The sequence below is a fragment of the Eumetopias jubatus genome, unplaced genomic scaffold (assembly GCF_037043125.1).
Source record: "Eumetopias jubatus isolate StellerSeaLion01/CBP00866 unplaced genomic scaffold, mEumJub1_p1.0 scaffold_14, whole genome shotgun sequence".
Lineage (NCBI taxonomy): Eukaryota > Metazoa > Chordata > Mammalia > Carnivora > Otariidae > Eumetopias > Eumetopias jubatus.
Genome location: NW_028274820.1, coordinates 77,490,742 through 77,779,099, shown reverse-complemented (window position 1 = coordinate 77,779,099; position 288,358 = coordinate 77,490,742).

The window sequence follows — 288,358 nt, the reverse complement described above, 5'->3', positions numbered from 1 at the left end:
GATTATCATTTTCCCAAGATTTTCTAGTCAGCATGTAGTGGAAATAATGCTTAAAGAAACAACCTGATTCTCATGACTTCTGTGACCTTCTAATTAATCCCTTGTTGTGTGTTTTCTTTTGTTTTTGACATACAACTATCATCCAATATCTGTCCATTCATTATACATCTTTCATTGAAAACTTTTGTATGGGTCTCATTATTAGTATCTACACTTCTACCACCACCATCATCATCTAAGGCAATTTCAAGAGACTGTTAATTATAAAGTAAAATACAAAAATTATTATTGTTTAGTACTTTCACCAATTTTATCTTCCAATGTTCTTCATTTCTATTCTAATTCTGGTACTCAATCCACTATTTTTTTTAAATTTTATTATGTTATGTTAATCACCATACATTACATCATTAGTTTTTGATGTAGTGTTCCATGATTCATTATTTGAGTATAACACCCATTGCTCCATTCAATACGTGCCCTGTTTAATATGCATCACCAGGCATTCCTATACACTAACAACAAGACAGAAGAAAGAGAAATTAAGGAGTCGATCCCATATACAATTGCACCCAAAACCATAAGATACTCAGGAATAAATCTAACCAAAGAGGCAAAGAATCTGTACTCAGAAAACTATAAAATGCTCATGAAAGAAATTGAGGAAGACACAAAGAAATGGAAAAACATTTCATGCTCATGGATTGGAAGAACAAATATTGTGAAGCTGTCAATGCTACCTAGAGCAATCTACACATTTAATGCAATCCCTATCAAAATACCATCAACTTCTTTCAAAGAAATGGAACAAATAATCCTAAAATTTGTATGGAACCAGAAAAGACCCCAAATAGCCAGAGAAATGTTGAAAAAGAAAAGCAAAGCTGGCAGCATCACAATTCCGGACTTCCAGCTCTATTACAAAGCTGTCATCATCTAGACAGTATGGTACTGGCACAAAAACAGACTCATAAATCACTGGAACAGAATAGAGAGCCCAGAAATGGACCCTCAACTCTATGGTCAACTGATTTTCGACAAAGCAGGAAAGAATGTCCAATGGAAAAAAGACAGTCTCTTCAATCCAATATTAAATTTTGAACTTTGGCCCATAGTTGAAGGTATACCAACCTCAAAATTATAAACTCCAACACTATAATATTTCCCTCTAACCACACCTATTTTCTCAATTATTTTATCATTTTCATTTTATTAATACTCCCAGTTTCTAAGCTTTTGTCTGTTCCTAGTATATCATCACATTTCCATGACTTTTTTTCATATTTATCCAGAGTAGATCACATAACACATCTTTTCAATTACTGAATTTAAAGGTATTGGCAACATTATAATTTCATTATCTTCTCCCCTTTTCTATCCACAAAAACACTGATCACATGCTGTCTCTACTCCAGCATTAATGTCTGCCAAGAGCTGTAGGAGAAAACCACACAAATATAAGAATAGTTGCTTATAAAAAATTACAATCCATATACACAGATAGATCTTCAGATTCATACAGGAAATATTAAACATGGTCCTGCTCAACGCCCTTGCCAGTTTTCCACAATAGTTCTTTTAATCTTTGACCACTACTCTCAAGTATTTTATTTTACCCCATTATCCTTTCTGTCAGTGGAACAGGTAGTGAAATTTGACAGTGAATGAAAAGGAAATTAGTGATGAATTCCTTCCTCATCTTCCTCCCCCTATCCCAACAATATCCTACCCATCCTATCTCTTTCCCAGAATCTCAGAGAAAGGCATTTTTTCTTATCTTTAAGGCAAACAGAGTAGTGCCTGCCACTGGTTGTTGCCCTTATCATCAATATTCTCAACAAAAATTTGCATTGCCCACTATCTTTTTCCTCTAATGAAGAACTTTTTATTTCAAATGAGTTTTTGCTGCATCCATAAAACAGTCACACATTTTTTATTGTAAAAATATCCTTTTCTTACCCTATATTTCTACCTAGTTAATGATCTTAGTCTCCATTCACAAGCTAGTAAATTGATAGAACAGTCTACACATGTATTTTTAATTACTACCCACAGTTATTTCTTCAATTGTACTAGAGTTTGGTTCCCAGTACTTTGGAATCACAGAAACAAAAAACATTAACAGTCTCCTGTTAAAAGTAATTAAGAAGTTCAGTGGTTTCATTAACTATATACTCTACAAAATTTCTTTTTTTTAAGATTTTATTTATTTATTTGACAGAGGAAAAGAGACAGAAGAGAGCACACAAGCAGGGGGAGCAGCAGAGGGGGAGGGAGAAGCTGACTCCCCACTGGGCAGAGAGCCCAATGTGGGGCTCGATCCCAGGACCCTGGGATCATGACCTGAGCCGAAGGCAGTTGCTTAGCTGACTGAGCCACCTCTCTGCAAAATTTCTAATCAGTGATTACAGCTGTCTTTAAAACTTCTTTAACTCCCATGATACTTTTCTCCTAGTTTTTGATTCTCTTTTTATTTTCCTGAGCATTCTTTCCTACTTTCTTTGAGAGATTTCATCCCTTGCTCATAACTTGAATTCTGGTGTCTCTCATAGATTCTTCTTTTATCATTTTATATTATCTTCATAAAAATATATATACAGCAGCTTCAGTCAATTCAAATGCTACTTTATCATTATGATGCCTAATTCTTGCCTCTAGCTCTGTATTCTTCCCTAAATTCAACATCTACAGATTATAATTCTGTACTGGTTATTTTAGGGCTATCTCACATTTACCTCAAACTCATTGTCTTTTCTTGCATACTTACTCATCTCAAAGATTTATTACTTCAGTAAAAATCACCACCAGCCCAGCTGTCCAAAGCCGAAATACTAGATGTCACCATCACCATATATTCTGAACTCTATCTACTCTTTTAGCAGCTATCCCTGTCTTTAGGGCAGAAGTTTATAGCCACACATCCATTTTTACCTGCCATTATGTACATCTTTTAAAAAATTAAGACCTGATAATGACACTGCTTACTTAAAATTGTTCAATAGTTCACTTCATTATAGGCACTATTTCAAACTTCTTAGCATGGTACATAAGTCCCCATAATCTGAACCTTGCTCATCTTGCCAAGGTCATCTCATAAACAAATCTACCAGTAATGCCTAACATTTTCTCTTGTAAGCAGCCATTCATGATGAATACACCTTTCATTATTCATTAATATACAACTAAAAGACCAAACTCTTCTGAGTTTTATAGACTTCCCTCTCCTACAGCTAGTTTTGCTGAGTATACGCATTCCCTCATTTGCGTAAGGATTGCACATTCATGTTTATATTATAATGACAGAAATGTGCTACTGCATTTTCCCATCTATTACCATTTCATTGGCTCCTTGAGAGTGGGGAGCAGATTGTGACTGTTTTTTTCACTGTCAGTAATTGATACTTTGGTAACTGATATGATAGGATGCTTTGTCAACTGAAAAGACAAAAACATTTAAAAAAATGCCCTCTCCCTTTAAAGTAATTACAAACTAATCTGTGGAGATAAAATGAGGTTCTAGCTAATATAAATCCCTTAAGTGATACAATTAGTAGGGCTACTCAACCAATTTCCAGCTAAAAGAATTATAGAATAGCTAAAAAAAAAAAAGACACAGTCTGTAAAAAGAAACAATAGGCATAAGTGACGAGGATATACAAATGACCATGTTCTGGCTTTGGTAATTGGGAGTAAGTAGCAAACATGAAGAATGGTTTCATCTGATGAACTTTAGTGCCACTGTGGTAGTGACACTTTCTCATCTCATTCCAGCTTCATTTATCTGAAATTGTGATACTGGCAAATTGTAAGATTTCCTTTTCTATGTCAATCCAATTGTCAAAAATTAATTGTTGACCAGTAAAAGCTGAGAAATAGATGAACTAAAAACTTGAGTAAAAAAGCCAGTTATGGGCACCAAACTCTCCCAGATCTTCTAAAATGTTTTATATCAACATATCTTATTTTTAATAATGATCATTAACAACTACATGATTCAGGGATTATTTTGTCTCACATATGACTTTGTTTTGGAAGTGCAGTTGTGCATTTCAATTTTATTTTTTACTTGAGTTCATAATCTTACTAAGTCCGAATCAAAGGACTACAGTACAGGTTCCATGATGCAAAATGGTTTTGATGTTTCAATTTACACGCACACACACACAGAAGTACATGGTGATAAATCTATGTGTCAATAACAAATGAATTACAAGTGAATTCTTAAATACTGACATCAGAGCATTGAGCATCAGCTTTTCAAATCCATTTTTTCGTGTTTAACTGAAATCTGCAAGTTAGACAAGAGTAAAGTTTCAAACACACTGAAATAAATTCTCTGGCAATGTAACCCAGCTGTCAGCAACAAACAGGGTCACAAGTTGGTTGGTTGAGCTGCAATGTAGAAATTGAGAAATGAGCAGCTGAGTTGAAAATGGAAATACCATTCTTTCTTAGAGACAGAAAGCAAATATGACATGGTGATAAGCTCTGCAAGTGAGATCTGAGGAAATACTGATTTTTACATTGTGTACCTGTGTATTCCATGCCTGACATGAAGTTATTATTCAGTATGAATGCCACATATTATGCCATAAAATACGCCACAACTTTAAAATCTCCTTGAAAAGCATCTTTAGATAAGAACAGTGAATAAGGAACAACAATAACAAAAAATAGGTGTATTTCATAGATAAAAGTTCTAGTGAATTGAGTTATGTCCAAAAAGTCACCTGTAATTACTACTAATCAACTGTACAGACCATGAAAAGAAATGAAAAATGAGATACATAGCAAAAAATTATTGATGCATTGTTTTCATATTTACTTTATTGTATAATGTTTAATATTGTGTTTAGCCAAGATCGTTTTATAATCTTTGAGATGTTATTTTTGTATTATGCACAAACTACTTGTTGAAAATCTCAAATTCACCTAAAATTTTTTTTCCCATTGTGCATCTGAAAAAATCAGTTATTTGACTGAATTTAGCTGTTAAAAAGATTCAAAAGCTTTTTGGGTGAGTACTTAGTCCTAAAGTACCTAATATACTATCCATTATTTAGGTAGATAATGATTTCCTAGAAGTTTAACAGTAGCTTATTTCAAAATCAGTTAAAGATCTAGCTAAAATTAATTCTGAATAATAATATTCTAGTAATATTAACATTCACAGTCAACTCAAATGACCACTCTCATTCCCTATTTTTGGGTGCTTCATAAAACTACAATATACTAAATTATGATGCATTACCATTAAAAATTAGATTAAAATGCCATATTCACAAAACAATTGCATCTTAACCCTCACAATACTGAATAACTGAATAGAAATTGAATGGAAATGATAACTGAGTAAAACGAATTTCATTAGGAATATTTTTACATCCAAATCAAATACTTCTAAAATTACATTGGACAAAGGGCAGTTGAATGGACCCTAACAAAATAATGCTCTGAAGCCCTACTGAACTTGCTTAGATCCCTAGACTAGGAAACATGAAGGAGCCAGATATCACAGCTCCTCTAGCAACGTGGTTTTGAAATCAAATTCTCAAACTATATGTCCAGGGATTGGAGATTTAATATATTTAAACAGTCATCCAAATTAAATATGAAGAATTTTTTAAAAATTCAGAAGAAAGCATTTTCTTATTCCTATAAGTAAAAGTTCATCCCTAGTATCATGTAACACATAAAACCATAAGTGATATTTTTTTCTAAAAATTTTACCAAATGAAAATTTGTCAGGTATGTATCCTATACACATATTTTTAAAAATGACATTTTATTTTCTAAAATGTAGCCTATGTTCTTATAATGAAGGAAAAATGACTTCAAAGTGTTAAACTTTTGGTTGCTTAGAAATCAGGTTTTCAGTTCAGGTGTATTAATTTCTGTGGTGATATTTGCAAGTTCTACTTTTTATAGTGTATTTTCTAATAATTAAATTGAAATATATTCCATGCAATAGAATTGTTTTTATAATCTGTAGTAAATTTTTCTAGATATAGTCCTTTTTTCATGATAACTTACATGCTGTGCTGTATTACATTAGGCCCATTCATCTTGTAACATATCATTTTCATTTATAATTCAGATGGGTGGTTTCAGTACATGATCTTCTTTCTTAGGCTTTTAAATATTAGTGATCTGTTGAAGAACAGGCTACTTTACTGAACAGAAATTTTAAGTAGTATATATCCATTTTTAAACAGATACTTGTTATTATGTAAATAAATATATATATTTTTTTGTAGTTTCAAGTTTTTATTTAAATTCCAGTTAGTTAACATATACTGTAATATTAGTTTCTTGAGTAGAATTTAATGGTTCATCACTTACATATTAACACCCAGTGCTCATCACAAGTGCCTTCCTTAATACCCATGAACCATTTACCCATCTTCCTACCTACCTCCCCTCCAGCGACCCTCAATTTGTTCTCTAGGGTTAAGACTCTGTTTTATGGTTTGCCTCTCTCTTTTTTTTCCCTATGTTCATCTGTTTTGTTATCTTAACTTCCACATATAAGTGAAATAATATGGTATCTGTCTTCCTCAGACTGACTTATTTTGCTTATAGCATAATATACTCTATCCATGTCTGTGCAAATGGCAAAATATCATTCTTTTTGATGGCTGAGTAATATTCCATTATATAGATATATAGATATATATATAGAGAGAGAGACAGAGAGAGATTATATATATATATTATATTGATATATTATCTAATATATAATATATATGATGTTTTATATAGATATATAGAGATACATAGATACATATAGATATATATAGATGTATATAGATTTATAATATTCCAATATATATGAGTAATATTCCATTGTATATCTATACATATGGCCTATGTATCTATAACATATGGAATATGTATATTCCTAGGTCTTTTGATTGGAGCATTTAGTCCATTTACATTCAGAGTAATTATTTTATTTATTTATTTATTTATTTATTTATTTTATTTATTTGACAGAGAGAGACAGTGAAAGAGGGAACACAAGCAGGGGGAGTAGGAGAGGGAGAAGCAGGCTTCCCACCAAGCAGGGAGCCCTATGCGGGGCTCAATCCCAGGGCCCTGGGATCATGACCTGAGCCGAAGGCAGATGCTTAATGACTGAGCCACTCAGACACCCCCCAGAGTGATTATTGATATGAATTTAGTGCCATTGTATTACCTGTTAAGTCGTTGTTTCTAGAGAATGTCTTTTCCTTTCTTGTCTTTGTGACTTTTGGTCTTTCTTTCACACTCAAAGAATGCCCTTTAATATTTCTTGCAGGCTGGTTTAGTGGTGACAAACTCCTTTGTTTTTGTTTGTCTGGGAAAGTCTTTATCTTTCCTTTCATTCTGAATGACAGGCTTGCTGGATAAAGTATTCTTGGTTGCATATTTTTCCCATTCAGCACATTGAATATATCATGCCACTCACTTCTGGCCTGCCAAGCTTCTGTGGCGAGATCTCCTGCTAGCCTTATTTGTTTTTTCTTATAAAGTTAGGGATTTCTTTTCCCTTGCTGCTTTTAGAATTTTTTTCCTTATCTCTGTATTTTGCAAATTTCACTATGATATGTCTTGGTGTTTTCCTGCTTTTGTTGATTTTGATGGGAGTTCTCTGTGCCTCCTGAGTTTGCATGTCTGTTTCTTTCCCCAGATTAGGGAAGTTTTGAGCTATGATTTCTGCAAACAAACCTTCTGTCCCCTTTCCCTCTCTTCTTCTTCTGGGACTCCTATGACATGGATGTTATTACACTTTATGGAATCACTGAGTTCCCTAAGTCTACTTTTGTGATCTAAAATTTTTCTGTACCTCTTCTTTTCAACTTTATTATTTTCCATAATTTTATCTTCTGTATTATTTATTTGTTTCTCTGCCTCCTCCATCCTTGTGATCATTATATCCAGTCAGTTTCAAATCTCAGTTATTGTAGATTTCATTTTGGCCTGACTAGTTTTTAGGTCTTTTATCTCTGTGGCAAGGGACTCCCTGGTGTCTTCTATGCTTTTGTCAAGCCCAGCTAGTATCCTTGATTGTTGCTTTAAAATCTGAATCAGGTATATGCTTTCTATCTGTTTCGATTACATCCTTGGCCATGACCTTTTCTTGTTCTTTCTTTTAGATTGAATTCCTCTGTTTTGGCATTTTGTCTAGGTCTCTGTCTTCTTCTGTGTGTTAGGAAAGCCTGTTATGTTTCCTGCTCCTGAGAGTAATGGCTTTATTAAGAAGAAAGAGGTTGTATAATCTCCAGGGCCTGGCACTTCAGGAGGTGTCCCTGGTGTATGCTGTGTGCACTCTGCTGCTGTGTTTTGGCTGCTCTTTCCTCTACAGAATTTCTCCTTGTCTGCCATGGAGAACGTTTGGACCTTGGCCAGAGTATGGCAAGTTTTAACTAGGTGTGCTCTGGTCTCCTTGTTAAAACAGGCCTGATGCTATTTCCTCTAGAGCTGAAGCTCTGCAGCACTCTATGGTCAGTAGACTTAGTGTGTGGGGGGGCTTGTGCTGGTCTTCCAGGGAAGGGGCCCACTGTTCTGGTTCTCAGGCACACCTGCCCTAGTAAAGAAGCACCTGCAGAGTGCAGGAGGGCAGGGCTTGGTGTAAGCAGCTCTGGTTTCCACTGTTGGTGCTGTGCTGCTTACTGAAGTTAGTTTATGCTAAGGGGCGGGGAGAGAAATGGTGCCAGCCAGCTTCTTTGTTCCTGGAAAGGGGAGTTCGCACCCGCTGCTCTCCAGGAAGCCCTCCCAGAAGAGGGAACAATCTCCCCTGTGCATCCCAGACACCCCTCAGATCTCTGCCTTCACCATGTCTATGTCCAGCCATCTGTTCACCCAGCAGTGCTGTGCACTTATGTTCTACCCCACACAGGCCAGCTGAGTTTTAAAACTCCAAACTTTAGGACCCTTGCTGGTCCGCTGGGGAGGGTCTTGCTGCACTGGGACCTATGTAGGTTTGTCCCAGAAGGACAGTCACACTAAAGCCCAAGAGCATGGGATTTGGAGTAAAGTACAGCAAAGAGCCGATGTCCAGGTTAGCCGTCCTCAGCAGGTGTCTCTACACCTATGCTGGGCAGGGCCGGGGGAAGGAAATGATGCCTACCAGCTATTTTGTCCCTGGAGAGGCAACGCCACCTCTCCCAGATGCACTCCAAGAAGGTGGAACCATCTCTCTGTCTCTCCCAGTGCAGTGCATCCCAGGGGGTCCTCAGATTTTGCTACCTGCTCCCAGGCTTCTGTCCTCCTCCACAGGAATTCTGCAGCAAGCTTAGGGCTCCACATCAGCCACATTGTGGTCCCTTAAAACTCCAGTCTTTGAGCTTCACTGGTTGTAAAAACTCAGGATAACCAGTCCCTCTTTTCCCCAGTCAATGGCTCTGGGGAAGTGGTTTCCTTGTGCAATCCCCTGTGTGACACTTTCTCTTTCTTTCTCTCTCTCTCTCTCTCTCTCTGTCTCTCCTCTTTCCATGTTCAGGATTCCCTAGCCACCACAGCACCCACGATCTACTTCTCCCCCCAACCACATCTCCGCACCTCCTACCTTCCACAACATGCCCTCTTCTCTCCTTCCAGTTGTACAGTTTTTTTTTTTTTTTTCTGTCAGTCCTCAGATTGGTTTCTTGGGTTTTGATATTTATCTAGCTGTGTTCAAGGGATGAGGCAAGCCTAGTGTCCTCCTACTACTCTACCATCTTAGCTCTTTTAATTAAATAAGTAATTTTCATCTCTCTAAAGTTTATGGATACTTTCCTTTCCCTTTGTTCCTCACCCTTTGTTCTGTTAGTTGTATGTGACACATAATAATCCACCTTCACTATGTTTTCATATTTATGATAATGTCAATCAAAAGATTTGAGTTAAATGTGATTTTAAGCAGTCAATCTGGAGAGATGATGTTTGGGAGATGACAGTAGATACCTGGTCTGTAGGGTATTGGCTAGTTCATTCCAAAGCTCAGCAATCACCTTGAAGTTTTCATTTTACATGGCAAGTACTTAAGGAGCAGTCTCATTTGTGTTTGAGTGAGACCACTGACAACATGGCAAGTGTCATGAAAAAAGGAGATTAATGCCTGCTCTAAACTACAAAAGTCTTTCCCAACAGGGTAGAAATTTCATTATTTGTCTACAAAGACTACAGTTTCATCTAGGGACATGTGACAATGTAGAGTTTGTCACACATTTTCAAAAAGTCATTATACTAAAATACAGTCTCTTAAGTAAAAGTTATGAGGAGCTCAGAGTGAAGGTTGAGATCAATCATTTACAATGTTGCAATATATACTGCCCTATGAAATCTATAATAATATATTCATCCCACAATGGAATCCCTGTTTAAATTAATTCAAATATTGGATTTTAAACAATAATTATTTCACAGATTTAAGAATATTTTGCTCCTCTTCTTGGACTGTGTATAGCTGATACATCAGCATATACTGAAGTATGCAAGTTTTTTTAAAAAGATTTTATTTATTTATTTATTTGACAGAGAGAGAGAGTATAAACAGGGGAAGCAGCAGAGGGAGAGGGAGAAGCAGGTTCCCCACCAAGCAGGGAGCCTAATGCGGGGCTCTACCCCAGGACCCCGGATTTATGACCTGAGCCCAAGGCAGAATTTAACTGACTGAGCCACACAGGCACACCGTGAAGTTTCCTAGTTTTATACGCAGAAGGTTTTACACAGAGATAATGCCTAGAGAAAGATCATTTCATTTGGAAGATTGCCGTCGATAACCATGATACCAATTTCTTTATGAATTAACTTATAAACACTATCAATTGTAATTCCAAACACCCTACATTAGATAGCATTTGTTATATAAATAATGAATAAATTGCTTTGCAATGATTATTTGTTCTCGGCTAATTGGTGCATAGAATTTGATGGGTCTACATTTTTTTGTGGGACTCTATTTCATTTTTTCAGATACTCTTATGATATTACATGTTTCTATATTTATTACTTAACATACATTTAGCTACTATCTAACTCATTTAAACACTGAAATCCAGCTTATGCATATTGAGCTCCCTCTGTATACTCACTAAAGTAGGCATTCAAAGATGCGTAAGGATGAGGGCCCTGCCATCAAGGAGGGATCCAAGAATATAGATTGGAGCCACAGTAGCATGTAAACTGACACAAAGAAGAAAGGGAGAGTCCAACCCAGGGACTTGTTAGATTTTGGGGAGTGCACAGTGGAATAAGTGGATCCTAAAAATTTACAGTGAAAAAGAAAAAGCAGCATGCTGGCTTTAAAATGAAAAGGTGACAGCTATCCTTATGATCTCTCATGTGCTGCCTAAAGCAAATTGGAGCCACTGACTTTTGTTGGGGTCTCAGATTCAGAGTCTCCCCTAAATCCCTAAGCCTTGTTTATAGATAGTTCAGCTAAGCAGAAAACTGATGATGTCTGCTGTGGCTGTTCAGCCTGAACACAAGCAGCTGTGCAAAAACAAAATTGGATATGGTTGCTACATCAGTGGGGAAAACTCAAAATTTTAAACTTGCAGATTAAAGAGGAAATACCGTTTAAGACCAAGAACTGTGTTAACAGAATGCGGTTGCTGGTAAAACTATCTGGATTATTTGTTCAGATGCCCATGGTAAGGGCTCCTCTCTGATGAGACTGAATGGAATCAAGCTTGCAGTATCCAGACTGCTACAATGTTTGAATGGATCCATCACTGTATTGGACATGGCAATACACATCCACCATTATAGACTGGACACAAGGGAAAGGGCTCTATATTTCTGACACAAAGGATACTACTACTTGTCAAACTTGTGACTCTTGCCAAAATTTGGCCTGTTTAACCCTTGGTGAGGGAGTCCATAGCATACTGAATGGTCCCTGCTTACTCTAACATATTGACTACATCAGATCTTTACCCCCATGTTGAGGTTATCTGTGGTGCCTCATCAGTATTTACTTTTGACTTCTTAGGTTATTGATCAGCTAACTCTGGCCATACCATTGAGGCTCCTGAGACAAATCCTTGCTATATGTTCAGCTTTTGAGATCATCTGTTTTTGTTTTGTTTTGTTTTTGTTATTTAATGGAAAAAGCCTCTCATCAACAGACTAATGATCTTACTCTACTTCCCTTACATTTTCTAAGGACACACACCTAAGTAAGGGAGTTCTGTTATTAAATGCAGAAGTTCCCTGAAAGGGATTATCTTATCTAAGCTTCTTACAGAATAATGATTGAAACAAAAGGTTAGGAGATTATAGGATTCAAATGGACCAGCATTAAAATCCTCCTTAGCCATTCCTGACCATAGTTCTTTTTTCTAACTTCAACCCTAGCCAATGGGTGGCACTCTGTCTGGATGGAATCCTGGATAAAAGAAGTCCTCAGGGATTCCAACTTAATTCCAGTTAGTTTTCATGAAAATGCTTTTTCCCCTCTTGCACCTGATTCTTCCAGATAAATTGTTTTGGTGACAGTAGGGGATGACTCATAAAACATAAAGTTATATCTACTGGGACAGGGCACTCAGTCTTTATGCACGTGGAGAGAGAACACAAACCAAGAAACCTGGAGAGGGAATGCTTTAGGCCCTGGGATATGTGTGTGTGTGTGTGTGTGTGTGTGTGTGTGTGTGTGTGTGTGTGTGTGTGTGTGTGGTCAGGGGATAGCACTGATGTTCCTTATATTTCAAACCTGGGCTAGGAGGCTTCATCTGAATAAAGTGCCTTAGTACAGCTCTCTCAAATTGTCATAAATGCCTTTGAGTGTAACTGACTGAGTCAGCTATCTCTCTCAAGTCAACTCTGCCACTGACACTATGGTGGATGACTCTATCTCCTGAAAGTCCTAAGAATAACACCTCTAGATGCTTCCCCATATTGATTTCATAAAGATGAAGAACGCCACCTCACTGATAGTGTAGACAAACGACCGACTGGACTGACTGCACTCAGGAAGTTCCTCACAAAACAAGGACTGGACTCATTACTCAGACTGAACTAGGAGCTAGGAACCCTACAGCTTACTAACCAGCTAGGAGGCCCCATAAGAGACCCCATGAGATGCTACATTGGAAGTACTATCAAACTATATCCCTCATTGATATATGTCCCACACAGGGGTCAAGCATTATAAACAATAGTTGTTTTTAAGAGACAACAGATATGCCCTCTGGATTATACCTCTTGTTTAGATGCTGGGTATTATCTTGCCTTCCTCCTAAAAACATTATGACTTGCACTTCAGTGGTGGTTATGAGTATTTAAGGAAACACCACTGGTAATTAATTCGTGGGTCATTTAGATGACTGCAGAGCTCTCTCCAAAATCAAGTTTCCTTCAACTACTCAGATGATCTTCCCAGACAGATGATGAACTCACTATTTAGGCATACTATGTGGGCCTTTTTACTACCATGTTAGCTATTCAATTTAAAAAGGTGGAATACAGTATGTCTTTAACTTTACCTGAAGTGATTAATAACATTATCTTGGCACCAGAAGGCATTCAAGTTAGCTTCACTTCACTGACCAGAGCTTCCATGGATGATGGAATTCCCATAGTCTTCCTTCATGCAGGCTAGGACAGAATCTGTGCTAATACATGATGTTGTATCTGGAATAAGGTAAGGAAAAAGATGGAATTGTCAACACAGAAAATTAAGTAAAAAGACAGCTGACTTCTTAATGTTTTATAGGATTTCTTCAGCTGGCTAGATCCAGGACCCTGGGGATCATGGCCAAGTTCATCATCAGAACTTAGCTTCATTCAGATCAGGATTCCTGCTGACAGTATCTTTAAGTGCTATCTAAACAAACTGAATGAATTTTGTGCTAGCCAGTGTTAGACTAATCAGAGAATCTGATGGAATGGTATTTGCATGGGAAAATTTACCAAAGACCTGAACAGTGTGGAAACCAGGAGTGAATCTGTTGGGAGACAATTTACCATGAATATTTGCACTTTTCTGCCTGGTTCAGATCTTTGAAGCAAAAGCACATGTTTATTTAAATAATAAACATGCCTTAGAAGATTGAAAGAGTGTTTCTATAAAGTTAGACACCTCTGAAAAGGTTTGAAAACATAAAGAATTCTCTTCTTCCCCTTCCTGGAGACTTGTGTGTATATTTGAAGGTAGTAAACTAAGAGATGCGCTTCTCCTCTCTTCCAGAGGAAATGTGCTTAGGTGAGCAAATCTGTCTAACTCACTAGTATGGAGAATGGGCATATGTGTCAGCAGTCTATAAAAGCTCAGAGTCTTCTAAAATTTGGAACCACATGGTTAGGCAATCTATTGTATTTACTTGAGTTGCCCCATAGGGATTGGGATGGAGGGAAGCAGCACTAAGATCTTCCAGCTGCTTGTGTTGTGAGTAAGAAATGGCCTGTGTCTCTGACACAGAGGTATGGTGTCTTCTGTCAGTATGAGTATATAAAATGATAGTAGGCCAACACATTAGCTTGCAAGTAGGGTAAATTCAGTCACTTGACATTTTCTGATCTAACTCTTAGAAATTTAGATTCAGTGTCATTTTGAGACTTTATCTAAGTCTAGTGATTTTGTGCATGTTGATGGAAAGGAATACTAAGTGATAAAATCCACAGTGCCATCATTCAGGGATATAAACAAACTGTACAGAAAAATGTATAGGTATTCTCCTGAGTCATTAGTGAAAGCTGACATGGAGACACAAAAAACAATTAATATAGGTAAGATAATTTCAGATAAAAGTGCTATGATGAGGAGAGGTGGGTGGGGGGATGGGTAAAACAGGTGAAGGGGATTAAGAGTACACTTATCATGATGAGCACTGAGTAATGTATAGAATAGTTGAATCACTATTTTGTACACCAGAAATGAATATAACACTGTATGTTAATCATACTTGAATTATATATATATATATATATATATATATATATATATATATATATATATATAAAAGTAAGTGCTATGAAGAAACAAGACATTAGCTTAAGGGGGGAATCAATAGAGGATGCTTACAAGGAACTAGCCGAGGAGGAAGGACAAAAAAAAATGGGACTGTGAGTTTTTACAGACACATAAAAAAGAATCCCTAACTTAAGGGAGTGGTTAACTATGTCATATGTTTCATAGACCATGTATTTGTGTAACTGACTATAGGACTTGTAAAGGGGAGACTGTTAGTGACTTTGGGAAATAACTTTTGAATGAAGGGAATAAAAGCCTGAGTAGAATCAGTAAGTGGAGGACAGGAGGCTAGAAAGTAGAGATAACCCTTTTAGCTAGCTCTTCACAGATATTTTACTGCGATGGGTGGCAGAGAAATAAAACAGTGCCAAAGCAGAACATGGGAGCAAGGGAATGTTATTTTAAAGATGGACGATATTAAATGTCCTTTGAATGTTGGTGGGGGTGCTCAGTGGAAATGAAGAAACTTATGATGAAGTAAGAGCGGGATTAAAGAAAAGAGTGAAATTGTTGTCTACACAGGGCATGAGCCTGAATTCCAGAGGCCTTACTGTGAAAGCCAGGATCCAAATTCTGTTTGAATATTTAGTAAAGAAAATCACATAAATATTATAAAAAGTAAACACTCTATACTATAATGAAATAGTGATGATGAAGGGAACTAAAGGCCATAGAGAGCCTAATACGTGCAATGCACTGTTCTGAAGTGTTCTGTAATTATTCCTTGATCTAGAACTAAATGTGGGAATGCAACATGGTTTTAGGTACATGAAATCTAGTGTCAGAGAGAAAAAGTTCCCATTCTGAGAGAGATTGTTAATAAATCTCACATTATTTTAAAAGATTTTTGCTTGCTTACAGCAGTGAGCTATATAGAATCTTGTTATCCTGTTCTTAGGGTTAAAAAAATTCCCTGATAACTCAGTAGACTGATTAAATTAAAGAGTTTTATGAGCCGTCTAGGACATTTTCTCACACAAAGTCTTATGACCAATGGTAGACTGTGAGGAAGAATATAAGGAATACTAAGTGTGAAGCTTATTCTTACAATCATTCATCCTATTATATTTATATTATCAATTAGTACCAAGATTTATCAAAAATATTTATAATAAATATTAAAATTTAACTCAGCAACAAAATTGCAAACAACTCAGTTCAAACACTGGCAAAGGTTTGATTAAATATTTTTTCAAAAAAAATAGACAAAAGTCAATAAGCACATGGAAAGATGCTCAATATTATTATTCATTAAGGAAATGCAATTCAAAACCACCATCAGACTCCACTTTATACCCAGTAGGACAGTTATAGTGAAAAACAAAATGGAAACAGTGTTGGCAAAATTTGTTGAGATTAGAATCCTCAAACATCATTGGTGGGAATGTAAATTGGTGCAGCTTTGGAAAATAGCTCATCTGTTCCTCAAAGAGGTGAACTTAGAATTACCTTGTGACACAGCATTTCTACTCCTAGGATATGTATAAGATAATTGAAACTACATATCCACACAAAAAAACTTGTACACAAGAATTATTCATACTTGACAAAAGTTGGAAACAATGCAAATATCTATCATTTGATGAATGCATAAACAATGTGGAATAGCCATACAATTGATTAATTATCCAGCCACAAAAAAATGAATGCGGCACTGAAACATGCTACATACACTATGGACGAATCTTGAAAGCATTATGCTAAGCCAAAGAAGCCAGACTCAAAAGGTCATATACTGTATGATCACATTTAAATGAAATGTCAAGAATAGGCAATCCATAGAGACAAAATGTAGATTAGTGGTTGTTTGGGGATGGGGAGGGAAGAAATGGGGGCATGGGATTTCTTTTCAGGGTGATGGAAATAGTCTGGATATAGATAGTGGTGATCATTATAAAGCATTGTCAGTATACTAGAAAATACTAAGTTAACCACTGTCAAATAATTAAAATGGTGGATTTTATGTTATATAAATTGTGTACCAATAAAATTATAAAATATTAAAATGTACCATTTTATTTAACCCTTCATCAAGAAATGTTAGGAAATGTTTAGGATTACAGTTAACACACAGAAAAAATGAGTAAGTTCATGAGTTTGAAGTCTCTACATGGGCAGTTCTCTGTTTATTATTCTTCCCTATTATTCATCTAACTGGGTAACATACTATTGTTATCTCCTGAAATTCAGTTTAATTAGAAAATAAATTTTAATATACCTACCTATGCCATTCACCGTACTTAACTTTAGAAAGTGAAGATAATTGGCTGGTGCATACCATTTAAGAAACTCACAGCCCAGTGACTATGGCAAAAGATGTAAATGTGGGTAAAGACAGGGCCATATAGAAAAATAGGGTTCTTTTGATAGACATTCATATGTATATTTCCATTCACCTGTGGGATCTGCCTAAAGATGTAATTCGGATCCAAATTATGCCCATTTACTAGTGTTTCTCCTAGATTAAAGGGTAGATAGTTCCTGAAGTTTATATATACTATATATTAAAAAGTATATATAAAGTAATACATATGTTATACACACAGATATGAAAAATATATATACATGTATATGCTCAATAATTCTGGTGGTGTTTCTGTGAAGCTGACTTTCCATCATATTTATAAATTCCCAAAAATATATTTATAGTTATGTTACCATTCTCACTTTTAATAAGGTCTGGCAGAGAGTAAAGAAACAAATATATATGTATTTTTTTTCTCTAGAAGCCAAGACTGAGGTTGACTAAGGTTTGATTGAGATTGTTCAGAAAGGCTACCCACTGAGTAATCTTTCTTAATTCTAACATAATTCACAAAATAAATTAGAACACAAAAATTAATATATTAATTAGAAGTATTATTTTAAAAACAAATTCATTATTATAACAATTTTTAAAACATTTTATTTATTTATTTGAAAAAAGAGAAAGAGTGTGAGCACGAGTGGGGTGGGAGGACAGAGGGAGAGGAGAGGTAGATTCTGGTGAGCGGGGAGCCCAACATCCGGCTTGATCCCAGGAACCCAAGGTCATGACCTGAGTCGAAGGCAAACACTTAATCAACTGAGCCACTCAGGTGCCCCTCATAAATATTAAAATGTACTTCACCAGTGGTTTGATTCAAAAGGACCACTTGTATTCAAAACAACTGCTGGTTTCACAAAATCCAGTATTTTATTATTAAATCTCCTCCGATCATATACCACCATCCTCTCCCAAATGTGTAAAACCTAGCCTTTGCTCTTCTTTTCCCCCATGTTCATATTCCTTAGTGTTTTTCCCTTTTACAAGGTCATGAATTATTGTCCTGTTAATTATTTTGTGCTTTTCCTATTTAACATCCTTCTTTGTCTTTATCTCTAATCCATGAAAAATATCACAATGTAAATGGTTTCATGCTGGTATTCATTATAATATTATACCTTTTTGTGGTTAGGTTGTAAAGATCTCTATGCTAGACATAAGTCACTAGTGGCAGGTCTCAGTAACCAGACAGTCTGATCTCCAATTTAAATGGCAATTCAAAACGTCTTCATTTGATTGACACTAGAAATATGATTGGTGTAATTTGATTTTTAATGGCTAGAAAGAAGGCATAAGCATTTAAAACTGGCATACAATAAGAATCAAAGTTAGTTACTTCATCACCAATACTGAGATAATGTTTATTGAATGCACATATTAACACTACTGGAAATCAAACTATAAATACAGTATTATATATTAGAAATGTCTCTTAGAGAACATGTTTGTGTCAATAAAATATAATAGAGACATAAATCCTCCACATAGTAGAGAAGTGATTCTAGATTTAGAACACCGTTTTCATTTTTCATGTTCTCTACCGGGCGAAAGTAAATTTTCTAATTATCCAGACAGTTCTCCACATTTCACATGAAATGAATATTAAATGAAAAGGCAAAAATCATGTCTATCAGACTATAGTCCTGGCTATTTGAACTTATGAGATTATTCTGAAGCATCCCAACTGAGTAAGCAAAAATTAAACATTGTTCTGATTGCTAGAGTGAGATTTTTCATTACGATTTTGCTTTACCCTCCATGTCAATACTGTGCTTTTCATTTGATAACAGATTTTCATAACTGACATAATATAATGTCAAATGGTTACAAGAGACAGGTGGGGGAAGAAAAGACATACATGTCAGTTAGATTTGAACTACCCAGGGCTGTAGAAAATTGTGTTGCTTGAAATTGAGTATATGCTATGCCAAATTATAATTATTTATAGAGATTAAAACACAATGATGAAAAACAATGGACAGACTTTATTCAACGTTATCAGGCAGGAACAAATTTCATATTCTAAATAAAGCTGTTATAATAAAATTTAGTTAGCATAATTCTCAATTCTTAATTTAAATATCTAATTATATAAAGATATAATTCTCTTTCTTAGAAAAATAAATGCCAATTTGCATGCACTTAATGGAATTTCTATTAATTTTCATTTTCCAAGCTCATATGAAATGTTCTAGTTATCCCTGAAACTTAAGCCCAGCTAAGACTGAGTAGAAATGATAGCTTGCTGTGTTCATTCGAGTACTTAATGCTCTTGTATTTCCTGAGGCACATACTCGCATGCATATGTATAGGAACAGCATGTGGGAAGAGATATTGACAGTATAGTTAGTTTAAGTTTAGGATTTCTTGTCATGCTTTCTGTATTTCTGCATGCAGTGGATTTTGGAAATGATTTATGAGTCATGTGCATGATTGCTTAGGGTTGAAATTACTACTGCAAGAATTCACAGTCTGGCTTGTTTGCTGTTACTGACAGAATTTGTGGGTTCAGGTTTGTCATACAAAGGAAATTAAATATCAGTCACTTATGTTTTTGTGATGCTTTCAGTATTTAAAAAGGATCTTACCATTATTGTTTAATTTTATCTTCAGAGTAATTCTTTGTAGGTACTAAAACATCCCTATTCTTATTAGTAAAGCAAACTGTGGTATTTGGAGGTTGTTGATTTTTCTGAACATCTTTTTCAATTAGGAAATAATTTTGAGGTTTGAGGTTAACTGAGGAATCACAGGGAGAGACTCAATATTTCTGGCAGAAGAAATAGTTACTGAGCTTCTATTTTTGGAAAGAAAGATATCTTCCATTGACTTCCATTGATTTTTCTCGATTTATTTTTGCTATATGTACACTATTTGACTACATGAATGCTATAATTTTTATACCGTATTAAGATAATATTTTACTACTGAATCTGCAAGAAGTAAGCTAACAAATAAATATAAAATAGTGGTATTTGCATCAGCAAGTCATCTGAGGAAAAGTCATGTTCTTCAGACCAGGAACTGCATCTGGGTGAGAAGGTCTATATGTAATGCTCACAAAAAAATCATTCTCCCTTCTTGATCAAAAGTTTCAAAGCTGTCTAGAAATATGTAATATAGGCTAGATGTTAGAATGAGAGTTTACATCAGGAGAAAAGCCAAGATATAGGGGAAATATGCACATGAAATATTATTTGCATGGTTGTGCTAGTATACTAGGAAATTAGCTGAAGATGTATTGGGCAACATATGGTATAGACAGACATTACAATCCCAGGAAACAATTAGATATGATATAACACCTTTATTTTTAACATTCTTTATATTAGAGTTCTATTTTCCTCTGCATTCAGTGATTCAATTCTGAAGCAAATATTCATTCAGTCCTCTTACATGTAAGATTCTATTCTAGAAACTAAATACATCAATAAACAAGATAGATATAACTCTTCGCTTTAATGGATCATTTCCAATTATGACTATATTCTAAAATTTTCCAAACCCTTACAGTTGGGCTAGTTAAATTAAAAGAGGTTTTTTGTTTTGTTTTGTTTGTTTTGTTTTGTTTTGTTTTCCTCTCCACATTTGGAAGGGAAAATGCAGTAATAATCACTGATATAAACAAAGAGAAAGGATATATGAGAAGAAATTGCTCAGGTACCTTTTTTTTTATTAGCCAATTTTTTTTTCCAGTTAAAAACCTCAGAAATTCTGGATATTGCTTAATAATTCAGATTTCTTTTATACCCCTGGAGATTGTGTTTGGTTTCTAATTATGTATCATCCTTTAAGAGATCATCTGCATTTTCTCCAAGCATTAACTAACTAGGGTATTCATATATTAACATACATTAAAAATGCATAAATAATCTATTGATATTTTATATATATATATATATATATATATATATATATATCCACAGACATACATACATATGTGTGAATCTTTAATTTGGCATTATTTCATGATAATAGCTGTTTTGTGAAAATTTTATCATTTGTTTGGCTGATATAAGTGTTTTATCACATAGAGTTCATAGCATAGCTGCAGGTATATAGTCAATCCCTAAATATTTATATGGTTTTATTACTCACATATACTTTCAATGATTATTCTAGATAATATGAATAGTCTGTATGTGTATTTGACTTCTAATGCTGTGTAACAAATTGTCACAAAAGAAACTGCTTAAATAGTATACTTGTATTAGAGCTCATAGTTCTGTCAGTCAAAAGAAGTCCAGGTACAGTATCACTGGGTTCTCTTTTCATGGGTCTCAAAAGGCTAACATCAAGACATCAGCCAGGCTTCACACTCATTTAGAGCTCAGGGTCTTCCAAGTTTACTGATTTTGGCCAAATTCATTTTCTTGTGGTTATTGGACTAAGGTCCTCATTTTTTTGTTGGTAGTAGGGAAGAGATGCGCTTAGCTCTGAAAAGCCACCCACATTCCTTGCCACAAGACCTTTTCATCTTTAAAGGCAGCAATGGAAAATCTTCATGCTGAATTCTTCTTTTAACTTAGAATGTCTTTCACCAGGAATATCTATAACATTTTTAAGGATTTGTTTGGTTAGGCCAGGTCCACCAAGAGTACGCTCTCTTTTAAAAGTCAACTGTTCCATATAATGTAATGTAGTCATGGAGTGGCTATCCTATCACAATTATTAAGGATTATACAGGGTACGTATACCAGGAAGCAAGAATCTTGGGGCCATCTGAGAATACTGACCACTCTCAGTATCTCTAACTATGTTATAAAATGAAACTTATCTGTGCTCTCATAACATGGTTATGGATCAAGATAATAATGAATTTGTGTTTTGTACTGTATGCATAATCTTTTTATGACAATATATATAGGAAGGGATACATTCTTGCTTTGAAAAGCTATCACTTTAGGGGTGTGCAATGGGTTAAATGTCTGACTCTTGATTTCGGCTAGGGTCATGATCTCATGGGTCATGGGACTGAGCCCCACATTGGGTTCTGCGCTAGATGTGGAGTCTGTTTGGGATTCTGTCTCTCTTCCTGCTCCTCCTCACTCCTGCTTGCTCTCTCTCTCTCTCTCTCAAATAAATTTATAAATCTTAAAAAAATTAAAAAACAGAAAAGCTATCAGTTTAATGTAATTTTATTTCATTCAGATGGATTTGGAATTCAAAATCCAAGTCATAATCAGGTATCATTATGTGCATTTTTTATTTATTTTATTTTTTTAAGATTTTATTTATTTATTTGAGAGAGAGAGAATGAGAGATAGAGAGCACGAGAGGGAAGAGGGTCAGAGGGAGAAGCAGACTCCCTGCTGAGCAGGGAGCCCGATGCAGGACTCGATCCCAGGACTCCAGGATCATGACCTGAGCTGAAGGCAGTCGCTTAACCAACTGAGCCACCCAGGAGCCCTATGTGCATCTTTTAAATGAAAGCCCCAAAGAAATACTTAACAATCTGAGATAAAGACTTGTTTAAAAAAATAACTTTCCTGATGTCATCAGCTTGATTAGTGGACATAAAAGGAGTTGAACTCAAGAAACTTGAATCAGTTTCATGTTTTCATGTTTTCTTTAATACCAGATGCTATGTGGGGCACCTGGGTGGCTCAGTCGGTCAAGCATCTGCCTTTGGCTCAGGTCATGATCCCAGGGTCTGGGATCTAGCCCCGCAACTGCTCTCTGCTAAGCAGGGAGCCTGCTTCTCCTTCTCCCTCTGCCTGCCATTACCCTTGCTTGTGCTCTCTCTCTCTATCTCTGTCAGATAAATAAATAAAACCTTAAAAAAATAAAAAAATACTAGATGCTAAGTAAAACATCTAAATTGCTTTCTCTATTTAATAACATTAATAACATAAAGTTTAAAACTGCAATAATTATAAATGCTTGACATTATTTCTAAACTTATTTAAAATCAATATAATAATGTTCAAATTCTATTTAGAGTTGAAAAACACAAACAAGTTCATAAATATAATTGAGGGTTTCATGAAAGTTATTTAGGAGTACACATTTGGGATACTTTGATCAATAATTGATCCATAAGAAGACTTGTGTTATAAAAGAAATCATAAACCTTGCATATATATGCTTGAATCACAAGCCATGTTATTGAGGCTTATATTCAATTTGGGGGTTTAGGTTTAATTTAAAATCCTAAACAGACTGATTCATTTTTTTCAGTAAATATATTTTTAGAGCTTGGTAGAGCCAAACATGGACTAGGTTATGCAGAGAGGAAAGGGAAGAGGAGGAGAGAAAAAGAAGAAAGTACAGAGTACTGGTTAGATGAAGAGCAGAAGAGATTATGGGGGAGAGAAAGAAAAGAACATAGAGAAATTAATTAATAGATGAATTAAGATGACCAATGGAAACATCAGCAATGAAGAAATGGGAAGAGGAGGAGGAAATGGATTGACTGAAAAAAAAAACTGGTAGATTTAAATAACTAAACTTCTATTTTTTTGGTTCCACCATCCTTTGGCTGAGCATATTGCCTTGAGATGACACAATGTCTGGGCCTTCAGCATCACCTCTGTATGCCAGACAGATGAAAGAAGTAGACCAATAGAACATATGAGTGAATACTGCCACTTGAATAACCATGCAATAACTTTCTTTTACATCCATTTGGCAAAAAACTGTGATACATTATCATTCCTAACTGTAAGGGACACTGAAAACTGTTAGCTGGTACACTGCTATATCATCTTTCACATCTTCAAAATCAAGGATCTGTCAATAAGGCATGCATAGTAGGAAAAAAAGATGGTGAGTAATAACACACTTGACACTGACCCAGAAGGTATAGATGCAGGTATTTTGAAAATGGAATAAGGAAATTTCTTATGTGAAGGCCTCCATTTTAAAACAAGATCCAATACTGAGGTTCAAAGGAGTGCTGGTAAGTTAAAAGTTGAAGAACTGAAAAAAAAAAATTGTAAATGAGGACAGTGAAGAAGGCTTGTTTAATAATCACAAGAAACTAGGTATGTATGGAGATCAATGAAAACTGTTAAGTATTTTTCTAATGGTTAGCAACCTAGGTGTTAACAAAGAAAGGCAGACATTTGGATTAACCCAGGGTTGCTATTAGGGAGTTAAAGTTGTTGAGGAAATAATGGTTTAAATGATATACCATAGAAAGTAAGCAGAGTAGCAGAAAGAAGAAACACCCAAGAAGACTACTAGAGTCATGGCTGATGTTTTCAAGTAATCGTAAAGAGAATTATATTGTGAATAATTGAGTTGTGAGAACTATAAAGATAGATAGGTATGGTCAGATTTTGAAATAAATTTCTGATTTCAATAGGGTAATAATTTCAGTGTTAATATGATTTAAAGAGACATAATGCTAATGAGCAACTCAATGTCTAAGGTCTTGGTCAACAATCTAAGAGCCTGGGTTATGGGATAAATCACAGATATGGACTCTGAATGTGTGTAGGCTAATTACATTAAACTATTATGATGAGAAGAGGAAGACGATGAGCCAGTGCTAAAGCCATCAATAAATGAAGGAGAATAGATAGAAGTAGCCTGAAAAATAAAAGTTATTAGCATAACAGAGTTGGACTTCCCTATAGACATTGATCTCAATGAAAAAAGGCAATAATTACAAACTTCTATTTGAGATAGAAAGTAAGATTCCAGGCACACCAACTTGGTGAACATATTGAGAAATGGAAAAATGTCTGTTAACCTCAGAACAGTCCTTTAAAAAAGACACAAAAAATGAATGGAAAAGGAGTGGAATGATATCCTAAAAAATGTAGACAGCAATGAAACAATAATACTACTAGTAAGAAAGAACAGAGGTACTAGGACTGTAAGATGTTGAAATCAGTGCAAGCTGGAAGAACACTTTTGGCTCACGTTTTTTTCTGCATGTGAAAAGAATCTGAACTAATGTGGGAATTCACAGTGCCTGGATAGACAAAATCTGACTTGTATATGCCTCCCTGGATGAGACTAATTGAAGTACCCAGAACACTGGGCCTCCTTTGAGGTTTCTTGGCTGAAAGTGGCCAGATTCTTACTGCGGCTCAAGGTTCTCATCTAAGGAGTAAATGTTTAATTTGTGAAGACAAACAGGCACCTGTGGTGGTCATGTAGTTCACGAACTCCTTGCCTACTTGCCCTTACCACATGCTGCCCCATATTTTATTGTCCTGACCATTAAGGTTACACTTTCCTCCTTGCTTTGCACTTGTGCCTGGTGTACTGATATCACCCCAATAAAAGTGGAGGCAAAGCTTGGCTTGAGGCCTTTTGCCACTAGCACGTATGGTCTCCAGGCCTCTCCTTTCTCCTACTAAGGTATCTGGAGTAATCTTTTCATTCATTGTCTCGGGGTTTGCTGGCCAAACCCGACAAACTAAGATGCTAGAAATACAAATGCAGAATTAAGTGCACATTTGTTAGTTTGAAAATGACAAAATCTGTTGATAACTTCTGAAGCTGGGCTATGTATATAGGGTTCATTATACTCTTCTGCTAACTATTGCAGAAGGAAAGAATAAAACTTGTATAAAACATTGTAATACAGGTTCTTTCCATGTCTATGTGAAGTCTACAGGGTCAATGTATGTTATGAAGATTTTATGGTAATATATATTAAAATTTTATAGAATTTGACTTCCAGCAATGATAGAGTCACTTGTTTGCACTAGCCTATCACATAAAACCATTACAGAATGTGAAAAATATTAAATTTTAACCATTCAAAGTCATTATACAGTAACTAAAAGCAGATAGAAAGGAGAGGGGAATTACTCTTAAAGTAGAATTGGAACACTTTATGTCCCAATTTGCACAGGACTCAAATGGCAAAAATCCTCAGGTTTCCAAAAAGAAATCCAAAATAATCAGAGGCATAAAAGTAAATCTAAAATTATAAAGTTTGGAAAAAATTAAAGAATATCATCATTATCAAGGGATAGGTAAGGATTTCTTTAGAATGCATAAAAAAATTCACGAAAGAAAAAAAGGAAACTAGACTTCATTAAAATTTAAAAGGTCTGTTGATGAAAAGATATTTCTGGGGCACCTGGGTGGCTCAGTCGGTTAAGCGTCTGCCTTTGGCTCAGGTCATGATCTCGGGAGTCCTGGGATTGAGCCCCGCATGGGTCTCCTTTCTCGGTGGGAAGTCTGCTTCTCCCTCTGCCTCTGCCTCTCCCTCTCTCTGTCTCTCATGAATAAATAAATAAAATCTTAAAAAAAAATACTTTCAACAAAGTTAGTAGGATAGTTACACACTAGGAGAAAGTAGTCTCCAAAAATATATTTTAAGAGAAAATTATATTGCCTAAAACTCAATAATATAAATAAATAAACTGATTGAAAATGGGGTTTTGAAATCATTTGAAAAGATACTTTAGAAGGGAAGATATGCCAATGGTCAACATGCCCATGAACAGTGCTAAAAATCATTAGTCATCAGGGAGTATAAAGTATACTGACAATGAGATAACATTACATGCCCATCGAATGGCTAAAGTAAAAATGTAAAAACGCTAACAACAACAAATGTTTGTAAGGATATGTAATAAATAGAACTTTCATATAATCCTGATTCAGTCCTTTTGATTAAAAAACATGTCAGTTTCTTATACAGTTAAACAGGCAACTACTCTTTGATCCAGTGATTTCATTATTAATTCTATATCCAAGAGAAATTTTTTAAGAAGTAAAAAATGCTCAAACGAAGATGTCTGTAATAATGTTCATAGCAGCTTTATTCACAATATCCCCAAACAGACAAAAAAAAAATCAATTGTCTATTATCAAGATAATAAATAAATTATGATATCTTCATATAATAGAATATGACATCACTAAAATAGAATGAACCACTGATACACACAACATGGATAAATCTCATAGACATTTTGCTGGGAAAAAACACAATAGGATACATAATTTTGATTCAATTTATGCGAAGTAATGCAACAGCAATGTAACATTAAAAAGAAAACTGAAAGAGTGGATTTTAAGGGTATGTTGAGTTGAATATGAAGTGGTATATAGGAAATTTTGGGGAGATGTAAATATTCCACGTTATGATAAGGGTATGTTTTCTAGAATATATGCAGTTTCAAATATGTATATATAAGATTAATATATTTCAGGTAAGTTAATTGTATTATTAATAATAATAATAAGAGTGGAAGTATGAAGGTACAGATTGTAAATAATGAAAGAATGTTGATAATTGCTGAATCCTTATTATGAATACAGAGAAGGTTATTATACTCTCTTAACTGTGTTTAAATTTTGCATAAAAAAGTAAACATCTATTGATATAGTAAGCAGATTTGCATTGCATTTCACATTCTTAGAAAAGGAGAGTGAAAAAATGTAGAACTGTAACTGAAATTAATTTCATTAAAGAGTTTGAAAAATTATGTATGATTTGGTATGAAGCCTTATTGTAATTTGGGGTATGAAAGGATCAAGTGAGTGTAAATATCCAGGAATTTATTTTAGGTGAAGATTTGAAAAAATTAGTGTCATAGGTTTGAAAATACCTTCATAAAAGTTGACATTAGCAATAAGATTTGCAGAAATAAGGATTGCATAGGCTAGAAGACTAGAGGGCTACCCACACAATGTTGAAGGTGGTTTGTATTTTGAGATCTGTAATAACTGAAACCACAGAAAATTCAGATAAACAAATGAAAAAGAACTGCATGGTGACTGAAGTGAAGGAAGAAAAAGTTCTTAAAAGAGAGATGAACAACAGGCTAAAATGGCACAAAGATTAATAAACACTCATATGAGAACACCAGATTTTCCCACCACTGGGTGATCAACATTGCTTTTTTTTTTTTCTTTTTTAGCTTTGAAAGTTTCTCAGTACCTCAAAAACGGAGAATTGACATTTCCAGTGACTGGATTTTCAGTGAATTAAACAAACCCTTTTAGAAAAAAATTAAAGAACAAACAACATAAAAACACCCTTTAAAAACCAGTTCTGAAAATATTTTTTACTTTATTTTAGTTTGAAAAATTGGCCATTATTTGAAATTGGGGTTTAGTTCACAAACAAAGAATATCCATGACATAATTCTATTGATGGTGTATTCATTTGGGTAATTTTTTTCTTTAAATTATTTAAAACATATTCATTTGTTTTTAAAAGCATATGAAGATGATCCTCATTATTCATATAAGGACAATACACTTAAATGATCAACTGACTTTTGACAAAGCCTGTGCCAAAGTACTGAGTATACTATGAAAAAACCAATGAACCTCAATGCTTCTATCACCGCCACACTTTACACAGAACTGACTTGAATTAGATAATAGACCTAAGTATAAAACAACACTGTAATAACTCTAGAAGAAGATATAGGAGAGCACTGTATAAACTTGGAATAAGGCAAGATTTTCTTAAGCTAAAAAAAGCAATTATAGAAACAACCAAAAAAGTTTAGTAATATGGACTCCATAAAACTAGAACTTTCAGGAAAAGACACTGTTCAGAAAATGAACATGTAAGCCATATGCTTAGAGACATTATTCACAACACATATATCTGCAAAGGAAGTGTATACAGATTATGTAAAAACATAACTGAATATTAGAAAGATAAAAAACTATTAGAATATGCAAAATACTTAAACACTGACAAAAGCAAACATATGAATGGTTAATAAGTCCATGCAAGTATGTTCAATATGGAGTTCCAGATTCAGCTTCAAAATATAAAGAGCTTGGAGACAGTCACTTTCATGATTACAGCAAATCTGGAGAAACAGGTGAATATAGAAAGTCATGGCTAAGATCTGCTTATCTGGAGCAAAAGTGCTAGAGCCATACAATAAATGGTAACTTTGATGAATTACTGGAGGCAGAGTGTTGACTGCTGGGAGAATGAGAAACTCTTAGCGTCCTATTTTTAGGAAAGTACAACTTCAGGAACCACAGCTGGATCTCCTGTTAAAAACAAAGGGGAAAAAAAATTTTTTCTGTTTCTGGCAGGGGGAGAGGGAAATTAACTAGTTTTATATATGCCTAGAGTGCACTCCATAGTAAATGCTCCATTAACAGTGGAAAAGAAAGACTTTGGCAGAGCTTCATCCAACCTGATAGAATGGAAATTACTAAATTCTACCCCCTCTAGCCTACCTGTCTCATCTAAAGGGGTGAGGAGGAAGCTTTAAGCTGAGAAACACTTAATAAATGTCACAGATCAGGGACACAGGTTCACTAAAAGATTTGAGACTTAATCAGAGGATCATAGAACACTTTCCCTCTACCTACACATTACCAGCACATTAATAGAGCTCCAGTAAAACAGCAACAGCTCACTGTGGAAAGATAACCAAGGCCCAGATTATATTTAAGAAGGACTTTTCCTAGCCAGGTTAACAAAAAGCTTCATATTAAATAGCTTATTTACCTCAGTTCTCATTTCTTCATATATCATGTCTGACTTTGAACAAAGAATTACGCCAGGCTAAAAGGCAATACTAAACACCATTTGAAGATGGGATAGAGACAGACATATCATGCAAACACTAATGAAAAGAAAGCTGGAGTAGGTGTATTATTTTCAGACAAAGCAGCCTTCAGAACAAGAAAGATTATCAGTGATAAAGAAGGATATTACATATTGACAAAGGGTCACTTCTCAAAGAAGACATAACAATCCATAAGGTGTTTGCACCCAATGACAATACATCAAAATGTGAGGCAAAACTTACAGACTTGCAAAGAGACATATAGTTAAATCCATTATTTTACTCCATTGACAGATGACTATAAAGAAAATGTGGTATATGCAAAGAAGGGGATATTATTCAGCTAGGAAAAAGAAGGAAATCCTGCCACTTGCAATAACATGGATGAACCTAGAGGACATTCCAGTGAGTGAAATAAGTCAGTTACAGAAAGAGAAATACTGCATGATTCCACCTACATTAGGTATCTAAAATAGTCCAATTTATAGAAAGCAGAGAACGGAATGGTAGTTGTCAGGTGCTATGTGGAGAGGGAGATGGGGAAGTGTTTTCCTTTTTTAATTAGTTACATTTTTTTAATGGTGAAAATAGTTAAGATTTATTCTCTTAGCAAATTCCAAGTATATAATACAGTATTATTAACTATAATCATCAGGCTCTACAATAAATATATACATCTTTCATAAAAAAAACTCAAAATGAATCATTAATTTAAATATAAATTCATGTCCAGTAAAAAAAGGGGGAAGAGGGATATCTATGTGACTTTGGGGTTTGGGGATAAGTGTTTGGATAAAATAACCAAAATATGATCCATGAAAGAAAGAATTGATAAATTAAGACTTCAGTAAAAGTTTAGCAATCTACTTACTGTATGAAAGACACTTCTAACAGAATGAAAATTCAAGGCACAAAGTGTGAGAAACCATGTGTAAAACACTTACCTGATAAAGGAAATATATCCAAAATACTGAGAGAATTCTTAAAACTCAACAGTAAGAAAATAAATAACCCAATTTAAAAAACAGGCAAAAGATGTGAATGAATAACTCACAAAAGAAGATATAAAGATGGCAAATAACTATATGAAATGATGACCAATATCAGGTCATCAGGTAATTGGAAATTAAAATAATAAGTTAAAATACACATTCCTATTAGAATGGCTAAAATAAAAAAAAATGAAAACCCTGAAAACTCAAAATGCTGGCAAGAAGGCTGAGCAACGGGGCTCTTATTCATTGCTGATGAAAATGCAAATGTATACAGCAGCCAAATTATAACGTAATTTGGTATGACGCCAAACATAGTCTTAGCATACAATCCAAATGATCACACTTCTAGGTATGCTCCAATTTATTTGAAAATTTGTTTACCCAAAAAACCTGAACATGAATATTTATAAAAGATTTACCATAATTGCCCAAACTGGAAATAACAAATACGTTTTTTCAATATGAATTGATAAAAATATTATGTTATACCTATACAAATGAATATTACTCAGTGATAAAAAATATGAGCTATCAAACCATATTCCTTCTTTTTTTAATTACGAAAGGAAATTCATTTCAAAAGCATAAGGGAACATTTGCACATGTGATAAAAGGTGTCTCTCCAAAGAAAAAAAATTTCACGGACTGAAGTTTTTCATTCAAATTTTTGAAGCAAAAATAACCTAAGTTGTGCACTACTGCCTTAGGAAAGATAAGCGAAACAATGAGTTGGTAAAGCAAAGAACACAGTCAACTCAGTATTAAACTTGAGAAAGTAAAGTCACTTCTGCTCAGCTTTGAGTTTACAAATATGCTTTAAAAGGGTAAAAGAGGAAAAGTTACACTTAATGTTCAAATTTATATAACTGTAGTCCCGATACAGTTTCTGTACTTGAAATGGCTTTAGGCCACTTTAAGCCATATTCCTAAGTGGAAGAAGCCAATTTGAAAATCTATGATTCTAATTCTATACAACTCTGGAAAAATAAAAACTACAGAGACAGTAAATTAATCAGTGATTGCCAGAGTTTAGGGGAAGGGATAAATAGATGAAGCACAGAATTTTTTTAGGGTAGTAAGGGTAACTCCATAAGGATGGGTGCAAGGCATAACACATTTGTCTAAACTTATAGAACTTACAGGACAAAGTATGAACTTGAAGGTATGCAAAATGAAGGATAGGATAATTTAGGAGGTTAGGAGATTCCAGGTATGAAATCAGACTATGACAAGAGAATCTTAACTATATTACAAGTATATGAAACAAACTCACCAAAGCTTGTTGTTGATGTAAGTAACTTTGGAAATGAGTAAAATTGTGAGATAAAGATGGAAAAAAACCTGTTCATAAGTTCTGTCCCCTAATTGATAAAGTTGTTCCCTGGGGCTGTATGAGGTTAACAATTCTGATACTGCTACACTTGTATACTTAAAGAACCATTACGTATATGGATTACAGATGGTAGGATCCAGGTTTCTCACTGTTGCAGTAGGAATCCAGACATAAAGAAGGAAAAAAGCTGAAATGGTCCAGATGGCAATGGTTTAGAGTTGGAAACATCAGTATAAACTCATGTTTAGCTTAATTTACAGGACATTATATATAGAAATATAGATATGTACATACACATCAGTTAGTATGCCACACATATTTGGCATACTAACTGGATGAAAGGGCCTAAAACAAATGACACCCCGGTAGCAATGAGTCTACCTACGGTCCAGATCTGGCTTTCTAGTATCATTCTCCAAGAAAGAAATTAAGGTGTCTTGGAGATATGACTAATTCTAGGTATAAGAAAAGGACTATTCAAGATGAACCTGGTGCATTTATAATGGTAAAAAGTAAACTCAAACAAACAAAAACAAACAGAAAGAAGCGTCAGACTTGGAAATACAGAGAACAAACTGATGGTGCCTGTGGGTGGTGCAAAATGGGTGAAGGGGAGTGGGAGATACAGGCTTCTAGTTATGGAGTGAATAAGTCACAGGAATAAAAGGTATAGCATAGGGAATAGAGTCAATCGTATTGTAATAGCATTGCATTGTGACAGATGGTAGCTACACTTGTGGTGGAGCATACCAATAATGTATACAGAGTTGGTGAATCACTATGCTGTATACTTGAAACTAATATAACATTATGTGTCTACTACACTAGTTAAAAAAAAGGGGTGATGGAAGTATACCAAAGGTACACAAGAGCCAGCTAAAAAAGTAGCCAAAGCTGGAACAATTTGAGCAAAAAAAAATTACTATGAGATTGTAATCTAAAGTCTAAAATAAATGTCCATGAGTTTATACTGACATGAATAATTAATTGAATAAATTAATAAATGGGATGAAAAGACAAATCTTTCAGGCTGAGATTTTAAATAATGTATGTACACACCACCTCCGAAGGAGTGACAGCTTAACTCTCCATCACTTCTGGGTTGGCTGAGTTTATTAATTTCTATCCAAAGTTGAGAGCAAAGGAGAGGGAAGAATAACTTTACAGTGGAGAAATCTGAGTACTATCTGAACCAGGTGATCAATGTCAAAATCAACAGTCATAAATCATGTTGATAGTTTTTGCCTTTCATATGATGTAATGAAAATGGTATTTTCCCTCTGTGTTCTTTATCCCAATAACTCATATTACCAGTCTCACCATAATAAGATATCAGATAAATTCTAATAATGGGCATCCTACAGTATACCAGACCAGTTCTCCTCAAAACAGATAAGGTCATCAAAAACAAAGAAAATCTGAGAAACTGTCATAGTCAAGAGGAGTCTAATGAGACCTGACAACTAAATAAAATGTGATATACTAGTTGGGATCATGGAACAGAAAGGGATGGTAGGCAAAAACTAAGAATATATGAATAAAGTATGGACAATTTGCATACTGTAACAGGTATCTCATTAAATGTTAGATAATAGGAGAAACTGTGCAGTGTATAAGGGAACTCTATACTATCTTCACAATTTTTCTGTAAATATAAAATTGTTCTAAAATAGTGTTTAAAAAATACATTCAACATCATTAGAGTTCTGAGAAATGAAAACTAAAGCCTTTAGAATGGCTAAAATTTAAGTCTCACAATATCAAGTGCTAGCAAGTATGTAGTACAACCAAGCTACATTGGTAGCGGTGTCAAACCTGCAACCACTGTGGAAACCAGATTGGCAATCTTTTAAATTAAAAATTCACCTACCATGATTTACTCCTAAACATTTATCCAAGAGAGAAGGTAGTATCATGAAAAGCCTTTTACACAATTGTTTTGGGCTTCTTTAAAATTCATAATCGCCCTAAGCTGGGAATGATGACATTGTCTATTAATGAGAAGAATAAACAAATCTAATTGTGTTATATTCATAAAAAGAAACACTACTGAGAAATAAAAAGAAATAAACTACTGGTATAGGTAATGACACAAACGAATGCTATAAACTTTTGCAGAGAGAAGTAATAAAATGGTCCCAGAATGACAGATTCTGTATACCTCTATTTATTTGAAATTCTAGAAATGACAGAACTATTTTATAATGACAGAAAATAACCTTATTTCTAAGATTGCCTGAGGTTGGTTGTGGGTAGGAAAAGGGTACTGACTTACTAGGGCCTCAAGGAGACATTCTGAGGAGATAAAAATATTCCCATATTGATTGGGGTGTTAGTTATATGGGTATGTACATTTGTCAGTCATTGACTTATTTACTTAAAATGTGTGAATTTTAAGAAAATCATTTCACAATAAAGTTCATTTTAAAAAATGGAAGGAGTAAAGTATAAAAAATATAATTTCCTGAGTTTCTTGTATTTTGGCATCCTTTTGTATTACTTTCATCCTATAACTTTTACAGAATATTTGATTCTTTCAAATTATAATGATATATCAGTATTTTTTCAAATTTATTCAGGTGATCATTTCTTTTGCATACCAAATTTTTATAGCAGATCTGTATCTATACCTATCTATACATATATATTATAGTCAGACCCTTAAAACATCATGTAGAGGAATGAAAAATTACTAAAACCTCTGTTTGATACATTATGAAAATGATGGTACACATAGGATGAGAGACTGATAAATGATCATTAGATGACATATTTTTTCAGTAAAAGCAATGTATTTGGTTCTATAAACAGCTACAAAATAGATTAATATTAAATTTCCTTCTAAGCTACCCTTTGTAATCCTGATTTGAGTTCATAGGTTTGTCAGACTTGGCTACTGTAGGGAATGTGTTTGGAGACTAATGCAATTTCCATTTCTTAAGAAAATAAATGCATACCTATTCAAAGTCTCTAATTGATCACCCAAGTCTATTTCCTCTTAAAGTCTATATCCTAAGGGTTTTCTGAGCCTAGAAAGTTGGGAGTTCTGAGGTTAGATCTATAACCATCAATTTGCAATTTTATTTATTTTTAATAGGCAATTTTAAATTGCACGATATTGACATTTCTAATACCAAATCTCCTTAGATCACATAGTATGTATTATATAACACGAATATATGCAACAGGGGCACCTGGGTTGCTCAGTCCCTTAAGTGTCTGCCTTAGGCTCAGGTCATGAACTCAGGGTCCTGGGATGGAGCCTGCTCAGTGGGGAGTTTGCTTTTCCCTCTTTCTCTACCCCTCCCCCTCGACTCCAGAGTGTGTGTGCATGTGTGCATTCTCTCTCTCTCTCAATAAAATATTTTTTAAAAAATATGTGTAACAAAAATGTGAGAGAAGGAAGAATTAAAGATCACACCTAAGATTTTGATTTTGTGATTTCCTCGAATAGCTGGGAAATGATACAATTCAGTAAGATAGGCTTTAAAGATGCAGAGAAAGTTCAGGAGGAAGGTTAAAGATCTTTACATGTCACAAATTGATCTTCTTATTGCGCAGTTGTAGGAAATGTGGTCCTGAGAGACTGGAGAGATTGAGAATATTCCTGAGGTCGCATAATTATTCACTGCAAATTTGGGGACTTTAAATTATTCATCTGTTGCTCTTTCTGCTCTATTCTAAATGGACACATGCAGTCACAATCATTACCTCATCTAATCCCCAGAGGTTCTAATTCAGTACTTTGGGGATGAAATTCAAATATGTGTTTTTCAAATAGAGTAGAAAAAAGAATGTCGGTAATGTTGGCATGCTCACCAGGTTTGGAATGGCTGCATTGTACTATATAAAATTATCTAACATATATGAGTCTTTATCTCTTTAAAATAAATGCACTTAATATTCAACTTTATTTTTATTCTGTATGAAAACTTGGATCTTTCATCATATTTGGCTCTTTTTTTCCATTTAAATAATATCCTCACATGATTTAAAGGTTACTGTAAAATCAGATTCTCCTATGTTATCAGACCATATCCAATTTTCTCAGTCCCATGAATTCCATTTACAAATAGAAAAATATCCCTGTCTTAAAGAAGAATGAAATACAAAACCTGGTCTATAATATTCCTTCTATATTGCCCTCAAAATGAAGGTGAAAAAAATATTAGCAAAAAGCAGAAACCATGTTGCAGAAATAATGGAGAAATTGGAAATATAATATTCAACTTTAAAAATGAAAAATTCTGGTGATAAAAATAATGCATTTGAGAATCTGATTTTTTTAAGTCAGAGATCTTTTGGTCGCAAGAAAAGAACTTCAACTAAGTTGCCTCAGATAAAAAGAGGAAGATGAAGTAAATTAGGTCTCAAGACTAAAACAAAACAAAACAAAAAGGTCAATATAAGGAATGTAGCCAAGTCCTGTGTTATGCAAACAGAGTAGGCATTGATATGTTAAAATTCCTTGCTCACTAGGGCCAAGTAATCAACCAATCTCTCTCTCTCTCTCTCTCTCTCTTTCATTCTCTCCTGTTTCTTGCCTCATCAGTGCACTTCTTCCTTTCCAGTCTATACCAGTTTTCTCAACTCCCTCTTCTTAATGGTTCACTGTAAACTTCCAGCCCCAGCTCAGCATTACAAATGTTCAGTTGCAGGGTGCACTGCCACCTACAGCCCCGTTTTTTTTTTTTTTTTTCTAATTGAAATTTTTGAGCAAAACAGTGAGAGGAGGAGAAGCTGAGTTTGTGTGTGAGAGACAGAATAAAATGGAAAAAGAGGGAATTATTTGAAAGAAGTATGGTTAGATCAGTCTCTTATTTTTTATTTTTCAATTATTTGCCTTCTAGTCTTTATCATGACCTATCAGAAGATGCAAGATCTGGTACCTGCCTCTTAACTAGTTTCATTTCATGATGCTCTACACCTTCTCTCTCCTTCCCAGCCGCATCCCTTCCCCACTGCCTTTTATTTTCATTTCTCAACAGTATGCTCTTTTTTTCAGCTCAAGGCCTTTAAACATGTATATTTTTCTTCCTGGAATGCTTTTCATACCTCTCCTACTTACTTGCTAGTTAATTCCTACTTATTCAGATAGATTTGATAATTGAGAAAATAAGTTAATGGCTGTTTCCCATTTTTAAGAGTAAAATCACCTGTTTCAACAGTCAACTGAAAATAATGTATTTTCTTTGAGTATAAAAATCAAGATACTGGGCGCCTGGGTGGCTCAGTTGGTTAAGCGACTGCCTTCGGCTCAGGTCATGATCCTGGAGTCCCGGGATCGAGTCCCGCATCGGGCTCCCTGCTCAGCAGGGAGTGTGTTTCTCCCTCTGACCCTCTTCCCTCTCTTGCTTTCTCTCTCTCATTCTCTCTCTCTCAAATAAATAAATAAAATCTTTAAAAAAAAATAAAAATAAAAATCAAGATACGGATCTGTACTTCTGAAACAAATAATGCAATATATGTTAAGGAAAAAAAAAAGAGGAAGATAGCAGGAGGGGAAGAATGAAGGGGAGTAAGTCGGAGGGGGAGATGAACCATTAGAGACGATGGACTCTGAAAAACAAACTGAGGGTTCTAGAGGGGAGGCGGGTGGGGGGATGGGTTAGCCTGCTGATGGGTATTAAAGAGGGCACATTCTGCGTGGAGCACTGGGTGTTATGCACAAACAATGAATCATGGAACACTACATCAAAAACTAATGATGTAATGTATGGTGATTAACATAACAATAAAAAATTATTTTAAAAAATCAAGATAAAAGGGATTATATCTTTCTTCTTCACTTAAGTATTCCTAGAATAAAGGTAAGCATCCAGTAAGTACCTACTGAGTTGATGGATTAGGGCATAAATGAACAGATGAACGGATGAATGAACATATTTTATCCAGTAAAATTCAGTTGCTGGAGCCACGTGTCAAGAATGTGATTGTTTGGTTTTATTCAGTGTTTTCCTTTTGCTAGTTCCTCTAACAGAGGTAGTTCATGTAATTTACCTATGAAGTCCAACTCTGGACGTGTAACCAACAAATATCACATAAATTGGCACAAGATCTCTTTCATTATAGTTGTATGTGCATTTCTGCCAAGAATAATAAAAGAATAACACTATTTTATTGAATACCACTGTGCCAAATTCTAAGTGCTTTATATTGCTCAAGAAAAATCTCACCATACTTCCAGATGCACATGTCCTTAAATACTGGGATTATTCACAATTTGTGAAGCAGAAATCACCATCATCTTCCTTAGATACTTTTTTGGGGGCCTAGGTGAATATTACAGTTTCTGTGCAGATGTATCTTTCCCATTGCTAGGTGAATTTTTCCTGCCAGACACAGGGTCATGCAATCACTATTCCAGCTCAGTCTTGAGGACTGCCAAATATCATGTGGGGCTGGCTACCTGAACGGGAAAGAAAAACTGTTTTCTTTAAAAATGAGTATGACCTAGCTGGCTTTCCTAAACCTAAACTTTCTAAGTTATACTGATTGCCACAACAGTGACATAAAGGTTGGGATGTGGGGAATGAGAAGTTGTCAAGTGGGGTCTGAAACAGTGCTTTATAGATACTGTGCCAGGAGGAATTAAGCTGGCTGAAATCAGGCACATGAAATTAAAAATTTTGTATCTGAGAATGCAGGTTGAATATTGCATTAAAATCAAGCAATGAGTTGAAGTAAAGCCAAAAAATAGAGTGAGATGTAAATTAGATAACCAGCAACAAAATTACTGATGAGTTTAGGTGCAAGTAGGAGCTAATTCTGATACTGCAGCCTATCCATCTTCTCTGCCATCACTCTTTGGTATTGATCATTATGAGCCAATGAGCAAGAGAGAAATGTGCATTAGGAGCCAACGTATCTATAAGTGATACAAAGTACATCTCCCAATTGAGAGAAATTGAGACTTAGTTTCCAGGTTTATCACTGAGCTGGAATTAGTTTCTACATTTTTTTAATCATCTAGGATTTTTAAGATCACTTAAATCTTTGCTATTATTAATAAATCACTTAAATTTCTGTTATTACAAAGTAATGATGATTTTAATATATATTATATATCTCAGGTGTTTCTTAGAGATTGCACCAGAGCAACTCAAAAGAAATCTAATTAGACAAAAATCTCAGTGTAGGAAAAGAAAATTATTTTATCTATATTAATTGTTTATTGTGTCTCCATAACAGATTGCTCACCTCAGCACATTTCCTCTGGAAGACAGGAGAAATGCATCCCTTGGTTTACTACCTTCAAATATACACACAAGTTTCCAGGAAGGGGAAGAGAATTCTTTATGTTTTCAAATCTTTTCAGAGGTGTCTAACTTTATAGAAACACTCTTTCAATCTTCTAAGGCATGTTTATTATTTAAATATGTGTTTTGCTTCAGAGATCCGAACCAGGCAGAAAAGTGCAAATATTCAAGGTAAATTGTCTCCCAACAGATTCACTCCTGGTTTCCACACTGTTCAAGTCTTTGGTTAATTTTCCCATGCAAATACCATTCCATCAGATTCTCTGATTAATCTAACACTGACTAGCACAAAATTCATTCAGTTTGTTTATATAGCACTTAAAGCTACTGTCAGCAGGAATCCTGGCTATGCATGTGCACCTCTAAAACATAGTATTTGTCCACATTTACAACTTGGCAGTTACTCTTCTATAGATTCTTTCTTACTAATACTCCCCTATGATCGCTAATTTTATGTGTCAACTTGACCACGCCATGAGATGCCCAGACATTTGGTCGAACGTTATTCTGGGCATATTCGTAAGGATGTTTCTGGGTGGGATTAACATCTAAATCAGTGGACTGAGTAAAGCATATTACTCTCCCTAATGTGGGTGGGCCGTATCCAATCAGTTGAAGGCCTAAGTAGGGAAATAAAAAAAAGGCTGACTCTCCCATAAGTAGGAAGGAATTCCTACGTGACTTCCTAGAGTTGGACTATCAGTTTTTTCCTGTCTTCTGACTGAATATCTCCTCTTTGTAGGTCTCAAACCCACCAGCCTTCACACTGGAACTTACACCAATCAGTTCTCCCAGCTCAACAGTTTGTATAATGCAGACTTCAGAATCTGTCAGCCTCCATAATCATTTGAGCCAATTCCTTACAATAAATTTCCATATGTGTGTATATATATGGAAATATATATACAGATAGATATAGATATATAGATACATATTCTATTAGTTCTCTCTGAAGAACTCTAATACACTCTTAGCTTTCTCAATTTTTTTCTCATCACAATCAACTTTCTCCCCCTGATAGGTTGCTACTTACATGATAAGAACATTGGCAGTGAAAATAATGTGGTACAGGGCATACTTCTTTTATGATTCCTTTGTTCACAACATTGCCATTCTGTATTGGAAAGGCAGTATCACACTCTTAATAAAGGAATAGGAGTTACCAAAAGAAATTCCAATTTTCTTTAAGGAAAGGAAGAATAGTTGAAAACCACTTAATTTCTGAGAATCCCCATAATCCAATGTAGAAATAACAAGAGATGTTTAGCTTTCTATAGAGGCAAATCTCAAAAAACAATAAAGCACCTACTCTTACTTGTATCTGGTCAGGACCACTTGTCAAGTAGAGGTAGTTTCTTGCTTTTTATAAAATCACAAAGTGCAAACCTCTTTATCTCTTTAAGAAAACTATTTCCCTCCCTCTGGATTCAGTCTTACCCTTTAATTCATCTCTCAGCCCAGAAAATGATCCATGTGATGTATTATTCCTTACAGTCTTAAGTTATTAAGTCTAGACTGATACAATAGGAAAACTTCAAAGGAAAGTTTGAGGTGAACTGTGGAGTAATAATGACAGTCCCTTCTGAGATCGCCCCACTAGTGTGAGAATCAGAATGAGTGTTCCTCTGGTAATCCAGTGCATAAATACTAAATGAGATCACTTCTCTGAGAGGGCATTCATTTTGAGAGAAAATTAAACCCACTTTATTACTGAAGACAGAAAAAAATCCTTGAAATGAACATAACTTGATAGTCTTCTGTCTACAACAGATCTAGGTTTACAATGTTAATAAGAGCAGGGTCAATTCAAAAATCTGCTTCCCACCCACACTGCCTACACACAGCTGTAGCTGCACCAATGGTTCTCAATCTTGCCTGCTCATTAGAATGAACAAAATGTAAAAATGAAGTATTGAGAATAGACATCCCAAGACATATGGGGTAGGCTTACTATATAATAGCCATGTATGAGGTGGGGACCTGAGCTTTAGAAATCTCCTATGGCTCCCCATGTATATTCTCATGTATCAGCGGAATTGAGAACTACTGGTCTAAATTTAGTTTCCAGGAGCTTAAAAAAAAAAAAAAAGTTCTGAACAAAAAAAAATACATAAAAACCAAGAGGAACATTTATATAACATTAGAAAACACCATAAGTACAATTTATTAATATGCCAGAGGGAGAAGAGAGAGAGAACATTTTTATATACCAAATGCTATTCTTCCTATTATTTCAATAAACAAGCATATGCCACAGAGTGATGTGAGATGGAAGAAATGGATGTACTGTTCCTTCAGCAAGTTTCAGTTCCCACAATCTTGCTATGTGGGGGCTTGTCAGAACACTGAGAGTAAATATTTAAATTAATATTTAAATAAATTGTTCTTAGGACGTGGTTTCTAAAATTAAGTCAACTGCCTTTCTGGTCCTCAGCCACAGAGTAACAATCTGTCCCAATAATAAAGAGAAAAACTGTGACACTGAATATATTGAAAGATATTATGTTCTGCAATGGGATAACTTTCTGAAGGACACTGCATGCAATTGGAGGTCTTCAGTACCTAAATTAGCCGAACATGTGCATGATTTTCTCTAGGTTAGTCCAGATCATATTCCCAGTCAGGGGTTTTTCTTTTTACTCATCTAGGCAGAAGGGAGATAACATATCCTTACTATACTGTTTAAGCAAAACTCACAGGGTAAGTGAGGTTACACTCCTAATTCATTAGCCATAACATAACTTCTCATCTTATTTATAGGAGAGATACCAACAGATTTAAAGGGGGAAATTAAGAGTTATTACTATATTTGTCAGTGAGGTGTTACAATGTTTTAGCCTAAACTCAAATTTTTGGGACAGCTTTTAAGTCAAATTACAAAGCACAAATGGGTTTGATCACATTGCTATCACCAGTGGGTGAAGTTTAGAATTGTTACCTGCCATTTGTATTGGCCTTGAAATTTCTCCCTATTTCTAACATTATGCAAGGGTGTTACATTCCTAAATTGACCCAAGAATCTTTTTTTTTTCCTTTGATGCTTCATCACAACCGATCTAAATGTTAAGAAGAAAAGCTTTCTCAAATGTATTGCAAATAAAATACCAATCTGTCATGTTTTAATATTGCCACTGATTGTATTAACCAAATGCCATCTACTGTGTTTGGCGTTATTGTTAATCATAGGCTTTACCTGATACTTCTAGAAGTACAAGCCTTGATCACTGCAGCAGTGGTTTTATTTCCAGTATAACAAGTAGGATATGTAGGGTATTTAAAATCAAATTTTCTTAATTTATACCATTATAACCAGTAGCACTGTGATATGGTGAAAACAACTAAGACTCAGAAACTCTTATAGATTTCTGGTTACTCGACCAACTAAGCAAATTATAACAGTTGAAATACAGGTAAAGGTGAGAAAAATCTGAAATAATTAGTGTAGGACGGAGAGTTGAATATCAGATATTGACTTAACAACATCTGTAATATCTGTAAATAACTACAGTTAGGATTCTACTGAACATCTTCTTTCATATTGTTGCAGAGAGTGGGGATGGTCATGGCTTTGCTTGGGAGTCTATAATGTATTGGACTTAATGGAAGCTGCGTGGAAAGTGTGCAATCTCGTTGTGTAATTTCTTTCTCAGTCCCAGCCCACTATTGTCTAGAGAATTCTTTGCTGCAAAGAACTGTCCTGTATGTTGTAGATTTAGCAGGAGTCCTGCACTCTACTCATTAGATATAAGTAGCTCTCTTCCAGTTGTGACACGCCCATCCCCTCCCCACACATATAAAGCGTCAATGATATTTTGAGTCTCCAAATTTTGCCTTCCCAGTATTTCCAGTTTTGTTAGCCAATTAGTTTCTCTTATGGCTTACACTACTTTCATTTGTATTTTTTTTTTCACTTCACAAGAAAGAGTCCCACTTTTACAGTGATTATCCATACAATATCAGAACTTTATAAGCTCAATGGTGGTATTTAAGAGAAGACAGACAGAAAAAAAGGTCTATGAAGAACACAGAAATAAAATACTCTATACAACAGAGCAAACCTAAATGTCAAGGGGGAATATCTCAATCATAAGGGGGAAGAACCCAGGTTGTCAAGTCAAAGAACCAGTAAGAATGAGATTAATGATAATGGTCACTATTTTTATAAAGAACCACAGAATGGGGAAGTCAATCATTTTCCAGGTGAGCCTCAGTTAAGACCACAACCATACCCAACATCTGATTATAGCCTTGCAGAGGACCGAGCTACAGCCACACTCAGACTCCTGACCTGCAGGAACTATAAGATAATAAATATGTGTTGTTTTGATCTGCTAATATTGTTATAATGTTATACAGCAGTAGATAACTTATACATATTTGGAATAGCATAGATGTGGTATTCTAAGGCCTAGGGAAACTGAAATATTAGAATTTATCTTATAAGACCCACTTACCCACCAGACAGGCGGCAGAGGACATACCTTTCCCCATTGCTGTGATGGGAGCCCCAGCATTCTTGAAGGACTATATGGTGCCTCTTCAGTGTAGGTCAGAAATTTTTTTTAAGATTTTTTAATTTATTCATTTGAGAGAGAGAGAGAGAGAGAGACAAGGAGGGCACAAGCAGGGGGAGAGGCAGAGGCAGAGGGAGAAGGAGAAGCAGACTCCCTGCTGAGCTGGGAGCCCGATGTGGGGCTTGATCCTAAGACCTGGAGATCATGACCTGAGCCGAAGGTAGATGTTTAACCATCTGAGTCACCCAGGCGCCCTGGTCAGAAATTACAGAGGGAAATTCTACTAGTGAAGTGGGGTGTCTAAACATAAAGGGGATGATGGGACCATGGAGTGGCAGGAGCTAAGTGAAGGAAACTAAATCACCAAAGCAAGACAAGGTTACCACCAGAGCCTGGTTATTATAATGAACAGCAGAATCAAAACAGTATCAGAATATTCTGACTCACAGAGACCTATGGGACTGGCTGGCTGGTCACAGTGTTTCTAGCTATGAAGTAGATAAGTAGACTAGTAATTTCTTACTGGATTTATACAGATAGAAAAGCTCTAGGTCCCGTGAACCAAAGTCTGACTTGAGTCCCTAACACAGGGAGTCATAGTCCTTCAAACAATCCCCAGGCTTGGGTGAGTTTACATATCCAGATCTCAGTGAATAAAATGTAAGCTTGGTCCCTTTGAATAAGGGCTCTAATATAATGTCAAAATTATACTTTCAATCTTTCTCGTAATCCTCCTATGGACATTTACGAGGATCACTGTGCATCAGATTTTATAATGTTACTAAACTCCAATTGACACAAATTCTTGGATAACCAAAATACCACTATGGTCCAATATTCTTAGCAAGGATTTATGGAGGTCAGGAAATGAAGTTAATTTTTAACTTAAGTCTAACTCACACTGGCCTCAGTGAGTCCCCAAACCACCGTGTATTTGCTTTTCCAGTTCTGGAATACACAATTAGAGTGGACATACTTAGTATCTAGCAGAATCAACAAATACCTACATTAGTTATATATTGTTGTATATCAATATTACCATAAATTTAGTGGCTTAAAACTATTTCATAGGTTTCAATCTCATAGCACTTTTTTTCTTTAATTTTTTATTGTTATGTTAATCACCATACATTACATCATTAGTTTTTGATGTAGTGTTCCATGATTCATTGTTTGTGCATAACACCCAGTGCTCCACGCAGAATGTGCCCTCTTTAATACCCATCACCAGGCTAACCCATCCCCCCACCCCCTCCCCTCTAGAACCTCAGTTTGTTTTTCAGAGTCCATTGTCTCTCATGGTTCATCTTCCCCTCCAATTTACTCCCCTTCATTCTTCCCCTCCTGCTATCTTCTTCTTTTTCTTTTTTCTTAACATATATTGCATTATTTGTTTCAGAGGTACAGATCTGTGATTCAACATTCTTGCACAATTCACAGCGTTCTCATAGCACTTTTGAGTGTGGAGTCCATGCAAGGCTTAGCTGGATTACCTAAAACACTGCAGTCAAGGTATCATCCAAAGCCAGGTTCTCCTTAGAAGCTCTACTGAACAAATATCCCTTCCAGGCTCACACTGTTGTTACAGTATTCAGTTCCAGCAGGTGTCTAGACCGAGGGTCACAGTTTCTTGCTGGATATCATACAGATTGCCCTCAGTTTCTTGCCATGTGACCCTCCCAATACAGCAGCACACAACATGGCAACTTGCTTCTACAATGGCAACAAGGGATCAGGAGGTGAGAAGAATAAAATAATAAGAATCTAAGCCCTGCTGTCATCCAGAATATAAGGAGAGATAAAAAGTTTCCCAGACAAACAAGAACTAAAGAAGTTTGTGACAACTAAACTAGCCCTGCAAAAATATTAAAGGGGACTCTGAGTGGGAAAGAAACACTAAAAGCAACAAAGACTAGAAAGGAACAGAGAAAATCTCCAAAAACAACAACTTAACAGGTAATACAGTGGCACTAAATTCATATCTATCAATAATCACTCTGAAGGTAAATGGCCTAAATGCTCTGATCAAAAGACATAGGGTATCAGAATGGATAAATATACATGCTGCCTATAAAAGACTCATTTTAGAGTTAAGATACCTGCAGTTTGAAAGATGGAGAACCATTTCTCATGCTAATGAAAGTCAAAAGAAAACCAGAGTAGCCATACTTATATCAGACAAACTAGATTTTAAACCAAATACTGTAACAAGAGATGAAGAATGACACTATATCATAATATTAAAAGGATCAATCCAACAGGAAGCTCTAACAATTGTAAATATGCCCCCAACTTGGGAGCAGCCAAATACAAAAACAATTAATAACAAACATAAAGGAACTCATTGATAATAATACAATAATAGTAGGGGACCTTAACACCCCACTTACAGCAATGGACAGATCATCTAAGAAGAAAATTCACAAGGAAACAATGGCTTTGAATGACACCCTGGCCCAGATGTACTTAACAGACATATTCAGAACATTTCATCCTAAAGTAGTAAGATAAACATTCTTTTTGAGTGCACATGGAACATTCTCCACAACAGATCAGTAAAATAGATAGTAAGATAGATTTTACTAAGGTAAAAATCAGGCCTCAGCCAGTACAAAAAGACTGAGATCATACCATGCATATTTTCCAACCACAATGCTATGAAACTTGAAGTCAATCACAAGAAAAAAATTCGGAAAGACCATAAACACATAGAGGTTAAAGAACATCCTACTAAAGAATGAATGAATGAATGGATCAACCAGGAAATTAAAGAATAAGTAGGAAAATACATGAAAGCAAAACAAAATGAAAACATGACAATCCAAAAACATTTAGGATACAGCAAAAGTGGTCATAAAAGGGAAGTATATAGCAATACAGGCCTACCTCAAGAAGCAGAAAAGTCTCAAATATACAACGGAATCTTACACATAAAGGACCTAGAAAAGGAATAGCAAATAAAGCCTAGAGCCAGCAAAGAGGGGAAATAATTAAGATTAGAGCAGAAATAAATAACATAGAAATAACAACAACAACAACAAAACAGTAGAGCAGATCAATGAAACTAGGAGCTGGTTCATTGAAGGAATTAATAAAATTGATTAACACCTAGCCAGATTTATCAAAAAGAAAAGAGAAAGGACCAAAATAAAATCACAAATGAGAGAGGAGAGATCACAACCAAAACCACAGAAATACAATTATAAAAGAATATTATGAAAAAATATATGACAATAAATTGGGCAATCTGGAAGAAATGGATAAATTTCTAGAAACATATAAACTATCAAAACTAAAACAGGAAGAAATAGAAAACCTGAAAATACTGATAACCAGCAAAGAAATTGAATTAGTAATCAAAAATCTCCCAACAAACAAGAGTCCAGGGCCAGACAGCTTCCCAGGGGAATTCTACCAAACATTTAAAGAAGAGTTAATACTTATTCTTCTCAAACTATTTCAAAAAATAGAAATGTAAGGAAAACTTCCAAACTCATTCTAGGAGGCCAGCATTACCTTGATTTGAAAATGAAAGGCCCTACTAAAAAGGGAATTAAAAATTAATATCCTCGATGAACATGGATGCAAAAACTCTCAACAAAATACTAGCTAATGTGATCCAACAGTACATTGAGAGAATTATTCACCATGATCAAGTGGGATTTATTCCTGGGTTGCAAGTGTGGTTCAATATTCACAAATCAATCACTGTGATATACCACATTAATAAAAGGAAGTATAAGAACCATATGATTCTTTCAATAGATGCAGAAAAGGCATTTGACATTTACAGCATCCATTCTTGATAAAGACCCTCAATAAAGTAGGGATAGAGGGAACATACCTCAACATCATAAAGGCCATATACAGAAGACCCACAGCTAATAGCCTCCTCAATGGGGAAAAACTAGAGCTTTTCCTCTAAGGTCAGGAACAAGACAGGGATGTCCTCTCTCACCATTGTGATTTAGAATAGTACTGGAAGTCCTAGTCTCAGCAATTAGACAACAAAAAGAAATAAAAGTCATTGATATTAGCAAGGAAGAAGTTATACTTTCACTATCCCCAGACAACATTACACTGTATATAGAAAACCTGAAGGACGCCACCAAAAACTTGCTAGAACTTATACACAAATTCAGCAAAGTTGCAGGATACCAAATCAATGTACAGAAATCTGTTGCATTTCTATATACTAATAATGAAGCAGCAGAAAGATTACAGGAATTGATCCCATTTACAATTGTACCCAAGATCATAAGATACCTAGGAATAAACCTAACCAAAGAGGTAAAAGATCTGTACTGTGAAAACATGGATAGACATTTTTCCAAAGACATCCAGATGGCTAACAGACACATGAAAGATGCTCAACATCACTCATCATCAGGGAAATACAAAAGAAAACTATGCTGAGATACCACCTCACCTGTCAGAATGGCTAAAATTAGCAACACAGGAAACAATAGATGCTGGAGAGGATGTGGAAAAAGGGGAACCCTCTTGCACTCTTGGTGGGAATGCAAACTGGTGCAACAACTCTGGAGAATGGTATGGAGGTTCCTCAGAAAGTTAAAAATAGAAGTACCCTATGACCCAGTAATTGCACTACTAGGTATTTACCCAAAAGATACAAAAATACTGATTCGAAGGGGCATATGCACCCTAATGTTTATAACAGCATTTTCAACAATTGCCAAATTATGGAAAGAGCCCAAATGTCTATCAACTGATGAATGGATAAAGAAGTGGTATATATATATATATATATATATATATATATATATATAGTAGATTATATACAGTAGAATAGTACTCAGCCATCAAAAATAATGGAATCTTGTCATTTGCAATGATGTTGATGGAGCTAAAGTATACTATGCTAGGCAAAATAAGACAGCCAGTGAAGGACAAATACCATATGATTTCACTCATATGTGGAATTTAAGAAACAAAACAGATGAACACAGGAGAAGGGGGGGGAAAATGAGTGAGGCAACCATAAGAGACTCTTAACTATAAAAAACAAACTGAGGGTTGCCAGAGGGGAGGTGATCAGGGGATGGGCTAAATGGGTGATGGGTATTAAAGGAGGGCAATTTTGATAAGCACTGGGTGTTACATGTAAATGGTGAATCACTAAATTCCATTCCTGAAACCAATATCACACTATATGGTAACTCACTAGAATTTAAATAAAAACTTAAAAAAATAGGATGCCTGGGTGGCTCAGTTGGTTAAGCGACTGTCTTCGGCTCAGGTCATGATCCTGGAGTCCCGGGATCGAGTCCCGCATTGGGCTCCCTGCTCAGCAGGGAGTCTGCTTCTCCCTCTGACCCTCTTCCCTTTCGTGCTATCTCTCATTCTCTCTCAAATATATAAATAAAATCTTTAAAAAAAAAACTTAAAAAAATAAAAATAAAACCTGACACAAATACCACAAAATATTGCAATAAACTCTCCTTGCTGGTTAAATAAAAAAAAAATAATAAAGTGATGGTACTTATTAAGAAAAAAAAACAGACAAAAAAGCGAGTTTAAATCTTGGCATCAAGATCTTGGATCCACTCCATTTGATTTTCAAAAGGGTTGAGATTCTTTTCTCTACTAACTTTTCTCTACTAACTCTCTCTACTAACTCTGAAGATGATTCTAAGATCTAGATGAATGATTGGTAGGATTTATATTGAAGAAGAGATAGAGAACATTCTACACAGCCTAGCATGTATGCAGTTTGGGGATACTGTAAACATGGGAATTAATATTTCTGGCTTGTTCAGGAACAGATCATTGTGGGATACAGATCTCTTACTACTAACTACACACAGATGAGATTGGTTATACATATCCGTGCTTGACTCTGAAAGGCCTCAGCTGCCTGTATAAGCAGTTTGTGAATTTTATCCCACACTTACTGTGAAGCCAGTGCCTTTTGAGTAGAGAAAAATATGAATTAAACAATATGACTCATAATTATTCAATAAATCATTGGTAGATACAGTAATAATCACCCTTACCATATATGTGCTCAAATTTCTTCTTGGACAATTTTGAATCAGCTATAGATTCAAATCACACTGGTAAATTGTTTTTGACTGTTTTCAATATATTAATATGTCCCCTAAAGTGCAGCTTTAATGCAAATAGATTACAAGTATACAGGGTTCTATTGTGACTAGGTTTGTAATTCCTCCTTTTAATGGACATTTTATATTGTTGAAATTCAGAAAATCGATTCCATTAACCTCAATATCTATCAGTATGCAATGTAATGGAAAATAGCTCTTACCAATTCATTGTGAAAAGCGTACAGAAAAGCTGTTCAACAGTCACAGATTAAGTAGAATGAGATGCACATTTTGGGGGGATGACTTCAAACAATTATACCTGACATGTCTGCCAACTAACATCAGAATGGCTGCATTAAAAATTAAAAACAGATTTCTGTGCACAACATATTTTTGACACTTAGTATATGAAGAAAATAAGTCAAGCAGCCCTCTTCAATGTTTAACACTTGTCAGTGTGGGGATGCTTTGAGGTTTTGTCAGATTCACCTATATTTAAGATTCATCATTGATGTCATCTTCTTGTATTTCAGTATGAAAGCATCTAGTAAAGGAATTATTATTATTCAGCACTTAAGTACCAATGTGGAAAAATTAACTAAAAGATAACATACAGACCTTATTATGACTAATATAGGTAATAAAACTGATCTAAACTCTGGAACTATTTCTATGATGCTGAAAATGATTATGGTACATGATGACTTCCTCAGGATAAGTACTGAGTATTATTACATGCTTCTCATGTAATAATAATAATAGAAGAAATAATTTAACCAAATTATCCAAATCATGAAAATCAAGAAAATGAAAATTATTTTATTTTGAAGGTGATCTTTACTCAGTCTACCAGTTCAAATGATAACCTCTTCTAGAAACACTCTCATAGACACATCTAGAAATAGTATTTTACCAAATATCTGGGCATCCTTTAGCCCAGTCAAGTTGGCACATAGAGCGGCAATCACAAATAGTGTGATTTTTTTAGGCTTTGACATTCAAGTGGTAACCATTTACTCCAAATAAGTTAATTTACCTGTTTCCACTAGGCTCTAGTCATTATGCTATTATGGTACTTAACTCTGGTTCTCTACATTGGAACCCTAGAAAATGTAATCAATATTACCTTCATAGTCAGTATACCATCACTAGCATTTACTGATCATGTACAATATGCAACAGAATACTTGCCTTCCCTACTTTATTTACTTATTTTTTAATCATCTGCTCTATGTCATAAGTCAGTTCAGAGCTAGAGGCATGAGTTACTCATCTTGGTATCACCAGTTTATATATGCACCTTAATAATGATTTGATAAATATGTAGAGAATTTGAATAAATTGGCATAAAAATTATTTTCAGGATTCTCAATCCTAAAATTGGGATACTAACTGCTCCCTCTTATTCCCTCATAAAGAGAATAAAAAAATCAAAGTAGTTTTATTATACAAAATATAATGTTTCTTCTACAATACTATACAAACATATCATTTAGCTTTTAAAGAATAAGAGCATTTAATAGGAAAATACGCAGGTTTATAGTTGAATGGTGTGTGTGTGTGTTTATGCGTGTTGGGAAATGAGAAGATGGATGTTTGAAGTTAAGATTCTCTAGCTGCCAAGAAGTGCTTGATCAGCAGGCAACTGCTAGATCAGCTCTCTCTCCACACTTTGATAGATTTGGCCAGGTAAGGTAACAAGCACAAATGAAATTAGATTAGTATTCATTTAAGAGCAGTATGCATGAGCTTCATTTTTGCATTGGTTCCTCTTTGCCCCCAAGTCCCATGAAAGCAATGCAGACTGAGCTTATATGAATGCTGTGCACATTGAGGTCTTTGTCACAGCTAAGGAAACCTTAGCTTAGGAAACCCCCAACTGTATGAGGATTCTATCAGCAAACCTACCCAGACTTTATCCCAGAGGGACCCATTATTGTTATGATACTGGTCAGGAAATAAATTTTCCCTCTGACCTGGAGAGAGACACTATATTTGGCTACCAAAGCTATTTGATATGAAAATCTGTCTCAACTTGAAAAGACAGTCTGAGATAAAAGTTATCGTAAGTCACACAGAAACACTTGGAGGAGTTGTCTCACAACAATGGTAAGTATAGGCTCAAACCAGCAGGACCAATACTCTTTAGTTACCAGTTATTAATGAGTATATTTTATCTAATCTAAGAGAGTATAAAGCTGGGTATGACTGCAATTGTTGGTTATGTCCAACATGTTTGTACAAAATGTGAAGGCTCTCTTCTATATTTGACCCTTTTAAAAGAATAACCACTGGCCAAGAACTAGTGCTATGCTCTGGCATATGTATATGTATATGTGTGTGTGTGTGTGTGTGTGTGTGTGTGTGTGTGTATAATAAATAACCTTTATTTTATATATATGTATATATAATAAATAACCTTTATTTTAAAGAAGTTTTAGGTTCACAGCAAATTAAGCAGAATATACAGAATTGCCATGTACTTCCTGTATCCACATACATACAATCTCCCCCACTATCAATATCCCTCATGACAGCAATATATTTGTTACAATCAGTGAAACTACAATGACACATGATTATCACCTAAAGTCCATAGTTTAATTAGGGTTCACTCTTGGAGTTGTACCTTCTATGGGTTTCCACAAATGTATACACAATATATCCACCATGTGTGTGATACAGAGTAGTTACACTGCCCTAAAAATCCTCTGTGCTGTTTATTTTTCTCTCCCTTCCCTCCTACCCATGGCACTTTTTACTGTCTCCAGAGTTGTGACTTTTCCAGAATGTCATAAAGTTGGGACCAAACAGTATGTAACCTTTTTAGATTGGCTTCTTTCACTGAGCAATATGCACTTAAAGTGTGTTCCATGTCTTTTCATGGCTTGATGGCTCGTTTCTTTTTACGTTGAATAATACTCATTATCTGGATTTACCAATTTGTCCATTCACCTACTGAAGGGCATCTTGATTGCTTCCAAATTTGGAAATTATGAATAAAGCTGCTATAAACATCTATGTGCAGGGTTTGTGTGTGTGTGTGTGTGTGTGTGTATGTGTGTGTCTTAAGTTTTCAGTTCATTTGGATGAATAACAAGAAGGGTAACTGCTGGATCATTTGGTAAGAGTCTTTAATTTCACAAGAGACTGTAAAACTGTTTTCTAAAGTGATTGTACCATTTTTCCATTCTTGCCAGCAGTGAATGAGAGTTCCTGTTGCTCCATATTCTCCTTGCCAGCATTTGATGTTGCCAGTGTTTTGGAATATTTCATACCACTCCGAAGCTGTGTTTGGAATGAAGTATGCCAATGGAAAAAGAAGGGGGGTGGGTTGCGAGGAGAGGGAGAGAAAGGGTGTATGTACTCCTGCTAACAGTTAAGCATTGCTTTAAAAACCTTTTTATGTTTGAATATTTTTTATATTTCATTAATATATAATAATATATTAATATATAAATAATTAAATATATTTATATATTTATATTTTATATTTATATTTACAAATATCCCTCTAGTTATGAGAACAATAGTAAAATTCAATTAACAAGAAATGCTGTTTCATTGAAGCTTTTCTGGTTATATATTTACTTTCTGATTCCTATCATAGGAGAATGCTACCTTGCAGAAGATGTTTGGGCTGCTTGTACTACAGAATACTTTTTATTATTTCTGCTGCAAACCGAAAAAAAGAAATGCCAGAAAGAATACCTTCCTGTAATGGACACCTCTGAATCCTATGTCTTTTCTTCTTGGAACACCATGTGCTGTAGGAGACCTCTGTCTGCCATGAGAAGCACAATGATGAAAGTTTGAACTCAAACTCACTTTTCAAGCAGAAAATGCTCATCTCTATGTTGAATTTTCAAATAAGATTTTGTTTGAGTAACATGATTCAGATGATAAAAACAAATTCCTTAAAAAAAAAAACTGTTGTAGTGAGTAGGAGTATCCAATGTATTTGTTACTAAAACTGAATCTTGGTGGGAAAAAAAATTATATTCCTTAAATTTAGACAGGATACAATTGTTTTTTTCCTTTATGTTAAGGTGAGCAAAATTCATTTTACTAGAATTAAAAAAAAATATCAAATTGAAATAACCTGAACTTGCATGACTGAATAACAGAAAAGCAAATCAACAGCAACAAAACACAAAAGAAAAAGAAAGAAAAAGAAACAAAGTTAAATGTAGTCTGCAGTGACTTTGCTATTTAGCAAAAGTGAACCAAATCCTTGATATTGTTTACCATTGCAGGGTGTTTTTCTGATAAATCCTTTTATCATTTTATCTTTCACACTTTCACCAGCTTAATGTGATGAAGCAAGAAAATAAAATTGTGAGATATACACATGATTATCAAACCTAAAGACATCTCCTCTTCTCAAGGTTAAGAGCAGAAAAAGCAGAAAAAAAAAACATTTCTAGGGTAATCATTAATATATCATTTACTTTTAGTAGATATTAATATTATTTTTATGTTGTTTTTATAAACATGAATAGGTAACTCTTTTTGACCTATATACAGAGAAATAGCCCAAACTCTGAGATATCCTAGAAACGAAGTTATGGAGAAAGAACGGACAGAGAAAACTTTTAAAGGAAAAAGATTCTGCCTGGGGGAAAAATAATACACTTCTCTTGTAAAATAATTGATCAAAAACTTCAATGCATTGCAAAGGTTAATGTAGTAATTTATGAGACAAGTAAATATTGAAAAAAAAAACCACAACCACATTCCATTGTATTAAAAAGTGAAATTTCTAGCAGGAGAAATCTGAGCAAATCAGTAGCTCAGGGGAAACCTTATCTTCATTCCCTATCAGAATTAACAAGTGAAATGGATGTCAGAAGACACAAAACATAGTTACTCTCTAGGTATACACTGAATGACAAGTGAGCAGGTTCATTCCCATAGGAAATTAGTGGGCAAAATTTATTTGAAAAAGTAATTATCTAAAATAAGGAAATCTTTGAAGCTCTTTGAACCCTAAAATGGGTAATTCCTCTGTTAAAGATCTGATAAAGGCAAGGAAAAGTAGAGTACTCTGCATTCTGTCCTTTTAAAGGAAAAAGTAGTAACTTTCATCAACTTAAATAATTTAATTGTCCTTGCCAGCACAGTCCTAACTAAAATCTAGCAAACATGACAGTACCTGATTCACAACATAAAATATGATACTCTTCTAAACAAACTTTCCTTCCTTCTATAGCAAAACTCAAAATATCAAACAAACTTAATGACAAATGAAGCTATAGATGCCTAAATGATTGATTTTAAAAAGCCCCAATATAAACTGGGAAAATGAATGTTATCATGGAAAAGAGTGATGCTATTATCATCCAGAATTAAACATTTCTTTTTAATTCTAAAAAGCAAAACAAAAGTAAAAGCAAACTCGAATACACTATCAAATAAAATGTACAGCTTTTGGGTAGGTTGGAGATTTTAGGGTAAAAAGGCAAGACTTATTTTCCATGTTTTTTTAATAGATTCCATAGATTTATTTTCTATGCTGAATTTACTCTAACCTTGATGACACTACTGTAAGCAATGTCAAACTGAAAATTTTAATTCATTATTGTTTTTAACGAATTTTGTTGAACTTAATGCCTAGCTGGTGCATTAATAAGTCTGACCCAGATAAATAACGTTGACTAATATATTTATTTGCTCAGTGAAAAATTTAAAATGTGTATTCCTCTATTCTGAGCTAAGTTTTTCAGTATTTGAGTATTATTTTTATAATAAAATAATTAATTTCTATCCTTGCAGTTAGTACCCATTACATCATTTTAGATGTAAATTGAACATCTTAACAATCTTGTGTAATATTGCTCAAAACCCCCTAACTGCCCTCTTGCCAGAGTGAGGATGGTAGTGGCAAGGAGTGCTATCTCCAAAATCAGCTTTGTCTTTTCCAAGGCTCCAGTTAACGTCAGAAAGTCCCCTTCTTCGATGGCTACCACCTTTCCTATAATCCCTCTGGTCCAAGGGACAATGGCATTTCATAGTTGCTAATCTGTGGGTTGCCTCATATTTCTTACTTTTTTCTATCTCTTTCAATAATTAGCACCCAGACTTAAATTCTTTGAGCTTTACAACATAGCAGAGGCATTGTTTCCCTGATTGCATGTAGTCATATTTCCTGAGGACTATATATTGCAGAGTACATTAACTCATGTTTATTTTTTATTTTTATTTTTTAAAGATTTTATTTATCCAATAGAGAGAGACACAGCAAGAGAGGAAACACAAGCAGGGGGAGTGGGAGAGGAAGAAGCAGTTTTCCTTCTGAGCAGCAGGGAGCCCGATGTGGGGCTCGATCCCAGGACCCTGGGATCATGACCTGAGCCGAAGGCAGATGCTTAACGACTGAGCCACCCAGGTGCCCCTTAACTGATGTTTATAAAAGCTACTCTCTTTGAGAAGGTACATTAATAAGGTGGCTTTTTTGTATTAACATTACAGTAAAGCTACTAGTTTAACCTCAGATATGGGTAATAAAAAATGTTCTACCTCAATGATTCTCTAACCCATCTTTCAAGTTTGTGGTGTTGCAGGCATCTCTCTGACCTTGAACCTATTCTCCCAGGGACAGTGTCTTTAATTAATAATGTCTAAGTATCTGTGCCTAGATATCTAGTTTCTTAAGTTTTATTTCTTTATAAGAATGTTGTCATAATTCTAGATATTTGTATAGGTCTGCTGCCTGTTATTTAAATTCTGAAGACTCACATGTTGGTTCCCATCTAGTTTGATAAATTGGATATTATCATATACTTCTATTTTGTCTATTGTAATTGTATTTTGGTTATCATTTCTTTCTGGTTTGATCTCTAGAAATGATGTGTCTCCATTTACCTCTCCCTTGGTCACTGTTGTCTTGGTTGTACATCAGCACTTCTGCACTTTTCATAGCCAAACCTGCACCCAAACCCACAAGCCTACCTAGATGTCTACTCCTGGCCTCAAGTCAGGACCGCTTGATTGCATCACAATTCCAGTTATGGCAGAAAGTTGTGACTGTTTTATATTTCTAACTAAATATATGAAAGAAATTCAATACAGTAAAATAATTTTGCTAAGCACATTCTATTAACTTTGCTGATAGAAAAATAACTCAGATTCTGCCTGAAAGGTTTTTCCAATTTATCTTCAGAGAGTCCTAGGAGTTAAGGACTTAATGAAGTGAGTTTAATGTTTAAGAAAAATATTTTTAATATTTTTAATATTATTTCTTTCATTAAGGATTAAGTGATAAAAAACATTTTGACATTCTAAAAATGAAATGGTTTGAGGTAATATTTTATCATATTTTATATGATTCAAATTTTGTATTGGGTCGTTTATCCATTGCAGAGTAAATGGCATATTAGCTTATTAATTAAACATACAGTAAGTATATACATGTGACAGACACTACTCTGACTGAATATAACATGATAATCATCTTCATTTTATATGAAACATATCATAAAATATGATTGGAGTATACAGAGAATGTTATAGGAAAATTGTATCTTTCTCAGGTAACTGTAGCTTATCACCTGCATTGCCCCTGTGACATTCAGTAACTTTAATCTCTAAGCTGATATTAAGGCAACTGCCACTTAATATTTTCATATCACTTCCTGTATTTCATTTATACAGTATCTTAGCAATCAACAAATTGATTGTCCTCTCTTTTCTGAAATATGGCTTAACATTTACTCTCCTTTTATAGATTGCATTCCTTTTTGTTGGAAAATATTCACCTTCTATTCAAATTCTATCCACCATTCGAGATCCAACCCGTTTTTGCTCCATGAAAATTTCCCATGTTACTCTTGCCTATGAATGAACTCAGAGTATTTAATCTTTCCTTCATTTCCTCTCTTATTTGTGTACCTGTAACACTTTCTATATCCCTCTATTACAATATATGAAATACCGTGTTATGATTTTCTGTAATAAAACCTGAGCCTCTTCCGTATAGCTTCTGTAATAACCTATAAACTACAATAACTGTGAGGTTCTTGAGGACAAGACATATGTTAAGGACTTAGCACATTAAATAGAAAATAAGTATATGTTTTGTTTAATAGAACTGCATTGCTCACTGACTACCATGTTGTATTATAAATTCCTTCACATTCATGCCTTACCCCTTCTATTTTAGACAAAATATAAATGCTAGGAGGAAGGAACTATGTCAAATTGAAGCTTATGTAAACTAAGCAACTTTCAATAGTGCACAAGAGTAACTGTCTACATAGGAGAGATTTCTTAAAGAATATTGCTATGATTTTTTCAATACAAGTTCGGGAAAGAGGTGTTGTGAATCATGAGAAAATTAAAAATGTTTATGTTTGGCATATATAATTTTGAATAAAATACACCTTGCAATATTTAGGGATTAATTTGTTCATTTCAAAATTACTAAGCATTACTTCAGTAAGAAAAAGATCTATTCATTAAACATTAATGAGCACCTATCATGTATCATACACAGATATTAATCAAATTATCACAAAAAAGGGTGAGCACCAAAAACCGGAGTTATTTAATGCAGGGAACACCATTATGTGGAAGACCATAATAAAGAAATCTAACCTAAAGTTGGAGAGGAGGGGGTCACAGATTGAGTCCCTTAGCTAGAGACCTTGAGATATATTGGAGAGAATAAGTAGTGATTCCCCATGCAAATAGGAAGCTGAGCAAGAAGAGACAAATGGAATACCATCTATGTGACTGTGTAAGGTATCCAGGCTCAGAGGCCTGAGACAGACCCCCAAAATTATGGCACTTGTCATGGAATATGGAACAATAAAATATTTTATGTTGCTATAAAGAATAAATTTATATATAGAGAAAAGTTCTGTGATCAAGCAAAGAGAAAACAGTGGCATCATGTTAAGACTGACTAGCAGAATAAAAAGTTGAATAGGGAATTCCAGGGGGTTGATGATTCCACTCCTTGATACTTTGTGAACCACTGGAATTGTGGAGTGGGAATACTAAGTGATTCTGATCATATTGTTACAGGTGGAGTTAAAATAGAGTCTATTGGAGAAATTAAGATCACATATAGGGAATAAAAATATCAGAAAGTTCTTTTTTTTCTTAAAATTTTTTATTTCATTTTTACATACACTGAAAGGGACTGTCAGTGTGTACTCTCACCCCAGCCCAAGACTGCTGCAGTTTGACTTCCTTAATTAGGCATTGTTTTCTAACTGGTTCAGCTCCTTGCTTTCCACTTGATATTGCTACTGTAGTTTCAAAGACCAATATGAGAAGAGCTGTGATCTGAGGAGAGACACCACTTTATCTGTTACTGAATCTGCAAACTTGAGAAGAGTTAGAGGGTTGGCTGGGCATAAAGGTATGGGTGTGTGTGTGTAGTATATAGGGTATATGGGTATACATGTTGGGGTAAATCTAATTTGAAAGACTGATTTAGATAAGATAGACTAGAATAAACCATTCTCTCTACATTCCCTCACAACCTTTGGATAACCATGACCCCAATGGAATAGTGCCAAATAAACATAAATTAAATGAATAATGCCTCATAGAGGCTCCATTTTACTTATCCGTCAATATGTGCATTTTGGTTTAAAGCAATGACTATACTGTGTTTCTAGGTGTTCTGAATTATATATATGATGGAGAACAAAATTCCCTAATTTTTAACCCTGTATCTTTTTTTATTTTACTTTTTAAGTTTTATTTATTTATTAGAGAGAGAGCACTTACGCTTGCAGGTTGGAGGGGTGAGGAGGAAAGGGGGGGCAGGGAAAGGGAGAAAATCCCAAGAGACTCCGGGCGCTGAGTGTGAACCCAACCTAGAGCTTGATCTCACATGACCTGAGCTGAGAGTTAGACCTAGGGCTTAACTGACTGAGCCACCCAGGTGCCCCTTGTCTATCTTAGTTTTGTAATGTTTTATAATCCTGTTTACCCTTTAATCAAATTTTTTTCATGTATAAAATAAGGATATCAATTTTTACCTCCTCAGATTTTCTAAGTATTAAATAAAATATTTCTATGAGACATCATCTAGCAGAGTGTGTAATATATAACATCTGTTCAGTAAACACTAAAGTGACCTATTGTCACACCAATGCATATCTGAGAGGGCGGGAGCGGTTCCTGCCTCTGGGAAGGGAGAACTTCTTCCCAAGCCTTTTCTTTAGGCCAGTATTTCCAAATCCTCGCACATAATTTGATTATGCTCACATGTAGGCATATGACCTGCAATGATACCCTATGTATCTCACTAGAGTATATTTGAATATAACTGATATTATTACCGATATAATATTGAATCTCATACAAGTTTTTAAGTGATTCATTCTTATATTTATGTCACCACATAGTACAACAAATAACATATCTGAAATACACCTTATAATTGATTTTAAAAGACATGTTTTCCTGTAGACCACCTCAAAGATAGCAAATAGGTTTCATCTTACAAGACAGTTCCAATCAACTGGTAAGGACTGTATTGATTTCAGTATGGACGAGGAATGGAAGCTGGCACAGTAGTTTATTCAGGGGAAAACTCTAATTGATTAACAATATCCACTATTAGGACAAGAGGGAGAGGTAGTGGCTCACATGACAGGTTATTTGCCATCCTAGATTATTTTGTTTAACTTTGTAATATCTTATTGAAGTAAGACAATATCATATTGATAAGCATTTAGAAACTATGAAAATACTATGTGATTTGGAGTAGAGAGCCATATATAACAAAATTTAATTCCTAAGTGCAATAATCTTTGTTAGAAGTTTTATTTTTTAAACTAGTCTAAAACTTACTCCACTAAGCCATATTTAAAACAAAAGGAACCTAAGCTGTAATCAGGCTTTTCATCCAAATGTGCGTTAGTAAACCTTTGCCTTGATAAGAAATACAACAGACTTATTACTTTGCAGGGCTCTGTAGCACATAAAGAATTTGATTAATGCATTTGCAAATGACATTGAAAGAACTTATATTTATATATGTGCATGAATAAAATAGTTTTAATTTGAAAATACAATATTTATGATTGAGGCTATTTATCTTAAGGGATAGAATCAAGAAATTAATTATATTCTCACAATGATTAAAAATAGAATTTCACCTAAATGACCTCCTTCTTTTACCTTTGAGAGAAGGATGAGTCTATATTTGAATAGTTTAATGTATCCACTCTTCATTAGCTTGGATATAGTGAATTCTATTATTTTCTAACAAATACATAATATGTGAAGAGCAGCCTATAAATATCTTTTTTATTCAATGAAGCATCAAAAGAAAATTAATGCTTTAGTTATTTAAAACATTAAAGGAGACGCTAGATTAGAGAATTAAATATTTAAATTAAAAATAGTTCTTAAAAATAACTGGCAATAAGAAACGTTATCAGTAAGTATTAAACAGTAACTTTGTAAAAAGTATTTTATTCATAACAAGGCTTTTTTAATCTTTATTCTTTTCTTTTTTTATTGCATTTTTCCAACAGCAATTCTGCTGACACAGCTCAAGCAGCCACTTGATTTAGGCTACTTTCAGGAATGCGGTTCTGACTCCTAGCACCCCCAGGAAAGAGCTCCAGTAGTAGGGTAGTGACTTGGGAAGATGACACAGAAGAGCTTCTCATGAGGAGAGGGCAGGAGAAGCCACTGTAGCCTGTGGGCAGCAGCTGGGAGAGCCCGATGCTTTTTTTTTTTTTTTTTATGTTATGTTGATCACCATACATTGATGTAGTGTTCCATGATTCATTGTTTGCATATAACACCCAGTGCTCCACGCAGAATGTGCCCTCTTTAATACCCATCACCAGGCTAACCCATCCCCCCACCCCCTCCCCTCTAGAACCCTCAGTTTGTTTCTCAGAGTCCATAGTCTCTCATGGTTCGTCTCCCCCTCCGATTCCCCCCCCACTTCATTTTTCCCTTCCTGCTATCTTCTTCTTCTTCTTTTTTTTTTAACATATAATGTATTATTTGTTTCAGAGGTGCAGGTCTGCGATTCAACAGTCTCACACAATTCACAGCTCTCACCATAGCACATACCCTCCATAATAAGGCTTTTTTTTTTAATGGCATAGACTAGATTGAATCATAACTCAAAAGTCCCAATATAGGTTTTCTCCTTCAATGCAACAATTCAGATATGAAGACCTTTATGGTTTCAAATTGTACTACATGTTTCTCTTTGTTGCCCACAAAGTGCAATGCAATCTGAATCATAACTTTCAGTATTCTTTTACATATGCATATCCAATTTTCCCAGCACCACTTTTCAGGACTATCTTTGGAATATTCTTGGAGTATTCTTGGCTCCCTCATCAAATATTAATTGACTGTATATGCATGGGTTTATTTCTGGGCTCTCAACACTGTTCCATTTGGTTATGTATCTATTTTTATGCCAGAATCATATTGTTTCATTACTATGGTTTGTAGTATGGTTTGCAATTAGGAAATGTGATGCCTCTGGCTTTGTTCTTTCTCAGAATTGCTTTAGCTATTCAGGATTTTTTGTGTTTCCATACAAATTTCAGACTGTTTTTCTGTTTCTTTGAAAAATGCCATTGCAATTTTGATAAGGATTAAACTAAATCTGTAAATGGCTTTGGATAGCATGGGCATTTTAACAATATTAATTCTTCTAATCCATGAACATAGGGATATGCTTCCATTTGTCTGTGTCTTCTTCAATTTCTTTCATCAAAGTCATGTAGCTTTCACTGTATGTCTTTCACTTCCTTGACTATATTTATTGATATTTGTGTTTTTGATACTATTGTAAATGGGATAGTTTTCTTTTTTTTCAAATGTTTTATTGTTAGTGTGTAGAAATGCAGCCAATTTCTGTATGTTGATTTTATATCCTGCAACTTTACTGAATTTGTTGACTACAACAACAATTTTTTTTTGTTTAGTCTTTAGTATTTTCTACACATAAGATCATATCATCTGCAAGTAATGACAATTTTACTCCTTTTTTGATTTGGTTGCCTTCTATTTCATTATCTTATTTGACTGCTTCAGCTAAGATTTCCAGTACTTTTTGAATAAGTGTGGTGAGTGGGCACCTTTGTCTTATTCCAGATGTTAGAGGAAAAGCTTTCTATCTTTCACCAATAAGTATGATGTTAGCTGTGGTCTTATCATATATGTATGGATTTTATTATGTTAAGATATGTTAAGATATTTTATATCCAATATGTTGAGGGTTTTTTAAATCAGGAAAAGGTGTTGTATTTTTGTCAAATACTTTATTTCTGTATCTACAAAAATTATCATGATTTTTATCTTTCATTATATTCATGTGGCATATCACATTTATTGATTTACATATGCTAAATTGTCCTTGCTTCCCAGGAATAAAAATGATAATATTTAAAGAGAGAAGCCAGATTCCATGATGGCGTAGTATGGGATTTGCTTAGAATATCAAAGTAATTTGTTTTTGAAGTCATTTAAGGCTCTCAAGAGCCAGTGCATACATCATTTCCCAAGTCCTTGTTCAGGGACATCATTTTGGTAGCTTGAAATTGAAAATGGCAGGGATATTTACGCCACAGAAATTCTTAAACATTACAAATCAGTGTCTTCCTCTCCACCACCAAAATTAAGAACTTGTTTACCTGCATACTACTCAATCAGACAACTTGGTTCAAATCCTATCTTCCTCCTAACAACAGTGTATCTTGGATGTTTCTTAGCCTCTATGACTATGATTTTTGTCTTCTGTAAAATGGGGATAATAGTAAAAAGACAGTTATCTTTTAATTTTGCTGGGAGTATTTTATCAGATAATCAACCTCAAGCTTTTAGAACACTGCCTGTTACCTAGTGGATGCCTGATAAATGTGTGCTAAAGTAATATTTATTATTATTTTGCTTAAAGATTTTCAGCAGCTGCATGCTATATTGTGAGATAAGGCAGTTGGAGAGCAACATGCTTTAGGAAGGGTAAGTTGGCCAAGATGTGGAAACTCCATTTGAGTTTGCAGAGACCCAGGGTTGTAAAGTTCAGCAGTTTGTGTACAACATAGCCAACAACCTTTCTTAAGGTTATTCTGAGCACTATGCAAGGGCAGTCATGTGTTACAGAAGTTCCATCATTCATCCCCCGAAAGACAAAATAGTTGATTTTGATGGAAATGTACCTAATGGCGCACAGATTTAGTCATGGTCACAAAGAGTAAAGACCTAGGAATAAAACCTGTTTCCTGGAACGTTGTGTAGCTCTGACTAGTTCGTTAATTACATTATAAGCTGAGTTTTTTTGGAAACAGGACTTGAATAGAGAAATGATATTTCCAAGCATCATTAAAAATTAAAATCCAAATAAATTAGATTTGAATAAGAGTCTAAATAATTAACTTGGTGTCATAAATATATTAGGGTATTAATCAAAGATTTAGGTGATTTAAACATGAATATAATATAGTCTCTAATCTGAATGGTCATTGTATTTATGTGATGTGGATATACACACATAAATTTTAAATTAAATATATCTCTTTAAGCCACAACAAAAAATTCTAAAGATTCAAAACCAAAAATTCAACTTGAGTAGTAAAGAAGTTTCTTAATCTCAGGAAACAAACTGAGGGTTGCTGGAGTGGTGGGGGTGGGAGGGATGGGTTGGCTGGGTGATAGTCACTGGTGAGGGTATGTCCTATGGTGAGCGCTGTGAATTGTGTAAGACTGTTGAATCACAGATCTGTATCTCTGAAACAAATAATATGTTATATGTTTAAAAAAAAAAAAAGAAGAAGAAGATAGCAGGAAGGGAAAAATGAAGGGGGCGGGAATCGGAGGGGGAGATGAACCATGAGAGACTATGGACCCTGAGAAACAAACCGAGGGTTCTAGAGGGAGAGGGGTGGGTGGACGGATTAGCCTGGTGATGGGTATCAAAGAGGGCACATACTGAATGGAGCACCGGTTGTTATACACAAACAATGAATCATGGAACACTACATCAAAAACTAATGATGTAATGTATGGTGATTAACATAATAAAAAAATAAAAATTAAAAAAAGTTTTCTTAAAATAGATAAAATTTGATAAAAATGTGGCAGGTAGAGAAGAGAAACAGAGATATGTGTCATATCTCTGAATCAGGAAAAGCCTGAGGCTAGGGAAAAGGTTATCAAAATATAGAACAAAAATAAGACTGGAAGGCCATGTTAGCAGAACTGAAAATATTAGGAATTAGATAATTAATATTAGGAATTAGATAATTAATATTATCTGTTCACATGATTAAGTAAAATTTTATAAGAAAAATTGTTACCTAAAATATTTGTTATAACTATTTTTCTACTCAGCAATGTAGGATTATTTAATTTTTGTATTATCATCATTATTATTATCACTAGATTAATTACATGGCAAGAGAGAAATACCACTTTTAGGTACATACAACCCTTATGTGTGTTATAACATGCCCTTTTGGTTTTCCCTCCTCTGAGTACAACTCAGAGTCAAAAGCAGATTTTATGTTGTCCTTATGAGCAGTTGACATTTTATAGAATTGATTGTTTTATACCTAATGTGTCTATCTAGTAAGTTTATTTTCCCTTTTTTTTTGAGTAGATTCTTTTCAAAGAATATGGAGTCTTCAAAGGTCAACAGATACAAATCTTGATGAGAGAAACAAACACTGAAACACATTTTCTCACAATCCACACCAAAGCTAATAAGGGAATTTGATAAAAGTGGAAGAGCAAGATTATCTTTATGAGAAAAAAAAAAACAGATGAAAGTAGCAGGTTCATTACTTTTGCCCCTTTTGATTTAAACTATAAAATTAAATAAATTACAATGTAAAATCCATTACATAGGCTCCATTTAGTTCAGTAAAATTTGGTATAGCTGGGTAAAAGAGCAGATGGTGACACTATGATTGTGGACAGCACTCTTCAAAACCTAATTGAGAATGCTTGAGGGGAAACAAAAAAGGCAGGTGTAATATATAGGTACCCATATTTACATTTCACTCTAGACAGTCATCATGCACATCTGTTCTTGGATATCAAAGAAAAACATGATTCCTTTAGCTCTTTTATCTAGCAGGCTCATCAAATGCTTTGGAGATTGAGGTGGGATATTCTGAGAAACATGTGTTTGAATTTGATGGTCTCTTAATTTACAGTTATTTCAACCAAAAAGAAATGGCTAACATAACTAGAATTATATCATTTCAGATGAAGCCTTCATCAGAAATTTGAGAAAATATAAGAACATAATATATTTGATTCTGAGGAATAGAGGAAAAATTGATTTGCATCATAAATTGCTTAAGTAGTTCACAAAAAGCTTCTACTATGCTTACTGATTTTTATCAACAAAATTTGATCATTGTGTCTTCAGAACACATTACATGAGTTTGTGTTGGAATGGGTCAACTAAATAATTTTACAGTTGAGTAAACCAAGCCTCAAATGGAATTCATTATTTTCATACAGTCATGCAGCTTATGAGAGAAAAATCTAATACTTAAATTTAGTCTCAGTATCAGGAAGATTTTGTATGTAATAATCATAATTTCTGACTCTATCCAGCTTAAACAGTAGGTTAAGTTATTATCCCACATAACAAAATCTTCAGAGAAGGGGGCAGAGAATCCAGGGATGGTTACATAAGCAGCTCAACAGTGTCACTAACAATCAAGGTACTTTCCATATCTTCACTATGCCACCTTGTGACAGATATGACATATTTGATCCTGTGGCTGGTTCCTCATATGGTCACAAGATATCAGAGCTGCAGGCAGCTTCTGAGGAAAGCTGATTCCTTGTTCCATCTAGCATAACAGAGAGATTCTTCTTTACCAAGTACTGAAGCCATAGCCTTTTAATCCAGACTAGCCAACTTAAGATACTCTATCCATCTTTTGACAAATAAGAGTCAACAAAATGTCAAGTGAATGATGATGATGATGATGATGATGATGATGACAGTGATGATAATAAAATTAGCACTCAATGAACATATATTATGGGCCAAATTCAGATGTCTTATATGTTTTATATAGATTTAATACATATTTAATATATATGAATACATATGTATTCACGCGGAATGGAGACTTTTGGGCAACAAATAGCACTAACTACAGTCTCTAGAATTCTATACCATCTGATGTGTGTAAGGAGAACTCTTTTTTGTTTTTTGAAAGATATTATTTATTTATTTTAGAGAGCGGGAGCACATGTGAGAGGGGGTGAGCAACACAGGGGGAAGGAGAGGGAGAGAATCTCAAACTGACTCCATGCTCAGCGTAGAGCCCAATATGGGGCTTGATCTCACAACCCTGAGACCATGACCTGAACTGAAATCAAGAGTTGAAACCTCAACTGACTGAACCACCCAGGAGCCCCAGGAAAACTCTTAATGGAAAGTCTCAGTAATCATTTTGTTACTGTGTTTTAAAATAAATTAATAAAATACAGAAAATCAGGTTTGGTGGAGATCTTAAAGTTCATTTAGTCAAAACACCTACCTCATTCTTTAATTAAAAATCTACCCCAGTTTTGAATACATGATGTGACAAAAACTTGCTATCTGGTAAGCCAGTCTTCAATAGAGGCCTACAGAGAAGATATTGCTGTAGTTTATGTAACCACCAGCAGTGGTGGATTTTCCCACATTCAATGGTAATAAAATATTTAAGTGTCCCTGGATTACTGTCACTATTTCTAAAAGGAAAATGTGAAGCTGCATCCAACTTTTTATCTTTTTAAATCATTTTTATTATTTTTACTTTGGGTTTGAGACTATTCCTATAAACATTTTTTGAAACTCTAAATTGAAGTGTAATCATGAATTTTCACAAATTTAATACAATTATACACTAACATCCAGATCAGGAAGCAGGACATTAATAGCATCCCAACTACCAGTAATTACACTGGTTTTATTTCTTATGTCTCCTATCTTCTAAACCTCATTGTTGGCTATTCTCTCCACTCCCTCTCTTTGCAAACATGGAATCTAAGCAATATTGCCCACAATGTCAATAGAGGAATTCAACTGAGAGAGAAAGAATTTTAAGTTAAAATTCAGCAAGAAACTTTACACAAGCCATGATGTTGAAGTCCAGAAACAATTGTACTATGCCAATGAAGAACATTTACTTTTGCAAACACTCTATCCTTTATCTGACAACTGTAGTTGGCATATCTCCAGAATTTTAAGATAATAATGATGAATAATATATCCCGAATTCTCTCAATTTAAAATATCTACTCTTTATTTATGTCCAAGTATATCAGATGCAGAGGTTAGATTTACATTCTTATGTCACACTGACACTTAGAGTAGGAAGACCACTGTAAAGCTGGTACCGTAAAGCATTAGTGTTTCTCCTGAGGCCCTCTCAAAAAATCGTGTGCAATCAATTCCTTTACCAATGGACAGTTAAGGGTTAGTTAATATTTATTCTAAGTATAAAATAGTTTTTTATGTTTTGTTTCACAACTAGTGTTATTCCACATTTGGAAGAATGAAGTAAAATAATAATTTTATTAATTTTCAAAGTTTGTGTATTCAGAAGTTATATTTCAATGACTTTTGGTCCTACTTGTGTTTTTTTCAGTTTTCCTGTGCTGGATTCCCCACAGAAGAATGACAAGAAATTACATTTTGTTTCCAAATAATAGCAATGCAAAAGGTTCTAATAATCAGCTAACTGGTTTCGTAAAATAAAACAAAACAAATATTTTACAGGTTTTTTCTATTCTAAATCAAGCAATAACCCAGTTAAAAAGTCATTCATACATACACTGTATTCATACATACATTGTATTTATGTATCCATCAAGTATGGATTTTCTTTTTTTAAATTTTTTCATTTAAATTCAATAGCCAACATAGAATACATCATTAGTTTCAGATGTAGTGTTCAACAATCCTTCAGTTGCATATAACATCCAGTGCTCATCACATCATGTGCTCCCTTAATGCCCATCACCCAAATACCCCATCTCCCCACCCAATAGCCCTGTGAAAATGAGTTTAAGGTAATCCTCATTGGTAATCTTCAGTTGGTGTAAACATAATGATGTGAAATCATCAAAATGTTCAGGTATCTCTAAGAATCATGTAAATAATTGTTACTGAACTAAATTACAATGCTAATTATAATAGCTTTTAGATGAAAAGTTTAAAAAGTTAATAACGCTTTTTTAATGAGCTTTTCAAGCGTTTGCTTAAAATTTCTTAACCATGAACTGTTATGCAATGTAATGTTTAAATATTAATATAAATGTTATAATGAAATTCTATACATATTAATTATGCATTTTCTATATTCAAGCTTTAAGAATTTTGGATGTTTTATCTCTTTTCACCCCATAAATAGATTGAGTTATTGCTGCTCTGAGAATAAAATGTGTGTGTGTGTATACATAAAACCATGTCTATTTACACATTTATACATATTATGTGTATACATACATATACACACACATACATATCTTTCAAAAAATAATTGGGCTATACTTGGTTCTGTGTGACTGGTACATTTAGGGAAAATACATTTACTTAGAGTAAATTCTACTCTATGTAACTAAAATCTTACTGTATAGTAGGTATTACAAATACAAGTAAATTCTTAGTAGTTCAAATTTAGATAAAGATAAATTAAGTCAGACATCTGAGACATAAGAGGGTGAGAGGGAAGGGAAAATGATAACCTACGTTAGTATGGGAGGTGTAACTTCTAAAAGTATATATCCAAGTAACATATTTAACCTAAAGAATTTTACAAAAATAGATCTGCAACAGGCACAATATCTTTCAGAGCAGCTTACACACTCACATTTAAAAAATGGAGAAAACAATGACTTCATTTAATTAAATTGTGTTTTATTTTTTCCCCAACTTGGGTCAAGGTAAGCAGGGAAGCCTATAACTTAAGATCCTCAATAAAAAATAAATCATTTTCAGTTCTCTATGATAGTGTCTGATAATTGTTGGCAAGAGTACTTTACGTATTATTTTTATTATTTTAGTAACAAGACAATATGAGATCTATCCTCTTAGCAAATTTCTAAGTGTATAATATAGTGTTAACCATAGGCACAAAGTTGTATAGACCTCTGTGTCATTACAGAGCCAAAGATATTAGACAATTTAAAATTGAAAGATCAATCAATTAGAATAAAGTCACACTCATACACACACACACGCGCGCGCGCGCCAAGACTTAGAGAAAAATCTGTACAAATTTTCATTTTAGATTTATCTTTCAGGTTTGACAATAATAAAAGTGTGTATAACCATGTCTCCAAACATTCAGGTTTATAGAGCAGTTAACATTTGTACTTAATTTATATTTCTCTAGACCTCAGTAATTCAGACACCTGTTTTCAAACTGATAAGCAATTTGTCTCTTTAAGTTTCAACAACTTCAGATTTTATGGAATGTTTTGAAGATTTAGAGAAGCTTTTTAAACTGATTAAAATGTTTTAGGTTAAAAAGTAATCTTCATTGTAATACTAAAATTTGACAATAAGCTCTTAGAGGACCCCTTCAAAATAGTTCTTTTCTGAACTTCTCAAACAGGCACATTAAGTCTTTGACTCCAAAGTCATCATTAAATTATTAATAAAATACTGAAAATCCTTTGTCATCAAAATGGACATAAATTTGATCACGTGGGTATAAAATAAACATTATATAATTTTCAGATCCATTACACTAAGATAGCCAATCTATTTTATGTCACAGTTGTATCTATGCATTCTAAATTGCAGTAAACATTGAAGCCATGATCTTAACAGTTGTGTGATATTTATTGTCTTGCTCATCTATATTTCAAGAATATACTGGAATTTGATTAAAAATTATTCAAAAGATTTAGACAAACTTCCATTTAAATTATGCCTATCAATTTACTTTGAAATTCATGCATATTATTTAGCAGAAATAATTTGAGAAATGCTTGCCTATAATATTGTTTATTTAATTTATGTATTGTATCATTAAGGTCAGAAAAGACATAGTCTTGGTGCAAAAATGAAAAGATACAAGGTATGAGTGCTGTGGTAGAGTGTTTCTTTCTGCTAAACAAACCTCTCAGAACCTGAAATTTTCCATCTTTCCTCATCTAGATACCACTTTGGTTGTTGGAAGGAAAAAAAAAAGAGAGAAAAGTAAGTGAAAGGAGGAAGTAAAATTCAAAATATATCCCAACCTTACTGCACTCACTTAGAACTGGGAATAAAATATACAACTGACACAAATATATAGAATGTTAATTTATTTCTCCTTTCTTTACTAAAGAACCGGTTCACTTAGAAATAAATATAAGTGGTTTAAGAGCTATTACACATTTATCAATTTTTCAAGGATTCAGATTCAATTTTTACACAATATTCTCTTGATAAATTTCTTCTTTTTAGGTTCCTCATCACCTTCCTGACCTACAAATGCATATTCTTCCCAGGACATTATCCTAGAAATGTTCTTCTTCTCCAATACCCTCTAGATAAAGTGTCATTACGCTGATGCCTCTCAATTTGTATTTCTTGTCCCTAATACTCCCAGAACTCCATTCCTATCTAACTCTGCATTGGGCATCCACTCCTGATTCTCTTCCCACAAATGTGTTCTTTCATTCTAACCAATTGCAATAAACAGAAATCCATTCTTCTTATTAGAAAAGAAACCTTAGAAAATTATTGACTTCTTTAATTTTCTGATCCAAATTAATCTGCAAATCCTTATGAATCAAATTTAAATGTCTGTCTAGAATTTGGCTATTTTTCAACACTAACACTGTTCTTGTTCAAGTCACTATCATTTCTCCCCTTCATTATTTCAATAGCTTGCTAACATGTCTCTACACTCCCATAATTGTTATTCTTCAGTCTCTTCTCCACAAGGCAGCCAAAGCAATTCTGCTAAATCATAATCCAGACCATTTAACTCTTCTGTTTACCACAGTATCCCTATTCTTTATCTACCTGAAATCTGACTGAGAAACATTGTTTAAGATTTTGGTATACGATGCATCATCTGTACTATCCTGAAAAGAGATCAATACAATGATCAAGATTAATTAAATACATTTTCATGGAAGTATGTTCAAGCCTCCTTAATTAATTGCCTATAGTAGAGTGACTTTCAAAGTTCTTAAATGTCTAATGGAAATAAGTGTGTGTTATTTATAGATTTTTATTAGTCCTATCTGTTCCTTTTATGGCACTGAGCAAAAAATAAGTTTTAATATTATAATTTTTATTAGTTTATTTTCCAACTATAGAGAACAAACAGGCAGTTACCAGAGGGGCGGTAGGTGAGGAGATGGTAAAATAGGTGAAGAGGATTAAAAGTATACTTGAAATTCAATTTTTAATAAAATAAAATAAAATTAATTGTTTCAATGTCAGAATATTCTATTACTATTATTGTTTAATGTATCTTTCTTTCTTTTTTTAAAGTTTATATTAAATCTTTACTTGATGGCTGGGTATGCATGCTCAAAGTAGAGTGATAGGAGAATCATTCCATGGTAATCAAATAAACTAAGAAAAAATACCACAAAGAATATGGTCTAATTGTAGAAGCCATTATCACTGCCTACCAGCATTTCTGATCCTTCTTTGTGCATGAGAAGAATTACAATTTTCTGCCTCCTCAAAGTTAGTTGTGTTCATGAGACTTACATGACATGTGAGCAGAAATGATGTCTTATTATTTAGGTTGGAAGCAGGGCACTAAAAATGAACTAATCAAAATATTACATCTGTGAGAAAAATGCATAAAAAGAACTGGAATCACACAAAACAATTTAAAGTAGTTATATACAGACTGTTGTAGTGGGCTGAGGTAGAGGTGGAAATATTCATTTTATGTTTAAAAACAGATCCTTGGAACAGGGAAAGCCAGAGAAAAAGTCTATGAAGATAGAATTTGGCAAGCTGCTTAGGTGCTGGTGCAGTTAATCATTTTAACTGCTATGTGGAGATTATTCAACTTTGGTCTTGCTTATTTTCACTAAGACAATGTTGATAAAATCAAATTTCTCAGACATTGCTCTCCACATATCCTTCGAAATGTATTTTAAAATGCGAGGCTCTATTACTAAGACAGAATGCTAGGATGTGTATCGGTTAGACATTAGCAGTCTATGCTATAACCCGTCTCACCTACCTCAGAACAGAACCAGCTGCTTAGGCTCAGTAACTTGGAGTCTCATCTTTTCACATATACACTCTAATTTGTTAGCAGAAACTACTGACTCTACTTTAAAACTATATCTCAAGTCCAACAACTTCTAATCTTTTCTATTGCTACAACCCTAGTCAAAGTCACCAATCTACGCCACTTGGTCTTTTTTTTTAATATTTTATTTATTTGTTTGAGAGAGAGTGAGAGCAAGAGCGAGAGAGAGAAAGAGAGAGAGTGTGCATGAGCAGGAGGAGGGGCAGAGGGAGAGGGGGAAGCGGACTCCCCTCTGAGCAGGAAGCCCAATGCGGAACTCGATCCCAGGACCCTGGGATCATGACCTGAGCCGAAGGCAGACAGATGCTCAATTGACTGAGCCACCCAGGGGTCCCTTCACTTGGTCTTTTACAACAGCTTACTGACCAAAGTCTTTGCACGTCATGGATGCTCTAACATTAGGCCCTTGATTTTAGCTCATTCTTTCAACTAAATGCTGCGCACTGGAAAACAGCAAGTCTTGGAATCCCTCCCAGTTCCAGGTCAGATGTAGAGAAGCCTCCACTACCACAGATTTTCTTTGACATTTCTCTTTCCATCAGACTATTTGTCTCCAAAATAGGAAATTTAACAGACTTCTTACAATGCTGTTTCTTCATTTTCCTCTTTAATGCTTTTCTTTAGAGTGGTCATCAAGCAGAGCTATGGGACTACAGTGGAACAAATTTTTTTTGTCTATTCCTCTGCTTCCATTTTCTCATATTGATCATACTCATTTATTCTTCCTTCTTTTATTCTTCCTGACAAAATTCTGGAAAATATAACTAGAGTTTGGTACACAGCTAGTTGCATAGCTGTTGGCATTGCACACACACACACGTTTATTATAGATATTACATATATATGTTTATTATACATATTTATATATATATGTAAATATATATGTGTGTGTATACACACAGATTCCTTTTAGTTTCAATTTTCTAAGTGTTAGATTTCTGTTAAGAGGGTATAGTATAGCTGAAGTCTATCGTTTTTTAATCCCTGAAGAATTAGCCAGGCTGGAGGTACAGGAGTACAGGAGTGTGTTCTAGACAGAGAGAAGACAATGTTCAAAGGCTGTGTCCTATTTACAGTAATGCAAGTGGGTGTATTTGTCTGACACAGACAGAGCAAGTAGAGGAAGAGATGTGCTAAGAAACTGAGATGTGAATGGAGACATCAGATCTCAAAGAGTCTTCTAAACCATGGTATGTGAGAATAACGAGGCATTGCTAAAGGGATCTGAGTAGGAGGCAGAAATGGGGAGACATGTTTCTTAGCAGCTATGGCTCCAAGGGGTTTCTTGTGGGAATGTGACATTGCCTTTCACCCATTTCAAGTAGTCTCCTCCATTCTTTGATGGAATACTTAATATTTTTGAAATCTTATTATAAAAATAATACAAATGCAGTCTCACACACAAGTCTTCTTGTTATCAAACATTTTGAAAATATAAACCAGTCATTTGCTTACAGCCACCACAGTTCCTGGGAATAACTTACTGCTGTTGTGGAAATAAAACTGACAGAGACAAAATTGAAGGTTAAGGGCTCAACTAACAAGTTTTCACAACACTTAGGGGGATCTGGCCCCAGGTGGTAGCAGTAGGGAAGGAGAGAATAGCCTGCTTTAGAAAAGTAATCAGGAAATATAAGACGGGGGTTTTGCCTGAGTTGAAATGAGATCTGAGAAAGAGGGAGGAATCAAGGATAAGAATCATATTTTGTTTTAGCATCAAAATTGCAGATAGTCAAAAATATATTAGAAATACTAGATTTGGGGGGGAGGAGCTGTCAGTAATTAAACCTTAAACATGCTGAGATGAGTGATATATGGGACATCTAGATGCAAATGTTCAGCAATTTTGTGCTTTATTGTTGTTGTCACTGTCTAGTTTTCCCATCTAGTTAGGTGTGTCCTTACGAAGTGACTATCTAATTTAATTTCTATACTGTGTCTTACGATGAATCCAAAGTACTGTGATGACAGAGTTCAAAACTGAAAACATGCATCTATCTTCGATATCTTATTATGTAGAAGTTCAAGTGTCCTCAGAACACTCTAATTACCATATAACATGGAAATAATTACCTAAATGTATTTCTATCCCCTGTGCCAGGTAAAACACTAAATGACTCAACAAATGCCATTCTCTTCAACATATTGATGATGTGGTTGTAGACATGTTTCTTAAACAGCCCAGATATTATACAAATCAAGTTTTAGCCACCATGACTGTATATATTAATTTACACTTGTATATAAAATTTTAAACTTGCAGTTTTTCCTAAACATTTTTATTCATTTTTTATTATGTTATGTTAATCACCATACATTACATCATTAGTTTTTGATGTAGTGTTCCATGAGTCATTGTTTGAGCATAACACCCAGTGCTCCATGCAGTACGTGCCCTCTTTGATACCCATCACTGGGCTATCCCATCCCCCCACCTCCCTCCCCTCTAGAACCCTCAGTTTGTTTCTCAGGTCCATAGTCTCTCATGGTTCGTCTCCCCCTCCGATTCCCCCCCTTCATTTTTCCCTTCCTACTATCTTCTTCTTTTTTTTTAACATATAATGTATTATTTGTTTCAGAGGTACATGTCTGTTATGCAACAGTCTTACAATGGAATATTATGCAGCCATCAAAACGAATAAAATCTTGCCATTTGCAACGACGTGGATGGAACTGGAGAGTATTATGCTGAGCGAAATAAGTCAATCAGGGAAAGACATGTATCATATGATCTCACTGATATGAGGAATTCTTAATTTCCTAAATATTTGATCTATTTTTCCCCATAAGTCAAGAACAGGACACAAAAAATAACCCTGCACAAATATAATCCTACACAAATAAGATAATAAGAGCATTATAGATTGGGATTTATTTGCAAAATATGGATATGAGATGAGACTCAAAATGTAAGCGTTTATATTGCAAAATAATTAGCAGTCCTAAAAAATTATTTATTTTCACTTTATACCAAGTTATAAGAAAATGAAACAAAGAAGAAAGCTCATTTCATTTAACCACAAGAAAGATGAAAAAAAGAAAAAAAAAGACAGTGAAGATATATTACTAAGCTCCTAAAGAAAAAAGGTTTGCATAACAAATCTTGGAGAAGAATCTACCTCAGCAGATCTCACTTCCGCCATGATATTATCTGAATTATTGAAGAAGCTAATGCAGGTAAAGCATTATCTACAGATATTTTCAACATTGATGAATTTGTTTTGTTTTGTTTTGAAGCACATTCCTCTTAGAACTAAAAGTAGTAACGTGTGTGTGTGTGTGTCTGAGCTTACTATGCATGGCATGACATTATGGATTTCCATAGACTTCTTTCCTTTTTCCCCACGCTTATCTTTGACAAGCAAAATGACAAAGAACAAATTCTCATTTATTTAAAGGATTTATTCTCATTTATTTATAGAATGGTACATGAAGATGCAGGCTGTGTGTGTGTGTGTGTGTGTGTGTGTAGGCAATTTAATGGGGTGGTTATCCAAGATACCTAGATTTCACTGAAAAATGGGGACTGCAAAAGGAGAAATGAAAGAAAAGGACTTAGGATCAGGGGAAAGGGTGGGGTGCCAAATTCCATCACTAAAAGAAAGACTTCATCTGGAGTAAAAGTGAGAACTTTCCCAAGGGTTCCAAGCACTTAAGAATAGAAAATACAAATGCTAAGTGAAATAAATCAGTCAGAGAAAGATAAATACCATATGATTTCACTCTATGTGGAACTTAAGAAACAAAACAAACAAGCAAAGGGAAAAACAAGAGAGAGATGCATCAAGAAACAGACTCTTAATTATAGAGAATTAATGGTTATCAGAAGGGAGATAGGTGGGGGATGAATGAAAAAGGTGTTGGGGATTAAGGAATGCACTTGTGGTGAGCACGGGGTGATGTATGGAATTGCTGAACCATTATATTGTAAACTGGAAACTAATATAACACTGTACGTTAACTAACTGCAATTAAAATTTAAAAAAAAAGAACAGAAAATACAAAAATGGGATTTCCATTTTCAAACTGTTCTCTCACACTGAAAAAGAACTGCAAAGAACAAAATTCTTATTTGTTCACTAACACTATAAAAACTACTTGATGCAGGTCTAGAATGTAGGAGATTCTGATTTGAATGATATACCGATCTATTTTCTTATTTCCCAATCTAAAGTTTCCCATGTGCCCTTGTCTTGACTGAAACAGATTTATCAACCCTCCTTCAAGGAACTTCAAAAGATCTTTATAGATAAAGTCTTTGGTATTTGAGCCTCAACATTGATTTGTTATTATAAAACAGGTTTAGGTAAGGCTCTGTTTCCTAATAATAGAACTTGGGTAAGTGACTTTATTTTTCTGATATCCCTTTTGTCATCTGTATATAAGAGATTATAGTGCTTCGTTTGTAAGATTATGGTTAGACCAAATAAAATGGTAAGTACATTTATAAACTTAAAGCACCAAACAAAAGCATTTCGTACATTATTAATATAATCAACTTATTTCATAGCCACTGTTTTTTATTTAATATTATTATGGGTTTTTTTTTTTCATTTTGTGTTTTAAATATCCACTAAGAACATTAGGACACATAGGAACATTAGGACTTAATTATATTTTAATTTTAATTTAAAAATGAATTTACTATATTTCTACTTGAAAAATAAATCTAAAACAAAAATTGATTTTCAGGAATTTAAGTCCCATTAATAACAACATATATTATATCTACTTAGTCTTTCTCCAAATAACAGTAATAAACCATGTAAACTACAAATATATATTATATATGTTTTGGCATACATGTAATATATACAATATATAATATGCTATATCTTATATATAGTATAATAATTTGAGCACACTGATGAAAAACCAAAAGGAAGCAGAAAATCAGAATGAAACAAAGCTTAAGAGGAAATATATATATATTTAAAAAGTAACATAACAGAGAAAACTTCCCAATTTATACAAAATATTTTACTGGATTAGGGCATCAGAACTTGAAGTCAGGTTTGCAAGAGTGGCCGCACACTGAAGGAGGAGAATCTTAGCAAAGAGAAACGGAGGGTGAACCATCAAATACACAAATTCACCTCAAAACCATGGCTGACTCTCTAACTGTGCAAAAGGAGGCTGAGAGGGCACCCTGTGGGAACACAACAGGAAACGACATTAGGAAGGCGAAAATTGCTGAAAAGGGATGAAAGCAGCTACCCAGAACTGTATAGACAGGATTAGGAGTACAAAACCTGCTGAGTTAAAGGATGTTGGCAAAAACCTCTTAGTGTCAGCTAAAATCCAGAAATCATGCCTTAAGGATAAGGGTTGCATAATAGGATTAAGGGGTACAGTTTAAGACTAAAGGCAGAACTGAAATAAACTCACCAAAATAAAACCTAAAACCAGCTGTACTCTAGATCAAGGCAATTCACCTGAAATTGTCTCCCTACTAGTACAAAACACATTATTTTTGGAGGCCAATAAAAATTATCTAAACTGAACCTCACAGAGAAAAAAAGATACTAAACACACACACGCACACACACACACCCCTAGGCAAATCACACTGAAACTGCTAAAAACTAAAAATAATATGCAATAATGAAAGCAGGTAGAGAAAATGGACATCATTAAAATAAATGCGAGATATGGATGGTGGCTGGTTTCTTATAAGTAACAACAAAAAAGTCAATAAAAGAAACTTTATGTAATTTGTTAACCTAGAATTCTATATCTAACAAAAATACGTTAAAAGATGTAACAAATAAAAACATTTTAATATAAAATGGAACCTCACAATACTAGAAATAGCAAGGAAAATTCTTCAAGATTAAACAAATTTGTATAAGTTGAAAGGAAGATCTCTAGGAAAGAAGGAACAATGAATCACATCACAGCTATGATAGATCAAGATCAATTAGCAAAAGGTGGACTTAAACACAACTGTATAAATAATTATGCTAAATGTAAAGTGACTAAGCACTGATAATGAAAGCAAAAATTCTCAGAATGGATTAAAATCACGAAACAGATAATAATTTATGCTAAAAACACTGTAAATCTAAATACATTGGTAAGGAGATACCATGTTAAACACTAAGCACAATAACACTACTATATTAATAGTAAACAAAATAGACTCCAAAATAAGGAATATTATCAGAGATGAAGAGGATTTCACCATGACAAATATGTAAATTCATCAAGAATTGAACTAAATGATAATCCAACCATAACATACTCAGTATGTGGAATAAATCTAGAGTAATAAATGGGAAATGTACGGCTTTCAATGATTAAACAAGGAAGATTTATAATAAGTGATCTCATTTCTACCACAAGCCTGACACAAAAAGGACAAATTAAACATAAAATAGAAGAGAAACAAAAAATAAATAAAAACTCTACAAAAGAGAATTACAGATAGAGAAAATCTTAGAACCAAAAAATATTTCTATGAAAAAATTAGTAAAACCAACAAACCCTTAGCAGCTGTCCCTAAGAATGAGAGAATACACAAATTTCCAACGTCAGGAATAAGAGGGGACATCTCATATGTCTTCCAGACATTAAAACAGTAAGAGAATATTATGAACAACTCTGAGTATAACCAACAAAGTGCAAAGTATCTTTGATAACATAATCTAAAACACAGAAATATAAACAGAAAATATGAAAGTCTAACATTTGTTAAAACAATTTTATTTGTACTTCAAAACTTGCTCCAAAAGAAACCCCCATACTCAGATTATTTCACATGGAATTTCAATAAAATATTTAAGGAAGAATTTATAATAGTTTTACACAAAATTTTCAGAGCATAGAGGTGGTGGAAACACTATTCAACTCATTTCATGAGGTCAGAGTAACCCAGTTATCAATGCATGATTAAAAAAAAAAAGAATGTTACAAGAAAGTAAAATTACAAACAATATCCCTCTCAAATATTTAAAAATATCTTCAAAACTAAATAGAAAATCAAATCAATCAACATAAAAATGAAGATGAAGGATAACCAATGCTATTTTATTTATTTATTTATTTTTCTTTTTAAAATTTTATTTTATTATGTTATGTTAATCCCCATACATCATTAGTTTTTGATGTAGTGTTCCATGATTCATTGTTTGCGTATAACACCCAGTGCTCCATTCAATATGTGCCCTCTTTATTACCCATCACCAGGCTAACCCATCCCCCCACCCCCTCCAACTATTGTTATTTTAAATATCCAAAATTTAATAAAAATGTTCAAAATTAGATATTCAAAAAACAACTACATTAAGAAACTCAAGGAGAAAAAAGTGCACAATCATCTTTATAGATATAGAAATAGAATTTGACAAAAAAAAAGAAATAGAATTTGACAAAATTTGACAGTCTTTAAGAACTCTTTACAAACCAGTAGTCAAAGAGCACTCCCTCACAATTTCAAAGAGAATGTACTAAAGCCCAGAAACTAATGTAATGTTCAATGGTAAAATTTTGAATACTCTTACATTAAGTCTAGAAAAAAGGTAAAAGAGAAAAAAAATGTTTGCCTTCCAATTTCTGTTCAACACTGAACCAGAGGTACTAAAGCATAATGATATATATATATATATATATATATATATATATATATATATATACTTATTCACATATGCCATTGTTCTAAATAGACAAATTCTAAGGAATTTATCAAAAAGAAAAATAAAGTATTAATAATGATTGTTTTTAAGTTAAGACTATTACTATGTCCCTTTGGGCTCCCTATGGCTAAATTAATAGGCAAATAAAGGAGTTATAATACTGGCTGGGTGACTGATGATCATTTCTGAGGAGAAACTGTGCCACTGCTGTACAAAAGAAGGAAGACTTTTTCTGGGATACAGATTCCTTGGGATGTCTCTTAGTAACCATGCCATGATTAAAGTCAATGGAAAACTACAACAAACTAATTAGGCAGCACTACTAATGATCCAGACCCCACAGAAATGAATGATTGGGTCACCTGACCACTTACAGAACCATGACCAGCTAAGGTTCTTATTGAGGGCAGAGGTAATATGGGATGGGTATTCAATTTCATCTTAATTAAAAGTTGAATTTCGGGGCACCTGGGTGGCATAGTCAGTTGAGCCTGACTCTTGGTTTTGGCTCAGGTCATGATCTTGGGGATCATGGGATTGAGTCCTCTGTCCGGCTCCCCACTCAGCACGGCGTCCGCTTGAGATCCTTTCTCCCTTTCCCTCTGTCCCTCCTGTTCATGCTCTCTCTCTAAAATAAACCTTTTTTTTTAATTGTTATGTTCAATTAGCCAACATATAGCACATCATTAGTTTTTGATGTAGTGTTCGATGATTCATTAGTTACGTTTAACACCCAGTGCTCATAACCGGGTGATGGGTATTAAATAAATAAATCTTTAAAAAAAAAGTTGAATTTCAAGTTCTATGAATCAAGGACAATCGTATTTAGGTATTTTTCAAGGTATTTTAACCCAACATCATATTTATGTATATCTCAAGGCATTTAGCCCAATATCCTACATAAAGCTAAAGTTTAATATTTAATAAACCCTCTGCCCCTGACCTTAACTCTCAGACTTCTAACACATCCTTATTGTGGATCTGCTCTGCTCCTGGAATGTGCTGTTGGCTGGAACATGCAAATAACTCTACTTTATGGCCATTAATCCAAAAAAGGAAAGCTAAAAGCTCTAAAGTAAATCTCAGCTTTAGCAAGTATTTTTTCCAATCTCACTTAACCATCAAATGTAACAGTGTAATTGGCCCTCAACCTCATGTTCCAGCTGATTCCCACTATCCTGCTTTATGTTTTCTTTCTTTCATAGCTCTAGACAGTCCCTAACATTAAATTATCTGTCTATTTATCATATTTTCTCTTATCCTCATCAGTATTTAAAAAGTTCAAAAGTTGCTTCATTAATTCACATATTTTAAGTACTGAAAATGGTGTCTGACATATATTAGGTACTCAATAAGTAATGACATAATAAATGCATTAATCCCCAGTACCACCTTTCTGAATAAACTATGTTCCACAACACCAGTCATTTTTAAAGATTTTTTTAAATTTTTTATTAGAGAGAGTACAAGCAGGGGGAGAGGCAGGCAGAGGGAGAGGGAGAAGTAGGCTCCCTGCAATGTGGGGCCCAATCCCAGGACCCCGGGATCACGACCTGAGCCGAAGGCAGATGCTTAACGACTGAGACACCCAGGTGCCCCACCAATTTGTTTTTAGAGTATTGAATTTTATATTATCTACATTTGGAGAATAAAATATTTTGTTCATAAAAAGGCTGAAGACTTTACATGTGACATTTCTATACCACTTCATTACTAAACTCGGAAAAGGCTGATAATTTTTTTTCTTTTTTGTTAAGTAATTCTGTAATCAAGGACTTTCTTAAATCTACTTAAAGTATAATGATATTTGCGATAAGCTCACATATACAATATGGTACTTGTATATACACTTATACGAATTTAAATGTAAAATGAGAAGGAAACAAATATGTTATCTATTTACTATAACACTGCTATAGTTGAAAGCATATTTAGTTACTGCATTCTGGCATCTAAAGGAAATAAAGGAAGCATGATAGTTTTCATGAATTTCATTAAATAAAAAATATTTCATTCATTGAAAGGAAAAACATTATTTTATTTTTCATGGGAAAATATCTGAATTAATCAAATTGGTTGTTAAGAATTTCCCATATTAGAATGCAAGCTGGTGCAGCCACTCTGGAAAACAATAATGGAGGTTCCTCAAAAAGTTGAAAATAGAGTTACCCTATAAGCCAGCAATTTCACTACTGGGTATTTACCCCAAAGATAAAAATGTAGTAATCCTAAGGGACACGTGCACCCCAATGTTTATAGCAGCAATGTCCACAATAGCCAAACTATGGAAGGAGCCCAGATGTCCATCAACAGATGAATGGATAAAGATGTGGTATATAAATACAATGGATTATTATGCAGCCATCAGAAAAATGAAATCTTGCCATTTGCAACAATGTGGATGGAACTAGAGGGTATTATGCTAAGCGAAATAAGCCAATTAGAGAAAGACAATTATTATATGATTTCACTGATATGAGGAATTTGAGAAACAAGACAGAGGATCATAGGGGAAGGGAGGGAAAAATGAAACAAGATAAAACCGAAGAGGGAGACAAACCATAAGAGACTCTTAATCTCAGGAAACAAACAGGGTTGCTGGAGTGGCGGGGGATGGTAGGGATGGGGTGGCTGGGTGATGGACATTGGAGAGGGTATGTGCTATGGTGAGCACAGTGAAATGTGTTAAGACTGATGAATCACAGACCTGTACCCCTGAAACAAATAATACATTATGTGTTAATTAAAAAAATAATAATAAAGAAAAAAAGAATTTCCCATATTAGATTTTGCTTTATACTTTGGTCTTAAATATTAAGAACTTCAAATTAAATATATTTCAATGAAAACATTTCTGTGAAAATATAAAGAGTTTTCACTTTAGCCTTAGCTTTTAATTTTAATATAATGGGATTTTTTCCTGACATATCTTTTATCACATTCTTTTGAGTAGAATTTACATATAATAAAATTAATTCATGTTAAGTATTTTGTTCAATGAATTGTGACTAATGTAAATCTTTGTGTATGCCTTCTTTCACTCAGCATAATCCTTTGTGATTAATTCAAGTTGCTCTGGTTTTCTTTTTTTTTTTCATTTCTCTGTGGTATTCTAATGTATGTATATCACAAGTCATCTATAAATAGACATCTGTATTATTTCCAGTATTGGATATTATTAATAAGTTCACTATTAATATATGTGAAAAATATTTTTGTAGGCATGTATTTCACTTCTCAAACATAAATAGCTAGGACAATCGCTGGGTCTTATGGTAGGTGTGTGTTTGACCATATAAAAATGTGTGTTTTATGATCTTTGTCTCATTTAGCATTCCTACTATCAGAGTAATAATTTACTTTCTGGATATATTGTGACATGATAATTGAGGACAGTTTTTTTCCTATGGCTATCCAGTTGTTCTAACATTATGTGTTGAAAACACTTTATTTTCCTCTATGGCACCATTTAAAAAAATAAATTGGCCATATAGGTGTAGGTCTATTTTTTTTTCAGCTTTATTTTGGTATAATGGACAAATAATGGATCTGTTTCTTGATTACCTATTTTATGTCACTGATGTATTATTTATCAATATATCAGTATCACACTGTCTTGATTATAGTAACTTTATATCTGGTCTTAGAATCAAATAGAGATATTTTCCAACATTTTCTTTTGGCTTTTCTAGCTCCTTTAATTATACAGATGTATCTAATATATATGTATTATATGTATATAATATACAAACATATAATATATATATATTTATCTCTACCTTTACCTCTAGCTCTAGCTCTTTCTCTACAAAACCTTCAGTGTCTACAAAAAGTACTAGTGAATGAGGATTTGTTTGATTGAAAGTATGTTCAACCTATAGATCAATTTGGGCACAGTTAACTTATCAATAGTAAGGATTCCAATCCTTGAACATGGTATATTTTTATATTTTTAGGTGTTTTTAATATCTTTCAGCAACACTTCATAGTTTTTGATTGTTCCAGTATTGTACATATTTTGTTTTTTATTCTATTGTGTTTTTAAATATTTTTTCAATCATTTACTGCTAGCATATATAAATATAAATTTTTTATATTAATCTTTTAATGTGAAAACTTTTTAAATCCACTTATTATTCTAGATGTAATTTTGTGGACACTTAAGGACTCATTCTTTGCCTAGACTTAGGGAGTTTCACTTTTTCCATGTGAGGCTTATTATTCACCCACAGAATCATCAGGATCCTTATGTACACTTCTGTGGTTCTTTCTCTCCTCTCCAGTTCTCAGTTTCTCAGATTCCAGACATCTAAATTTCACCTATTCTGATTACTGTCTATACAACTGAGTGTTCTGCTAGTGATATCATTCCTTAAACTTCTGTCCATAGTACTACCAGGCAGAAATCCAGTGTCATAACAGAGTATACATCATTTACTTCCCTTCTTATAGGAATAACAACCCTGTACTTCTTTAACTCAGTATCTATAAACTGTTGTTATTATATATTTTTTCATTGTTTTAGTTGTTTACAATGAAGGAGATAATCCAGTACAAATTAGTAACTCCTGGTCAGAAACAGAATATAATTTAATATTGTATGGCTCTAGAAAATAAATAAATATTATCTCCTCTAAACTACTAGTTTTCAATTTCTTTGCATGTCTCATAATTTTTTGCTGAGACCTTCAAACTTTAAGTAATATAATGCATCAATTTTGGAAATCAGAATCTCAATCCTCTCTGGGGCATGTTGTTATTCTTTGTTTGTTTAATATCTTTTCAGAGCTAATTTTGTAAAGTTGATATTCTTTGTCAGGTTTGGCCACTTGAGTCTCTGCTCAGTTAGCTTAGTGGTCAGCTAATGATTGCACAGAGATTTCCTTAACCACCTGGAATCTATGTGTTATACAATCTCTTATGAGAGATTGTGTGTGTCTATATGTGTGTGTATTGGGGCACACCTTTGACACTCAACCAGTCAGATAACAATTCTGTCTTTGTCTTTATTTCATGCTTGATCAAAGCCTCAGTGTCAGGCCAAGAGGAAAATTTAAGGATGTCTCAAATCTTTCCTGGGCAAAAACACAGACCTATCCATGTGTTTGGCCTTATAGCTTCTGAGGAATATGCTGGAGCTTTTCCAAGATTCTATGGACATCTTATTTTTCAGTGTTTCCTTTAAAACTTTTTTAGTTTGCCTATCATTTGCCCCAAGTCTTATTTTTTTCAACTCAGAGGACCAAAGTTAATCAATTCCCTATAATTGCTTTTCACAATCATTCCTGGGGAGAAGTTCATTCCTCTATAGGAGCTCCAAGTCAGGTCAAATATAGGTAGTCTTGAAAATGGCGTCTTATGGAGAACTTCTAGACTCGTAAAAAAAAAAAAAGCAATTATTTAGGAATAAGACTTTGAAAGAACTATAATCTCACTTTGTTTCCTTTGGTGGCTGCCAAGCTATTGGCTTCACCATGCTTGTAGTCATTGATTTTAAGTCTATTGTAGGGCAGGACAGGGTGATATAAGAATAGGCAAATTAAGACATCACAAAGCTCTCTGTTCTTATCAAAACTCAGCCTATCACCACTGCCTATTTGAATAAACACTCCCTGCACTGCTGTAAACCTTTGGCTAATTTCCAGAGTTCTGAAGATGTTGATTCTGACATTTTATTTCATCAGTTTTATCATTGCTTTTATGAAGGAGAGAATTTGCAGAGGTCCTTACTTCACTACTTACACTAATGTTTCATGGGGGTTATATTTTAAATTGCTTCATTTTATCTCTTTTATTTATGTGATAGACATTTCCATCATCTTTTTTAATGGAAAGAATAAAGCATTTTATTGCTTTCCTAGTGGCAAGGCTCAAGACTGACAAATAACTTCAGCCAATAATATATTACAAAGGAAATAAATATAAAGTAGGAACAAGAGAATCACAATTTCACAGCACTATGATGATCGCTCTTACAAGAGAAAATGCCCAGGTAGTTGTTTAGGTCTACTTGACATTTATTCAAAGGCAATGAAAGCATGTGTTACCATCTTATTTTTATCTATTTCTGTTTAGAGTAAAAGATCACCCTGGATAATTACAAATATAAATATTGTATTAAGCAGGTTTGTAATATGTGTATGCCAGAAGTGGAAGCAAAGGGTAAGAGCAACTTTGAAAAATATGCCATTTTAGCATTTCATGAATAAAAAGTAGATTAGTTTGGTCTTTATAAGGGAAAGGCCAACTTTCTGGGAAAACTAGCAAAGTAATGAAATTACCAAGGATTTAGTATTCTTTACATGATAATTCTTTAGCTACTATATTTTTCCTAATTTCCCAATAAACATCCTACCCCCAAAAACCTGTACATTTCAGTTGAATTAAGACTATGGGCATAGTAAAAATAATAATGACGATAACAATGACAATAGCAATATTATGTCATGGCTAAGATAGTCCTAGTTTGAATGCAATGTCTTCAATTAATCGTTAATATCCTCCTTGACACTCCAAACAACCATATATATACACATATATGTGTGTGTACACACACACACACACACACACACAATGTATGTGTGGGGGGGAGGGAGAACTGCATTACATGGTTCTACCACAGAGTTAGAGATAGACACAGAGATAGAGATAAGAATGTAACACCCCTTTGGAATCTGGTATGTTCTCACGTGCAGAATCATCTCATATCACTCTCTCTAAATTCATTTCACTCTAGACATTGTGAATCAACTTGGGTTTTGTGAATGCCCTCCGATATCAGCTTTTGCCTCTTTCAGAAAGACTCTTCCACCTGTGTACTGGCCAGTGTTTACGCATCATCTCTCAGATTCTATTTGAAACTTTACTTCCTGTGACTGCCCAACCATCACTGAGACTAGTTCATTAGGTACCTTTTAAATGTTCCTGTAATTCCTGCACTCCCTTTCTATAGTGCATTTTCTTTTTAATCCTTAATACCAAGAAGTTTGGTAATTCTGACTTTCTAGCAGTCAAGACTTTAGTATATTTTATTAACTAGTAGCAATTATTTAAGATATCATTGATAAAAAAGAAGTATTTTTCTTATATACAGTATTAGATGTAATTTTTCTTTTTCCTTGTTAGTATATAAATGACAACTTTCTTCTACATCTCCATATTTTTCTATCTTAAACTATATTAAATTGTTTTATCTTTTCCTCTTGCCCTAAAGCTATTTTGTAGTTTATCCTGTGAACTAGTGATTAACAGCATTTCATATCTTTTAAATAGAAAATTAATAATCACATTTTAAAATAGAAAGGCTTTTTTATTTGCTAAAAAGAGACACTAATATAGATGCTATCTGTCAACAAGCACCCGTAGACATGAACTGGAGTTTTGGAACTATATAAGAGAAACCAATAATCATGGTAGCATTTAAAAGCTTTGTTTAGAAACTGGGCTTGAGGTATAAAATTTCTGGGAAATACATAGCCATACTTTTTTACACAAAAGCTGCTCCTCCCCTTCTTAAGCAGCTGTTTTCCATAATTTTGATTCAATTACATTCATGCAATCAAAACAAGTAATTTAAAAGCAATGAATCATTCTCTTAGAGCTATTATAAAAAGAAATGTTACTTGAAATTCCATAAGATATATTATTCATAGGTATACTAGAGTCTATAACAATGAATAGAAATGTAGCATTCATATTTAAATTTAAATTAGAGTCTAATGACATGACTGTTTATATTAATGTAAAGCAGAGGTTTTCAACTTAGTTATGGGGACTACAAGACACTTCAGTCTTTTGAGTTTCCTTTTCTCATGAGTGAACAGTAGAGTTTTCCACAAGTTATAGGACAATGTGATTAGGTCCCTGCTCTGCCAACTACTGAAATGTATGCATGTGTATTTTTTTCTTACTTCAAAAACTGTTTTAATTTCCAATATGATAAATATGTATGTATGTATAAGCCAAGTTCTTTGTGGTCCAGGATATTTTTTCTAGAAGGTAAAAGTATTTGAAAACCATAAAGTTTGAGAACCACTGATTCAAGAGAGTACATGTTTTTAATTTCACATTTATATTAAGTAAAAGATATTTAATGTTCTTTCTTTAAAACTGACTTGATGTTTATATTACTTCACCTTTATTTGAAAGAGTACATCATTTTGGTTGTACTTAATGATGAAAAACTTATTAAATGGTATTTTTAGTTTTTTTCACAAAAAAGAAAAGTCATCAAAAATTCAGAAGTACAAAAATATACATTTTAAATTTTGAGAAACAAAGTTTCTAACTTCAAAAAGATAAATTATATATTAAAGCCAGAAAACATCTGTTTAGGTGTATAGTTTTAGACACTAATGAAATTAACCAAATATGAAGAAAAGTAGCATTATAATAATTTTAATAATTACATGTTAAATGGCTCAAATTTAATCCTGTGTGTCATTCATTAAGGCTCCAGTATTTTTGCAAAAGCTATTTTAAATTAAAATAGAATACCCAGTGGATATAATTACAAAACAACTCAAGTTTTATTCTAAACTGTAGTAATTGATCCTACAGTGAGATTTATTCTGTAATCATGGAAGTCAATGGCATTTACAACTAGAATAAATTAAGGTAAATGAAGAGGAAAATTGTATTCTGTATAACATTTAGTTCATTATAAGCTTAAACAACTATGTCAATCCATGTTCATCAATAGAAATTATGGTGCTTGCAGACATAATTGAATCAAAATATTATCTCCAAGAAACAGGCTGTGTTATACAGTGTAAAAATTATTGTTTGGTTTTTTAAAAACTGATTTGCTTTTCAAGTCCTTAATAAAAGGGACTAAAAAATGTGAATAATCTGCAACACTATTGTATATGATCTCTTTTGTATTTTAATATAAAGAAAGAATCTGAAATTGTACCCTGTAGTTCCAGGGGAACTTGTTCCTTTAGGATTCTTTTTAGAAATTCTGTTGTGCTTATCTCTACTAGTCATTTTAATTGGAATCCCCATGAGTAATCCAAGAGATTGAATATAGATACTTGTGAAAACCATCCCAATGAGAGTTATAGATTCTAATTCTGAATGAAACATTATTACTTACTAAGAGGTGAACATATGTTTATAGGAAATAATAATAATTATAGTAGTAGTAGATCAGTAATAGTAATATTGTCAACTCTAAAAAATTTCCCATGAAGCAAATGGGAGAATCTCTTCTTTAAGAAAAAGGCAGGATGGGGTAATAAGTCAGCACCTAACTGGGCATTACTCCAGTGTTCAATTTTTATATTATCTTTAATAATTATTTAATATTTAATATATGTTCTCCCTTCATTAGGTAACTGTAGCATGACTCTAAATGGCAAGGTAGACAGTGCTTTAAAAAAATAGTTGGTATTTCTTGCCTATCTACCTAAATTCCCACCTCATTTTGAGAACATATTCCTTTTATTATTATTATTATTATTATTGTTATATTAACTTCTAGAAGTTATATTTGATTCCTTATCAAACATATTTGATCATCCCATACAGACCACAATTCCATGTAGAAATAGTTCAGCATGTCTATTATTACATCATATATAATGGAGCTCCATTCCTGGAAAAGGGGCCAGGATGAACTTAAAAACTGCTAAATATAAGAAATATTTCAGAAAGAAGTCTTTTAAATACAACTTTAAACTGAACATGGAAGAGAAGGTAGCTATTTCTTCTAGGCCTTCTAAACTGACGGAGCCAAAGAATCTGAATGTATGTGTAATAACCTGGATACAGAAACGTATGTATAAATATTCCTATATGTAAACCTCTGTATATATATTAACCTAAACATTAGCTCTTACTGATATCTCCAGCCCTAATTCATTACCACAATGATCATTCTAGCCTCCTTCATTTGCACTCTAAGAAATTTGACCCTTGCCATCTGACATAACTGTTTAATTCCCTTGAGAGACAACTTTGTCACCTAGAATACAGGGTGAAATGCAATCATTTTTGCCTTTAGTTTTATAATATCCACTCATTTCCAAGGTTATTTAGGCCAGTACCTTTTCTCTCAACTCACTCATTCATCTGTAATACATTTAGAGTGTTTTTCCACATATTGCATTCCACCCTGAGATTCCCCAATGCATTTTTTAAACTTTATTTTATTACATTATGTTAATTACCATACATTACATCATCAGCTTTTGATGTAGTGTTCCATGATTCATTGTTTGTGTATAACACCCAGTGCTCCATTCAGTACATGCCCTCCTTAATACCCATCACCTGGCTAACCCAACCCCCAGTCCCCTCCCCTCTAGAACCCTCACTTTGTTCCTCAGAGACCATAGTCTCTCATGGTTCATTTCCCCCTCTTATTTCCCCCCTTCATTTTTCCCTTCCTACTCTCCTTTTTTTTTTTAACATATATTATTTGTTTCAGAGGTACAGGTCTGTGATTCATCAGTCTTACATGATTTACAGCGCTCACCATAGCACATACCCTCCCCAATGTCTATCACCCAGCCACCCCATCCCTCACACCCCCCACCACTCCAGTAACCCTCAGTTTGTTTCCTGAGATTAAGAATTCCTCATATCAGTAAGATCACATGAAACACGTCTTTCTCTGATTGACTTATTTTGCTTAGCATAATACCCTCTAGTTCCAGCCACGTCATTGCAAATGGCAAAATTTTGGGTTTTTTTTTTTTTTTGATGGCTGCATGATATTCCATTGTATATATATACCACATCTTCTTTAGCCATTCATCTGTTGATGGACATCTTGGCTCTTTCCAAAGTTTGCCTATTGTGGACATTGCTGCTAGAAACATCGGGGTGCATGTACCCCTTCAGATCCCTACATTTGTATCTTTGGGGTAAATACCGAGTAGTGCAATTGCTGGGTCATATGGTAACTCTATTTTCAACTTTTTGAGGAAACTCCATACTGTTTTCCAGAGTGGCTGCACCAGCTTGCATTCCCACCAACAGTGTAGGAGGGTTCCCCTTTCTCCGCATGTCCACCAACATCTGTTGTTTCCTGACTTGTTAATATTAGCCATTCTGACTGGTGTGAGGTGGTATCTCATTGAGGTTTTGATTTGGATTTCCCTGAAGCCGAGCGATGTTGAGCACTTTTTCATGTGTCTATTGGTCATTTGGATATCTTCTTTGGAAAAATGTCTGTTCTTGTCTTCTGCCCATTTCTTGATTGGATTATTTGTTCTTTGGGTGTTGAGTTTGATAACTTCTTTACAGATTTTGGATACTAGCCCTTTATCTGATATGTCATTTGCAAATATTTTCTCCCATTCTGTCGGTTGTCTTTTGGTTTTGTGGACTGTTTCTTTTGCTGTGCAAAAGCTTTTTATCTTGATGAAGTCCCAGTAGTTCATTTTTGCCCTTGCTTCCCTTGCCTTTGGCGATGTTTCTAGGAAGAAGTTGCTGCAGCTGAGGTCGAAGAGCTTGCTGCCTGAGTTCTCCTCTAGGATTTTGATGGACTCCTGTCTCATGTTTAGGTCTTTCAACTATTTGGAGTCTATTTTTGTGTGTGGTGTAAGGAAATGGTCCAGTTTCATTCTTCTGCATGTGGCTATCCAATTTTCCCAACACCATTTGTTGAAGAGACTGTCTTTTATCCATCGGACATTCTTTCCTGCTTTGTCGAAGATTAGTTGACCATAGAGTTGAGGGTCCATTTCTGGGCTCTCTATTCTGTTCCACTGATCTATGCATCTGTTTCTGTGCCAGTACCATACTGTCTTGATGATCATGGCTTTGTAATAGAGCTGGAAGTCCGGAATTGTGATGCCGCCAGCTTTGCTTTTCTTTTTCAACATTCCTCTGGCTATTTGGGGTCTTTTCTGATTCCATACAAATTTTAGGATTATTTGTTCTATTTCTTTGAAAAGTTGATGGTATTTTGATAGGGATCGCATTAAATGTGTAGAGTGCTCTAGGTAGCATTGACATCTTCACAATATGCATTTTTAAATTTGCAAATGGTAAGGTCTAATTTTTGTGTTGTAAAGGTCTGTGGAATTTGGCAAATGTTTCATAGCTTACATTCACTGTTACAGTATAATACAAAATAGTTTCACCAGCCTATAAAAATCTCTTTTGTTTTACCTACTCCATACTCTCCCAATCTCAAACACCTGATCACCACTGATAATTTTACATCTCTAAGGTTTTCCTCCACCAAAATGCCTTTCAAAGTATGTAGTGGTTTTAAACATACTGCTTTCAGTTAGTATTATATCTTTAAGATTCACCCATATCCTTCATTGTTTGGCAGCATAGTGCTTTTACAGTGCTAAATACACTACTGTATGGATGTACTGCAGTTTATTTATACATTCACCTTTTGAAGGACCTCTTTACAGTTTCAATTTTGTGTGTTTGTGATTATGAATAAAGCTGCTGTAAACATTCATGTGAAAATTTTGGCATGGAAATCATTTTTAAATCAGTTGGAAAAATACCTAGGAGCACAATGACTGGATTGTACAGTAAAATTATGTTTAAGTTTGGAAAAACTGTCAAATCATTTTCTAAAGTGGTTGTACCATTTTGCAATTCCTTTGAATAGGTTTCTGTTCCTCAGGACAAATGCCAGTAGTTGATATTATTTTTGCTTTTTGCCATTGTGATAGTTATATAATAATGTCTCATTTTTGTTTTAACTTGCAATTCCCTTAAGACAAATGATGTTGAGCAAATTTTTTATATGCTTATTTAGCATTTGTTTATGTTCCTTATTTAGGCATCTATTCAGATCTTTGGCCAGCTTTTATTTTTATTTTTTTTACTATTGATATTAAGAATTGTGTATTTGGATCGAGTTCTTTGTCAGATATATGTTTTCTCCTAGTTGTGTGATATGTCTTTCGTTCTTCTTACAGCAACTTCTGAATTGCAGAAATTTGTAATATAGAGACAGTCTATCTTATCATTTTTTTTCTTTCACAGAAAATTCTATCATTGTTGTATCTAAAAACCTCAGATCCAGGTCTTGTCATTTTTTTTGTTTTATTCAAAAATAACACAGCTTTTCATTTTACATTTAGATCTATGATCCATTTTAATTTCTGTGTACGTTGTAAGTAATATCTGTGCCCAGATCAATGTTTTTATATATGAATGTCCAATTGCCTCAGAATGATCAAGTGATAAAAATGATAAAATGATTAAAGCCAGCCTTTCTTCACTGAATTGCCTTTGTTCCTTTGGTGGAGAATAGTTGACTATAATTTCTAATTTGTTCCAATAGCCCATGTCTATTTTTTTCACCAGTGCACATAAACTCAGAGCAAGCCGTGAAACTAGGTAGTTCAAGTACCCCAGCTCTTTTCTTCTTTAGTGTCTGTTAACTATTTTATGTCCCTCACCTTTCCATATAAACTTTAGAATCAGTTTATTGATATCCATAAAATAATTTTATGGATTTCTAACTGGTATTATACTGAATCTGTAGATCAAGTTGAGAAGAACTGACATCAAAATAATACTGCATCATCCAACCCATGGACATGGAATATATCTACATTTATTTGGAACATCTTTGAATTTGTATCATTGTATTATAGTTTCCCATGTAGGCCCCACACTTATTTTGTTAGATTTACAACTGAGTGTTCCATTTTATTGCATGATACTTCACATATTTTTTAATTCCAAATTCCAGTTGTTGTTATATAAAAAAGCATTCTTTTGTATGTTACTTTCTATCTTTTGACCTTGTTACACTCACTTATTAGTTCCAGGATGTTTTTGTCAGGTTTTTGGAATTTTCTATATAAACGATCATACCATGTACAAATAAAACCAGGGTTTTTTTTCATTCCATCTATACATTTATTTTCCCTTATTTGTCTTATTTCACTAACTAGGATTTCTAGTGTGATACTAAATAGGTATGGTGAGAAAGGATATTTGTTCCTTATCCCTGATCTCAAAAGTTAAACTTCTGGTTTCTCATCATTCAATATGATGTTAGCTGTAAGATTTTTGAAGATATTCTTTACCACATGGCAGAAGTTCCTTTATATTCATAGTTTAATGGACATTCTGATCATAAATTGGTAATGGATTTTGTGTAATGTTTTCACCATCAATTGATATGAGCATATGATTTTTTTATATGGTATATTTTATTGATTGATTTTTTAATGTTTCACTAGTCTTGCATACCAGAAATAACCCCACATAGGCATGGTGTAAGATAATTCCACTACTAAATAACACTATTCCTTTTCATGTGCTCTTAGGTAAGTTATAGCATGTCCATTTCCATTCTCCAATCCCTTGTGACATTTTTGTTATTCTTTTCACTTATCCATATGACGTGATCCCTACATACATTGATACTACTGTTACTTTCAAAGAGCTGTTATTTTACAGATCAAGAAAAAGAAAAATTAAAGATTTTAATTTATATTTATTCCTTCTAGGATGCCCTTTCTTTCATTATTAGGTTCAGATCTCTGATCTGTATCATCTTCTTCTGCCTGAAAAAAAGCTTTTTCAACCTTTTTTGTACAGCAGATCTATTGACAATGAATTCTCTCAGTGTGTCCTTGTCTGAGAAAGTCTTCCTCTTTTACTTTTGAAGATAAATTTTCTACGTAAAGAATTCCATATCAGTTGTTACTTTTCCTTCTAACATTTTAAATACTTACTCTACTCTTTTATTTCTTGCATGATTTCTGACAAAATGTCCATTGTTCCCCCTTTATTCTTTTTCAAAAATTGTCTCTCAGTGTTTGGTTTCCTGCAGTTTAAATATAGCCAGCCTAGATGTAGTTTTTGTTGTTGTTGTTGTTATTTGTTTTGCTTGATGGCCTATGAGTCTTTAAAATCTGTATTTTGGCATTTGTTATTAATTTTGACAACTTCTAGTCCATTATTACTTCAAGTATTTCTTCTTTTCCTTTTTCTCTTCCTTCTACTTCTGATATCCCAGTCTGAAAGGTTTCTAATGATCTATCCACAAGCCCACTGATTCTGACTTCAGTTGTGTCCAGTCTGCTGATAAGGCTATCAAAGCATTCTCCACTTACGTTACAGTGGTTTTGATTGCTAGCATTTCCTTTTGACTGTTTCTTAGAATTCTCATGTGTCAAAGTATCCATCTAAGTTTTCATAATCTCTAGTTTTTCATTAGTTAATTTAAGAAGCAAATTTATTTTCTATTTCCTGTCTGATATATATAGATATAGATATATATATTTCATGTCCAAGTCTCCTTCTTTTTTTTTTTAAAGATTTTATTTATTTATTCATGAAAGACAGAGAGAGAGAGAGAGAGAGGCAGAGGGAGAAGCAGGCTCCCAAGGAGCAGGGAGCCCGACGCGGGACTCAATCCCAGGACCCTGGGATCATGACCTGAGCCGAAGGCAGACGCTTAACCATCTGAGCCACCCAGGACCCCTGTCCAAGTCTCCTTCTAAAGATTTCATCAGGCTGTGTGTGTGTGTATTTTGCCTTTTGGCATGCCTTGTAATATTTTCTCTGGAAAGTCAGACATGTTGTACTTGGATAATAGAAACTGAGGTAAATAGGTCTCTAGTGTGAGCATTCATGTTAATCTTTGTATATGTTATTTATTTATTTACTGCAGCTATATGTACATGCCAGAACTTGAAATTATTCTAGTGCTCTTGTTTTGTCTCCCCATTGACACTGGACTTGTGTTACTACTCAGAGAGAGTCTGTGTCTTACATCTCTTTCGGCTGTAATTCACTGTTATTATACTGGAACACTGTTGGTATAATGGTCAAGTGTGAGGAATGATACGTATTCTATAACCTAATTAAATCTCAGTCCTTTGGTGGGCCTGTGTCTCTGGCCTGTGACCATCACAAATGTTACTTCTCTTGTATAGCTTTCCCCCTACGTCAGTGATACAGGAAAGCTAGAGGGGGCTGAAGTTAAAAAATGCCTTTCCTGCCTTTATTACAGAAAGGGTTTTGTTTGTTTTTCATAAGGATTAATCAGAAGGTCCTTCTGAGGGGTCCTTTCTTAGATCTTTACTTGAGAACTAGTAGGGTTCTTGGAGTCAAATCCTATAGAAGAGTAAGAAACTGCCTAAGTCTCAAGTTTCATACTTTATGCTAGTCCACATTCAGCCTCCAGCAATTTCTTAAAATTACATTAAAGTGTCCCTCCCAGTCATGGTTCCACTATCCTTTGCTCCAAATTTTGGCTAGGACTCTGAATTTACCTGTCTTCCTAGATTATAGCATGACAATTTTCCATATAAACTAATTTCTATAAAATATTTTATTTTTTCAGTCTGTCCAGCTTTTTCTTGTAAGGCAAGAGAAACTACTTGTAAGCTCTTTACATGTCAGAACTAAAACTAAATGTCTTGCTTTATGTTGATGCTAGTTTATACAGTGGAGTAGAAGACTATTAAAATATTAAATGCTGTAAACATTAGGTCTCTTAAAGATTTCAGTTTTCTACAATTACATATTGTGCCATTTAAATTTTTATGGAATTTTAATTTGTCCTTCATCATAAAATCTTGAGATTCAGATATAGTCTACCACTTTTAATTCACATAAAAGAAACATGATAACCAAAATATGAATAGTTGAATTATTATTTATATTTATAATAAAGGTCCTTACTTTGCTAATAATCAACCAAATGTGATATAACATTCTTTATTTCAAAGTTTTAATTGTAAGAACTTCTTAAAAACGTATCTTATGCATTGTCAGTATTTACAATTATCTTTTATTAGTAGTATTAAGGTAGGGGTAGAGATAGAGTATATTTCTATGTAAGATCTAATGGAAACATTCAATTAAGATACGTCATGCTATCTATAACAGACACAAAAAGCCATGCAAATAATCTGATTACTCTGATTTTTTTATTGATTTATAAAATTACCATATTTAAGATATTGATTTCTATGCTTTCATCACTAGGAAATATTCAGCCAATTTGTTTGCAAGCTTATGTTAAAATTTCTGGAAAATACTTGATGCTCTGGAAAAAATGGTTGATTGTATCATTTAAAAATTATACTATTCCATCTAGAGAATAGATAAGAAAAGGGAAATGCAATGTTATATAATTTATAATATTTTATTACTGTTGTTAAATAACTAAACTCTTACCATATATCCCCAAAGAAAATTATAAATATTTTAAGACTTAATTATGGCTTTTTTTTGTTAAAGACTTTATTAATTTATTTGAGATAGAGAGAGCATGGGAAGAGGGGAACTGGGGGAGAGGGAGAAGCACACTCCCCGCTGAGCACAGAACCAGATGCAGGGCTCAATCCCAGGACCCTGAGATCATGACCTGAGCCAAAGTCAGATGTTTAATGAACTGAGCCATGCAGGTGGCCTTAATCATGGCTTTTAAAAAGATAAAATGTTTGGGCTTCTTGATAACTTGAATGGACTAGATGTTGAGGGTATAATTTTTATTCTATCTTATTATAACAGTGTAAATCCTTATTCTAAATATTTTTTAAACTGTGAAAATTGCTATATACTTTTTATACAAAATGTATTTTAAGTTGATATACAATTGACTGAGAAGCAAAAAGTTATTAAATACAATGAATTACAATGAATGGAAAACTAAGAAACCACTTACCAGTCACAGACTAAATATAGTTGGAAGGGAAAAATTGTGCTGAATTAAAGCTTTTAACAAGCCATGGTCAATATGAAATAGTTTACATTCAAATGTATACTATAAACTGTTGACAGAAATCATATGTGTGAATGCAAAATAATTATGACCTGAATTTCAATAACCAAGAAAAATAAGAGAGCATATGAATAAAATAATTAGACATTTCAATACTTCATACTTGGAATATGACTTTATGGGACAAATTCAGAAAGTTCATCTATTACTTGGTATACAATGTTAGAGCCTTCCTGATGCCCTTTTGCTACCAAGAAAAGAGCAACCATTAAAAGTTAATGCAGTTCTTTGTGCCTTTGGTATGCCTCTGTAACAGAAAAAAGGAAAAAAGAAAAGAAAAGGAAAGAAAGAAAAGAAACAAAACCCATCTCCAAAATAAGATAGTTTCACTGACTGCAAGGACAAGGTTGGGTACCTTCCTGTTGAAGGAAAATGTCTTTAAATAAAACAGATTTATTGTAGAGACTTCCAAAAATATTTTTAAACTTAAAGAGATGTGGGAGAATAGCTTTTTAAATAGAGTGGTAAAGAAACTGGCAGATCTTCCACTCATATGTGAAAATATAAAGAAATTGGGCCTTATACTTTAATGGAAAACATTAAAATTCAAACCTCTCTATTCGTCTCCCCAGAAATAAACTAACCAAAGGAGAACAAATCCAACAACCTACTATGTACCCATAAATTATACTTAAAAAATGAGGATTTTCATAAATCCCAATACTAATGGTAAGTAGGGAAATAAGCATTTGAAACCAGCCAGGCTAGCTACAGATAAGACCCCAGAGCAAAGTGACAGGAGGAAATTATATAGGGAGAGGAGAATATAGCCTTGCTGCATGGGTTATAGGAAAAAAAAATCACTCTGAGATAGGAGTCAGAACTTGAGTGGGGAGATAGTGACCACATTACTGAGACAAAGAGGATCATTTTATTAAAAATTACATCTATTTGAAATAAAGGTAAGCATTCTTTTTTTTCCATAATAACACCTGCTCTGAAACATTAAAACTATTGCAAATCTATACTCTGAATTTCCTGATTCGTACTAATAGTCTCTATTTCATCTGCAGACACTTGTTCTAATCTCTCCTCCGTCTCTCACTAAAGCCAGGACTCCAGGTAGAACTGCTAGCATAAAGTTCTGACACTAAGAAGGAGTCAGTGTAAATTTACTAAAAGCTTAATGCCAACTCTTTCCCATTCCTATTCATTTATAATCATTAAGTTCATTTATTTCTTGGGCAGATTCTTTTTTTTCTTGATTGCCAACACCTTTTTAAAAAATATGTGTCAGGTAAGATTATCCTCTGCTCAGAATTCTTCAGCGGCATCCAATCTCAACATAAAATATGTTTTTAACACTGATACATAAGGTCCTACATGACCTGACCCTTGCTGTAGCTTTGACATTATGTCTCACTATTTGTTCTACTTTAGCCATCCACTGTTCCTCAAATATTTCAGCCACACCTCTCCAAAATGACTTAACATCTGCAGTTGCTCCTGCCTGAAACACTCTTTCCTCAGAGCTACATGGCTCAAGTTCTAACTTTTTGTTTTTGTTTTGTTTCCTTAAATATCACTTTCTTAGTGAGCAACATAATATTTCCTTTTCCTCTTCTTAGCACTTAGTGATATCTAATTGATGATGATTAGATATAAATAGATAGATAGATAGATAGATAGATAGATAGATAGATAGATAGATAAGCTCTTTTATATTTTATCTCCTCCTCTAGAATATAAATTCTATTAGGACAGGAAAATTTGGCTTTTGTTGTGTTTTTTTTTTTTTGTCCCTTATCTCAAGCACTCAAAGCAATGTCTAGCACATGGTAGAAATTCAAGAATTATTTGATAAATAAGTGAATGCTATAGTTTTAGACTATACCACTAAATGACGAGAAAAATTATTCCTTGAGGTATAAGGAGAAAGCTATAATCCCTAGTGATTTTACAATAGATAGAAACATTTTCACTCTGTGCAAAACTCCACTGAATTTTTATTTTAAGAGACATCTAATTGAAAGAAGCAATCTGGTTACCTAGTTTGGTTTCTTTGTTTGTTTGTTTAGTTTAGTGGTAAGTCACAATTATTATAAAAACAACCAATTCTATCATGTTAAAAATGAATAAAGTTCTCTTTGAATAAAAATACACAGGCAACCTAGTGGAAATTATATGTGATAGATTCTCTGTAAAGTGAAAAGATGCAAGACCAACAGACGATGGTCTTTGATATATGACCTTTGGCATAAATTGTTGGCTTGCAGAGTTCTTAGATATCATCATGTAAGGACAAGTGGTTTCATCATACCATTGCTAAACAGCTATATATGAAAACACCACAAATTTCCCAATCAAAACTGTTTTAAAATTCAGTAAACTAATTTGCTAACAACAAGGTATTGTAAAAGAAGATGATACTTATAATGATAATTGGCCACCCTAAATTTACTCATTTAGATTAAGATTTTGTACCCATATATATACAAACATACTGCACTACTCATGCTGCAAAATTTTAAAGTAAATCATACAAATTAATAATTATTAAAATAATTATTTTAAATATAAAATATTTTATGCTACAAAATATGTGTATAAATATAATGGAAATTATAATGAAGTCTTAATTTCCCTAAATTTCTTGATCTCTTAAGTGAAAAGACAGAATGTAAAAAGCAAACTCTGATTATAAGAATAAAATTTATTTTAAGGAAATTACTAAAGTGAAAATTAATTTTGATACTACAGTAGTATTTTCTGAATAATAATTTCTATTTAAATTATTTTCTTTTATGTTTTGCCAATTTCTTTTTTATTATGTTAAGTTAAAAAATAAATAAGTAAAATATATTCTTTAATGTAAATAGTTATGCTGAAAAGATGATGAAAAGTAAAATAGGAAACATCCTGATATACAGAGTCATACAAATATGTTGGAAACATCCTGATATGAGATGTGAGGAACTGGGTAATAATTTTGAGGAAAGATTCAGATTAACAATAATTTCAGTGCTGTATGTTTTAGCATTTAACCTGATACTACTGAATTGAATCCTTCATATTATTGGTTTAGTTAATCAGTTATTTGGTTGTGTCTACAGACATATGACCAATGGCAGAATCATTAAGAACGATGAGAATTTGAAACAGCAGTAAGAAAATAAAGGCACGCGGAACTCTTAACTTCAGGAAACAAACTGAGGGTTGCTGGAGTGGTGGGGGGTGGGAGGGATGGGGTGGCTGGGTGATAGATATTGGGGAGGGTATGTGCTATGGTGAGTGCTATGAATTGTGTAAGACTGTTAATCACAGATCTGTACCTCTGAAACAAATAATACATTATATGTTAAAAAAAAAGAAGAAAATAGCAGGAGGGGAAGAATGAAGGGGGCGGAAATTGGAGGGGGAGACGAACCATGAGAGACTGTGGACTCTGAAAAACAAACTGAGGGTTCCAGAGGGGAGGGAGGTGGGGGAATGGGTTAGCCTGGTGATGAGTATTAAAGAGGGCATGTTCTGCATGGAGCACTGGGTGTTTTAAGCAAACAATGAATCATGGAACACTACATCAAAAACTAATGATGTAATGTATGGTGATTAACATAACATAATAAAAAAATGTTAAAAAAATACAAGAAAGCTTCCCATTAAAAAAAAAAAGAAGAAAAGAAAAGAAAGAAAGAAAATAAATGCACCAAATGGGCACATACATATACCACCATGATCACACAAATGAGATCATTTTCAAAGAGCTATGTGGTAGTTTTTTATTTCACCTATTTTTTATAATTGAAACAGCATTTTCCAAGATTTCATTAATTGAAATCACTGGAGATACAGTGAATGACAGGCTTTAGTTCAGTTAAAAATTATATGCAGAGTTTACCAACAGTTTTACTATTGACCTCTAAAGACAAGGAATGATTCATCATCTTTCTTCCCCACCTAAAACACTATTTCTACTCCTTGACTTATTTTCTTGTTGACTCTTTGCCCATAAATCTGACTAGCATCAAGATTTATTTGACATTCCCTAGTAGATCATTACTTTGTACACTAATAAACCCTTGTACTGTCAAAGAGTGGTGGTGATTATTTTACACAGTAATCAACTTGGTTTTAGTATGTTCTGAATATACAAAACAGATGGGAGAAAATTAAATGTTACTATTTGTAAAACTTCCATTAAGGAGAAAAATCAACTAAAACAACACAAGGAAATAAACTGCTACTCAATACATATGGTCATCTATTAGCAAGCTGTGACATGTTACTGTATTTATATAAAAATAATCAAAGGAATAATGTTAATTATAAATGGCCACATAACAGAAAATGTACCAGTACTAATATTTCCATATATTCCTAAAAACAGAAAATACATAAAAATAATATACTTAGCATGGTTTACCATTTTACTAAAATATCTTGAAAGTAGCCTTTTCACTTTGTTTAAATATAATACCTCAGAGTGAGTTAAGTGCCCAAGGTGCCCCACTTTTACCTACTCTTTTAACTCTATAATTAAACAAGTGCTACACACAATTAAATTTTTCTACGACTAGAATCAAAGTCATTAAGTTACCAATAAAAAGATTATATAGATTCTCAAGATATACCTCAAAAAGTCAAGAATCACTTTTAAACATTCTATGAGGAGAAAGGCACTCAAATAAAGGCTGTAGGATTTTTATTTGATATTCATATTTTAGTGCCTTTGATTATCTATTTGACCTTTTCTCATATAATAAGAAATCTTGTTTATTATATGAGAAAACCACAAAAGTCAATAGATAATCAAAGGCATTAAATCTTGATAATAAGAAATCTTATTTATTATATGAGAAAACCATAGGTCTCTTCAAATTCTGTTGGAATTAGATGTGTTTTTTTAATGGAAAAACTGTAACAAATGCTCCAAATTTATTAGTTTTCCCCTTTCAGATGTGTTTATTAAATAACATTTTTGGTGCATAGAATAGGAATTGAGAGACTGCTTTGCTTCATTATCTTATTATTTATTTATTTATTTATCTATCTATCTATTTATTTATTTATTTATTTGCAGGAATGTGGTATTTTCTTATGGTCACAGCCCTGGTAAGCTAATATATATCCTTGTTTATAGACAAACAAGTATAAGGAACATACAACATCTTGTCAAGTGCAGGTGTTCAGAAAATGTCTTATTTGGCCTTCCAATCCATATCTGAGATTTCAAAGACAGTATTTTTTTTTTACTGTACTGTACTGCTACCCTTCCTCATCTTCTTTCCTAATAAATATCACTATTACAACTTTATACTTATTTATGCAAGTCTTTATTTAATGAGAATGGCATAATATAGAATATTGAATTCCAATTCAACCTACATTGCTTCCCTCTCCGTCCGTTCCAGGCAAAGGAGCTAAGTCATATGTGGTGAGACAATCACTGAGACATTAATTTATGATTTGTTCCCAATGTTGTCAATACATGTAACAAACAAGATGTGACCTTAAATTTGCTTTCCTCAAGGGCCTATTAATGCCCTTAAAAAAATTAATATCTTGGGCGCCTGGGTGGCTCAGATGGTTGGGCGTCTGCCTTCGGCTGTCATGATCCCAGGGTCCTGGGATCGAGTCCCGCATTGGGCTCCCTGCTCCTTGGGAGCCTGCTTCTCCCTCTGCTTCTCTCTCTCTCTCTCTCCCTCTCTGTCACTCATGAATAAATAAATAAAATCTTTAAAAAAAATTAATATCTTAACCAAAGGCAAAGTTAAGCTATAATTTGTATAAGTAGAAGGAAGAGTGTCTAGATAGTATCCTATAGGCACTGAGAAGAGGGTGAAGTTCTTGTAGACCACACTCCCTCCCAAGTTCCTGGGCATGACTGTGTAGAGTTGCCTGCCGCTTGTCTGTGCTCAGGGTTCTTTAGCAGTCAGCCCCGAAAAGACTACTGGATTTAAACTAGGAAAAAGGTAGCAAAGACGCCATCTTCAAAGTAGCCTGGATCAATGAGCATATTACTTGGGATCTGTGTGATAGACTAAAGGAAAGTCTCCCCTCTTGGGTTGTAAGTAGGATTCTAAGGAAGAGAGTTTTCCCACTTCATCCAGTTTTACAACTGAAAATGGATTTCATCCCAGCCTGGAGAATACATGCATTGAGCAGCTTAAACAGGGTTTCAAAAAATAAACAGATATAGTGTTTATTTTTTGCACTATGGCATATTTATTGCATGATTAAGTTTTAATTCCTTTGACTTTTATTTTTTTATTTTTTTTAAAGATTTTATTTATTTATTTGAGAGAGAGAATGAGATAGAGAGAGAGAGCATGAGAGGGGAGAGGGTCAGAGAGAGAAGCAGACTCCCCGCCAAGCGGGGAGCCCGATGCGGGACCCGATCCCAGGACTCCAGGATCATGACCTGAGCCGAAGGCAGTTGCTTAACCAACTGAGCCACCCAGGCGCCCTCCTTTGACTTTTAATAGTCTTCTGACTCACTCAAATGGCATTGCATAGTAACATTGTGGAGAAAAAAGTAGAGGTCATTAGAGTAAAATGTGATTTCTTTAGATTATGTTTCCCTTTGTCCTCTGCAGAAAGTGAGATAGATGCTTCTGTCCCAGTGACAAACAGAGCAAATTGGGCCATGGGGTCACAGCAGAGAAAGACACAAATGAGGATGTACAAAGCTAAGGTACAACTTCTGATCAGATAATACAGAAATGATCTAAAAGGGAATATTTATTTTCTACTTTTATTGCAGAAGACAGAATATGGATTCATCAAAATGTGTGTGTGTCAGGGGGAGTGTCAGAAAGGCCAATATTACTAGGGAGACGTATAGATGAGTCTTATCATTAAAATATTTTTAACCAGTGTACCTTATTGCCTGGCCCATGACAGATAATGATTTATCCTATATATTTATGCTGAGACTCTCAAAAAAGAAACAAGAAAATTTTTAGGTTTTTATAGGACAATAAAATCAAGCAATAGCCTTGGGGATCAAAAGTAGTCAGGTTGAGCTTTGCAGATCAAGCTTAAAGCATCTATTTTTTTTTTCTCTTTTAACACTTTGGAGAATGTATACTTGCCCATTAAAACATTAAGACTGAATATTTGAATTTACAATGTAGTTCATTGTGCTATTCCATTAGCCCACCACTTACTGAATTAGAGCCATGTGACATTTGGCTAATTAAGAAAAAAAGAATATATTAAAATGCTTGATGTGAATAGATGTAATTTAATTATAGCATTCAAAAATCACTTTGGTACTTCTACAAATCTCAATTTTTACTTCTATAATATCAAAATTGTATTATTATTTAAATCTGGAGAAGTCTATATTGATCGTTAGTCAAACTCCCTCACTTTATAGTTGCAGAAACTGAAACACAATAATAAATACTGAGGTTATTTTCAATCAACATTATGACTTTCCTTTGGTAAAAATGCCATATTTCATCTATTTTTAATAAAGAAGAATATTGAACATTATTGGAAAGAGTTTGAATCCTACATGCAAGTTAGATATCATAAATTAGATGGATGTTTAATCAAACCTAGCAAAGGATCTAATACCTTACATTACATTTGCACTTGATTTTTTAATAGAAAAGTGATTTCTGAGCCACAGTCAATAAAACTCTTTGTAGTGATAGAGAAGTGGAGAAAAGGTGAGTAGACTGTACAAGAGAAGCTGCAGGCCCTCCACTCACACTACAAAACATAACAGATGCATAGATTTTTAGGTAGATGCACGTGATAATGTCAATTATTAATTTCTTATAACCACAATCAGTTTGAATTTTCAGTTTTTGAACCTTTGTTCTACTCTCTTTTCTCTAATGAATTTTCTTCTCTATATTTTCTTATAGTTTTTAATATCTGAGAGACTTCATATTGTTTAAATTTGAACAGAGCTTTATAATCAAGATAAAAGTACTCAGTTCAACTCTCTTTTTTATTTTTATAAACACCTGTGTTCTCTCATCTTTTAAATTTTCTTGTAATCTTTACCATCTGTTATTAATAAGATAACTTGTTTGCCATCCCCCCAAGGAAGTCATTCTCTCTCTCCTGCTTCTGTGTTTAGCTGTGCTCTGCCCTATCTCTAGAATTATTTTACACAAAAGTCATTTCCTCCATCATGATTTTCTTAATGCCTTCAGATATAAGCATCTGCTGCTCCATCAGGTATTTCTAGTCTCTTTGCTCTGAGCTTTAATATCATTCACAGGACCATGTCTGGCACAAAGGTACATAAAATATATTGATTATAATATATCAACATTTTATTGTTATCACAAATTGATAAATTGTATGTTGTCCCTACTATATATTATTTTTGGATTATGTCTTTTCTAAGAAGAGCAAACTAAATATAGATTAAGTACATCAAATAAATATGTATTTGAAAGTAGTAGATATTAGAAAATTTATAAGGTTTTCCTACATGCATTCCTCTATGAAACAAATGCATCTAAAGAGTACAATGGATTAATTGTTGCAGATGCTATATTATGCCAAAATATCTCCTCTTTAGAACCCAAATGTTCATTTCCCAGCTGCCAGAAGTGTGACTGTTGATAGTTCATAAAAGACTCCTTCTTAGGAATTATTCTCTGTGAAACAGAGTTGCCTCACCTAAGTTTATACCCTATCACTATGTGCAGATTTGCCAATGACTGGGCAATACTGGACCCTTTACCTCAATTCTAGACAATTCTTAGTGCTCATGCCAGCTCTATGGTTCCCTCTGTGGCATCAACAGGCCTCTGTTGTGACCATATCCCAGTTTTACTGATTCCTATACCACCTTGCCGCCTTCACTCCCTTGCAGATAATGCCTCCAAGAACACTGCTAGGTAAATTCCCTGCATGTAAATCATCATGTCAGGAACTGTCTCCCAGGAAACCAGACTTCTCCAAACCAAAGCACTTTATGAGAGAATCTGTCAGTTTTGAAAACCTGCTGAACCCAGAATGCCAGCCAACACTTCCTCAGGGTGGTACTATTTAAGAAAGGCCTTTTAAGATTATACTCCCATTTTCTTCTCCCCAGCTCCTCCTATACCATCCTGCAATTAGCAAAGTTAGAGAAAAGGGTAGGACTTCTAGATGGAAAAGAAAGAAAGAAAAGAAGGAAAAGAAAAGAAAAAAGAAAAGAAAAGAAAAGAAAAGGAAAAGAAAAGAAAAGAAAGTAGGGAGGGAGGAAAGGAAAGAAAGGGAAAAGAAAAAGAAAGTTTATTTCCTTCCCTATTGCAAGAACCAGGCTACTGTGCTCCAGAACAATGAACATGAATTTGGAAATGTGTAATACTACACTAAAGCAATCATATTAATTAGAAACGGAGACCATTTTAGGGGCCAGTGTGACCAGACAACTTTTCACTATCTGACCAATGAAGTCATGGATTCTCTGGTATCCAACCCAGGCAGATGTAATAAACAAAGTCTCAGAGAAAGCAAAACAATCAAATTGTGTTCTGTTGTATTCAGCATCCAACCGGTTCAATCTTGTGGACTACATATGGAAATAAGGCAAAACAAGGTAGTGACAGTGTCTTTGCGTATTAGTCTCTTTCCTGAGACCTGATTCTTGAGCATTTTATTTTCCTGCCCAATTACTGAATGTGGTAAATAGAAATGTTTTTCAAAGTTCACGAGCAGTGAATGAAGACCTACCAATTTTGTACCTAAAAAGGCAAAGAGAACAGAGAATGGACTTTGAAAGACAAATTTTGGAGGTAAGGATCAGATGTTAGTAGACAGTGCTATGGGAAATGTTCACAGATGTTGATGTGACATATTTCTAAAACTTACAGAAAAAGAATAAATATTTACTGAGAACCCACAAGGCAAGTCCTATTGAGGTGCTGTTGTTAAGTTCCTCTGAAGTACAGAGAGACAAGAATTGGCATCTTACTTGCAACCCTTAACTGAATGATAGAGAAGACTGTAAGATAGACAGTAGATACAAATTAACAACTGATACTTAAGAGAAGATTGTTCTCACTTTCTTAAACATAAGACTATACTTATTTTTTTACTTTTTGTGTGAGTTTAGGATAATAGAGCCAGATGTAAATCAACAATTTAGGAAAGATTAACCAAACAAGTTTTAGGCTGTGAAATATATTTTCTCACTTCTTCAATTTTCTTCTACTGGAAAGGCAATTACTAGTTGTGCACATAAACGTTGAGGAAAGGAGTCACAATTATCTTTGTGTTAATACAAGTCCTATTCTGATAATTGAGTAAAATAGATTTGACAACAGCTATTTTAAAACAAATTCATGAAAGATCCACAACTAATATCATCCTCAATGGGGAAAAACAGAGCTTTTTCTCTACAGTCAGGAAAAAAAACAGGGATGTTCACTCTCACACTGTTATTTAACATAGTACTAGAAGTCCTAGCTTCAGCAATCAAACAACAAAAAGAAATAAAAGGTATTCAAATTGGCAAGGAGGAAGTAAAACTTTTATTATTCGCAGATGCATGATACTCTATATAGAAAACCCAAGAGACTCCATCAAAAACTGCTAGAAATGATAAACAAATTCAGTAAAGTCACAGGATATAAAATCAATGTACAGAAATCTGTTGCATTTCCAAACACCAATAAGGAAGCAGAAAGAGAAATTAAGGAATTGATCCCACTTAACAATTGCACCAAATACCATAAGATACCTATGAATGACCATAACCAAATAGGTGAAAGACGTGTACTCTGAAAACTCTAAAACACCGATAAAAAAAAAAAAATGAAGATGACACAAAGAAATGGAAAAACAGAGGTGCGTGGGTGATTCAGATGGTTAAGCATCTGACTTTGGCTCTGGTCATGATCTCAGGGTCCTGGAATTGAGCCCTGTGTCTGGCTCCATGCTCAGTGGGGAGTCTGCTTCTCTCTCTCCCTCTCCCTGCCGCTCGTGCTTGTGCTTTCTCTCTCAAATAAATAAATAATTAACCACCCCCCAAAAAAGCAATGGAAAGATATTCCATACTCATGGATCAAAAGAACAAATATTGTTAAAAAATCTATACTACCCAAAGCAATCTACACATTTAATGCAGTCTCCATCAAAATACTAATAGCATTTCTCACAGAGCTAGAACAATCTTAAAATTTGTATGGAAACCCAAAAGACCCCAAATAGCCAAAGTAACCTTGAAGAAGAAAAGCAAAGCTGGAGGCATCACAACTCCAAACAAAGCTATTACAAAGCTATAGTGATCGAAACAGTATGGCACTGGAAGAAAAAAGAGACGTATGATCAATGGAACAGAATAGAAAACTCAGAAATAAACCCACAACTAAATGGTCAGTTAATCTTTGACAAAACAGGAAAGAAGATCCAATGGAAAAAAGAGTCTCTTCAACAAATGGTATTGGAAAAGCTGGAAACCAACATGCAAAAAATGAAACTGGACCACATTCTTATGCAATGCACAAAAATAAATTCAAAATGGATTAAAGATGCAAATGTGGGACTCAAAAACAAAGAAATCCTAGAGGAGAACACAGAGAGTAATCTCTTTGACATTGGCCATAGCAAGTTCTTTCTAAATATGTCTCCAGAGGCAAGGGAAACAAAAGCAAAGATACACTATGGGGACTTCATCAAAATAAAATCTTCTGCACAGCAAAGGAAATAATCAGAAAAAACTAAACACAACCTACAAAATGGAAGAAGATATTTGTAAATGACATATCTAATAAAGGGTTAGTTTTTAAAATATATAAAAAAATTTATCAAACTCGACAAACACCCAGAAAACAAATAATCCACTTAAAAAATGGTCAGAAGACATGAATAGACATTTTTCCAAAGAAGACATCCAGAAGGCTAACAGATACATGAAAAGATGCTCAATATCACTCATCATCAGGGAAATACAAATCAAAACTACAATGAGGTATCACCTCTCTCCTGTCAGAATGGCTAATATGAACAACACCAGAAACAACAGGTGCCGGCAAGAATGTGGATGTGCACTATTGGTGGGAATGCAAATGGTGGAGCCACTCTGGAAAACAGTATGGAGGTTCCTCAAAAAGTTAAAAATAGAGCTACCTTATGACCCAACAATTGCACCACTAGGCACTTACCCAAAGAATACAAAAATACTAATTCAGATGGATACATGTACCCTGATGTTTATAACAGCATTTTACACACACACACACACACACACACACACACACACACACAATGGAATATTACTCCACCCTAAAAAAGAATGAAATCTTGCCATTTGCAAGGACATGGATGGGGTTAGAGAGGATTATGCTAAGCAAAATAAGTCAGTCAGAAAAAGACAAATACCATAAGATTCCACTCATATGTGGAATTTATGGAACAAAACAAATGAACAAAGGGGACAAAAGAGTGAGGCAAACCATAAGAGACTCTTAACTATAGGGAACAAACTGATGGTTACCAGAGAGGAGGTGTGTGGGTTGGTGAGTCTGGATTAAATAGGGTAATGGGGATTGGTACTTGCTGTGATGAGTACTGGGTGTTATATGGATGTGTTGAATCACTATCTTGAAACCTGAAACTAATATTACACTGTATGTTAACTAACTGGAATTTAAATAAAATTTAAATAAAAATTAAAAAAAATACATCTAGAGGGGAGGAGGGTAGGGGGATGGGTTAGCCTGGTGATGGGTATTAAAGAGGGCACATTCTGCATGGAGCACTGGGTGTTATGCACAAACAATGAATCATGGAACACTACATCAAAAACTAATGATGTAATATATGGTGATTAACATAACAATAAAATTAAAAAAAAATAAATAAAACAAATACATAAGAATGGTCTCAAAAATCCTCATTATCTATGTGCTTTATGGGCAAAATGTTTTTTATTTTCTGTGAAAACAACCCTGCTTCACTTACCAACAACTTTACTCTTAATTGTTGGCACAAGAAAAAAAAAATCATAAAAAGACAACAAAGCAAACAGAAGGAAAAACTTTATTTGTAATTTGCTCTCTCAGAACCAACACTTCTTCCTTACTTGCTCTTGACTTCTGTATCTAATAACATGAATTCCTGGCAGAAAAGACAACCCCAAATGGATTACCCACTAATTTATATATATGGTTTCCTCAGGTCAAAGATGAAATTAAAATACCTAATATTTTATTTATGATGCATGGTAGTTAAAATTGCTAAATAACTGTATCAACTATTCCACAAATCTGTTTTTAATCCATTATTCTGGCTTTATCAGAAGAAGGTCGTAAAGTTAAGGAAGATAAATGTTGCAGGTGTTTAATCAACAGCACAGTCCCTTTTGTAATGTGTTCTTCGGCTCTTCTTCTCATCATATATCTTCATGAAAGGTGGTGTTATTTGGAAACTTTCCGTTGATGGTCTTAGATCATTACTGAAGATGAGGGTATAACCTAAGTGTTTTCTCAGGACAGTTCTCAGCTCTGGTATACCCTTACCCTTCCACTTCATCAATTCTACCCAGTCTGAATTTCTTGACCTTTTGAGGCAAGATGCCAATTCCATCTCTTTACTCAGGCATTTCTGAGATTATGAGTAAAATTTTGTCTTAAGGATGAATTTATCTATTAAGGGATTAGCTTTCAGTTGTTAATGATCATTACTAGTGCAAAGTATTCAACTGTGTGTTCTGAATGTGTGTGTTCAGATGTTGAAAAGATAGAAAATAGAATATATGTTTTTTTTTAAAAAGCAATATAATTTACATTAATTAATTTGACATATGGTCTCAGGGTCTAGCCGAAGTCAGGGTTTCACTGAAAAGTACAATTTCTCCTTAATGCCAAGGAAGGAAATGAGAAAAATCTGTCACTGAGTATCTTCCCAACCTAAAAAAAAAAGTGTTACTGTATCTTAGTAAGAAATATGCTTCACGTTTTATAACTTTATATCTTCTCAAAATATAATCATGCTACTTTCATGTAAAACAGGAATTTTGCCTTTCAAAAATAAGTCTACAGTATCAAAAAATCTACCCAGTCATTAATGCTAACATCCACATCAGGGATAACTGACTCTCATGACTCCTGAGGTAACTGCAAAGCGTGCACGTTGCTCACACACACTCACATGCACACCTGTCCTTTACAAAATTAAAGTTTAAAAACGATACTAAATGCATACTACAGAGGAAAGACAAAAATCAAACTTTCTGAGTACAAGGCTCTAAAAACAACAGTACCACATCTACGGTGCTCCCAAAGAAAACTGATAGATGGAAAACCACCAGTGTTGGTATTAGGATTACATAGCAGCAGTTATGCTGCTGACATGAACAGGTTCACTCCTAGTATTTAAACTTCAGTACTCTAATACGATAAATGAGAAATCTTCAAAATATTAAATAAAATCATAATAGATGATTAGATGTTACATGTTATTTTCTATAGTTTTGAAAAATACGTTTGGTTGCTAAAAAAGAAGGAAACAAAGTCAAACTGGCTAGTTCAGAAGCAGTTCTTGCAATAGTACAGTCTTATACGATCTAATTATTTTATAATCACATTTTCTGTTCTAATTATTGTATACCTAAACATAAAATTATGCTATTTAATTTTTTTCTTTCTTTATGGAGTTTGAACAACTATAAGAGGCCAAGTCAATGAAATTCTCACCTGAAATATTGAAAATGTAACCATATATATTGGTAAAAAGTAAATTTTAGAAATCTAAACTATTCACCAACTCCAAGGCATTCTTAATTTAATTACATAGCAGTTATGCTAGAAATCATATATGTATTCTTATTATAAGGTTCATAAATGTATTTATACCTCTGTATCTGTATCTGTCCAAATACATGAAGGTAGGGCGCCATAGTATCATTGATTCTTCTACTTCACTCTTCCTAAATACTTCAGTAAGCTAAAGTTAAGGCATTTCGTATTTTCACATGTGCTAATTTGCAAAATGGAAGGTTGGGGCAAAATATACTTTAACGTCCTTTTGAGTTAGAATTTGAATGACGGGAGATGATAAAACACAATGGTCGATGTCAATTTATTTAACTTTGATGTTGGAATGAGACAATTATACTCATTCAGCCAACAGTATCAAAGTCAAGGTACCCTGCATGTACTGTGTGTTGCTTCCAGATGATCTGCTAGGACAGAACCCTTCACTTCCCAGAGAAATGTGATGCAGCATTTCAAATGCACATTATTAGTCATCCCTCCTTTGTTAACTTTTTTAATTTTATAGACTTATTTCCAAACTCCACAGTTTATTTCTACTTTTTTCCTTAGCAAGTAGACAAAGTTAAAATGAAAATGATTATAAAAGTCATTTTAAATCTGGCATTCCTCCAAAGTTGGAGAAAACAATCTTTTTTCCATTGGAAGAAAAACTTTCCATTCCAACAAAATAAAAGTCTTCTACAGATTAAGATTTTCTTGCCAGTATTTAAAAATTTAACATTGGCAGAGGGAGGGGGGATCTTTTGTTAGATTACTGTCGAATTTAAAAAAAAAATGTAATTGCTATGAATACAAGTAACATAGGCCTGTCTGACAAGCAGAGTGACAGTTTGAATTCCAAAATATGTCACACTTATATTTGGGTCTAATTTAATTGTTCCTCTACCAGCAGGGTATCCTGAAACAGATGCTTTTAAGAATGTCATACAAATCTGCTCTGTTTATCTCGCATTGCTGTGCTTTCTTTCTTTCTTTCTTTCTTTCTTTTTTTTTATTGATTCTCTCAACCTAGCAGGAGTCTTATGATTCCTGACTTGGTTCAGTAACTCCATGACTCATCACATAAATTACTCTGTAAAATTGTGTGTGCAGTCAATCTATACCCTATCTAGATGTTTCACATATCAGGGCTGAAAAATGAATGCCATCACAGAAATAAATTTAGGAACCTAAACCAAAGTTAAAACTCTTAAACAAAACTGTATTTTAAGAAATGAGCTTAGGTGAGGTAAGATAATTTAATATTTCCAGGTGCATTTCTTACCTGAAAAATGGGAGGTTTAAGTCAAATGTTAGAGTCCTTTGAGTCAGAAATTTGAATCAATGGCTCATTTCATTTAAATGCCAGAATTAGGGAAATATGCCCATTCAAAAATTAATGATGTAATATATGGTGATTAACATAATAAAATAAAAAAAATTTAAAAAACAAAAGCAAATTCAAAATTACTAATTTTTAAATGTTATTTTTCTAGTCTCATTTTTATTATCTATTTCTCTTTATATTTGCAAATACTTTAATATGTGGAATTTTAGAAGACAAGATAATCAGGTAGTATCACCACAGATCACACTTCTAAAAGAAGAGGCCACACAAGAGGATTAACTCACGTAAACATTTGGTCTTTATAAGGACCAATGGAAAAATACCATACTACACAGTTAATTTCTGAAACTTTAGGGAAAGTTTTTATTCTTTAGCTAGCAAACCAGTGGAAAATTATGTTAATACCAATAATTTATAAGAATATTTATTCTCACTTCCAGTAAAATACCTAAGGACTTAAAATAATGGAAATTCATATAGGTTCCAATTATGTAGATACATACATACAAATATACATTTTAAAGCCCAAACCAAACCAGCATGAAATTTTAACCACTTGAGCCCCAGTCCTAATTTTACCTAGTTATAATTCTCTCTTAAAACCCAATTTCAAAAGCAGTCCAAACCAGAAACATACTGGCAAACTTGCATTAGTGACTTTGAGATAGTTGTTTCATTTTTATCAGTTCAACTTAAGTACCTCTTTAAAATATCATAAAGCTTAAATATCTTTAAAGGAAAGAATGCTGTGTACAGTGCCTAAACAAAAATTACAGGTAAAATTGAACAAATCCAGAATTTAAGGGAGTTTTGTTGTTGTTATTGTTGCTATGTTTTTTGTGCAGGAGAACATCATAGTTTTGTAGGCACTGAATTTTCTGATAGCTTTTATTTTACCTACACTCCATCTCGGTAGTCGAATAAAGCAATATAAAGCAGCTATTTCCTACCATGAGAATATTAGGGCTTCTGTAAGCGTAAGTACTGCAGAACACATGCATAAATGCACATTTTCATTATACAATGTATACACAAGTGTATGTCTCATCGTGTATGTCTTAGATAAAATATGTTTCATAATTACCATTTCACCAACTTTTTATATGACACTTGAAATAAATGACAGAGAAAATGCTAAATGGCAAGTATGTCATAACTGTGTGATGTTTTTAACATACATAGAAACACAAAAATGTTCACAATAATTTGTTTTTAATTCAGGTAATTGAGAAATCAATGTAACTGTTGATAGAAATCATTGCTAATAAGATGGCTTACAAGTCAATTTATTTGACTTTTAAAAGAATGTTTTGGTAAATTAATGGTAAATATAAGACAAATCTTTCTTTTAGAAGAATTACAGATAATATATGTAGATATACCCCCTTGCAGGACGTAGACTTTAATTGCCTCTTTCCCTCTTCTCACCTTTGGGATGGGCTAGACAGTGACTAACTTCCAAAAAAGTAGTGTAGAAAAGGAAAAATAGTAACTTTACAGAAGAGAGGGCTACCAATCACTACCTTAGGCATATGATGAAACTTACCATCATCAGGAGTGCTGTGTGGATGCCATGGTATAATGTGGTTATATTACCTATGTGATATTCTGTCCAAAAACTTATGGCACCTGTCTAACCATGAAAAAATATTAGACAAACTCAGATTGTAGGCCTTTTACAGAATATTTGAATAGGTGACATCAAGGCAGTCAAAAATAGAAAAAAAGGAAAAGACTGAGAAATTCTCATGGACCAGAGGAGAGTGGGGCATTTGGCAACTAAATACATGTGTTACCCTGGGTTGGATTCTTGGGGGAAAAAAAGGACAGTAATGGAAAGTGGTTAAAATCTAAATAAACCAAGGAATATTTAATAATAGTGCAGCAATATCTTAGCTTTGATAACTGTGCCTTAATAATGTAAGTTGGTAATAAAAAGGGAAATTAGATGAAAGGTATACAGAAACTCTCTGTACTACTATCTGCAAACTTTTCTATAAATCTCAATATATTCCAAAATAAAAAGTTTACTTAAACCAAAATAAAACAACAATAGTATTTGGGGACATGATACTACATACCACATACCACATATGTTGTTCAGTATTAGAGTTAGGTAAATAAGTTTGATGATTTGAAGATCTGGTGAGTTTTTCTCTAGCCTGGAGCCATAGATTATAGACCAGATCCATAATCAAGCCTCTCATACTCATTTCATACTGTACTTAGTCAACAAAGTGTGAATGGAGCTAAAGAGCTAAAGTTTTTCCTATACTACTAGAAAAAGAAGTTAAACACACTTTTTATTGACATTGATTAGATTTTTCATCTTCAGACAAGAAATCACTCGATATGTATAAAATCTGCAATGCTTTTAAATCATTCCCTTATCAATCAGAACACATTTTCAACATAATGCATTCCTGAAACTACATCAAATCATAAAGTGGCAATAAAAAGAATAGTATTTTTCTCAAAGAAAAACATGCTATTAGTTATCTCTTCTCAACATACTTCATGTAAATGTATGTTAGAGAAACCTGTAATGGGTATTTTATGATTTATTCTTTGAATTTCAAATGGTTGTTAATATATCTGATAAAGTTTATAGTACATGTAATTGGAGACTTGTACAAGCAAATGTCACACACAAACAGAGAAAGTGCATAGGCATTCACATACATACCTACAATAAATATGAGCTACATTTTAAATTGTAGCATTTTGCTCCAAGTTGTGTAATACTGGAATATACACTGATTGTAAAATATCATCTGATGCTCTGTGTATACACACAGCATCTTAGAAGATTGTGTCAGAAGAAGAGACTTGAACAATATGGATTAGGTCGAATCCTGGAATTTAAAGTGACAAGGAGTTATATGATGTTAGGAAGAATTAAAACTATGAAAGAATGTTATACTTACTTAAAACTCCATTAGGAACCATTAAGTAAATGGATTAAAGATGGTGAGAGCCAGGTTTCTCACAGCTAGAGTGGGAATTTATAGATAAACAAAGGGAGGAAGCTAGAATGATTCATGTATTAATAGATTATATTTGGAGACATTAATAAGAACTAATAGTAGGACATTAGCAAGTATAGCTTAATATAATACAAGTGGTTAGCATATAGAAATATTTATAGATATGTAAATATGCAGGTTTGTATGCTTATATATATCTTTGCTCTGTCAGGTGGGAGGGCCTAAAGGTCAATGAGCATATCTAGTATCAGACCTTAGTTTTTAATATGATTGATTCTCTAATAAAAGGAAACCACAAGGCTCTTGGAGAAAGACTTGTTCTAGGACTTAGAGAAGAAATATATAGATGTGTCAGAACATATCATTCTAACAGAAAGTAAGGGAGGGCTAAAATAAATAAAACTCAACATCCTGGAATTTAAAAAAGTAAAAATTAAGGAGATCTGAATAAACTGGAGACTATAGTTAATAACATATCAATATTGATCAATTAACTGTAACAAGGATACTATCTAATGTAAGATGTTAATAACTGGAAAAACTCTATTAGTTTTACATATATTAGTGCATATGTAAAATTTCTACCTGGGAAGTATCTTCTTAATTCTCATATATATCTAAAAATGCTCTAAAAGTAAAGTCTGTATTATAAAACAACAACAACACACCTCCATTGGTACAGCACTTATACAAAGGAATTGCCCCCTCCCTAGAGCAGGTCTCTAATTTCTTTTCTTCCAGGTTTAAGTTGAATAAATTAGAAAACTTGATGGTAAAATTTCCCCAGTAATAAATACATACTAATAACAACAATAGAAACAGAGGATTGAATTGAAATTATAAGTTTTGATGATAAATCCAAATTATTGTCAAAGGCTCTACTTTAAAAACTACATATGTATGTATATAATAGTATTATAATGGTAACCAGTACCATTATAGATTGTCTGAAATTTATATTTTATTTTTGAGCCCTGTATCTGTACATTTGGGAAAAAATTAAATAATCACCCTAACATAAAATACATTGCAGTGATATATGCAAAAAGGTGGAGAAAAGAGTAAAAGTGTGATATATAAGCTGTATGAACACCTATCTATTACCTATTTATCAATTTCAGTTATGAATCACACTCCATTAGGGCAATCAATTCATGGGGAAAAGTTACTTTCAGTCTGAATCTGAAGGAACTACTCAGCATGTGACATGAAAGAGAAAAGGGTAACTGGTTTCTAAAGGGAGGTGAACATATGCAATTCCATTATCCAGGTTTTTTGTGTTACTGCAAAATATTTCAAGTTTTATTTCTCTCATCAAAAGTGCATTCTTCATTCTATGGTTACTTAATACCTACTTTTTTTCTAAGTACTCTGTTCTTAAAATCTGAGTGGTCCTACAATATAAAGAGCATTTTGTCACCCTCCCTCTCCTTCCAGATGAGCAAATCTCCAAGCTGTCTTTAAGGTTGCCCGATCATATAGGATAAAGATTTTTAGCCAATTATCAATTTTTCATATGAAAAATCCTGGTCAAAACAAACAAAAATAAGTCCCTATGGCCCTAGCAATGTCTGCTTATAGAAAAAAAGAGGAAAAGGGGCGCCTGGGTGGCTCAGTCGTTAAGCGTCTGCCTTCGGCTCAGGTCATGATCCCAGGGTCCTGGGATCGAGCCCCGCATCGGGCTCCCTGCTCAATGGGAAGCCTGCTTCTCCCTCTCCCAGTCCCCCTGCTTGTGTTCCCTCTCTCACTGTGTCTTTCTCTGTCAAATAAATAAATAAAATCTTTTTTTAATATTTATGTATTTGAGAGAGAGCATGAGAGGGGTGAGGGCCAGAGGGAGAAGCAGACACCCCGCTCAACAGGGAGCCCGATGTAGGACTCAATCCTGGGACTCCAGGATCATGACCTGAGCTGAAGGCAGTCGCTTAACCAACTGAGCCACCCAGGCACCCTAAATAAATAAAATCTTAAAAAAAAAAGAAAAAAGAGGAAAAAAAATCCCTGATTTTTCCATAATTTAAACTCTTGATTCCCCACATCCACTGGCTTCTTAATTTATTAGTCTCCCCAGTCATTTAACTTTTTTTAAAAGGTTTTGCTTTAGTCCATTTTATTCATAGAACACTAGTTCCATAATTAATATCAAAGGGAACAATAATTTACATAAGAAAGTATATTTTATATCAAATATTTTGCTGGAATTACTATGCCATTTAATTTTTTTTTAGTATAATTGACACAATGTTGCATTTGCAAAGTCAGAGCTATAAATACAGAGAACTGATGACTGCCAGAGGGGAGGGTGATGGGGCGGTATGGACAAATTGGTGAAGGGAGTCGGGGATACAGGCTTCCAGTTATGGAATGAATCAGTCACAGGAGTAAAAGGAACAGCATAAGGAATATAATCAATGATACTGTAATAATGTTGTATGGTGACAGATGGTAGTTACGCTGGTGATGAGCATGGCATAATGTATAAATTTGTCAAATTACTATGTTGTACATCTAGTCACTTAACTTTTTTTTTAAAAGATTTTATTTATTTATTTGACAGAGAAAGACACAGCGAGAGATGGAACACAAGCAGGGGGAGTGGGAGAGGGAGAAACAGGCTTTCCCACTGAGCAGGGAGCCAGATGCGGGGCTCGATCCCAGGACCCTGGGATCATGACCTGAGCCGAAGGCAGACGCTTAACAACTGAGCCACCCAGGCGCCCCATCACTTAACTTTTGAATGAAACTTCAAATCCCAGGGAAGAGTCTGTGAGCTGAAGTTTATCTAAATAAGTCAGGATTGTAAATGACAGTATTAGTCACTGAATGTCTCTACGAATAGTAGACTTCTTCCTCTGCTACTCTTAGATGGAAGCAGACATATTCACAACTGAACCAACTAAATAAAGTGATCCTCTGACAAGGGGTCAAAGAATTGACTCCTCAAATTTTCCTCTCACTTTTTTTGGATAAATAATATTGGCTGAAGCTGTCAGGCCAGTATTTAAATCTGTGAGCACAGAAACGCTCAAATAGATACCATGATAGGAAACCTTTGGTAGAAAACAAGGTACAATAGGACACAGGATAGAACAAAGAACAGCTGGAAGCACCCATTTAGTAGCAATCTCTCATCTTACATGGCCCAGCCATTGCTGGGCAGATCAATGTCCCCTGGATAGGCACACTCTAGAATGTAGCACCACAGTAGACTAAGGTCTCCATTTCATGTCTCCTTTCTTACTCCCCATCCCCACTTTGATTAGATGTTTCTTTGGCCAAGACCATCGCAACAGGTGTCTGCATCTCTCAGATTCTTCTCATCCCTCTCTCTCAACTCAGAAATCTACAAGAAACTGAGAACTTCCCTTGTTTACCAAAGAGACTTGTGAACAAAATGCTTGAGAGACGATGACTTGATTAAGCTGAAATAGGATGGTCTACAGAGATCATATTAAAATTTATAAAACATATCAAAACTATTCCAAATCAATTTAAAGCCTATCATGTAAAATATTAATATATATTGGTGATTTAATCAAATGTTTTGAAAATAAATGTTCAAAGTAAATTTAAATTTTTCAGGGGAGGCTGGGTGGCTCAGTCAGTTAAAGCATCAGACTCTTGGTTTCAGCTCAGGTCCTGGTCTCAGGGTCACGGATGCAGCCCCATGTGGGGCTCCAGGCTCAGTGTGGAATTTACTTGCCCTCTCCCTCCCATTCTGCCCCTCCCCCTGCTTTTATTTTTTAATTTTAATTTTTTCAGTATGTCTAATTGAAACATTATAATCTTTTTTTAAAAGATTTTATTTATTTATTTGAGAGAGAGTGTGCACGTGCAAGAGCGTGAGTGGGGGAGGCAGAGGGAGACGAGGGGAGAGCATCTCTTAAGCGGACTTTGTGCTGAGGGTGCAGCACCGCACAGGCTCAACCTCACGACCCTGACACCATGACCTGAGCCAAAACCAAGAGTCAGACACTCAATCAACTAAGTCACCCAGGCGCTCCAACATAATTTTTAATGAAATCAGTGCAAAAGGAGGAATGGGCATTAATTTTTCTCAATGTGTGCACCATTATTTAAAATATGCTATACACAGAAAAACTGATCAACATGAGAGTGACATGTGAAAGCCAACAAAAATAGGAAACACATTATTTTCATTTGCATTTAAACCACTTACAGATTTGATATGTTGTGTCAAGACATAATTAAACAAATGTTAAAAGATGTATTTTAAACAATCTGAATATGTATTTAGGCTAGAGAACAATTAAGATTTAAGTCAATATTAAAAAACAAGATGAGAAAAACTCCCAACTACTTGGAAATGGAAAAACACATTGAAAATAATAAATAGGGCAAAAATTACAATAAAAATTGGAAAAAAATTATACCCAGGTGTTAATGAAATTTTGCATATAAATATTTCTGGGCACAACAAAAACAAAAGCTGTGCCTAAAGAGACATTTACATGTTAATGTATATACTGGAAAAGAAGAAAGAGAAAAATCAATGATCTAAGCTCCTACCTATGCTAGAAAAGGGCTGGCAAATCAATCCCAGAAAAAATAGAGGAAAAGAAGGTATATAGACAAGAGATGAGAAAGAAAGAAAAAAACAAACATTAAAATATGGTAAATTGACAATATAAGTGGGTTCTTTCTTCGAAAAGTCTATTAAAATTGATAGTACTCCAGCAAGGCAGATCAAGAAAAAAACTGGAAAGCATACATCAATCTCGACATTGAAAGAAATGAAGAACTAAAGAGCCTACAGACATAAATATAATGACAACACATTATAAAAATGTAAGAAATATATTTTCTCCAAAAAATTGACAAAATAGTTGAAAGAGGCAAATGCACAGCAAAACATAATAGAATAGTCCTGTACCTATTAAAGAAACTGAATCTAGTTTACAAACTCATAATTATCCAGTCTTAATTGATTTGTTTTATCATTGTCTATAATATAAAGAGTCCTTGAGAATTCAAATAAACATTCTGACAATTACGTCATAGTACAAAATATTCAAAGATTTAGGAAACCTAATGGTGAACAGATGGAAAGGAAGGAAACCAGAGGAACTGGTCAATGTGACTATGGGATCATTTGAATAATGAGAACGCAGAAAGAAAATCTAAATAGTGCCTCATATGTGGCCAGGTTGTTGTGGTTTTTGGTTTGGGAATAGAGTGTGAGCAAGAAAGGCAATTAATTACCTATGGGTAAAGAAGTTCAGAAACTCCTTGATATTACTTGATGTAAGTTTACAAGACATAGATACAAATCTCAGGGACTAAGACATCTGTCCACTACTATATCCAGTAGTTGTTCAGTCAGCCAGGGAGCCCATTAGCAATGTTTTCTAATTAAAATATTCTTAAAAGCTAAGTCTGGAGTCTGATCTCTTGAAAAATGTATGTGATATTTTTTAGGTTCTTATTTAACATATTTGAGAAATAATGATCTAAGATTGTTGAGATCTGGGAACTTTAGTATTTTCGCACAAAATTCTAATATCACTTCATCCATTACTAAAAAAAAAATTAAAATTTACAGATACCTGCCACATAAAACAATAGTAATGAACATTTCCAATGAATCAGAATGACCAAACAACATGATTTGTTAGTAACGGATTTGCTCTATGCTGTCTTTAAACATTTGACAATTATCATACTTTATTAAGAATATAACCTCAGATAATTTTCTGAATATTTTACTTATGTTTTATTAGTTATAATAACCTGTCAGTATGCATGTGGAATGTATATGACCTTTAAGACTTTATTTCCTAAGAGATACTAATTAGAGTTGTTTGTTAAGTATTGTATGCAGGCAGCAGAAAGTTGAACCAAGAATATCAAATCACTTCTAAAGAGCCATATACATGACAGACTAAATAATTTAATTAAAAAATATACAGATTATAAATTGTGTATACACATATATTGTAATATGTATACTATATGTGTATATGTGTACATGCACACATAAACATACAGATGTACACATGTGTATATGTATGTGTGTATCTGCTGTATTTCTGGCTCTTCCTTGCACTCTCAAAGTTCTCCTGATACTTTCTTATATACCCATGCTTGTCAAATTCTTTCTTCCTGTTACTGATATGGATCTGAGTCCTTATTTTTGTATTTAGGATTCTCTCAATATCTATCTGGTTAGTGATTAAAAATTTGCTTTGAAGCAACAGTTTTTACCAACAGTATTCTTAAAGAAGTGTATGACAATATGCCCTATAAATGGCGGCTGTTAATTATCACTTTTGAAACATCTGTCCTCTCTGGTTTCTTTGAACTCTGAATTTCTAGCTCTTTTGTTCTATGGTGTTTGCACTTGCCCTGTCAGTGATCTATTTCTCTGCTCTGTGACAAGAGGAGATGAAGAGAAAGATGCAGTGCACAGTTTTCAAAAGGTAACTTTTGCTAAAGGGTTTCAATGTCCCAAGTACTATTGTTAGAGATTAATAAACATTGGTTTATGTAATCATCAAAACAACTCAAAGATTAGTTGTCATTACTATTCCCATTTTATCCATTAAGAAATTGAGACATAGCAACACGTGTGAGGCAGAGCCTGGCTGTGTGTACAGCAGCCTTCCTCTGGAGTCCATATTCCAGGGCTAAAAGTGCTATGCATATTCAAAATAAGTCAGTCAGAGAAAGACAAATACCATATGATTTCACTCATATGTGGAATTAAGAAACGAGAGAGAGAGAGAGAGAGGGGCAAACCAGAATAAAGATTCTTAACTATAGAGAACAAACTGAGGGTAGCTGGAGGGGACATGGGTGGGGAGATGGGTTAAACAGGTGGTGGGTATTAAGGAGGGCACTTGTGATTAGCACTTGTGTGTATGTGATGAATCACTAAATTCTACTCCTGAAACTAATATTACACTGTATGTGAACTAACAGGAATTTAAATCAAAACTTGAAAAAAAAACTGCTATGCATCTTTGAGTAGCTTCCTGATCGGGTTTCCTAACCACTTATCTAAACTCAGACACTATGAAGTATCTTTGGTTTCCCTCCCAGGATTTTTAAACTGAAAAATTCCTCCTGACTTTTTTGGCATAAAATCAAACAAAAAACCCCACAAAAATTCCCCTTTTCCCCATGTTTCATCACTTCATAAGGATTCTATCAATTTACTGTCCTGTAATCATGATTTATGCTTCCCATTTCTTATCTAGCCTACAAACTTTAAACGTTTGAAAACTCAGCCCATGCTACACTATTGTTTAAAAAAATATGTACCTTCATATTGTCCTTAGGATAAATCCAAACTTTCCAGAAAGAATAATCCCTATGTCCTCCCAAAAATAATAGCATTAACAAAAAATACTTTTAGGTAAACCACTTTTTATGATAACACTTTTTAACATAAAAATGATGTAAGTAAAAATAAAATTTGTCTAGGATTTTTATTTCTTGTTTTCTTATAAACTTAAATGATACAAATCAATGAGCTTTTGTAACTATTTTGGTTAGCATCACTCTGGCTCAGTTCCATTTGCAAATGTACCATTTATTTTATTTATTTATTTTTCTTTTTATTGTTATGTTAATCACCATACATTACATCATTAGTTCTTGATGTAGTGTTCCATGATTCATTGTTTGTGCATAACACCCAGTGCTCCACGCAGAACGTGCCCTCTTTAATACCCATCACCAGGCTAACCCATCCCCCCACCTCCTCCCCTATAGAACCCTCAGTTTGTTTTTCAGAGCCCATCGTCTCTCATGGTTCATCTCCCCTTCTGACTCACTCCCCTTCCATTCTTCCCCTCCTGCTATCTTCTTTTTCTTTTTTCTTAACATATGTTGCATTATTTGTTTCAGAAGTACAGATCTGTGATTCAACAGTCTTGCACAATTCACAGCGCTCACCATAGCACACACCCTCCCCAATGTCTATCACCCAGCCACCCCATCCCTCCCACCCCCCACCACTCCAGCAACCCTCAGTTTGTTTCCTGACATTAAGAATTCCTCATATCAGTGAGGTCATATGATACATGTCTTTCTCTGATGGACTTATTTCACTCAGCATAACACCCTCCAGTTCCATCCACGTCGTTGCAAATGTCAAGATCTCATTCCTTTTGATGGCTGCATAATATTCCATTGTGTATATATACCACATCTTCTTTATCCATTCATCTGTTGATGGACATCTTGGCTCTGTCCACAGTTTGGCTATTGTGGACATTGCTGCTATAAACATTGGGGTGCACGTACCCCTTCGGATCCCTACATTTGTATCTTTGTTGTACCGTTTATTTTAAAACTTGAAGGAAGGCTAGAACAAAAATAATAAAGAAAGAAGAAAGAAAGAAAGAGAAAGGAAGAAAGAAAGAAAGAAAGAAAGAAAGAAAGAAAGAAAGAAAGACAGAAAGAAAGAAAATAAATAAATAAATAAACAGTTCATCCCCTCAGATATTTCCTGATTATTTCCCTTCCTACCACTACCTGAGTAGAAATTTAAAAAAAAAAAAATTATACCTTGATTTTGACTACTAATAATTATAGTCTCCTCATAACCTCAATTTTAAACACTTCACTCTTTCTACCACCACCTTTCCAACTAACTCCTTCTCTATTACCTCTTCCCCAGTAATCACTCAACCCAGTGGTACTAGCTATCTATTCCACTCCTTCCCAGGTATAATGTCATGGTCCACCCACTGAACACAACTTAAACTCACTTGCCCCTTCTAGTGTCATAGTTCTCATTCAGCCAAGTCACAAGCATGGTAAGGAAGAAAAGCAAAACAAAACAAAAACTCCCTGGTTCTCCCTCCTACCCCAATAGAGTTAAATATGACTAGAGAAAAACTTAGCACCCTTTTACTTGAAGAGTTTATATTTATAACCGTGAAACTCAAGAGAAACTTTAGTGTGGCTGATCAATTATATTTTTCTAATTATTAACTATTCCAGTCTGCTAGAAAATGTTTCATACCTTCTCCTTAACCACTGCCTCTGCCACCCTAACAGTCAACAATACTCAGATCCTACCTCACCGAGAGAACTGAGCAAAGATGATTCTCAAATGTCCATCTTGTCTACACCCACCCACCCCTCATATTCCACCTTCCTGTTTCCATAAATGAAATATTCATGATCTTATCCATACTCAAGGGAAGCTTTCCAAAAACCCTTTCCTCTCTCCTATACATCAGTATTATCACTCTCTACTGCCTATACCTGTCAACAAAACATGCTATTATTTCTCACATCTTAAATTTAAAAAAGAAAACAATTATTACTGCCACAGTGCCAATGAGTACTCAATTTCTTTGTCCCCCATTTTCAATGAAATCCTTCAAAAGAGTTTTCTACATTCAGTGGCTGTAACTTTTTTCTCCTTTCTCTTTTAATCTATCTCCAAACAGGCATTTTTCTCTATCACTCCATATCCCAATCTTTCACTACATCATCAATGATCTCCAGATTACACAACACATCGTAGGCTGAATAAGGGCTCCCAAAGATGTTCCGTCATTACTCCTTTTAACCTGGGAATATTTCACTTTCCATGGTAAAAGGGACTTTTACCAGATGTGATTATACTAAGGGCCTTTAGAAAGGGAGATTGCCCTGAAATATCCTGTGAGTCCAATGTAATCACAAAGGTCCTTATAAGAGGGAAGCAGGAGTGTCAGAGTCAGAGAGAGAAAATGTAATCATGGAGAAGTGGCCAGAGAGGAGAGAAGATGCTACATTATGTTTTGAAGAAAGGGGAAGGGGTGCTAGGCCAAGGAATGCAAGTGGCCTCTAGAAGCTGGAAAAAGCAAGGAAAGAGATTTCTCCCTTAAGTCTCTAGAAGGAGCATAGATGTTTGGACATACTGATTATAGTCCAGTGAAACTGATTTCAGACTGCTGACCTCCAGAACTGTAAGAAAATAACTTCATATTGTTTTGAGCCAGCAAGTTTGTGGTACTTTATTACAGCAGCAATAGGAAATATATAACTCAATGATCAGTACTCACCTATCAAATGAATGATAGGATAGATTGTGGTGCTGGTGGTGGTGGTGGTGATGGTGATAATGATGATGAGAGACAGACCAATAATCAACAACACTGAACACATATCTGAAAATTCCCTTACCCATGATATACTTTCCTTGCTTACCTTCTAGGATACCACAGTCTCTACATCTTTAATCACTGTACTTCATTTTCATTGTTAATTCTTCAACTTTACTATGGCTTTTTCAATTGGCAGAAATTTTTAAAGGAAATGTTAGGTACAATTATAAATATTATCTGAGGGAAAAAGAATCACTCATAAACAAATATATCCTAGCCAGATCCTAACCTAATATTCCATAAACAATAACTTTTAAAATAATAGAATGTAAAATTAAATTACAATGTATTACTGTGTCATAGCCAGTCAGTGGAACATTAATATTTATTTCAAAAACTAACATATTTGATTTAAGTATTTACTTTTTTTTTACACTAACTCCAATCCACCCATTTAAAAAGTTAAAAAAAAAAATAGTAGATCATCCAACTTCACAGAATAAATTGATTACATTGGTCTGAGATAGTTTTGTTGAGAGATAATGGACTTTCTTTTTAATTATTATTATATGCAAAGCTAATCAGTTGGTTTTTGGTGGAAGTACTTAGACATAAATTTAATATAATCCAATTTTGAGAGATTTTGAGAGATTCAGACAAATAGACTATGAAATTATTAATGAACAGTTTAAAGTGAAAAAACAAGTTTGTGTCTTTCTTTTTAATATAAATTCATGAATTAATAATAAGATCTCAGCCAAGATACTTTAGCCTCTGTCTCCAAAGACCTTCATAAAATCCATTTTTATGAGAAAATGCTGAAGTCACAGAGGTGAGGTTTTCTTCATCTCAGGAAACATTAATGAAATTAATAAAATTTAAATGTACTGTTTGGTCTTATTAAAAAACAAATATTTTTGAATTAATGCTGGGAAGTGAGTCAAATCAATTTTAAAATACTGTATTATTCTATAAAACCTAAGTAATCAGGGTGTGCTATTATTGTAGGACAAACAAGTCCAGCAGAACACAAAATCCAAAGAAAACCTGCATATTAAGACTGTATGTAAAGACAAAAACTACAAAGTTAATGGAGAAAAAAATATAAGAGAATATCTTCATAATGGAGAAAAAATAAAGGGCGTAATAACAAAACTTCAAACCAAAGATTAGAAGGTAAATAAAATGGTGGATTTGATTACTTCAAAATTAGAAAAAAAAAATATGATGAAGGAAACAAAAAAATTAGGAAGATGAGAAAAGGAGAGAAGATATTTACAAAATTTACATTAGTTTCTAGAATAGATTAGGATTCCCAGCAAAACCATAAGAAAATCTGTCACAGATGAGCACAGGACAGAGTGAGGCAATTTAAAGATATCAAAACTCAAAAGGCTAACAGTCATAGAGGGAGGAGTTCAAAGGCATTAGCAGTCAGAGGAATTTAAGTCAAAGCAACAAAATAAATATCAAGGAGCAGAATGGAGAGGATAAAGAGAAGGGTCACAAGAAGGAAACATTCTGAATACGGGAAAACTGATGAGGAAACATTAAAGATATTAGGTTTATTTGGACTAGAAAAGAGAAGTGAAGTTAGTTCCTGATTGTTCTAACAAGGCTCTCAATGACTCTTCCTTTCTGAGGAAAAACAACAACAAAAGTTCCCATTGCAGTGGGACAATAAGACATAAGACTTGCTCCATTGGACTGAAGAAAAAAAATGCTCAGGATGTGAGCAGAGTCAGTGGAAGGGGCTACCTGGATTTCCACTGCTAATCCATTTTTCTGTCCCTTGTCCCTAAAACACAGGAACATTTAGGACTGGGAGCCTGTTAGTCTGGGGATTCTAACTCTGTAATATCCTACATGTATAAATGGTTCAGTACAAAAGGACTTTTACCTTCATTTTACTATTTTATTGAATTGACCCAGTTTAGCCCATCACAAGAAAAATATATTAGACTGAACACAGAAAGAATTGAGAAAAATGATGGAGAATTCACAATTTTCAAGAATTTGCTCTAACACTTTTTTTCCTTCCTCCTTTAGGACTCATTGTGATTTTACTGCATACTTTAATATTATCTTCCAGACTATGGTTTCCATGCAGAGTTACTCAGCCCACAAAGGAATACTCTGCAGCCACCCTCTGTTCTGTGTGCTGACAATTAATTTCCTGAAACTTGCTGTAAATATGCAACAGCCATCTAGGTAACATTTACCTACCAGGTGTAAATTCTCCAAGTGGTAATGAATACTTGGGAACCTGGCAAATGCTGACACATTTAGCAATGACACCAAGCCCAGAGTTATTTTCCCCCATACGTATGTTAGTGTCCCTTTTGTGAATAAAAAGATAGTCATGTTTGTATGGTTTAATATTTACTAGCATTCTCCAACTAACTCCAAGACACTGGGGGACAAAAACTGCACGCCAAATTATGACTTCTCTCAGGCTGGCCCTAAGCAATAAAATGAAAGGGAAGTAATTCAACTTCTGGTCCCTTACCTCATCTTCTATCCCCTTTGCTTGTATCAAGAGCCTTCCCAGCTATCAACGTCTGGCTTTAAGAATAATTACCAGTTGTAATTCATTTTTATTCCAGTTTGAACATGTCCCTGTGTTTCATCTCCAAAGAATACTGTTATTTTAACTATTTTCAATTATGAAATGAAATAGTTTTCCCTAAACAAAATTGGATCAAAGAATAAGTTCTAAAAAAGTAGATCATAGATTTTATTGTGTGGCTTATTTATTTATAAGGAGACATTAAGAAAGCTATAGCTAAAATCATTAAAAGACTAGCCTCATTTCCAGCTTGAAACAGATTCAAATAGATTTCATTTCATGTAAATTCTTATCTTTTGTCTCTTGCTAAAGTACTCACCCTTTTTTTACAAAAACAATTATTAACTTTTTTCTTTATAGTACACATTAACTTATATTGATCTTATGGAAACACCTTGAACGTTCAAGTATATCTGCTGAGGAATATGGGACTTGTTTTTACATTGTTAGTAATAAAAATGGTACCAGTTACAGAGTAGAAATTTGATAAATAATGACCGAAGTACCTTCTGATATGCTCCAACAGTTGAACAACTTTCTGGCATCTCTTCAATGAAATCCTAAAAAAGTTTCACCCTATGCCAAAAAAATATAAAAATGTTTAACAAGACACACTGTAGTTTGATGTTTGTGTAATTTCAACCAATAATTGTGAAATCACCCATTGGCTATGTCTGCAAAATGAGTGTGTATTTAGAAAAATTTAAAAGTCAGAAAACTCTGAATATTTGCCCATAGGAAAACAAACAAACAAAAAAATCCTGTGGCATTTGGAAATATGTTGTTAAGGAAAAATTTAATCAAGATTATAGAAAGGTAAAACAGCAATGGTCATCCCGTGTTAGCAAGTTAATTCTACGCTCAACACTACCCAGAGAGGAAGGGTTTAAAGGGACAACACTAGGTCACCTGTAAAAATCAGTCTGTTAATCCAGGTCCAGAACTTTGTAAAACACAATCAAATTTGTACAACTGAACATAGTTATCCATGAGTATACATAAGCATATATGTATATATACCTATACATGCACATATATGGTCTGTGGGTATCCACATGCATCCACATGAAGACATATATGTAGATTTATGGACACACACATATATAGTGTGTGAATATACATGTATATGCATGCACATATGAGTGAGTGTGTGTGTGTGTGTGTGTGTGTGTGTGTGTTTGTGTGTGTCAAGCCAGGCAATTTATATATAAGATAAGGGAAACTACCAGATTGTGTATGAGGTGGAGAAATAAAATGGGAAAGGCTGGGTGGTGCTCTGCTTTTTCTCCTTTGATAAATATGTGACTTCCCAAAAACACCCAGTCAGCAATTGATCATGCCAGGCTTGGTTTCATGCTTTGTTAAGAAGGCCTATTTAGGATTTGTACTCAGTCTTGGGATATAAATATACTCCTGTGCAGAAGTTGGCATACTATAGGCCAAATTCATCCTATGGTCCATTTTTGCTTGTTTTTATGTTTTGTTATATTTTTAAAAGACCCATATCTGTTTGATGTATTGTCTGGCTTTTTTTTTTTACACTAAGATGGCAAAGTTGAGTCATTGTTTTAGAGAACATATGGCCACAAAATCCTAGAATATTTACTACCTAGTCCTTTACACTGTTTTAGAGAAGTCTTTACTCCTAAAATACAGACTTTCTGTTTTCTCACATGATTACTGAATATCTCAGTGAGATCTCTCTACTCTAAATAGATTGGAAGTCCAGAATTTCCAGCCCTGTGCAATCTCTAGCATATTTATTTGCACCCAGCCCTGTAAAACCTGTTATATTTTAAGCCCCATAGTATCTCACTATGTTTATATACAGCCTAGCTTTTAGCCAAACATCTAAGAGACATCATACAGACTTTAGGCACCTCTCTTTGTGCAACTCTCTCTTTTCCAGAATAATCATCCTCAAATTCCAACAAATTCAGCACCCTGGAATTTCTATTTCTACCTGCTGAGATCAGCAAGACAATCATTCTCCACTTGGCCACTACACCCCTGCTCTATAGTCAGAAAATGCTATAGGATAAAATCTCACATTCATTTGATTTCCTTTCTCTCAAGACTCTAAGACCTGTTCTACCTATTGTACATTGCCTGAAAAATGTCATATTTTATATGTTGTCCAGTTTTATAGTTGCTTCCAATGAAAGGGTAAGCCTAACACAATTGTCCCATTGTGTCTGGAAGTGTAGCCAGGAATAGTAATTCAGTAACGATTTATGAAGTGTAACAAACTTATCTTACAGCATATTAGTGAGATTTGAGGTATGTTGCAAAAAAATTGCGTGGCTAGATACCATGTTTGAACTTGCTATGTCAATGAAGAGAGTCAAATTCTGAATATAGTCTGTACCACTGTGGAACTGATAAGCAAAAGTCACTAAAGAGACAAGGCATATATAAACAAATATAACCAAAAAATTACTTTGGTTTAATAACCCCCAAATTTGTGCAGGTACTATTTTAAACTATACAAAAGAGCACAGTAGTTGAGTCATATATCTTCTAAAACCTATGTCTTGATTATCATATAGGGAGTACGAATGCATGAGTCATAGTTAATTCAAGATGTTCAATTGACATCTCTAATAAGATATGTTTATATTAATAACCACTTTAAATATGATAAATGTCAACCCTAACCACTAATAATTACACAGGAAAAAGAAGGATGTTAATTTGCTGAAGGACTGATAACACAGAAAATTATAGCTAATGAAAACAGTTGTACAAATTAATTCTAGATTAAAGTGACAGAATAGTTTGTGTATTTATTAAGAAGACCATATTTTCAACAACTGAGGAGACTCACGGTACATTTTGAGATTTCTATGCTTACCCAACATTATCCATACATCTCAACTAAACACATTATATCCATAATTATCTTACTGAATTAGCCTTGATATTGGACATTATAATCTTCAACATGTCAAAGTACAAACCATTGATAATATTTATATTTTAAGAATCACTCAAGAGTCCTTTAAGCTCCCAGAATTATTAAACAGGTTCCAGACCATACAAGCACTCACACAACATACAAGCATGTTCTGGTTGTTATAAGCCTCTCCCTCCTTCTCTATCACAGTCAGATCCCTAGTGATGTGAGATCAGAGTAGGGGCTCCTGAAAAGTGACCCACAATGCTGAGGGGAGCTGAATGTCCCCCCCGCTCAGGGTTCTCTTTTCCCACTGGAGGAACCAGAAGCTCAGGGGAGACCTCTCCATGTAGTGCTGCACTGGCATGGGGGAAGGGCAATTTGTTTAACACATAGCTGCTCTCTTTACCCTTCCAATGCAGTCTGTCTTGGTATCTGTAGTGCAGGGGGTTACTTCAGCCTCACCCTCATGTTCTAGTACTCTCTCAGTGGTTTCCTGTTCTTGAATAGTTACTGTTCTTGTGATGGAAAGCAAAGTCAGGAACAACCTATGTCATCATCTTCATGATATGACTCATTCATAAAAATATTAACTGTATTTTATATAGGTATACCAAACAGGATCCTCCTATTGGGCTCTAAGTAATCTGGAAGTAATTCATGGTATGGATTATGGACAAAGATGACAAGGCAGGCCATGCATGAGACAGTATTTATTTACTGGCTTTCTGCATAGGAAAAGTAGTTTCAAAAGCTTAATAGATAAGCACGAACTTGCAAAAAGGCCTGGCCAAGTTTGGTCTTCTAGAGTAGTTTACATTTATATTTATATTTGTATTTATATAAACACCTCCACACACAAGCAAAAACAGTGAGTCAAACACTTAAGAATGACATCTCTGGCTTTAGGGTCTCTCAATCATGGGATATAAATATTTTCTATCAAAGCAAAAGTATATATTAAATAAATTTATACTGTTAGAAGAGATTTTTTTTAAATGTCTCTTTATCCCTCTCATCTAGTCTAGTGAATCATAAAAATCTTTTGTTTGTGGTCAGTTATGGCATATAACAAAGTAACCATCTCACTGAAGAAAAATATAGTTAGTTGAACAAGTATTTTCTATTGCTAGGCATTAACTCTTAATGAAACTTTCAAATGCAAATATAAATGCAAATTACATAGTTGATTATTACATTAGGACTAATATAAGTAAAATCTATGCTGGCCTGTATTTTTAAAAAGCAGAAATTGGTTATGTTTCAATTATTTAGTATATACAAATTATATTCATGTCTGAGCTTACAAAGGGCACTTAGGGAAAAATACATTAAAACTCCTAGAGAGGGCGCCTGGGTGGCTCAGTTGGTTAAGTGACTGCCTTCGGCTCAGGTCATGATCCTGGAGTCCCGGGATCGAGTCCCGCATCGGGCTCCCTGCTTGGCGGGGAGTCTGCTTCTCCCTCTGACCCTCTCTCGTGCTATCTCTCATTCTCTCTCTCTCAAATAAATAAATAAAATCTTTAAAAAAAAAAAAACCTCCTAGAGATTGTTTCTAACTAAAATTATAATTGTAATAAAACTTTGCTGAAGAATACAATATAAATAGGATACCTGAATACCTGCATATTATGTTGTTCTAGAAATAAATCTTTTGAATTAAATTGAAGAGTACTCTACTCATAGTGATAAAGTACATATATATGTATAAAGTATTCTAAATAAATGTATGAATGCAATTTTATCAGGTCAAAAAGATCTTCAAATGTACAAGAAAATAGTTAAAGTGAAAAGGTTTGGCAAAAAAATTCTTTCAAAGTTAAATAAATCTACTAGAAAGCACTTTAAAAAAATAAAAGGCTGATTTTCAGTAACATGCCAGAGTCTCACGAACTGGCAAGCATCTAGGGGGTAGAAGTTAGAGTGTGGGTGGGCTGATCAATCTTGAATTCTCTTGGCACTAGTGCCTGTTTGTGTATAGTTGATAAAAATTATGACATTGCCAATGATGGGACTCCAGAATGATACACACTGCCAGGAGCCACCCCTTCATGACTTCTGATAATTTGATTTTGTTACTGGATTATTGAGAAAGCTACAGAGGTGAGAGGGCTAGACTTGCAGACAGAGTCACCCATTTCTCATGTTCCAAACAAGACTTCAGCACTGAACTGACAGTCTGAAAATAGTATTATACCACAGAATTAACAACAACAAGACAAAACAAAACCCTCAATATTTTCTAGAAAGCAACCCCAGAACAGTCTATTACATACAAAAGTAGAAGTTTCGGATATTATTCAACTGATCAAGTGCTTAGCAAATTAAAGTGACAACTTTTTTTATTACAAAAACTATAATTTCCTACTCAAAATAAGATGAGTGAAATAGTGACTAGAAAATCATTTTTTTTGCTATGCACCTGCACCTAGTAATTACAGCTGTGATTTGCACAACTTTTTTCCTTTGTTCATAAAATGTACATTTTATACTGCATCCCACCTGCATTCAACACAGAATAAGTCTCTATAGTAATTATGTAACTGTATTTAAATGACAAAGCATGTAATTATAACTTTAAAAATAATTTACAGTAACAGTTGAATTTGGGCTTGAATTTTAACAATGCATCGAACAGAAATGGAAGACAAAAAATTAGCTTGTAGAATGCAGTTATTTCTGGAAGAGGGGAGAAAAATTCTTATAAAACAATGCATTCTCATTGAGGCAATTAATGGTTGATGCTATGACGACTGATCATAAGAGTTTCCAACAGCCAACTCCATGGATGTTTTGTCTAGTAAAATCAATTATAAAATTTATATTTCATTTATGATTTAATGAGGGGAAAAAAGCAAAGAACATTTTAGACATAGTTGAAAGGCACTTGGAGATGATAGGGTGATTTCTCCTATTTTAACCAATGAGGAAAACTATATCAAGAAAGGTCAAAGAACTTAACTGAATTTACTACTAATTGTTCATACTGTTTACAGAATAAAAGCTAAACTCCAATTTTCTGATTCTCAATTGAAAATACTATCCAATTAAAAAAATCAATATTAAGAAGTCCAGTATAATGAGGTATAATTGACATATAACATTATATGTTTCAGGTGTACAACAAAAAGATTCCATATTTGTATGTATTGCAAAATGATCACCACAGTAAGTCTGACTAACATCACTATATATACTTAGAAATTTTTTTTCCTTGTGATGAGGACTTAAGATCTACTTTCTTAAGAAATGCCTTTTGATTTAAATACTAATTATAAATAGAGAGAAATTGAGGTTTCTCCACCATAGCAAGACTTAAGGAGCCAACTCTCTGCCTAGGATAAGTAATCTAGGAATCAGAAAAATGTATTCTTCAAGTTTGGAACTCTCATAGAGTTATACATGGTTATGAATAGCTGAGGTTTTGTTGAAAACTTGCCTCAATGTCCCAAGTACTCTATTCATGTCTTGATAATATATAGAATCAGATGATTTTTGAGATTCCTTACATCATTGACACCTTAAGAAATCTATGAGTATTTTATGCTATGTATCATCTATGAAATTATAATGTTCTTTTTTTAAAAAAGATTTTATTTACTTATTTGACAGAGAGAGACAGTAAGAGAGGGAACACAAGCAGGGGGAGTGAGTGGGGGAGAAGCAGGCTTCCCGCGGAGCAGGGAGCCCGATGTGGGGCTCGATCCCAGGACCCTGGGATCATGACCTGAGCCGAAGGCAGATGCTTAACAACTGAGCCACCCAGGTGCCCCTATAATGTTCTTTTTATTATTTTTAGAGCTTCAAAAAGAATGACCTTTTTGAAGAGTAAAACCATGCAACATTTAAAGTCCCGACCAATGTCAACTTACCTGGTTCTGTTAGATAGAAGCAATTGTATATCAGCATTATCCTGGAGTCTGCCTTCACACTTCTCTGGACGCACTTATCATTTCATCCTGTATCATTGTTATTTATTTTCATGTCTCTCCCCTACTAGTTTTTAAACTCCTTGAGGGCAGAGTCTGTATTTTATTCATTTATACATAGCCCCAGTACCACCATGGTGTCATGCACGTAGGAGGTATACCTTGTCAAATTAATGAATGAATTGCCATTAAAAAGTCTGTGCATCAAAGCACAAAGAACACAAAGATAAATCAACCTGTCATATATGCAATTCTAGGATAGTATTATATTTTCCTGTAACACTTAAGTTATATGTGATGGATCATGATATAAGCTGTCCATCCTTTTGGGAACATTATTTCATGGTTCATTTATTTATTAAGCCCTAAATTTGTGTAAGAATGAAATTAAACATAACTGCTAAAGTAGCCAAAAAATATGGCCATAGTTTATAGTCCTATTAATATAGTCTGGATACACTATACAGATCCTTAACTTTTCACTCCAATTTAAGAAAAAAGGTAAAGCTTATAGAAATTATATATAATTAACATTCATTTATATTGTAGAACGACAGAACAATGTTTTGGGGAATAAGCTGGTATTTGAGTGACAATTTAGCAGAACCATAAACATTTTTATATAATTTGATTCCTCCACTTATATCTAGAAATGTATCATAAGGAAACAATTAGTATAAAAATGTAGATGCTTTATTTTCAGTATTCTTTTATCATAGTAATAAAACTGAAAACAACCTATGGACCCAGCAATCAAAAATGGTTTTAAAATTACAGTACACCTATAAAATGATAGTGCAATATGTCCTGGAAAACTTCTCAGTCCTAAGGAATCGATACAGTTGGACACCTTAGTTATACCTAGACCCAAGAGAGACCAAAATAAACAAATTACCCAACTAGGATTCACAACTAGTATCATCTACTGCTGAAACTAAGGGATCTTTGAAATAATTTTGCTAGTCATTTTTCAGATTGCATAACTGTTATAGATATTCAGCACTACTCAAGTCCAATGTTAGAGTGCTAATGCACTGGTTGTGTATGCTTATTATAACCCCTGCGAGTGGCCACTATAATGGTAGACTCTGCACACTTTTAAGGTCACTGCACTCTCAGAGCATTCTAGGATTGTGCAACTGAAAATACAAACTATGAAATCATTCTGTTACACAAGACATAACACAGAGACTGTGCTATTTTACTGTCCAGTTTAACAGTCCTGCCCAGTTGATAAAAAAAGCCAGTAGCTATTACTACTTGGTATGTGTCCTTTGATGATATTTCCTTCTTGTCGATATTTCTTCAAAGGAAGTCAAATATCAGGCTGTTTTCGGTTCAGAAATGCATTCAGAAATGCAGTATACCTGAACCATCCTCATATGGAGGTATTTTTGTTCCACAGTAATATGCTGTCAGTGAATCTGACAAACCCTACTATAATAGAGACTTCAACTGTGGTCCAAATATTTCTTTATATTAATGATCATCTGATAGTGGTTTCCATTAAAGAAATAATTTATCTTATAAGAGGTGTTACACAATTACAGATGAGAAAAAAATTGGCAAGCCATGAACTAGGATAAAATCTCAGGCCATTCTCCCCATATGATTATCTTGTATAATCACAAAGAAAATTTCATTTCCTATTAAAGAATAACCACTGGCCATAGGCTTATCTGTTCCTATAATGAAGGAGGCTCAACAATCAATTACCATCTTTGGATACTAGAGACAACACAATCAATACTTGGATGTGGCTAATTCTCTATGATGTATCCAGGTAAGCAGACAAATTTGAGTAGAATTCTGTGCCACAAGAAGCCTCAGAGTAACCCAGTAAGTGACAAATAAGTTCTTCATTTGGGTTCCCTATTTCTTTCATATGTTACAGAATTTAAACTATCGTGACCAATGTCACAAGTGATTAATGTGTTTAGTAATGAGAATTTTGGGGTATCAGTTTTTGTTGGATTTTTGGACTTGAAGACTTCCAAATGCTACTGAAGTAGATTTATATTTTAGTAGTAACTCTCAACATATTCATAGATTCTGAAGGAAAATGCTGTTTTATCAAAGGAAGAATCAAAATTTTTAGGAATGTCATTTCCAATTTTGTAAAAACTTCCCTTGAACCAAAGTCCTAGAGATTGGGACAAGCCCAAGAAAATTATGAAAAGAACTGGTTTACCAATAAAGTGTGATGCCTGTACTCATTAATTAAAGGTTGCTGGAGGTGATGCCTATAAGCATTATAATCTGATAAGGAAGCAAAATTCACTAAAAGAAGAACCTATCACCAAATGGGTTTAGTGCAATACAGTCATATAGCCACCATTTATATGAGCATGACTCCTTACCAACTGCATTGACCACTGAGCAAAATGGTAGCTCCTCATGCAATTCTCTTCACCAGAGAACATTCTACTCCTGAAATGACTAAATGATAAATTTACATATTCTCGTAGGCTGTTGTTAATTAACTTATGTAGTTAGAGCAATGAGAGATCCAAGGCAAAAAGCCTCAGCACCTGGTGTCCCAGCACTAGTGTGGAATTTCTTTCCTTTATTAAAAATTGGTCTTCCCAACACTAACGTTTACATATTTATCAAGCTATTCCTATCAAAATAAGAGAAAAATCAAATAATCCCAGGTACTTTCTACAGGGAATAAGAGAAAATCTAAGATACTAAAAATACAGTAAATTTCATCTTAGACTCCAGTCTTAGATCATTTTAATTCTCTAACATTGCAGCTGCCAACTAAGTATAACTTCAATAGCCTATCTCTGAAACATTCCACTGAGCCATCTAAATGTTCTCATTCAAATGTCTCTTTTATTATTAATGGACCCTGACTTTGCATTCATACTGTGTACAATATTGTTCAATAACTTTGTTTCTGGTGAACTCAAAGAAATAAAAATTTTCTTCTGTATGGTAAGTTTGAAATCTTGAAGGTTGTTAAAACATGGCTCCAATATCCCCCAGCAAAAGGAATTGCACTTAATTATTGGGTTACTCTTTCTTGATTTAAAGATCCATTTTTTTTTCTATAAATAAAAAAGTTTTCCCCCCATCTGTTGAAAAATCTCTTGCTATCTACACAGGTCTAAGACTCTATTGCAAAGAAACCTGTTTTTGTGTCTCTGGTGTAAACAACAGCCAAATACTAATATTTAGTTCTCATCCTTTCCCACTTCACCTATGACATTGTGACTTAGTAAAAAAACACATATCAGTGATTACAAAACTTCATGGTGTATCAAAATCTGCTTGGGGACTTGATAAAAATACTGAGTCTTTTCCCATAGCTGAGGATTTAAAATGATAGATTCTAGACATCTGTATTTTCATCAAGATTGGCAGCTGATTCTGAAGCATATCAAGCCACATATATTTTAGGAATAATCCTGAATACTTTAATAAGCCCATGGCGTGTGATACAGGATTTCAGCATTTTACAGAATCTTTATGGAAATTACCAATCTGCTATATGAATTTGAGTTTTCATAGGTTTTATTAATGATGGATACACAATTTAATCTTTAAAAATATCATCTTAAAAGGTAGAAATAATATAGGAGCCACTGAATTCATTTTTTCACCTGAAAGTTGTTCTTTTAAAAATTCTCTAAGTAGGTTTGATAAAAACAAACTCTGGATATTTTCTTTCAAAATTACAGGATGCCTACAGCTTGGTAACTGAATCTGTTCTCCAAGTGGCCATCCATTTGTTAATATTTTTGGAAACTACTTTTTTAATGTGTGGTAGGTTGTTTTGGCTTTTTTTTTTAAATACATAACTCTGCTGCCCTTAAATCTATATTCTCCATTTTATCAACAAAAAGATACTGCATTCTATTCTCTACATGAGTCAACATGAGATAAACTATTTTAGGATACAGAAAAAATCAAGAATAAAATTCTGCCTTCAGAGATTAGAGTCTGATAGTAGGAGAGAAAGTGTGTGTGTGTGTGTCTTTCATTAAAAGTTACAAATAAATTACCAGGGGATAATCAAAAGAAATACAAATCATTTCCAAGTGAGATAGATTAGGAAGAAACTTTAAAGAAGAGAGTTTTATATTTAAGATATAATTTTTAAAAATTTAAAAAGTAAAAGAAATGTGATAAAGTTATACACGGAAAAAAGCAAGAACAAAGTCATAACAATCCAGAGGGCTACAGATTACCATGATTGTATATCCTAACTCACATAGTCAGCTAACAAATTAAATCCATTTCATTGCACAGTTCAAGTTTTCCATCATACTCATCTACTCCTTTATCTCTCATCCTATAACAACTTAAATAACCATGAACTTACATTTCTTTTTTTATAAAAGTCAGAGTTTTATCACAACTATAATTGCATGTATTTGTACAAAGATATCTAAAAACACGGATGTTTTTCCAAATTATCTTCCTTGTCTTCTCAATTTACATTACACTTTCTTAAGATCCAGGGAAAAAAAGCCTCATATGATCAATTTTATATATCCTTCTGATGGGCAAGGAACACACTTGATTTTTGTCTGCATTCCAATGTGTTTTTCTAATACAATTTACTTTTGTTTTTTAACTTATGCCACATAAATTCAAAGACTACAGGGTTCAGAGCTTTGTAGTTCAAAGCTTTATAGTTAGGAACGGTGATATTTTTCTTTCTATTGCTTTATTATAAAAACCTTTCAGTCTATTTAAAACAAAGGAAGCAAAATTATTGAAATCATTTCGTTTATTATTTACATAAAGCCAGATGATACTAATCATATAACTTATGTCTCCAAGCAACTTATATATTTTACCTTTCACTATGCTCCTCCATAAACTTTTAATTTAATCTTGCCATAATTTTAATTCTTCTACAAAGATTTTGTGTTAGAGATTATTATTTCTACTCCCTCATTTTTATTGGTAACAGAACCCAGACATATTTTTTGTTTATTAATGTTTATTAAATGTCAGTAATTCTTACAAAGCAAATATTAATAGCAAGAGGCAAAATTTTTGCAGAATATGTACAAAGTAAAAGGCCTTCATGACTAGCAACTCATGGTGTAAAATCAAACCATTCTTTCCACTTTCAGACCTCCTTTAGAAATAATTTATTGCCAATCCTGACCTAAAGCACCGACAGAAAAAAAAAATGTACATCATCTTAGTTCCTGGAAAGTTATAAAAAGATATAATATGTATAAAAAATCCTAAGCCACAAATACTTTTATACAAAGCTAATACAAATCACGTTTTGTTGGGTACAGTATCTGTGAGGTTGTTACAAAATATACTTTTTGATAAGGCTTCTTGTGGTAAATGAGCTCTCAGGTAGAGTGGTACAGAAAAGCCATTAAAACATGTTGCCATTTGCTTTCAAGTAAGAGGTAAAGAGAGAGTAAGTGGTATAGTTTGTTGCATTGTTACATATACTTTACCCGCCCCCTCTTTGTTCCCCCTTGGTACCATCATATGGGCATAATTGAGGACAGATGTATCACTTATTATGGCAAGAAATATCATAAACAAGCTTTCTAAATACAAACCCAAATCAGATACCCAGTAAGTAGCATATTTCTACCACGACATCCATAGATTGAAAATGTATGCATAGTGGGTCCTACCATAATTTGACCTGGAAATTTTTTTATCAACAGCAGATCTGGATAGGTCCCCAAACCTCCAATCAACCCCCAAAATACTGCCCCATCATTCACTCTTTTTGTTCCAGATGAGCTCTGGCATTTGAAATCAGATGGTTAGACCTGGGTGCCACAAGAATGAACATATTCACTTACATGTTAACTATACATTCAAGTACAGACACAAGAATGCTAGTGGTACAAACACTGTACTTCAAATGCTGTTAATAATCACTCACCAGCCTAAGGCTAACATGGCCTTGATGGGACTTGAAAAAGCCATAAAGTCCAACCTGTTTAAAAGGTTCAGGTGTTGACTTATACTTCAATTTCTAGTATAAAGTTATTAAGCCCTAACCTCGTACCATAAGATAATGGTATGTATCATACCATTTGCCTTACTTGTAATGTGGAGACTCGTACACACCCACTCTCGTACAATCCCCCCCCCCCCGGTTTCTCATGGTTATTTAAGTTGTTATAGGATGAGAGATAAAGGAGTAGATGAGTATGATGGAAAACTTGAACTGTGCAATGAAATGGATTTAATTTGTTAGCTGACTATGTGAGTTAGGATATACAATCATGGTAATCTGTAGCACTCTGGATTGTTATGACTTTGTTCTTGCTTTTTTCCGTGTATAACTTTATCACATTTCTTTTACTTTTTAAATTTTTAAAAATTATATCTTAAATATAAAGCTCTCTTCTTTAAAGTTTCTTCCTAATCTATCTCACTTGGAAATGATTTGTATTTCTTTTGATTATCCCCTGGTAATTTATTTGTACTTTTAATGAAAGACACACACACACACACACTTTCTCTCCTACTATCAGACTCTAATCTCTGAAGGCAGAATTTTATTCTTGATTTTTTCTGTATCCTAAAATAGTTTATCTCATGTTGACTCATGTAGAGAATAGAATGCAGTATCTTTTTGTTGATAAAATGGAGAATATAGATTTAAGGGCAGCAGAGTTATGTATTTAAAAAAAAAAAGCCAAAACCCACCACACATTAAAAAAGTAGTTTCCAAAAATATTGATTAACAAATGGGTGGCTACTTGGAGAACAGATTCAGTTACCAAGCTGTAGGCATCCTGTAAGGACTGATTTTCTTTTATTGAAAGGCCAGCCTGCATCCCAGCAATAAAAGAAAATCAGTCCTTACAGGTAAGCGGCACACCCCGTGCATAAGCGATGATGGAACCGAACGTGCAGAAATGATGGGAAAGCGACATAAAGTGACCCAGAAGGAGAAGTCAAACTTCCGACTGAAAAAGACATGTGAAAATTTTCTGTGCTTGATTCCTTCAATTAAAATAAAAGCAATAAAAAGGTAACAGAGTGACTTTCTCTAGATTTAATGGGGAGTTTGTTACAAATGTTTGAGCTTTACAGGCATGATACCCAGACATATTTTCTGATGTTGGCAGAATGCTTTGATTTCACGTAAGGCAAGTCCAATCCAAGAACCAGGCTGTGTCTCATCAGCCAATGAGAAATTAAAGTTTCCTAAAAACTTTTGGTAGCGATTTTATTTCCTAAAGAGTCATCTGAGGGAGAAATAGGAAGACCCACCTCACAGTATTTTGGAAACAATTAAATATAAAAAAATAAACATGGCATATAGTAAGTGCTTAATGGGAACTAGATGTAAATTCTACACAACACAAATTAAGGTAAGATGAAAGCCCACAGTTCTTACACTCAGCCATTAAACCCAAGGCAGCAAGACCTGTCCTCCAGACATTTTATGGGCTGAGAAGATGAAGTCTCAATTAAGACATTATTTGTTTGAGGTCTTTCACAAACAGCTAAAAAGACACTTAACATGTAAACGCCTTACAGTTTTATAGCTACCCCACCTATTTCTATCAATACCTTTTGAAATTTTTCTTGTCACTGGCTCCTAAAACAATACTAACTTCAAAAACATACTGAATTCCTAACTCCCTCTCACACACAAAATACCCTAGAGATAAAAGAAGCCAAAGAGAATAACATGATAACACAACAACTCTCATAAACCTTTCTCATTACAGAAAATTTGAATAGCATGATTAATAAGTTAAAACAGAGCTAAACAATGTTTCCTTAGAGAAGACCGATAATACACACTGCTCCAACAAAACTTGATATTTTACACAAGAAAGAATGTAAAAGTAAACAAAATACAGAACTTAAAATTATTTTAGACAAAATATAGTTTATATATATATACACACACACAATGTACATATAAATGAATATATGTAGACATATGCTGTGTGCATATATACACATTTGTTTGTACACACATGCACATAATCATATGCCGATACATTTGTAAACTTAGACAAAATGCAGTTTTCTGGAAAAATACAAAATGTCAAATTTAGCAAAGTATACAAAAACAAGCATGGTAGTAACTCAAATGCTAATTAGAGGCCTCTCTCTCCCCCTCACCTTGCATATGCCCCCCACACAATCTTTATGCCTTTACAAGACTGTTTTACATGAATAGTCTACCAAATTATCAAGGAACTCTCTATCTTAAGTTTTACTAGAAAAAAATGAGAGAAATGCCTTACTTGCCTGTTAAATAAACTTAATTCCAAAATTTGTACAGATGGTACAATAAAAGAGAAGGGAGCTCTCTAGTGATCAAAAATTGCCACAAATCCAAATCATTATATCATCTGAGTCCAGCTTTGTATTTTTAAAATATATATATATGTTTTATCCCAGCAACTCAAAACTAATTTAGGTAAGAAAACCTTTGGTCAGTGTCTTATCATGAATGAATTAAGATGCAAATTGTAAAGTAATGTAGAAAAAGCATTTGATAATGTTCAACATCTCAAAATGTTTAAAAATGCACAGAATTAGTAAGAGTGGGAATTCTTCTTTCAAATATAGATCATATACCAACATCCTCTAGGAAACAACATAGGTAAATGAATATGTAATCCCTTTAAAAACCAAGAAAACACCAGGATGCCTTTCTTTCAACAATGAACAAGATGAACTACAGTTCTTCGACATAATCTCAGAGGAAGAAGAGAGAAGAAAGTGAGGCATAATTCTGAGGATAATAAAACTGCACAGAGAAATTGGGCAAAAATAACAACCCATAACAAACAGAAGAGTTCAACAAAGTTACCAGATATAAACTCAGCTAACAAAAATCAGTAGCATTACCATATATCAGCATACTCATCTAAAAAAATATAATAGAAATCAAAATACTATCTGCAATAGCAATATACACTTTGAGGTATTAAGTATGATTCTCTTAAAGGATATAAAGAAATGCAAGGATAATTGGGAGGTTAATAGATTGAACTATTTACTATCATAAGGCTGCCAATTTTCCACAACCTATTTTAAACATCTACTGAAAATTCAGTTACATTTGTAGAGGGACTTTTAAAGAGCTTAATCTAATATATGTATTGGTCAGGGTCCAGAATTCATATAGATTGGAAAATTGATCATATTTCCTTTCTCCTCTCAGAATTCACTCAAAAGCCAATCAGATAAGAAAAAATAAAAACTCAAACACATTTTTGATAAAACGATAATATTGATAAGGACTGCCAAAAGCAATTATATTTATTCAGAATACTCATATAAGGAAGAGGAAGAAATTTAACATAGGTTCCAGGTACTGAACCCAGCTGTAGTAGAGCACAAAACATACTTTCTGAGGAGAAAATATAAGCTAAATAAAGGCAATAAGCATCTAGCTGTAAAAAAACATAAAATGAGTTGGATGTTGGCAGAAGCCATTGGAAACCAGTTTATTTTGGAGAAAAAGAGTTAGAGTTCACTAAAATTATACAAACAAGCCATATTTGCAGGAGGCAGTATGTATTTGCAGTTATTAAGAAAGAGAGGACTTTTGTATTGTGAAAGTAAGCTATCCAGAAATGTTGAAATTATCAGTCCCTAACAGCAAGGGAGACCTAATAAACACCTGGACTAGGAAAAACAAACTCATTCAACAAGAAATAAAAAAAAGATAAAAAACTTGCACAGTATTTGTAAAAAGAAAAAAATATTAGCAAAATGAATTACCTAACAAAGAAAAACTACCAGAAAAATGCTGCCAAATTGTGTGTATTTGTGTGTAATTATAGACAAAAGGAATCCCAACATATTTGAAATGAATACATTGTAATGTTTTCCATATCTCCCTTTATGAATGACTTATTGCCCCAGCTAATGGGATTGCTGTGAGAAAATAACCCTCAACTGTCAGTTCCTTTAGAAATCCCCTCAGTCAAAAAATAAATGATATAGTCAAAGCCTTGCTTATTCCAGAGAAGCCTTTATCTAACAATGAATCAGGGTAAGAATAAAAAGGCACAGCCCCTTTGCCCCAACTCAGGACCACATCGAAAGGCCTTTCCACCTACAGAGCTCCTCATTAGATAATAATCCCTTCATTGGGATGGCATAGTGACATTTCTCCGCCTACCCAAACCTGCTTCCTCCATCTCCCTTCCATCAGTGTCAATACTGAGTACACCCTGATAAACATCTTTTACATTAATTACTATCTACTCCTGGGATATTGAAATTTTGGCAATTGTTACCAGAAGTGGAGTGGTTCAAGAGAGCAAATGCTGATATTGGATTTTGTGCCTGAATCGTCTTCCTTCCAGCTGGCAATGATGACTCCATATCTGTGGTAGATGGACCACAGATAGCTTCTGGCATTAAGACAGTGGAATGGTTTTTCAAACATTCATCAATGTAAACTGGGATTTTAAACTCTTGGAAAGGAATGAACTGGCTGGGGGAAATAGTAAGTAGAATTATAATGCAGACCACTAGATGTCTAGACAAGGCCATGCCATCTGCAATAGCCAATTATGCACTTTTTGAAACATAGTTCCTGGCCTGTTTCTAGATACTGGCAGAGACAGAGCTCTTGATATGCAACAAGAGATAATGCAGAAAATACTATTCATCATGAACTGGGTTCCTCAAATTCACTGGGTCATAAAGTTGGGCAGGCCCGACAATATTCCATCTTAATATGGGAGTGTAAATGTGGAATCCAACATGAACAGGACTGAAGAATACAAGCAAACTGAGTGAGCAGGCAGTCCAGATACCCAGGACATCCACCAATATTGCAAAAGAGGCACTCCTTCAGTGCAGTTACAGACCCTTAAAGATATCCCTTACCACCAGATAACAGAGAAGAAAAAAATCCCAACTTGGTTCATGAGTAAGTCATCACAGTAAAGCTGCAATAAAGCCCCATTCAGGAATGGCCTTTAGAGTCAGTGGTAAAGAAAATCTTCCCTGTGGCCAGAGATTTGTGCAGTGTACCTGATTTACTACTTTGAATAAAATGAGTGGTTGAGGATTTTATTAAATATGTACTTATGAACATGAGTGAATTCATTGGCAAACAAAGACCTGGAAGGAGGAGGAATGAATGGTCTAGGGCAAAAAGAACTGGAATTGAGGCATGTGATGGGCATATAGGAGTGAAATATAGTGTGGAGACCTTCAGATTGCATATTAACACCCCCCCGGAGTATACCCAGGACAGAACAGATACAAAGTAACCACACAGACAAAAATCCGCTCAACCAATTGACCGCAACCACCTCAATGCTACTGTAATAGTTGCATGAATGAAGAAGTCATGAAGGCAGGGATGGAGATGATACAGGGGACAACTTACCATGTTTCCGAAGTGCTACGACCAAATGTCCAACTGCCCAGCAACAGCAATCAATGCTGATTCCCAGAACTGTACTCTTTGAGGATCTGTCTCACCAACCGGTAGAACATTGACTATACTGGAGCCCTTCCACCCTGGAAAGTAGAGCAAATCACTTTGTCAGAAAAACACACATATTCTGGATACAGGTTTTCCTTTCATGCTTACAGGACCTTAGTTATTAGCACTGCTATCAGAAGAGTTACAGGGAGTTTAGTCCATGGATACAGGGTTCCTCATGGTATCACTTCAAATCAATAGACTTACTTTACAGAAAAGAAGAGTAGGAGTGTTTCTATGAGATTCATTTGTCATATCACATATCACATAATCCAAAAGCTGCCAGTCAGGTAAAGCAATGACACAGACTGTTGAATGAATAGCTAAAGTGACAGTATGTATCTTACATGAATAGAGTGCCATCTTCCAGTACTTATATCAAATATATATATATATATATATATATATATATATATATATATATTCAAATCCCACCTCTTCCCCTTGCTATTTGTGTGACCTAAGGTAAATTACTTAATGTCTCTATTCCTCAGTATTCTCATTGATTAAATATTTAATAATTGATTATTATTAGAGAAGATAACACTTCTATAACATTGACTATAGCTCCTGGTACATGGTATATATGTTATATATACACTATTTTTTGTGATCCTCCCTGGCATCTCAGACGCTACTGTTTATGCCTTTTGAAGTTAAGATCCTAATAAAGTGTAAATGCTATAGATGGAGCTCTACATGTTCACTGAGTTTAGGAAATCTTGAGGTACCAAGGTTTACTTTAGCCATGATTTTAAAAACAACAGAAGAATCTCTTGTTCAAGTAAAATAAAATGGAGGACAGATTTGAAGATCCCTTGGGCAGACAAAACCACAAGCAAAATTTAGTCTAGCTTATTTCATGACTATAAAGTAAAAGATAACTTAGATTTTCTTGTAAATACCTCTGATAATCATAAATAAATCTTAACTCATCTTCCTAACATGGTATAAAATAATCAATTTCAACACTGCTGTCTGGAATCTCCCACTGTTATAACCAATCACTGTAAAGGTTAAAGACCTTCCTCATTTCCACTTTATAAGTCATCCTGAAACATTACACCTCTGAGAGTCATACACCAGTTTCAGGTTTGAAGTATCCCTATTTCTGAACAGTTTGTTTCTTGCTCAATAAAATACTTATATCAAGTAAAGTTCTCTGAATTTTCCTTTGGCACTCTCCACTGGTACAAGCACAAATAAGTTACTGAAATAAGGTAGCTGAAGCAAGATTACATTCCTCATTTCCATATTCAGTTTACCACAGGCATCTATGATCTTGAAAATACTGCAGGAAGGTATCAAGAGCTCTTGAGAAGAAAATGGAAAATACAGATAAAAAACATACATACAATAGAATACTATTCAGCCATAAAGAATAAAGAAAATCCTGCTATTTTTGACAACAGGATGCACCTGGAGGACATTATGCCAGACATGTGTAAAATAAGCCAGACAGGAAGATAAATACTGTATGATCTCACTAATTTGTGGCATCTGTAAAAGTTAAACTCATAGAAACAGTCAAATGATGGCTGCCAGGGCCTGGAAAGTGGGAAGAATGGAGAGATGTTATTCAAAAGGTATATACAAACTTTCAGTTGTAAGTTCTGAGGATCTAAAATACAAGAAGGTAATTGTAGTTAATAATATTGTATTGTATACTTGAAATTTGCTAAGGGAGTAGATTGGAAGTGTTCTCAACAACAGAAAGATAAGAAGTGATGGCTATGCTAACTGGGTTGCAGTAATTATTTCACAATGTGTATAAATATTAAGCAATTATGTTGTACCCTTTAGAAATTGCCCTGAATAATATAAGTAAATGCACTTTTTTATTTGTCAGTCATACTTCATTAAGCTGGAAAAAGAGTACATGAAATTATCTATCTATATTTTTTAAAAGGCAATTTGGTACAGTATTTAATTCAGAAAGACACAAATTTTATAGTTCTGGCATATAGTAATATACATGAAAGGTAAACACATTTTGGAAGAAAAGCAGAAATATATGCTTTTAGAGGAAAATATGATTCCAGAATTCAGATAGCAAATGAAAACTGGTTGGAGGAAAAGAAGATCAAGCCCTTGCACTAAGAACAGAAGAGAATTCATCCAGTTAACATGCAAATTCTTCTTCAGTATGTGATATCTTTATCTGTCTACAGATAAGTTAGAACCACCCAATAGGTTCCTAATAAATTCTTCAAAACCTGTGTCATAGGAAGAATAATATTCCTATAAATGCTTGCAAAATGCCAAGGGAGGTAGTTTCACCTTGGAAATCCGACTTTGTGGTCTCACTGGCTGAATCAAGAAACCACTGCATAAATGGAATGAAAATCTAAAATACAATTCTCTCTTTTCATATCCAACAGACAAGAGAAGGTAAGTGTCTTTTTATTGAGAATCTGTTAAGAATTCAGCCCCTTAGAATTGGTAATGCAGTCACTCTGAACCAAAATATCATGAATGAATATATATTCTTTTACTTTTAAGTAATGACATAAATAAATAAATACATAATGCAAAGTGAAATATTTAGTTTGCAATCATGTAAGTCAAAGACGTGAACCTTTACTCTAAGAAGCTGATGGTAGACAGAGTACAAATGGTTCCCTGCGTGTGTGCAGACATCATCAGGATACAGATCGGGGCAGGTAATACTGAATGGAAATTATAACCACCAAAAAAGATACAGCATCTCAGATTTTGGGGTCAATTTGGCCTGTTCTGCCCACAGTCCTAAACATGGAAGATGAAGAAGCCTAAGGAGAGTAGTACTTTACCTGAAACCAGATACTATATGGATACAAAGATTGTTTAACACATTAGTATGACATCAGCAGTTCTGAATATAATGGCTGAGATATACACATCAGTAAACAACAACATTACCTGGAAGTTTATAGTTTCCTAGTAAACATCATAAATATTTTAAGTTAAAAATCGATATTGGATGGGCGCCTGGGTGGCTCAGTAGGTTAAGTGTCTGCCTTCGGCTCAGATCATGATCCCAGGGTCCTGGGATCGAGTCCCGCATCGGGCTCCCTGCTCAGCGGGGAGCCTGCTTCTCCCTCTTCTTCTGCCCCTCCCCCCGCTCCTGCTCTCTCTCTCTCTCAAAAAAATAAATAAAATCTTTTAAATAAAAAAAGTTAATATTGGAAGAAAAAAGGTGTTCTAGAAGAGAGAATCCATTTCAGGAATATCTACTTTAAGTAACTTGATGCCATTATCCTATAGAATTTTATATCTATTTGATTATCAATTAAAATAAATGCTATTCAGTAGGATTATACTTCTAGGATATAAATAAATCTCTGAAAGTGATGACAATATTTTTTGAAGAAAAACAAAAATTTGAATTCACAGAAATGTCCAATTCTAACACAAAACTGTATTAGATTAGTTGGTTGATCCTGATACTTGCTTCAATGCTCCAAGTGGCAAAAGTTGAAATATCTGGCAGGCCAAATACTTAAACTGCACCATTCTTTTTGAAAGAGAGAGGTTAAAGCATTTTATTGGTATTTTTCCATACATAATAACTACAGATAGCAATATTCACAATCTGTTCAATGAACATGACACAAATGAATGTGGGAAGCTCTTTCAGAAGAACTAGCCCTCATAATAAAACATATTCAAATGGAATTCTAAAAAGATATGTTCATTAAATGTTCTATAATCTGGAGTAATTTACAGATTTCCAAATCTGGAAAATTTATGTCAGAAAAACCTATAAGTGGTCCTCAAATATTGGCAAGCATCAGATCACCCTAGAAATCATCTGGAATCAGATTGCAGGGCAAATGATCAGAATTTCTCATTCAGGAGGTTTGGGATGGAGCCGACGACTTGCTTTCTAGAAAGTTCTGAGGTGATGCTGATATCGCTGGTCCTGGAAGAACTTTGAGAACTTCTGCTTTAACGGGATATGGCTGCACAGAAAAATAATGCAAAGATCCTCACATTCTAAGCCATTCTCAGAATTTAATAGCATTAGTTTAAAAGAGATATACTTTCAGAAAATTAATTAAACTGGTTCTAAGTTTTCAGACACAGTCTTTCAGAGAAAGCAATCTTTGTGGAGGAAATAATGGGTTGGCTCTATTAATTTTTATTAATTTAGTGGACCAGATTTGGAGACTCCTGACACAATCTGAAATATCTTATCCTACTTTTTCCTAATGATGTTCATGTTATTAAATTTTTTTTCATAGAAAACCTAACTGATGCGGTAGTTCTTGTAGGTTCTCACTTCTTTCTAAGTTGTCAAAATAAAAAATATATATCACTTTTACTGTCCCATTAATTGCCTGTACTAAAAAATATATCATTTATTACATTATGTAATATGTTTTCAGTTTCCTCTATGCCAAAATATTTTATATCTCTACTTATCTATAGGCACATCATCTATAATCCTTCCAGATTTTATACATTTTCCATAATAAAGCTGGCATGCCAGTCATCACTTTATTGCCCCTCAGCTCCAAATCCTTTTTTTTTTTTTTTTTGCCTTTCTGAACTCTCCAAGTTATTTCTTCATAGTCTGCTGGCACAATCGTTATGCTTTGTCACTAGATGGCGCGATAGGGACACTGGCGCAGACAGGGACTTCTACTTGTGGAGTGCTCCTGTTTGCCTTTCTTCCCCTACCCATGCACTGGCGGAATGGGAGGCAGCCAGTGGGACTCACCCCGGCAGATTCCAGCAGCATCACCCTTAGAAGTAGCTTCCCAGTCAATGGGGAAACTACCTCACAGGGCACTCCTGACTGCCAGCTTGTTCCTGTAGTTCTTCAGCAAACTTCTCTACATCCACGGCCAGAGTTGGACTCTCTGCAGTGAGGCCTGGTTGGCAGCTGTGGGGAGGGGATCTTCCAAATTTGTACCTTTCTTGGGGGCTATGCCTCAGTCCTAAAGATAATAGCTGCTGCTTTTATCTATTTTCTTTACAGTTCTTTATAGTTAATCCTTTCTTGCTACTTAATAATACTCCATATTATATTTTTTATTCCAATTACTGTGTAGTTCTTTTCTCCTCATTGAACACTGACTAAGACAACTGGATTCCAGATTTTCTGCTTACCAATATACCGTGTATATTGTATTTTTCCATGTCATTATATATTATAGGGCATATTTTTAATGAACACATTACAATCAGATATAGGAGTCAATAAATATTTTGATTTGTCAAATTCTGTATTTTCAAATATATTAAATAAATATATCAAATAATTTTAAACTGGCTATTTGATTTACAAACTTCAGGAGAATCTATGATAATTTGAGTTACATCTACGCCCTTTACTGCCTCCATAGTTTTAAAAATATGTGCCTTAGCCAAATATGTCAAATGTTCAACTCTATTCTCTATTTTGATTTTAAAGACCTAATATGTTTGAGAAATGATAGTAACTATAAAATTTTAAATGCTCAAATTCCAATTATTTTGAATAAGTTATTATTCAAATTATTTTGAAAAAGTTATTGCTTTGACACTCTCAGTTGTGTAGCAGCCTTAGCATGTAAGTTGGACTCAGTAGGGTACAAAGAGAACTCCTCTTTTAATCTTTGCTACCACTCACCATTCAGTTCTCTCTGGATCCATCTTTTCCTGACCCTGGATGAAATGACAGAGTACTTCTGTAACCTTTCCATAACTGTTCATATTTAAGTTGAACATGAAACCCTTTGTTTCTCAAACTCTAGGGTACACCTGTCAATCTTTATGAGTATTTCACTTGAAGTACCTTTCTGAATTGAAGAGATGGAAGGAACAATCATTTCCTTGCCCATTGGAAGAGAAGAATCTAGCACATTAACAATTCTCTCCAAAGAACATTCCCCTGTCCTCTTCAACCTTCTGTATAAACTGAAAGTGGTGATGCTAGTAGAACCAATTCTATTTACCTCCTTTATACGTTAATGGATGGAATGGACCCCCATCTCACTTTATCATGTGGAATTCCTTGTAATCTATTGATTTGTTCTCCATTTTTGAAGCCTCTGTCAACATTGAGAAAATAGGAAGAATTACATTTAATAAACTGTTAAATCTACATAACCAAAATGATCCCATATCCCTGTGACTATGCTGTTGGAACTGAAAATTCTGCATAAGAATAGATAAAACAGTTAGTTCAATCTCCTTGCACTACACATGGAATCCTACAACCCAAAGCATAAACTTATCCTCAGATGACTTTGTAGGACAGAGCTGAATTATTAAAGAATATGTCTATAATCTCTCTGGGAAGGGCTGTGATTTGTAAGTGGCAAGCTTCTATCATTAGATTCCCCAACAGTAAAAATATAGTGTTTGACAGTCACTACCTAATGAGTTAAATTTACCACTATAAATGAACCTGAGCCTTAAAATTGTAAGCCACTCACATAGAAGTTTCTCCAAGTTTTTAGAGACAATTTTCCTGAAACTAATGCTACCAGAATTCAACAGTATCCTACTTATTTATGATAAGCCTAATGTAAGATAGGGGTATTATTAAGGTTGTTATTTCTGTCCCTTAGTGTCTAATCAAAAATATAAAATTGTAATATGGCAAACAATACGGAAGAAAAATCTATTGCCTTCAATACTTATGAGGCTACTTTCATTAGAGTTTAGAATATTCCTGAGGCCAAACTGATTAGCCTCTTAGTGATTTAGAAATAAAATGTGGTTGGTTTTATACAATGAAATATATAAATTTTATTTAATTTCAAATAAATTTATCAATGTTTTGCATATGTATTGTGTAACCATTCAACAGTGCACAGTCTATGAGGGCCAACTGACATATAAATACATCAACAGCAAGTCAGATAATTAAATATTTTAACAGAGGTGCACATGAAGAGCTATAAATCATAAGAAAAATTATTTCTGTTCATAGAAATTGAGTGATTTCTGATTCATGATCTGAATTTTGCTACTGTGTGGTTCTTTAGTGTTCCAGCCGCAAGCTCCATGACAGCAGGGACCAACTTTCTTTCCTCCATCTTTGTATACACAACGCTTGGCATTAAAAGCATAAAACAATGAATATGTATTGTATTTTTCATTGTAATGATGTTGTATCATTTATGACTGTTGAATATGCATGTTCTATGGAGGGTCTTATAGAGCAATACAAGTCTGGTAAATGATTAGGGTTGGAGGTACAGACATGGGAATCAAAAAATCATTTTATAGTTTTAGTCCTCCATCGTATCCTCTAAGAGATGAGTTACTTGACCTAAAATTACTTGACTTATAATTTTAGGACTATAGGGGGCCCATAAATGACAAAATGGAGGACATAAACAAAGTGGCATATTTTTCTTCTTTATCGATCCTGGAAACACTATTGCTAGAAGACAGGTCAAATTTCTGGGAAGCACATCAGATTGCCAAAAACACTATAATAGTCATAGAGCTATAGCATAGTTTTCAACACGATGCCTTCTGGATTTGAAAGATAAATGAAAAGACAATTCTGTGGAGCCCTGAATGGGTATGTTTCTGCATACACATGTGCTTCTCCATTACAAATGTGTCTATGATACCCAGCCCTGCACAGGGCCTGGAACAGGTAGCTCCTCCACAAATATTTGTTAACATAAGATTTACAGCTTCAAACCCAAACCCTAGTAAACAAAAATATTCTACTTTATATGCTCTCACTTCTAGCTGCCACCCATTGTTTTAGTTTATTCCTATCACCAAATTTCTTGAACCAGTTTCATTTTAATCCCTCATGTTATACTCAAGCTTCTACTGTCATACAATTGTCCTCTTTAAGCTCACCAATGGAAGGGAGGAAAAGATGGCAGAGGACTAGGGGACCCTATTCCAACTGGTCCCTGGAATTGAACTGGATATCTACTAGACCACTCTGAACACCCATGAAATCAGTCTGAGATGTAAGAAGATATATGTGGATCTCTACAAACAGAATATCGCAGTCGGTTGGTTTTGAGGTATGAAGTAGGGAGCCGTGATTCCGCGGACAGATATCAGAGGATAAACGGAGGGGAGAGGGAGCTGCCATAAGCACTGGCACTGGGAAGATGAAATAACACAGGAGCGCAAAGCCTCCTATGCTGGGGACGGGGCACAGACTCGCACACCCATGGTGACGGGGGAAAGGGCAGCCCCCCCAACTGAAACCCAGAGCGGTGGGGCCGCGTGTGTGCACTGCAGGTGGCTGGTGGTTTTAGAGGCACAAAGGGCAGAGACGAGCCCCGACCTGGAGACGAAGACTGGGAGTGCTGCTGAGGGGCGCCTAACCCAGGATGCTGCAGTTTTTAACAGCACAGACAGAAACGGAGATAGTGCGGCCTGGAGAGCTCACTGAAGAACAGATTGGGATCTCTCTGCTCTGAGGCAGAGGATTGGAAATAGTCTCTTCTGCTCTGACTCTCGGAAGAGACACAGAAAGCCACCAGGAAAAGCCACCAGAGAACAAAAGCCCCAAAAAACTGGTTTTCACTGAGCCTATCCCCCCCCACACACAGGGGGCAAGGCCCCTCTGCCCAAACAGGGTTGCCTGAGTAACAGCACTGCAGACCCCTCCCCCAGAAGACAGGCTGGGAGAACAAGAGGCCACCAACCCTAAGGTCCCTATAAAACAGGTGCCTCTTGCTTGGGTTGTAGTCAATAATTTGGACTCTGTACATTCCCTCAACCACCCCTCAACAGAATGACTAGGAGGAGGAACCCCCAAAATAGGAAAGACTCAGAGACTGTGACTTCTGTCACAGATTTACAAATGGATACAGATATAACCAAGATGTCGGAAATGGACTTCAGGGTAGCAGTTATGAAGGCAATAGCTAGAATGGAGAAATCAATTAATAGCAACATAGAGTCTCTAAGGGCAGAAATGAAAGCTGAACTGGCAGAACTTAAAAATGCTATCAGTGAAATCCAATCTAATCTAGATAAACTAACAGCAAGGGTAAGTGAGGCAGAAGAACGAATTAGTGATCCAGAAGACCAATTGATAGGAAAGAAGGAAAAAGAGGAGGCCAGGGAGAAAAAACTCAAAATCCATGAAAAGAGAATCAGAGAAATAAGTGACACCATGGAATGTTCCAGTGTCAGAATTATTGGGATCCCTGAGGGGGTAAAGAGAGAGAGAGAGAGGACTAGAAGATACATTTGAGCAAACTGTAGCTGAGAACTTCCCTAATCTGGGAAATGAAACAAACATTCATGTCCTAGAGGCAGAGAGGATCCCTCCCTAGATCAAGGAAAACAGGCCAGCACACTGGCATGTAATAGTAAAACTCGCAAATCTAAGAACCAAGGAAACCAGCTTAAGGGCAGTTAGGGGGAAGAGATTCCTTACGTACAGAGGGAGGAACATCAGAATAATGTCAGACCTATCCACAGAGACCTGGCAAGCCAGAAAGGGCTGGCAAGACATATTCAGGGTACTAAATGAAAAGAATATGGAGCCAAGAATAAGTTATTTGGCAAGGCTGCCATTTAGAATGGATGGAGCAATGCAGACCTTCCAAGACCAGCAGAAACTGAAAGAGTATGTGACCACTAAGCCGGCCCTGCAAGAAATATTAAGGGGGGTTCTATAAAAGGAGAAGGACCCCAAGAGTGATATAGAACAGAAATTTACAGAGACAATCCATAGAAACAAGGTCTTCACAGCAACATGATGACAATAAATTCACATCTTTCAATAATCACTCTCAATGTGAATGGCTTAATGCTCCCATAAAAAGGCACAGGATTGCAGACTGGATAAAAAGACAGGACCCATCCATATGGTGTCTACAAGAGATTCATTTTGAATCTAAAGATACATCCAGACTGAAAGTGAAGGAATGGAGATCCATCTTCCATGCCAATAGACCTCAAAAGAAAGCTGGGGTAGCAATTCTTATATCAGACAAATTAGATTTTAAGCTAAAGACTGTAGTTAGAGACACAGAAGGACACTACATCATTCTTAAAGGGTCTATCCAACAAGAAGATCTAACAATTGTTATTACCTACGCCCCCAACATGGGAGCAGCCATCGACATAAGCCAACTGTTAACCAAAATTAAGAGTCATATTGATAACAATACGTTAATTGTGTGCGACCTCAATACTCCACTCTCAGCAATAGACAGATCATCTAAGTAGAAAATCAACAAAGAAATGAGAGCTTTGAATGACACACTGGACCAGATGGACCTCATAGATATATACATAACATTGCACCCTAAAACAACAGAATACTCATTCTTCTCGAACTCACACAGAACTTTCCCCAGAATGGACCACATACTGGGTCACAAATACCAAAAGATTGAGATTATTCCCTGCATATTCTCAGACCATAATGCTTTAAACTGGAACTCAATCACAAGAACAAATTTGGCAGAAATTCAAACACTTGGAAGCTAAAGACCACTCTGCTCAAGAATGTTTGGGTCAACCAAGAAATCAAAGAAGAACTTAAACAACTCATGGAAACCAATGAGAATGAAAACACTTCGGCCAAAACCTATGGGATACTGCATAGACAGTCCTAAGGGGAAAATACACAGCCATCCAAGCCTCACCCAAAAAAATAGAAAAATCCCAAATTCACCAACTAACTTTACACCTTAAAGAATTAGAGAAAAAGCAACAAATGATGCCTAAGCCATGCATTAGAAAAGAAATAATTAAGATTAGAGATCAGTGAATTAAAAACCAGAAACACAGTAGAACAGACCAATGAAACTAGAAGCTGGTTCTTTGAAAGAATTAATAAGATTGATAAACCACTGGCCAGACTTATCCAAAAGAAAAGAGAAAGGACCCAAATTAATAAAATTATGAATGAAAGGGGAGAGATCACAACTAACACCAAGGAAATAGAAACAATTATTAGAAATTATTATCAACAACTATATACCAATAAATTAATCAACCTGGAAGAAATGGATGCCTTACTGGAAACCTATAAACTGCCAAGACTGAAACAGGAAGAAATTGACAACCTGAATAGGCCAACAACCAGTAACGAGATTGAAGCAATGATCAAAAACCTCCCAAAAAACAAGAGTCCAGGGCCTGATGGAATTCTACCAAACATTCAAAGAAGAAATAATACCTATTCTCCTGAAGCTGTTTCAAAAAATAGAAACAGAAGGAAAGCTTCCAAACACATTCTATGAGGCCAGCATTACCTTAGGCCCCAACCAGGCAAAGACCCCATCATAAAGGAGAATTTCAGACCGATATCCCTGATGAATATGGATTTCAAAATTCTCAACAAAACCCTAGCTAATAGGATCCAACAATACATTAAAAGGATCATCCACCACGACCAAGTGGGATTTATCCCTGGGATGCAAGGGTGGTTCAACATTCGCAAATCAATCAATGTGATAGAACACATTAATAAGAGGAGAGAGAAGAACCATATGGTCCTCTCAACTGATGCAGAAAAAGCATTTGACAAAATACAGCATCCTTTCCTGATTAAAACTCTTAAGAGTATAGGAATAGAGGAAACATTCCTCAAGTTCATAAAATCCATCTATGAAAAACCCACAGCAAATATCATCTTCAATGGGAAAAAGATGAGAGCCTTTCCCTTAAGATCAGGAACATGTCAAGGATACCCACTCTCACTACTATTGTTCAACATAGTACTGGAAGTCCTAGGAACAGCAATCAGACAAAAGAAATAAAATGTATTCAAATTGGCAAAGAAGAAGTCAAACTCTCTCTCTTCACAGATGACATGATACTTTATGTGGAAAATCCAAAAGACTCCACCCCCAAGTTACTAGAACTCATACAGCAATTCAGTAATGTGGCAGGATACAAAATCAATGCACAGAAATCAGCTGCTTTCTTATACACTAACAACACAACTGTAGAAAGAGAAATTAGAGAAATGATTCCATTTACAATTGCACCAAAAACCGTAAGATACCTCAGAATAAACCTAACCAAAGAGGTAAAGGATCTATACTCTAGGAGCTACAGAACATTTATGAAAGAAATTGAAGAAGACACAAAAAGATGGAAAAAAACATTCCATTCTCATGGATGGGAAGAATAAACATTGTTAAAATCTCTATGCAACCCAGAGCAATCTATACCTTCAATGCCATCCCAATCAAAATACCAATGACATTTTTCAAAGTGCTGGAACAAACAATCCTAAAATTTGTGTGGAATCAGAAAAGACCCCAATTGCCAAGGAAATGTTGAAGAAGAAAAACAAAGCTAGGGGCATCACATTGCCCGATTTCAAGTTATATTACAAAGCAGTGATCACCAACACAGCATGGTACTGGCCCAGAAACAGACATATAGACCAGTGGAACAGAATAGAAAGCCCAGATATGGACCCTCAACTCTATGGTCAAATAATCCTCAACAAAGCAGGAAAAAATATGCAATGGAAAAAAAAAAGTTTCTTCAATAAATGGGGCTGGGAAAATTGGACAGCTATATACAGAAGAATGAAACTTGACCATTCTCTAACACCATACACAAAGATAAACTCAAAATGGATGAAAGACCTCAATGTGAGACAAGAATCCATCAAAATCCTAGAGGAGAACATAGGCAGTAACCTCTTTGACATCAGCCACAGCAACTTCCTTCAAGGTACATCTCCAAAGGCTAGTGAAGCAAAAGCAAAAAGGAGTTTTTGGGACTTTATCAAGATAAAAATCTTCTGCACAGCAAAGGAAACAGGCAACAAAACAAAGGGGCAACCCACAGAATGGGAGAAGATATTTACAAATGACACTACAGACAAAGCACTGATTTCCAAGATCTATAAAGAACTTCTTAAACTCAACACCCAAAAAACAAACAAGTCAAAAAATGGGCAGAAGACATGAACAGAGAATTCTCAAAAGAAGACATACAAATGGCTAACAGACACATGAAAAAATGTTCATCATCATTAGCTATCAGGGAAATTCAAATCAAAACCACATTGAGATACCACCTTCCACCAGTTAGAACGCAAAAATGGACAAGGCAAGACACAACAAATGTTGGAGAGGTTGTGGAGAAAGGGGAACCCTCTTAACACTATTGGTGGGAACGCAAGTTGGTACAGCCACTTGGGAAGACAGTGTGGAGGTGCCTCAAAAAATTAAAAATAGAGCTACCCTATGACCCAGCAATTGCATTACTGGGTATTTACCCAAAAGACACAGATATAGTGAAAAGAAGCGCCATATGCACCCCAATGTTCATAGCAGCAATGTCCGCAATAGCCAAACTGTGGAAAGAGCCGAGATGCCCTTCAACAGATGAATGGATAAAGATGTGGTCCATATATACAATGGAATATTACTCAGCCATCAGAAAGGATGAATACCCAACTTTTACATCAACATGGATGGGACTGGAGGAGATGATGCTAAGTGAAATAAGTCAAGCAGAGAAAGTCAATTATCATATGGTTTCACTTATTTGTGGAACATAAGGAACAGCATGGAGGACACTAGGAGAAGGAAGGGAAAAATGAGGGGGGGGTGGGGATCGGAGGGAGAGATGAACCATGAGACACTATGGACTCCAAGAAACAAACTGAAAGTTTTAGAGGGGAGGGGTTTAGAGGGTGATGGGTATTAAGGAGGTCATGTACTGCATGGAGCACTGAGTGTTATATGAAAACAGTGAATCATGGATCACTACATCAAAAACTAATGATGTATTGTGTGGTGACTAACATAACATAATAAAATTAAATTAAATTAAAAAAAACCTCACCAATGAAAGTCAATTTGATAAAATTTTTGTAATATTTACTCTGCAAAGCATTTAATAATCAATAAAGTAGACTTTTTTGAACTTAGCATATATTGTTAGCCTCTTTGAAGCACTTGATGTGCTATCATTTAAAGTGAAGCACATGGGTTCTTTGAGCTTATCAAAACTTTAGGATATGTTCCCATTCCTCTCTTGCCTCTCTTTTCTTTGATGTCCAATATTTTATTTTTCCTCTATTCAGTGCATCAGTTCTTGAAAACCTGAAATATGTTATCTTCTCTTTATCACCGACTTTTACCACAGTTGTCTCATATCCTCAAAGAACAGAGCTGCATTTACATTTAGACAGAATATTTTTCAAATGATTCTAAAGTCTTTTTATGCTTCATGTATTTTTTCACCTTTAAATGCCTACAAATCACTCAGAGAGAATAATGAAAATATATCACCCTAGACATTATGCCAGCATTGGAAATGCAGAATTTAAAAAAATGAACCCATCTTTCATTTCTCCCATCATATTACATTAACTTGTTCTAAAGAATCTACATTATATTTGCTTCTTTATAATTCTGTCATCACACAGTGTTTCCCAATGTTGTCATTATTGTTGGTTAGGGTGGATACTTTTGCAAGTATGTGACTCTTCCACATATTTAACATCCCTGCCTTTGTGTTTGTGTGTGTGGTAAAAAATACATGACTTGAGACCTACCCTCACTGCATTTTTAAGTGTACAGTATCATTTAACTATAAGCTTAATGTTGTATAGCAGATCTCTAGCACTTACTCATTTTGCATGCATTTAACTTTTTATTTTATTTTCTTATTATGTTATGTTAATCATCATACATTACATCATTAGTTTTTGATGTAGTGTTCCATGATTCATTGTTTGCATATAACACCCAGTGCTCCATTCAGTACATGCCCTCTTTAATACCCATCACCAGGCTAACCCATCCCCCCACCCCCCTCCCCTCTAGAACCCTCAGTTTGTTTCTCAGAGTCCATAGTCTCTCATGGTTCATCTCCCCCTCCGATGTTCCCCCCCTTCATTTTTCCCTTCCTGCCTGCATGCATTAAACTTTATACCCATTGAACAGCAACTCCCCATTTTCTCCTCCCCCCAGCTCCTGGTAACCACCATTATATTTTCTGCTTCTATGAATATGCCTATTTTAGATAACTCATGTAAGTGGAATAATGCAGTATTTGTCCTCCTGTGACTGGCTAACTTCAATTGGCATAAAGTCCTCCAAATTCATCTGTGTCATAGCATATGACAGGATTTCCTTCTTTGAATATTTCAGTGTGTGTGTGTGTGTGTGTGTGTGTGTGTGTGTGTCACTTTTCCTTACCAATCCACCAGTTGGTGAACATTTGTGATGTATCTTCTTCTTGGCTACTGTGAATAATACTGCAATAAACATGAGAGTGCAGACAGCTCTTCAAGATCCTGATTTTAATTTTAGATAAATACCTAGAAGTGAGATTGTTTGATCATGTGGTAGTTCTATTTTTAATTTTTTTGAGGAACCTCCATACTGTTTTCCATAGTGACTACAGCCAAAAGTACAAACAACAAAAGTGAAAATAGACAAGTGGAATTACATAACACTTACAAGCTTCTGTAGAGCAACAGAAACATCAATAGGGTGAGGGGGCAATGGACAAAATGGGAAAAAAGTATCGGCAAACCACATATCTTATAAGAGATTAATATTGGAAAATATACTTGGTATGAGTTCAGTCTTCACAAGTTTTTAATATTTGTTATGTCTCTTTTCATGTGATTTAACCAGGGGATTATTCTGTGTATACTTGAGGAAAATGGGTATTCTATTTTTCTTGGATGGAATGTTTTATATATATCTTTTAAAACTATGTATTCTTAAGTATGCATCAAGTGAAAAATGTTCTTGTTGATTTTGCATCTAGAAAATGAAATTTGTTGAAAAAATATATATGGAATTCCTACAACTCAAGAGCAAAATAAACAAAAAAAATGATTTAAAAATGGCCAAAGGACTTAAATAAACATTATCTTCAAAGAAGACACACAAATGGTCAACAAGTATATGAAAAGATGCTCAACATCATTAATCATCAGAGAAATGCAAATCAAAACCACAAGTTGTCTCCTCACACCTGTTAGGATAACCATTATCAATTAAAAATAATAAAAAATAACAAGTGGAGGACTTGGAACCATTATGCAATGCTGGTGAGAGTGTTAACATTCTGATATCTGAATAGTAAATGCCATTACCATCTCCTAGATGTTGTGACATCCAAAAATGACACCACATTTCCAAACACATCTCATAAGGAGAATACCAACCCAAGCTGAGAACCACTGGCATAGAGAATATTGCCATTTGAAAGGGTTATAATTTTATCTTGAAGACAATAGAGATACACTAATGGCTTTAATTGAGGAAAAACATGACCATTACATTTGACAAAAATCTCTGATTTTGCCTGATTAAGAAATTGCTTCAAAGGTTCTCCTTGAGGCAAGCATTCATTTGCAGGTTACTATAATAATCTAGGGAAGGGGTGATGTGGTAGCCTGAACCCAGGCAACAATGTGGAAAGTGCTAGAGTGTTAAGAATTTAGAATCTACAATATATAATTTTTGATATGATGTGAACTTGAAGGAGGTGCTGGAATCAAGTGTGATCCCTGATTTCTGGCTTGGCTATGGGTAAAGATAAGGACCATTTTCACTAATTTAAGAACAGATTCTGGTGGAGCAGATCCTATCAGAATGAGAAACATATGTACAGAGATACTATCTGTGACATGTGGTCAGGTTACATTTTTTTTTCATTTATTGAACTAATTTTATGAAGTTCTTAGACTTTCCCATCTTAACATAAGTTGGAGTCACCCACTGAAGCCTTAAAACATAAAAATGTCAGAGAAACTAGAGCTTGAGAATATTAGATGAAGGCTCTTTTAGGAGAATATTAAAGGAAAAGAATGAGGAGGTGGAGAAAAAAGAAGGAGGAGGAAGGGAAAATAGGGAAGGAGAAAAAAAGAGGGATGGGGAGAGCAAAGAGGGATGGAGAGATGGAAAGAAAAGAGAGGGAAATTCCACTGCATAAGGTTGGTAAGCAGGAAAGTGGCTATCCATTACTTTTCTGTCTGCCTCATAAAAGGTGCCTACTATGGTCAAAATGGGTTCTTGAAAAGAGCCTATAGTAATTTAGCTTCCTATTGTAATTTTATAATTTAGGACTGATAATAAACCACAGTTTGCAATTCCCACAGTTTCTAAATAAAACATTTCAAACAGAAAAATGGAGTGTTGAAATGAAAATATGTGTCCTGAAATCTATTTTGACCACATGATCAAATCAATTCTGTATGATCTAATAGAACATGTGGCTTTATTGAAAAAAGGACTCAATTCCCTTTTTTTCAACATTTTATTGAGCTCTGTGTGAATACATAAATTGTAAGTAAAAACAATATTTGCTATACAACACAAGGTATATTAATTTGAGTTCATTTATAATGATTAACTATATAAGAATTGGGTCAAATTAATAGTTTCATATATCAGGTATATCTATATATGACTGTCTGTATATTGAAATGCATACACACAGATACACTGTAGCTTAACTTCACATACATGAATTTGGAGCAGCTATCTATTTGTAGTAACGCCTGCTGTAATATGGTAAACAACAATATCTTAAAAACAGTGTGGAATTCAGATGAGTTTACATTCCTTTTTCAGAAAGTTCATTCTAAGAGGACATTTATTATTTAACATACATTAGTTGTTAACCCAAGATCAACTAATTCCACACGTAAAGAAGTTTTATCCTTGAAAACAAAGTGACACAAAATCAAAGCAAACATATGTTCCCAATTTTACATGTATTATCAAATTGACAGTTAAAATTCTACTTATGATAAATTGAATCTAGAAAAATATTTGCTTTGTGATTGTTACCATTCTTAGTAATTTTGGCCTTGCCAAAATTAAGAAAATATAATGAATAAGTGACTTTGGGAGCACTGAATTTTAGAACATTTGACTTCAGTTTTGCTTTTAAAAATTCATCAATCATCAATATCTTTGATTTTTGCCAATTTTTAAGTCACTGAAACTAGTTTTCAATGCATTTCTCAAATAAACATAATACCAAAGGGAAAAATAGTATCTGCATATCTTTTTTTTTAATTTTAAAGATTTTATTTATTTATTTGAGAGAGAGAGAATGAGAGAGATAGAGAGCACGAGAGGGAAGAGGGTCAGAGGGAGAAGCAGACTCCATGCTGAGCAGGGAGCCCGATGTGGGACTCGATCCCGGGACTCCAGGATCATGACATGAGCTGAAGGCATTCGCCCAACCAACCGAGCCACCCAGGCGCCCAGTATCTGCATATCTTTAATCAAAACATCATATCATAGAAATAATTTTAACATCAAGAAGTTGTTACATTTAAAAAATACATTTTTCTATCTATTTTTCTATATAACATGACTAAATCTTTAATATACATTTATGAAGAAACATGCATCATAAACTCTGGTAGAAAAGTATGATGGAGTTTGGAGTAGCTTATACATTGTCTCAACTTTGCCCCTTATTAGCTGCTCAATTTAGGAATATTAGTTATTATCCCTGAATCTGTTTCTTTGTCTGTAACACAGGATTATTAGAGAGACCACATACATTTGGAATAAATGTTAAACATAAGGCATAACAAGGAAAAATAAAACCAAGGACCTGAATCCAGACTGTGGACTTCTAACCCAAGCTCAATCATGTATCAACTGTGTAAACTCATGCAAGTTACTCAGCCTCTCTATATTTAATTTTCCTCCTCTGAGAGAAGGAAATGATAATATTACAAAATCATAGGACTACCCTATATATTAAAAGAGATAACTTATTTACTGGATTAAAAACAGATTTTGGCACATAGTGAGCATTCTATATCTGTGAACTCCTATTGTTATTGTAGTAATAGTAAGGACATATAACTAAACTGCTTTCATTTATTTGCTAGATCTTCAAGGATAAGGAAATTAAAACCTATTACATAGAATTCAGTGTTCTTGCATGTTTAACTGTCCAATATAATTATAATTTCTGAGTGTGGACATTCTTTAAAATCACTTTCCATATTTAGTAAAGCCCAAGTTAAAAAAAAAATAAAGCCGGGCACCTGGGTGGCTCAGTTGGTTGAGCAACTGCCTTCAGCTCAGGTCATGATCCTGGAGTCCCGGGATCAAGTCCCACATCGGGCTCCCAGCTCAGCGGGGAGTCTGCTTCTCCCTCTGACCCTCTCCCTCTCGTGCTTTCTATCTCTCATTCTCTCTCTCTCAAATAAATAAATAAAATCTTAAAAAAAAAAGTAAAGCCACCAAGTTTAAATATACAATCACCACTATAGAAGTCAAGATTCTGGTATCCAAGTTGGAAAAAAAAGCAGGTAAACCAAACTTTTACATAAATCCTATGAAGGCATCATTCTGTCAATAATTCTTACAAATTCTTTAATTTTTAAAAAAGTTACTTAACTTACTTATTTTCCAGATTCATTGATATATAATTGACTTACAGCATTGTATAAGTTCAAGGTACATCACATGATGATTGTATATTATATATATTGTGAAATAATTACCATGATGTAGTTAGTTGACACATTTATCACCTCAGAGTTACTTTTTTTTTTCTGGTGAGAACACTTAAGATCTACTTTCTTAGCAACTTTCAAGTGTACAATACATTATTGGTAACTATGGTCACAATGATGTACATTACAGCCCCAGAACTTACTCATCTTATAACTGGAAATTTGTTCCCTCTGACACCTTCACCCCCCCACCCCCACCCCATAACTTCCAATCTATTCTCTGTTCCTATGAGTTCATCTTAGATTCCACATATAAGTGAGATCATACAGTATTTATCTTTCTATGTGTGACTTATTTTACTTGACATATTGCCCTGAGGTTTCACCCATGTTTTTACAAGTGGCAAAAGTTCCTACTTTTTTAATAAAAGGTACAACATAGGGAATATAGTCAAGGGTATTATAATGTTGTATGGTGACAGATGGTAGCTACACTTGTAATGAGTATAGTATAAAGTACAGAGTCGAATCGCTATATTGTAACACCTGAAACTAGTGTGACACTAGTATACTCAAAAAAAACAAAACGTGTTCCCTCTTATTTTATGGCTGAATAAAAAACACCACCTTTTTTTTTATTCACTCATCCATTCATGGACACTTGGGTTGTTTCCATGTCTTGACTATTGTAAAGATTTTTTTTAACTATTCCTTCTTTTTTATTTAATGAAGATGGGCCAAAAATATTTGCTATGTAACAAAAGGCATACTTAATATGAGTTCATTTAGAATGATAAAGAGCAGAATACTCATTATGCTCGACCTATATATTAATGATTTTCAAACCTGGCTATATTAAAGTCAAACTTGGGAGTTCGGTTTTGTTTGGTCTTCTCTTTAAAAAAAAAAAAATAATTACAAAACTTGGGCCAGGTCTCCTCCCAATTTAATCAAAATATCTGGGTAGGGCAGGTATTGGTATATTTAAAACACTTCTCATGTAATTCTACCTTTCCTCTAGGATTGAGTACTATTGGTGCACATGATCACACAGATGCAGCAAAGGAGTAAATTAATGAAAGAGAAAACACTGGAAAGGGGAAAAAAGTATAGGAAAGCATCTTTTCCTATTACTGCATTTTCTAAAAAATTTATATTTTTTATCGATTTAAATATATACAGATACAATAATGCAAATGTGAATAGAGCTTATAGAAGTTTATAGAATGTGATTTTAACAGGATATTCAATGCATGCATTAAAGTCTACTTTTATTTTATCAGGACATACCTATCATATATGGATACAAGCTTATAGGTACTTTCCTGTATGATAAGTAGGAAATGCTTTATATTCCACTAGTATGTTTTAATTTCATACTCAAGTGAAGAATACTAATTCTTTAAATTGCATAAAAGCATAGGATTTGATTCCAGACAATTATTAATAATCCTTTATATAAATTGAATCTTAGTAATTCTAAGAAAAATCCAAATTAATTTGTTTAAAGAAAAGTTCATTTTCTTTCTGTCAAGATCCTGTAGCAAATAGTCATCATTAGTCAAGTGTTAAATAATGAGATTCATTTGGTTTTGAAATAATAAAAAATAATCACTTGTAAAATTTAGGGCTTATATGCAGTCAAAACTTGTGCTAACTCTGGAAAATAATCTATTATCTTTCATGCATTACACAGGAATATTAACACCTTTCTGCATGTTTTACTTTATTAGTTATCATTTTGTGAACAGCATAGTCTGAGTAAAATCATTATGAATTCTGAATAGTGGAAATTTCATACTGTACAAGCACCAGAAACTTCATCTTAAAGATCTTATTAAGATCTTAGAAATTCAAAACAAAATGGCTACTATACATGGGGTGCCTGGTGGCAGTCATTTCAGTGACTGACCCTTGGTTGGCTCAGGTAGTGACCTCAGAGTGTGACCTCAGACTTACGAGATCGAGCCCCCCATCAGGCTCTGGGCTCTGCACAGAGTCTGCTTGGGATTCTCTCTCTCTCCTTCTCCCTCTACCCCTCCCTCCACACACACTCTCTCTTTCTCTCAAATAAATAAATAAATCTTTTTAAAAAGGCTACTATACATTTACATGTTATTTTATTTATTTATAAATGCATATATAAAACACACCTAGCTGAATGTGACTTTTTGCTATGACAGCTTTGCTCTGTGTTCAGTTAAAAAGTCTAACCAATAAGATGCAAATAGCCATAATTAGAGATTTATCAACTCTTAGTAAATACTCATGGTGTTGGTCAACAAACATTTCATTTACCATGTTAATCTTAATCTTACTGGAGTTTACAAAGGCCCCATGAAATGTCTGACCTGTGAATAGAAGCCAAAAATGGATATTAGTAAGTTTCAGCTAAGCGCCAATAAAACCAATTTTCCAGATTGGCTTCATTCTACTGTGTTCTCAGAAAGACTAGCACTTTAGCAATGCTAAAGTCTACAAATGGAAATATAGTTGGAATTGCGATTCCAGATACTCAAAATGGTCTTTAAAGTAAATTACATTATAGATAACCTTTACTGCCATTTAGGCACAATGTCAAAGTCAGTCCCTCAGGGCCTCCATTAGGATGTTCCCTCCTGTCAGTACAAACAAGGTAGCTTTAAAATTGCATGTACCATCATGAGGTACTCTAAACTGTTCTCATATGCCTCTCTAGGAAGAACATTTACTTTCAGAACTTGCACTTGAACAACTGACTTCTGCCCTGAGAACAGGATTATACAATTAACCAAGTACCAGCCTCATTTCATAATCTTTTAGCCCTGAACATTTCAAAATGCAGTCAGTAGATGATTCCGTTTTTCCAAATGACAACTTAGTGAATATGCAGACAATTCTGAAAGGGAGTGCTAGTTTGTAATGCTATCTTTCAGAAAGTCTCTGTGCAAAGTTACCTTTTCCTCTAAAATTCTCACTTTTAAGCATTTTCATTTCTTATAAAAACTGATCCAGGCAAGGAAGTCAGTTCATATGAAAATATGCCCCATCATACACTGCAGCTGTCCATTAGGGGATCATTAGGAGGAACTAAATGAATGTTTCCCAGCCTGAACACCCTCCTGTTAATTTTAATTTTGCTCATATGCTACTGGTCTGCTGCAGTAGATTTTAATGTTAGGTAATACTGCATTTTATGTGCTTACATAGGGCTTTTTGTCTTGCTTTTCGTTTAACTACATCGTCTATTATTGATATCTTTCTCTTGTTCAGTTTTAGCTACCAAAGTAATTTTGATTAATGCAACTCCCAGAAAAAAGTAGGCCATAAAAAGCAATGGTAATGACTGTTTTGTCATTACTAAAACTTGCAAGTATTAAAAACTGTAGAAAGTCTTAGTCCTTTTCTACTCTTTCAATATTTTCAGTGTGCTTCTGCTTGACTACTACATACAAACTGCATATGAACACTTAGTTAATCCTTGAAGAAGCACATTGAGTTTGAAGTTATTTAATGCTGCCATATAAATTTCTATTTGAAGGTATTTTCAGTTCCATCTTGAAGTGTATAAAATAATGGGGAGAGCTAGCACCATGATTTAATGCCCTCCTCCAGAAACAGCTCTGCCTCTAGCAGGAAAACTAGATTTAAAAAAAAGAAAAAAATGGACAGAAATTGCTACAGCACTTTTGCACATTGCAAACTCCTACAAAGGAAAGGGTTTTCTTTGTAAAGCAAAGTGCAGAAAAATAAAATACTAAAATAAATTTACAATGATATCCCCTAAGATATCTTCTTTTTTTTTTAAGATTTTATTTATTTATTTGAGAGAGAGAATGAGAAAGAGAGAATACATGAGAGAGGGGAGGGTCAGAGGGAGAAGCAGACTCCCTGCCGAGCGGGGAGCCAGATGCGGGACTCGATCCCGGGACTCCAGGATCATGACCTGAGCCGAAGGCAGTCACTTAACCAACTGAGCCACCCAGGCGCCCTAAGATATTTTCTTGATATTTTATGCAAAGTATCCGTTTTAACAGTAAGACTTGTTCTTGCCCTTAAAGTAGTTTAAGCCTGTCAAGTTAACAATTGTTCCTGATACACTTTTATTTTTATTGTTTTATTCTTAATTTACAAGGGTACTGAATTGCAAGGAATGATTATATACTGTACAGGTTTCTTAGAGTTAACTTTGTCGATTAATAATTATTTCATTGTCTTTAATATAAAGAAACTTCATCAAAACATAATGGTGGCTTTGAATAGGAAGTGTTCCTAAACTTTGTGAAAACACACACACACACACACACACACACACACACACACATATAGGCTACTCTAAGTCAATCCATTAAATTAAATTAGAGCATAAGGAGTTCCAGAAAACCAAGCACAGATTTTATGTTACCTTCTCCCAAGGGAAAACATTACAGGTCAATTGTCAGTAAACGTCAGTAAAATGGTATCCAAGAAAGTGCCTGAATTCATTTGAACTCAGGAATTGAGCATAAAATGATCCCTTGAAACCAAAGGACAGCACTTAGAACAGAAAAGCATTCTTTCAGAAATGTATCTTTAGTACGATGGCATTAGTTGTACTATCTTTTGCCACCCCATCTGATCTTAAGAATTGTACTTATTAGCAATAATATTGTTAAGTTTCATGTTTGGGGCTAGGAACACTGAAATTAAATAGAAATCAAAAAAGGACCTTGATATGGTTCTTCAAATGGTTCTGGAAACTATTCTCCTAAATATGTTTATGCTTATATTCTGGTCTCAATGTCAATATTACTGAATACTTTTGGAAGATGAAAAGCTTATATAATTCATATAATCCATTCATATATTCAACAGCTCGTCCTTTACACCCTTTCCCCAGGGGAGCCCTATGCTATCTAAATTCATTTTTTATAGTATAGGTTCTCATATTTGCCAGATGACTACAGTTACTCTCTTTGTACAGTATTTCATCTGTAAAAAGATATGAAACAGAATGAAACAATGTTGAACATGCTTTTTCAGAAGACGAAAACCAAATATCTAAGAATGTTTTTGTTTGTTTGGATTAGTTTTTCTAATCCAAATAATCATTTTAAACAACTTTGGACTACCAAAGATTTTTCAGTTGCACTGTGCCATTTGAATTTTCTTCATTTTTAAACTGTGGGACAACATACAACCAGTAAAATACACAAATATTAAGTATGTATTCCAGTGAACATTTGTATAACTATGTATGTTTATGATATGTATATAATGGAGATCTAGAAGTAGAGGTAGAGACAGTGATAGAAATAGGGTATGTGTCTGTGAAAGCACTAATTATATCAACATATAACATTTCCAACACCCATCCTACTCATACTCCCTATAGATAATTGTTAGGTGGACCGTTACCACCTAGCACCATAGTTTTGTCTGTTCTAAACTATTTTTTTGTTCTAAACTTTATATAAATGGTATCATACTGATATATTTTGCCTAAATTCTTTACCATCTTATTATGTGTAGTTCCTTTATTCCATATTATTCAAATGTAGTATTGCATTGGATTAATATAAAACAATTTCCCTATACATTTTATTGTTGATGGTTATTTGAGTTATTCCAATATTTGGCCTCTATGAATAAAGTTTCTCTGAGCTTTCTTGTGTATGTCCCTTGGTAGAAATATGTAGTTATTAATTTTGAGCATACACCAGGAGCAGTGCTGATTTTAGTAGATATGTGTGTGTGTGTGTGTGTGTGTGTGTATTTTTTAAGTTGGTGTAAGTTTAGTTTTAGTAGATGTGTGTGTGTGTGTATGTGTGTGTATTTTTTAAGTTGGTGTAAGTTTAATAAATACTGATAGTCTTCCAAAGTGATTGTTTCATCTGGCTTAAATATATGGTTCAATAGCATCACTGACTTCTTCATTAGGATCTTTATATTATTATATTTGCATCATTTTTATGCAACATATATTAAAAGTAGAGAAGCCGTCACTCTGCACCATACTCTTTCCTAGTGAAATAAGTCATAATTCCAAGACATGGGTAGGACTAATGATATCAGAAAGAGAGAATGCTCTGCAAAGGGCCGTGATAAACAGCAAGTGGTTGTTGATAATCTGATATTCAGACAGGACTACACACTGTTCTAGAGCTGGGGTCAGCAAAATTTCCTTAACAGGTTAGATAGTAAACGTTTTTAGCTGTGTCATTTTTACACAACTACTCAACTTCATGTACGGACGATGAATGTGAATTTCACAAAATGTTCATGTGTCACAAAATATTATTCTGCTTTTTATTTTTGTATAGTCATTTAAAAAATGTATTTACCATTCTTATCTCTCAAACCATACAGAAAACAACAACAACAAAAATGTAGCTTGCCAGCATTAGTCCATAAGCTATGGTTTGCTGACCTGGAGCAAAGAATCTTTGTAAACAACTCTTGGCTAGCAAAGACTTGCCCATTATGCTATATCATCTGACTTTCCTTCATTTTGTAAATGGAAAAATAATATACAAAGTAAAAGAAAAAAACAATATAGTTTGTTAAAGTCATTTTACAATTATGCTTGGTAAGGGGAAAATTCAGATACATACAAGAGATACTAGATATTCTTAGACAGTGAAATCCAAGATTGTAATAAGTAAGACTTAGAGTCCTTCCACAACAAAGTGGTGTCATATAAGGAATGGAGAAGGCCCATGATGTACTTAATTAGTCACTGCTGTTTTTCTTACTAGTATTTTCTTTTCTCAAAAGACTAAGCCAAGAACATTATAAAATGACATACATATTGTACTTTTTCAGATGCCTCTTCATGTTTTCTTTTAACATATATATTCTACATATTCTATATAGAGAATACTCTATAGGATCTTTATATTATTCTCTATAAACTGAGAGTTATATTCTCTATAAACTGAGAGTTAAATTTAGAGGCTTGATAAAATTCAGGTTCATTCATGGCAAGAATACTTCATAGGTGATGTTTTGAGCTTTGTATCACATTACTTTAAAAAACACATGGGGGCACCCGGGTGGCTCAGCTGGTTAAGTGTCTGACTCTTGATTTCAGCTAAGGTCATGATCTCGTGGGATCAAGCTCCACATCAGGCTCCATGCTCAGCACAGAGTCTCCTTGTCCCTCTCCCTCTGTTTCTCCCCACACTTGTGTGCTTTCTTTCTTAAATACATACATACATACATACATAAAATCTTTAAAAAACACACAATCTTAGTTGACCCATCAATTAATAATGCTATGTTTAATCATTTGGTCTAATTTAAGGCTTCTGTGAGGTCAATTTTTGTAAATCATATTTTTCTAGGAAATCATCCTATTAACCTAGCTTATTTAAAAAATACATATATAGAAAGTTATACAAATTTGTCTTATAGATTTTTAAAATATCTCATGTCTCAATAGCTAATTCCCCCTTGTCATGTCTAGTTTGGTATTTTTTGAATAGTTTCCCTTTTTGTTAATTAGGTTAGTAATTATCTTACTTGAATACATAGCTTTTTCATAAAAATCATTTAAAATCAATTACTTCCAAAATAAAATTAATTACTTCCACTATTTTCCACTGAATAATTTTTTTATTATCTTTGCTATTTTTCCTTCTGCTTCCTTTCAGTTCATTTTGTTGTATACTTTATACATTTTCATATTGAAAATTTAATCAACTCTAATCTGTTATATTTTTGTATATAAATATTTAAAGCTTTCTTATCCCTATGATCACCACTTTAATTGGAACTCACAGATATTAAATATTCAGCATGTTCATTATTACTGTGCTTCAGAAATCCTGCAATTTTGGTTTGATATACAGTTTGACCCAAGAGTTGCTTAACAGAGTTTTTAATTTTAATTTAATTTCTCGATGAAATGATTCTTTTATAAGTGAGACATTTTAATCATCTTAAAATAATTTCAGCAATAGGTTTTTAAACACACTTTTTACTTTACAATAGAATTAGATCAACAGAAGACAGTATAGGGAATCCCTATAAACCCAACACACAGTTTCCCTATCATTAACATCTTTCATTATATAGTACATTTGTTATAATCAAGGAACAAACGTTAATACAATATGAACTAAATCAATACTTTATTTAGATCCTTGGTTTTTTACCTAGCATCATTTTTTTAAATTTTAGGATACTATCTAGACTACTAAATTGCCTTTGTATGTTTCAGATATATGTATTTCCATTACTCTTGTAATATGTTCTTTGAGAGTAATTCTATATGTTAATATTTAAGAATTGTGCTGCAGGTGTGGTCTCCATAAGCATCTCTTGGAGGCTGTTTCTGTCAGACTTTCTCTGTTTTTGATTACCTTAAAAATTTTGAGGAATACTGAGCAGGTATTTTGTAGGATGTGGCTCTACTGGAATTTGTCTAATAGTTTAGTCATTATTAGGCTAGGGTTATGGATTTGAGGGAGGAAGATCATGCAGATAAAGTACCATTTTTACTGTATCTATCAAGGGTACATACTATCAACATGATTTATCACTGTTGATGTTAACATTGATCACCTGGCTGAGGAAATGTTTTTCAGGTTTCTCCTTCTCCATTCTGTATTTTTGGGAAAGAAATCACTAGGCAGAGACCAATATAAGGAGTGGGACATTATACTCCATCTTCTTGAAGGCAGAGTATATACATAAATTATTTGGAATTATTCTTCACGAGAGATTTATCTCTTCCACTCCATCTATTAATTTACTCAATCATTTACTTATATCAATATGGACACATGAATATTTATTTTATACATTTGGGTATAGTATGATACTATTTTATTTTTCTGCTGAATCATTCCAGCTTTGGCCATTAGGAGTCCTTTTAGTTGGTTTCTATATCTCTTTGACATACTCTCATCATAGTGATTTTTTTTTTTTTTAGTACTGCCTTATTTTCTGGCACTACAGGAGACTCCAGATTCATGTTGTATATTTACCACCCAGTTTTAAATTCAGATATTTTTCCAAAGACATCTATCTTTACCCATAAGGAACAGGACCTTGTTATGTAAAATGCTCTGGATGTTGTTCCTTCATTTCTCATTCCAAAGCCAGAAGGGGATCTTTCTTGGATTTTCATCATGAGAACTTGTCAGAGGTTCCTGGTAGTAAAACCTAATATTATGATGTCCCCCATAATACCGAAGTCCCAAGAATTTCTCAGTGTAATGCTGTCATACACTGAGTCAACAGTAATTCAACAAATTTATAAGTAAGTATTCCTACCACTTTATGGCTCCAGTGGCTTCAATTCTAAGTAGTACATCTATGTTATGACTGTCTGGATTTTCCTGTATTTCAAGATTTCTGGATGCTGGTTTGCCCTGTAAACTCAATTCTGTTATGGGTCCATGAAATGTCACTGATTTTCAGTTTAGGGTTTTTTTTCCCTTGTTTTTATAATGTCATCTGTAAATGCCATGTACATGTCAGATCTGAAACTGAAAGTTCAGTAAGGTTTTTTAAAATTATTTTTTAAACATACCATTAAAATTTTTAAACATTTATAAACTTGGAAATACAATAAATACCAAAATATTCCTCCTGAATTACTTGAAAATAGTTTGACATGTTGACTCAAAATCCCCTTTCTGGATCTGGAACTCCTTTCTGAGAAAATGAGAAACCTGTCTCCAGTTATCCTTAATGTAACACACTCTTCCATCACCTCATCCTCTCCTTGGGTAACTGATCTCCTATCTCTTCCTATCTCTGCTACTACCATCCTCCTCTGTAAGAACATCTTCTTCTCTCTGCTTTGACTCTATGTATTATGTCCATAACTTGCACTTGAATGCCCTCTACTCCTGAGTTACAATATACCATGCCAACCAATCCCTCTGTAAAAACCTGCTTCTAGTTGTAACTGGGCTTTGACATCTCTGTCGGACTATGCCAATGCATGCATGCCATTTTGCCTATTTGTCTTCTGATACCACAGGCCAGGCTACTGCTCTCTAGGAACACTCTCTTCACTCTGTTTTGTGCCTCCTACTCTCCACAATACGTCACCCTCTCATATTCTGGCTTTTGCTGATGGTGCGTTTTTGCAGAACGTGTCATGAGTTTCAGATATATGTATTTCCATTACTCTTGTAATATGTTCTTTGAGAGTAATTCTATATGTTAATATTTAAGAATTGTGCTGCAGGTGTGGTTGTATACCTTCTATTGTACCATATCTTATGCAGATAGTAAATGCATATACCAGAGGCACTTGAAGAATGTATGAAAGTAGGCAGATAGCAGAGGGAAGTCAACATTTTAAAGAAGGGATCAACATTAGTTGAATGTCTTGTTTTTATGGCTTTGACCCTATGGAATGACTCATACTGCTCCATGGAGATGACTAAAATTCCAATAAACATACCTGCTGGCTTAAAGAAGTAGAGCACAAAGTCCAGGAAAACCATATCCACATCTGTTGGAAACTGAGAAGTTAAACCTCAGAAAGAAGAAGGCCAGAGAAGGAGAACCCAAATTCTGTAAATTCTGTAGAATCTCTGATTCTATGGCTGACATCTGAAATATGCAAACACAAGGAAGACATCAACATGCTCCAACTCCCATTGGGAATTCTCCAAACCAAACTCAGTGTAGGTTATCGGTAGCCAAATTACTCCTTGAAAATAAGAAATCCAACTTTGCCAGTAAGAAGCAAAACTAATTTACATTTCCAGGGTCCACATCTACCAATGAGGATAATTCATGGGGAATAAAGAATAATTATTTCAACAGGTATTATCCCTGCCCAACACCAGCCTCAAAGTAAGAGACAAGATATGCCTTCCCAACTTTCAAATAATGTGGTTTATGTACATTCCTTTCTGCCATCTGTAAGCATATTATTGTGACAATTAATAGATACCACATAGAATATAATGTGAGTTACTTTTTGTAGTAAGCTGAATCATGGCTCTGTATTTTCAATAACAATTTTTTTTATAGATCAAGGCTTTTCTTAGAATTAAAAACTCACTTACTGCCACTTACTTCTCATTAAAAATTAAAGATAAATTGTAGGATACTACTAGGTTAAACTAATTTCTTGTAGTTGTACTGATCTACAGTATTTTTGTTTCTTCTAATCACAAAGTAGAATTGCATTTCACTCTAATAGCTAATGAGATATGAGTATAAATGACATGTAAAATCTCTGGAGTAAAGTCTTCAAGAGTCAACACACACTCTTCTGCTTCCCCCCTCCCATTTCCATAGTTACTAGTGATATTTCAGAAGTAGACATGTGTGTCTCCCTGATAGAAGAGAACACAGGGAGAGAGTAAGGTATAAGGAAAAGGAAATGGAGAATAGCATTTCTCTATCTTCACAAGACACACAAAAGACAAATACTTCTATAAACTAGGACTGGAAGGGAAAATAATGCAAGTCATCAAGAAAAAGAATAAGCTAAAAAATAATAAAGGGATGATAAAGTGGTTCATCTAGTAAGTGTTGATTGATTCCAAATAAACAGAAATTCTCTAAATTCTCCATTCCTGAGTGTAAGCAAAAGACATGCTCATATCATCTTTATGAAGAGGTCTCTATATAGCCATATATGCATGTCAGTTTAAAAAGTGGCTCTCTAGAGCACTCAATTATACAGAGAGTGTAGATAACAAATTGAATTATTTACCAAGCAAACCATGAATGCTGAAAAACACCACTTTTCAAGATGGTTGCATATTATTCAGATATAAGAAAACCCTCCCCATGTGGGAGCTGTAATACTTATGGAAGAGTTCTATATCTGCTATTTTAAAAAAGCAGTCAAGGTCTCTTTCAGCTTTACACCACCCTCAATATAGCATAAAAATGAATACTTAGCAGAAATGAAAAAGGATTTCATTTGACTCAAAAGTATTTATGACTCCAAAATATTTACAATATTGTCTCCCCTCCACCCTTAGAAAATCAGGTGTTTTTGATAGCACAGAAAAGTTCGCCAATATTTCATCAATATGCTCCTTCTTTCCATAACAGGACAGAAAATCATTTCACAAGTTCAAAGAAAAATGAAAATCACTGATGTTCTCTAAATAATTCAGACCCCATATGCAAAATAGATCATCAATGTGCTTATACTAGGAAATGAACAAATCTAAATGTAAGAGAGCTCTGATGATATAAATTGAAGCAGTCTTACTTCACTGAATATGGAACTGACGAAACATGTAAAAATATGAGAAAATGTGAGCAATAAATACAGCAGTGACAAATATGCTCAAAAGTTCCCTAAAATTTTCAATTTTCATCTTAGCTTTACATTTTGTGTATGTGAGGAAAGAGATCTTCAGGATAAAATTCTAAAACATATAAGCTTCTTACTCTATTACCTGTTTGACTATTCACCCATATAATTGGATGTGACAGAAAAGTTATTTTTCTAGACATATTTAGCTTGATTGGACATCCACAGAGCATAATTTTCTATTTTCTATGGGCCAACAAGTAGGAGCTTTATGTATCAGAATTCTATAAGAGCACAAGTCTTCACTTCAAGTAAAATGTGTTTGCCTCCCTTGCTGCTCTATCAAGTTTAATTATGCAAATACTTGAATGAAACTAGACTTCTAGACTCCCTGTGTAGTCCTGTCTGTTACCATTGCCTTTCCCTAAAAATGTTCTAAAGACTCCTGTTGAAATGTTTAGACGAGTGTAATGACATCTAAAAAAAAAAGAGAGAGAGAACCAGAAACACCTTCCACCTACACAAGTGCTTATTAAGTCTATTTGCCTAGCCTTGTTTCATGTATTATAGGTATTTAAAAGTATTTCTGACTTGAACACTTTGCCTGTAAGTATTTATGAAGAAGAAACAAAGTGTCCAAAAATGTGTTACAGATAATGAACACTAAGAATGCCAGAAAGGAAAATAATTAGGAAAACTTGATTGAAAATATGGACTCTCTCATCATTCGTCAGTCACCACATCCCTCATATGATCAAAACAATGCACTAAGTGTGGGAGTGACAAAAATCTATAAACAAACTATAGAATAATCTGGATTTGAATACATTCTATAATTGAGATATAACTCATGAGGTCTGGGAATACAGATGAAAGATTGGTGTAAAATTTGTTTCTAGAAGGCTTGTAAAGGAGGTTATATTTAGGTAAAAAACAGCTTTAACATTCTGCAACTATGACAGATGAGTATGATTTTGACTGGAAAAGACAATGAAATGACATACAGAGAGATTAAAATAATACAACTTAAGTGGTTAAGGTACAACTAGAGAACTTCTTTGGGGGAATGGTTAAAACATGGGGAATAATAAAACATACTTTAAACATGAGTTTATAAACCAAAGTGTCATTTTCAGGTTTTTTTCCCAGAAGACTAAAATACTAGCTCTGAAACTAGTATAAAAGATAAACTGGAAAGAGAAGAGTTAATAGATACTGTGTTTATCTGTTATTCATACCTATATTTTCAGGTAATAATTATTTTGAGGTGTTTGAAGGAAGCCTCATTACCTGGTATGTTAGTAAGTGTTATGTTAGAAGAAAACAAAATCGGAGACAGAATACAAGGATGTTAAGAAGGGTTATATAACAAAATAAATCAATTCTGTTGAGTCAAATAAGTTTGGTTAATATTGAATTCCCGAAAATTAAACAAAATTCTTTACTAGAGGATACAGGATAAAATAAAGCATATAATTTTTTTCAAAAGATTATTTCAGATAGAAGTCCTGAAATGTTTACACTTCCAAAAACAGTTTTAAAGGAGCATCTTAAGGGAATAGTGTTCTAAGGAACACATTTTGGAAGCATAGCTTTTAAATTATTAATTTCTATTACCCAAAACTTCCTATAAATGCGAAGTCAAAAGAGATGAACCCAATTAAAGAAAAAGAACGAGATGGAGGGTGGCTATCATATGAAACTCCTAATCAATCTTTTACCCTCCATCACTGTCACAAGAGGCTATCTTAATTCCTAAATATTTTAGGACGCTTCTAAAGTCAGTATGCCTTAACTCTCAAGACCTCCTCCTCAGAGTCTGCTGAATTAATCTGCAAAAGCCAAGAGCTACTCTTGCCTACAAATATTTGATAATATATCAAGTGTGGTAGAATAGAGACTCCATTACATTTCTTCTCACTGAAAGAGAGTTTGTTTTCCTTCATTATTATTTTTCTTTTTTTAACACCTTTATTGAAATAGAATTGATATTAGACACACTGAACATATTTAATGTGTACAATTTGATGACTTTCGATTATTACAAATATTTTTTATATTACCACCACAGTGAAGGCAATAAATATATTCAACACATCCTCAGACTGCGTTGTGTCCCCTTGTTTTCTCTTGTGGTAAGAACACTTAAATTTTGAAGTGTTAATTACAGGCACCACGTTGTACAGATTTCTAGAACTTAATTCATCTAGCATAACTGAAACCAACAATTCTCCACTTGCCCTACCCCCAGCACTGGCAAGTACTGTTATATTTTCTGCTTTGTGAGTCTATTTTACTTATTTTTTATTTTTTAAGATTTTATTAGCCCGGTGATGGCTATTAAGGAGGACACATATTGCATGGAGCACTGGGTGTTATACGCAAACAATGAATCATGGAACACTACATCAAAAACTAATGATATACTGTATGGTGATTAACATAACTAAATAAATAAATATTTTATTTATTTGTCACTGAGAGAGAGAGAGCACCAGCAGGGGGGAGTGGCAGGCAGAAGGAGAAATAGGCTTCTGTTGAGCAAGGAGCCCAATGTGGGACTCAATCCGAGTCCACTGGAATCATGATCTGAGCTGAGGGGAGACACTTAAGCCACTGAGCCTCCACCCAGGTGTTCCAAGTCTATTTTAAGTACCTCATATAAGTGGAATCATACAGAATTTGTCCTTCTGTTACTGGTTTATTTCACTTAGCATAATGTCCTCAAGTTTCATCCATTTTGACACAAATGGCAAAATCTCCTTTTATTTTTAAGGTTGAATAGTATTCATATATATATATATATATCTCCATTCATTCATCTGTCGATGAAAACTCAGGTTGTTTCCATACTTTGAGCATTGGAAATGTTGCAATAACATGGGAGTTGGAACATCTCTCTGAGATTCTACTTTAGTTCTTTTGGATATATACTCAGAAGTAGGGATATGGACAAATTGGAACCCTTGTACTTTTGGTGGCAATATAAAATGGTATAAGCAGCTATAAAAAATAATATGTAGGCTTCCTCAAAAAATTAAATCTGTAACTATCATATATCCCTTCCTTAATGAAGAACACTGAATATGGCAAAGGGAACACAGGAGGAAAAAGTATCAAAAATTAAAAATAAAACAGGGACAGGGCTTTAAGAAAAAAAATGGAGTAATTAGATAATTTCTCAGGCCCAGATTGAAAGTAGAGGGCCAACATCTGCAGAATATAACGAGTGTGAGGGAACACTATCTATACAAACTGACTGATAAACACCATGTACTGAAAGACGATTTTTCTTAAACTACTTCAGAAATCCAAATATGTCATATTCCTTTCTTCTCTGTATCACTGTATATAGGCCCTTCAGCTAAGTAAATCTGACCTGTCTGGACAAATTCAGGTAAGCGTCACCTTTTTCAGAATGCCATGCCAATGAATATGAGTTCTGTTTTTGTGTGTTATAATTTAAACTATCATAACAAGAATCTGATCCATTGGATAGGATGAACTAGATACCCTTGCACTGAAAAATGTTTTGTGGATGTTCATTGAGCACATGAAGAAGTGCACATAAGTTCAAGATACAGTTACTCTGAGGTCTCTTCAGAGAAGACAAGGTTATGATCAGGGTTGCAAATATTTTACTAAGAATATAAAAAGCATATATAATTTATCTACTCAGAAACATTTTAGTTGTATCTGAGTTTGTGATTCAGTCCTTCTCTTCACACATTCTGAGAAGGGTTTTATTTCTACTCACATAAGCTACACTGGAAAACAGAAAAGTAAAGTCTCCAGTAAGTCACTGTGCAGGAAGAAACTGCTCATCATAATTCACCCATACTGGGCTTTTCACTCTCTAAAGAATTTTAGCTGAATGTTAAACTGAGAAAGTAGAACGACCTAAAAAGGGAGAATTGTATAAAAGGCAGGCAGGATTAATTCTTCAGGGATGCACAGAGCATAATATAAAGCAATGTGGCATAAATGTCAATGACAGGGAGAAGCAGATGCAGACTGGGATGGAATAAAGCAATCAGCAGCAGCATGACTCTGAAGGAACACACAGTGTGGCTTTGAGGGTAAGAAGCAGCATTTCTGGAGACAGATACAGACTCTATCGGCAGAATCTAAAATAATAATTTGTCAAATGGCTCATGAGAATGTCAGAACAGAAGGGGCAGCTGGTCACTGGGTATTTTATCACAGTTGTACATATGGGGCATAATAATGGCAACCAAAATCATCAGTTGAAGGACAAATAAATAATTATAATATAAATAAGATACATATTCGTGTAAAGGTACATTAAATCAGCCCTAGCTATTTTAGTTAATGTTTCCTTAGACTTTTACTCTCTCCATACCATATATCTGTGTAATATGATATATATAATATAAGGCTGTCTTGCACTAGATGAATAAACTCCTTAAGTTCCAGGGTCCATGACTATTTGCCTAGTCTATGTAAATGTTCAATTAATATTGAATGAATGAATGAATACGGATTTGTGCATTTTAACTCTCATGCGATTCTCCTCTACTCAGAGGTTAGATGAAAATCCAGAACAAAGAATTCTTCACAAAATTTACACCTTCTCCCCCAACTACTTTTTAAATTACTTTATACATAAAATTAAAATAATTATAGAACATATTTGGAATATAATGAAATGTTAGTTTTCTCTAACTCTAGAAAAGAAACATCTTGGTATTAGTTTTGTTTACTAAATATGATAGAGCATTTTGAGCAGTAGGTAAATAGCGTTAAGACCAATGTTTCTAAAGGAAAAAAAAAAACAAAATCTAGGCAAAACGTGTGTGTGTGTGTGTATGTTATATTCATGTAGTTGGGCAATCATCACCACTGTCCAATGTAGAACATTTCATCACCCCAAAAAGAAAGCATTCACTGTCACTCCCCACCTAATTTCCCAACTCCTGGGAAACACAAATCTACCTTCTGCTTCTATGTGTTTGCCTCTTCTGATGGCAGTCATTAAATATGTAGCCCTTAAAACATCTAGCTTCAGGGCGCCTGAGTGGCTCAGTGGTTAAGCTTCTGCCTTCAGCTCAGGTCATGATCCCAGGCTCCTGGGATTGAGCCCCACATCATCAGGCTCCCTGCTCAGCGGGAAGCCTGCTTCTCCCTCTCCCACTCCCCCTGCTTGTTTTCCCTCTCTCACTGTGTCTTTCTCTGTCAAATAACTAAATAAAAATCTTTTTAAAAAAAAAATCTAGCTTCTTTCACTAAGCATCATGCTCTCAGTGTTCATCTGTGTTCTAGCATGTATCAGTTCTTCATTACTCTTTATTGCTAAATTACATTCTTTGTCTATGGCTTTGGCAATTTCACTATGAGGTGGTAAGTGTGATTTCTTTTACCCTACCTGAAGTTAGCTGACCTTCTTGGATGTATAGATTAATGTTTTCCATCAAAGTTTTGGATGTTTTTTACCATTATTTCTTTAAATATTTTTTTTGCATCTCTTTCTCTCTCCCCTTCTCTCCCTATAGGACTCTCATTATGTGTACACTGGCACATTTGATATTGCTTCATATATCTGATATTTTCATTTTTTTAAAGATTTATTTATTTATTTGACAGAGAGAGAGAGAGAGAGAGAGAGAGAGCACAAACAGGGGGAGCAGCAGAGAGAGAAGGAGACTCCCCGCTGAGCAGGGAGCCCGATGTGGGACTCAATCCCAGGACCCTGGGATCATGACCTGAGCCAAAGGCAGTCACTTAACTGACTGAGCCACCCAGACACCCCAGATATTTTGTTCATTTTTAAAAATACCTTTTTCCTTTTTTATTTGTGTTCTTCAAAGTAGACTAGATCTATCATCAATATTACTCTTTTTTCTGCCTGATCAAATCTGCTATTCAGATTCTCTAATGCATTTTTCACTTCAATTATTGTACCTTTCAACTCTAGAATTTCTACACAATGATTTTTATAATCTCTTTATTGTTTTAACTTATTAAGGTACTTAATTACTCACCCTTAATTATTTAAGATGGCTTTCTTTTGTTCTTTGATCATATTTATAATTGAAGATTTAAAGTCTTTGTCTAGTAGTTGAAAATCTGGGTAGTCTCTATTGTCATATAGACATATATATATATATGATAGGTATATAGAAAGAGACATGGACACACACACACACACACACACACACACACACACACACACACTACACACTACCATAATTTCCTGCTTTAGATGTCTCAAAACTTCTTGTTGAATACGGGACATTAAATTAGTATAAAATGGCATTCCTCCTTTCCCCAACAGCTCTTGTTCTGCCCTTTGTTATTTTTGTTGTTCTGTTTATTTAATGAATTTCTTGGACTAATTTTATAATGTCTGTATTCCTTATCATTTGAGGCTACTAAAGTCTCTGCTCAATGCTCTGCTAATGATTAGACACAAATTTACTTAAATTTCTTGAACTAACACATCTCCTAGCCTTTGCCAAGGGCTCACTGTGTATGTCAGAGTATGCCTTCAAAAGTCTGGTAGGCAATTTATATTTCTCCCTTAGTTCTCCATTTATGATTGTACAGACTCTCATCAGTCAGGTGTTTCCTGGACAACACAGATCCCTGTATATGTGTATGTCCTTTAAAGATCTCCTAAGAACATCTTATACTCCAGTTTTTCCTTTTAAGTTTTTTGGTCATCTTGTTAGTCCTAACTAGTAGTTCATCTCAGGCACCTATGATGTTAATTAACTGATGATTATTTTCAACAATGAGTGATCTCCAAGTCTCCAAATATGAAAGTTACTATAAATAATAACATTAACCTAAATAAACATAAGAGAATTAAAAAATCAGGTATATGTTTACATCTCAAGGGAGAATGAGGTCCAAGGTCTTGGAGATAACTTTAGATCCCCAAATCTGGAGACACCAGAGCTCATCTGACCCTTAGGCTGCATTTACATACATTTCAAAAGGCAAACAGGAGAACTCAGCATCCTTTCTACCCCATTTCCAAGGACTAAAGGTTTTGTCTCTCTTTTTGAGAGGAGAGAGCAACTGCCACTTTTCCCATATATAAGATGAGAAAACGAAAGTTCTTTGCAAGTTCTGTCCACTTATATAGAAAATATTTCCATCTGGCTTCCATTGTATTTACCCAGTGGTAAACACTGGGGAAAGGGAGCTAATATGTTGTTATGTAAATAATAATAGCTAATCTTTTATTTTAAAAAACCATATGTGCACATTTTGTATAAAATTAAAGAGGATAAATGTTAAAAACACTATACAATTTGGGTATCTTTTCATACGTTTATAACCATTTATATCGTAATATTTGAAGTGCCAGCTGAAGTTTTTTGCTCATTTTTCTATTGGGGTCATGTCAATTTTAACTATAGGTTTTAGTTACAAGAGTTGCACTTTAATAACAGGAGAGGATTTCATAGGAAAGAGAACAAAGGTAAAGATGAAAGACACGAAATAAGTAGGAACATAAAGGGAATAAACCCTACATGAACCAACCCAAAAAAGTTCCAGGTTTATTAAAAAATATGTCAATAACAGTCAGTGACTCTTTCTTATTTGTGAGTTTGGGAAAAGAATAATGACTTCAAAGTGAAAGCCATTACTTGAAAGTTTTTTTTTAGTTATGGAACACAAATAATTAGAAAAGTAGAGAATAACTGATTTCTTTTTTGATTATCATTGAATGCATGAGTCATAAAAGCCTGCAAATGAGGGATAATTCTGTGAAGTCAAATATTTGTATGCAGTTTGTTTCTTAGATAACTTCACTATTTACCTTCAGGATAACCTTAGAACATATTAACCTTAGAACATATTAAATAAATAAAATTAATCACTGTCTTAAATCTATTATTTGTAGTAGAAAGTCTTAAAACACTGTTTTTTGTTTTTTCTTAATACAATTGCTTTTGTTATTTGAGATTCACTGTGCTGTTGCAATTTCATCTTTCTGAGGGGGAAAAAAACAGCCCTGCTGTTATAAAGGACAGAGGCTACAAATAAACTAAATGAATGCTAACTCCCTAGAGCAAGTATTTCAATAGTAAACTTTAACAGCATGATTGAAAAAGAGTGAACTAGTCCGTTAAATTTGTTTTATTACTGTAAAATCTTTCATTCCAAACAGAAACAGTTGCCACCATTCCCCATACAGCGATGCAGTCTAATTTAAGTAATTCCCTCTTCCTCTAGTGGAATTATGAACTCCACTTTGATTATATGGACCTACTTAGAGAAAAAATCAGCTGGGCAGTTGACATTCTTTAAATAATGCATCTGGTAATTCTTTCCCCGCTATGAAATACAAGATCCTCTTCTGTGAACTACATTCCATTATTTTGGAATTTTTAAAATTTCAAATAATCCTATTGTTTCCCCCATTTTGAAAACTGGACTGTTATTTTACCATTTAAACTTTCCTTTTTATATTCAGGATATGACTACTTAGTTAGATTCATGTAATGCGAATATCTTCTTTCGTATTATCCTTGGCCTTTTCTCTCTTAGTAGTGTTTTCCTGATGAGCAGAAGTTCTGAATTTTAATGAAGTCTAATTTAGCAATCTTTTTGTTACATGTTAGTACTTTCTGTATCATGTATAAGACATATTTTGCTATCTTAACTTACAAAGCTATCCCCCAGAAGCTTTTTTGTTTCATCTTTTACATTTAGGTAAACAATTCTGCTAAAGTTAATTTTGTGCTAGATGTGAGGCAGAATTCAAAGATTTTGTTTATGGGTTTTTTTGTTTTATTTTCTGTTCACTGTTACGTCGTTTAAAAGGTGAGATGACTTGATAAGATATGAAAACTTATGATGAATTTACTCATAAAATAAGGCCTAAATCTACTTCTTGTGTTGTTAGATGCTACATGGTTGTCAACTCTATAACAATTAATCCATATACTATATTTGATATATTTGTATATATTCTCCAATGGGAAAAATGAGAAGAAAAAGATAATTTCCACATTGGAAAAATTTAGTTTCAAACTGGCATACAATTATTTGTTAGATGTCTAATAAAATAATTTAATACAACCAAGTTAGACAATGTAGGTAGATTATTTATCTGCAAAATTAAAGAGTTAAAACTTCAAAAATCATGGTTCAAAATTTATGTTAATCTTTAAAGATGATGCCATGATTATAACTGAAGAGTGATTAACTGAAAATTTAGTGTAGCACTATCAGTGAGTATCCATACTTGAGTTCTGATAATTCCCAAAATTTCACACGCTGTATTGGGAAGGAAGGTAGTGCTTTTATTTTTTTTATGATTTTATTTATTTGACAGAGAGAGAGAGACAGCGAGAGAGGGAACACAAGCAGGGGGAGTGGCAGAGGGAGAAGCAGGCTTCCCACGGAGCAGGGAGCCTGATGAGGGGTTTGATCCCAGGACCCTGGGATCATGACTTGAGCCGAAGGCAGACACTTAATGACTAAGCCACCCAGGCGCCCCAAAGGTAGTGCCTTTTAACGGGTCAAAATATTTCATTTGTTGGATCAAATTATTTAAACTCTCAAAATATTGCTAATTAGAAAGTTTACAATATTATGTTTAACTTATCTTCTAATATATGCCTAGAATGCCATCAGAGAACTAGAGTAGATTCAGGAAAGCCTCATCCACATACAGAGATATGTCATGTTCTCACCCTCACCCCTACCCTGCACCTATGGAAAAGGAATAGGGCAACTATATGAGTTAAAGAAAAGAAAAAGTTTCCTATGTGTGTTTTAACGGGCTAAGCTACTCTGAGTTACATATTAATTGACTATTGTTTTTAACTTTAGAAAGTTTGCAATCATCAGATGTCTATTTTTCTACTAACTTCTCTAATAGTTGCTCAAAACAATTGTGTTATACATGAACAATGAATCATGGAACACTACATCAAAAACTAATGATGAAATGTATGGTGATTAACATAATAAAAAAATAAAATAACAAACAAACAAACAAAAAAACAACTGCCATTTTGCCCAGTCCAAAGGTTCTGGCCCAATTCAAATAAGGGCAGGTAAGGCGATTTCTCTACAATGGCATATCCTATTTTTTTAATTTAAATTCAAGTTAGTTAACATATAGTGTAGTATTAGTTTCAGGAGTAAAATTTGGTGATTCATCACTTACATAGAACACCCAGTGGTCATCTCAAACATATGCATGCCTTCTTTATTTTTTTTAAAGATTTTATTTATTTATTTGAGAGAGAGAGAATGAGAGATAGAGAGCACAAGAGGGAAGAGGCTCAGAGGGAGAAGCAGACTCCCTGCTGAGCAGGGAGCCTGATGTGGGACTCGATCCCAGGACTCCAGGTTCATGACCTGAGCTGAAGGCAGTCGCTTGACCAACTGAGCCACCCAGGCACCCAAACATATTCCTTCTTTAATACTGATCACCCATTTAGCCCATTCCCCACCTTACCTCCCCTCCAGTAACCATCAATTTGTTCTCTATAGTTAAGAGTCTGTTTCTTGGTTTGCCTCTTTTTGTTTTTTTCACCTATGTTCATTTATTTTGTTTCTTAAATCCCACATATGAGTGAAATAATATGGTATTTGTCTTTCTCTGACTTACTTTGCTTAGCATACTACACTCTAGTTCCAACCACATTGTTGCAAATGGCAAAGTTTCATATTTTTTGATGTCTGAGTAATATTATACATACCACTTCTTCTTTATCCATTCATCAGTTGATGGACATTTGGGCTCTTTCCATAATTTGGCTATTGTTGATAGTGCTGCTATAAACATTGGAGTGCGTGTGCCCTTTCGTATCAGCAATTTTGTATCCTTTTGATAAATATGTAGTAGTGCAATTGCTGGGTCATAGAGAAGTTCTATTTTTGTCTTTTTGAGGAAACTCCACACTGTTTTCCAGAGTGGCTACACCAGTTTCCATTCCCACCAACAGTGTAAGAGGACTACATTTTCTCCACATCCTTGCCAACATCTATTGTTTCCTGAGTTGTTAATTTTAGTCAGTCTGACTGGTATGAGGTAATATCTCATTGTGGTTTTTATTTGTATTTCCCTGATGATGAGTGATGCTGAACATTTTTTCATGTGTTTCTTGGCCATTTGTATATCTTTGGAGAAATGTCTGTTCATGTCTTATGCCCATTTCTTAACTGGATTATTTTTGGGGGCGTTGATTTTGATGAGTTCTTTATAGATTCTGGATACTAGCTCTTTATCTGATATGGCATTTGCAAATGTCCTCTCTCATTCCATCGGTTGTCTTTTAGTTTTGTTGTTTCCTTTGCTGTGTGGAAGTTTTTTATCTTGATGAGGTCCCAGTAGTTCATTTTCCTCTTGATTCCCTTGCCTCAGGAGATATATCAGTGAGAAGTTGCTGTGGCCGAGGTCAAACAGGTTGCCACCTGTTTTCTCCTCTAAGATTCTGATGGTTTCCTGTCTTTCACACACTTTGAATTTATTTTTATGTATGGTATAAGAAAGTGGTCCAGTTTCATTCTTCTGCATGTTTCTGTCCAGTTTTCCCAACACCATTTGTTGAAGAGACTGCCTTTTTCCCATTGGTTATTCATTCCTGCTTTATCGAAGATGAGTTGACCCTATAGTTATGGGTCCATTTCTGGGCTCCCTGTTCTGTTCTATTGATCTATGTGTCTGTTTTTGTGTCAGTACCCTACTGTATAGATGATTACAGTTTTGTAATACAGCTTGAAGTCTGGGATTGTGATGCCTATCACTTTGCTTTTCTTTTTCAACTTTACTTTGCCTATCCAGGGTCTTTTCTGGTTCCATACAAATTTTAGGATTGTTTGTTCCAGCTCTGTGAAAAATGCTGGTGTTATTTTGATAGGGATTGCTACACATTGAATCTGTAGATTGCTTTGGGTAGTATAGACATTTTAGCAATATTCGTTTTCCAATCCATGAGCATGGAAAGTTTTTCCATTTCCTTGTGTCTTCCTCAATTTCTTTCATAAGTGTTACATAGTTTTCAGAGTACAGATCTTTTACATCTTTGGTTAGGTTTATTCCTAGGTATCTTATGGTTTTTGGTGCAATTGTAAATGGGATCAATTCCTTATTTCTCTTTCTACTGCTTCATTATTGGTGTATAGAAATGCAACAGATTTCTGTTCATTGATTTTACATCCTGTGATTTTGCTGAATTCATGTATCAGTTCTAGCAATTTTTTGGTGGAGTCTTTGGGTTTTCTACATAGAATATCATGTTGTCTGCAAAGAGTGAGTTTGATTTCTTCCTTGCCAGTTTGGATGCCTTTTATTTCTTTTTGTTGTCTGATTGCTGAGGCTAGGACTTCCAGTACTATGTTGAACAATAGTGGTGAGAGTGGACATCCCTGTCATTTTCCTGACTTTTGTGTAAAAGCTCTCAGTTTTTCCCCATTGAAGAGGATATTAGCTATGCGTCTTTCTTATATGGCCTTTTGATGTTGAGGTATGTTCCTTCTGTCCCTACTTTCTTGAGAATTTTTATCAAGAAAGAATGCTGTATTTTCTCAAATGCCTTTTCTGCATCTATTGAGAGGATCATATGGTTCTTATCCTTTGTTTTATTCATATGATGTATCACATTGATTGTTCTGCAGATATTGAACCACCTTGCAGCCCAGGAATAAATTCCACTTGATCATGGTGAATAATCCTTTTAATGTATCGTTGGATTCGATTAACAAGTATCTTGTTGAGAATTTCTGCATCCATGTTCATCAAGGATATTGGTCTGTAATTCTTTTTAGTGGGGTCTTAGTCTGTTTTTGGAATCAGTATGGCCTTGTAGAATGAGTTTGGAAGTTTTCCTTCATTTCCATTTTTTGGAACAGCTTAAGAAGAATAGGTATTGGGGCGCCTGGGTGGCTCAGTTGGTTAAACAACTGCCTTCGGCTCAGGTAATGGTCCTGGAGTCCCGGGATCGAGTCCCGCATCAGGCTCCCTGCTCAGCGGGGAGTCTGCTTCTCCCTCTGACCCTCTTCCCTCTCGTGCTACCTCTCATTCTCTTTCTCTCAAATAAATAATAAAATAAAATCTAAAAAAAAAAAAGAAGAAGAAGAATAGGTATTAATTCTTCTTTACATTTTGGTAGAATTCCCCTAGGAAGCCACCCAGTCCCGGACTCTTTTGTTGGGAGATATTTGATTCCTGATTCACTCTCTTTGCTGGTTATGGGTTTGTTCAAATTTTCTCTTTCTTCCTGTTTCAGTTTTGGTAGTTTATGTTTCTAGGAATTTATCCATTTCTTCCAGATTGCCCAAGTTGTTGGCATATAGTTACTCATAATATTCTCCTATAGTATTTCTGCAGTGTTGGTTGTGATCTCTCCTCTTTCATTCATGATTTTATTTATTTGGTCCTTTCTCTTTTCATTTGATAAGTCTGTATAGGGGTTTGTCAATTTGTTAATTCTTCCAAAGAACCAGCTCCTAGTTTCAATGATCTCTTTCTATTGTTTTTTTTTTTTTTGATTTCTATATCATTTATTTCCACTCTAATCTTTATTATTTTTCTTCTTCTGCCTGCTTTATTATTTTTGTTCTTTTCCCAGCTCCTTTGGGTGTAAGATTCCACTGTGTACTTGAGACTTTTCTTGTTTGAGGAAGACCTGTATTACTATATACTTCCCTCTTAGGACCACCTTTGTTGCATCCCAAAGGTTTTGGACTGTCCTGTTCTCATTTTCATTTGCTTCAATGTATTTTGTTTCATTTCTTCTTTAACTTCCTGGTTAACCCATTCATTCTTTAGTAGGATGTTCTTTACTTCCATGTATATGTGGTCTTTCCAAAATTTTTCTTGTGGTTGAATCCTGGTTTCATAGTGTTGTGGTCTGAAAATATGCATGATATGATCTCAGTCTTTTTTATACTTGTTGAGGACTGATTTGTGACCCAGTATGGGATCTGTTCTGGAGAATGTTCCATGTTCACCCAAAAATAATGTGTATTCTGCTGCTTTAGGATGAAATGCTCTGAATATATCTGTTAAGTCCATCTGGTCCAATGTGTCTTTCAAAGCCATTGTTTCCTTGTTGATCTTCTGCTTAGATGATCTGTCCATTGCTGTGAGTGGAGTCTTAAAGTACCTTACTATTATTGTATTATTATCAATGAGTTCCTATAAGTGTGTTATTAATTGATTAATATATTTGGCTGCTCCCATATTGGGGGCATAAATATTTACAATTGTTAGATCTTCTTGTTGGATACACCCCTTATAATGATATAGTGCCCTTCTTCATCTCTTATTACACACTTCGGTTTAAAATCTAGTTTGCTTGGGCGCCTGGGTGGCTCAGATGGTTAAGCATCTGCCTTCGGCTCAGGTCATGATCCCGAGGTCCTGGGATCGAGTCCCGCATCGGGCTCCCTGCTCCTTGGGAGACTGCTTCTCACTCTGCTTCTCTCTCTCTCTCTCTCCCCGCCCCCCGTCTCTCATGAATAAATAAAATCTTTAAAAAAATAAAAAATAAAAAAATAATAAAATCTAGTTTGCTTAACATAAGTATGTGTACTCCAGATTTCTTCTGATGTCCATTAGCATGATAGATAGTTCTCCACCCCCTCACTTTCAATCTGAGGTGTCTTTGGATCTAAAATAAGTCTCTTGTAAGCAGCATATCAATGGGTCTTTTTTTTTTTAATCCATTCTGATACCCTATGTCTTTTGATCAGAGCATTTAGTCCATTTATATTCAGAATAATTATTGTTAGATATGAATTTAGTGTCATTGTATTACCTGTAAAGTTGCTATTCCTATAGACTGTCTCTGTTACTTTCTAGTCTTTGTTGTTTTGGTCTCTCTTTCCCGTTTAAAGGGTCCCCTTTAATATTTCTTGCAGAGCTGGTTTAGTGTTCATGAATTACTTTAGCTTTTCCTTGTCTGGGAAACTCTATCTCTCCTTCTATTCGGAATAACAGCCTTGCTTGATGTAGTATTCTTGGCTGCATATTTTTCCCATTCATCACCATGAATATATCATGCCACTTTCTTCTGACCTGCCATGTTTTTGTGGACAGGTCTGCTGCTAAACATATGTGTCTACCCTTGTGAGTTAAGGACCTTTTGTCCCTAGCTGCTTTCAGAATTCTCTTTATTTATGTATTGTGCAATTTTCACTATGCCATGTTTTGATGACCTGTTTTTGTTGATTTTGAGGGAAGTTCTCTGCCTCTGGGACTTGAATGCCTGTTTCCTTCCCCAGTTTAGGGAAGTTCTCAGCTATAATTTGTTCAAATAGACCTTCTGCCCCCTTCTCCTGCTCTTCTTCTTGGACTCCTATGTTATGGATATTATTGCGCTTTGTGGAATTGCTGAATTCCCTAAGTCTATATTTGTGATCTAGTAGTTTTCTTTCCCTCTTCTTTTAGCTTCATTATTTTCCATAATTTTATCATCTACATTCTTTCCTCTGCTTCTTCCATCCTCGTTGTGATTACAGCCAGGCAATTTTGCATCTCAGTTATAGAATTTTTTTTTATTTTGGCCTGACTAGTTTTTAGGTTTTTTATCTTTGCATTGAGGGTTGCTCTGGTGTCTTCTATGCTTCTTTAAAGCCCAGCTATGATTACTGTTCTAAATTCTTGTTCAGATATATTGCTTATATCTGTTTTGAGCAAATCCTGGGCTGTGATTTCTTTGTGTGTGTGTGTGTGTGTGTGTGTTTCTTTTTTTCTTTTTTTTATTATGATGTTCAGTTAGCCATTGTAGAGTACATCATTAGTTTTTGATGTAGTGTTCAATGATTCATAGTTACATATAACACCCAGTGCTCATCACAGCATGTGCCCTCCTTAATACTCCTTAATACCCATCACCCTGTTACCCCCTCCCCTCACCCCCTTCCCTTCTGAAACCCTCAGTTTGTTTTCCGAGGTCCATGGTCTCTCATGGTTCGTCTCCCTCTCTGATTTCTCCCCCTTCAGATTTCTTTCCCTTCTCTTGTGGTCCTCCATGCTATTGCTTATATTCCACATATGAATAAAACCATATGATAATTGTCTTTCTCTGCTTGACTTACTTCACTTAGCATAATCCCCTTCAGTTCCATCCATGTCCACGTAAATGGTGGGTATTCATCCTTTCTGATGGCTGAGTAATATTCCATCGTATATATGTACCACATTTTCTTTATCCATTCATCTCTCGAGGGGCATCTCGGCTCCTTCCACAGTTTGGCTATTGTGGACATTACTGCTATGAACATTGGGGTACATGTGCCCCTTCTTTTCACTACATCTGTGTCTTTGGGGTAAATATCTAGTGGTGCAATTGCTGGGTTGTAGGGTAGCTCTATTCTTAACATCTTGAGGAACCTCCATACTGTTTTCCAGAGTGACTGTACCAGCTTGCATTCCTACCAACAGGGTAAGAGGGTTCTCCTTTCTCTACATCCTCACCAACATTTGTTGTGATTTCTTGATCTTTCTTTTGGGGAGAATCCCTCCAACTTATCATTATGTCTAGGTTTCTGTCTTTTGTGTGTTATGAAAGCTTGTTATGCTCCCTGCTCCTAAAAGTAATACTATATTAAGAAGGGGTCCTACACTGTCCAAGATGTGGTGCTTAGGGAAGTGTTTCTGGCATATACTGTGTGCACTCTGCTGTTGTGTTCTTTCCTACAAGTTCAGTCCTCTGCAGAGTTCTTCATTGCTAGCAGTGTGGACTTTGGACCTTTAACTAGGTGTGCTTTGATTTGTTTGTTAAGATAAACCTTATTTAAAAACAAAAAACAAAAAACAAAAAACGCTGATCTAAGAAAAGAGAAAAGGAAAAGGAACAAGAAAGCAAACAAACAAAAAGGTATAAACCTGATTCCAAAGGAAAAGAAAGAAAAGAAAGAAAAAAAGCCTGCTCTGAAAAGGAGAAAAGGAAACAAACAAGCCAACAAATGAACAAAAAACCATAAGCCCAATGCCAAAGAAAAAAAGAAAAAAATTTAAAAAAATAATACAAAATAAAAATAAATAAAAAATTATAAATGAATGGGGGAAAAAAAAGCCTGGACCTATTTCCAGCAGAACTGAAGCTGACGCTTTGGAGCACTCTAGGATCACTAGTAGTCTTGATGCAGGCAGAGGGCCTTTGTTGGTCTCGAGGGAGAAGCCTGCTGTCTGGGCTTGACAATCAGACCTGTCCTAAAAAAGATGCCTTCCTGGGTCCAGCAGGGTGGGGTTTGGTGTTAGGGACTCCAGCCTCCGACAGAGGCACTGTGTTTCTCTCTGAAGTCCAATGGTGCTGATGGGTGGTGGAAGGTAGTGTCACCCCACGCTCTCATCCAGGGGAGGGGTACTCCCGGGGCTATTGTTCAGGAGGCCTTCACAGAAAAGTGAACAATCTCCTCATCTGTGTCCCAGGCTTTCATCAGATCCCGGCCCTCAACCTGTCAGTGCTTGGCTGTCTGCATGCCCAGTTCTCCTGTGTTTTATCTCTGAACGGCTTCTGGGATTCAAAACAACACTCTTAAACTAACTGGCAGGGCACAGACCCACTGCGCCTGGTACCATTTTGTCCCAGAAAAAGAGTAGCACACCTGCGTGAGTGCCTGAGTCTATGCTGTAGCACAGCAAAGAGCTACAACCAGGTTATCTGCCCTCTGCATGTGACTCTGTCCCCTGCAGTTGAATGGCTGCTCAACACTGCCTGGTGAGTCTTTTGTCCTTAGAGAGGCAAAAAACTCTCTTCCAAATGCACTCCAGGAAAGGGAATGTTCTCTCCCCATGTGACCCAGGGGATCCCCACACCACGGGACCTTGCAGGAACCCTATGTGTTGTGCTCATTCCCACATTCTCCCTCTCTCCTTGACTTCTCTCTCTGCAAAGGGCCTCCAGCCCTCTGCAGCACTGTGGCTTTTCCCTCACCCAATTCATGTCTCTGAACCTCACATCTGCCATGTTCTCTCCCTCCAATTGTGCAGATTGTTTTCTTAATCCTCAGATCGATTTTCTAGTTGTTCAAAATGATTTGATGTTGATCTAGCTGTGTTCAAGGGACAAGCAAGCCCAGGGGCCCCCCTACTACTCTGCCATCTTATTTACTCCTCCTCTCTCTCCTATTTTTTTTTTTATTGTAGTTGACACAAAATGTTTTATTAGTTTCAGGTGCACAATAGAGGGATTCGACAATTCTGTATTTTATGCTATGTTCACTACAAGTGTAGCTACCATCTGTCATCATAAAATACTATTACAGTATCACAGAATATATTCTCTATGCTGTACCTTTTATTCTCATGACTTACTCATTCCACAGGTAGAAGCCCATACCTCATTCTGAAATATCATCAGGATCTCTCCCATTCATCCAGTTCTTCAATCAGTCAGCCAGTACTAAGAGCCCACTATGTGCAGGGACACTTTGGAGTCATTGCTTAAAATTCTTAAGAAAATAAATTCCAGGCACCTAGGTGGCTCAGTCAGTTAAGTGTCTGCCTTTGGCTCAGGTCATGATTACAGGGTCCTGGGATGGAGTCCTGTATAGGGCTCCCTGCTCAGCGGGGAGTCTGCTTCTCCCTCTGCCCCTTCCCCTGCTCATGCTTGCTTGCTCTTTCTCTCTCAAAAATAAAGAAATAAAGAAATAAAGAATCTTAAAAAAAAAGAAATGCCATCCCCCAATGTCCATGTTAAAGAAGTTATTGAACTAATAATAGCAATAAAATATTTAATAATCTATTATTAGATTATTTATTCTCCTTCCCTCCCTGCCTCCCTCCTCCTCCTCTTCATTATCAGTGTTTTTTGTAAGGTTTATGTTCTAAAGACCACTTCCACAAAAACCACCTGTTTCATTAAATCCCCACAATAGACCCAATTTGCAAATGTGGAGACTGTCAGAAAGGTTTAGAAATTTGGCTAAGATACTATAGCTAGTAGAGTTGGAATCACAAACCTAGTTTCTGACTATAATATACTGTATTTCCTCCTTTCAAACGGATCTCAATGAAGGGATAAGGAAATAATTTAGTTTTGTGAGTGTTGTGTGAGTTTAACTGTTGTCTTTGGCATAAATAGATAATTGAATAGAGTAAGACATCACTTTCTTAGACACATCATTTTAGACTTATCTCCTTATTCTTATTCTCCAGATTTTTCACACTATAGTTTATTTCTAAACAGACCAGCCATATTTCAAGGAAGAACCATATCACACCTGACTGCTGAGTAAAGTGCCTTACAAATTTGTAAGTGTACAGCTAAGTAATAATTATTATTATTATAATAGAGAGCTTACCATATGTCAGACAGTTTAATACTCACTTCATCATCTTTAAGAAACCTATAAGGTAGGTGACATCATTATCCTTGTTTTATAAATAAGGAAACTGAGGCACAGTGTTATCTCTATTTCAAATATTAGGAAATGACACTCATGGAAGCAAAAAAAAATTGTAGGAAGTAATTAATACATGACAGAGCTATTACTAAATTTAAGTTCTTCTGAATGCTAGTTACCATAATCTACTACAACAAAACTGTTCTCTGAGAGTGCCATGCATGTTTTATGTTAGATGTGCAAAAATGCTATTATTCCCAAAGAAGTAGTGCCTTTGGCAAGGCAGGTGCACTTTTTCTAATGTGTTCAATGAAATGAACATCTGACTGACTCATTTTTGTTCTGCAGTCTCAGCTATTGCATGTAAATAACAATTATGCAAACATCTAAAGTAAAAAGCATGTCCTTTCCAATGGACCTTATTTGGTAATTCCCAACTCTATAAAGAGAATGTTTTAAAGACATTCATTTGTGCAGATGTCTAAGGTGGAGACCAAAAACTCTAAAGTCATTGACATTCTATTTGAAAAGCAAAGGTCTGTTAAAATCTCTTCAAGGAGGGAGTCATTTTGAATGTTTCCAATGACAAATACAATATATGAGACATTTATTCTACTGCCATTTTTGGGAACTGGAATAAAAGTTACAGAAACTGAACACCAGGCTTGAAAAAGAGAGAAGACATATACATCTCAAAGCTTTTGGACTTTTGAGCAGATTTAATAAAATTTAGGCAAAGGACTGACAAACATGTACCATATTCCCAGCAGTTACCCATGTAACCATCTTACTAATCCACTTAATTTCATGTTCCGTAAAAAAAAAAGTTATATTTGTAAAGGAGATGTATTATGTAAACTAGAAGAGTGAGATTAACGTTAGAAAATCGAGGTGGATTGCCATAAACTAATAGGGTAAAAACTGTGAATCACATAAATAGAAGCATTTAAAAACTACTTGCCAGAGTACCAAAAGCACAATTTGTTAACTAACTCTATAGTAGAAGTGAAAATGTGGTTCTCCTTATGTTTCAGACTATGAACCACATCAGTTGAACAAAAAACCATCACCAACGACAAAAAAACCAAATGTGTTTTGTTCTCTTTTTGGAAAACTCATTTCTATCACTAAGAAGAATCCTATAATGATCACGTGTAAGTAGTACTACTATAGAGCATGATTAAGTAAATGTAATATAAATTATTCCACCAAATCACAAAAAATAGTTAGATTCAGTGTAATTAAAGGTTAAGAGAATACTGCTCAAACCACCTGTCCTAACAGAGGCATGGGGAATGACTTAATGCAAGTACCTACATAAGGAAAATTTATATATCTTTTTACTGGTCCCAGAAAACAGGTTACACAAAGATATCTTCTCCTTTCAGGCAATCACATGATCCACACAAAATATTTTCATCATGTAGCATAGCATAAGAGAAAAATTAATTTAGGGGGTGGAGCAAGATGGTGGAGGAGTAGGAGACCTGGATTTCGTCTGGTCTCAGGAATTCAGCTGGATACGGATCAAACCATTCTGAACACCTACAAACTCAACAAGAGATCGAAGAAAAGAATAGCAACCACTCTCTGAACAGAAAAGCGACCACTTTCTGGAAGATAGGACATGCGGAGAAGTGAATCTGAGGCAATATTCGGGAGGATAGACCGTGGGGGAGGCGGCCTCCGTCGGCCCCTTCTGGCAAGTGATAGAGCCGCGGAGCACAAAATCAGAACTTTTAGAAGTTGGCTCCACTGAGGGATGTCGCTCCAGTGGCTAAGTGGGGGGTGGAACCCTCGCGGGACGTGTGGTCTCAGGACCCTCAGGGTCACAGAAAGACCGGGGGTGCCTGAGTGCGGCAGAGCTCCCAGGTATCTTGATTAAAAAACAAGACCCATCAATATGCTGTCTGCAAGAGACTCATTTTAGACCCAAAGACACCCCCAGATTGAAAGTGAGGGGGTGGAAAACAATTTACCATGCTAATGGACACCAAAAGAAAGCTGGGGTGGCAATCCTTATATCAGACAAATTAGATTTTAAAGCAAAGACTGTGATAAGAGATGAGGAAGGACACTATATCCTACTTAAAGGGTCTATCCACCAAGAAGATCTAACAATTACAATTAAATATCTATGCCCCTAACATGGGAGCAGCCAATTATATAAGGCAATTAATAACAAAAGCAAAGAAACTATTGACAACAATACAATAATAGTGGGGGACTTTAACACTCCCCGCCTGAAATGGACAGATCATCTAAGCAAAAGATCAACAAGGAAATAAAGACTTTAAAGGACACACTGGACCAAAAGGACTTCAAAGACATATTCAGAACATTCCATCCCAAAGCAACGGAATACACATTCTTCTCTAGTGCCCATGGAACATTCTCCAGAATAGATCACATCCTAGGTCACAAATCAGGTCTCAACCGGTACCAAAAGATTCGGATTATTCCCTGCATATTTTCAGACCACAATGCTTTGAAACTAGAACTCAATCACAAGAGGAAAATCAGAAATAACTCAAATACTTGGAGGCTAAAGAGCATCCTGCTAAAGAATGAATGGGTCAACCAGGAAATTAAAGAAGAATTAAAAAAATTCATGGAAACCAATGAAAATGAAAACACAACTGTTCAAAATCTTTGGGATGCACCAAGGCAGTCCTAAGAGGAAAGTATATAGCAATACAAGCCTTTCTCAAGAAACAAGAAAGGTCTCAAATACACAACCTAACCCTACACTTAAAGGAGCTAGAGAAAAAAACAGCAAATAAAGCCTAAACCCAGCAGGAGAAGAGAAATAATAAAGATCAGAGCAGAAATCAATGAAATAGAAACCAAAAGAAGAGTAGAACAGATCAATGAAACTAGGAGCTGGTTCTTTGAAAGAATTAACAAGATTGATAAACCCCTGGCCAGACTGATCAAAAAGAAAAATGACCCAAATCAACAAAATCATGAATGAAAGAGGAGAGATCACAACCAACACCAAAGAAATACAAAAAAATATAAGAACATATTATGAGCAACTCTATGCCAGCAAATTAGATAACCTGGAAGAAATGGATGCATTCCTAGAGATGTATCAACTACCAAAATTGAACCAGGAAGAAACAGAAAACTTAAACAGACCTATAACTACTAAGGAAATTGAAGCAGTCATCAAAAATCTCCCAACATCAAAAGCCCAGGGCCAGATGGCTTCCCAGGGGAATTCTACCAAACATTTAAAGAAGAATTAATCCCTATTCTCCTGAAACTGTTCCAAAAAATAGAAATGGAAGGAAAACTTCCAAACTCATTTTATGAGGCCACCATTACCTTGATCCCAAAACCAAAGACCCCATCAAAAAGGAGAATTACAGACCAATATCCTTGATCAACATGGATGCAAAAATTCTCACCAAAATACTAGCCAATAGGATCCAACAGTACATTTAAAGGATTGTACACCACGACCAAGTGGGATTTATCTCTGGGCTGCAAGGTTGGTTCAACATCTGCCAATCAATCAACGTGATACAATACATTAACAAAAGAAAGAACAAGAATCATATGAGCCTCTCAATAGATGCAGAAAAAGCATTTGACAAAGTACAGCATCCTTTCTTGATCAAAACTCTTCAGAGTATAGGGATAGAGGGTACATACCTCAATATCATAAAAGCCATCTATGAAAATCCTACAGAAATATCATTCTCAATGGGGAAAAACTGAGAGCTTTCCCCCTGAGGTCAGGAACGCAGCAGGGATGTCCACTCTCACCACTGCTATTCAACATAGTATTAGAAGTCCTAGCCACAGCAATCAGACAACAAAAAGAAATCAAAGGCATCCAAATCGGCAAAGAAGAAGTCAAACTCTCACTCTTTGCAGATGATATGATACTTTATGTGGAAACCCAAAAGACTCCACCCCAAAACTGCTAGAACTCATACAGGAATTCAGTAAAGTGCAGGATATAAAATCAATGCACAGAAATCAGTGGCATTCCTATACACCAACAACAAGACAGAAGAGAGAAAAATTAAGGAGTCGATCCCATTTACAATTGCACCCAAAACCATAAGATACCTAGGAATAAATCTAACCAAAGAGGCAAAGGATCTGCACTCAGAAAACTATAAAATACTCATGAGAGAAATTGAGGAAGACACAAAGAAATGTAAAAACGTTCCATGCTCATGGATTGGAAGAACAAATATTGTGAAGATGTCAATGCTACCTAGAGCAATCTACACATTCAAAGCAATCCCCATCAAAAAAGCATCCACTTTTTTCAAAGAAATGGAACAAATAATCCTAAAATTTGTATGGAACCAGAAAAGACCCCGAATAGCCAGAGGGATGTTGAAAAAGAAAAGCAAAGCTGGCGGCATCACAATTCCAGACTTCCAGCTCTATTACAAAGCTGTCACCATCAAGACAGTATGGTACTGGCACAAGAATAGACACATAGATCAATGGAACAGAATAGACAGCCCAGATATGGACCCTCAACTCTATGGTCAACTTATCTTCGACAAAGCAGGAAAGAATGTCCAATGGAAAAAAGAGAGTCTCTTCAACAAATGGTGTTGGGAAAATTGGACAGCCACATGCAGAAGAATGAAACTGGACCATTTCCTTACACCACACACAAAAATAGACTCCAAATGGTTGAAAGACCCAAACGTGAGTCCATCAAAATCCTAAAGGAGAACACAGGCAGCAACCTCTTCGACCTCAGCCATAGCAACTTCTTCCTAGAAACATCGCCAAAGGCAAGGGAAGCAAGGGCAAAAATGAACTATTGGGATTTCATCAAGATAAAAAGCTTTTGCACAGCAAAATAAACAGTCAACAAAACCCAAAAGACAACCAACAGAATGGGAGAAGATATTTGCAAATGACATATCAGATAAAGGGCTAGTATCCAAAATCTATAAGGAATTTATCAAACTCAACACCCAAAGAACAAATAATCCAATCAAGAAATGGGCAGAAGACAAGAACAGATATTTTTCCAAAGAAGACATCCAAATGGCCAACAGACACATGAAAAAGTGCTCAACATTGCTCGGCATCAGGGAAATCCAAATCAAAACCTCAATGAGATACCACCTCACACCCGTCAGAATGGCTAAAATTAACACGTCAGGAAACGACAGATGTTTGTGGGGATGCGGAGAAAGGGGAACCCTCCCTACACTGTTGGTGGGAATGCAAGCTGGTGCAGCGACTCTGGAAAACAGTATGGAGGTTCCTCAAACAGTTGAAAATAGAGCTACCATACGATCCAGCAATTGCACTACTGGGTATTTACCACAAAGATACAAATGTAGAGATCGGAAGGGGTATGTGCACCCCGATGTTTATAGCAGCAATGTCCACAAACTGTGGAAAGAGCCAAGATGTCCATCGACAGATGAATGGATAAATAAGATGTGGTATATATATATATAATGGAATATTATGCAGCCATCAAAAGGAATGAGATCTTGCCATTTGCAACGACGTGGATGGAACTGGAGGGTTTTATGCTGAGTGAAATAAGTCAATCAGAGAAAGACATGTATCATATGACCTCACTGATATGAGGAATTCTTAATATCAGGAAACAAACTGAGGGTTGCTGGAGTGGGGTTGTGGTGGGAGGGATGGGGTGGCTGGGTGATAGACATTAGGGAGGGTATGTGCTATGGTGAGTTCTGTGAATTATGCAAGACTGTTGAATCACAGATCTGTACCTCTGAAACAAATAATGCAATATATGTTAAGAAAAAAAAAAAAGAAGAAGATAGCAGGAGGGGAAGAATGAAGGGGGGGAATCAGAGGGGGAGACAAACCATGAGACAATGGACTCTGAGAAACAAACTGAGGGTTCTAGAGGGGAGGGTGTGGGAGGTTGGTTAGCCTGGTGATGGGTATTAAAGAGGGCACGTTCTGCGTGGAGCACCGGGTGGTATACACAAACAATGAATCATGGAACACCACATCAAAAACTAATGATGTAATGTATGGTGATCAACATAACAATAAAAAATTTAATGAAAAAAAGATAAAAATTAATTTAACTGGTACATTTCACCATTTCTGTTATCAATCTCATAAGAGCAATACATATTCTATTCATAACTGTGAAAATATTAGTTGATTTTTTAAAAATTACAGAACACACACACTTTTAAGGCCCAGCTCTAAAGAAACTATTATAATCTGAAAATTCTAAATGAATATGGATGGACCACATATTCTCCTCCTGTCCATAGCCTATGTAGTAGAGAAGGTCTTTCTTTTCCCTGATTATTTTATAGAAGAATATGAACTAGAGACATTTACTATATTCATACAAAGATTGAAATATTATTAGAAAAACAATAAAGTGATGATGCTTATCACATAATATCTGTCTACTTAATTAAATATAAGAAACATTTATTTTACTTAATTATTCTTCCTCCTTTTGATTAAAAAAAAAAAACAATTATGGGGTTGTGAGGGTGGATGTAGCCGAAGGATCAGATATCATTGGATATTTAGGTGGACCATCTCCTCCCAAATCCATAATGAACTTTGAACAAATCAAATAAGATTGATGAAACACACCCATGTTAGTTTCCAGAACCAAAACAAGTCAGCACAGCCAAATGGAAGCAAGAGATGGTACATTTATCTAAACATCTTTGCCCATCACTCAGTCCAAAGAGGAATTTTAACACATGGCCACTGAACATCTGTTCAGAATACAAAAAGTAACTTCCATATTTCATTAGGTATACTTGGCTTTAGGAATCTGAAATTAATATAGTTCTAGGAAAAGGAAATTCCTTCCACCTTGAACGTCATCATATGCTACAAAATATTTCCTGAGCCATGTAGAAATCTGTTTTAAGGGTTTTCTGACTTACATTCTGAAGAAAGCATGAAAAGCTCCATGGACCAAGACTCATTCATTATGGTGAAATGTAAAAATAGAAAAATTACTTAGTTTTTACCCCTTAGATGAGGCAGTAATGATGATTAGGATAGACTATCAGCCTTTAGAAAGAAGAAAAAAATGTTTTTTATTGCTTTTGTTTGCTTGTTTGTTTTTCCACAAAAAGCATTTTCATCTGGATGTGTGCTTAAATTTAATTTCTTTCATATAATGGAAATTTACCTACTCAATTGTCCTTTTAGTAATTTTTTAAAAAAATACGACCAAGTCTCATTTACTTTGATTGAATTCATAAAACAAAGAGAGAGTTTCCTTATATATAAAAAACTTAAAATGAGGGGCGCCTTGGTGGCTCAGTCATTAAGCGTCTGCCTTTAGCTCTGGTCATGATCCCGGAGTCCTGGTATCAAGCCCCACACTGGGCTTCCTGCTCAGCGGGGAGCCTGCTTCTCCCTCTCCTACTCCCCCTGCTTGGATTCCCTTTCTAGCTGTCTCTCTCTCTGTCAAATAAATAAATAAAATCTAAAAAACAAAAACAAAATAGAACAAAAAACCCACAAAACTTAACATGAAAAAGCACAAAGAGATATACATTCTACCACTTGAGATTTTCACATAGTTGATACAGAAATTATACCAAGAACTGCCTCCCAGAAAAGTACCTGATCCAAGTGTTTTCATAAAACTCAACCAAATCATTAAGGTAGATAGTTCAAATGCTATTTAAATTATATCAGAACTTAATTTGTAATTTAATTGTCCAAATTTTTTGAAGCAAATATAACATTAATACCAACATGTGACCAAAATTGCATAACAAAATAAACTATAAAGAAAGTTTACTTAAGCTTTCAGTGCAAAACTCCTAAATTAAATATTAACATCAGCATCTTAGCACAGGATACATAATGAAGAGGGCAGCTCTAAATCAGAAAAAAAGACTAGAAAAAATATTTTTGTTATTTGATAAATCATCTTGGCCAATCTGGGTAGAAACAGGTACTCTCTTACTAATGTTATCATAACACCCCTGTGGATGGCAATCTGTTAATGTTTATCAAAATTATAAATGCAATACTTTTGTACTCAGCAATTCTACTTTGGGAAAAACAACCCAATATTTACTACACATGTGAGATGATATATGAACAAGGCTGATGCATATTTATGGTAGTAACATACTGAAAACAACTTAAATATCTATAAATATAGGACAGACTAAAAAAAATTGTTACATCCAAAGAATACAATATCACATATCTTTACAAAAGAACAAAAAAATCTATATATTAACATGGAAAAAACTTGAATTATTCTGAAAAGTTAAAAATAAAGGTATTGAACACTGTGAAAGGTATGATAATCTTTATCTTAAAAAGAAAAATATATATATACATACCTGCAGACATACATGCATGCATATGTGGGTAATGTTTGTCGCTTTTTAAGAGATGGTATTTAATGACAATAAATACCTGAGTAGGGGAAGGGACAAAGTATGGAAAAGCATATGCAAACTTTTTTACTTCACACATTTTTACACTTTTTGACATTTCAAATATGCAACTGTATTAATATTCAATAATTAGACTTTAAATTTTGAAAAATAATAACATAAGCAGTGATGCTAAACACTGCTGAAAGGGCAAGTGAACTGAGGTATAAGAAGCATGAAATATTTTTATTGTCATTGATTCATTAGTGAGATTTGTCAATGCATATATCAGACTCTGAGATGTCCCGCAGTACTGAAACTCATCTAAAAGAGTTTAACTCATAGTTTTCCAAATTTATTTGATCACTTGTTTCTTCTTTGAATGGCACATACTAAGAAACTACAGAATCAGTGTTCTATGGAATGTATTTCTGGAAAACATGAAATTATGAAAATTATTCCATAAAATTAAAGGGAAAAATGTCTTGAGTACTTTATCAGACACTGAAAATTACTGCCTTAAATTTCTATAATCTGGTGGACATGTAAAGCCTGTGTTTCTCATAATGCAATTATATATAATTTCATAAAAATGGCATATAAAATTATAACCATTGTGAGAAGTGGTTTGTAATTGAATAAGACAAAAGGCCTGGATATAGGTGAGCTTGAAATCACTTCATGCTGAACTAGCACCATTAGTCCTTTGAATGACCTACATTTTTAATTTAGCATGAAGCCATTTCAAGCTATGGTAGTGAAACTAATGAGGCTGCTGCAACTGTGTGAAGCAATAATCAACACTACATTATTGTGGAGAGTTTATTAAGTCCATGCATGAGGTGAACGGAGACAGCTTTTCCTTAAGAAAGGAGACATGTGTTTATACTCTTTGACTGAATAAAAATAAATATTCCAAATGTGTATGATGCCTGGAAGAAGTCCAACATCATTAGTTATTTTCAAACAAATGTGCAGCTCCGAGAATCGCTCAATGCAATGATTACAAAGACAGCTTTAGTGTTTCTTGGAATGTTTCTTCAACTATTAAGGAAACAATGGCACTGTGGGTAAATTAATGATGGTAAAAGACAAAAGCAATTACTCCAGCTTTAGATTAGGCATAAATATGCACATATACAAACTAAGCACAGATCTCCAACCAAAAGTCTTCCCAACGAAATGGTGTGTTTTTTCTAAAGCATTTTTGATTAATAATAGTAAATCTAACCATTTTACCCAAATACATCTGATAGCTAAAAATGAGCTCAGGGTCATTCAAGTTCTATAATATGACAGAAAAAACAAAGCAAACCAAAACCTGCTAAATATCATATTGATAATGTATTGTTCTTTTTCTTTAATGCAATCAAAATCATAAACAGGAGTTTATCAGGAAAAAAGCACTTCTGTAATAATTTAAAAAAGTTGGAATGAATTTCCAAATTAATACCAAATGAAATGGGTCTTCTTGCCACTTCATTTGAATCTTGATTGATATATCTTCTATACAAAGGTGATGAGATAAAGTCTAGGCAAGCAAAGTATGCCAAGTGTACCTTCATTCATTTAACATCCAGTCATCCACCCATTCATTCACTGGTTTCACCAATAAATACTTAATGTAACGTGGTCTCAGCACTGAAACTGCATATATAGCTAAGCCCTAGCTCATGTCTTCAAAGAGCTCACAGTCCGGTGAAGGAGAAGGGTTATGCATGCTACTAAGACTGAGTTACCAAGGTAACTCTAAATGTAGCAGGGTATCTAACTCAAGTGGGGAATCAGGGAAGACTTCGTGCAGTGTTGACACTGAAGAAAGTCTTGAAGGTTGGCTAGAAGTCAGATGAAGTAAGCAAGTAAAGCCATCCCATATTCATGTGCAAGGGCACAGAAGGTAGAAATGATCAGATGTATACAGGGAATAAATACCTGACCATCATTAAGATCAAGAGAAAATTGGGGTACCTGGGTGGCTCAGTCAGTTAAGCATCTGACTCTCGATTTTGGCTCCGGTCATGATCTCAAGGTCGTGAGATCGAGCTCTGCATTGAGCTCCATGCTCAGTGGGGACTCTGCTTGAGAGTCTCTCTTTCCCCTGTTCTCCCCCCTTCCCCATTCACACATGCTCTTTTGCTCTCTCTAAAATAAATAGATCTTTAAAAAAAAGATCAAGGGAGGATCAAGACATGAAGGTGAAAAGGGAGATAGAGACTTAAAAAAGGTATATCTGAATTTGAGGGTTTCAGAAATAACTGAATTTATAGAGATCCTTAAAGTAAAAAAGATGAAAAGTAACAGAAATGTCCAGGCAAAATCTTTAAAGCACATTTAAAGCACTTTGAGTTATATTTCATGTTTAAATTTGTATAGTTGTTTCAACCATAGAAGGTATACTGTCTCCTGTTATTTCCTTTAGGTTAAATGATACTTAAAAAATTAAATCATGAACAAAATGATACTGCCTGATAAAAGTCAGTGCAGGATCATATATGCCAAGAAAAGACCTGGATATTTAGATTTAAAAGGGGCAAGTCACATTACATATAACAAGTTGTTTCCCGTATTTAGTTTTTCATAGGGCATAAATTTATTTTATTAGTCATTTTAATCATGTAGAAATAATAGTCTTTGATTAAAGGGTGTTAGAACATTATAATGCTCAGCTTCATGTACCTCCATGGATATACTTTTCTTGACCATATATTACACATTTCATAGGTTTTCTAAACTTTTCATTTATTGTTAAGATGTATGTGGGGGGTAGGGGGTGTCTGTGTGTGTATGCCTTACCATCAGGTGCTGGCATTTATACTAAATTATTATTCATCTAATTTTACCGAATCCCAAACCAATAATATTGAAAGTACTGATGTGACTTGATTGATCACACAATTCTGAACAAGATAGCTTAGTGAAGGGTCCCCTGGGTAGCTCAGTTGGTTAAGGGTCTGACTCTTGATTTCAGCTCAGGTCATGATCTCAGGGTTGTGAAATAGAGTCCTGCCTCGGGCTCCTTGCTCAGCGGGGAGTTTGCTTGAGATTCTCTCTCTCCTTCTCCTGCCTCTCATCCCTACGTGTTCTCTTTCTCTTTCTAAAATAATAAAAAATCTAAAAAAAAAAAAAAAAAGATAGCTTGGTTGTGTAGTCTACAAATGCACAGAAATGCTGGGCATATCTACTTAATCCATTCTCTTAAGGCCAACTATATACAAGCTGGATACCAATATTAAAGACTATTTAGAATCACTAAAATATAGAAATGTAAAATAGCAAATACAACAGTAAAAAAAAATTCTCCGGAATCAAGTAGTCTATAGGAAGTTAGTAAGTCACTAAACCTAACATGTAGGCATGCTATAACCAAATTAATCAACCACACAACTTCAATACACAGATTTATGGGTTACTCTAAGTATCCGTAGATTGTTCACTTCCTTTTTGCCAACTATTTTCTAAGATTGCTATGACTTCCTAATTAAAAGGATAACCCTGTAACTGTGAAATCTGCATCCTCTATTATTTTCTCTATTATTACGAAGCCTATCTCCCTTAAATATGATTCTAAATTTTGTTTTAGAATGATAGTAATTTTTACTGTGGAAATTCCAAAAATCTAGTGTACTTCAAGAACACTTATTAAAACAGATCAAATTACCATCTGAAAGAAGATAATCTTCTTAGTGTAGAGCCAGAGTAGCATCAAGCAAAAATTAAAAGTAATAAATTGGAAATAAAAGTAAAATATGGCTATTAAATTATACCAAAAGTAGCATCTATTGCTTACTTTAGCAAAATAGATCTTTAATTTCCCTACATTTATATGATTCCATTTCTCTATATTTATATGCTTGTGCAGGGTCAAACTTGAGGATTTTTATTCAAGTTGTTCATCAATAGCAGTTGAAAATCTGGGATAAACGGAAGTGCTATGTTGTTAGATATGGAAGCCATTACATATATGGCTATTAGGCACTTGAAATAGAATTAAAGTGAGAGGTCCTATAAGTAAACAGTACACAGTGGATTTCATAACTTAGTAAGAAAAAAAGAATGAAAAATGTCTCAATAATTTTATATTGTATACATGGTAAAAGAATAAAGTTTTGACATATTGGTTTGAATAAGTATATACTAAAATTAATGTTTATTTTTACTACTTAAATGTGGCTACTAGAAAATTAAAAATTACATATGTAGTTCATATCTGTGTCTTGCACTTTTATTTCTACTGCACTAGGCTGATCTAGAGACTCATGAGAAAAGAGCGGATTTTAATAAAATCACTCTCAGTGTTTACTGGCTTACAATGGTACCTAAAATGCATGTGCTCTGTGTCATGAGTAGGTTAAATGCAAATGGGCATTTCCCATATCAGGGATATGTAAATTATTTTATTGCTCGTTAGTTATTTTTAAATAGTAAGATGATTTTTTTAAGATTTATTTATTTGAGAGAGAGAGAGAGAAAGCAGGAGCATGCATGGGGAGGGGGGGAAGAGAGGGGAGGAGAGAGTCCCAGACAGACTCTGTGCTGAGCAAGGAGTCAGATGGGGCACTCGAATCTACCACCCCGAGACCATGACCTGAGCAGAAAACATGAGTTGGATGCTTAACTGACTCTGCCACCCAGGAGCCCCATTAGATTTCTCATAAATAAGACATCTACTTGTTAATTATTTAATTTAGGTTAATTTAATTTTAAACTACTGTATAATTCTCAAGGCCTGATATGTCAACTAGTCTTGTTTGTGAGTCAGCAGAAAAATCAAATCACCAAAAACATGTAAGATTTAATAAAGTGTATTTTATCCACAGAAACATTAACATTTTATTTCTCTTTCTTTTTAGTACTGTTTCTAAATACTGTTATAGCCACGAGTGTTTTTCTCTTCATTTTCAGGTTTTTCATTTTTTTAATGAAGTTTAAAGAAAACACTCTTTGGGACGGTCTTTCTCTCACAGGAAATGTAATGAAAGTTGCTTCTAGAGTGCTGCACACTCACAACCATGGGTATATTTTATATGGAGCATTTTCCATAAAAAATTCAAAGTGCATAGTTTGATCACTTAAGAATAATGCTGATTTTTAGAAAATTTGCATAATGAACAGATTTCTATAATTGTTAAGATGAGAAATGTTGTTACATATATAGGCATCCCTACGATTTTGACCAAACATGTTTATTTTGAAGGGATCCTTAAAATGTAATTTTAAAATGGACACTCAAAGGCAAAAACTGGGAGGAGGGAGGTTTGTAGCAGGTGTGTGGACTTGAATAAAACTGACTACATTTAGAAACCAGTAACAAAATTCACTCAGAGGATAGTATTGCATATGTTTTCATTTGGGAGTGGGGACACATCATTTGGGCAGGTAAGTTACTTGGTTGCAGGGGAGGGAGGGCAGGGAGGGAGTTTGCAGTTAAACTCCAAAACTAGGCTTTAGGAACAGAGCCACAGATGATATCTAGAATGATTCTTGTTTTGTTTTACAGATGTATTAGTTGCAGGATATTTGTTAGGTTTGAAGATGGGTGGGGTTACAGTGCGTAACTAGCCAAAGGAGAAGTAAGGGAAGTGAGAGAAAGAGGAGCTGAGAGATGTGAGCAGCAAGACAGTGGAGGGTTCTCTGGAGAAGAGAAATTTTGTGGGGGGTTTTCAAGGAGTGTGAAGAGGACTACAGGAGAGACTAAGTTTAAGACAAGGGAAGAGCTCATCCTCACCTGCTGGTTCTCAGAATCCTAAATTTCCAAATAAATCATGAAAATGAAACATTAACAAAAGCAAAATAAAAATAAGAGCAAACATTGCATATATTGAGAGAACATAAATTTAACTCAGTCTGACACAATAGTATAAAACTTCTTTGAAGCTTTTGAAAACAGAATCTGTCTCCTATTTTCTCCAGTTTAACTGTATTAATTTTATTCTTCTTCAACATACAAATCTCTTTCAAGCACTTTTAAGCCTGTCCAATTTGCAAAGAATTTTGTTTATCTTAGCCTAGTTCATTATCTAACCATATGAGCCCACACTATAATAGATATGAATTTGCAGCCAAGGAAGAACTTGGAAAATTCTTTTGCAACTATTAATTCAGAATCCCAATGTGGGGATTGGGGAATATTTGCAGAACCCCAGAAGAGCTTTCAGAAATCCAATGAAAATATTAATGTTCTTTACTGAATTTCATTGATCACTAAGAAGCACATAAACTAAACAGGCCAGTTTCTGGTGCTATTTATCTTTACCAAAACCTTAATGAAGGTTGAAGATGAATTAACTGTAAATTCTTCCATTGTCAACTGGCTATACATAGGTGGTATAGTAATTTTTAATTAATATATTAAAACTTGATATTAAATAACTTAAGGAAGTTAAAAAGCCATTTTGACCAGTTACATGTATTCTGATGACCTGCTTATACCTGACACTCCTAAAAGCAGGTAAAAGAGATACATACATAATGTATAAAAAGCATAAATTTACTATCCTTTGAAAGTAGCATGATAACCCATCAATTGGTTAAAATATACTTTTAGCTGCCATAATCCATTCCTAAAGAGACAGTGTTGTATTTGAATAGTAGATTTTTGCATTTGGATAAAAGTAACTGAATGTCTATCCATTGCACTAATTTCCATGAAGACTGACCTTGATCTTTTTCTTTTTAATATTCACTAAGCTTGGAACAGTATAAATGTTCAAATGTTGGTTAAAATGATTTAACTTATTCATTTCGTTAGTTAGTCCCACAAGTTGGACTAGAGCTTGCTACAGTACTAACCAATCTTTCTCACTCAACCATCAGTTAACTGCTTCAAAGGTTGCATTGGGATGACTCCTATACCAGTGTGATGACTATAAATTTAGTCATCATATCCATCTTTTTAAAAATTTCTTCTAAAATCCCCACTGCAGCTTTATTTTGAGATCCAGAAGATAACAAAAATAATAGCTGTCAGATCACCTCAATAACAACTTGTTTTATTTCTCCTTTAACTCTGGCAGTCAGCATTTTACCCAGAACAAATGCCAATATTCAAATGCTTACGTGGATTATTTTTAAATAACTTTTTTAAAAAAATATTTATTTATTTGCCAGAGAGAAAAAGAGAGAAAGAGCAAGCAGGGGGAGTGGCAGGCAGAGGGAGAAGCAGACTCCCCACTGAGCAAGAGGCCTAACGCAGGACTCAATCTCAGGACCCTGGATCGTGACCTGAGCAGATAGATGCTTAACCAACTGAGCCACCAGGCACCCCAAAAACTTAATATTTGAGAGCGTTGGCCTAAAACCAAGTAAAAACATTTTCTTTTTTAAAAAGTATAACAACAGCAGGTTTAATATTTTTAGTTCTTTCATGTCAACAATTTGAATTCTTCCCTGAAAGAATGAATATATGGTGACCAGATGATATACGAAAATAGAACTCTGACCCACAACTTCTGCTGTAACCAGCCCAGGAAGCAAACCACAGTAACTGGCCAAAAACAATCAGGATATGGTTACTAACTGCCAGCTTCCCTAATTTTTGCCTGTGCTTCCAACTCAGGACCAACTAGAGAAAAGCCAAATAAACAGCCTCTCCAGATCAAATATATAAGATGTTGTGATTCTAGTTTGCCCTCCTCCAACTTCTATGTCAATAACCTCCAACCAGAGCATACCTGAAGTCTTCCTCCTCTCTCCCCCCTCCTGCCCCCAACTGTAAAGCTTTCACACTTCCTTGGCTGGCTTTGAATCTCTGACAAATTCAAGTGATGGTTGCTGACACTCATGCTATACCAAGCGTTGAAAAAACACCCTTTGTTGTCTCTGGGGTTGTTTTCATTTATTTTTATAGCCCTAAAGCTGTTTTATGTTCTCAATGTCTCTGGGCAGACTGAAAATTAAGATCAATGACAGGCTACTATTTTTACAAGGTGTGGATTAACAAGGAGTTTTTTTTTTTTTTCCTCCCTTACTTTACTGTTTTAATGCTTCCCAAAATTACACTATTTTTTTAAATTGAAGTATAATTGACATACAACATGAGATTAGTTTCAGGTATACAACATAATGATTGGGCATTTGTATACATTGTAAAATGATCACAACAGGCTAGTTACCATCTGTCATCATACATAAGTTACAGTTTTTTTCTTGTGATGAGAACTTTTAAGATTTCCTTTGTAGCAACTTTCAAATGTGCAATGCAATATTATTGTCTACAGTCATCATACTGTAAATGATATCCTCATTACTTATTTATAACTGGAAATTTGTACCTTTAGATTCCCTTCACCCACTGTGTCCATTATCCTCCCATCTGGCAATGACCAATCTATTCTCTGTATCTATGAGTTTGGTTTTGTACGTTTGTGTGTGTTTGTGTGTGTTTTAGACTCCACACATAATTAAAACCACATGGTGTCTCTCTTTTTCTGACTTATAGAATACAGCTCAGCCATAAAAAAATAAATAAATCTTGCCATTTGCAACAACATGAATGGAGCTTGGGAGTATTATGGTGAAATAAGTAAAACTAATTTTAAGTTAAAATGTATTGCTACAATATGATCAACATTGCTTAATTAATTGATTTAGTATGCATGCAAGTTTAGCACTGTTACAAAACAAAAATATTATTTGTATTCCAGGTATTCTAATCAATAGGGCAACTGCAAGATGCACTATTTTCTCCAATCAAACCTGATTCATAAAAGGTATATAATAAGAACTTTTGCAAAATCTTTCATAAATCATACAGTAGAAAAAAGACATTGGATCAAAATCTGAGTAAATTACGTTCTCTAAAACCAGTGGCTTTGAGAATTATCAAGTACTTATGTTCCATATCTGATCTCATTTTGCAGAGACACAAGTGAAAGAAAATACAGACAGTGGAAATGCTAGATTTATTTCTACTTAAAATCATTCATGAACTTAAATTCCATGTGCCTGGGTTTTTGCTTTTTAATACAGTATGAATAAAACTACTTGGAGAGAAACTCAGTTCAATTAAGGAACATTTCCTTAATTTTCTGCTTTACATTCCTCCTTCCTTAGTACTAGCACTGAACATGAGTAAAATGACTCCCAGGTTGTAGCTGAAGATTAAACCACAAAGTTCAATGAAAATCTACAACAATTAAAAACATATTTTTTTAGGAATCATGGCAGATATACTTGATAAAATGAATGGGAAAGAAACATCTAAAACTACCTAAAATGGGTTTCTCAAATTTTAACAGGCATATAAATCATCCCAGGGATCTTGTTAAAGTGCAGATTCTGAATCCGGAGGTCTTTGATAGAGCCACATGAGTCTGCATTTTTAACAAGCTCCCAGGAGATACCAGTGCCACAGATAGTATTTTGAGTATTACAGACCTAGAGACATTCATTTTGGGAGTGGGGAGTAACATGCCTTATACATGGTTTAGAATGACAAACTGAAAACCCTACTCTTAGTCTCCTCCACATTTGTAGAAATTCTTCTCATTACTTACAGGATTGATTTTAAAAGTTAGAGGAAAACAGTTATTTTAAAGTGCCTAAATCAGTACCTGGTACAAACTAAGTACCGAATAAATATTGGTTTTTATCATGGCCACACTTTTAAATTGAATCTTAATAAAATAAAACAAAAAGTTCAAGTTTACTATGTGTTAGACAATGTTCTACATTTTACATGTATTAATTCAAAATATGAACCATTCCTAGTCTCCATTTTATGGGTAAGATAATTAATCATTGAGAAGTTAGGTTAGGTAACTTGCCCAGAGCCCATAGGCAGAAACTGGGGGAAGGAAGATTCAAATCCAGAGGCAAAATTCCTGAGCTAATACACAACATCAGATTGTCAAATCAGACTCACATGGTTCAAAGATCTTAACCAGTGTCAAACTTTAATAAATAATGTTAAGGACACAGGCAATTGTCAAAAGTTGATCCCAAGTTTCTTCTCATGTTGGCTAAGCCTCTCTGGTCCATAATACATAAAGTTTCCTTTTCTTTTTTTTTGCGATTGAGAGAGAGAGAGAAAGAATGGGGGTGGGGGCAGAGGGAGAGGGAGAGAGGGAATCTCAAGCAGGCTCCATTCCCAGGGCAGAGCCCAACCCTAAGACCATGACGTGAGCCTAAATCAAGAGTCAGACACCCAACCGACTGAGCCACCCAGACACCCCATACATGAAGCTTCTGAGTGACGTTCACAGAATTCTCTCATTGAAGGCTAGCATGTAAAACCTCTCTATTTTATACCCCAGAGAGCTGTACCACCTATTTGATATTCTCCAGGGGTTATGCTAGTTAATCCTGAGCAATCCTCCAGGAACAACCTAATAAAAGCATTTCAAAGATAAAAGTCTCTTCTTCCTGGACAAATATGATTAGTTGGTTTACCCAAAGGTCAAGTTAACAGATTGGTCTGGGTGACCTACTTATTACCCACAAACTCTCCTCCTCCAACCCTATTCCCCAACCAAGAATGAGAAAGATGAATGAATCAGAGAGCAGATGCTTTAACTTATTTCAAACCTTTAAAATAGGCAATAGAGCCACTGAAGAGTAGGTAGCATATCTGGTAGGTAGCACATCTGGTGTACTTAGACAAACTAATAAACAATGATGCTATGATGATTAGAAAATGCAGCAACAGTACTGGGGATAACACAAGTACACAACAGTGTTCTCACTGACAAAAAAGGTCAAAAATTAACCGGATAGACAACAAAACCAAAGAGGAGATCAACAGAGTGCAGAGAAGAGCATATGGTCCACAGTCAGAGAGAATGGGAATACATGTACCAAGTGGCACAAAATGGAAGTTCAAAAGGGCAAAGCAACAGTAAACAGCCAAAAGGATCATAGGAGAAAAGAGATGAGTCAGAAGATAGCAATAAGGCCTAGACATACAATATTACTAAAACTGCAGTAGCCATTTGACTCAGGCTCAGACCTTCTAATGCCCCTTGCCTGGATCTTGCAGGTGGAATGAGCAAATTGGTAGTGGCTGTCTAGAAGCAAGATATCCAACCTGAGGAAAACAGCAGTTCCAGGCCAGCAGATTAGACCCATCAGATCTAAGAAGCATAAATTGCAGCCGTTCCTACGACTAATAAAAATTGCATATTTTTTCAAAGGAAAAACTCTTAAAAATCCATTTACATCATGATATAAACATATAATTCCATTTTATCAACCAACTGCTTCATTTATACATTCTAATTTTGCCTAAAATTTCAGCTCAAATAGTAAATCCTGTTTCATTTTCACTTCATTTTACCCAAAATGCACTTATTAATGATCATTTTTGGTGTAGAAATATGTATTCATCTATAATAAAACCCCTGACTTAAAGAACACAGAATGACAAAAAATTGCTCTGATACACAGTAGTTAATTTAAACTTATTCTTTTAGGTACATCAGCACATTTTAAAAATCATAATCTGTAATCCCAAATATACACAACATTTTTGTGTGTCTTGTTTGTTCCAATATGATGAGAAATGAACAAGATGGGATTGATTTTAAAGGCTAAGTGTGTCTGGGGATTTGTCAAGAACCAGCATTGGGGGAGACATGTTTTATTGAGACTGAAGAAGAGTAAAATTACCATTTCCAAGAACTGCACAAATACATTTTAAATGTGTAGATTAATAAATATGTTTAACAAAATAGTGACAAAGTTTTCTTTCAAAAGCGTATTGAATAGAGCACCGGGTGTTACATGCTAACAATGAATCATGGAACACTACAATGCTAGGTAAATAGTAAAAAAACAAAAAAACAAAAAACAAAAAAACCCACTAATGATGTAATGTATGGTGATTAACATAACAAAATAAAATTTTAAAAAAAGAACTCAGATAAAATCCAGTAGCAAATCTCATAATAAAATCTGTTGCCTTCATCAAGTAACTGTCATTTCTAATACCACTGGGTGATAGATGGAAAAACATGCACATTTGCTAGTGATTTAGGACACTGAGCTGCTTTCCAGGTCGTTCACATTTTGTGATGAATTGTACTGAGCAGCTCTCCTGAATTGTTTGGGTTTTTTTTTGTTTGTTTCATTGTTTCCTAAGACCATCAGCTCGCAAGTATTCAAAGAGTCTCTACTTTTGTGAATGAGATCACCGTTGCTTGCCTCAAACTGAGTCTTTCTTGCAGACCAACCATTTCTTTCCCTATGATTTTATGCAAGCCATTTTTCTGAATGTCAGTTTCCTATGATCTAAAGGAGGCCACTATTTCTTCTTCTGCAAAACTCACATATGTGTGAAGCACAAAAGGGCAATTGACTGCAAAAATATTATTTAAAAAGGTAAAAGTACTATAAACATTAAACTATTATAATTATGAAAACATTAGTCCATGTTTTTTTTATGTTATCTAGGCACATTTACCAATTACAACCTCCATTACCTTCACTAGCTTTCTATGCCACTAAGCTAAGAGAACATAATCAGTACTTTATAGTAACTATAGATATGTGCCACCTGGACTTCTAGTGTTATACAAACATCAGGAGGCAAGAGTGAGAGAGTCTATAAGTTCTACAGTCTGATCTCTTTTTATTTGTCATTGTTTATGGATTTAATTTTAGTGCTTATGCATGCCAGCACCAGCTTCCCTCCTTCTTTTATTAGAGGGTCTAATACATTCTAATACACTGCAAATTTTTATATATCCCAAGAAAGCTTATGTCATGCTATATTTTTGTTTGTTTGTTGTTGTTTTTTCACTTTTAAGCCTTAGGAATTTAAAAAATAAGTCTGTGGGAGACCAAAAGCAAAAACATCCTTTCTTCGGGGATGTGAACAGACAGCATGATGACTGATGCAGGGTTATTCCCAGACCTCTCTGGCCTTATATGCATTATTCGTCCTTGCAGAGAGGGCTGTGCCAGCATTTTCACTAAGTAAACAATCTTCTTTCTGTTGAGCTGCCAACACCTATATAAACTATATCCAGTGTCTGAACCAGGTACCATAATCAATGGAGGGGGGGAAAAAGACATGCATTGTTTATTTAGGGAAGTACAACGCACCAAGAAAATTCCACACAGATGGTGTATAATTGTTCAGAAAAAGAATGTTCACTTATGACATCTGATACATGCTAGAGGAAGAAGCGAGAAACCTCAGTGGAGCTGTGGGGGCGGGGGTGGCACTGCCTCCAAATTCTGGGTCCACAGAGAATGCACAGAGATGCTTGTTAAAAATAAAGGCCCCACCTCCCCTCTTCTTCCACTAAATGAGGAATTTAGGAAGAAGACCAAGAACTTTATACTAAAACTGACACAGCTGCTCTATAGCCAGGCATTTGGAGATAACTGCCAAACCACAGAATCTAAACTCTTTATATTAGTGATGAGGATGTTGAAGCTCAGAGATTAACTGAGCTCCTCCAAACACACATAGATAAAAGAAACCTAGTCTCTCAACCCTGATTCTTCCCTCTCTATGGACTATTTCCCTATGATTAAGATGCTTATGGAGATACTATTTTTACCAACATACATTGATCTGTCCTTGGAAAAATCAAGACATCAAGTAGGTTTACCTCAGGCTTCATTTCTGTGCTGATCCCAACACTTCACCCTTAATCAAGAAACACTTTCCTCTTATTTCTTGTCTTTACAAGTAAACAAAAATAAATAAATCTTCCCTTCATAAAGGACCAGGAACACAGACACTTCTTCTACAGACATCTGGCTATAATAGTTTGAAGAAGCTGACTAATCCTCTTTCAAAATGACAACTATAGAACCGTTCAAAATTGTTATTAACAACCATTAACAATCAATGACAGCCAATTGTCAACAACCAACCATTTTGGTTCTAGAAGTCACTCAAAGGAAAACAAGAGATTGAGGAGCATTTACTCACAATCCTGATAGAGCTTTGCATAGTAATAGCGATAGTATGTGGCCTTTTTTGCCAACTTGCCATCCTCCCAACACAGTCGGGAGAACAATTTTCCCAGTGCAGACAAGAATGGGAAAACTATCAATACTGTTGCCAGAAGGAGTGGTCTTGGTTTTAAGCCAGTGGATACATTGTCAGTAAATTTAGCAACTGAGCGGGAAACAAATGGGAAAAGGTTCATATCTGCTCTCCTGACCTTTCAATCCAAGATGGGGCATTCAGAGGTCCTTGGAAAAAAAACAAATAGCGTGAAGATTCTCGGAAGAGAGAGCCAGAAAGCAAATGACAAGCTCCCCATACTTTTCTAACTGGGTAGTGTATACCTGTGGAAAGAGATTACATAGATAATACCACCTGAAAGTGAAAGCCAAAAAAGCTTGCCAAACGGCTGAACTTAACAATGTGTTTGCAAACCTACCCTGATTAATTGGCAGACAGTTGAAGCCTTACAGTTTCAATGCATTTGAGGAGAGACATAAGTGGTTACAAACTGTGGAAAGAAAATAGCAGGAAAAGGGCAAATTCCATAGTTTAAGTCCATAGGTATAATAAAATAAAAAAGAGAACAAAAAAGAGAAGGAGCAAGAGAGAGAGAGAGAATGACTTAAGAAAATTCAAAATTCAATTTAGCTACAATACTGTATCCATAATTTCCATTTTTCAACAAAAAAAAATTGAGACATGCCAAAAAAAACAAAAGGGAAGAAGAAGAAGAGTGTGACCTATATTCATTAACAGCAGTTACTATAAACTGTGATTAGGAGAAGATATTGGATTTAGTATGTTTGTGTGTATGTGTTTTTTGTCATTTATATATTTCAAATATGTTCAGCTAATAATGGTGTGTATATATATGTATATATCTACAAATAGTCCTTTTTACTAAAAAGAAGAAAATGTAAAATTCTAAATCAACGTGTCTATCTCAAGAGGTTAGAAAATCAGAGCAAACTGAGCCTAAAGCAAAGGAAGGAAATAGGAAAAAAGAGAAAAATCAATGAAATAGAAAACATAAATGGAGTAGAAAAATGACTGAAGCCTAAAACTGCTGCCTGAAAATATCAACAAGGTTGATAAAACTTTGGTTAGGCTGGCCAAAAAAAAGAGAAAGAAGAGGTATATTACCAAAATCAAGATATATCAGTACAGATAGTATGGATATTAAAATTTATAAGCAAACATTATTAAAAACTTTATACCAATAACTTACACAATTCCACTGAAATGGATATATATCTAGAAAAACACATGATACCATAACAAACTCAAGAGATAAAAAATCTTGAGATCAATTAAAAGCTCAATTCACAAATAAAATTCCAGACCCAGATGTCGCATTGATGAATTCCATCAAAATTCAAGGAGGAGGGCACCTGGGTGGCTTTGGTGGTTAGGTGTCTGCCTTCGGCTCAGGTCATGATCCCAGGGTGCTGGGACTGAGTCCCGCATCGGGCTCCCTGTTTAGTGAGGAGTCTACTTCTCCCTCTATCCCCTGCCCCTGCTCGTGATCTCTCTCTCTCTCTCTCTCCCCCCCCAAATAAATAAAATCTTAAAAAAAATTCAAGGAGGAAATAATACCACTATTGTATGAATAATTTCAGAAAGTAGAAGGGTGAAAAAACACTGTCCAACTCATATAATTGAGCCAATATTACTCTGATTCCGACACCAGATACAAAGAATGCACAAAACTCATCAAATGGTATACATTAAAGATGTGCATCTTTACATATGAATTATACCTAAGTAATAAATACATATAAACATACATATATACATACATACATATCATAGTTGCCTTCTGGCACTGAAATGCCAAAAATAAATAAATAATTTAAAAATAGATCAATGACCTGCATGAACTCAAATGCAAAAATCAGTAAGATAATATTAGGAAATCAACTGTAAATTTATATATATATATATATATACTAGGAAATCAAATTTAGCAACCCATAATATAATTTACACACAATGACCAAATTATCTTTATCTCAGGAATGCAAAATTAGTTCAACATTTGAAATTCAATTAACGTAATGCACCATATTAACAGAAAAAAAGGATAACAACATAATTATCTCAGTAAACACACAAAATGCATTCAACATAATCTAAAAATCTCATGATAAAAATTCTCACCAAACTAGTAATAGAATAGTATTTCTTCAAACTGATAAAGGCCATCTGCAAAAATCACTCAACGAATATCACATCTAAAAGGAAGACATGAGATGAAAGCAATTGATGAAACTAGGGACAAAGAAATGAATGGAACAACAGCCTGAAATCTGTTGCAACTCTAGCTTAAAGTTGTCTTTTGCCTTGGTCTGTCCCCTCTCTCATGAAATGAATGTTCTTACTCTGAAAAAATTACAAAAAAATCACAATAATTGCATTTCTATTATCTGTAAGAAGCAGAGATTAAGGGGATATTTAGGTGTTGTTAACAGAGAAGTTCTTTTCAATTTATATATCTCAATATCACCATGTAGATTTTATGATTCAGAAAATGGACAGAAATGAGTAATTTTTGTTGTTTATCATTAATTCAATCATCCGTATGCCCTAAAGTCTTCAGGGTATGACTACCATATTTTAGCTATTATGCTACTATGCTTAGTGCTAGTGACATAGAACTAATAGTCTTTGAGTTTCTTTGTTCACAAACACTTAGGAAAAGAAAGAAAGGAGGGAGGAAGGGAAGTATAAGGAAGGGAAAGAACATACAGAATAAAAATTTTAAAAAGACATAGAAAATTGTTGACAGCTTATCGCTTTCCAGTGAGTACACTCTATACACTCATATGCTTTAGTTCATTTATTTTGAAGTTTTCGCCCCCACTGTCTCCCTATAAAGTATATTATTCATATTTCTCTAAGTTCAGGGTTGAAGAAACAGAGATTATGAAATAAATACATTATCACCCAGCTGAATGATAGATGCCACCACTCTTTTCAGAGAAGAGGCTGATTTTCCAGACACAAATGGTACCCTGTAAACATAATGCAAAGAGAGGAATTACAAAGTATTGCATTTATTAATACAAATTATATGGATCTAAATGCTGTGGGGATACAGAGAACAAAGCCACCAACTACATGGAGAGTCAAAGGAGGTGTATTCTGTGAGCACTTAGAGAAGGAGGCCCTGATCACCAGAAACAGTTAATTTCAGTGCCTTTATCCCATTAGTCATTCAACAATCCTTGTTCCATAGTTACTAAACAGAGGTGCTACTTAAATACTGAGAATAGAGTGGTGGAAGAGACATACACAATTCCTGATCTTATAGAGCTTCGAGTTTTTGTATATAACTATGATAACTGCTACAAAAGAAAAAAAAAAGGTGTGTAAGATAATATTGGAGTAAGGGGCCCTAACCCAATTGAAGGGGATCAGAAAAATGTCTTCAGAAGCAAAAACTTACTCAATCTTAAGGATTAGAAATTAGCTAAAGTAAGGGAATCTCAGGGATTGATCAAAAAGGATATTTCAGACCAAGGGAGGGCAAGTAAAAAGACAAGGAAATGGCAGAAAGCAAAATATAATAAACACTTGAATGAAGCCCATATTGACTATATTTTTACAAATATAAATATTTGAATCATAATACTCTACAGTAATATATGCCATATGGTATAGCAGTTACTTTCTAATCATTCGTTCTTAACACCATTCTTTGAAGAAGATACATTAGTATTAGTTATGCTGAGAAATTCTAATTATCTTAAGCATTGTCATTAAAATAATTTGATGAAGCTTTCTTACATATCAAGAGGAAAAAATAATTGATTGGGTAAAGACAGAGATGTAATATTAATGGTGACAAATTAAAATTATAATTTGTTTCTTTATCAAAATTAAAACATCATTGGAGACTGAATTTTTATTAAGACTCATTTTTATTATTTACTGGAAAACAGCCAGCACTCGGAGCCAGGACATGTGGATTCTCATTCCTTTTTTTTTTTAATTTTATTTTATTATGTTATGTTAATCCCACCATGCATTACATCATTAGTTTTTGATGTAGTGTTCCATGATTCATTGTTTGTGTATAACACCCAGTGCTCCATTCAATTCTTGATTTCATTATTTAACTCAACTTCTCTGTACCTTGATTTTGATGTTGTTGTTGTTTTAATTTTAATGTATTTAATGAGCATCTGTTTCACCTACCTCAAAATGTTATTCTATGTGTAATACAATGTTCTCTTCCTGCTTTTATTTTCCTAGTTTGGATTTTCATCATTCCAAGCGCAGATAACTACAATGGCCTTTCATGTTTTCAAATACTGTATCCTTTTAATTCACACCATGGCATTGTAACAGCCCTCTAAGTATCTCTTTTATCAACTTGTTTCATATTTCTAAACCCTACAATGAATTTCCATTGCCTGCAGAATTGTGCTTACACAATTCTGTCTATATTTAAGTCCGTCTCTTCATGTCCAACAACCATTGCGCATACATAACAGGAAGACTCTGCATAGCCAGCATTCCATCACACCACTGAGAACATACCATCAACATGATGGCTCTCACAAGGATTTCAATTTCCCTTCTTTGTTCTCATCATCTGTATAAACTCTACCCATTCTTCAATATCTACCTCCAGTCAGCATTCTGCCAACCCTCACGATAATTTTTTGAAACTACTGCAATTGACATTAATCTCTACTTTCTCTAAAGTCCAAGAATAGTGATTAAGTTAATTTAAATGAGTTTTAGTAATTTCTTGTGCTTCACCCCCAGTAAATTTTAAGCTCCTTAAGGGCAGTAATGTCATGTTTTCTTCTAAATCATTTCCAACTGCAAGTGCTGACCACATATAAAATCAATAAATTTTGAGATAATTATTTTAGGCAAAATTGTTTTACGTTACAGTAAGTTAGGAGACATGATATGATGACCTTCCTTCCAGAACAGTTCACACCATTTCTGTAAGCCCACAGAAACAGAGGTGAATAATTAACAGAATCAAGGTCCTTTCTTTCAATGCCTAAAAGTACTGCCCTAATCCCCTATGCTGTTGGTATTCAAAGCAAACTAAAATAATTTCCAGAGTTTGTAAATTTAAAAAAAATATGTAATCTTTGATCAAAAACAGCAAAAAGATGTAGGTTACCTACTCTCTTAAGTAGACCAGTCATAAACAAGAAAGGAAGAAAAGTGTCCACACATTTTGTCCTTTCATGACAAGCTCAAGTTTTTCAAATCATCAACAGCAAAATTATATTTTTTTCTTCTTCATGGACAGCAGTAATGCTACAGTAACACTATCTGTGACAGGACGTTCCTAACTCAGTCTCTTCCTTGACATGGAAAAGATTGCTGTTTTTGCTATGCTTTGATTTCAGGAGTTTAAATACTCTAAACTGATCTTTAGAATATTTTAAATGTTGCTATCAAAAAAGAAAGTGAATGCGCAATTCTATCACTAATTTATGCATCATTAGTTATTAAACTTTGGTAAAATCAGAGTTTGGCAAATTAAAACACAAATTTCAGTATGCATATATTGAAATTCTAACCTAATGATGTTTATTGTTAACACGCTATAATCCAAGCACTGCTAGTTAATCTGTATTATCTTATTTATCTTTCCAAAGAACTTGGTAGGTTAAGTGTTATTACTCCTATTTTAGATTACTAACTGAAATTCAGATTTGATACTTGTCCCACATCATGATATTAGAAAGAAGCCAGAATCAAACAAGGTCATCTGCCCCAAGAATATTCTTTTCATGTTATTAGTTAACAACATAGAAATAATTATTGTTATTAATGAAATATTATTTTAATATAACCATTATAAAGTGATCATTTCCAATATCATACTAATCTTAACAACTCCATACTTCTTAACTTTATTGAATCTGGAAACTAGTGAATCTTGGAAACTAGTGAAAGCTTAGAAAGCACTTCTTCTCTGACAGTCTTGACTTTCATTAAAATCTTGCCCCCAAAATGTACTGGTCACAAAGCACTTAACCATATTCCAAACATACATATTTTGTATATTTATTGTAGGATTTCTTTTTATGGCAGCAGAAATTGAACAGATATTCCTATAGCTTACCAATATATAACCTAAAAATATCAGAAGTCTGCCAGAAGAAGTATTTGAAGGATTTTTAAGATCACTGACATTTTTTAAAATCTGACTACAACACATATGGGTTTCTTTATTTCATAAATTGAAAAACCCAGTGACTCATGTATAGACTAGCTAGGAGAGCAATGTGATTTGTTTCAACAAGGAAGTGAAACCCCACTCTCCTATGATTAATGTTCAGTTGTCTCGTTGGTATTTTTGAGCTATATGTTACGCTAAAATTGTTTTGATTTTAAAACTGAGTTCACAACCTTTGTAAAGCTGATTCCTCAAACTTTGTAAATTATAGATAAAGTCCAAATCACTAAATCCAATGCGTATTTGTACTTGCATGTTCCACAAAAACATCTAGCACTCAATCACATCCTTGCTTCTTGTGAAAATCAGTAGGGACACTAATGCTAACTAAATAAGGAAACTTCAGATTCACCTGCACGAAGGTTCACATCAAGACTCACATAATAAGATTAAAGCACTTTGGATACAATTATTTTACGGGCCTGGGTGCAGAAATAAGTAAGATGTGCAAAAGTAGGTAAATCACTTTTGAAGGAGCTTATGGTAGGAAGATCAAACAGCTGAATAAGTGTAGTAGGTTGAAAGGTGACCACCCTCCAAAAAAGATATGTCCTCTGGAACCTGTACACAGTGACTTATTTGAAAACAGGGACTTTGCAGATGAGATTAAATTAATGATCTCCAGATGAGATCATCCAGGATTAAGGTGGGCCCAAGTGGGAGTTCTAAGAGAAGAAGAGAGACAGATATACAATAAGAATACAGATATACAATATACATCTTCCACATGAAGATGGAAGCAGAGATCATTTATGCTACCATAAGCCAAGGAATTCTTGAAGTCAGCAGAAATAAAAGAGGCAAGGAAAGATTTTCCCCTGTATCTTCAGAGGAAGAATGACCTTGCCAACAACCTTTCATTTTGGATTGATGGCCTCTAAAATTTGAAAGAATAAATACATGTGGTTTTATTCCCCCAAATTTGTAGCAAGTTGTTAGGGTAGCCCTAGGAAATTAATACAGAAGTGCCAGATTATCTGAATTATCATTTACAAATTTGTAGTGTTTTATATCACTTTTGATTTAATGCATTTGGTAGACGAGGTAACTTCAAAACATTCTTTATAAAACAGCAAACCAACTGTTTAATTCAATGATTAAGGTCCTAAAATAACCTTAATATTTGAATTTCCTGGGTGTTTTTCCTAATGTATATTCATGAATATATAGAGAACAAAATTTCATATTTGGCAACTGGAAATCTAGGCTATCTCAAGAGCTACGATAATTAAACCTGCAGGTGTAGAAGAAAACTAAGTTTACATATATAATTACTGTTATATATATATATATACACATATATATGTAATTTATATATATGTGTGTGTATATATATGTATGTGTGTGTGTGTGTGTGTGTGTGTATATATATATATGTCATTATTGCTTTTAGTTGAGGGGTGGGGGGGCAACTTCACCCCAGAAGAGATTATACCAATGCAGGTCAAATGCTTACTCTTTATGTTTACTCTACATGGTGCACAATAATTCTTACACTCAATTAAATGCATATCAGATAACCTTAACTGTTTAGTATCACTTAAAAAGGTAAAATAAATAAATAAAATAAATAGGTAAATGTTATACATAAATATGTGTTCAGTGGTATCACACAGTATTCCTTTGGAATGACCATTGCATTTAGAGAATAGTTGTCTGCTCACAACTTAAAACCATCTGGACCTTGAAAACATCTGCATTCCCATGTTCATTATAGCATTATTCACAATAGCCAAGATATGGAAACAACCTAAGTGCCCACTGATGGATAAGCGGATACACTGTGATTAGACAGACAGATATGTTATCAGCCTTAAAAGAGAAAGAAATCCTGTGATTTACAATAACCTGGAGGAATCTGTAGGACATTATGGCAAGTGAAATAAACCAGAGACAGAAAATCTGCATCATCTCACTTATATGTAGAATCTTAAAAAGTCAAATACTGAGACCCAGGGAGTAGAACAGTGGTCACCAGGGGGTGGGGGGAGGTAAGAGAAATAGGGAAGTATTGGTCAAAGGGTATAAAGTTGTAGTTATGTAGGATGAATAATTCTACAGATCTAATATACAGCATAATGATGATAGTTAATAATACTGTATTTAATACTGGGAATTTACTAAGATTTCAGATGTTCTCACCACACACAAAAAAAGAGTAACTATGCGAGGAGATGATATGTTAATTAGCTTGACTGTAGTAATCATTTCACGGTGTATATGTATATCAAATCATCATGTTGTGTACCTTAAGTATATACAATTTTTATTTAAAAGTAAAATTAAAAAGAAAGAAAAACAAAAAATCAAGCAGAAATACTGCATGAGGTCAAATTCTTGAAATCATGCTCTAGTGCTTATTGTACTAAAAAGGAAAGAGGTTTTTTTTTTACTTTGTTGATCTAATTTCATAGAAAACTTCAAGTAAAAAATATGCTAATAAATTATCCTTGACTATCATCTGGAACTTTGCATTCTAATAACTTAACCTATAGACATTGTTCAAAGAAAGTCTTCTAATTTCATCTGAAACAAAATTCAATTGAAATATTTTACCCAAAAGAAAGAGCACTCTATTCACATCAATCAAGGACGTTCTTATTAGAATATCTAACACTCTCATTCTGGGAAGCAACATATGAAATGCTAACAAAGACAGAAATTTGTTTTATAACAAACCTTGAAGGCATTCTATTTCTCAAGTGGTCCACATTATCCCACTGTAAACTGTAAGACAGTTCAGATACAAGGTACAGGACAGCATATTAAAGCTACCTCATAACACACAAAATGAAAAAGAAATATTGTTTTCAACGTTTATTTCCACATCTCCCAAAGGATTCATTACCCCTCACTATTGATGCTTGTGTAAGAAACAACTATTTTTAATAACCATAATAACAAAATTTTATTCATGACAAGTGATAATTCTGCTTTACCTTCTCTGATCTCATTTAATCCTCATAACAACCAACAAGCCGATATTATTACTGCTTCTTCAAAGATGAGTTAATTGAGGCGCAGACTTAGTGACTTGCCTAAGGTCACAGTTGACAAAAGGAAAAACTAGGATTTGAACTTTAAAGTGTGTGACTACAAGATCTGTGCTTTTAACGATCTAATATTTCTGTTTGGGAAAGTAACACTCAATTAAGGAATAATTACCAATTCCTAATAAGTAATATATTTCTTTTACTAATCTACTTCTTTACTCACTGACATGTAGAAATCCACAAACATCAAAAACAATGAATATATTAAAATAAAACCATAAAAACCGAGTTTGGCCTCAATGAGGTGAAGGGAACCTTAAGTGAAAATAGGTAAGGAACTTTTGGACTTGATCAATACATAGATTAGACATTATTGCACAAATAATATGGATCGATTTATATTTTCAAGTTAGCAAAATACTGCACTTGACGATTCTCAGTATAGGTTTTTGAAAGGCTTTTAACTATGCAAACTAAATATCACATTATTTCTGTAATCACTCTTTTTTCTGTACATAATTGTTCTATTTACAGGTTTTTGGTTTTTGTAAAAATGGCATACAGATGGTTGATTTTGAAAGTTTTATCTCATTCAATAAATGTATCTCTGTCCAGATGGATATTAGGGTTCAGTGCCAACATTGTACCTTTACCATATGGTCAAGAAGATTTACAGCAGAAGACACTATGTTCAGCTTTGTACCTCAACACAAATAATGTCTGACTAATTCTCAGCCAGCATTAACTCTATGGTCAGGGAATCAGAAAGCAATAGGCCATTTAAGTAAAATATCAAAAACACAATCTTTAAGATATCTAGCTATATATATTTAGGAAAATATTTTTAAATACATAATAAATTTCAAATTAACAAAGGTAATTGTCTTTATCAAATTTATGGAGGTTTAATTTACTTAGAAATCATCCTTTTTATGGATATAGTTCTACAACCTTTGACAAAGTTATACAGTCATGGAACCACCACCACAATGAAGATGTAGAATTTTTCCATCATCCAAAACACTTTGCTCATGCCATTTATTAATATGGGATAAATTCCACCAGTCTTGAGTTATATAATATTTTTTATATAACACAATTTGGATTTAATTTACTGAAATTTTGTTTAGAATTTCTGCATGTATGTTCATGAAATATATTGTTACTATAGTTTTTCTTGAAATATCTTTGTCTGAGTGCAGGATCAGCCTAATGCTGCCCTAATAAAATAAGCTGGAGAATGCCCATATTTTTCAATTTGGGGAATGTTTGTGTAGAAATGAGATTTTTTTTTTTTTTTAATTTACTAGTGTTCATCAGTGAAGCCGTATTTCCTGAACTTTTCTTTGTGGCAAAGTTTCTAGTTATATACAGAAGTTCTTTAACAAACTACTCAGGTTATCTATTTTTCTTGAGTTAGTCTTAATAAATTGTTTCTTTCTAGAAATTTGGCTATTTCATCAAAATTGTCAAATTTATTGTCATGATAATTTTCCTAACATTCCTTATTATATTTTAAATAATTATAGAATTTATGCCATCTCTCTTGTTCTTGATATTGTATTTTTGAGTTTTCACTTTTTAAAATTTTTTCCATCATCAGTCTGGCTAAAAATTTATCAGTGTTATTCATCTCAAAGAACAAATTGTTCATTTCATTAATTTTCTATATTGTTTTTTGTTTCAATTTCTTTGATTTCTGCTCTTTATTATTTTTTTCTACAAATTTTGTGTTTAATATCATTTTCTTTTCCTAGTATCTTAAGGTTAAGTTGAGGTCTTTGATTTAAGACCTTTCTTATTTTCTGATATAGGCATTTTGAGCAAGGAATTTCTCCCTAAATACTGCCTAAGGGGTATCCACAAATTTTGATACATTGTGATTTTATTTTAAAAATCAGACTGTAATACTGTCTGATTTTCCTTCTGACATTTTTTGACCTAAAGATTATTTAAAAGTATACTATTCATTTTAAATTCATTGAGCATTATTTTATGATCCAGAATAAAGGATATCCTTGTGTACTAGAGAATATGCATTTGGTTGATGTTGGGTGTTATATTCTATAAACAACATCTGGGTAAAACTGCTTGATAGTGTTATTCAAATATTTTCTATTCAGTTATTTTTTATCTACTTATTCTATCAATGATTGAGAAGAGAAGAGAAATTTGAAATTTCACACAATGGAAATTAATTCTGGGTTTCTTTATTTTTTCTTGAGCTTCTATCAGTTTTCATTTCACATATTTCAAAGATTTTATTATGTGCATAAGTATTAAGATCATTATGCACTCTTGATGAATTAACCACTTTAGCATTGTGAAATTATATTTTCTATCCTTAGTAATATTCTTTGTTCTAAAATCTATTTTGTCTGATATTAATACTGTCATCAATAAAAATCTCTTTTGATTAGTGGGAGCATGGTATATTTTTTCCATTCTTTAATTTTAATCTTTTTTTTGTCTTTATAATTGCAAAGAATTTCTTATAGGCAGCACTTAGTTGGGTCATTTTAATTTAATATTGGAACCTCTGCCTTTTAAGTAGAGTTTATAAGCCATTTATATTTAATGTGATTATTCAAATGATTATTCCATTTCAAATTAATACCGAATCTGTAAATTTATATAGAGCTAGTATATATTTGGTAAAAGCATAGTTAAAGATTTCTTTCAAAGAAAGTTTTTTTTTTTTTATTGATAACAAAAGAGGTTACCAAATTTAGTTGGAAAAAAAAGGAACATTTTAAATAATCTCAACATATTAGGGAGTAGAATTTCCAGAAATATTGAGATTGCAGGCTTAGGTATAAAGTCAAGACTACCACTGAACAGTTGTCTTTAAAAGAAATTTAAGGGCTAAAAACAAAACGAAATCAAACCAAAGGAAACCAAATTAAAAAATAAGAATTACCTCTTATGTATAACATTTCACTGGAAAGAACTTATTTTAGATAGTTTTCTCTCCTTTTCTATGACTTTCATTCTGTTCATAATGTTCCTGTTGAAAATCTAGTTTTGCTGAAAATCAAACTCTGTCCCAGCCAAGTTATCTGTTTTATACAACAACTCATCATATATCCACTATTATCCAGGAACACAGAGGTCTCAAATTCTCAAATTCCCACACAGTTTAAATAACCATATATTTCTAAAGTGTTTCACACAAAATAACACCCAGGCATATATATATATGCATTTTTTTTTCCTAAAAGTTGGGTTATCTTCATAATTCTTTTTCTTCTCCTACATGATGTCAATTCTGGCCAGTGAAGCAGTTTGCCAGTGTGCTAAACTAAGCCAGTATGCTCTTCTTTTTAAAAATGTTGACAGGCCTTTAAATCTTTCCTACTTTCTCCTCTGCTGAGCGATCATTACTGACAATTGTTACAGTTTAGGAATAAGTTAGATAACCAACTTCAAGGTAATCTATAAAATGTGTATTCTGTCCACTGGCTCTGATTATTGATTTGTATATAAAGTATATGGCCTTTTTTTTTTTAGGTTAAAGTATATGGACCTTTGGGGTGCCTGGGTGGCTCAGTTGGTTAAGTGTTTGCCTTTGGCTTGGGTCATGATCCCAGGGTCAAGGGATCCAGCCTGGCATTGGGCTCCCTGCTGAGCTGGGGGTCTGCTTCTCTCCCTCCTCTGCCCCTCCTCCCTGCTCATGTTCTCTTTTTCTATCAAATAAATAAATCTTTAAAAAAATAAAGTATATGGACTTTTAAAATGAACTTTGAAGTTTCTGTTTTAGCTTCTTAAAGGACACCCAAAATACCTCTATTTCTAGACTCTACTCTTTATTATGAGACGCTGAGGGTACTGAAAAAACTTTTGCATAAGGAAGATGTGAAAGTATTTCTAAAGCCTCCAAATGGATTACACAAATGCCTCCTAGAGATTTCATAAATAATCAAGGGATAAATAAAATCTAGAGTATCAATAAATTGTTAATAGTCCAGAAACTCTGAGTCCAAATACTTTCTAAACTGGATAGTTTACTATATTTTAAAATGTCATAGTAAATCTATAACACAAACAGAAGATAAATTAGAAATATACACAAACTAGCATTTAAAAATGAGAATCCCATGTATTTATAGCATGTTAATTCTTCAATTCCCTTAAAACAGCAGCTGAAAAAAATTGTGTATGATATTTCACTAGAGTTTGAGAAGCACCAACATTTTATTTACCAAGAAAGATCACAATTCCCTGGGCTTGGAATACAGGTTATCTAAAAGACTAGGACCTAATCACAGGATTAAAGATTGCTTTGCCTCCCCTCCAGCCTTACCACTAAATCAATAGGGAGCCTGTACTTTCTACTCAATTTTTCTATAACCTGAAACTTCTCTAAAAAATAGGTATATTAATTTTATAAAAAAAACACAGCTATTTCCTGTTCCTTAATCCAAAAATTACTGGAAAAGTAGAAGGAGAATCTACAAGAAAAGCACAGGTGTGAACATACCTAATATACATATTAATATTAAAATTACATTAGAAATATTGCTATAGGTAGCACACATAATAAATACTTTAAATTAATATTAACACTCTACCTGGAATATAAGTATGATGATAAATTTTTGAGTTATAGAGGAATTTAAGTACTTTATTGGGAAATTTAAGCAACATCCAGGTTCACCCAGCTAATAAGTGGCAAAGTTGAGAAATAATTCAAAGTTTGCCTGGCTTGAAATTCCAGTTTGGGGAAATATTTTGCCAGGTTACAAAAAGATTCTTAGTAGCTAAAGCTTCACTAAAACAACTTCAGATCTGTGCAGTTAAAATTGGCATAAAGGGTATTCCCAAGCTAATGCATGCCCATGCATGCACAAGCACATGTTCATCTTTTCTGACTCCTATAGATGGAACCCAAGTGTTATCACAGAACTTGTGTACATTAGGGGGTGCCTGGGTGGCCCAGTCAGTTAAGTGTCTGCCTTCAGCTCAGGTCATGATCTCAGGTCATGATCTCAGGGTCCTGGGATCCAGCCCTGCATTGGGCTCTCCACTCAACAGGGAGTCTGTTTCTCCCTCTCACTCTCCCTCTGTGCTCTCTCTCTCAAGTAAATAAAATCTTAAAAAGAAACAAAGGAACTACAAAAAAAGAAGAAGAAGAAGAAGAACTTGCGTACTTTTAATGTATTTCACTGCCCATTAGCTGTTAAAAAAGGGGGGTATAAGAAAACAATTTTTCTTCTCTTTGAAGGTAGGAAGTTTGGAACTATTGGTAATCATTTGGAGATTTCTGTTTTTTTCTGTCTCCAGTGAATAAAATATATATACACATATATTTTCAATTCTAGAAATAATGAAAATATTGAATGTATTTGTTGTGTGCCCTCTGCTATTTTGCATGAGAAATGCTTGCATCTAAAAGCCAAGTAAAGCACAATTATAGAATTTCAATGTGAATATTTAAATGATTCAGACACTAGCTCCTTTCATCAGCCTGTTTATTTTTATGCAGAATAACTTTACCCAGAGCTCCAGATGAATAAATACTATCAGCTATCAAAACACTTAGGCTTTGTGCTAAAAAATAATTGCAATACAACACACTTCTTCAAGAGCCACTGCTATCTTCAGATTTAAAAATTACTATATTTCCTGAGGGGAAAAAAAGGAAGCAGGACAGAATACAAACCAAAGCTGAATCCCCTGATCTTCAGTTTGGCACAAAGAATTCTTACAGTTGTGTAGGCATATTATATCCATTCATTACCGCAAAATAAAATTGGTTCTTTAGAAAAAAGTGAATTGTGTTCAAAGGCTTGGCAATCCTACTTAACACAATGAAAAACTATTTATTAAACCAGTTTGAGTCTTCCTAAACTTGAGATGAATAGTATGAAGTCCTGAATATTTCTTTGTGGTATTGAAGAGAAAGAGGACACAGGCTGGTCACAGTCAGAATGGGGTCAATTTCCTAGGCCAGTTATAAATAGGTTAAAATGATTACAGAGTAGTAAATATTCCACACACACACACAAAAATAAACACTAGAGTTTAAGATGTAAATGTGTGGAGATATGTAGGACATCTGCCAATAGAGACAGAAGGTTTAAATCAGCAGAGCATTTGGTCCAATCAAATATTAATTTAGAGTATTAATCTAAAATGCTTATAAAAAAAAGTTAACTCTAGAATTTTGCAGTCCAGAAAGAAAGGAAATGTCATTCATATTCTGGGTAATATGGGTTTTCAGGGACCTAATTTAGCTTCTTAAAAGATGCTCAAAAACATTTCTACTTATTTCTAGATTATTCTTACAGCTCTGACTAGTTGAGTGTACTAGATAAACTCTGGATAAAAAAAAGACACTAAGCATTTTGAAAGCTTCCCAATGTACTGAACAAATACCTCCTTCAGGAATGACGAGATTAATCAAAATTTAGAATCATCTCAGGTCTTCCAAAACAAAGGGAGTTAGTAAAATCTGAATTACAAAATAGAACCTAGAAAAAATAAAATGTTTAGAATCTATTGAGGCTTTATTTACATTTGACTAAAACAGGATTCAGGATAGTGAGAGGAGGGCAATAAAGGGTCTATCTGTTGAAATGTTTGAGTCCTACAATGTGAAGTGTTTCAGAATCCTGTCCAAGAAGAATTTGACCCCCTACAAGTGTCTCAAATGCCCTTTTATTCCTTATTTATACAAACATGCACGCACACATGACATGTCACACACACACACACACACACACACACACACACACACACACACACACACCCTGATGCTTCAGAATCTCTTTGCTTGGAGTCCAGTTCTGAGCCTAAGGACTTTGTGCTATTACATTTCCACAAGCATTTACTTGAATCTTAAATGTGTCAGGCAAGAAGATTGTGTAAAATTAGATATATCATTTCCTAACAACACAGAGTAAGAATTTATTTTTCTTTTACCAAGTCAAGCACTTTTTTCCTGGTCATTGTGTTCTGTTATAAATTGAAGTTGGCTAGACTTACCCCAATCAATTTGACTGTTGTTGCTCAAGTCAAATTTCCCTAGATCATTAGTCTCCCCAATAAAAAGGGAATGTATGTTTAGCAAATGAATGTCATATTAACTTTTTCTAAAATCCCTCATTTTTCAGTCTTTTCCACTGGTCTCTAGAATTTGGACCCTAATTTTCAAATGGACATTCCAGCTCTTTTCTGGAAGCTCAGTCTCTGCCAATGGCTCTGGGAATAATAACTTTAAAAACACTTATGTTTTATTTTGCTTTAAGTCTTCCAACTGTGTTTGGGCAAGGAGTAATCTGAGTGTCTATGACTATGGGCCACAAATCCTTCTTGGCTAAATTCTTATTTACAGAACTGCAAAAGATTGTTTGGTATAATCACCTCTTTAAGCAAGACAGCACATAACTAAAACTAAACAGTGTGTGTTGCCTCCTCTAACAGATTTTTCTAATTTAAAACTTACTTCAATTCTTGAAATCTCTACTGTACTCATCCATCAAATATCACTGAATTGAGTCACCCATTGTAATATTTTCTGTTAGCTACCTTTTTGCTTTTGTATATCAAAGTATACTTAAGTAGATAAGCAACTAAATGAACATCCTATTTTCTCATGCACTAATATTCAAAACTTATTTTCTTTAAAAATATTATGGAACTAAAACATAATAAGTAATAACAAATGAGTCAAACTGTAGCCTCTATTAATTTGGTTTAAAAACACTAATAAATAATTATTACCAGTTAACTGCCTGGGGAAAGAAAATTCCAACTCCAGTGTTAAAATCTTTGGACTTTCTAGATGCTGCCTCCTTACCTGGAGACTATTACCTTGGTATGTATGTATAAATGACTATGTAATCTAGCTCTTGTGAGGGCTAGAAAAGATAGCAAGCTAAGGACCAAAAACATACCAGTAACAAATAAAATGGTAATAAAACAAAATTAAACAGAATAGACATCGCTAGAAATGGACTTGTTAACAGAAAGTACTGAATTACCTGTAATAAATGAGTAGGAAAAAATAAACTTAAGAATAATAAAAAAAACTCAATAGAGCATAAGTAGAGATAAACCAAAAAGATATCTGTAGGGTAGGAGGAAGAATAATTTAAATAGTATTTTAAAAGCATTCAATGTTGTAATGAAGAAAAATTTCCCTAACCTGTAAGAAGAACTACAATTTTAGATGGAAAATGTATAATATGTTCCAGAAAAAAATGATACAATTGAAATCCATAATTAATTTACTGCACTTCAATATGAAAAAAGAGAATCAGACTGTTCTCAGATTTCTCCATAACCAAATTAAATATCAGAAGATAGTAGAGCTACATATACAGATATCTGAGGAAAAGAATATGATCCAACAATGTTATACCTAGACAAATTTGTATTTAACATGTAATTCAAATATTACTAAAATAAATTCTATGTTTTCCATAACCTTCAAGAAAAATATATTATGAGATGAAGAACCATTTATCAGCATTTCTTCAGTTAACTTGTTTCTTTTACCCCTTTAAACCAATTAATAATAACATTTTTACTATTAATAATAAAAGGTAGCAAATATTTTTCCCTCATATATAATTTTTATCTTATCTGTATAAGGTAGGCATAGGGAGGCATCTTACATACGTATTCACATAATGTTCATAGTAAGTCCTTTCAGGGTCACTGTAGTCTGCCAGGCTTTAATTTTCTTCCTTTAACTTGGATACACTACCTGACCTGCTCTCTTTTTTTAAATTTTTATTTATTTTTATTTAAATTCAATTAATTAACATATAGTTTATTATTACTTTCAGAGGCAGAGTTCAGTGATTCATCAGTCTTATATAACACTCATTGCTCATTACATCACATGCCTTCCTTAGTGCCCATCACCCAGTTACCCCATCCCCCCACCTACCTGCCCTTCAACAACCCTCACCTTGTTTCCTAGAATTAAGAGTCTCTTATGGTTTGCCTCCTCTAATTTCATCTTGTTTTATTTTTTCCTCTCTTCCCCTATGATCCTGTCTTGTTTCTTAAATCCCATATATGAGTGAAATCAATATAATTGTCTTTCTCTGAATGACTTATTTCACTTAGCATAGTATCCTCTAGTTCCATCCATGTCATTGCAAATGGCAAGACTTAATTTTTTTGATGGCTGAGTAATATTCTAGTGTGTGTGTGCGTGCGTGTGTGTGAGTGTATACACCCCACATCTTCTTTATCCTTTCATCTGTCAATGGACATCTGAGCTCTTTCCATAGTTTGGCTATTGTGGACATTGCTGATATAAACACTGGGGTGTGGGTGACCCTTCAGATCACTACATTTGTATCTTTGGGGTAAATCTCTAGAAGTGCAATTCCTGGGTCATAGGGTAGCTCTATTCTCAGCTTTTTGAGGAAATTCCATACTGTTTCCAGAGTGGCTGCACCACTTGCGTTTCCACCAACAGTGTAGGAGGGTTCTCCTTTCTCCGCATCCTCACAAACATCTGTTTTCTGACTTGTAATGGACTTAAAAAAACATGTACTGTTTGATAAAAAAAGGACTATTTTTCTTTTAAAAGTATAAAAGGAAATGCCCCATCAACACTAAAAGATAATGTAACAGTTCAGGGTAATACTCTGCCTAACATAGAGCAGCAGCCTATCTATAAATCGAAGTGAATATTAGTACATTGTAATATTAGTGCAGTTTAACTAGTAATCATTGTGCTTTTTCTCTTAGAGGTTTAAGTACATTTATCCTGCTGCATTATTAGCTTTTATATACTGCGAGCTAGTGGATGAAAGATATATTATTCATTTCTGTATCCTTAAAATTTAACAGAATCCCTGTCCAAAAACACTCTAAGTGGTAACTGAGAGAAAAAATAGGGAAAATCTAAACCACATGCATTAAAAACAATGAAATAGAAAAGGAAAGATGAGTGAAGAGACAGGAATAAAAATGATGAAATTTTAAATAGACAAACCACTATTTTTAAAATATTAGGGAAAGGAGGTGGTACCTTCAGTTCAGAACAAAGCCTTGAATGTATCTAGTACACTTATTTGTTCAACTCTATTCAATTAAACACCATCTGTTTAATAAATACGTATTGTTTCTTGCAATGTGGTAGATGAATAAACTTTTCCTAGAAAACAAAAAAAACTCATGGAAGGTTGTTTGTTTATTTTTTAAAGTACAGTATTATATATAATATACTCTTCTTGCACATCTGAAACACACAATGAAATAAAACACTTGTAGGAATTTTCATGAAGAAAAACTGAAACCATTAAAATTTTAATTCCCATTCCCAGATCCAGTGTTCACTCTTTCACCTTTCTCAGATGGTTAAAAAAGAAAAGAAGAAAAAGAAACAAAAAAAATCTTGCTTAAGTTATTAAATATTTATGTGATAGTGAAGTAAGGGTGGAAGAAAGTACAAAGGGAAAAAAAAGGGAGGAAAACAATAGAAGAATTCACCTCACATAAAGAGAAATTCTGAAATCAAAGACATTTTGAATAGGCACTCTTTTCTGATATGAACGATAAAAATAAACCATATAAACTGGAGAAAGATTTAAATGTTTAAGTACAAAGTCTTAACTCAATTACAGCAATTTCTTCCCATACTCAACAAATGTCAAGTATAGAAGCTGACGATGACACATTCCTTTCTCATTTCTTCTTCCAATGTCCTGCTCAGAAAGAACCCTCCATTTCTTTCCCAGGGTTAAATGTGAGAGAGAGCAATGTTTTCCCCACAAACTCACCCTGAGCACAGCTTGCCACTCAAAGCTTAGTGGTTTGTCGTTTATACATTCAGAGACTGAGGGACACACCTGCTCTACGAATGTATTGTCAGCCATCTTGCCAGTGAAGAACTTCTGTGGGTCAGGTGTAGGACCAACAGGAAGGTTGTCTACGGGCTGAAGTTTTTTTCAAAATAAAGATAAGGTAATTTTCCAGACTCAGAATAGTGATCTTGATCTCCAAGAGGCCTTGAGGTGGGGAGAAGAAAAGGAAGCAGAAAAAGGAACAGAATAGGGAGTAGATAAGCAGGGCAAGAAAAAACATCTAACAAGAATATGACATGGTCAAGAGAAAGGAAGTCATAGCAAACACAACAGCACATTAGAAGAATGAAAAGGAACAGAGAGAACAGCACAGAGTGAGGGAAACATAGGCAGCAAGCCAAGATTTTTTTTTTTTAATCCTAACGATAGCCATCAGTGTTTTTAAATAGAGATAGGCAATGTTCTTTTTCCAGCTCTGCAGGCCTATAGTTTTCAGAGCTTCACACAAAATTGACTCTAAACATTCAATTTAAAAGACAAATAAGAAAGCCTGCAGTCCAAATTCAAAGATAAACCAAAAAGGTCATCTCACCATTTTAAAAAATATAAAGTCCTCCAATTTGAGGTCAATAGGTAAATCTACTTAGGTCACTTCACCTCTCTTACCACAAGGCTATTTGCTAAAATACTAGATTTTCTGTTCCTCTACCCAGGAAAATAGAGTACAGCAACTGGAAAAGCATTGTAATGTTAAAAAAAAAAAGGTAGAATGCTGTTTTTAAACCTTTGGATGCTTATAAGAAACTACACAAATTCATTTTACAGACATGCTTTAATGTGTGTGCAATTGCAATTGAAAATTGCAGCAAGCTACTTAAAAGGAACTCCACTGAATGGAATTTGTTATATAACAGAGCTACTTTCAAATGTACCATCGTACAGGTTAGAGCTACCACCAGCCATTAGCCTTGCTGATAGTATACATGGAATCAGAGAACAATATATACAAAGGATATTTAAGAATGTAGTTACTGAGCAGCAATTATAGACAGAAACTGTGCCTGAGTGTGAAAAGAAGGAATATAAACACTGTCCCTGGTCCCAAGGCATTTAAAATTTAACTGCCTTACTGGAAATATATCACCATAGGTACTTTATTTAGGAGGTACTGAGAAAATTGAAAAATAGAAAGGGTGATGATTCATTTGCTTATTAACATTTAAAAAGGTTCTGCAGCATGTTTTGATGACCAGGTGCTAAAGATCTTGACCACCAAATCCAACTCCTCGTCTTGCAGACCCCCAACTTTGATTCACAAAGGGCCTAGCACACTCATATTTATTCTGCTTGCTACAGTGGGGGCAGGGCTCTCCAGAGAAACAACCAATAAGGGTAGTAGAAACTTATGGGTAGTGGATGTATTCTCTACCTTGATTGTACTGAGAATTTGATTTGCTGATAATACATATGTCAGAACTTCTCAAATTATACATTTTGATATGTGAAATTTTGTAGTCAATTATACCTTAATAAGGCTTTTTTTTTAATTCTAAGTAGATATATACACACACATATATACATATTGGTCAATATTACAGACCACTTTCAAGGAATTGGCTCACCCAGTTTTGTGGATATTGGTAAGTCTGAAATTGGTAGTCAGCCAGCAGACCAGCAGGCTAGAAACTCAGCTAGTTTCTATGTTTCAGTCTTGAAGCAGAATTCCTTCTTCAGAAACCTCAGACTTTGTTCTTAAGGCCCTCAACTGATTGGTTGAGGCCCACCCACAGTTTGGAGGCCATGTGCTTTACTTAAAATCAACTGATTCCAACTGTTAATGACATCTAAAAGAATACCTTTCCAACAACATATATATTTCAGTGTTTAAAAACAACTAGGCACCACTGCCTAACCAAATTGACACATAATATAAACTATCAAAATAGTCTTTGAAACTGTCTGATCCACAGTTTAATTTTTTTATAAATCAGGAGGTTTCCTCAGAAATTTTGCTCAATTATGACAGTGAAATGCGATGTTCTAAGTATGTATTTTTATTACACTCACCAATTAAAACACTAGCCTGAAAAAAAGATAGGAGCAGGAGAGTATAAATGACATTTTCACTACGAATTTTCCCAATCTTTCCTTACTTTTTGTTCACTCTTTCTCTGTTGTAATTTCACTTAGAGTGATACAAATACTTTGATTTTTTTTTTTAACAACTCCACTTCTGCCTGAAAATATGGCTTTACGAGAAGATTTGATGAGCAAAGTACCTAGATATGAGCTAGTTTTCTATGGGAAACAATCCAAAATAGCCAATAAAGCAAAGAGTCTCCTTATAAAGAGTTGCAATTCTTTTTTTTTAAGATGCTATTTATTTATTTGAGAGAGAGAGAGAGAGCATGAGTGGGGGGAGGGGCAGAGGGGGAGGGAGAAGCACACTCCCAGCTGAGCAAGGAGTCCCATGTGGGGCTTGATCCCAGGACCCCGGAATCATACCTGAGCTGAAGGCAGATGCTCAACCGACTGGGCCACCCAGGCACTCCAGGAATCACATAAAATTTCTTAATAAACTCACAGGATAGATGAAACAGAAAAACTGGCATGTTGTTTTTTGTGGTTAATATTTTTATCTGAGCACTGAGGGGCACAGCTTCCCTCCAAGGCAATTCTGCTGCACAACAAAGTCAGTCCACTCAGGAGAAGGTGATTTCTCACATGAGTATTCATTCAGCCATCATTATCAATTTATAAATGTTTATGAAAATTTTATGGCATATAAACCTGGTGTTTATTTTAGTCTGTCTTCAGGAAAGCCTCAGACAGTAACCTTCATATCATCAAATCCCTATTTATTTACATTCCTGATTGTACTATACGCTGCATGGGCTTTTCCCAAGGTAGAACTATGGCATTCTTGGGCCACTTCCTCCATAAGAAAAATAAAAATAACATATGAGTGCTTTTGGTATAAATATATTAATATATTATTTTTCTTCAGATATTTTTTATGATTTTAAAATAAATTAAGCATTTGTATGGGCTACTAATAAAGGTTAGGTTTGAAATGGTGTAGGGAAAATTGGACAGCCACATGTAGAAGAATGAAACTGGACCATTTCCTTACACCACACACAAAAAATAGACTCCAAATGGATGAAAGACCTAAATGTGAGACAAGAATCCATCAAAATCCTTGAGAAGAACACAGGCAGCAACCTCTTCTACCTCAGCTGCAGCAACTTCTTCCTAGAAACATCGCCAAAGGCAAGGGAAGCAAGGGCAAAAATGAACTATTGGGACTTCATCAAGATAAAAAGCTTTTGCACAGCAAAGGAAACAGTCCACAAAACCAAAAGACAACCGACAGAATGGGAGAAGATATTTGCAAACGACATCAGATAAAGGGCTAGTATACAAAATCTGTAAAGAGGTTATCAAACTCAACACCCAAAGAACAAATAATCCAATCAAGAAATGGGCAGAAGACATGAACAGACATTTCTTCAAAGAAGACATCCAAGTGGCCAACAGACACATGAAAAAGTGCTCAACATCACTCAGCATCAGGGAAATACAAATTAAAACTTCAGTGAGATACTACCTCACACCAGTCAGAATGGCTAAAATTAACAAGTCAGGAAACGACAGATGTTGGCGGGGATGAGGAGAAAGGGAACCCTCCCTACACTGTTGGGGGGAATGCAAGCTGGTGCAACCACTCTGGAAAACAGTATGGAGGTTCCTCAAAAAGTTGAAAATAGAGCTACCATATGACCCAGCAATTGCACTACTAGGGATTTACCCCAAAGATACAAATGTAGTGATCCCAATGGGCACATGCACCCCAATGTTTATAGCAGCAATGTCCACAACAGCCAGACTATGGAAAGAGCCAAGATGTCCATCAACAGATGAATGGATAAAGATGATGTGGTACAAATATACAATGGAATATTATGCAGCCATCAAAAATGAAATCTTGCCATTTGCAATGACATGGATGGAACTAGAGGGTATTATGCTAAACAAAATAAGTCAATCAGAGAAAGACAAGTATCATATGATCTCACTGATATGAGGAATTTGAGAAACAAGACAGAGGATCATAGGGGAAGGGAGGGAAAAATGAAACAAGACAAAACCAGAGAGGGAGACAAACCATAAGAGACTCTTAATCTCAGAAAACAAACTGAGGGTTGCTGGAGTGGGGGGGCGGTGGGAGGGATGCGGTGGCTGGGTGATGGACAATGGGGAGGGTAAGTACTATGGTGAGCGCTGTGAATTGTGCAAGACTGATGAATCTCAGACCCGTACCCCTGAAACAACACATTATATGTTAATAAAAAAAATTTTTAAAAAGTTATGCTTGCCTTGGGCCCATTGTGCCTACTATGATTAACCAACAAGTTTGTCCTCTCTTCTTCTTCTTTCCAGTAGCCAACTTTCTCCACCTACTCTCCAAGCAAATATGTGTATCTTTCTAGCTATAAGAGAATAACAAATAATCCAGTATTAGAAATAAAGTAATAGTTCTGCTTTCATATAAGGAATAATATAGCTTTTGAGTTCTGAGGGTTAATTTAATAAAACAGACCATTTACATGACTAGTGCAAATCCTTCTGCAGGTTAAAATAGAAGAAAAAATAGATATACACATATATATCAGTAGTCAAGATTTTACCAACAGACATTGTATTTAATCATTTAATTTTGGAAAGCTAATTTGATGCAAAAAAAATGGATAAATTTAAAACTTCCATCACCCTGTACACCTTAAACAATGTTATATGTCCATTACATCTTGATAAAGCTATTAAAATTAATAAATTTAAATATAACTAAAATAAGTTAATGGCAAGAGGATAAAAGATTACAATTAAGCTACAGTGTGGCAATAAATATAAATTTTCAGATCATTGTTTATAATGAAAAAGTATCATTTGTCCTAAATTTTCACTTAGAATATTTTATTTTTTTCTTTTTCTTTTTTTTAAATTTTATTATGTTATGTTAATCACCATACATTACATCATTAGTTTTTGATGTGGTGTTCCGTGATTCATTGTTTGTGTATAACACCTGGTGCTCCATGCAGTACGTGCCCTCTTTAATACCCATCACCAGGTTAACCCATCCCTCCGCCCCCTCCCCTCCAGAACCCTCAGTTTGTTTCTCAGAGTCCATAGTCTCTCGTGGTTTGTCTCCCCCAACGATTCCCCCCCTTCATTTCTCCCTTCCTATTATCTTTTTTTTTTTAACATATAATGTATTATTTGTTTCAGAGGTACAGGTCTGTCATTCAACAGTCTTACACAATTCACAGGGCTCACCATAGCACATACCCTCCCCAATGTCTATCACCCAGCCAACCCATCCCTCCCACCGCCCACCACTCCAGCAACCCTCAGTTTGTTTCCTGAGATCAAGAATTCCTCATATCAGTGAGATCATATGATACATGTCTTTCTCTGATTGACTTATTTCGCACTTAGAATATTTTAAATGTTAATATGGTCACTTTCTTTTCTTTTACTTCTCAAATTAATAGTTTCACAGAATGGTTTTCATCTAGCTCTCAAAAAATCATTTATAGGTTTCATTTCCCTAATAACATTTAAAAAATTACCCTGGCCAATTACCCATGTTTAATAGAAATAACCCAGAAGAAAAGCCATGATGTAAGCTAAATTTATCATGGAAAATAAATTACGGAGAATTCTAAAGAACACCAGATTCATAACAACATAAACATATGTATGTATAGGTATACAGACAAATATAAATATATATTTATATATTAATATATAGTATTATTATATATACTATAATAAATATATTTTTAAAATTTCAGAAATGTTTATAGAATATATGTTGAATATATGTGTCCTCATATATCTACTTGAAATATAGTTTATATTTGAAATACAGTTTAGAAAATAGTATGGTGGTTCCCCAAAAAGTTAAAAATAGAACTACCCTAGGATCCAGCAAATGTGCTAAGTATTTACTTAAAAAATACAACAATACTAATTCTAAGAGATGCATGCACCCCGTGTTCATAGCAACATTATTACAATAGTGAAATTATGAAAACAGACCAAACGTCCACTAATATAAATGGATAAAGAAGATGTGGTATATATATATATATAATGGAATAGTACTCAGCCATAAAAAAATGAAATGTTGCCATTTGCAATGACATGGATGGAACTAGGGAGTATTTTGCTAAGTGAAATAAGTCAGAAAAACACAAATACCATATAATTTCACTCATATGTAGAATTTAAGAAACAAAACCAACAAGCATAGGGGAAAAAAAGAGAGTGAGAGGCAAACTAAGAAACAGACTCTTAGGTATAGAGAACAAACTGATGGTTACCAGAGGGGAGGTGAGTGGGGAGATGGGTTAAATAGGTGATAGGGATTAAGGAGTGGACTTGTTGTGATGAGCACTGGGTGTTGTATGTAAGTGTTGAATCATTAGACTGTTCACCTGAAACTAATATTACAATATGTTAACTGGAATTTAAATAAAAACTTTTAAAAAAAGGAATATAGTTTAATAAAATTTGGAGACAACAAATAATAATATGTATATATGATATTAATATGTAAGTAGTATGAGAATATGTATTTGGCGACATATACATCCTCATTGAAAGTATAACAAGTTCATTTAAAATATGCATATACTTATATATCTAGTGCAATCTAAATTTTTGCTACATTTGACAGTTTCAGAAAAGACAGGTTCACAAATTTTTCACAATTATTAATGAAGAATAGTTTTCAAATTATCTAATCATTTTGGGTTTTGCTCCACAAAAAAAGAAGTTTTATAGAATACTTGAAATTTGTTAATTCATTAGAAATAAAGCCTCATTTTATTCTTGTTTAAAAAATTAACTTTTAAAGTTTCAATGTTAATTGCTCACTGCTTCCTTGTCTGGGAAGAATAACATAACACAAAATCAGTGATGTGTTTGTTTTATTTTCTAAAGTCTAATGTGAGGAAATAAAATCTACTTAGCATGAAAACGTCCTTTTTCTATTAAGATGCTTCTATTTTTAAATGTTGATATTTGCCTATGAAACCAAAATATTGGTTTATAGGAAAGAAAAATAGAATTTTGGTGTATCAGTTCTTGCTACTACGAAAAGCATCATTACAGTAAGGCTGAAAAAAAAAAGACTTGGAAAAATAGTGATAATTCACTTAATCATTCTGACAACAATGTGATTTAGTCATTTCTACATTAACGTAATATTTCAGTGAGAATAAAATCTTTTTTTTATACAACCTTAACCTATCTAAGTATATTTAGACTTTAAACCCTGATCTAATTTTAAAAAAGGATTGGTATAATAAAGAATATTAAAGAAAAAAATAAACTTTGTCAAACAATGCAGACCCCTTTAGAAAATAAAAGTTGGAAGAAGAGGAGGAGGAAGAAGAAAATAAATGCTCTAAATACAGGAGCAATAAAGGTAGTGATACAGATTAAAACTGCCCATTTACACAATTTCTGGATGGAATAAAGGATATGCACAGTAGGACCAGCGAAGGTACTCTATGACCAGGTAATTTTGTTTGAAGTGATTTGGGAAGTCATACATCTAACTCAACAGACAACAGTCGGCACCACTCCCTGGAAAATGTTAGATGATGTATCTCATGAATATAAACTCAATTCTAAGTTTGAATATTTCAGAAAGTTTCAGAAGCATACTACTGGAGAGTTTCTTGAAATCATGATAATTATATTAGCAAAATAATGATAATGATCAGCACTTCTCCCAAGTAGGTAGAGTTACTTCCCAGCACTTCGAATTTATGAGGCTCAAAGAACTTACCAATCAAGATTAACCCTTATTGTCAAAATCCCTGATTAAATTTTTAGGGAGGTTATATAGGAAGAGAATCAATAGGTTTCTTTGAATTTTAATTGCTTTGCTTTTATTCTTTCCTAAAAGAGACTTTATACGGCTGTATTAAATTGTCCTGGGAGCCAATCTTTGGAGAATGCCTTTCTTATATATCCATTTACTTTGGAAAGGAAATAAAACTCAATTTACATGTCTAGTTATACCTCTATGGTGGATCCTCTTGAACTTATCTCACTTAATCTTAGAAACCAGGAGGGAGGTGTGTGAGGAGGACTAGAACAGACAGAACATGGGCTGATACAGGATGAGTGGATGAGGGGCTAGGGCATTATGTACCCCTTCCTTACCTGACGGTTATTAAACTTTTAGAAGATTAAAATGGCCAAAGACTTTAACAAAGTGAAAATTACACCAATGACTGGCTTTAGAGATTTTCTTTAGAAATGAGAATATCACTTAGAGTTTCAATAGTTCAAAATGGGCATTATTTGTAAAAATTTTCATGTTAACTAGTTGATTATAGCTCTTTTCCCTTTATTTAGGTTGTCAGTATTCTGATCATAGCAAAAAGAGGCTAGGGATAGAATGAACAAAGAAGAACAGGGCACAGGGAATCATAGCAAACTAAGAGAAGAAGGGACATACAAGAAAGGCAGCTAAAAATAATTTATGCATTATTTGTATTTTCACCTGGAACATGTGACCTTATGCTGAGTGGTCAAAGCCATAGAATAAATATAATTCATCATCCTAATGTGTTGATCTCACCACAAAATTTTGGAGGTAAAGATACATAATTTAACCGATTAATTCAGACATTTAAATGTGAAAGCAAAAGTAATCTATAGATGTAATGCAATTTTTATCAAAATCCCAAAATCTCTTCTATAGAAATAGAAAGAATAATTCCAATATTCCTATGGAGCCACAAAAGACCTCAAATAGCCAAAACAGTCTTTAAAAAGAACAAAGCAGTTTGCCTGGGTGGCTCAGTAAGTTAAGCATCTGCCTTTGGCTCAGGTCATCTTCCCAGGGTCCTGGGATCGAGCCCCATGTCAGGCTCCCTGCCCAGCAGGGAGTCTGCTCCTCCCTTTCCCTCTGCCTGCCACTCCCCCTGCTTTTGTGCTCTCTCACTTTCTCTCTCTCTGTCCCTCTCTCTCTCGCTCCCCCTCTCTGTCAAATAAAAAAATAAAAAATTTTAAAACAAGAACAAAGCTAGGTATGTCACATTTCCTCATTTCAAAATATATTACAAAACTACAGTAATTCAAACAGTATGATGCACATATGTCTACATAAATGTTCAGAGCAATTTATTAATAGCCCCAAGTTAGAAATAACCCAAATGTTCATCAGCAGGTGAATATATAAACAAAATATGGGATATCCATACAATAGAATACTACTCAGCAATAAAAGGAATGAAGTAATATACATTATACAGATGAATCTCAGAACAGTCCCATTAGAAAATTCAAACCAATCTATAGTGACAGAAAGCAAATCAGTGGTTCTGTGGGGTCAAGGTGAAAGAAGGGATGAACTGCAAAGGGGTATGAAAAACCTTTGATATGATGGAAATGTTTTATATCATGATTGTAATGGAGGCTTCATGAGTGTACACTTATATCAAAACTAATCAAATTATGCACTTAAGATGAATAGTTCTGTCTCAAGTCATACTGTATAGAGTTACTTTAAAAAAAAAAAAACTATGGTACTGGCATAAAAGCACATACAAACTAATGGAACAGAATACAGATCCCAGAAATAAATGCATGCATATACAGTCAACTGATCTTTGACAAGGGTGCTAAGCTTACACAATGAGGAAAGGATAGTCTCTTTAACAAATGGTGTTAGGAAAACTGGGTATCACATACAAAATAATAAAACTGGATCCTTATATTATGCAATACACAAAAATCAACTCAGAACAGATAAAATATTTCAATGCAAGATCTGAATATACTCCTGAATAAACTCCTGAATATAATACTCTGAGGGGAAAAAAAAAACACAGAAGGAAAGCTTATTTATATCGGTCTTGAAAAAACCTCATGGATGTGACATGAAAAGCATATGTAACAAAAGCAAAAATAGACCAGAAGGACCACATCAAATTGAAAAGCTTCTGCACAGCAAATTATTTGCAAACCAAAAATCTGATAAGGGGTTAACTTCCAAAATATATAAGAACTCCTGCAACTCAACAGCAAAATATTAATAATCCAATTAAAATGTCAGCATCGCACTTAACTATACATCTCTTCAAAGAGGACACACAAATGGCCCACACATATATGAAAAGATGCTTAATAATCACAAAAACACAAATCAAAACCATGATAATACCTCACACTTGTTGGGATGACTATTAAAAAAAAAGATAAATGTTGGCAAGGTTGTCATAAATTGGAATCCTTGCATACTACTGATGGAAATGCTTGTGCAGCCAATGTGAAAAACAGTATTTTTTTCATAATACTTTTTTCCTCAAAAATTAAAAATAGAGGGGCACCTGGGTGGCTCAGTTGGTTAAACATTCGCCTTTGCCTCAGGTCATGATCCCAGGGTCCTGGGATCAAGCCCCGCATCAGGCTCCTTGCTCAGTGGGGACCCTGCTTCTCCCTCTCCCTCTGCCTGCCGCTCCCCCTGCTTGTGCTCTTTGTGTGAAACAAATAAAATCCTTAAAAAATTTTAAAAATATAACTACCACATGATCCACCAATCCAATTTCTGAGTATCCAAAAGAAGTAAAATCATGATCTTTTTTTTTTTTAAGATTTTATTTATTTGAAGGCGGGGGGAGAGAGCACAAGCAGGGGGAGGGGCAGAGGGAGAGGGAAGCAGACCTCCTGCTAAGCAGGGAGCCCAATGTGGGGCTCGATCTCAGGACCCTGAGATTATGACCTGAGCTGAAGGCAGATGCTTTAACCAACTGAGCTACCCAGGAGCCCCTAAAATTATGATCTTAAAGAGACATTACCCTTATGATCGTTGAGGCGCTATTCACAAGAGCCAAGATGTTGAAAACAACTTAAATGTCCATTGATGGATGAATGAATAAAAACAAAAGTATGGCATATACATACAACAGAATACTACTCAGCCTTAAAAAAAGAAGGAAATCCTGCCATATGCAACAACATGTATAAAACTTGAGGACATTATGCTCGGTGTAAATTTGTCAGTCATAGAAAGACAAATGTTGCATGATTTCACTTATATCAGGTATCTAAAAACTCATAGAATCAAAGAAAAGAATGTTGGTTGCCAATTATGAGGAGGAGGGAATGGGGAGTTGCGTATCGATGTGTCTAAAATTTCAGCTAAACAAAATGAGTAAATTCTAGAGATCTGCTATGCCAATATTGTACCTGTAGATAATGATACTGTGCTATATACCAAAAAAAAGAAACACTGTTAAGAAGTAGATTTCATGTGAAGTACTTTTACTATTGTGTGTGTGTATATATATATATATATGCGCAAGTCTCTACAGGCATCACTCAACATTGTCTACTGTTTATTTCACACACAAAAGAGAGAGAGAGAAGGAACGAGGGAGAAGGGAAAAGATAGAAGAGAGGCATGAATGGAAGGGAAGGGAGGGAGAGAAGGAAGGAAAGAAAGAAGGGAGGGAAGGGAAGAAGAAGGAAGGAAAAAAGAAATAGAAACAGAAAAGAAGCTTCATAAGTTTATAAGAAATAGCTACATGCCCAAACTGGCATTTTTGAGAACTAAATGAAATACAGATCACTTCACAAGCCATCAATTTTTTAGCTACTCAGGTGCAGTGAGTTGTATTATTACCCGGCCAGCTTTTCTCAGTACTTTTACATGGTGCCAAAGGAACTGTTAGCTTTGCCTAAAAGTGCTCATTTGCTACCCAGTGATGATAATTACCTGTCTCCTCCTCTTTCATAGACTCTTAATCTCCAAACTGAAAATGCTGTCAGCCAAATTTATAGATATCCTTATTTGAGGCAAGGACATCAAATCTAGAGAGTATGTTGAACAGAGAGAGTATGCCAGCAAAACAAGCCCATGACACAGAAAGTAAATAACACAGGAAAGAGCCCAACAACCATCAAAGTCAAATGAGGGTTGCCAAGGAATGGCTGCCTGATCAAATGCAATGGGCCAGGCTCCAGGGATCAGGTTAAAATTAAATGATTAACCCACAGGGTTGGAAGACTCACTGGGACACCAGCTAGAATCCCAGTGACCTAGAGGGATCCCCACAGACTGAAGCAGCTGCTGCTTCTGCTATCAACCTGATGCCAGCAGCACACAGGCTGAATTCACTTCTATTTCCTCAGCTTCTAATTAACACTATGAAACATTTGTATTTTTACCCCATGTTCCATCAAAACATAGACACTTTCCTGAAGTGTCATCATAAATACGCTTTGAATTTTTCAATATGATGCTCTCAGCCACCTAAATCTCTCTCCCCTATGGAGAGGAGTTGAATCCAGTCCATTTCAGGCTAGCTTCTTCACACAGCTGAGTAAAATGTACTCTGGAACGCTGTCTCCTCCTCCCAGCATGGGCACAAACACCTTTGCTCCCAGCTACCTACTCAGTGACCTTTTGGAAGAGTGGGGAACATCAGGCCTAATCCTCCCTTTTGCTTCCCAAGTCTTATTGCTCTGAGTGTTTCATCTCATGCTGTTCTTCTCTAAGACTATGTTTGTGGCCTATACAAAAGCATATGCTTGTACAGTAGTTCGTAGTTTTCAAAGTGGTATCACCTTATTGTCTCATTTCTGCTTTACATTTAAATCTGCTGTAAGTTAGAAAGTGGTTGTTGTTCTCACTGTAGCTATGAGGAAAGGAGACTCAAAACATTAACAGACTTCCTCAAGGGCACACAGTTAATAATAGAAAAGCAATTTTGTGGTCCCAAGGCTGATATCTGCATCATCAGACTTGCTCTTGCTTTATGTAAAATGACCCCCTCTCGAGAATATAAGTTAAAGGGCTAGGGCACTTAATTCAGTACAATTCACATAATATATGATCAATAATTTTCTGTAGATTGTCTGAATTACCATTCTTAAAACAGTATAACACAGCTGAAGAATTCATTCCTTAAGATAAATAAATATAAAATTTAAGTTCAAATCACTTAAGTGAGTTTGATTACAAGAAACCATAATATCACTATCAGAGAAATGGAGAACATTTGCCTTTCCTTTTCTTTTAATTGAAACTATATCATCAGTACCCTGATCCTTAGATGTCTTAAGAAACCAAACACCATGAACAGAATGTCTTTTTTTTTAAGTATTTTATTTATTTACTTATTTGGAGAGAGAATGAGATAGACAGAGCATGAGAGGGGGGAGGGTCAGAGGGAGAAGCAAACTCCCTGCTCAGCAGGGAGCCCGATGCGGGACTCGATCCTGGGACTCCAGGATCATGACCTGAGCCGAAGGCAGTCGCTTAAGAGCAAGTCATGCTCCCTGCCCTTGAGAGGCATGAACAAGGGAAACAGGACTAGCACTTATTATTTATCTAACATATGCAAGATACTATGTTGATCAGTTTATAGGCTTTATTTCACTTTACAGATCAAAAACTTGAGCACCTAAAGTTAAGCAATCAGCCCAAATTTCCCAGTAAGAGTCAAAATGGATTTAAATCAAAGTATACTTGAAGCAAAACAAAACAACAGAACCTGGCCAAGCATACCTACTGGTTCCTTGACTCAAGTTATTTACTTTTTTAATCTTCTCCTCAAATTAATTTCCTCCATAATGAGTCCAAAAGCCCATAAACATTCCCCAAACAAATTAGCAAGGGTCACCAAACTAGAAGAAAAAGAAATCGTCCCCTAATATGTATAAAAAAGAGATACCTTTACTGGTGCTATTGCAACTGACAATCAGAACACAACTCAATCTGAAATGCTACATGCAAAAGGAAAGATATTCATTCTCCAGTATCTCTAGTTTATGCATTAAAGGAAGTATTATGGCAGGAAGTGGATGAGACAAGAACAGTGCAAAAAAAGATGTGCATAGAGATAAGGTAGAAAGGACAGCCAAGCACATCATCCCAGGAGCTCCCTATCTCTTTATTACAACACAGTAACCTTGTCATGACAATATCAATGCTTATGTAGTTGCCACACGGAAACCACCAAAAATATAGCCATACCCCATTAATCTCAAAGAGTATCTGCACCTATTGCTAATACAGCAAATACTGACTTAGCAGCTATGCATGTGAAAATAAAACTTTGAGACTTGGAAAAATAGCGATAATTCACTTAATCATTCTGACAAAAATTTTGGCTTGTATGTTTTACTTTTCCCTCTACAAATAAATGCAAATGATCTCTCATAAAGAAAGCAAGTGATTTTGTTGTTGTTGTTGTTGTTTGTTTTTTTGTTTTTTGCCTTAATGCATGGCTATTAATAATTTGGTGGCTTACGTTTGGTTAATCAATTAAGCAACCATAAAGTAATTTTGCTTTTTAAAAGAGCTTCTTTGACATATTCAGGGCTCATGAGCTCTCTTGCTCTCGTGATACACCACATGTATGGCTATCCACAGAGAAATCCCCAGTGAAAGAGATCCAGAAAACAGCTGAGCAACTCCTACATATCAGACAAATGACAAATTCCCAAATAGAAACGGGTAGGAAAGGTTGGGACACATTCTCACTACAAATCCCAACACAGTGCTATACCATCAAGAGGGAATCCCCAACTCCTAGCTTCTCCCTGAAGAGTAAAGGGTTTGGACCCCACATCTATCACCTCAACTTTCAAGACTTTGACTGGGGGGATAGGCTTCCAAACACCTAGATCTGAAAGCCAACAGTTAAAGTCAAAGAGTGTTACAAAAGACAAAGAGGTCATTATATAATCATAAAGCGGTCAATTCATCAAGAGGATATAATAATTACAAATATTTACATACCCAAAATAGAATCACCTAAATATATAAAGCAAATATTCACAGACCTGAAGAGAGAAATACACAGCAATACAACAATCACAGGAATCTTCCAGATGCCACTTTCAACAATAGATTATCCAGACAGAAAATTAATAATCAGTTACACATTTGATCAGATGGTCCCCAAAAGACATATACAAAACATTCCATCCAAAGTAGCAGAATACACGTTCTTCTCAAGTGCACATGGAACATTTCCCAGGATAGATCATATGTTAGTCCACAAAATAAGTCATAATTAATTTAAGAAGATTGAAATTACATCAAACATCTTTTTGGAACACAATGGTATGAAACTAGAAATGAATTATAAGAAGTAAACTGGACAATTCACAAATATTTGGAAATAAACAGCAAGCTCCTGAAAAACTAATGGGCCAAAGAAGGAATCAAAGAAAAGGCAAAAAATCTCTTGAGAAAAATAGAAACACAACTTACCAAAATCTATGGAATGCAGCACAAGAAGTTCTAAAAGGGAGGCTAATATTGATTAACACCTACATTAAGAAAAAAGAAAGATCTCAAATAAATAATCTGACTTTATACCTCAAGGAAATAGAAAAAGGAGAAAAACTGAAGCCCAAAGTTAGCAGAAGGAAGGAAATAACAAAGATTGGAGCAAAACTAAATGAAATGCAGACAAAAAGATAATTAAAAAAATCAATGAAACTGAGGGCTGTTTTTAAGATTAACAAAATATAAGAATAACAAAATAACAAAATTATGTCTACGACTAGCAAGACATAAAAGATGTCAGAAATATATAAAATTATAAATGAAAAAATATTACAACTGATACCTATGTATACAGAAATACATAGGATCATAAAAAACTTCAATGAACAATTATACACCAACAAATTGGGCAACCTACAAGAAACATATAAATTCCTAGGCATATAGAAACTACCAAGACAAAGTCATGAATAAACAGAAAACCTGAACAAATTTAGTACTAATAGTATAAAGATCAATTGGTAATCAAAAACCTCCCAACAAAGAAAAGTTCAAGACCAGATGGCTTCACTGGTGAATTCTACTGAACATTTAAAGAAGAACTAATACCAATCCATCTCAAACTTTTTCAAAAATAGAACAGATTCCAAACTCACTTTACAAGGGCAGCATTACCCTTATACCAAAGCCAGACAAGGACATGACAAGAAAATTACAGGACAATATCCCTGATGAACACAGATACAAAAGTCCTCAACAAAATATTACAAACCAAATTTAACAATACATTTAAATGATCACATACCATGATCAAGTGGGATTTATTCCTGAGATGCAAGGATGATTCAACAACTGCAAATGAATAAATATGATAAACGACATTAACAAAATGAAGGATAAAATCATATCAACATCTCAAGAAATGCAGAAAAAAATTTCACAAAATTCAACAAACTATCATCACGAAAACTTTCAACAAACTTGGTATAGAGAGAACACAACTAAACATAATAAAGGCCATATATGACAAGCCCCCAGATAACATCATATTAAAGAGTGAAATGCTAAAAGTCCTCTAAAATCAGGAACAAGACAAGAATGTCCACTCTCACCACTTTTATTCAACATAGTACTGGAAATCCTAGTGAGCAATTAGGTAAGAAAAGGAAATAAAAGCCATCCAAATAAGAAAGAAGTAAAATTGTCTCTACTTGTAAATGACATGATATTATATGTAGAAAATCCTAAGGACTCCACCAAAACACTGTTTTTAGAATAAATGAAGTCAATAAATTTGCAGGATACAAAATGTGTTTCTATACACCAATAAGCCATCAGAAAGAGAAATGAAAAACATTCCATTCACAACAGCATCAAAAGAATAAAATACTTAGGAAGAAATTCAACAAAAGAAGTGAAAGATCTGTACTGAAAACTGTAAGACTCTAATGAAAGGAACTGAAGAGGAACCATATAAATGCAAAGACATTCTATGTTCATGAACTGGAAGGATTAATATTATAAAAAATAAAATAATATTCATAACAAAGTATTCTATAGATTCAATAAATCATTTCAAAATTCTAATCGTATTTTTCATGGAAACAGAAAAAATACTGTATTTTTTTATGAAAGCACAAAGGATCGTTAACAGCCAAAACAATCTTGAGAAAAAAGAATAAAGCTAGAGGCGCCACACTTCCTGATTCCAAACTATATGACCAAGCTATAGTAATCAAAACAGCCATAAAAACAGACACACAGATCAACAGAAAAGAGATAATACCCATAATAGAGATAAACCCATGCATACACATATGGCCAATTAATTTGTGACAAAAGAGACAAGAATATAAAAGAATATCAAATGGAGGAAGAGCAGTCTCCTCAATAAATAGTGGTGGCAAAACTGAGTAGCCAGATGCAAGAGAATGAAACTAGACTCCTATCTTACAGTTTTCATTTTCATAGACAGCCAAAAAACAATTCCACATAATTTAATCATGCACCATTAAGCAAATACACCATGCTTGTATAAGGTAGAGAGAAATTATAAAATCTGTTCTCAATTTTTTTAGCCTTAATTTATTGAAAGCGTCCCTCTGCCTTTTCAAAGATTATTTTTATGAAAAGATTTGGTAGCAGTTCCCAATAGGAGATAGTCATGCAATAATTCATTGTAATACTATTCCACTAGAAAAAGTGATTCAGTTACTCTGTGTTTTCTTGGGTCTCACCATGAACCAGAAATATGTGTGTGTGTGTGTGTGTGTGTGTGTGTGTGTGTGTGTGTGTGTGTGTGTGTTCAGCTCTAAAAATGAAAGAGTCTTCCCAAAGGCAGAGAAACTTTGAGAGAGCAACATTCACCATTCTGGCTGTAAACATCGCTCTCTATAAACAAATCTGACAAATAAACATAGTCTCTAAGCTACCTACTTCCCTGTCCATCTGTTTGTATGGCAGGGTGCCCTCACTCAAAGGGTATTGCCAATTTTATTTTGGAAAAAATACAGTCACAATGAGGTAAAATAAATCGCTTCTGCAGAATTTGAATTGTTTAGAACTGCATGTTTGGTTTTGATTTTGGTTTTGTTTAGTTTCATTTTTGCTCCTGAATCTCCTTAGCCAGAGGAGAGGGCATGCTAAATGCATCCTCAAATAATATGGAGAGGGAAGACTCAGAACAAAATAACTGGCTATCTCCTCATTAAAACTGGCAATGTGTGAAATTACAAGCATCATTTTATCAATGAGAAGGTCATTCTCAGCATCCACATTTCTTAACTGATTCTACTTATTAAAAAAAAAAAAAAACCTTAAAAAAAGAAATGAGAGTGAGATGAAGGGAGTCCAAGCCTTGCTTCAGAGAACATTTTGCAATTAGAGATTAGGCAATTGAAGAACAGACTAGTAGTGTGCCTATGAGATACAGACATCAACCAGTGGGCACCTTCGTTCAAATGAAATCCCTTGAAAGACATCACCATCCAACCTAGCATTAACAGAGCAATAAAAATTATCTTAACCACAAACCTTTTTATAATATTGTTTTGGATTCACACTTTTTTCCCTCAAGAAAAGAAGCTCAAAGTACCTGGATAATAAGCAATGAACTACAATCGTTAGTAGGTCATTAAATTTAACTAACTTTGCTTTTTCTTTTTTCTTTACTTTCAGTACATTTTTTTATCTTCTTCAAAAAAAACAATCAAAGTCAAATATACTGTTTCTATAGTATTTTGTTTATCCTTATGCTAGGATTATAGAAAATTGGCATTACTTTGTATAGTCTCAATAATGAGAAACAGAACTAATAATTTCCGCTACTAGTCTTTGTTCTCAGAGATGTGGGAGATCATGGGCTAACAGCAGGCCAAACTTTACTGCTCTTACATTAAAATAACTTTGCCTATAGTAAAATTCCTAATATCTTTTGCATCTATAATCTATATTGTAAAGAAAAATATATCTTGCTTCCCTTATAATGTATACTTCTTAATCAAGGCTTTTTTTTCCCTCAGGGTAGATAGATATGTGATATCTTACTTAGAGATATTCTGAGATAGGATTTTACCACTTAATTTCTTTGCCTAATACAACCAATTAATATCTGATCATATATGTAATGTACTTTATGTAGAGTCACATGTAGACTTTTTTAATAAATATCTCTTTCTAAATGTTAAAGTCTTTTTGTCAATGTAGTTTTTATAAATTGGCAAATTTGTAAAGAACCACTGCACACTCTGCATCCATCCATCCATCCATCCATGCATTCATTTCACGTTCATTAAACCCTGTGTCAGGAACTGTAATGTGCATCTTCCCAGTAAGCAGCACTCATTTGTAGAGATAAGAATGACATTAGTGAAGGACTAGTGACCCAAGAGAGTTTAGAAAGATAAAAAAATCTGTTCTACTGTTCTTTTGGTTTCTATTTCATTGATTTCTGCTCTGATCTTTATTATTTCTCTTCTCCTGCTGGGTTTAGGCTTTATTTGCTGTTTTTTTCTCTAGCTCCTTTAGGTGTAGGGTTGGGTTGTGTATTTGAGACCTTTCTTGTTTCTTGAGAAAGGCTTGTATTGCTATATACTTTCCAATTAGGACTGCCTTTGCTGCATCCCAAAGATTTTGAACAGTTGTGTTTTCATTTTCATTGGTTTCCATGAATTTTTTTAATTCTTCTTTAATTTCCTGGTTGACCCATTCATTCCTTAGCAGGATGCTTTTTAGCCTCCATGTATTTGAGTTCTTTCCAACTTTCCTCTTGTGATTGAGTTCTAGTTTCAAAGCATTGTGGTCTGAAAATATGCATGGAATAATCCCAATCTTTTGGTACCAGTTGAGACCTGATTTGTGACCTAGGATGTGATCTATTCTGGAGAATGTTCCACGGGCACTAGAAAGAATGTGTATTCCGTTGCTTTGGGATGGAATGTTCTGAATATGTCTGTGAAGTCCATTTGGTCCAGTGTGTCCTTTAAAGTCTTTATTTCCTGGTTGATCTTTTGCTTAGATGATCTGTCCATTTCAGTCAGGGGGGTGTTAAAGTCCCCCACTATTATTGTATTGTTGTCAATGTGTTTCTTTGCTTTTGTTATTAATTGCCTTATATAATTGGCTGCTCCCATGTTAGGGGCATAGATATTTACAATTGTTAGATCTTCTTGATGGATAGACCCTTTAAGTAGGATATAGTGTCCTTCCTCAACTCTTATTACAGTCTTTGTTTTAAAACCTAATTTGTCTGATATAAGGATTGCCACCCTAGCTTTCTTTCAGTGTCCGTTAGCATGGTAAATGGTTTTCCACCCCCTCACTTTCAATCTGGGGGTGTCTTTGGGTCTAAAATGAGTCTCTTGCAGACAGCATATTGATGGGTCTTGTTTTTTAATCCAATCTGATAGACTGTGTCTTTTGATTGGGGCATTTAGCCCATTTACATTCAGGGTAACTATTGAAAGATATGAATTTAGTGCCATTGTATTGCCTGTAAGGTGACTGTTACTGTATATTGCCTGTGTTCCTTTCTGGTCTATGCTGCTTTCAGGCTCTCTCTTTGCTTAGAGGACCCCTTTCAATATTTCTTGGAGGGCTGGTTTTGTGTTTGCAAATTCCTTTAGTTTTTGTTTGTCCTGGAAGCTTTTTATCTCTCCTTCTATTTTCAATGACAGCCTAGCTGGATATAGTATTCTTGGCTGCATATTTTTCTCATTTAGTGCTCTGAATATATCATGCCAGTCCTTTCTGGCCTGCCAGGTCTCTGTGGATAGGTCTGTTGCCAATCTAATGTTTCTACCATTATAGGTTACATATCTCTTCTCCTGAGCTGCTTTCAAGATTTTCTCTTTGTCTCTGAGACTCATAAGTTTTACTATTAGATGTCGGGGTGTTGACCTATTTTTATTGATGGTGTTGGGAAAATTGGACAGCCACATGCAGAAGAATGAAACTGGACCATTTCCTAACACCACACACAAAAATAGACTCCAAATGGTTGAAAGACCTAAATGTGAGACAGGAGTCCATCAACATCTTAAAGGAGAACACAGGCAACAACCTCTTCGACCTCAGCCACAGCAACTTCTTCCTAGAAACATCACCAAAGTCAAGGGAAGCAAGGGCAAAAATGAACTATTGGGACTTCATCAAGATAAAAAGCTTTTGCACAGCAAAAGAATGGGAGAACCGACAGAATGGGAGAAAATATTTGCAAATGACATATCAGATAAAGGGCTAGTATCCAAAATCCGTAAAGAAGTTATCAAACTCAACTCCCAAAGAACAAATAATCCAATCAAGAAATGGGCAGAAGACATGAACAGACATTTTTCCAAAGAAGACATCCAAATGGCCAACAGACACATGAAAAAGTGCTCAAATCACTCGGCATCAGGGAAATCCAAATCAAAACCTCAATGAAATACCACCTTACACCAATCAGAATGGCTAAAATTAAGAAGTCAGGAAATGACAGATGTTGGCGGGGATGCGGAGAAAGGGGAACCCTCCTACACTGTTGGTGGGAATGCAAGCTGGTGCAACCCCTCTGGAAAACAGTATGGAGGTTCCTCAAAAAGTTGAAAATAGAGCTACCATATGATCCAGTGATTGCACTACTGGGTATTTACCACAAAGATACAAATGTAGGGACCCGAAGGGGTACATGCACCCCAACGTTTATAGCAGCAATGTCAACAATAGCCAAACTGTGGAAAGAGCCAAGATGTCCATCGACAGATGAATGGATAAAGAAGACGTGGTATATATACACAACGGAATATTATGCAGCCTTCAAAAGGAATGAGATCTTGCCATTTGCAATGACGTGGGTGGAACTGGAGGGTGTTATGCTGAGTGAAATAAGTCAATCAGAGAAAGACATGTATCATATGACCTCACTGATATGAGGAATTCTTAATCTCAGGAAACAAACTGAGGGTTGCTGGAGTAGGGGTGGGGTGGGAGGGATGGGGTGGCTGGGTGATAGACATTGGGGAGGGTATGTGCTATGGTGAGCGCTGTGAATTATGCAAGACTGTTGAATCACAGATCTCTACCTCTGAAACAAATAATGCAATATATGTTAAGAAAAAAAAAGAAGAAGAAGATAGAAGGAGGGGGAGAATGAAGGGGGGTAAATCGGAGGGGGAGACGAACCATGAGAGATGATGGACTCTGAAAAACAAACTGAGGGTTCTAGAGGGGAGGAGGGTGGGGGGATGGGTTAGCCTGGTGATGGGTATTAAAGAGGGCACGTTCTGCATGGAGCACTGGGTGTTATACACAAACAATGAATCATGGAACACTATATCAAAAACTAATGATGCAATGTATGGTGATTAACATAACAATAAAAATTTTAAAAAAATTAAAATTTTTTAAGAAAAAGAAGAAACATAAAAAAAAGTAGCTAGATGCCTGAAAAGGTGAAGACAGTATAAATGTGTTCCAGAACCCAAGGGCAGAAACTCAAGGACGAAACTGAGGAAATTCTCAATTTGCTTTTATAATGGTTTTCCTCCTATTGTAAAAAGAGAACAAGAGATGAAGACAGCACCAACACTCATTGGTTTATAGATGTGCCTAGAAAGAGTTAAAAGAAGCACTTGTCTAATGGCTTTTATTTGCCCAATGAAGTATGATGTAAGGACATCAACTAAAAGCAATATGGGAAAAGAGGTGGGAATTTTATAGAGTAAAGAAAAAGATATGAAAAAGTTTGTGATAAGAGGAAAAGTGAATATAGAAACATAATGGGATCTGCAAGGAGCTCAGAAAATTCCACATTAGGGAACATACATAGATCAAGACTTACATGCTGGGAGAACCACCTGTAGAACCAAAAAAAGTCAGGTCTATTTTGTGGGAAGAAAACAGCCTCAGGGGAAAGGGTCTAGATTTCTGGATAGAAGGCAGGGTAGTATCAACCTTCATGTTCCTTTGACTTTCCACTCTATTGCCCTAGATGGATCACTGCAGGTCCCACTTGATAGGGGGAAGAAAAATGGTAATACTTGCCCCCTGCTAAGTGTTACTTAAGTGGTAGCATCAGGTTTGCCCTCCATGATCCATTGAGAACCTGAATAGAACAAAAAGGCAGAGAAGAAAGAATTTGGCCCTTCCTACTTGATTGTGCTGGGACATAAATATTTCCCCACTGGTGCTCCTGACTGCAGCATTTGGGCATTCAGACCCAGACTGGAACCTACATCATCTGCTCTCCCCTGGTTCTCAGACCTTCAGACTGGGACTAAATTATACCCCTGACTTCCCAGGTTCTCCAGCTTGCAAATGGCAAACTGTAGGACTTCTCAGTCTCAAATAATGTGTAAGCAATTCCTTATGCCTTATAATCTCTTCATATATATATCAGGGTTCTCCAGAAAATAGAACCAATAGATTACATGAATATATATAAATTTAAATACACAATGTGTCCCATCACCCTCCCCACATTGAATGCCTAACTTCATCTCTTACCACTTGAAGTCCTTGGTCACCCTGTTTCAACACTGTACCTCCTTGCTCAAATACCTCAAGTCTACTTCTGGCTGTGACTTTGGCCACCTGTTCCTTCCCTGTGAAACAATCTTTCTCCACTGGCTCATCCCTCAATTTCTTCAAATTTCTTCTTAAATATAACAATATCAGAAGCTCTTTGACAAATGTTAGAAAGAAGTGTAAATACCCACTTGCCTTGGCATTATCCATTCCCTTTTTCTAGTTTTTTCTCACAGCACCACTCACCATGTACTCCAATGACAGCAGTTACTTTGTTTTGTTCACCGAGGTATTGCAGAATCAGTAGAAAACATGAACAAAGATAGAAATGGGAAATATATGGAAATCCAAATGGCTAGAACCTACATGAAAAGAAGGTTAAGAGCACAGACCCTGGAACCAAACAGCCTGGTTTGAATTCTATCTCTACTATTCATTAGCTGTGTGATACAGAACAGATTTCTTAACCTATCTGTGCCTATTCGCAAATACATGTACTTGAGATAAAATAGTATCTAGATCATAATAAGCTATTATGGGTTGTAATGAGGGCTAACTGAATTAATATAATTAAGGGCTTTAAAGGGTACTTTAACGTAGTAATTGCTACATAAATGTATTTTAAATAAACATAAACAGATAATATCATAAGCAATAAGATTAATTCTATTTCAAATCAAAAAAAAGAAAAGAAATATCATCAGAGATTTAGGTGATAAAAATGTAGATTCAGATATGATAAAATGAAAACTAGAATGTATATTGTACAAACTCTTTGGAAATCCCCATGGCATCACTCAGAAAAGTTAGGTACACCAGTACCCCATGATTTAACAAAATTACTGCTGGGTTTAAACATCCAAAAAAACACACTGATGTGTATAAGTATGGTCACTGTAGCACTGCTTGTGATAACAGGAAGTTGTAAACAAGAGAGATAGGTATCAATAGCTACAACATTATACAAAATGGTAATGTATATTATGGGACACTAATCAGAAACCAGAAATATAGAAAACAATACTCAGAAAAAAAATTTTTTTCAAAGATATAAACAGATCTATGGACATATCCTAATATTAAATACATACGAGCAGATAGCTATGGAATAAAGAGGAATGAGATTTGGGTTGGGGTAAGAATAATTTTAGGAAAGAGATTTTCTTTAACGAACAAGAAACTGGACCTTGACAGGCTGATGGAAGAAACATTTTAAAATACCAGGGACACCATGGTCCTCCTTAAACCATGCTCTGTCATGTTTTCCTACAGCCCTCCATGTTAAGGCCAGTCCTGAACATTATAAATATCTCTAGAGAATAAAAATATTTTATAAGAGAACATGATCCAAAGGCAGAAATAGCAAAAAATGAAGAAACTCACAAATGTGACATTCAGAGATTTTATATTTCTTATCTTATTCATTACCCATGTCTAGGGATTTCTAATTTGAACCCTAATGCTTAGGGCTCAGAATTAATGAGCACCTACAGGAAAAAAATGCAAACTAGAGTACTTTAGATAGTTGTTGGAAAAAGAAAAGTGGTATTCAAGAACAATGAGAATTATATTTACTGAAATTTTATGCTACTATGTAAGAAAATACAATTCTAAACTTTAGTATAGAATTCTAAATTCTTCCATTTAACAAACACTCACTTGAGCTTCTTCCAAGTTCTAAGTACCACGCTATATTGGGAAAATAAGGCCTAGCTTTTGATACTGGAGAGTTAAATTTTTAGTCACTGGTTGTTTATTTACACTCTCTAAAGTAATGCCATAGATATAAATTAATACATTTTATTTTAGTATATTGACTTTTAATAGAATCATATTTCATTTCCTTAACACTTGGATTTTACAGTATAAAAGTCTGAAATTACTGAAAATAATTATACTTTTACAAATAATTAATTAATTTCATCACTTCAATATTTCATAGTTAACCAATATCCTTATTATTTTTTGGACATTTTTCCCTAAAGTTTATAGTATATTATTTCACAAATCTTTCTTTTTATTCCATTGAAATAAACAGAGATGTAATTTTTAAAAGTTTTAAAGACTAACTGGAGAAAATGGTAGGCTACATTACTGAAAAGTGTGAATTATAAGTCATTTTACAAAGAATGTTACCACTGTCCTTTCAGCCATGCATAGTCACTTGAACTTAGCTCCACCAGATTTCTTGCTACTGGAGCTGAGAAAAAAGATGTGGCAGCAGAGAAAGGAAAATAGCCTAGCAGGTAGGGAAATGAGAGTCTAGTTTCCGGTTTACTAAACTGTTGGTACTCAGACTAACTTACCTGTATGACAACATTACATTGGTTCAGAAATTTTATTTGAAGAAGCTCCTATTTTCTAGTTTCTATAGTTAAATGAAGAAAGAAACAAAGCTCCTCCCTTCTGAAGCTATCTTGCACTGGAGGAAACAGTCAAGTAAAAAGTAAAAAATGAACCTAAAAATAAATTAACTAATTAAATAAAATGTAAATAAAAAGTGAACCTATATTAAAAAAAATCTATCAGTGTTAATTACCATGAAGAAAAATAAAGTGAGCTTAGAGTTGCAGACTGACAGGTACACTTTTTAGAAATGGAGTCTGGGAAGGCTTTCCTGAGGACGTAGCCTTTGAGCAAAGTCCTGAATGAAATGATGAAGTGTGAAATGCAAGTGAATAGGGAAACTGTTCCACACAAAGGAAACAGCATTTCAAAGGAGGAAATAACAAGTTAGAAGCCTTGTTGTAAAATGACCTCAGTGATTTGGGGAATGGCAGGAATGCCCAGACTGGCTTGAGTTCAATAGTCAATGAAGTGGTACCAATAGCAGGGCAGATCACATAGAATCTGCCACCGTTAAAATTTTATATTTCATTGGCTGTTTGGGGGTCAGGAGGAAGGCAAGAGAGACCCATGGGGAGGCTGTTGCTAAGTAAGGACAGTGGCTGCTTCTAAGAGCTGCAGGAGTGGGCACTGTGAATCATAATCAGGTTTGGGGTTATTCTGAAGTAGAGCAGGTAGCAAGTGATGAAGATTGGGATGTTACTACTAAGAGAAAGAGAAGATCAGAGATGGCATCAGGATTTGAGGCTTGAGTAATTTGGTAGATGGTGGTGTAATTTACTGAGATGAGCACAACTGATGTGAGGGGGAGGGGAAAATAAAGACCTTAGCTGGGGACAGTTTGAGATGTTCATTTGGGAGACCGGTGCTCTAATGCCTGAGCTATACAGCCTTAGAAAGTGAAATGAGACAAGGAGGAAGGGATAAAGCTAAGCACATAGTGGCAAGCACCCACCAGTGAAAAGAGATTGGGTATGTCAAGGAAGTTAAATTTTCAAAGTCAACACCTGGCTTGAAAAACAGGCTCCAACAGAGGATTATTGGGGTTGTGAAACTTTCTGTATAATATAATGGTGGGTACATGTCACTAAACATTTGTCAAAACTCTATACAATGTACACCACCAAAAGTGAACCCTAATGTAAAGAATGGACTTTGGATGATAATGATGCATCAGTTAAGTTCAGCATGTGTAACAGATGTGCCCTGCTGGTGCCCCATGCTGAGAGCAGAAGAGGCCATGAGTGGGTCTTGGAGCTGGGAATATATGGGAACTCTTGCTCCTTGCCACTCAGTTTTGCTGTGAACCTAAAACGGCTCTAGAAAATAAAGTCGTCTACTTAAAAAAAGAAAGAATTGTTCATTTGCAATCTAAGTGGCAACGTTGAGTAGACAACTGAATATATTTATCTGGATTTCAGGAGTAAAGGCACAATTAGAGATGTATGTTCAAGAGTCAAATTTTCTCTTCTCAACTGATGGTACTAAAGTGATGATCTGAAAGCTCATAATATTTAAGAGACATATTTATCAGCTTACAATTGACATGTTTCCGTATAATAATCTGACAGGAAAAAAAAAACCTAAAACACTATAAAGAACTAGAGATAGAGGTAATTAGGACTGGAGAAAAGTTTTTCATAAATCCCCTGCTACAGACACAGCAACAAATATATTAAATAATAAAGCTGTTCCGAAACTCTAATAAAAATGATTATTTTATAAGTAGTATAGCCTAAAATAGAACTCAAAAATTATTTCTAAATTAGTTCAAAGCCTGGATTTTAATGATATAAATTTAAAGTGTCTAAATTGTTAGTATTAAATATTTATATTACAGGTATTCCACATTAAGGTAAAGGTTTGGAAAAATTTTCAGCGTACCACCAAAAGAATTGGTAAATATGTAGTTATTTCTTTAGTGAGGATTAGAAAGTAATAAGAAGAAAATGCAGGATTGTTCAATATTAGCTAAACTGTGTTCAGGTAATCAAGCAAGTGAACAAGAGTTAGTGTTTGAAAAGATTCTAGGGACGCCTGGGTGGTTCAGTCGGTTAAAAGTCTGCCTTCGGCTCAGGTCCAGATCCCAGTGTCCTGGGCTGGAGCCCCACATAGGTTCCCTACCAGGGAGCCCCCTTCTCCCTCTGCCTGCCTCACCCCCTGCTTGTGGTCTCTCTCTGACAAATAAAAATAAATAAAAGAAAAGAAAGAAAAGATTCTAGTGTATTTCAAAACAGATATGGATAATCCCATAAATATTTAAAACTTCATTACCTTAATGTCTTAAATAACATATATTTCAGAATTCTTTGTAGTACTGCTTGGCAATAATTTTCAAAATTTACTTTTCCACACAGACATAATTAAGCTAGACTTCCAGAAGTAAAGTGATGGTTTCAGAAGAAATAAATTGTTTTCCTAATTTAAATGCTCTCTAGTTAAAAATCACTCATATATTTCATAGTTTTGTCACCTCAGACATGTTACAGATATTTTAAAGTTAATTCTAATTCAATTTGCCAACACAAGGTCAAAAGATATTTTGCTTAAAACAACTAAAGAAACTGAAACATTTGGATTTAACATGAAAAATAAAATATAGGTAATCATTTTGTAAAGTTGAATAAATGATAATTTGTATGCAAGTGTCTGAGACTATTTTCCCCCTTTTTAATTTATGTTTTAATTATCATAACTAAAACTCCCCTTTTTTGGTGCATAGTCCCATGAATTTTAACACACATACAGATACATGTAACCAGCAATACAGTTAGAAATACTTTCACAGCTTCTTTCCCATGTAAACTCCCTCATGCTGCCATTTTAATCATTCCTTTAGGGGTTAGTGGTAGGGGAGGGGTATACCCACTGGTATGTTCTCATTTACTTCAATTTTGTTTTTTCAAGAGCGAATTCTTCCTTCTTTATTATATTTCAGACTGTGCATTTTCTTTTGAGCCTTAGTCCATCATTTTCTGAAATTCACAATAAAAATGTGTTCATAATGTTCATCTATTCCATGGAAGCATTTTCTTGGAGTATTTGTAACAATCTTTTATTTCTTTTTCTTTTTTTAAATACATACATATACATATATATATATATATATATCATCCTTTTTGATTACTTATTTTTGATGGGATTTTTTTGAACTTGAGACAATTATTTTAAAGGTATTTTCCTGGGAAATATACAAGACTAGGTTTCAGGCTTATGACCAAGTGTCCTATTTTTATTTTATTCAGCATTTACTTCTAACCTAGTAAAGTTAGGCAATCATGGATTTTTCAGTAAAGAAGTATTTTCTTCTTACTGTCCAGTATGGAAAGGGACTGCTACTTGCAAATATGGTTTATTTGTAGTATTCCATATTTATAGCCACCTTCTCTATTCTTCAAAGCTAAATATAGTCTAGAGATGATCCTGACAGCTCACCCTGCACACTACCACTACTTCTGTAAACATAAGATTTATGTCTCCCACCTTAGGTTATGACAATCTCTTTCATGAAAGGTACTCTGTTGTCTCAATTCAGAGAGGCCACTGGTCTCTCTTCTGGTCTCTGCTTCCTACCACAGGAAGACACTTATTACATGTTGATTCAGGTAATCTGTGATCTCCTAGCTTCTCCAGAAATAGATTATGTGTTATATCTGGCTATTCTTTTATACTGCAGATAATTTTTGAAAAAAGGATAGAATATGGGTTCACTTTATGCCCTGACCTTCAAACTGAAAATACCAGATGCAGCATTTTTCCATAACAGCGCCTCTCAGCTTCCAACGTTTTCCACAAGGAACATGGAGCATCTAAATGATGTAATCTGGCCAGATCTGGAAGCTCAGTGCTGGGTTACAACACAATCCTTTCATATTCTAGACTCTTTGCTTTTCAGGAAGAATATGTATAACATAGGCTTTTTCATTTAATGGAATTTTGCAAACACCAGGCTCTCATGTTTTGTTTTCTCTTTAATCAAATCTACAACCAGAGAAAAATAGTATGTGCAGAGATACTGCCTCCTCTTACCAATGTGGAAAGTACAGTGCTAACTGTAGTTTTCCAAGATGTACTTTTCAAAAGCACGTAGATAGAAATCTAGATAAAAATGTACTCTCTAAAGCCTAATCTGAAGTATTTTACTGCAATTAGCTCTTCTGTTCATTCACACTATGCAGATGAATGTCAGAATATTCAGAGCATTTTAATTAAAAAGTGACTATAAGTGATATATAATAACCATACAGTTGACGCACAGTAATTGCATCATTATCATTGGTTCTCCCAAGATTTTTATACTAAATGCTGAAATGTCCTAAGAAGCCTATTTGTAACAATACATACCATAAGAACTAACTTGAATTAATAAGGATCACCAGAGCAATTGCTTCCTTTTAACAGAAATTATGTGGTCTTTCAGTTAATGTGTGTAGAAATCCATAGTTACTAAATTGTCTTTCTGTGTGACTCAGTAATGACTTAAAATAATCATCTATTAGGATACTGCAGCAAAGATGTTCTATAAATTTGAAATCATTTTCAAACTTGTAAATTTCAATGACTTTTATAAGCAGTGGTCTTGAATGCCCCTTTATAACTGTTTCTAAAAAAAAAAAAAAAAGATTCTCTTGTTCCTACTCTCTTCAACACAGATTTAAGCATGCACACACAAACAGATGCATGCACACATTCACTCACTCACACACACACACACACACACACACACGGGTATATATTCCCTTTTTCTAGTTTGCTAATAGACACCTTCTCTCTGTGTCCTCCACATGGCTGAACAAGAAAAACTCTGGCATGTCTTCCCCTTCTATAAGGACATTAATCTCATCCTGGGGGCCCCATTCTCATGACTTCATCTAAACCTAATTTCTTTCCAAAAACCTCACCTAAAATACCATCACACTGGCAGTTAGGGTTTCAATATATAAACGGGAAGTGAACAGTGACAGGGAGAACCAAAGCATTTATACTATTAAAATACTCATCTATCAAATAAAAATATCTTATATGGAATCTTTGAGAAAATTCTTAAACAGAACCTGAGATTGCCTGGCATAAACCCTTCCCAGATCTCTGTTCCATGTCTTCTAATTCTTCCCTTTGACCACTTGACTCTAGCCACACTGGTCTCCTTTTAGTTCCCTTAAAACTGCTTTGCTCTTGTTCTCTCTCCCAGGAAGTTCCTATCCCATGTCTTCATGCTGCCAGTTCCTTCAGACTTCTCAGGTTTCTTCAAATTCCACCTGCTCAGTGAGCCATTCTGTTGCCAACCTTACTAAAAGACACTCTGGATATCCCCTTTATTGTCTCGTATCACTGTTTGATATTTCCCTATTCATGCATTTCATTTATTCTGTACTTTCTTCTCTAATAAAAGTTAAACTCCATAACTGCAGAGACTTTTTCTGTCCTGTCCACTGCAGACTTTCCTGTATCTAAATTGCATATGGCGCAGAGTGAACAAACAGTAAATACTGTAGAATAACGAATTAATGATTTTTTCTTCCTTAGAGAATGAGCATGAATGGGGATGGGATAGGGGCAGAGGGAGAGAGAGAATCCTAAGCAGATTCCATGCCCAGAACGGAGTCAAATGAGGGACTCAATCTCATGACACTGAGATCATGATCTGAGCTGAAATCAAGAGTCAGACGCTTAACTGAGCCACCCATACACCCCAAATTAATGATTTTGAAAGTTAGAATTTAGTATCCCACATAGCATCAATCAATAAATGGTCTCATGTTTTGTTAATAACATGCACGTATAATTATTTCAACTTTAACAAAATAATCAAAATAGCTGTAATTTAGTCCTGAAGCTCAGAAAATATAAAAATTTTGAAATAAGAAAGATATTTCCATATAATTCTATGTGAATTATATGTATTGTAGATTTTTCAAACAATTCACCCTCCTACATTAATTACATTTATTAAAATTTAAAGTAAATGCATTTAATTATCAATACATAGAAGAGTGCTTTTAACATAAATGGTTAAAAATGGTTTAGATCTGCTAGTACAGAATTAGATTTTCTTACAAAATAAAACACCCTCAGACTCTTAGCAGCAGTCAATGGCTATGAATCCAACATTGGAGGAACGGTAAGAGTTTTAAGCAGAATGCCAGCATCACATAGTTTAAGAATAAATGGAATAAAACACTGCTGTATCTCATTGACATGTTCTGTAGTCTTGACTCTTCTGTCACTCCTTCACTCCTCACCATCAGTTTCTTTCTCATGATGCAATATAATGCTCCCATGTACTCATCTTGTCATCTTCCCTCCCTTAACCTCTACACTTAATCCCTCATTCTCTCATATTTTTATCCCTTTCCATTATTTTCCATTTTATTTTCCCCAAAATAACAGGTAAATACAGATGCTATTAAGCTGAAAGTAATACCTGACAAAATATCAGAAATGGGGGGAAACACAGGAAATGTCAGTAGCACCTTTCCTCATATCCAGCCCCGCATCTGAAACTTCCAACTTCTTACTATTCTCTTAATTTCAACAACTAGAAACATAAATGTCTAATTTGCCCCAACTCTTACTCGCTGGTATATAACAATATTATTAGATGTTATTGGTTTGCCTCTTGAAGTGATTCTAATTCAAAGATAAATTGGTTTGTTACCTGACACATTCATAGATTATAAAAAGATTTTGAATACAAAAGGATAAGTTAATTTTTAAAAATGGGAGATGTTACCTTGAAATATACATTCCCAATACCTCTCTATTCCATCTCAGCAATAGCTTCTTCTCCTGAGTGATTCACAGTACTAGGCACATAAAAGCAATAAATGTGGAAATGAATAACTACTCTAAAAGATTCTACATCCTGTCCCTCCTTATGTCTCACTGTTTCCACACTGTACTATTTGATTTCAGTCAAGTTATTCTTCCTGATGCCTAATCATGCTTGTAAATTTTCACTTCCATGCCACTGCACCCATTACTCTTTCCACAAACTTTACTTTACTCCATCCCATTAGGGATTCCTTATTTGCATTCTTTAAAGTCCACATCAGTTATCACCTTTTACCATAAGCAATCTTTAAAACAAACTTCTCCTTGATGCAGAATTAACAATATACTCAACTGTGTGTTTGTTTGTTTGTTTGTTTTACTATTTAAATAATACAAAGTATGGTCCCCAAAAACAATAAAATGAAATTTTTTTAAAAAAGAAAGAAATTTCACAAATTCACAAATATCTAGAAATTAAACAATGGCAGCACACTCCTAAATAGACAATGGGTCAAAGAAAAAACACAAGGAAATTGGAAATGTATAAAAACAGAGTACAACATACTAAAACATGTGGGATGTTTTATTCCTCAGGTAAATGTATAACTGCAAATGCTTTTATTAAATAAGAAGAAAGATTTAAATTCAGTAACCTAGTCTTCCATTTTAAGGCACTGCAGAAAAAGAGCAAAATAAACCCAAAACAATAAGGAGGAAAAATTTAATAAGGACTAAATTTGAAATAAATGAAATAAAGAATAGGAAAAATAATAGAACAATTTCACAAAACCAAATTGATTTTCTGAAAGAATCACAACATTAAGAAACCTTTAATACAGAAACCAAGAAAAGAGAGATGAGTAAAACTGCTAAAATCAGGAATAAAAGAGGAGACATCAATGCCAACCTCACAAAAATAAAAATCATTGTACGAGAATACATGCCAACAAGTTAAATAACAGATGAAATGGACAAATTCTTACTAAGACATAAACTACAAAAATGGACTCAACAAGAAATAGAAAAATATAGGGGTGCCTGGGTGGCTCAGTCAGTTAAGTGTCTGCCTTTGGCTCAGGTCATGATCCCAGGGTCCAAGCCCCATGTCAGGTTCCCTGCTCAGTGGGAGACTGCTCCTCCCTCTCCTCCCCACTCATGCTCTCTCACCATCTCTGTCACTACCTCTGTCTCTCTCTCAAATAAATAAAATCTTAAAAAATAAAATAAAAAAGAAATGGAAAATATATGTATATATACTTATATATAAGAACAAGAACCATAAAAACATATATATGAAGTAAAGAGAGAGAATTAGTACATTATATTTATATATAAGAAATATAAAAACAAGAAATATAAAACTATATGACGTAAAGAGATAGAATTAGTAATCAGAATATTTCCACAAAGAAAAGTCCAGGCCCAAAAGATAAATTTTTCAAACGTTTAGAGAGGAATACCAATTTTTCATAAATTCTCCTAAAAAATAAAATATCAGTGAACATTCCCCAACTCATGCTATGAGAACACTAACACCCTATTACCAAAACCAGACAGGCATCACAAGAAAACTACACAAAATACTGCTTACAAACATGAATGCAAACGTTCTAAAAAAATACCAGTAAACCAAGTACAACAATATGTAAAAAAGATTATACAATATGGCTAAGCATTTATCACAGGAATGTAAGATTGGTTTAATGTCAGGAAATCAATTACTATAAAGCAGACTATAAACAGAATAAAGGCAAAAGCACATGAACACCTCAACAGATACAGAATAAGTATTTGACAAAACCCAACAACACTTTGTGATGAATAGAAGGGAGACTGTCTAACTTGATTAAATGCATGTAGGAAAATCTGCAACTAACATATTTAATGGAGAAAAACAATATTTTTGCCTAAGATCAAGAGCAAGACAAAAGACATCTTTTTGCACCACTTCTATTCAAAACTGCACTGGAGAGTCTACCCAGGGAAATGAGGCAAGAAAATGTTTTAAAAAGGCAATCAGAGGGGCGCCTCAGTGGCTCAGTCAGTTAAGTATCTGGCTTCAGCTCAGATCATGATCCCAGGATCCTGGGATTGAGCCAGGTATCAGGTTCCCTGCTCAATGGGGAGTCTGCTTCTCCTCTGCCTCTCCCCCTGCTTGTGCTCTTTTTCGCTCACTCTCTCTCAAATAAATAAATAAAATCTTTTAAAAAAATAAAAATAAAAAGACAACCAGATTGGAAAAGAAGCAGTAAAAATATCTCTATTTGTAGGTAGCATGATGTATGTACAAAATCCTGAAAGATCCACTACTAATCTATTAGACTAACAAAGAAGTTCAGCAAGGTTACAAGATGTAAGATTAATATATAAAAGTCAATCCCATTTCTATAATGTAAATAAATTAATAATTCTATTTACAATGGCATCAAAAAGATAACATACATAGAAAGAAATTCAACAAAATAAAACACAAAACTTAAAAAACCCCTTTTACTCTGAAAACTATTATATATTTCAGAAAAACAATTAAAGACCTTAATAAATAGAAAGACATCCCATGTTCATGGATTGGAAGACAATATAATTAAGATGGCAATACTCAAAATTTATCAACAGATTTAACATAATCATTTTCAAATTCTCAACTTTTTTTCCCGTACATACTGACAATCTACTAATAAAATTCCAAACAATAGAAATTCTAGCAACATGAGCGCCTGGGTGGCTCAGTTGGTTAAGCGACTGCCTTTGGCTCAGGTCATGATCCTGGAGTCCCGGGATCGAGTCCCACATCAGGGTCCCTGCTCAGCAGGGAGTCTGCTTCTCCCTCTGATCCTCTTCCCTCTCGTTCTCTCTATCTCTCATTCTCTCTCTCTCAAATAAATAAAATCTTTAAAAAAAAAAAAAGAAATTCTAGCAACATAACAGCCAAACAATCCTGACAAAGAAAGAAAATTTGGGAAAATCTTCTTTCCCAATTTCAAAAATTAATAAAAAGCTATAATGATTAAGACAGTGTAGTACTGGCATAAGGACAACCATATTGACCTTTTCACTAAGTTAAAGTTTCACTAAGTTAAAGAAGATCAACTTGAAAACAGAATGTTTAAAGTTAGGGACAGAATTAAAATAATAAAGTAAAAGTGCCCTCCAACTGTAAAATGATGTTCTATAAGCAAACTAAACTGACAGGAATCCACAGAAAAGATATTACAGAACTTTTTCAAAAAATATTTTCATTAGCTACTGTGTTTATATTCTTTTGTTATTCAAGATATATTAGAACACTTGTAATTAATGGTAATGAGAAGATTCAAATTTTATTTAATTATCAATAAGTCAAACCTTCTGATACCTCTTGATAATCTAAATTTCTATTGTATTTAAACTCTAATATTCTTTATAGGAACAACTCTTTTAGAGCCAACGCAGGAGATGTATCTCAAGGGATACAGGTTGTAGCTAGGTACCAAGAAAAGTAACCGAGAGAACAACCAGAGTTTAAATAACCTAGGCCAGGTGGTGATGCCTGGATTGGTAGCATCAGCACCACCTGAAAACTAATTAGAAATGTTTATTTTGGGGACTTACCCCAGACAAGAAACTTTAGTGTGTGTTATAAGAAGCCATCCTCCAGGTGATTCTGATGCACACAAAAATTGATCTGTGGAAATAGTAAGAGGCCAATTCCCCCCTAGCAAGCCATTCATTTAATTAATATTTTAATGGCTTTAAGTAATTGTCAATAGCAAAGACTGAGACAGAAAAAAATATGACATAAAGAGTCTGAGGTCAACAGAATTGAAATGACTAGCTACATGTATAAAGCCAAAAGCAGAATCAGATTATCTGAGATTGTCAAAAAGGGTTTAAAACTGAGGATGGATTAAGGATTATGGAAAGTTACATGTGAATCAGTAATCTTATAATCTTGTTTGAAATGTTTGTCCATAAACAACTTGAAAATATTCAGATAGTAACCCCTATTGTTCCTTCTAGTAAAGAATATTTTGGTAGAGACTTCAAATGGGCATGGTCGTTTTGAGGCATGATATCATCTACTAGTGTCCAAATACCTAATGTAACAGATAAAGTGGTCACAAATTCTTTGACTTTACTCTTACCAAGGGAAGAGGTCTATTTCTAATGTTAAATCTGTGAAAGCACTGTATCTGCTTAACCAATAGAAAAGAGCAAGTGCGACACTCTATGCCCAGAACCCAAGACACAGGTCACTTCTACTTCCGATTCATGAGACAATCCCTTTGGGAGCCCTGAAGCTGCAAAAGTCCTGTTATGCTGAGATAACCCTATAGGAGAGGCCATGACATCTAGACGTTCTGTTTAACAATCCTAGGTGTCCCCAGTCTTCCAGTAATTCCCAGATAAGGAGCCAGATATGTGCATGAAGCCACTTTGAACATTCCAGACCATCTTATCCGCTGGCTGCATCTTATCAAGTATCCTCAGTCTGTATCAAGTACAGGAAAAGCATTATCCAGTTGAGCCAGGCCCAAAGTTATAAGGATGAAAACACGATGGTCATTTTAAGCCCTAAGTTTTAGAGTAAGTTTTTACACAGCAATAGATAGCCAGAACATATAAGTATCCTCATCTGAAGGCAGGATACAGCTTTCTGACATACTGAAATGTCAATGGATGTCAGCAACCTTAAAGTAAAGTTTATTATGTGAGGAGGTCCAGCATCATGCTTTAGGTCCTGGCTTCCTTGTCAGATTTTCTATTCCTTTTGCCAGGGAAGGAACAACAATAGCACTCTAGATAAAGAACATGACACAGTGCAGAAATAGCTTTATTAATCATGATTAACATATTAGAATAATTTGTATCTTTATTCAAGGAGAGCTAGGAAGCATAATGGGAAAAGTCCAGATAACCATGGTACCTTGTTCTTTTTTGCTTATTTTGTTCATTGTTTGTCTGGTTTTGGTTTTGTTGTTGTTGTTTTTCCAAAGAAGAAACAGAAATGAGCTTAGGTGACTGGCCCAAGGATGTAGGCAGTATTGATATATGAACCCATTACTTAATTTTATATAGTATATTTACCTATGTTAAGGTAAACAAAATCTTAAATTTTGCTAAAATATTTTTTTTCTTACCTAGAGGCTAATCACTAATCACCCTGTTCTTGTGTGCCTTCATATGAAACTTTTATAAGCTGTCTATGGAAAAGATGCTGCACCTAGATGCACAAATAGAAGAAAGGGAGTAACATCTGATATCCAACCCAAACACTTGGCTCTAATAAGCATAAGATATTTCTGTACCAGTTATTCAATTCGGTAATTATGTAGAGAGAGACACATAAGCTATGTGTCAGTCTATGCATGGTCATTTGTTTCTTTTTTAAACAAAGACCACTGGAGATACCCTAGAGTTGTCTCTTCTGTACATGATGCTTTCTATGCTTAGTTTCTTCTATAAGGCAGCCACCAGCACCAAGATCTTCATATAGACAGACCAGTTAAGGCCCTCCAACTGTAAAGGCTCCCTTAGATTCTTCTGCAACAAGAATGAATCTTTTTGTTATTGTTCATTTTTCAAAACTGAAGTATACTTGGCATACAATGCTATGTATTGTATAGTATTTCAGGTGTACTGCAAAGAGATTTGACAATTCTGTATAATACTAAATGGTCACCAAGATGAGTATAGTTAAATCTGTCACCATACAACATTATTACAATATTATTGACTATACTCCCTATGCTACATTTTTCATCTCCATGATTTATTTATTTTATAACTGGAAGTTTCTACCTCTTAATACCCTCACTTGTTTCACCCATCCCCCACCCAATGACTCCATTGGCAACCACCAGTTTGTTCTCCGTATTTAAGAACTATTTGTTACTTTGTTCATTTGTTTTGTTTTTTAGGTTTCACATATAGATGAAATCATATAGTATTTGTCTTCGTCTGACTTATCTCACTTCGCATAATACTCTCTCTATCCATCTGTGTTGTCAAAAAAGGGCAAGATTTCATTCTTTTTTATGGCTGAGTAATATTCCATTGTGTATGTATATGGCATCTTATTTATGCATTCATCTATTAATGGTCATTTGGGTTGCTTCCATAGTTTAGCTGTTATATACATAATGCTGCAATAAACATAGGGTGCATCCAGTAATTCCACTACTGGTATTTACCCAAAGAAAATGGAAACACTAAATCAACCTTTAATTTTAGTTTCACAGGTTTTATTCTTTTTTATTTTTTTAATTTTATTATGTTATGTTAATCACCATACATTACATCATTAGTTTTTGATGTAGTGTTCCATGATTCATTGTTGGCGTGTAACACCCAGTGCTCCATTCAATATGCGCCCTCTTTAATACCCATCACCAGGTTAACCCATCCCCCCACAGCCCTCTCCTCTAGAACCCTCTGTTTGTTTCTCAGAGCCCATAGTCATGGTTTGTCTCCCCTTCCGACTTCCCCCCTCCCCCCCTTCACTTTTCCCTTCCTACCATCTTTTTTTTTTAACATATAATGTATTATTTGTTTCAGAGGTACAGGTCTGTTATTCATCAGTCTTACACTATTCCCAGCGCTCACCATAGCACATACCCTCCCCAATGTCTATCACCCAGCCACCCCATCCCTCCCACCGCCCACCACTCCAGCAACCCTCAGTTTGTTTCCTGAGATTAAGAATTCCTCATATCAGTGAGATCATATGATACATGCCTTTCTCTGATTGACTTATTTCGCTTAGCATAATACCCTCTAGTTCCATCCACATCGTTGCAAATGGCATGACTTCAGGGTTTTTTTGATGGCTGCATAATATTCCATTATATATATATATAAAGAAGATGTGATTGATATATATATATCAATCACATCTTCTTTATCCAAGAACGGACTCAAGTGGGATCATTGAAAACTAGGCCCCTAGCAACTGTCAGCACTGAGAGGCAGGCTGGCAGCTTTGAATGACACACTGACAATGGCAGCCAGCTGCCAGGAAAATAAATACATTCCCTGAGCATCTGCTTAATTCTTTGATAATGTTTTCCATTTTGTAAAATAAATTATTTACAGGGCAATAGTTCATCTAAAATAAAATAAGTAAATATGAAATGCATTTTTCCTTATGATACTGATACTGTACACTCTAACAACATAACCAGATATTATAAAACATATAGAAAAAAATAAGTTTTTATATATTATTCATATGCCTTGATCTGAGATCTTGAGAGGAATACCTATAACAAATTCAGATTTCTATTATAACAAAGCCTTAAATATTAGCTGAAAAGTCATATGGTCACTCAAGGAATCAAGAGTACAGTTTGAAGCATCAACTTTCAAATTCTGATGGTAACTTCTTTTCTATACCCTCACTCACAATAAGTAGATTTCTCCCATTTTATATTCATGTCAACTGTCTAGATAGATAAAATGTCCATGTCTCTTCTACGAGTCAGTTACAAATAGTTTTCTTTTAATAACTAAAGGTGGCAAAGCTAACCACCCTAACTTAACACTTCAGAATTCTAGTGCCACCATTTACCCCTTAGGCACCAAATACAATGGGCCTCTTGATCTTTTCATGCACTTCTAGACAGGAGTCTAAAAATCAATGACTTTGTTCACTGTTTTATCAATTACCTTCTTTTGCTGTGACCTGGTGTCCAGAAGCCTCCTCCTTCTGACATTAAGTTCTCCTTGGATACAAATCCAAAGTGTCAATACCTATGTATTACTTCTTAATTCCTCTCTCAAGTAAGCTGTTTTCCTGAAATCAAATCCAACTCTCACATCTAGAATGCAAATTCGGCATTATGACAGTCAAGCAAGATTAAGAATGATCAAATTGAGAAATCTTGGTAAGTACCAATTACGACTCTGGTGGCTTTACATCTGTCTTTTAATTAATCTTCACAAGGTAACTTCAGTGTATCACTGTTCACATGTTTTACCTATAAGGAAAGTGAGCCTCACTATAATTAAATAATATTAAATGATAGAGTATGGAAACTCTTCATCAAAGGAGCAAAACTTCCACTTCTTTAGTGATCAACTCCTGGGAACTCTGAATAAAATATGAAAGATGGATTTGGAAAAATAACTGAAGCAATAGTATTTGCTTACTAAAAAATGAAATGTAAATCAACTTAATAAACCAGGCATTTTAATAACCACAACCTAATGCTTGTAATATTATTCCTATTCATACTTGAAACCCCATTCATGGAGCTAAATATCAGAAATTACCACAGGATGTTATTAAGGGTAATCACCGAAAACTAGGAACTTATACTTCAAGACAGAAGTATAGGAAATCATTCTACTTTGCTCATGTAGAAGAAAAATACAAAAACCTATACATCTTACCTGTTCATGGGATTAATTAGCTTCTAACTAGTATTAAATAAGTTGCAACAATGCAACAAAGATTACTAAAATAGTGCAATATTGTTATGAACATGACATTTAAATTATATTTAGAAGTAGAATTTTCATAAACAATAACTAAAATTTATAATTCTTCAATGATGTGCATAAGTGTGAAACCCAGTGTATACTGACTCCTGAAAGCTAGTTTTACTCTTCAGAAATTTTCAAAGTTTCTTATTAAATACAACTATTATTAAAAACTAAATTATATAAACTTATAACAAACAAATTATGAAAAATATGAAGGTAATTCATACTAAAAAGTCATAACTTCGTGATTATTTTACCAGGTGTTACTATTATAGAAGTTATTGAGATTTACATCTCCTATATCTGTGTGGCAGAAATACTGCATAATGGTGTGCTACTGTAACCGTCTGTCCAATTTGTTTAGTGATGTCACATTTGTAGCTTAAAATTGGTATTTCAATCACCAAAATCAGCAAACACTAACAATCAAGGCTATTATTCCTGGAGAACCAATTGTTGACCATTTACCTGTACACTATTCTATATAGCTATATGATGATTTTCACTAATTCACAATGATCTCAACACAGCTGATAAGTGAGTCAGGGCAGATGGAGATAAAAATACGAACTTTATTAATGATGAAGCTGTTTTCAGAAGCTCCTTTTAGATCTGCAGCTAAATAAGTTTTCTAGTCCTATACTGCGTAATTAGATAAATTTACTCCTGGTCCCAACCCAGCTGACATCTGCAAACTAACCTTGAGCAAGCAAGTCCCAAATCCAGCCACTCTGTAGGCAGACAAATCTACAAATCAGGGATAGAGAAAGGAAAGGCTGAGACAAGCATGCTCTGCAACTTCTCTCAAAGTCACAGCATCATTTAGTTTATGTTGGCTGCTTGTCACAGAAAAATACAAAATAACAATGACTAAACAAGACAGATCTCACATCATAGCAGATTTCCAGATACAAGTGTTCCATGAATGCTATAGCTCTGTTCAACTCTCCTTGCTTCTGAACAAGTCACAACCTTCCTAAATATGATTCTCAATAATAGCAGGACTCCCATCTCATTATACTTAACCAGCAACAAAGACAAATGAAAGAAAAAGAGCCTGTCCTCTAGCTCTGTTCAACTCTCCTTGCTTCTGAACAAGTCACAACCTTCCTAAATATGATTCTCAATAATAGCAGGACCCCCATCTCATTATACTTAACCAGCAACAAAGACAAATGAAAGAAAAAGAGCCTGTCCTCCATTTTAAGATGACTTCCTAAAACACTACTCAACTCTTCTGATCAGTAAAAACTTAGATGATCATAACTACTACAACGAAAAGTGGTAAATTTAGTCTTTATTTGGACACATTGATGCTTGAGTATATTTTATGTTCTATTACTAAAAATGGAAGGGGGAATGTATGGAAAATCTTAGCCATTCTCACCAATTTCATAATTAAATGAGTAAGAAGAGAGGCCAGAAACATCAATGTAGCTGAATGTACCCTGGAACATGACAGAATAAATCACTGTCTACCATAACTTTGCTTTCTTATTCCCTGTATCTATTACAATGAAGACAATAGAAATCTCACTCATAGTACATATAATAAGACTGCAAAGCAATTGCAAGGGGCAACACAAAAGAATCTAAAGGACTATACAAAAACTAAATAATTCTAATAACTTTGCATTTAGTTAGCCATTGGGCTTAGACACGGGGGGGGGGGAATTATGTATCCCTACAAAGTATTCCATATTTACATAAAAATTAATTAAATGAAACCTCAATTATTGTCAACAATTTGGAAGACAACCCTATAAGAAAGCTAAAATATAGTATACTCAAAAGAAAAAATAAGTAACTTGATCATACTAAATATTCAATTGTCTCCAAAACTGGGTGAAAAAAGCATGGCTTACATGTCTTTATGAATCTGCTGTAATATATGGATAAAAAATCTGTAAATCTAAAGATTACTTTTAACTAAATCTGATTTTCTGAGGAATTGAGTTTAAAGTGTATCCTCTTAAGTAGTTTAGTAATTATTAGAACATGCATTTGTATAGGAAACTCTTTATAGATAGTATGAGTTTAAGCATCATTCTAATACTTGTCTAAATTTCTTCAAATGCTGGAACACTGATGTTTGAATTAATGAGATTTTACTCTAAATTCTAATTTTTGCAAGGACACAAAAAGTTTCATTATCAGTAATGTACTTTTCAATCCTTGATGAAATGCCTGAAATAAGTACTGTGTCATTATAATGTAATTCCAACTAGAGAAGAATATTGAATGTGCCTTAATATCTCTTCCTAATGTGACTTTGCAGTACTTTTGTAAGCACCAGTGCAGAGACACTTAACATTATGTGATTAAGTTAGCATGTTTTAAACATTTCTGATTTCTTTTTGGAACTAGCAATAAATCAGCATGTTTCTAGATGCTGCTGAGAAGGAGTAATCTCCATCTACAGAACAGAAGTTTTAACATTGCCTAATATTATGCCCTTGCTATAAGATTTCCCTTCCATTCAATTTCAACATAGGAATCATTTTTAATCAGAGAAAATAAGCATGATAATCAAATGCAAAGCAGCATAGGCTCCTAGTGAATGTTTGTTCTAATGAGAACTTAACTTCTGCTTATGTCAGATAATTTAGCTCTTAAAGCTGTAACTGACTATTAAGCCAAGAAAAGTCTAAGCAAATCCATACTAAATTCCTTCAGGAAACCAGAAAAAAATTCCCCTATAACCCTTATGCATTTCCTCATCATTAAAGAGGTCACAGTTTCTCTGGAGCCACAAGTACACCCATATCACATGCCTCATCAATTCTCAGTCTGTGTACAGCCCTTCAATTAATATCTAGGATTATATTAGAAACACTAACAAAAACTCACTTGATCTAGCTAGGCTCATTTGTTGAGCCTGCAAGGTTAAACTAGTCTAATTAAAGTTGGTGGTGAATTTTAAATGATTTTTGCATCCATTCTTCTATCCTTCAGACATTATTCAAAAAACCTGAATGTTAACACTACCTGCAGGCTCACTTTTAATGACATACACCTTACATAGAAAGAGACAGTTCATGCAAAAAAAAAAAAAAAACAGAACTGAGCAAACTACCTAATGCCATGAGAAATGATTAATTTGTTTTCCTGAGCTAGAGAACAAATAACAATTTGGTTGCCCTGATGAACTGAGGGTCACTAGGATGGGTTTCTCCCTTAAATGTTTTTTTTATTTTTTTAAAGATTTTATTTATTTATTTGAGAGAGAGAGAAAGAAAGAGAGCACACAAGCAGGGGAAGCAGCAGGCAGAGGGAGAGGGAGAAACAGGCTCCCCACTGAGCAGGGAGCCTGATACGGGGCTCGATCCCAGGACCCCAGGATCAGAACCTGAGCTGAAGGCAAGCACTTAACCAACTGAGCCACCCAGGCGCCCTTAAATGGTTTTTAGAACCTTGAACACAATGTGTCAATTTACGTCTGATTACAGTAAAAGAAAAAAAAAAGAAAAAAAAAAGAATAAAATAAAGATGGGTTTTTAAATATAAAATTTCTATAAGCTGCTGTTAATTAGATCAAAATCAGATACCAAAGAAAAGAATATGACATGAAGTTAGGAATCAGTTTTGAATCTTGCTGAAATTAAAACTGTCAGATGATATGGATGCCTGGGTGGTACAGTTAGTTAAGTTCCCAACTCTTGGTTTTGGCTCAGGTCAGGATCTCAGGGTGGTGAAATAGAGCCCGATATAAGGCTCTGGTTCAGCGTGGAGTGTGCTTGGGATTCTCTCCCCCTCCCTCTCCCTCTCTCTCAAATAAATAAATCTTTTTTAAAAAGTGTCAGATGATACACTTTTGTTCATTTGGATTAAGTGGGATCCTCACACACTAAGTTTACACTGGATTCCTGAGTTTGGGGGGCAGACACTGGGGTGATATTGAACTGATACAGGGCTGCTGTGGAGTATGATAGATAGGGGCAAAATAATATCAAAAGCCAGGCACAGACTTCTTGCTTCCACTTAAAATGAAGAGTGCAGAAAATATCATTGCTCCAAGTACAAAAAAAAAAAAAAAAAAAAAAGCTGGATATAATCTACAAAATCATAATTTCCCCTGAAAATGTGAGCTAAGATTGGAGGTCAATTTGCTTAAATGTTAGGGAAATACAGGCACCTCTAAGGAAAAATGGTACAGTGACAAGAGATTCACACTGAGCAAATAACAGGAGGAAGGCCAGGCCTCCATGCTAACAGTTAAGAATTCAAATATATGTATAGATATAATGCAGTCATTTCATTCAGTCATTTTTAACCCAGCTATAGGCTCTTCACAGGACATCACGGAATGTTCAGTAGAAAGAATGTGGGCTGGGTGGGTACAAAATAAAGCCTTCACCAGTGGTGCCAGGTTGAGTGAGATGAGTAAACCCTACTGCAAAAAACATAAAGCCTTGCAAAAAGCCCTTCTTAGATTACTCCTAGGAGATAAAAGCTTTAAGCTGCCATAAAAAGGAAAACAAATCTGTTATACCCTAAGACAAATGTCAAGACCTACTCCTTCTGGGAGAAAGGGAAGTAACATACCCTCTACTAATGAGAAAGGGCCATGCAATTACTGTTGTCCAGAACACAAGATAACTCCTACCATTAAGGGAAATGGAAAGCCCCATTATGGAGACCTAGGGACTCAGGGACTGAGTCTAGAGCAGGACAAGAGAGAATGCCCACAAGCTAGCAAGTATTGAAATAATAACTTTTTCTGCTGGGGGAAGGACAAAAGCATGGAGACAGGCTCTCTCTGAGAGAATCGTGAGGAAAAGCCGGAAGCAGAGGACGGAATAACACAAAAACCCTTCAGCAATCCAGTCTTCAACTTATGCACTAGTTAACACCAAAGAAATTATAAAGCCAGTAGTGCACCAAAGTAACATAACAACAGCAATACTCAAATTGAGGTCAACTTCTAACTACATTAATTCAATTCCCCCACAAAAAGTAATAATGATACAACATACTCAAGCTTAGATACAAAATTACCTCAGCCTCTACATTTTAATATATGATGTTTAAGTTTCAACCAAATATTAGAAGACAGACACACACATACGCACACACACAAACAACAAGAAAAACACCAAGTGTCAAGAGACAAAGCACTTACCAGACCCAGATTTAGATATGGCCCAGTTGTTAGAACTACCAGAACTACTGGGTACTTAAAATAATTATAACTAACATAAAGGCACTGATAGAAAAAATGTGTATGAACAGATGGGAAGCACAAATGGGAAATTGAAACTCTAAGAATAAAATTAAAATGCTAAAAACATAACCCCATAGTAACAGATATGAATAACATCTCTGAAGGATTCACTGTGATACTTGGCACAAAGAATCAACCTGCACACTTGAGGACAGGTGAGTAGAAGCTACCCAAACTGAAACACAAACAGGAAAAAAAAAAAAAAACTAAAAATAAGTGAAACACAAAAACAAAACAAAACAAACAAAATGGCATCTGAGAGATACCAAAAAGTTTACCATACGTGTAATTGTTCTCAGTAACAGAAGAGAGTAAAAACAAGGCTGAAGAAGTATTAAAGAAGATAATTAATTACTGAGAATTTTCCCAAAGTTAAGTTAAACTGCAGAGTCAAGAATATTAGTAACCCCAGTAAGGATAAATAAACAACTCCTCTCCCAAATTAAAAGCCCTAGATATATAGTATCTAAACTTTAAACACCAAAGACAAAGACAAAACCTTGAAGGCAATCAGAGGAAAAGACAACTTACATACAGCAGAACTTTCACAAAAATTTTATCAGACTTCTTGTCAGAGTACAATGAATTGGCATAATTAAAGTGCTTTTAAAAAAATCTATAAATTTTGAACTCTAAACTCAGTGAAAGTATCATTCAAAAATGAAGACGTCATCATGGCAGTTTGGGAAAAACGAAAACTAATTCATTAACAGCAGTCATATACCTGAAGAAATGTTAAAGTTCT